This window comes from Molossus molossus, unplaced genomic scaffold (assembly GCF_014108415.1).
Source record: "Molossus molossus isolate mMolMol1 unplaced genomic scaffold, mMolMol1.p scaffold_m16_p_12, whole genome shotgun sequence".
In the NCBI taxonomy this organism is placed as follows: Eukaryota; Metazoa; Chordata; class Mammalia; order Chiroptera; family Molossidae; genus Molossus; species Molossus molossus.
In genome coordinates, this window is record NW_023425347.1 from 16,506,096 (window position 1) to 16,753,395 (window position 247,300).

Here is a 247,300-nt window from a genome sequence, read left to right on the forward strand (position 1 = left end):
CCAGAGAGGAGAGGACCAGGGCAGTTGGGCAGCTGGGGTGGGGCTAGGAAGGAGCAAGAGGGGTTTGCAGAGGATGAGTCCCTGCTGGCTTGACAGATTTCCTCATTCTTGCCTAAGAGAGAGGGGTCAAGGACCCTGCCCCGGGGTTGCTGTGAAGACAGAGTTCACTGTGGTCTGGGATCGCTCAGTTCGAGGCTGTGCGGCCCGCATGGGTCAGGGGTTGCCTTTCCCACTGTCCTGGTGCTAGGACAGGTGTTTCTGTGGTCAGGCCTCTTTGTACCCTGGAGAGCTAACGAGAAATTGTAGACTTACTGAGTCGGTGACATTTGTAGGCAAACAGAAATTTGACCCCACTCTGGAAGAAGATACCAGCACTTAGCATATCTGATTTCTTTGATTCCCCCTTGTATGTTTCATTGTGCCTGAGATGGGGAAATGGTCTGAGTTTGGTCCTGTTTAATTGGAGTAAAATAGGAATGTGTCACGTATAGTGAGGTTTTGGGCATTGGCGTGACTTTGAAACATTGTTGATTAATACAGTGGGATCACCACAGAAGATTAAAAGTACATGCATTGCTAAATTGGAGGTATTGGTTTGTTTGGCTAATACTAGGTTTTAAAAATGGTTATAGTTGATTTATCTATTACATTTTATATTCGACACGGGATTTACCTACGCAGATTACTTTGAAAAGGGAGAATTTGGCTCTGGCAGTGTTGCTCAGTGGATTGAGCGTCCTGAGAGGTCCTGGTTGGATTCCAAGTCAGGGCACAGGCCCAGGTTGCAGGCCCGATCCCCAGTAGGGGGCGTGCAGGAGAAAGGCAATCAATGTGTCTCTCTCAAGTGGATGTTTCTATCTCTCTCTCTCCCTCTTTCTAAAGAAATCAATTTTAAAAAATCAAGATATAAATATAAAAAAGGGGGATTTGCATCTTAAAAGTGGTTCTTGTTTTTTTATTTTAGGAGATTCCTTTTTTGTTTTTAAGAAGCAGCAAAAGTGAAAAATGATTTCAAAGTTGATAGGTTACAATTTTAATGGAGACACACTATGCCTAATGTTTTAAATTGGTCAACAGTAGTCACCTTCAAACAGTTTTTCCCCTCCTTTTGTCCTGTAAATCACTGTGTAGACAGTATTGTATAAGCTCACTAGTTCTGTTTTGACCTACATATTGGTGATTACACGAACAAGCTAGCATTGGAGTTTGTCTTGTAACTATTTACAAACTTCATCTATATAATGGAAATATAGAAATTTGTAAACTAATGTAGCTTGAGTCTGATTTATAGGCCAATTTTGTTTTGGAAATAGTTAGAGTGAACATCATTAAAAGTTTTTTTTTAAGTGAAAGTCTTGCCCAGCTGGTATGGCCCAGTGATTTGAGCATGGTCCCATGGTCTGAGAGGTCCCAGTTTGATTCCTGGTCAGAGCACATGCCAGGGTTGGGGGTATGATCTGGGCATGTGGGTTGTGTGGGGAGTGCAGGAGGCAGCTGATGGATGTGTCTCTTTCACATCGATGTTTCCATCTCTCACTCCTTCCTATCTCTCTAAAAAATTAATAAAACACAGCAAAAAAATAAATTGTTTTTTGTGAAAAAAAACTTTAAATAAAAGCAAATTATTGGAGACCTCATGTAGGTTTTAAAATTTAAGTATTAGTTGCCATTTAATAGTAGTATTTAAAAATGTGACTGTTTTAGAAAAGGAAAGTTTGAGCTGGGGTTTGATTGAATAGAACTAAAGATAAAGATGAGAAGAGTTAACCAATGAAAAGAATCCTGAGGGAAGTCCTGCAGCAGAAACCAGAGTTAATTCATGTGACTTGCTGGAACTCACTGTATTCTCATTTCTCAATCTTTAAATGTCCTAATTCAAATAGAAGGAAGTAGAGTTTGATGAGAATCGTGTGTGTGTGTGTGTGTGTGTGTGTGTGTGTGTGTGTTGTGTGTAGAGTCCTCTCGTATTTTGGGAGACATCACTGTCTAAGGGAGTCATTCCCAGACTTTTGGATTTCAAAGAAATATTTCCCCCCCAAAATGGGACACTGTAATAGAGTTGACAGTTTGTTGTTATGCCTGTTATACCAATAAAACAGGTCACACCACTATTTACTGCCACCATCATCTCACTTTTAAAAACAGGATGTTTTAGCTCATTTGAAAGAACAAAATCTCAGAGTAAAAACCCTCTAAATGGAATCATTTAGCTTTACTAAAAGGTTCACTTTCTTCTCCTTATTTGTCCTCATTTTAATATAAATTAGTGAAAACCATGGCAAATGTGCACTAGCCTGCAGCCTATGTTAAGTAACCCCTGAAGGACTCCTCTCCTAGCCTCTTGTTAGGCTGTGGTGGCCAGCTAGTCACTTTTGTTCCTGGAGCCTTGGCTGTTTCATATGCTAAATGGGAGTATGAAAATTTGCTTTACCAGATGAATGGTAGCTTTAAGGAAAAGACTCCGACTGAACACTGGAGGAAGCGAAGAGGTTCCTTTATTCACCTATGCGGACCCAGAGGGGGCAGTCTCCAAATTCTGGGTCCCGAGTTGTAGGGCGCGCCTAGCTTTATAACAGGCAGGGTGGACATTCTTTAGATGCGAGAGCGGTAAACAGCTAACAGAAGCAGGAAGTAAAAAGGTGTGGTTATTCCTAGGAAGCAAAAGGGTCTGCAGCTTACAGAAGCAGGAAGCGAAAAGGTCTGGGTAAGCAAAAGGGTCTGGTTATCTCCTGGGTGCTTGCTTTTTCTAAAATAGTGACTTACTTCCTCTATCATTTCTCCCCTTTTGATGCTATTAGCTGCTATTGATCTCTATAATCTGGGTCTTCAGAGTTTTGTAGGAGTTGATATCTGTACTGATACTGTTGGAGGCCCAATATTTTGGCCGTGGCCTGCTTGGTACAGTGGACTCTAAAGTTTGGACTTTGGTTTGTATTATGCATGGTCCGAGGCTTACTCCTAGGAGAATGATGGCTCACGGTCCAATTAGTGGAAGAAGCCATCAGAGCCAGCCCTGTGAGTCTATTCCCCAATCCCAATTATCTAATTCTTTGGCTCTGCGTTTTATGTTTTCTCTGAGTTCTTTGACCTTTTGTGTTACAATTTCAGACTGGTTTACAAAGTAGCAGCATCCTTCCCCTAAGAACATGCAAGTTTCTCCTTTTTTTTGCTGTGAGCAGGTCTAGAGCTTGGTGGTTCTGTAAGGTTACTTCTGTCAGTGAATTAATCTGTTGTTGGATGGCGGTCAAGGAGTCTGCTACTATAGTCATGTCTGCATTAAGTTGGGCAGACAACTTATAGTAGATAGAGGCAGAGAACCCTAGGTCCCCTACTCCTGCCCCTATCCCAGCTGCAATGCCAATTCTGGCTGCAACTGCTATGCCTACCCCCTTTTTGATTCAGGTAGGTCCCTTTGGGCTCAGTTGGAGTAGGAATAGGGTCGATATTTCCGGGGGGGGTTCAGATGCTGAGGCTAGGGGTAAGGAAGACGTCTAGACATCTCCCGGTCCCGGCAGGGAGCCATGTATAGGCCTCCTGTCCACACAGGAGGAATAATCCTGGCTCAGTACAGAAGCTGCTGTAATTGGGGATACCGAGGTTACTGGTGCAAAGCTCTGGGTTAAGAGACCCTACTGGGTTTTCTTCTGGGGAGACCTCCGGCTCTAGGCAGGTTACATTTGATCCTCTAGTGTCTTGGAATACATTGGTTGTTGTGGGCCCTTGGGTAGGGTCTGACTGGGACCAGGAGGCGCCCAGTATGACTCCAGGTACGTGGAACAGGTATCCCTAGGAGTCCTTTCTACTGGAACGGTAGGCAAACCCAACATTCCCCAGTGGAGTTGCTAATATTCTGGTATGCTGAGTACATGGTTCGTACTAGTTCTTGAATCTGTACTATGGGGCTGATTTTGTGTAGTGCCTCCCAGAAAGTAGTGAGATTGGCACCCTTATATATTATCTTTTCCTCCTGTTTCCTCAGCCGTCCATCTATTTCTCTAATAGCTTCTTCTCGGACCGTCTCAAATTCTTCCTGGGTTAAATCACTTAATTGGCAGTAGGTGCTCCAACAAACCTGTCTATCTGGGGGCCCATATGCCTGACACTTTTGACTCTGGTATCCAATGGTCCCTCCCATTTTCCCCGTCATGTATAATTTATTATCCCAGACACATGTGGGGGGCCCAGCCTGGTCGCTACCTGGGAATACCTGGGAAATAGAGTTGTAGGCATTCCGCGGGCATAGCAGTGGCATATGTGAAGGGCGCTGTAGGGAATTTATAGCTTGCTACTCCTTCTGCAAGTTGTATCCTTTCTGCAGGAGTGCTACATTTACATACAGGGGCTTTAATTGGGGCAGGGTCTGCTAAGTAAAGCATACTAAGTATCCAAAAGCACAGACAAACCCAAGATACGATATTTTCCCTGGGTGTGTGAGGGCCTGGCATCGCCTGACGAGATTGCTGGCCTGGCCTTGGGGTATGTAGGGCTGTTCATCCGGCAGTTTCCATGTGCCAGTGGGCATTCGGAGGCAGTTTCCTTGTGTGGCCCATTTCGGTTCCTCAGGGGTGTAGTCTGGCTGACTGAGGTTCAGTTCTAACAGGGTACCTTCTATGGCTAGGGATTCATCGGGCCCTCCTTTTCTGTAGCTGCTGCCTTTGTCTGCCCTTCTGTTCCCTTGGGCTACTTCTGTCTCTTCCTTCTGGTGGCCCCTGCAATATGTTACTGCTCCTCCCTGAGGGGCCCAGACTGCTTCTAGCAGTCAGAGTATTTCTGCCTTGTTTTTAATTTCTTTCCCTCGGCTGTTAAGAGTCCTCTTTCTTGGTAGATTGCCCCATGGATGTGTATGGTGGCGAAGGCATACCGAGAGTCTGTGTCAATATTGACCCTTTTTCCTTCTGCTATTTCGAGCGCCCTAATTAATACCCAGAGTTCTGCCCTCTGGGTGGACCAGCCGGCCAGCAGGGGCTTTTCTGCAATTATTTTCTCATTGTCCACGACAGCGTACCCACCATTCGTTTCCCCTTAGTCATGCAACTGCTCCCATCGGTGTAGAACCTTTAGTCTGGCTTGTCCAGAGGCTGGTCCCGCAGGTCTGGTCGACTGGCAGGCACCTCTTCAGCTGTCTCGAGACAGTCGTGGTCGGGTTCTCCCAGCTCAGCACAGAAGAACGTAGCCGGGTTTGTTCACTGGACGGTGCTGACTTTCACTCGGGGGTTCTCAAGGAGAAGTCCCTGGTACTGTGTCAGTCTCGGGTTGGACAGCCATTTGTGTCCTGTCCAGACAGAAGGCTAGATACTGTGTGGGGAACAAATATGTTGATCTCTTGCCCAAGTGTTAGTTTGTCTGTTAGTTTGTCTGCCTCCTGTAAGAGACTGACAGCTGCCGCTATGGCCCTCAGGCAGGGCGGCCAGCCTGCTGCTACATTCACTGCCGCTTAGACAGGTATGCAACCAGCCTTTGCCATGGTCCCACTGGTTGCATAAAGACCCCTAATGCTATTTTCTCCTTTTCGTGTGTGTAGAGGTCGAAAGGCCGACTAGGGTCTGGCAGCACGCCCAAGGTGATCTTTTATGCCCTGGGAGGCTTTCTCCTGTAGCTTCCCATAAGAGGGGTGCTGTGTCTGCGCCTTTTAGCACTTGGTAAAGTGGTTTGGCTAATGCTGCATACCCCAGTATCCAGATTCGGCAGAACCCGGCTGCCCCTAGGAACTCTCGCAGTTCCCTCCGTGTGGCTGGAGTTGGTAGGGCCATTATGACCTGCTTCCTGTCCTGGCCCAGGACCCATTTCCCTTGGGAAACGAGGAATCCCAGATATCCTACCTGGGCCTGGCATACCTGTGCTATCTTCCATGAGGCCCGGTACCCGGCCTTTGTTAGCAGTTCAAAGAGCTGGCAGGTACCCTCCCAGCAATGGTCCAATGTGGGGTGACTAGTAGGAGATCATCTATATATTGTAGCAGCACCAGGTCCGTTTCTGTGTCAGTAAACGGTTTTAAGTCTCTGACCAGGGCCTCTCCGAAGAGAGTGGGTGAATTCTTAAATCCCTGTGGCAATCTGGTCCAGGTCAGTTGGGTCTCTGCCGCAGTGTGGGGGTCTTCCCATTTGAAAGCAAAGAGTGGTTGGCTCGCCCTCGCAAGTCGGAGGCAGAAAAAGGTGTCCTTCAAGTCCAAACAGGTGAACCAGGCCGCCTCCGGCAGGAGCTGGCTAAGGAGCGTGTAGGGGTTCAGTACTGCGGGGTGCAGTGCGATTGTCGCCTCGTTCACTGCTCGCAGGCCCTGCACCGGCCTGTGTCCGCTCCCATCTGGCTTCTTCACTGGCGGCAAGGGAGTGTTCCGGGGGACTGCATGGGAAAGTACACCTTCCCTCAGATGCTCTGGATGACCTCTGCGATGCCCAGCCGGGCCTTCCTGGGGATGGGGTGCTGGCGGATCTGTTTTGGTCTGGTTCTCGGCTTCGGTTCTATAATTATAGGCAGATGGTTCCCTGCCAATCCTGGCCGGCTGTCTTCTGCCCAGACCTTTGGGTCAGTCCCCCTTCCCTCCGTGGGCTCCCGTTTGCCTTCCTCCATTTCCTTATATAGTCGATATTCGTCTTCCCGGGGAACTAAGACTGCTGTGAGGTGTGGGTGCCAACGTGTCAGTGAGCCTCTCCCAATGGGCGAAAGGAGATCTGGGCTCCTAGCTCAGAAAGCAGGTCGCGTCCCTGAGCGGAACCGGGCACGCCGGCATGTACAGGAATTCATGCTTTACCTGGTGGCCCCCGAGTGCTACAGTTTGGACTTGACAAAACTGTTTGGGACCACTAGGCTGTCTGGTGGAGCCAATGATAGAGATCTCGCACCCTGAGGGAGGTACAACTGCGGTCGTTACTATTGAATGCTCTGCCCCAGTATCTACCATAAAGGGGCGGGTTTGGCCCCCTACTATCATTTGGACCATGGGCTCATGGGGGCCGAGGTGTAGTGAGCCCGGTCTCCCCTAGTCCTAGTCTGGGCCTGCCAGACTGAGCATGGTAGGCGCCCGGGTCTAGGTCCCGATTGCCTATCGGCCTGCCTTTTCTTCTTTCGGTTGGGTCCCTCCCTTTTCCAGTGTCCCCTCCCTTTCTTTGCAGTATCCACATTGGTCTGGTTCCACTCTCCAGGGTGCAGGCTTGTTCTTTCCCTCTGGCCGCTGGCTTTTCCTGGGTGGCAGGGGCTTTCCTAGCGCGGCTGCGGGGAGGGCTGCCTTTTCCTCTATTCTTTTCCGAGCCTCCCGCTCGACCGCCTCCTCTCTGTTATTGTACACCTTGTTGGCTTATGTTCATTCTGGCAAAGCCCCCGAGTTTCTGAAGCTTCTTCCTGATGTCCGAGGCTGATTGGGAGACGAACGCCGTGTTGGCCATTCTCTGGTTGTCTGGCCCTTCAGGATCGAACGGGGTGTGTGTCTGATAGGCCTCACACAGACGTTCGTAAAAATCCCCAGGGCACTCATCAGGCCGCTGAGTCACATTAGCTACCTTGGACATGTTAGTAGGCCATCGGGCCCCCGCCCGGCTCCCGGAGAAGGCATCCCTGTATCTCTGAAGCGCGGCCCTTCCTTCTTCTGAGTGGTGGTCCCAGCCAGGGTGGGCCTCAGGTGCTGCTGCTCTCGCCCATGGAACTGGGTCTAAAGTGCCTCTGGGCACCGTGGTCTCTAGATATCGGTGGGCTTCCTGGAGAATGCGCCTTCGCTCCTTGGTGTAGAACAGCATGAGGAGTAGCTGTTGGCAGTCGTAGCAGGTGGGACGATGCGGCTGCACGATGGACTCCATAAGGTCAGTCAGGGCCTGGGGTTTCTCCAAGTAGGACGCAGTATGGTGCTTCCAGTTTAAGAGGTCAGTGGTGGTGAACGGTTGGTAATAAGCGATGGTCCATCCTGGCTGCTCGGTACCATCTGGCCCAATTTGTGGTGGAGACTGGGTCTCCCTGAGAGGCATCTAGAGTGGCTACCATTGTCGGCACCTTGTTGAGACCGGGGAGGCCAGGGGCGCTTCTGGGGCTGGTGCTGGCGAGACAGATGGTGGAGTGTCGATTTCGGAGGCCTGGGGGACCATCTTGGGCGCATATCGTGGGTGGGGGTGGGGGGTAAGTGGACAGGCGATTCTTCCTCTGTGTCCCCTTTGAGAATGGAGGGTCAGCGTGCTTCCTTAGATTGAGCCACGAGGACGTGGGCAGGGACTGCCAGCATTTGGCAAGGTGAGGTCTTTCTCTTTGTTCCAGTTACCCCTGCCAATTTCGGCTTCTGCCTGGCATAGCGTTGGAGCCACTTTGGCATGTCCTGAGCTAGTTCCTGCCCTCTATCTACGCATATGTACTAGTCTGGGTGTCCTGGCTCCCTGTGACTATCAGATGTACCGCCCATATGATTCCTAGATTGAGGGTTCCCTTAGGGGGCCAGCCTACCCCAAAACTATGCTATTCGGCTGAATAGTTTCCAATTGGCTCAGGGTCATAGTCAGATCCTGGCCCCAGAACCCATCAAAGTTTTGCAACATGCAGTTGAGTACTGTTGATGGGCCTCCTCCCATACGGTTTCTCCTCCTGTAACGGTGCAGACAGACAAGGGGTGGGGATTTTCAGTTCGCCCGCCTGGCCGTTCCCCTCGCGGGGATTTAGGTGCCTCAGCTTTGGCAGGTCAGTACAAGCCCCTGACTCGGATCAGGTTCACAGGCAGGGACTGTGTCCCCCAGAACCTGATACTGCCCTGAGCCATTTGAGGTCACCACGGTACCGCAGGTTGGGGCCCGCTCAGACTCTGTAAGTTGGTACCAGTGGAGCCACACAGACATTCACACTTATTCACGCACCGACGTTCAAACGAGTTTAAACATTCTCTCCCTTAGGGCTTGCCCTACCTGGTGGCCGGAAGGCCTGAGAGGTGATCCGTCTCTCCTTCCACCTCAAGGGTGGGCCTGTACTCGGGCTCCTGGTCCCGGGGCACTCACGGGTCCTGAAGCTGCACAGTCCCTGAAGCTGGATCCGTTCTTCCCCCCGGCAGCCCGGGTGGGGCGTGAACCTCGCCCACAGCTGGCCGCGGTGCCCGGAACAGGCAGGGACCCAAAGTGACCGGGGTGCACACTTCCCTCCGTCGCAGGGCTCCACGGAGCCCCCGTGGGGCCGCCTGATCCTGTGAGTCGTTTCCTGGTCAGGGAACCAAAATGTTATGGAAAAGACTCAGACCGAACACAGGAGGAAGTGAAGAGGTTCTTATTCACGCACACGGACCCAGAGGAGGCAGTCTCCAAATTCTGGGCCGAGTTGTGGGGCGCGCCTAGCTTTATAGAGGGCTGGGCAGACACTCCTTAGATGCGAGAGCAGTAAGCAGCTTACCGAAGCAGGATGCGAAAAGGTCTGGTTAAGCCAAAGGGTCTGGTTATCTCCTGGGTGTTTGCTTTTTCTAAAATAGTGACTTACTTCCTCTATCAGTAGGATTGAAGGTGATACAGGGCATCAATACCTGGAATAAAGTAAGTACTCAGTTAGTTATGGCTGTTAATCATCAATTGCAGGTGTTTTTCATAGTGTCTGACAATGAATGCCTTTAAGTATTATACATTTTTGTTTAAAATTTAGTCATTTTATGTATTTTAAATATAAATTGTTTTAGTGTTTATTGCTCACTGCATGGCAGAGTATAAAGACTTAAAGTCTGTTTAAAACTATTTCAGCCCTGGCCAGTTTGGCTCAGCAGTGGAGCATTGGCCCATGGACCAGTGAGTCTCGGGTTCGATTCTGGTCAAGGGCATGTGCCTCTGTTGAGGTTCTTCCCAGGTCCCGGTCAGGTCACTCAGGAGGCAACCAGTTGATGTGGCTCTGTCACGTCGATGTTTCTCTCCCTTTCTCTCTCTCTCTCTCTCTCTCTCTCTCTCTCTCTCTCCCCCCCCCCCTCTCCCTCCCTCCCTCCCACTCTATCTGATGATAAATGGGAAAAATATCCTCAGGTGAGGAATTAAAAAAAAAAAAAAAATTTTAAAAGTGTGGCAAGAGAAACAAATGATGTACAGAATATTATTTATAGGTGTTTCTTGTAAATTACATTAGACCCCTTCTAAGAAGGCGTCTATGTAAAAATAGTACAAATGAGCTGGAAAGATTAATAAGCATAACAATCCTACAGTCCTTCAAATGATAAAAATAGTATTTGAAAACCAAGTCCTCAGAAAGCTGTGTTATTTTGCAAAATGCTGGACGAGTACTTCTCACCTGTCTGTAGAAAAATAGTTCCACATGTTTGCTCTTCCCCCTCCCATTGAGACCACACAGTGTGAGAATGTGTTCAGTTGCCCAAGGACACCCTCAGTGGCAGGCTGGGGCTAGAAGCCAGGGTTCCAGGGTATCATTCAGAGTCTCCCCCTGCTTCCATTTTTTCAGTTAAATTCTTGTATAGGTAATACATTCATTGCTTCCAATTCCAAAGATCCCGAAGTGTGTGCAGGGACCCGGCTCCGTCGTGCCAGTCCCTCACGCGTGAACTGCTCCCTCTCCGTAAGCAGCCATGAAACTTTCCAGAGCTGTTTTATGCACATACAAGTGTAAGTGGTCTTCTTCTCACCATTTTGGAAACATAAAATTATATGTTCTCATCTGTACCTCACTCTTGTTAGCATTTCCATCACCACCATACTACTCCGTGCTTATTACATTCATATTTGGTAGAACGTTAATAACTGTTAGTATGTAAAGAAAATTTGTTCTCGTAGTTTTGATAATAAAATTTCTTTATTACAATTGAGGGACAATATTATATTAGTTTCAGTTGTACAACATAGTCACTCATCATTTATATAACTTCCAAAGTCTAGTACTAGACTAGATGGTCTAGTACTCATCTGACACCATCCGTAGGTATTACAATATTTTTTCTGACTATATTCCCTGTGCTGTACTTTACATCCCCATGAATGTTTTGGTCCATGGCAATTTGTACTACTTAATCCCTGCCCTTTTCCCACCCAACCCCCCAACCCTTCTCCCCTCTGGTGACCATCAGATCTCTGTATCTATGAGTTTTTCTATTTATCTTGTTCATTTATGTTATTTTTTTAGATTCCACATATAAGTAAAATCATATGGTATATTTGTCTTTCTCTGTCTGCCTTATTCCAATTGGCATAATTCCCTTGTTCATTAGGGTCGTTGCAGATGGCAAGATGTTATTCTTTTTCATGGTTGAATACTATTCCATTGTATATAATGAGTGAGACAAAAGGAGATTTAGTTGATTTAGAAAATAATACATGAAACACAGAGTTTATTCTGGTATTATTTTCTATCCAAAAAACTGTGAGCCTACTTTGCCCACCCTGTACGTACCACAACTTTATCCATTCCTTTCTTAATGGACACTTGGGTTGCTTCCATATCTTTGCTATTGTTAGTAGAGCTGCAGTGGAAATAGGGCATGCACACATCATTTTGAATTAGTGTTTTGGATTTCTTCAGATAAATACCCAGAAGTGGAAATTCTGGGTCATAGGGTAGTTCTATCTTTAAAGTTTTGAGGAACTTTTATACTGCTTTTCAAAGGGGCTGCACCAGTTTAGAATCCCACCAGCAGTGCATGAGGGTTTCCTTTTCTCATCCTCGCCAACACTTGGTTTTGTTGTTGTTGTTGTTATTAATTCTCACCTGAGGATATTTTTCCATTGCTTTTTATTTTATTTTTATTTTTTTTTATGCATTCATTGGTTGATTCTTTTTTTTTTTTTTCTTTTTCTTTTTCTTTTTTTTCTTTTTTTCTGTTTATTTATTTATTTTTTTGTTACAGATATTTTACCTTTTTACCCCATTGGCACCCCCCACCCCACCCCCCCTCCACCCTGTCCCCGGCTTAGTTGTCCATGTCCATTGGTCATGCATACATGCATATAAGTTCTGTGGTTTATCTCTTCCCACCCCCCCACCCCCCATCCCCTCTTCTGAGGGATGTCAGTCTGTGCCCTACTTCCATGTGTCTGGGTTTACTGTATTCCTCAGACTGTTATGTTCATTATATTCCGTATATAAGTGAGATCATGTGGTATTTGTCTTTTTCTGCTTGGCTTCTTTCACTTAGGATAATACTTTCCAGGTCCCTCCATGTCGTCTCAAAGGATAAGAGATCTTTCTTTCTTACCGCTGCATAGTATTCCATTGTGTATATGTACCACAGCTTTTTGATCCATTCGTCTACTGGTGGACACTTGGGCTGTTTCCAGATCTTAGCTATTGTAAATAGTGCTGCTATGAACATGGGGGTACATATATTCTTCCTGATTGGTGTTTCAGGCTTCTTAGGGTATATTCCCAGCAGTGGGATCACTGGGTCATATGGAAGTTCAATTTTTAATTTTTTGAGGTAGCACCATATTGTTTTCCATAGCGGCTGCACCAGTCTGCATTCCCACCAGCAGTGTATTAGAGTCCCCTTTTCTCCACACCCTCGCCAACACTTGTTGTTTGATGATTTGTTGATGGCGGCCATTCTGACAGGTGTGAGGTGATACCTCATTGTTGTTTTAATTTGCATCTCTCTGATGATTAGTGATGTTGAGCATTTCTTCATATGTCTCTTGGCCATTTGTATGTCCTGTTTGGAGAGGTGTCTATTCAGCTCCTCTGCCCATTTTTTAATTGGGTTCTTTGTCTTCCTTTTGTGGAGTTGTATGAGCACTCTGTATATATTGGAAATTAACCCCTTATCTGATACATCATTGGCAATGATGTTCTCCCATACAGTGGGTTGCCTTTCCATTTTGATGATTGTTTCTTTTGCTGTGCAGAAGCTTTTTAGTTTGATGTAGTCCCATGTGTTCATTTTCTCCTTTATTTCTGTTGCCTTAGGTGATGTATCAGTGAAAATTCTGCTCCGTATGATGTCCGAAATTTTGTTGCCTACATTGTCTTCTAGAATTTTTATGGATTCACGGGTCACATTTAAGTCTTTTATCCATTTTGAGTTTATTTTTGTGTATGGTGTAAGTTGATGGTCTAGTTTCATTTTTTTGCATGTAGCTGTCCAATTTTCCCAACACCATTTATTAAAGAGGCTGTCTTTACTCCACTGTATGCTCTTGCCACCTTTGTCAAATATTAATTGAGCGTATTGCCTTGAGTCCATTTCTGGGTTTTCAGTTCTGTTCCACTGGTCTATATGCCTGTTCTTGTGCCAGTACCAGGCTGTTTTGGTTACAGTTGCTTTGTAGTATAACCTGATATCTGGTATTGTGATCCCTCCAACTTTGTTCTTCTTTTTCAAGATTGCTGTGGCTATTCGGGGTCTTTTTTGGTTCCATATGAACTTTTGAAGTATTTGTTCTAGTTCTATGAAATATGTCGTTGGTATTTTGATGGGGATTGCATTGAATCTATAGATTACTTTGGGTAGTATGGACATTTTAATTATGTTAATCCTTCCAATCCATGAACAAGGTATGTGCTTCCACTTTTTTATATCTTCCTCTATTTCTTTTTTCAATGTCCTGTAGTTTTCTGCAAATAGGTCCTTTACTTCTTTGGTTAAGTTTATTCCTAGGTATCTTAATTTTTTTGGAGCGATGGTAAATGGGATTGTTTTTTCAGTTTCTCTTTCTGTGAGTTCATCATTGATGTACAAGAATGCCGTCGATTTCTTGACGTTAATTTTGTATCCTGCTACTTTGCCAAATTCATTTATTAAGTCTAATAGATTTTTGATGGAGTCTTTAGGGTTTCTATGTACAATATCATGTCATCTGCAAATAATGACAGTTTCACTTCCTCCTTTCCAATTTGGATCCCTTTTATTTTTTCTTCATGTCTGATTGCTGTGGCTAAGACTTCCAGTACAATGTTAAATAAGAGTGGCGAGAGTGGACATCCCTGTCTTGTTCCTGTTCTTAATGGAAATGTTTTTAGTTTCTGTCCATTGAGTATGATGTTGGCTGTAGGTCTTTCATATATGGCCTTTATTATGTTGAGATATGATCCCTCTATTCCTACATTGCTGAGCGTTTTTATCAGAAATGGATGCTGGATTTTGTCGAATGCTTTTTCAGCATCTATTGATATGATCATGTGGTTTTTATTCTTCATTTTGTTTATGTGGTGTATCACGTTAATTGATTTGCGAATATTGTACCAGCCTTGCATCCCTGGAATGAATCCCACTTGGTCGTGGTGAATAATTTTTTTGATGTATTTCTGGATCCGATTTGCTAGTATTTTGTTCAGGATTTTGGCGTCTATGTTCATCAGGGATATTGGCCTGTAGTTTTCTTTCTTCGTAGTGTCTTTTTCTGGTTTTGGAATTAGAATTATGCTGGCCTCATAGAATGTGTTTGGAAGTCTTCCTTCTTCTTGAATTTTTTGAAATAGTTTGAGGAGAATGGGTGTTAGTTCTTTTTTGAATATTCGGTAAAACTCCCCCGTGAAACCATCTGGGCCTGGGCTTTTGTTTGCTGGGAGAGTCTTGATTACCTCTTCAATTTCCTTAGTTGTTATTGGTCTGTTCAAGTTTTCTATCTCTTCCGGGAATAGTTTTGGGAGACTGTGTGTTTCTAGAAATGTGTCCATTTCGCTGAGATTGTTGAATTTGTTGCCATATAGTTGTTCATAGTAGTTGTTAACGATCTTTTGTATTTCCGTGGTGTTGGTTGTTACTTCTCCTCTTTCGTTTCTGATTTTGTGTATTTGGGTTCTCTCTCTTTGTTTCTTGGTGAGTCTAGCTAAGGGTCCATCTATCTTGTTTATCTTTTCGAAAAACCAGCTCTTTGTTTCATTGATCCTTTGAATTGTTTTTTTGGTCTCTATGTCATTTATTTCTGCTCTGATCTTTACTATTTCCTTCCTTCTACTTGCTCTGGGGTTTTCTTTTTGTTTGCTTTCTAATTCTTTAAGTTGTAAGGTTAGACAGTCAATTAGAAATTTTTCTTGTTTTTTGAGGTAGGCCTGTAGTGCTATGAACTTCCCTCTCAGAACTGCTTTCGCTGCATCCCATAGATTTTGTGTTGTTGTGTGTTCATTTTCATTGGTTTCCAGGAAGTTTTTAATTTCTTCCTTGATCTCCTCGGTGACCCATTCATTGTTTAATAACATGCTATTTAGCCTCCATGTGTTGAAATGTCTTTGCATGTTCTTGTTGCAATTGATTTCTAGTTTCATGCCATTGTGATCTGAGAAGATGCTTGATATGATTTCAATCTTCTTGAACTTGTAGAGATTTAGTTTGTGTCCTATCATGTGGTCTATCTTTGAGAATGTCCCATGTGCACTTGAGAAGAATGTGTACTCTGTAGTTTTGGGGTGTAATTCTCTGTAGATATCTATTAAATCCATTTGGTCTAGTGCTTCATTTAGAGTCTCTGTTTCCTTGCTAATTTTTTGCCTAGAGGATCTATCCAGTGCTGTCAACGGGGTGTTGAAGTCCCCTGCTATGATTGTATTGTTGTCGATTTCTCCTTGGAAGTCCTCCAGAAGATTTTTAATGTATTTTGGTGCTCCTATATTGGGTGCATATATGTTTATCAAGGTTATATCTTCCTGTTGGATAGATCCTTTCAATATTATGTAGTGGCCGTCTTTGTCTCTAGTTATGGTCTTCATTTTGAAATCTATTTTATCAGATATGAGAATTGCTACCCCAGCTTTTTTTTGCTTTCCATTTGCTTGGAAAATTTTTTTCCATCCCTTCACTTTCAACCGATGTGAGTCTTTTGTTGAGAGGTGGGTCTCTTGTAAACAACATATAGATGAGTCATGCTTCCTTATCCAATCAGCTACTCTGTGTCTCTTTATGGGAGCATTCAATCCATTTACGTTTAAGGTGATTATTGATATGTACTTATTTATTGCCATTTTTGTTTAGTGTGGTTCTATTTTTCTTCCCATTTCTACTGCTAATTACAGCAGTCCTTTTAACATTTCTTGCAGTGCTGGTTTGGTGCTAATGTATTCCCTTAGCTTTTTTTTGTCTGGGAAGCTCTTTATTTGATCTTCTATTTTGAATGATAGCCTTGCTGGGTAGAGTAGTCTTGGATTCAGATTCTTGTTTTTCATGACTTTGATTACTTCATGCCATTCTCTTCTGGCCTGTAGTGTTTCTTGGGAGAAGTCAGCTGAGAGCCTTATGGGGTTCCCCTTGTAGGTAACCTGTTGCTTATCTCTTGCTGCTTTTAGGATTCTCTCTTTGTCTTTAATTTGTGGCATTTTAATTACTATGTGTCTTGGTGTGGGCCTGTTTGGGTTCTTCTTACTTGGGACTCTCTGTGCTTCTTGAACTTGAATGCCTTCTTCCTTCACCAAATTAGGGAAGTTTTCCCTCACTATTTTTTTGAATATATTCTCTATCCCTTGCTCCTTTTCTTCTTCTTCAGGGACTCCTATGATGCGAATATTATTACGTTTCCAGTTGTCCCATAGTTCTCTTAAGCTGTCTTCCTGTTTTTTAATAGTTTTTTCCTTTTGTTTTTCTGATTGGTTGATTTTTTCTACCCTGTCTTCTAATTCACTGATCCGGTCCTCAGCTTCCCCTACTCTGCTTTTTAAACCTTCCAAGGTGTTTTTCATTTCGGATATGTCATTTTTATCTCTTCTTGTTGGTTTTTAATTTCCATTTGGCTTATTTTCAGTGTCTCTATGTCCTTACTCATGCTGTTCAGCTTCCTCAAGATCATGGCTCTGAATTCTAGCTCTGTTAACATGCCTAATTGCTCCACATTGATCTCATCTTCGGTGGAGGTGTCTTGCTCTTTCATTTGGCTTCTGTTTCTGTGTTTCACCATTTTAGCTATTACTGTGGGCTTTGGAGCCTGTCAAGTTCTCCCTGTGGGTGTTGGTGTTCTGCTGTTTGTGGCTCCCTCTCCTGTGTTTAGATGAGCGAGGGAGGACCCGCGTTGAACACCACTGTCAAGTCTTACTTTCCTGGTTAAAGTTGCCAGCCCAGGAAACGTACTGTTATCCTCTAGCTTTTTGCCTGGAGGCTAGCAGTCTAGGTTAATTGATGAGTTTTGGGTTGTCAGTTGATTGAAAAACTCCCTCTGGTGCTCAGCCAAGGGGCTTTCAGGAGGGTGGGGCAGATGCTGGTTGTTAGTGAGCTTCAATTAGCACTTCAATGGCCCACAGGGTGGGGTTGGATCTCCGAGGGAGGGGCTGCTGCCTCTCCTCAGAGCCCTGGGAAGGAGCAATGTGGCCACCGTCCTGAGTGGCTGCACTCAGCCAAAGCTCTGAGCGCCCTCCAAACCCCGAGTGTCCCGACACAGTTCCAGTCCAGTCCGCCCTCCCTCCGCCGGAGCCCAAGGTGAGTGGCTGTGGCTGTTTTAGCCTCTGTCCGGTCTCTGCGCTGTGGGGCCGCCTGGGAGTGTAACCCGCGGGCGCCGCTTACAGCTAAGGCCGCTGCCGAGCTGCCGACCGTGGGCTCCCAGCCCCGTCTCGCGCCTTTGCAAGCCTACCGGGATGGAGTCAGTGTCCCTCGTTGTATGGTCCTCGCAAGCTGCTTTTCTGTTGGTTTTTCCTGTCGATTTGTCTGTGTTATAGTTGTAATTCCAGTTTGGTTCTGGGAGACGCTCTGTGTAGCTCCGTTCACTCCGCCGCCATTTTTCGGTCTCTCCATTGCTTTTTAGACAGAGTGGAAGGGTGGGAGGATGGGGGAGGAGAACAACTCCAATGTGAGACAGACACATCGATTGGTTGCCCCCTGCAAGAGCCCTGACCAGGGTCAGGGATCGAACCAGCAACCCAGGTATGTGCCCTTGACCAGGAATTGAACCTGAGACTCTCCAGTGTTTGGGACGACACTAACCGCTGAGCAAGGGCAAGAATGAACTATTGATACTGCAACATGGATGGACCTCAGAGCATTATACTGAGGGGAACAACAAAGCAATCTCCGAAGGCCACATTCCAATGATATAACCCTGTTAATAACACTGTAGAGGTGGACAACAGAGGAGTGGTCACCACGTTAGGAATGGAGGAGGAGAGAAGTGTGGGTCTGCATAATATAAGGGCCCAACATTTCGCTTTTATGATTTCACCGTAAGTGGCTGACATGAAGCTTCTCTTGCTAAGGCGTCCACTTCAAATGTGGAATAAATGCACTGGCAGCTACACAGCTAGAGGAAGAGCCAGGCTCCCCACCCGTGACAGTCCCCTTTCAGAGAGCCCTGGCCACTTAAATAACTGACCACTTGAGTGGCCCTGCTTTTCCCTCATCGAATTAATTCCTGAAAGAGTGAACCTGAGGAAGCCGATGCACCACACCCTGGGTCCCAATCAAGTCAGAACCCCTGGTCTGTTCTCTCTCCCCCACCCCTCTTACTACACCTCCCCATGACCTCACCGCGTGGCCTTGGATGTGCCTTGTAGCCTCCTGGACTAGAGAGCAGTAAACCTTGTCTTTTCAGAGTTTCCCGATGGTGTTGCTGAGCTGCGTCTTATAATAAGAAGCAAGGGGCCCTGGCCGGTTTGGCTCAGCGGTTGGAGCGTCAGCCTGCGGTACAGAGAAGCAAGGGACCAGTCCAGCCACAGCGCTGGCTCTGAAAGGGGAAGTGTCGGGTTCATCACCAGTAGGACAGGCCCCAGTGGGTGCCCCGGGCATTTCCAGCTCATAGCAGCCCTCCTCATAGGCTGGGGCCAGCATAAACTGTGTGGCCATAGAGGGGGTGTTTGTGGTGACGAACACTTCTGTCTCTTGACTGTAGACGTCGTCACCTGAATTTAAACATGTGGCAAATCAACATCCACCTACACTGCACCAGTATTAACTTCCAGGCTGTGATGTTGTACTGTAGTTGTGTAAGATGTGAAATGTTTGTAACGTGTTAAAGACTTACAGTTATATCACATGGTAACTAAACTGCAATAAGGTTAATTTTTAAAAATGATTCATTAAATGTGTGGCAAACTGCAGTGAAACAACCTGCGTTTGTGCTGGAGCCAGAAAGAATTGCATCATAACCTTTTATTTTCCTGTTGTTGTTGTGGTTTTTTTTGTCACAACAAAAGAGGAATGTGTTAACCTCTCTGAGTATCCGTTTTATCATCTCTAACATCGACATAATACTATCCAGAGCACAAGCTTTGTGTGAGGGGAACTAATCTGTACAGAATAGCTAGTTCCAGTTAGCATTCCACACGTTTTGCTTTTCGTTTTCCTTTCCCTTACCCCATTATGAGACCTCTCATATAAAAGAATTGACAGCCCTGGTCAGTTTGCTCAGTGGTTAGAGCACAGACCTGTGGACTGAAGAGTCGCGGGTTCGATTCTGGTCAAGGGAGTGTGCCTCAGTGGCAGTTCGGTCCCTGGCCGGGTTTTGTGAGAGGCAACCAATTGCTGTCTCTCTCTCATGTCGATGTCTCTCTCTTTCTCTCCCTCCCTCCCACTCTGAAGATAAATGGAAAAAATATCCTCGGGTGAGGATTAACAAACAAAAAAAGAATGGACAAATGATTAAGAATGTTCTGTGTCAGCTTTCTCGACAGTAGTGGTTAGAAATGTAGTGCTAGCAGGGGGACTCTCCCAGCCCTTACCCTTTCCTTACTCCGTGCCCAGTGAATTCAACCAACACAGGAAGGAACTGCGGTTTACCAGGGGCAATGCTAACAGTTACCACCAGGAGGCAGGCCATCCTCTATTGAAGGATCGAATTGGCCACAGAAGTAATAGGAATCAGGTATATTTAGGTTCAGAAGTCTTTCTCTGTTTCCTACTGTGAGGAATTTCTGGATTGTCTGGCCCACAGGTTTTGCTTGTCATCTAATAATGTACTCAGTTAAACTTGGTTGAGGAGTTTATCTAACATTTATCAAGCTGACATGACAGCTACTGTGCAAAGAGCTGGGGACTGAGCCATATGAAGTGTTCAGGACATATGGCACATTTGCTTCCAGGTTGTGTGCATGTGTATTTATTGCAAGGTGTTTTTTTGTTTTGTTTTTTGATCCTCACCCGAGGACATTTTGACATTTACCTTATATAGAGCGGGAGGGAGAGAGGGAGAAAGAGAGAGAGAGAAACATCGATGTGAGACAGACACATAGACTGGTTGCCACCCGCACGATCCCAACCGGGGCCAGGGGCGAACCGCAACCGAGGTACGTGCCCTTAGCGGGAACTGAACCCAGGACTCTAGTCCACGGGCCGACACTCTAACTGCTGAGCCAAAGTGGCCAGGACTCAAGGTGTTTTTATATCAAATCCTCTCATAAATTTATACAAAGTCCTACAATATAATGTGTTGCAAAAAACTTATTTGTTTATCTTGTTAGCTAACTTCTGTGACCTGGTCAAAGCTATATTCAATAAATAAATAAGTAAATAAATAAATTAATAAAAACAAGTGGACAAAAGTGATTCAGTTGGATTTCAAGCCAAATGTGGCACCTTCTCAAGACACCTGGGCCATAGGGTAACCAGCTTGTCTGTTTTCCTGGGTCTTTCCTAGTTCTAGACTAGAAATCCCACATCCAGTGAAACCCCCGAGTCCCAGACAACTGAAGTGGTTGGTCCCCCTACCTAAGGATGGTGTTTCTCTTCCCCACAGTCTGAGGGGATTTCAGAATGACCTCTCCTGTGTTGTCACTAAGCCTGTCTTGGCATGGGGCCAACCAGGGCACATGTCTAGCTGTCAGGTAGACCCAAAGGTACCTTTGAATCCTGGGACAGTGGCCACAATAACTGTGAGACAGAGAAAGCCTGGGAAAGTGCAGGTCAGAGGAGGAAGCGGCCTTGGGGCGCAGCCCTGAATGCGGAGCGGGAGGCAGCTCTGCAGAGTCCCGGGGAAAGCAATGCGGACAGACGGACCGCAGGCACCAGGGCCCCGAGACAGACAGAGCTGAGTGTTGGTGGAGTGGGCCTCAGCATCCCTCAGGGATGGACCTGGACCAAGCGGTCCGGGTCCCCAGTGTGAAGCTCAGCTGCTCGTCGTATGAGGTAGAAGCAGATATTCCTCCAGAGTCCCCGTGACGATGAGGCCGGAAGACCGGAGCTTGGGGAGTAGGCTGGTCCTACAGGTGTTTGAAATAAGAGCTCCAGAGGACTTGCGGTCAGGAGGGCGGGTGGGTAAACGTGGTGCTCACCTCCTCCCACAGCCACATCAGAATTATAGCTCAGCTACAGGACAGCCACCATCAGAACCACCTGAAATCGAGCTGCCTGGAAGTCCTACAGCTGCAAAATTAAAGAAGCAGCCACATGGAGACTGGTAGGTGGGGCGGAGCTGGGGACAGGCTGGTTCCACACCCACATGTGGAGGATTAAAGGAGGGAGACCTGGGCTGTGAAGATCCTGGCTGAGGACCGTGGGGTCCCCACCTGCATCAGGCACCCCGGCTCAAGGTTTCAGGGCCATGAAAAGAAGTCCCCATAACTTCTGGCTGTAAAAACCAGGGGCCTTGAGGCTGCAGGAGGCTGAGGCTGCTGGAGCCCCTGGCAGTGGATCAGGCTCTGTAGGCACAGGGGAGGGGCAGCCCAGCCTCCCCCCAAATAGAACACATCCTTGAGTCGGAGAGCCGGCAGCAGGACAGGCCGCTGGAGTTCTCCCTGCCCCTCCGACTCTGCACGGTTGCCTGGGCTGTGCAGTGTGGAGCTTTTCAGGGGCTTAAGAATGACAGGCCCGCACCCTGGCCGGTTTGGGTCAGCGGTTAGAGCGTAGGCCCTTGCACTTAACAGTCTTGGGTTTGATTCCAGGTCAAAGACACGTACCTTGGTTGCGGGTTCGATCCCCGACCCTGGTGTGTAGGAGGCAACCACTTGATGTGTCTCTCTCACATCAATGTCTTTCTCTCTCTCTCTCCCCCTTCCTCGCACTCTATCTGAAAAAAATCAGTGGAAAAATATCATCTGGTGAGGATTGAAAACAAAGAAAAGCCCATCTTCGGGGCAGTTTTGAGCTGAAGGAGAAGCCAGAGGGGTTGAGGGAAAGGCTGGGGCCCAGCACCTGCTGGGAGGGGTGGGGCTGAGCGCTGGAGGCCAGAGCCGCAGGAGCCGCGCCCTCTCTGGTGGGCTTCTGGCCGGTGGACAGCCAACCCAGCCCCTGACGCCCCACCCCACGTCCTCTGCTGCCTGGCCAGGCGCCCTGCCAGCTGGAATCTGAGGTGAGCCCAGGAGCTGAGTTCTGCCTGCTGAATCCTGCCGCAGGATTCCGGGTCAGTGAGGTGCTGACACAGGCTCAGGAGGAGACGTGTGTGGGGTGGAGGGGCGGGCTCTTCAGCCAGCAGGGTGAGGACAGAGCCTTGTAGTGTTTATAGGGAAAGGGGACCTGCTGCTGGGAGACAGACAGCGCCCGTGAGGGGCGGAGGGTGGAGTGAGGGGTCCTTAGCCCGAGGGGCCAGGACATAGCATGGAAGGCCATGTGGTGTGCGGTGTATGGGCGGGGAGGGGGCATTCAGCCAAGAGGGTGAAGGCAGAGCCTGAAGTCGGGGTTCCGTGGCCACCACCAAAAGAACCGTAGCAGTGAAGCTGGAAGGAACCTCGGGCGACTCTCCCCCTGGCAGCTGAGCTTCTCGGAAGCCTGAGGAGACCTCCTGCACTGGAGGGGTCCTGGAGGGTGAGAGACCCCTGCACCCCAAGTGCCAGTACTCAGGCTAGTACCTCCCCGTCATCCTGACCCAGAACCTTCTGCTGAGCCACCTTCTGCTGAAGGCTGACGCAGTCCCGCCCACCTCACAACTGGCCAGGTGGCAAGGGGCAGCAGGTGTCCCCAGGAAAAGAAAAGGGACTTGGACGAGGCTTTGAGGATGGCACTTTTCACGCAGGCGCCAGGGGAGGCCCCGGCATGCGGAGGAAGGAAGCCTCCAGGGGAGCGGAGGTTGAGGTGGGTGTGCAGCTGCGGCTGGTGCCAGGGAAAGCGGCCCAGCGGAGCACGGTGCCTGCTGCCGGGTGACCTGTGTTCCTGCTCGGTGCCCTCCACAGATGCTCCCGGCACCGCGCACAGGTGCCATCACACTCTCCAGGCTCCGTCCTGGCCCAGCATCTCCTCGGAGAGGACTATTTTCAGGGCCGCTCCATAAGAGCGGCAGCTCTCTGTGCCGTCCTCCCCCCCGCCATCCTCTGCCTGCACCTTGCGGAATATAGCACCAGACTGGCCCACGTGGGGTCCTGAAGGGCCTCTACAGCAGTGCGACCCAGCCCGTGCAGCTCCCCAGGCCCTGAGCACAGAGCCCAAGGCCCTGGAGTCTGTGCAAGGACAGCTTGCAAGGCAGCAGCGCTCAGAGTGGCCCCCATGACCCTGCACGCTCCCTGGGTGGGGCGAAGCTGGGTACTAGGCCAGGGGCCAGAGGCCAGCACTGGCCAGTGGGGCGGAGCCAGGGGCTGTTGGCCAATGAAACTTTTTTTGTGTGTGTTTTTTTTCATTGTCACCCAAGGACACTTTTGTATTTATCTTTAGATAGAGCGAGAGGGAGGAAGAGAGAGAGAGAAACATCAATGTGAGAGAGACACATCGACTGGCTGCCACTCACATGACCCCAACCGGGGCCGGGGACAAACTACAACTGAGGTGCATGCTCTTAGTGGGATCCGAACCTGGGACTCTCTGGTCTGTGGGCCGGCGCTCTAACCACTGCGCAACCAGCCAGGGCGGCCAACAAAACAACTGAGAAAACTTTAGTCTTTCTTTTAGACCTTAAAATCAGTGAGTATTTTATATAATTGGGAAATAAAGTTAAATAAAGGGTCACCTCTGAAAAAGTAAAAGAAACAAATCAACAAGTTGTGCCCCCGTTAGGTGGCATCCCCACGGAAAGAAGTCATTCCACGTCACTTTCAAACAGGGATTCGACGTTACAGCCACCGTAATGTGCTACACCCTGAAGACAAGAGAACCCCCGGACAGAGACAGCTTTGAGGAATCACGTCGGTGATGCTGCGATTCTGAGACTATTACCTACTGATTTGGGGTGATTCAAATGAGTTTGTAATGTCATAGTTTTATCATCCTGTTTCTCTCAGCACAGGCAAAGAGAAACAAATGTTAAACTGAAGAGGGTGGATAAAATCCCCGGAGTCATAAATTTAAACTGGAATAACCGATCTCAACACGCAGTGCATTTTGTCTTTAAAACGTTCTGTAGTGTCAGCTGAGTCAGCCCCCAGAAGTGACCACACGTTAGCCTGAGACCCGCAGGGTCGCACTCCGAGTTCTTCACGCGCCTCCCGTGGAAAGGAACCGGCTGCTTCAGGAAGCGCCCGATTCCAGGTCTGGGTCAAGACATGTACGGATGGGCCTGAAAAAAATGTTAAAAGCAAAGAAAATGTCCAAGTTCCACTACCCTGAAATAATTACGTTTAGCGTTTTGGTGAACATCCTTCTCAAGCCTCTCTATACGCACGTACAAACCTATGTGCTCCAGCTGTTTCCAGGAAAAGCACCTGGTCAGAGGCTGACCTTGTGCGTCCTCCCTGCGTGGAAAGGCCTGTCCACCCCCGGCTCTGTCTGTCCAGCCCTAGAGCTCCTGCCTTCCTTCTCCCTGAGGGCCGTCCAGTGGGAAGGGCCTCCTCCTGTGGTGGCCCAGTGGCTGCAGGAGCTCACTGGGGTGTCGTGCCGCTGCAGCTCAGGGCCTCATCTGGAGGAACTCCTCCCTGCACTTGGAGAGGCAGCGTGCAGGCTTGTCTGGCTGTTCCAACACGGCAGTTCTTCCAACCCGGTGCGCGTAGGTCCGCAGGCACTCGGGGGCATCCTAGCTGCCCACCTGCACACGCCCTTACGTCAGTTCTGTGCAGACGAGCTGAACCTTCCCCTCTTCACACTCCTTCCAGGTCATCTTCCCCAGCCAGGCCGTAGCTGGAGGAGGATTCGGCCACTGTCACACCCCGAAAGCCTAGACCAGCAGGAAGAACCGGTGGGAGTTCTCCAGGAGTCGGTGAGCAGAGAAGCCTGGAGAAGCCCACATGCAGGACCAGGTGCAGGAGGACCAGCGGCTTGAGATCAGGCTGGAGGACACGCAGTGATGTGAGAAGCCCTCAGGGCAGCTGTACTTCCCTCTTGAGGCCACATCCACGTCCACATCAGCGTTGTTGGGACCCCCACGGGCTGGCCGTGTGGGGAAGAGCCAGAGTTGGTAGAGGCTGAGCTGCTGCAGCTTTTCGTGGTTCTGGGTTAGGGTGGCCAACAAGAGCAGCTTCTGCAGTGGATCTGGGGACAGCAGGTGCCAGCAGTGGTCACAGCCTGGGGCTGCCTTCTCCGGAGCAGAGCAGAGGGATCCTTGACTCCCTCATTAGGGAAGGCCCGGCCCCCACACTTGGGAGCCAGGACTGGGGTGCTATCATCCGGCGGCCTCGTTCATGACCAGGACGCAGAGGTGCTGCAGGCTGAACCCCGGGGTCTGGCCCACGTGGTCCGTCAGGCGGCCAGGAGTGGCCATCGCAGTGTCAGCCAGGAGCGGGAGCCATCTGCTGTCTCTGGACGGGGCTCTCCTGCTCCCTGACCAGCGCCTTCTGCCCGGGGACCAGGGAGACACACAGAGGAGTGGGATCTGTGTCCACATCGAACACCTTGCTCACCTGGGACAGCTCCTTGCTGGGTAACACAGCCCAGGCACGGACTGGCACAGCTCGCGGCAGCAGGGTCCGCACCACGGGGTGGCAAAGGCCAGCGTCTTCCCGCTGCCCGGCGGGACACACAGAGCTCCCCAGGTTGGCAGCTGCCTCCTCCCACGTGGCCCCTTTGGCTCTGCTCCCAGGAGAAGGGAAGAGCAGTGTCTGGGTGTCAAAGCAGAATGTGGTGCTGGTGCCCGCAGCTGCCGGTGGAGCTCAGGGTGCAGCTCAGGGTGGAGCCCAGGGGTGTCCGCGCCAGGCACTGGGTCTCCATTCTTTCTGACATGGCTGGCTCGGCCTGCCAAGGAGGCAGGAAAGGCGGGGCCTCTGCACCCTGCTCTGCTGAGGACCCCCAAGCAGCAGAGCATGAAATGGGGGCCCACAGGCCTCATCTAGGGCATCCTCCTAGGTGTCCACCCCGCTCTCCCTGGGCCTCCTCACTGCTCTGGGCGCCCGAGTCCTCCGTCCACTTTTGGGTGCAGCGCCTGCAGGCTCCCCAGCTTCCTGCCCCTCTTGCCGCTGCTGTTGTAGCTCCCGCCTCGGGCCTGCAGCCACTCCACCAGCGGGGCCCCGCCTTCCGTGGCCTCAGCTCTGCCTTGCAGCCTGGGCTTGTAGGTGAGGGGCCATCTTAGGTTTTAATATACTCAAGTGAATGAGTCTTTTCCTCTATGGTGTGTGTGTGTGCGCGCGCGCACATGTGTTTGTCTTGTATGTATGGGGTAGACTGTGTGGGATTAAATCCCAACCTATCACCTGCTGTTCAATTTAGTTAAGTGACCCACTCTGGACCTCCGTTCACTCATGTGTAAAATGTAGATAAAGTTCGTGCTCATTAGGTATTTGTAAAGACTATGTGATTCAACATGTAAAGTGCTCAAAACAGTGCCTGGCACACAGTTGGTGATTAATAAGTGTTAGCAACCAACATTATTGTTTAAGAAAACTTTCTTATCCCACATTATCAAGACAGTGTCTTCTGTCTTCAAATCTCAGGTTTGGCTTTGCAAATGCAGTCTCCAGTAACTCTTCCTTTTCTTTCTGGTTCCCTTCCTTTCCTGAACAAATTATTTTTAAGGCCATCAAGTGAGCTAGAACAGGGTAGATGTCTGTGTAAGGCTGAGTGGAGAGCCTCAGGGACCCGGGGTGGGGTTTGAGAGACTAGGAGGGGTGAGGATGGATCCGTGTGAGAAGGTGGTTGGTGTGGAGTCAGAGCCAGTCGGGGTGCAGAGGGATCCGTGTGGGAAGGTGGGTGGTGTGGAGTCAGAGCCAGTCGGGGTGCAGAGGGATCCGTGTGGGAAGGTGGGTGGTGTGGAGTCAGAGCCCAGTCAGGGTGCAGAGGGATCCGTGTGGGAAGGTGGTTGGTGTGGAGTCAGAGCCCAGTCGGGGTGCAGAGGGATCCATGTGGGGAGGTGGTTGGTGTGGAGTCAGAGCCCAGTCGGGGTGCAGAGGGATCCGTGTGGGAAGGTGGGTGGTGTGGAGTCAGAGCCCAGTCGGGGTGCAGAGGGATCCGTGTGGGAAGGTGGTTGGTGTGGAGTCAGAGCCCAGTCGGGGTGCAGAGGGATCTGTGTGGGAAGGTGGTTGGTGTGGAGTCAGAGCCCAGTCGGGGTGAAGAGGGATCAGTGTGGGAAGGTGGTTGGTGTGAGTCAGAGCCCAGTCGGGGTGCAGAGGGATCCGTGTGGGAAGGTGGTTGGTGTGGAGTCAGAGCCCAGTCGGGGTGCAGAGGGATCCGTGTGGGAAGGTGGTTGGTGTGGAGTCAGAGCCCAGTCGGGGTGCAGAGGGATCCGTGTGGGAAGGTGGTTGGTGTGGAGTCAGAGCCCAGTCGGGGTGCAGAGGGATCCGTGTGGGAAGGTGGTTGGTGTGGAGTCAGAGCCAGTCGGGGTGCAGAGGGATCTGTGTGGGAAGGTGGTTGGTGTGGAGTCAGAGCCCAGTCGGGGTGCAGAGGGATCCGTGTGGGAAGGTGGTTGGTGTGGAGTCAGAGCCCAGTCGGGGTGCAGAGGGATCCGTGTGGGGACAAGCATGGCGGCAGCGGTGGGAGATGAGTTCCACCCAGGGAGATGGATCCAGTCAGTGAATCTGTATCTAAATATATTACAGATAGTGAGAGCCAGCAGGTCAGAGAAGAGAGGTAAAAATACAGAATGGGAGAAAATAAAAGTGAATCCTGTGTTATTGGGTTACAATTGGAAGTATCAGTGTGAAGTCATGGTTGTCAGTACAAACATTGATATACATGGAGAGAAATAAATATAGGTAATTGGCTCTCTGTCTAGCCATCCCTACATCCATCCATCCATCTCTGCACATATACATACGTACCTAAGCTCTCGGTGTCCATTGAGAGAGTCTAGACGTTGGCTTGTCAGTCACATATTCCCCAGAGGACCCAGCGCTCCTTGGGAAATGGCTGGTTTCAGCTGGGAAACGACAGGCGAACCAGAAACGTTCTGTTGTGCCAGAGGACAAGGAAGTGCTCAAAGAATGATGTGAAGGGTGGTAAAAGAACACAGAAGCCAGCTTGGTGGACTTCTAGTGGCTATCAGAGGCCAATTTAATAGTAAAATAAATAATAAAAAATTAAATCTATTGCATGAAAAAGGAAACCATGAATCCATGCAGATGTAAATACACAAGTGCTTATATGACGTGTTTGAAGAGACCATCTCCACAAAACACTTATTAATTGCACAGGGAAAGAGAGTAGTAACGTTTCTAGTGGGGAAGTCCGACAGACATCTCTATGACCAGTGATCAAAGTTGACATTATTAGCAACGGGTCAAATGAAAGTTCTGAGCCGCCAGTGGTGCAGAACCAGCTGCCTCACGGCGCACCCCTTTTCCTCCCTCTCCCAGTTCTCCAAGGGTCCTCACGCACCCCTGTAGACATGAGCACGCATGATCAGGCCACTTTTGATGGAGGCCCAAGGAGGCCCAAGGAGGAGGCCCACATAGGCCCCCCACACAGGCTTTAGGCAGTTTGGGTGGGGAATTCCAGGCTCCGGTTCTGGTGGGCATTTCTCTATGGTCATGGGAGCGAAGGACGTGGAGGAGGACCAGCCTGGGGCCTGCAGGGAAGGCTGGATGGACAGCCGAGTAAATGCATCTTCCTGAGACTCGGTTTCCATTTCTGTTAAAACAATGCAAAACAAATCACAGGGACCTAGTGTTTCAAAATGGAGCTATTTTTCCAGCTCTCCACGCCTGTGCTGTGAGAACCTGGGACTTGCAAGCACCTCACCTCCCGAACAGGACAGCACCTCAAACGCAACGCGGTAGCCATTCCCCTTGGCCGCCCCAGGACTATTGGCCGCTCCTGTCCTAAAACTGGTGTGCAGCTTCCTGTGTAAATATGCATAATCTTGTTATAGAATTTTAGAAAAAAACAAAATGTATCATCCTAAAAAAAGCCAAATTTACTGTTGATACTAAGTCCTATGGGTCAGCTGTGTTACTCCCATACACGAATCAAGAAATTAAATACACCATAAAATATTCAGAAACATTTAACACCAGAAGCTTTCAAATCTAACTGTATTTAGTAGCCCTTCAAAAAGGTACAACTTACATTTCTGAAAAAGGATGTTCTCTACCAAGAATCTTAGCTACACAAAAATGTGTACGATTTGTATCCTGAAGCTAGCACTGAGCTGCACTTGCATTCACGCTCTTAGCAAAGCAGCGGGGTGAGAAAACATCTAATACTCAAGACACATCATCACAGGGTAGCCCTTTATTCTTCCTCTGTACCCCGCCCTGGTGTGTTCTGTGAGCCCGCCAGGGCCCTCCTTCCCACTTCACTGTTGCCCTCGGCCCGGTGGGCAGGAATATCCTCGTCACGTGTCTCCTTTAGCTTAGCTGCTTTTGTCCACATGGTTGCTTACTTGGCTGACTGGTCAGACCACATTTCACCCACATTTTTGCAGTTCGTCCATCAGATAAATCAAGGTGTCCACCTTTGATTTTGAGTGACATTAGAGGAAAACAGGAAGAAGACAGATGGAGGCCATTTAGAAGCGTTGGGATCTTTTTTCTTATCATCTTTGGGAAAAATATATTTTGCATCTCCCTGTCACAGCCAGCTGTGTCACTCTGTGCCCTGTCTTTGAACTTTACTTTTCTTTTGCAGACACGGTGTTCCATCTCTTTGAACTTTTCTTGGAGATTTCGGCAAAATTGCTGAAAGGGTCTGAGTTGGGTGTCATTTCTTCGAGTGCTCTTCCCAGCAGGTTTGTATGACCCAGGTACATCCCATTGACCATGACTTTTCTTTATTTTTTCTTCTTTTTTCAGCACGTGGGCAAAAGTATTTATTTCCCAGAGGGTGCCTAAAGAGCTCTCCTTTTATTCTGTTACAGCATTATTGAAGTATAATTGATATACAAATGTACACATACTGAATGGGTATAATTGGATGAGTTTGGACATATACATACAGAAATGATACCATCACCACAGTCAAAGTTAAAAACACAGCCATTGCTTCCAGAAGTTTCCTTGTGTCCCTTTGCCTTCTTTTTGGAAGAACACTTAGCCTGAGATCTACCCTCTTAACAAATGTTTCTGTGCACACCATCTTACTGTTTTCTGTAGGCATATGTTGTACAGGAGAGCTCTAAAACTTACCCATCTTGTAGAACTGGAACTTCATACCCATTGAATAACAACTGCCCATATTTTCCTCCTCCCAGGCACTGGCGACCACTATTTTATGTCCTGCTTCCCTAAGTGTGACTAGTTTAGACACCTGATATGAATAGAATCATTGCAGTCTTTATCATTCTGTGACTGATTTCGCTCAGCGTGCCTTCCAAGTTCCTCCAGGACATTGCAAATGGTAGGCTTTCCTTCCTTTTCAGGCAGAATAGCATTCCCTTGTATTTATAAGCAACTTTTTATTTATCCATTCACCTCTGGATGAACAACTGGAGTGTTTCCATATCTTTGCTATTGTGAATAATGCTGCAATCCATATGGTGTACAGATATGTTTTGAGATCCTGATTATGATTCTTTTGGATAAAATAGCCAGGCTTGGGATTGCTGGATCATATGGTGAATTCTTTTTAAAAATTTTAGGAACCCTCATACTGTTTTTCATAGAGGCTGCCTCATTTTACATTTCCACAAGCGTGAACAAGGGTTCCAGTTTCTCCTCATCCTGGCCAACACTCATTGTTATTATTGTTTGATAGTTACCATCCTAATGGGTATGAAGTGATACCTCATAATGGTTTGATGTGTGTTTATCAATGGTGAAAAGTAAAAAGCTATTTGTGTAATTTTCACTCAGCCATTTCTGGTTTTGTTTTTTTTTAATCCTCACCTGAGGACATTTCTCCATCTATCTTCAGATAGAGTGGTAGGGATGGGGAGAGAGAAAGAGAGAGGGGGAAAGAGAGAGAGAGAGAAACATCAACGTGAGAGAGACACCTGGACAGGCTGCCTCCCAAATTACCCCAACAAGAGCCAGGGACAAATTGCAACCATGGCACGTGCCCTAAACCAGAATCGAACCCACAACTCATTGGTCAGTGGACCAATGCTCTAACAGCTGAGTCAAACTGGCCAAGGTTTGCCTCTTCTATTCAACATATTACTGGAGGTCCTTGCCAGAGCAATTAGCAAAGAAAAAGAAATGAGATATTTAAATTAGAAAGAAAGAAATAAAATTATCTGTTTGCAGATGACATGATGACTTTGTAGAAAGCCCTAAGACCTTGACAGAAAAACCCCTTAGAACAAAGAAACAAATCCAGTAAAGTTGCAATATATAAAATCAACATGCAAAAATCAGTTATATTTTTATATGCTAACAATGAGCTGCCTGAAAAGGCAGTCAACAAAGCAAGCGCCTCACAATAGTCCTGTGGCACTGTGGCGGGCTGAGCTGGGCTCGCAGAGGTTTGCCTGGGATTCTGGCAGAGGCAGCAGAGGGCTCCTGTGCGCTGGGCTCTTCCGGCCACTGTCCGGGGCTCTTGCAGCTTCTCCCGGGCGGTGCACTGAGCGCCCGGAAGTGTTGTGGGGCTCTGGCAGGCGGTGTGCTCAGTGTCAAAAAGAGGTGCCCGGGCCTGCTCTGGACTCTCCTAGATGTTGTGCGGAGCTCTCTCAGACACTGTACTGGGGTCCCCAGGGTGTTTGCTGGGCTCCCCAGGAGCTGCTCACTTTCCAGTTGCAGAAGAAAAAAGTTGATGGAAAATAAAAATAATATTCATCAAATGAGAAATATAGTGTAGCCCTAAGATAGAATTATTTATAGTAATACACATTATGTGTTTGTTTTTTAAAAAACAATGTTCATACTATGTGGAGGAGAAAAAAAGAGTTCTAAACAGTTGTGCATTATGATTACCATTTTGTAAATTAAAACATGATTTGTTAATATAAATTAAAACAAAATTAAACAGACAAAAAACTATTGGAAAGGAAGACTTGAAAGAGACAAAATGTCAGCAGTGGCTGCTGCCGAATGTCCAGTGGAAAAGTTGCAGCATCCACGTTGTCTACTCCGCTGACGCATCACTTCGGCCAGTTGAACAACAGAAAGAGGTTTGCAAGTGTGATGTGACCATCCTGGTTTCAGTTAGGTTTTCTCTTCTTGCCAGAACAGGGACATGGAGTGGTGCTCGGGCTCCCCCAGGTGCTGTATTGGGTTCCCCCAGGCGCCTCACCACATCTGCCGGCAGACCTGGCCCGGTGTCCACGGGGTGGGTGTGGGGTCAGGAAAGGGACTTTCCCCTTGAAGAGGAAAGGCAATGAGCTGACCAGTAGTGATGTTGTGATCAAATAACCTGAGCTCCTCAGTCAGTGAATGAAAACATCAATTCAAGATGACTGGGAAATCAAAGTATCAAGAAAGAAACTAAAATTCATAAAACTAGCTACGAACGTGGAGGATATTTGTATAACCTTGCAGTAAGGAAGAGTTTTAACGCAAGACAGTTTAAGAAGAGAAATCGCTAATTTCCAGAGAAAAGGACTTTAGTAAGCTTACACCTCACCTGTGTGCCGATGAACCCCGTGGTCTGTTTACTGTGAAGATGAATGAAGACACATAAAATAAAATTTGTTGACACAGAGCTTATTTATCTTACACTAAATTGAAGTTACTTTTTAGTCAGTTTTGAGTACTGATATCTCAGAGTCTCCGGGGTCCAAGGTAAGGACAGACCGTGGGGACAGCATGTGGCCTCCCAACTCTGGTGACATGTGGGCCTGTGTTTTTCAACTTCTGTTTTGTAAAACACCGGAAATGGGATTGTTGGTTCATATAATACATATACATTTATGTTTATATTATTTTTTAATTATAAATCCTCACCCTGGGATATTTTTTTCTATTTATCTTCAGAAAGAGTGGGAGTGGGCAGAGAGAGAGAGAGAGAGAGACAACGCTGAGAGAGGCACATTGACTGGTTGCCTCCTGCACAACCCCACCGGGGCCAGAGACCAAACCACAGCCAACATACCTGCCCTTGACCTCAACTGAACCGGCAACTCATTGGACTGAGGACCTATGCTCCAACCATTGAGCCAAAATGGCCATGGCTAAACCATTTTTTTTTTTAATTCTCACCTGAGGATAAGTTTTTATTAATGTGAGAGAAAGAGAGAAAACATTGATGTGAGAAACATCAATAGGGGACTTCCTGTATGGGCTCCTACCAGAAATCAAACCCAGAACCTAGTTATTTGCCACGACTCAGAATCAAACCCATGACTTTTGGTGCACACGGGACAACATGCCAACCAAGGGAGACCCCAGCCAGGGCCAGGTCGACCATCTTCACATGTGTGTATCTGTCAGACACGGGTGCACCTTGGCCAGCCATTTGTTCAAATCTCCTGCCCATTTTAAAACTCGGTCATTTTTCTCATAATTGAGTTTTGAAATTTCTTTATGTATTCTGGATGCAAGGATATGATCTTTCAATATTTTATTTGTATCTGTGGCTTCTATTTTTTTCATTTACTTGCTGGTGATTTTTAAAAAATATATATTATTTAAATTTTTTAGAGAGAGCTGCATGTATAGCGGTGAGAGAGAGATACTGATGGGCTGCCTCCTGAACACCCCCTAACGGGGAAAGGAGCCCACAAGCCTGGCCTGTGCTCGGACCGGCCCTCAGCCGGGACCTGTCAGTCCATGGGATGACACTAACCTACTAGCCACCCTGGCTGGGCATCTCACTGGTGACTTTTGAGGGGCAAGAATTTGAACCATGTCATGAACAGCAGCTCTAGAAATGGACCCAGTGGAGTCAGCCCTGCTGCATGATCCCTAGCAGAGGGACCATGGAAATGATGGGACACACATGCACACCACACACGCTCACACACGGGCACCGCATCACACACACGCCTGTGCTCACACCCAGGACCACGCCCGCACAGCAGCACCACACTGACTGCGAGGTGCTGGCACCAGGGACCTCGGGCCTCCTCTCTGCCGACTCAGCAGGATCGATGAAGCCCAGGGACGCCCGTACCTCTGATGATATTTGTATTCAGAAGCACCCCGTTTTCTTCCTGGATGTGATGCCAGAGCTCTGTTGTTTGCGGTCTCGTGTCAGATAATCATAGGTACTCATCCTCTTCGACACTGAACAGGAGAAAGGGGGAAAGGGCCGTTAGGAACCCTCCACGGGACACTCTGCCCAGCTGCCCAGGTCCCCACCCCGGGCCATCAGGGGCAGGCTCCGCATCCCCCACGTTGGGGAGCTGCTGATGGCGGCCACTTCAGAGCCCACCTGGCCTGGGGCAGCAGCCAGCATCTCTGCACACTCACCTGAGGCCTGCGGTCCCCCTCCCTGCAGGGGCCCCCTGCCCGCCTCCCAGCCCTCAAGGAAATAGGACCTGGGACGAGTGCTGTGCCCAGTGCGCTTTGGATGAGGCTGAGGCGCTGGCTCTAGTGTGACAGGACCAGACACCCGGGGCTGCGGGCCCAGGTCAGGGCAGCCCCATGGAGCACAACCTCCTCCCCTCCCCGCGCAGTCTCCACGGTGCGTCTGCTTCTGTCGCTGGGACCTGGCTCTCTCCTGACTAACTGCACCTGGCTCTGCTGCCTCCTCCCCGTCCCTCCGTCCGGGCCCAGCTGGAGGCTATGAACTTGCACTTGAGCGTATTCTAGTGGAATAGTCATTCTCTTGCGTGGGTTTGCACAAATACCTCAATGTCCGCTTGTAGCACGCCCTCCGTGTCTCCCAGAGCTCACACTTATTCGGAGTAAATTTTATGCAAAGCATTCGACTCAGACATGACAATAAAGTAGGGGAGACAGAGCACAGAATGATAAACCTCACAGGTGCGGAACCTCGAGGCCAGAGTGGGAAGCGTGTGGGTTAAAAGGACCTGCGCCGGCTGCCCCTCAGCGTTGGCTCGGGGCAGTTTATAGACCCTGCTCCTCCTCAACACCTTGCAGGACGCACTGCTGCCACTGCGTGACCGCGGCCCTGTCCACACGTGTCCGTCTTCCCAGGCGATCTCGCCCCAGCAACGGTCTCGCTGGACTTGTGTCCTAAGGACTGACCAGGACGTGCCCGTCCCAAACTTCCAAATGGAGCCTCAGCCCGGCCGGTGTGGCTCAGGGGATGGAGCGTCGTCCCCTGGACTGAGGGGTCCCGGTCAGATCCCGGTCAGAGCACATGCCAAAGTTGTTGGTTTTTTTTTATCCTCACCCGAGGACATTTTTCCATTTTTTTGTTCAGGTAGAGTGGGAGGGAGAGAGAGGAACAGAGAGGGAGAGAGAAACATCGATGTGAAAGGAACACATCGAGTGGCTGCCACCCGCACAACCAACCAGGGCCGGGGACAAACTGCAACCGAGGTACGCGCCCTTAGCGGAACCGAACCCGGGTCTCTCAGGACCGCAGGCCGACGCTCTAACCGCTGAGCCAAACCGGCCAGGGCACATGCCAAAGTTTTGATCAGGGTCCCCAGAAGGGGGCCTCGAGGAGTCAGCCAATCCATGTATCTCGCTCACATCTATGTTTCTAGCTCCTCTCCCTCTCTCTCTAAAAAAATAAAAATGAAAACATTTAACAATCAAGCAAAATAAAGGAAAGGGAGCATCCAGCGGCCACCAGCTTCCCAGGTGTCTTGTGCAGTGCCCTCCGCAGGGCGTCGGTGCTCTGTGCTCTCCATGCTCCGGAGAGCGGCTGGCCCGAAGGACGAGCAGAAAGCTGATGGAGCCACCTGCACGCCTGGGTTAGAGGCTGGCCCCCACCGGCTTTGCCTTCTCTCACCCTGTCATTTGCTCAGCTGCTGTGGTACGAGATGCTCCGACATGTTGGAATGTGCAGGTGACAAGGAATGGACCATAGCCCGGGGGGACTGACCCTGCCCACACCCAGGTGATGAACCCAGAGTGGTGGGCGGGTCCTCCTGGTCAGATGAGACCACAGGCCCTGCCGGCTCCTTGACGAAGCCTCACGAGAGATCCAGGGCCCGAGGACCCAGCTAAGCCCTGCCGGACTCCGGGCCCACCCACACTGTGCGGTCATAAACGTGTGTGGTGTGAGGTGGCTCCGTGTCAGGGAATTTCACTGTAACTGATGTGCGCACTTCCTCCTGCACGTCTCCTCTTTGCCGTCCCAATGCCCGAGAGTAGCCACGTGCAGTCTGAACGCAGTGTGCGTCTCCCTCTCGGGGTCTCTTCCTGTCGTCCCCTCCCAGTGAGTGTGGCTCCACTGCCCTCTGGGTTGCCTGACTCAGAACCCTGGAGGTCCCTGTCCTGAAATGTCCAGTGGGCCATTATCCTGTGGGTTTGAGTTGTCCAGTGCCACCCTCTCTTGTCCCTGTGACCTCATCACTCTGAACGTCTGTCGCCTGCTCCGAACCTGCTGGCCCTCCACCTCCAGGCTATTGTGCACACTGCTGCTGGGGCGCTGTTTCCAAAATGTGCCCCTGACCTCGTCGTCCCGCTGCTCACCCCTCCACGGGCTCAGAAGATTGGAGAGGAGCCTGGGCCGCACGGGGCTCTGGGCACTGCCTGGGCGCCTCTATGGCTCAGCTGGGCACATCCCCGCACTAGAGGCTGCGGGCAGTGACCATCCTGGCGTCCAAAGAAAGGCTTCACAGGATGGGCAAGCCATGTCCTCCCCAATTCAGGGACTCCATGAAGCCGACCACAGGCCACGTGCCGCCACCTTGTGGACATGAGAAGAACGGCAGCCCTCCTGCAGCCTCTGGCAGGGGACACCCCTCACTGGGGTGCACGTGTTCCTTGTTGGGACTTCTGATCGGTGCTTTGTCAACGCCCTGCTATTGGCACGGCCTCCTGGCCCTGACACGGAGATCCTGCTTATCTCTCCTCCTACGTGGGAATCTCGTTCGTGTTTTCTGCATTTCCTGGATAACAGTTAACCCTGCTGCCTCTCGGGGTGTTGGTTGGTCCTTTGGGCATGGAGCTCATTATGGGTTTGTGGAGAAACCGCATGTCTCAGGTCACATGTGAAGGTTAGGGGACAAAAACTGGCCAACGTGGGGAGGGGCATGGAGTGTGCACTTACATAGATACATGTGGAAAACCAAGAGTTTCCCCACCATCACGAGGCTGCTCATTATTAATATAAGAATGAGCAGCCATATGACCCCCACTACTGTGGTCTTGACCTTCAGATGAAAATACGGCAGAAATAACAGCCAGGTGCTGTCACTGGCCGTGTCTGTGGAGACAAGAAAGACACACAGGCATTCAGCGTCTGAGCACATGGCAGCCCCTCCTCAGGCGAGCAGCACAGCACAGAGCTTGGCAGGGGAGGGAATACCAGCCCGAAGGAGCACCTCCTGCCAGGAGACCACCTTCCAGCCAGGCGAGCTCTTCCCTGAGCCAGATGCCACCTGCCAGCCAGGTGAGCACCTCCCCGCCCAGGGGAGCTCGTCCTGCTGATCACGTGAGCACCTGTCCCCAGCTGAGCCCGTCCTCCTCACTCAGGTGTGTCCCGCCGACCTAAGTGCCCTGGGAGCCCCCCACCCCGGTCTGCAGTGGGTGTTATGATTCTTCCTTACGGATCTGGAAGGTCAGGCTGGGAGGGGGAACTGTCTAGGTCACAGACATGACCCCTCTCCTGACCGGCACCCTCCCCGTCCTGCAGGCTGCAGCCCCCTGAGGCCCCGTCCCCTCTGCAGCAGCCACTCCCCAGCAGCACGGGAGCGACAGCCACCACGTGCACTTTCCCAGGTGGTTCCCTGAGAGGCTCTCAGCCGCAGTGCTTCCAAAACCTAAGTGGGAGGAAGGTCTGGGAGGCGTGTGTGGGAGGAGCAGTGAAGACCGACTGCAGCTGAAGCCGCCCGAGGGGGAGACTAAGACACAGGGTGACCCCAAGGGGAAGGACGGAGAAACAAGCCGCACATACTTTCGTAGTGGGGGTCCATGCGGAGAATGGTGGGGTTCATCTGGTACTGGATGAGTACGTACAACTGGATGGCCCCCATCACCACAAACCAGGCTGCGGCAGAGCACATGGTGGCGAAGAACCACCTGTGGGAAAAGGAGACACGGCCCAGACTGACCACAGCTCCCTGAGAGCACAGACCTCAGCCCCATTCTGTCCCCATGGTGTGGGGGCTCAGGCAGCACAGGTGGCCCCGGACAAGAGCCTCAGTGACCCCGTGGCATGAGGAACCATGACCTCGTATTCTGCCTGACGGGGCCCAGCCCCTTTATCTCCTGAGCATTTTTTCTGGTGCTCTAGGTGACGTCACTGGTTGGTAACCACCATTGATCACACTACAGTTTTATGTTGCTCCACAATGACCTCCTTTAATTCCCAGCTGTTGCTGTGAGGATAGGAAACAGCCCGAGCTCACAGGGGTGAACTGACTCTCAGAGACGGGGTGTTACCTGCCCCGCCGCCTGGGCCTCCTAGAAATTCAGTGCAGGTTCCTTGGTGCCTGCAGCCTCAGCCCATGGGCAGCCTGTTCCCTGCCCCCACGTCTTCAGGCCCGGCTCCCTCCAGCCAGGACTCCTGCCCACATCTGAGCTCAGGGCCTCCCAGCCCTGCTGGGCAGGACGCGAAGGGACCCAGGCCAGCAGGTCAAGGACTCGTCAGCCCAGCCATGTCCTGTGGACAGGGGCTGCTGCCCTGCAGTCCTACTACGGTCTCCAGAGATACACTTGGTGAGGACAACCTCACGTGGCCTGTCCTGGGTGCGCACCCACCAAGCCTGTTTCAGCCCCAGACAAGGAGACTGGAGGGACTTGGTTCTGTGCCGAACATAGAGACACACACCCACTCTCCTGCCCAGGCCACCACGTCTCTAACCCACTAGGCCCACAGACTCCACGTCAAGGTCCCTGTTTCCCCTCCACCCCCCTCGCACCCCGCTCACCAGTAATTCCTGCTGCCTATGCAGGTGTTCAGCCATCGGCAGTGGTGGTCAAAGCCTGCGATGCACTTGTTGCAGGCCCGGCAGTGTTTGGCGCTTCTACTCCTGAAGGAAAAATGAGTGAGAAGCGGCCTTCCAGCCACCTGAGTAGGTGAAGAACGGGGTCCGAGCCCCTCGGCCAATAGGGGAGAAAGAGGCAGCAGCCCGAGTCAGAGAGGACGTGAGCCCGTGAGGTGGGTGCCGTCCCTCAGCCACCCTGCCAGGGTGCAGGGTTGAGGCCTGGAGGTGAGGCTGGGACCCCCCTGAGCCCGTCCCTCCCTACAGGCCGCCCATTCCTGCCCGGCACTCACACAGTGACCCCGCACAGTGCGCAGTACAGGTCGACGATCACCCGCTCTTGCTGCGACCGGTCGAACGTGGGCCGTTCTTCTTTGTATATATGTTGCTGCCTCACGCTCTCCTCTGCTGGGTCCACTGTGGTGGTGATCAGGTGGCACACCGCATGGAGTCCCAAGACGCCAGCAGTCACCTGTGGGGAGTGTTAAGGAGTAACTCAGCCCCGGGCCTGGTTAGCTCCGCACATGGTGTCCAGACTCTGCTGCCTGGCCGGGAGCTGTGGCCCAGCGAGTGGCAGGCACTGGAGACGGTCTCTCTTGCCCCTCATTGCTCCGCCCAGGAAGGACAAAGCAGAGCCTGCTGGACGGAGGCTTCCAAATGGGCGCCATGGGCCACACAGGGCGAACAGTTGTTCCTACGGGTGTGGCTCCCCTCACCGTGAGCAAGGGAACAGCCTTGGCACAGGGGGCACCAAGCTGCACTCTGAAGGCTTGGGCAGGGGTAGCCAGCAGGGTGGGGAGTGGACAGCAGGGTGTCACGTGGCTGGACGGGCCTCCCCTCGGGCAGCAGGGAGGCTGCAGAGCAGCTGTGCGGCTTCAGGCTTGGCTCCCACTTCCCGACTCGGCTCGCACAGCAGAGCTCTGCGGGGAGTGCGGGACAGCATCCCCGCTCCCGGACCTCAGCCTAAAGTGCTTGTGCCACGGGCTTCTTGGTCCTGCCTGGGCAGCTTGCAGACCCACCTGTGACCAATTTCTGTTCCAAACCTGCAGGGCTAAGGACAGGCCACCTCCTGCCACTTGTCCCTCGGGACAAAGAAGTGAGGCTTCCAGGGGAAAGGGACCTTAATTTGTAGGGTGTCCCCACGCGATGCAGCGGGCAAAGTTGTCCACAGCGCCCTCGGCCATGAAGCTGTCCAGAGCAAGATCTAAGACAAGTACCCCTTGCACTTATGTTTGGAAGGAAATCCACCCTCTCATCTCTCCAAAATGCCTCGGCCCAGAATCCGCACCCAACGTGGTGCGAGTCGGCCCCTCAGCTCAGCTCACCCGCAGGAATGGTTGCTGTGGGGATGTTGGTCACATGTTCCCCAGGTGACCTGGCTGTTCAAACTCAGCGACAGGCCCTGAGGGTGGGCAGAGCCCCTGGAATGGAGCCCACAAGGGCTCTGAGCTCCCAGCAATGGGCAGTGGCCTCGGCAGGTGTGGGCAGGGGTGCAGGGGAGCCCAAACTCCTTGCTGCACCATAGAGCAGACATGAGGTCAGCATGACCGCTGGACAAAGACACTGAGCCACACAGCTCAGTTCTGAGTCCCAGAGAATGAGCACTGCCCTCTATTCCAGCACATGGGCCACCCCACAGTTAGGGGCTCAACTGTGACCCCAGGTATGCTCCGTCCTAACCCTCAGGACCTGCCTGGTGACCGTGTTTGGAGACGGTCTGTGTGGTGACCAGTGAGGAGGGCCGTACGCCTGGCGTCCCTGGAGAAGAGAGGAGAACGGAAGAACGAGCGTGCGGACACAGGGGGCGCCGTCTCAAGCCGGAGACACCTGACGCCCGGAGCTAGAGAGAGGCAGGAGCAGGTCCTACCTGGAGCCTTCAGAAGGACCCCCGCCTGCCCACACCTCGCCTCAGCCTCAGGCCCGAGAGTCAGTGGTTCTGTGGACCCCACCCCGTGGGTGCTGCTTGCTAGAGCAGCCCCCAGAGCCCCTCGCAGAGGGTGCACTGTGCTGCTCAGCAGCTGGGACAGAAGGGGGACAAGGGACACAGAACCTCAAGCCTCCCTGAGACACACGACGGAGGTTCAAAAGTACAGAGATGTCGTCTTGAATGTGACCAAGAGCAAGCCAGTCCGGGAGGATCTCAGACGTGAAGCCCATCAGCGAGCCGTGGCGGCCGACCTGGAGGGCTCTGTCGTGGGGACGGGTCCACAGCGAGCCCGACAGAGGCCAGCGGCCAGCACACTGGAGCTGTGCGTTGTCAAGTCTTTCGCCTGTTTAAATCCGTATTAAATCCACGCTTCCTCCCTGGAAGCACAGAGCAGCCTCGGGCATGGCTGTGGCAGCTGCGGTGTCCAGGGCCCCGGCCTCCTGTCTGAGCCTCTCTGCCCGCACCTGGGCCCCTGGCGGCCCCTTGAAGCCAGGTGCACTCTCGGCACCACCCCAGGCGAGGGGCCGACGCGTCTGTGTGAGCACCTGCCCTGTGGCCAGGACGCCACACAGTGCGGCTCCCCGAGAACGGAGCAGAGAGCGTGGGTGGGGGGTGGTCAGGAGTGTGAGTGGCAGGGCCTGGGGAGAGGACTTGGGATCAGGAGGTGACCCTCGTACTAGTGAGGACAGAGCATCCGGCAGCTGTCTGGGGCCCCCTCTGCTGGAGGAGGCCTCACGACGCACCCCCTCCCCCGACTCTAGACCACAGGCAGTGCTGCCCCAGGAAAAGGATACTCCGTAGGCGACGGACCTCCACACACTAGGCAGCATGGGAATAAAAATGCCAAACATGCCGAAGGCCAAGGTCAGCACCGTGGCCCAGGCTACAGCCTGGTATTTGTTCAGGGGCTTCGACCAGCCGTTCACTCTGGCCAGGCGAGAGGGCAGTGTGTGCTTTGAGCTGCTGGAGGCAGGTTCTGGGAGGACCTGTCTCTGGCTCCTGCCACAGCAATCTGTCTGCAAGACAAAATAGGAGAACGTGGCACGGCATGAGCCTCCTTCCCACAGCCTGGCGTGCCAGGGGGACTCCAGGGTGGGAACCCACCGCCCAGCGTCTCCTGGGACCACTGTTGGTACAGAGGTGGCCGGGCTGCAGCGGCCGCAGGCAGAGGACATCGGCGGGGACTCAAAGGCACCCCTGCAGAGGGCACCCAGGCCCAGCCGCCTGCAGCTGTGGAAAGCAGCTCCTAGCGGGCACGTGGCAAAGGGCTGAGGCACCGCACGGGCGCCCACCCGCCAGGACGCCAGGTGCGGGCAGCTGCCAGACCCTCCGGCAGGCACAGCCTACAGCGATGCAGCAGATAGGGAAGGCCAAGGTCAGGGGCATGGCCAAGGGCATCCCATGGAGGGAGTGGTTTTGGACACAGCCCAGGGCTGGTTCATGGATGTGCACAGACTCATGAGAGGCCCCTCGCTGTGAGGGGAACCCCGGGGCAGCACGAGCCCCCCCAGCCCCCCCCCCCCGCAGTGAAGGGATGCAGAGCAGCAGGCCTGCTGTGTGATGAGGGGACGCTCTGCTCCCCAGAACCCTCCCTCACAGGGCTCCGTGCACGTTCCCCTGCACACAGACCCGGAGGCCCGGTTCCAGAGACGGCTCTGGTCCTCCCTGTGCCGGGACAGGGACGCCTGTGACTCCCCGGCATCCTGGTGTTCCCAGTAGAGCAGCTGGGAGGGAAGTGTGGCCCCTTCTGGGCAGTGAGGTGGGCAGGAGCCGCCCGGAAAGGGAAGGACAGGGGGTCAGTGACACCGAGGGTGTGGGAGGGGTGGTACTTCACAGCTGCTACCAGGGGACTGTCGAGAACTTTGCCACATGATGCCCTGTGCAGTGCTCTTCCTTGTCCCTTTAGAATAAAAGGCACAGAGAATATTGTTGAAATGGGAACATGTTCTAAGACTCTAGGTAGTTGTGAACGCGCTTGGGAATTTTCCTAAGAGCTCACTGAGCTGCTGTCTACCGCTTTTGCTCCTTCACTCCAGTCCTCTGCGTGTGACAGCAGGTGAACGTGGGGCCACAGCGCCCTGAACGTGCTTGGGCTACATGACAATCTCAGGGAGACCTGAGCTCCTATCACTGATAAAGAGGACCATGGTATCGGGGTGGGGGAGAACACCAAAGGTAACATGAGTATAGCAACGTGATTCCCCCATAAAAGCGTCATGCTGATAGAGTTGCCAACTAAGAGAAGAAAACCAGTCCTGTATCCTGGATGTGGAGTGGAAGAATGATTGCAGAGTTTGGAAGGAACAAGGCAAGAAGTGATCGTTAGGAGAGCAAATGGAAGTGACAAGGAGAACGGAAGCTGGTGACACAACAGTCTCTGTTGGGGTTTCCAGAGGAGGGGTGGAGAGGACAGAAAAGAAGAAACGGTGGAAAACTGTGGAGACAGTTCGTCTCGACTTCAAAGAGCTTTCAGACTTGAGACCAACGTGTGCCCCAAGAGCCACCCAGGAACAGTGAGAGAGACAGCGGACTCCCTACAATAGTGGATACCTGCAAGGTGTCACTGGCTTCAGACTTTGTAGAATTTAGAACACCACCACCACAAGTTCCGAGAGTCTTTGGACCTAAAGTAGATTCAGCTAAACTATCAAAAAGTCTGTGAGTAAAGTGAAGATCTTAAACTGTGAGAGAGTCAAAGTGCATGGAAAAGGTTCCCGCCCTCAGTGCTGAGCAAATGAGTCTACCATCAGGTCTGCATTCACATCTACAAGGACGGCAAGTTGAAACCACGCCTGACGACAGGCCCGGGCCTCCGTGTGACTGTAGCAGGCACTCCTGGTCAGAAGGCAGAGCGCCAGCAAGGTGACCTATGCCCAAACCACGCGAGCCAGGCAAACACTTACCCCTGGATTCTTAGGACACATCGCTGTTGCCAGTGACTGAAGACCCCAGCTCCCCCAGATGCCTCTCGGGGTTCTCCCAGGTGCTGGGCCTGGCTCCCCAGCCTGCTGCCTTGGGCGCTTGGAGGCACTGTGCTCTCTCCCAGGTTGCGTGGAGCTCTCCATGGTGCTGGGCCGGGCTTCCCAGCTCTGCACGGGGCTGTGGGATGAACGGGCTCTTTAGTTTTCAAGGGTATAGACTGCCCGCCCCCGCCCCAAGGGGCTGCACCCCTCATCTCACTGGCCCGTCAGCTGGGTCTGCGCTCATCTCTCTTCATGTTTCACCCAGTCTGACATAGGGGCAAAGGGAGAGTGTGTCTTATCGAGTTCGAATTCTCATCTCTTGGAAGATCAGATCAGTTCGAAAGAACTCTGACCATGTGCCTGCCCATCAAGAACTGGCCCTTCCTGTTTCTTTGGGTTGAAATGTGCACACTGACAGTGGGCTCCCCGTGGGTGCTCCCACTTCCTCTGTGTGGACAAAGTGCCTCGCTGTGGAGACCTCATCCCCCCCAGAGCGAGTCACCCCAGGGTAATCAGAGCCATCCAGCCACCCATCCATGCAAATTCCGGTCCCTGTGCTCGGGCAGACCTTCTGGGCAATACCTCTTCCTACTGCAGATTCCGCTCCGCCCACCCTGCTCCACACAGACATGAGACAACCGTGCAGCCCCATCGGCCAAGGGCACGGACCCAACTCTGTGCTGCTCAAGGGGAGGTGTGCTGGGAGGACTCCAGGGCTCGCAGAGCCGGTTCCCCACCCCGCCAGCTCCCGCACAGGCCTGCAGCTCCCGCTCCCTCTCTGAGCCCCTGCCCACCACCACGCAGCCACACCGGCCAGGGCCCGGCCCTGAGAGCCAGGGAATCCTCTCCCCCACCTCCTGGCTCTCAGCCTGCTGTTGCCGCTGGACGTGAGCACACACACTGCCCCACGCCACAGTGTCACAGACACCACACACACACACTCACACACACACTGCCCCACGCCACAGTGTCACAGACACCACACACACACTCACACACACACACACTCACACACACTGCCCCACGCCACAGTGTCAGACACCACACACACACACACACACACACACACAGTATCACAGACACCACACACACTCACACACACATACACCATGTACCACACGCACACATACACCATATAAACCATGCACCACACACAGACACCACACGTGCACACACATACACAGCACACGCACCACTCAGCAACGTCTTTATGACACCATGACCTCTGTGCCAACATTTCTAAACCTCGTCCTCCGACACAGACCTCGCCGTGTATGAACCAGCATTTTTCTGAGTCCTGCTGGGTCTGGACTGTGTTCTGACCTCCAGGGCCTAACCTGCTCGTCCCCTGGTGAGAACAGAAGGGAGCCGGGAAGCGCACACCTCCCTGGCAACCACACACACTCTTCTTCCCCAGCTACCAGAGATGTTCTGACTGAACAAAAATGTGTACCCGCTCTTGCTCAGCCGAGGCCAAACTGAGGGGGACCAGGCAGCAGTGCTCAGGACCTCCCTGGGTGACCCGGCAACAACACAGACCAAGGAACCTCATAAAGCCCAGTCCCCTGGACACGCCCATTGCCATTGTGGGGGAGGGGAGGAGTGGGGGGACAGCCCTGGACATGCCCTTTGCCTTTTGTGGGGGTGGGAGAGAGGGTGAAACAGCCCCTGGACATGCCCTCACTAGTTGTGGGGGAGGGGAGAACTGGAGCCCACCCTGTGGAGACCCCCAGGATAAGGTGCAGGGGGCCCTGGTCCTCAGTTTCCCCAGAATGCTTCCTGTCACAGCCCTCAGTGAAAACGCGGTCAGCTCAGGGCCCTCCCTGACCTCCTGCTTCAACAGCTCCCTGGGGCCGAGGAGCCAATCCCAGCTCTCGTCACACTTGAACCACTCAGCTGTTTTTGCTCCAGGATCCAGACCCCATGGACTCTGTCCAGGGCGTGAGTGTCACTAGGTCAGATCTGGGGACTGCCACCAACACAGCCACCTGAGCCCGATGGCCCTGCGGGAGGCCCTCTTGCTGGCCACAATAGTGCCACAGCAGAAGGGCAGAGTCAGGTACGAAGGGGCACATGGACACCTTGTGCCAACTTGGGAGTCACATGCAGGGAGGGCTTTTAATAAAAACCAGGCGGTCACTGGGAACCAGCACATCCACTGACCACATCTTCCTCTGGCTAGTTCAGTGCGTCTATGTGACTGGCAAGATGCACTGATGAGCACCTCCAGTGCAGCAGGTCCTGTTGTCCCTGTGTCTCCTCGTCCCCCACACTCCCCTGCTGGCCCAGATGGCCACCTTGATACTGGACACGGAGGGGTCCTGGCGGCCCACTAAGGAATCGGGGGTGCCGCCAAAAAACAGAGAAGAGACTGGAGAGCCAATCAGCCGAATAAACGGATCAGGCTTTATTGGGTACACTCCGGGCGGGCTCCCAGACTCCGGGGGTCGAGTCCTAGAAGCCGCGCCCAATGCTGGGGTTTGTGCTTTTTTATATCTGCCCATTGCAGCTGAGATTTGTCTGTTAGGGTTTGGCCTTGCGGGGGCCTATGCATGGGAGCCTCTGGAATGTGAGTCCATAAGAGCAGGAAGGAGTTAGTCTACAAGCTCAGGCCGGCCGTTCTGGAACAGGGTGGGAGGCAAGGCTGAGCAAGGAGACAACGGTCGAGCAGTTTGCCTGGCGCCAGTCCCCAGGCTATCGGACACCCACCACTCGCAGAGTCAAATAAGTAAAGACCAGGTTGAATCTCTATGGTGCATTTTACTAATCAGATGGCCGGCAATCTGAGAGAGCAGCAGGGGTGGCGCCCTGAAGAGACCTCTGTGACACTGCACTTCAGTAAGCTCCTCTACAGGGTTAGTGGGTGGGGATCTCAAGTAGTGAGTCCCTGGGCCTGCCTTCTTTCAATGCCCTTGTAAAGATCAGCCCAGAAAAGAGGAGCCTGCAATGCTGTCTCCAGACAGGTCCTGCCCTTGATCTGGGTGCTGGGCGCCTTCAGTCCAGGGCCTGGTCTTCACCTTGCCACACATCCCTTCCTTTCCCAGGTGTAAGACACTCTGTTCTATACGGTGAGCAGCTACGAAACAACTGTGATGCTTCTTCTATTACATCCCTCCCCGATCGACTTGCCCATGTCCATGGACCTGCCCATATCCTGAGCCCTTTTCAAGGGAGTCAGGATGCGTGAACTCTGCTGGGAGTCTGAGAAGAAGAAAAGGTCTTTCTTAGGAGAACTTCTGTAGAAGCTGATTTCTAAAGACACCCCAAATGCTCTTCATAAAACAGGAGATTTCATCTGTTTATGAGACTATGCCACGGGTCCTGGTGTGAGGGTGGGGGACTTGCCACGTGGTCTCCCCCCGGGAGCTTTGACAGATAGGAAGCTCACAGAATTCTCTCTCTCCTGCCTTCAGTCAGTCCTCAAACCCTACCTACCAGACAGAAACAGCTTCAGTCTTCTAACCTGTAAAGTGGGAATAATAACAACCTCAGAAGTGATGCTGTGAGAACTTCTGGAGGTTATGTTTTAAAGAGCTAAGCTCAGTGCTGAAACATGGGGAGGTCTCAGTACATGTCAGCTTGTATTATGCGGGGGATGATGATCCAGATGAAAGGCAGGGGTTGGCACAAGAAGATGAGAAACATTGATCAAATCAGTGAAATAAGTTGTCAAACAAGGCAAAACACATCAGTTCTCTGAATTATTGTAGATCAATAAAAGCCCGGTGGTTAGTTTGCTTTTGAACCTCGTCAGCCTGAGATCACGGCTTTTGCACACGCTGTGGTTTCTCGGAAGATTTTTCCTGCCACGAGGAGGAGCGCAGTGCGTCCTCCCTACAAGGTCCACACGTGGCCAACAGTAGAATAGAGAGTGATGACCCACGCAAACGGAAGCGGCATCTTGCACAGATCATTGTAGTTCCCCACACTGGAAACTTGAACAGTCGTCAGAAGGGTCAAAGGGCCTCTGCTTGTCAGCCCGTGGCAGCCTGGCTGGGTTCACACGGAGTCGCTCGGAGCCTCTGCTGGGCCGCAGGCTGGCACGTTGCTTCTGTTCTAAGTCACGAAACCACTCATGACCTTCTGACTCAGCAGCACCTCTTCCTACATCTTTCTGGCAGGAGTCGCCTCCTCCAAGGCCTAGCCCAGGATAAAACTTATTGCCAACAGTTATTAAACATGTTCTAGGTGGTGTTTACTGTATTTTGATATCATGACAGTGCCCCTGTAGGTGCACACATCTACTGTCTCTCTTCTACAGGGTCTCTCTTCTACGCAACGACATTTGGGTAAATTGCCCACGATCACATTCTGTAGGTAACAAAATGTAACCCCAAGCTCCATGGCCCCAGCGTCCGCGTGCCTGACTATCGGATAACGGAGACGGAGCAGAGGTCAGCCCACGTACTTTAGGTTTAGGATCAGGATTGTAATTAAGAAAATGAAATAAGAGCCTGGGTGGTGTGATTTGAAAGGTAGGAATGGCTACTTATTAAAATAGCAAACAGCCAGGCTGGTGTGACTGAGTGTGCAGCATTGACCCATGGACCAAGAGGTTGCTGGTTCAATTCCAAGTCAGAGCACACGCCCGGGTTGCAGGCTGCTCCCTAATGGGGGCCGAATAGGAAGCAACCAATTGATGTTTCTCTCTTATTGATGTTTCTCTCTCTCTCTTTCTCTCCCTTCCTCTCTCCCTTAAAATCAATAAAACCTATTTAAAACTTTAAAAGTGAATAAAATAAGCAAACAACTAAAATAGCATCCATGTTTCCAGGAATTCCTCTACCGCTCGTTTCTTTAGATCAGCACCTTCAGACGCCATGTCAGTGTCACCTTCTCAGGAGGGCGGTGACGTGCGTGAAGTCTGTGCTGTGTCAGGTGACTGAGCGGGCTCCCGGGTCAGTTTTGAGCACAATCAAGTTTGAGACCCTCTGCCCCAGGGGACGGCTCCAGACTCTCTGCTTCAGCGTCTCCCTTGTAGGCGGCCCACACGGTCCGTTCTCAGTCCTGAGCTCAGTTCTCGCTCTTCCAGGAACCTCGCGGTCCCTCTAACCCGGAGATTTTCAGCTGCTGCGCCGCCAGAACTTTTCACACGTGCAACACCGGACTATTTACTCAGGGACACTGACCTCTTTTGTTTCAGATGATCACATAAAAAAGTGACAACAGCCAACACAATAGCTCTCCAGTGTGCATGAATTTAATTATTCCTATCTTGTTTTTCAGATCGGCAAATGTAGAATACATTTTAGGTGTGCTTTAGAACTTTAGAAATTAGTTTGTGTGCCATGCGATGAAAAGGGTTGAAAATCACTGCTCTAACCAGCAGACTCAAAATGAGAGTGCAAACATCGTTGAAACCAGATGACCTCTGACTTCTCTGTTCTAGTCAGCGTCAGCACTGTCTCTCCTTCACCTGCGTGGGAAAGTCAGTCCCCCCAATGCTCCCCCCCACTCGAGAGAACCGAGATAGTCCTATGGACTCTGCCTTAGCAGTGCTCCGGGGAACAGCCCTCTCTGCTTTCCACTCCTGGGTTTGTCCTTGTTCAAGATCTCACGCCAACACCATGTGCCCACCCTGCCCGGCGCCACCAGCCCCGGGACCCGGCCGTGCTGCCAGGCTCCTGGGGGTCACCGTCTCCCCCCACCTTGCTGCTGTCCACAGCACGACAGCTCTGACTGCACCATGGCTCTGAGGTGTGAAGCCTTCCCCCGCTCGGAGGCTCATCAGGGGGTCTGTCCACCTCAGGGCTTTAACTAACCCCCCAAACCATCTTCTGTAACTTCAGGACGGACCCTGACTCTTCCTGCCCCGCCACAGCTCAGGCGGTTCTCTCCTTGAGATGTTCTTTCCACTCTCTTCATGTAAACAGCCTTCATTTGTATCGAGACCTTCCCCAAGGCACATTTTCTGCAGGCGTTTGTTGGCCGCAGTCGAGCAGCTCTGTGCCAGGACAGAAAGCAGGCTTGGGCACGGGGCACCTGAACCTGCATCCCAGCCTTTCACTCAGCAGCCGGGTAGCAATGAAGACGTCATCTCAACCAAGTGGGATGAAAATGGAGTGGTGGGAAAATACCTGGAAAAACGGGAATCAGGCTGACTTGGGGGCCAGAAAGACGTGTGTTTGATGTCAGCTCTGCCCCTTGCTAGCTGCATGACCATGCTCAGATTCTCTGGGCTCTAATTTAATATTCCTATCTGCAAAAATAGGAACTATACTGTTTCTTTTGGAGGACTTTTTGAGTAGAATGAGCAAATATAAAGTGCTCAGTAATGACCCTCAACAATGGCATTGATTAGTATGTACTTAGTAGCGTTTCCTGTCCTACAAAGCATCACACACATCGGCCTTTTGCACCTTTCTAAAATAGTTTATTTTTGACTTTTGACTTTTTTTCTTTATTGATTTTTTAGAGAGAGAGGAAGGGAGAGAGAATATCAGTTGGCCGCCTCCTGCATGCCCCCCACTGGAGATGTGGCCCACAACCTGGGCGTGTGCCCTGACCGGGAATCCAACCGACGACGTCTTGCTCCATGGGTCCAGGGTCACATACTGAGCCACACCGGCCGAGCAACTTTTTTTTTTTTAAAACTTACTTCAAGTTTGGCTTTTTTCTTGACTGAACTCCATGCTTCCTGGTCCAGGGTGTTTTCTCCCTGCCTTTGTATCTGTTGTAGAAGCTGGCCCAGTGCCCACACACCCAGGATATGATGGAGTCCGTTACAGTGGAGGTAGAGGGGCTCCAGGCAGGGGTGGAGCACAGGAGGGGCTGTCCTTTGAGGCACTGCGGGGGGGCCTCCAGGACAGCGAGGGGCAGCCTGAGGGGCACAGTAGCTGAGGATGGAGGGTGACCTTCCCCGTCTTCCCTCCTGGAGGCGGTGCCATGTGCACAGGAGCAGAGCCGGAGCTGAAGTTCAAACCTGGGTTCAGCCCGAGTCGTTCCCTGAGCCTCACTTCACGCACCCACAGGCGAGTAAGAATAATGTCACTGACTCCAAGGGCTTCTGAGAAGATGGATTCGACGTGAAGTGCTTGCACAAAGATTTCCATCTCAGGGTGACGACAGATTTGAGAGGAAATGACCAAAGGGCAGAATTAGCTTAATCTCCATCCCACCGAACCTACCACACGGCATCATCTCCCTGCTCATAGGAAAGCCCCTCACAGTCCCTGCCCTCCCACGGGCTGTTACCACCCACGCCAACTCCTCAAAGTGATGGTCTAAGTCGTGTGTCATAACCATCTGCGTCCACACTCCCACAGGGCGAGAGACACAGATCGGATCTCTGCAGAGGTTTCGGGGTACAGGGGGGATGCAGGGGACAGCAGCTGCTACCCACAGTACTTAGAGCCCAAAGTGCACCGAGAAGTCCAACAGTGGTGGGAGGCAGGAGATAACGAGGCAAACTCACCTAATAAGTGCAGGCAGGACCTTAACACGTCAGGCCACGCCCCTTCCTCTCCCACCCTTCGCGGGACAGACTCTCCTCGGTGTTCAGGAACCTGAAGTCCCAAATGCGCATCAAAATTTGTGATGCAAGAATACTAACATGGGTTTGGGTCTCAAACTTTCTATACTGAATTATAAACGTTCCAGGGTTGAAATAAGCTTTATTACTTAAGAAAGGGATTTATCATTCTACTTAATTGGCACCAATTACCAAAACTTACTGAAGAAGCAATAGAAAATTCAAATACACATATAATAAATAATGACACTGAACTCCAAATTTAAATTCTGCATTAAAAAAATATCCATCTCTGATGGCTTTATTGGTGAACTCTACCTAGTGTTTTTAGAAAAAATAAAGCAACCATGCACAAATTCTTTCAGAAAACAGAGAAGAAAGTAGTAATTTCAACTCATTCCATGAGGCAAGTATATGATACCAAAGCCAGTCAACATCATCACAAAATAATATTATAAGCCAATATCATTCACGAATGTGAAGGCAAACACCATTAACAAAATATTAGCAAGCAAATTCAGTAATGTATATACATATATATGTATGTGTGTATATATATATATAAATATATATTCCTGTGTATGCATATAAGATTATACACTGTGACTAAGTGAGGGTTATTCCAGGAATGCAAGATTGTTTTAACATCTGAAAGTAAATTAACATAATAAGAATATTAATAAGTTAAAGTACACTGAACATGTGAGTGCACCATACAGAAAACACTCTTGACATAATAACACATTTACGATAAAAAATTTCACAATGGGGGGGGGGGGAAACACCCTCAAATCGGATAGCAAGCACCAATGAAACTTAGAACTAATTCATACTTAATTCATACCAAATGCTTTCCCTTTAACATTGGGGCCAAGGGCACATGTCCACCCCAAACGTGTCCACATATTACTAAATTTCCAGCCAGGGCAGTAAAACTGATCCTCAGAGATGGGTGTTACCTGGCCAGCCACCTGGGCCTCCTAGAAGTTCAGTGCAAGATTTCAGGGTGTCCATAGCCCATGGGCCAGCCTGCTGTCCCCTGCTCCCTTATCCAGCCAGGGCCCTCCCAGCCAGGACTCTTCACTGGAAAGCACAGATCAACCCCTGTGCGTTCTGCACATGTATTTGACAAGGGATACCTTTTCCCCAACAATACTATTAATACCGGCAGGACGCCAGCCTTCCCCAGAACAGAAGTTTGGAACTACTGAAAGGTGGGAGACCGGGCAGCGCGGGGCTGCAGGGTGGGTTTGGAGGCTGCCGAGCCCTCAGAGCTGGGCCCCGCTCCAGAGGAAGGGTTGGCGGGGAGGTGGGGCCCGAACCCCAGCCTGCCACCCTGGCTGAGGCAGCCTTACTTCCATGGCTGCCTGTCAACCTTGGCCCCCTTCTGTGCAGGCCAGCAGCCTAGGGGACCACAACAACCACGTGGTCTGTGACTTGGCCACAGCAGCCTCAGCTGCAGGGGTTCTGATTCGGCCTAGACTCCGAGTCAAAGTTCCCACTCTCCCTGCAGCCCCACCCCACTGGTCTCCATGGCTACAGCTCTGACATGTTTCCCCATTTGCTCTTATATCTTCTGGTGCTCCCCCCCATGTGCCAGCTCCACGGGCTGCCATCTTGGTCCCCAACTGTCCCCAACTGTCCCCAACTGTCCCCAACTGTCCCCAACAGTCTCCAACAGTCTCCAACAGTCCCCAACAGTCCCCAACTGTTCTCAATGGTCCCCAGCTGCTGCCAGATCCACTTCCAGCCCCACTTCCAGCCCAGCCCCAAGGGCTGCCAGATCTGCCCTGGCCCAGCCCACACTGCTGTGGACATGGGGAGGGGATGGAGCAGAGCCCAGTCACAGGACAGAGAAGCTGCAGCCGGATCAGTGTGTGGTGAATGAGTCAGTGAAGTTCTCTGAAGTGAGTCCATCAGTCTTAGGATTTGCCCTTCCTTGCAATGCTGTTACCCATCACTAGTCAATTCCTTCCTTCCTTCCTTCCTTCCTTCCTTCCTTCCTTCCTTCCTTCCTTCCTTCCTTCCTTCCTCTCTCTTTCTTTTTAAATGGCTCAGGTGCTTTTATTATGCATATTTTATTTTATTTTATTTTATTTTATTTTTTTAATCCTCACCCGAGGAGACTTCCCTGATATTTTGTTCAGATAGAGCAGGAGGGAGAGAGGAAGGGAGAGAGAGAGAAACATTGACGTGAAAGGGACACATAGAGTGGCTGCCACCCACACGACCCAACCAGGGCCAGGGACAAACTGCAACCGAGGTACGTGCCCCTAGTGGGAACCGAACCCGGGTCTCTCCAGACCGCAGGCCAACGCTCTAACCGCTGAGCCAAACCAGCCAGGGCTATTATGCATATTTTATAAATGAGAACATTGAAAGGTTAAAGAACGTGCACAAGCTTATAACTATAATAGTGGTGAGTTTCAATCAAACAGAGAATTGACTTCAGAATCTTGAACATGTATCATTTCTTTAAAATTTTAGCTATAAATCACTTAACAGTATAAACTATGCTTTTGTTTGGATGTATATTTTCATGTGTCTGCCTTTTAAATGTTGAACAAGCCCTGGCCGGTTTGGCTCAGCAGTTAGAGTGTCGGCCTGCGGTCCAGAGAGACCCGGGTTCAGTTCCCGCTAAGGGCGTGTACCTCGGTTGCAGTTTGTCCCCGGCCTGGTTGGGTTGTGCGGTTGGCAACTACTCGATGTGTCCCTTTCACGTCAATGTTTCTCTCTCTCTCTCTCCTTCCCACTCTATCTGAACAAAAAAATTTAAAATTAAATGTTGAACAAAATTGAAATCTTCTTAAATTAATGATATTAAAAGTCATGAGACCTCTATGATTAAACATTTTTTTTAAATTTATAAATTATTTTATACTGGGAGAAAAGGTGTCATTAAAAATTTTATGGACCTAGAGTTTGATGGACATAGAGTTTGATGGTTATGACCATTGTATCTCTGTTTGCTGAGAAAATAATAGGGAACCAGTACTTAGATAATTCTTATTTTAAATTATATTTTTCAATTACAGTTTTTGTTCAATATTATTTTGTAGTAGTTTCAGGTGTACAGTGTAGTGATTAGACAAGCATATATTTTATAAAGTGGTCACCCTGATATTTCAAGTACCCACCTGGCACAGTTGATAGTTATTACAATTTTATTGACTATATTCCCTATGCTGTACTTTACATCAATTTGACTATTTTGTGACTACCAAGCTGTACTACTACTTTTTTTTTTTTAATTTTTCTTTATTGATTTTTTTACAGAGAGAGGAAGAGAAAAGGAGAGAGAGAGAGAAACATCGATGAGAGAGAACATCGATTGGCTGCCTCCTGCTTGTCCGCCACTGGGGATTGGACCCACAACTTGGGCATATGCCCTGACCAGCAATTGAAACAGCAACCTCTTGGGTTGATGCTTAACCCCTGAGCCACACATGCCAGGACCAAGTTGTACTTATTAATCCCTTCACCTTTTTCACTCAGCCCCAACTCCCTTCCCCTCTGGGAACCATCATTCTGATCTCTATGTCTGTGAGTCAGTTTCTATTTTGTCTATTTTGCTCCTTAGATTCCACATATAAGTGAAATACTATGGTATTTGCCTTTCTCTGTCTAACTTATTTCACTTAACATAATATCCTCTAGGTCCATCCATGCTGTTCCAAAAAAGATTTCATTTTTTATGGCCAAGTAATATTCCATTGTATATATGTACCACCACTTTTTTATCCACTCATCTCTTGATGGGCACTTGGGTTGCTTCCATAACTTGGCTATTATACATAATGCTGCAATAAGTATAGAGATGCATATATCTTTTTGAATTAATGTTTTGGGTTTCTTCAGATAAATCCCCAGAAGTGAAATTGCTGAGTCCTAAGTCCATTTTAAATTTTTTGAGGAATCTCCATACAGTTCTCCATAGTGGGTGCATAGTCTGCCTTCCTACCACTGGTACATGGCTATTTCCTTTTCTCCACATCCTCAACACTTGTTGGTTTATTGATGATAGCCACTCTGACAATTCACAGGTGTGAATTGATATCTCATTTGCATTTCTCTGATTAGTGAAGTTGAACATCTTTTTTTTTTTTTTTAATCTTCACCCAAAGATATTTTCCCATTTATTTTCAGACAGAGTGGGAGGGAGGGAGAGAGAAACATCCATTCATTGTTCCACTTATGCACTCATTGCTTGCTTCTTGTATGTGTCCTGACCAGAGTTCCAGCCCACAACCTTGGCGTATTGGGATGACACTCTATTCAGGCCCTCTGCCCATTTTTAATAGGATTGTTTGTATTTATAGTGTTGAGTTGTCTGAGTTCATCATATGTTTTGGATATTAACCTTTGATTGGATGTATCATTGGCAAATATCTTCTCCTATTTAGCAGGGGGTTTTTTTGTTTGTTTGTTTTGTTGATGGTTTTCTTTGCTGTGCAAGAACTTTTCATGTGATGTTGGCCCATTCGTTTTGTTGTTGTTGTTTGCTTGTTTGTTTCTCTTGTCTGCAGAGAGATATCAAAAAAATGTTGCTAAGAGAAATGTCAGAGATTTTATTGCCTATGTTTTCTTCTAGAATTTTTATTGTTTTGACTCTTAGATTTAAGTATTTAATCCATTTTGAGTTTATTCTTGTATATGGCATAAGAAGATGGTCTCGTTCATATATATATATATATATATATATATATATATATATTTTTTTTTTTTTGCATGCGTCTAATTTATCCAACACCAATTTGTTGAAAGACTGTCTTTACTCTATTGTATATACCCCCACTGGATGGGACATTTAGCTGATTACTGACTAGAGGAATACAAATCATTCAATAAAGGAGAAGTATTATCATTATTAATATAAAAAGTATCACTGTGAAGGAATTAAACAGAAGATTTGCTGTGTCATTAGTCAGATACTGGTGTTAGGTGAGATGTTCCAGGCCTGGGTTCTTTTTCTGTTTAGACCAGTTTTACTCTCCTTTCTTCTAGAACTCTGATTGTCTTTTAAAATAATATAGACAAAAGGGTAACTCTATGTTTAACCTTTTATAAATAGATACTAACAAATAATATAAACAGAATGGGTCAGCTTTCTAAAAGGTTTTCCTGATGCATTTAAAATTACCTTGTTTTACCAGGACCCATAGGAATAACAGGCATAACTGAAATATACTCAATTTGAATAAATAAAGATTATTTCAAGCTGAATTGTGTGTTAGTGGTGACACTGTATGTTTAAAAAAGCAGCTTTTGCCCTGGCCAGTTTGGTTCAGCGGTTGGAGCGTCGACCTGTGGACCAGAGAGTCCCGGGTTCGGTTCCTGCTAGGGGCAAGTACCAAAAATAAATAAATAAATAAATAAATAAATAAATAAAGCAGCTTTTGCCCTAGCAGGTTTGGCTCAGCTGTTAGAGTGTTGGCCTGCGGTCCAGAGAGACCTGGGTTCGGTTCCCGCTAAGGGCGCGTACCCCGGTTGCAGTTTGTCCCCGGCCCTGGTTGGTCGTGCGGGTGGCAGCCACTCGATGTGTCCCTTTCACGTCGATGTTTCTTTCTCTCTCTCTCTCTCTCTCTCTCTCTCTCTCCTCTCTCTCCTCTCTCTCCCTCCCACTCTATCTGTACAAAAAATGGAAAAATGACCTCGGGTGAGGATAAAAAAAAAAAAAAGCAGTTTTTTGTTTGAACATTGGACCAAATATGTCAACATAGCCTTAAGGTATATCCTTAGGGAGAATAACATAATTTGTTCTGTCTTTTTTTCCTTGGAAAGTACTCTTGTTAGTTGTTTAGTTGTCCCTGACCAAGAATAAGCCCACTTCATTCTGTGCAAGGACTATTCAGTGTAAGGGTTGTCTTTATGGAGGGCGCCATCTGCTGGCTGTAAGAAGAACTGGTTGTGGGGACACTGCCTTTTACAGTTCAGCTGAGTCTTCAGAAAATGTTTTTCTTCTAATTCCAATCTCAGACCTGGAATAAAATTCCAGGAGAGAAACAGCTTTTAGTAAACATAGCCAAGTTGGGATTCTAGCATGTTTTATGTGGTTTCTGTAACTCTGAACTTGGTGTCACATATTGAATTTTTTTTAAAAATCATTATGAAAATTGCAGACCCCGTCTTCATTTCCACCCAGATCAGTTAAAAAACATGATCATGGCTACTGCTCCTGCCCTTGCCCTGCAGTCCAGTCAATGCTTTGTTCTTCTTTCCTAGTCACTGAAAGGACTTAAATATTTTTACTACTGTCTCTTGTTTGATTTCATTTTATGAGCATATATTTACATCTGATGACATCAGAGTGAAGAATAATTTGATGTTTTTTTCTTCCTAGGGCTATCAGTGTGATTTTTAAAAATCAATGTTTTCTTTAATTAATGACCATATTATTTTAACTGATTCAAAGATCGTATAAGCTCTTCAATATTAGGATGCTCTCTTATGTTTTACTTCCCGTTCATATGGACATAAAGGTGGAAATATTTATAATATGCCTACAATGATTTTAAAAATTAACTGCATTCTGCATGTATGTGTTTCAAATTTCCCTTTAAAAGCAAGGAAATTCTAGATTATCGTAATTTAACTATAAGTTGGTGTTAAGTTAAAAATGTGCTTCTTTAAAAAAAATCCTCACCTAAGGATACGTTTATTGAATTTTATATATAGAGAGAAACATTGATGTGAGAGAGAAACGTGGATCCGTTGCCTCCCATATGAACCCTGACCAGGGATCAAACCCACAACCCAGGCATGTGCCCCAACTGGGAAGGGAACCTGCAACCTTTTTTTTTTTTTTTTTTTAATCCTCATCCGAGGACATTTTTTGTACAGAGTGGGAGGGAGAGAGGGGAAGAGAGAGAGAGGGAAACATCGATGTGAAAGGGACACATCGAGTGGCTGCCACCCGCACGACCAACCAGGGCCGGGGACAAACTGCAACCGAGGTACATGCCCTTAGCGGGAACCGAACCCGGGTCTCTCCGGACCGCAGGCTGATGGTCTAACCGCTGAGCCAAACCGGCCAGGGCGGAACCTGCAACCTTTTTGATGCATGGAACAGCACTCCAACCAACTTACCCACCCAGCCAGGGCTAAAATGTGTGTTTTTAAAATGGAGAAAGAAATTGATTGGCATGCTGTTCTACAGTATATACAGTATTTAAAATGAATTCTGACACAGGCCAGTTTTATATAAATTATTAAGAACAGTTACTATTTTCTCATTTTCATTGTATATGCCCTACGTTAAACGTGAATAACTGAAATTCCAGTTCCAGATGAAAAGAATGAGGTTAAATAATTTCTTTGACGTGTCTTTAACCTCAGAGCAGCTATAGATCAATATCTTTCCCCACTGATTTCCAATAATAATTGGAGATTGTATTTCTTTCTCCTGCCCTCCTTCCTTCCTCTGCGTTGTCCCCTTTCTTCCCCCTCCCCTCGCCGCCTTTTTCTCTGACCTTGTAATTTGGTGTTCATTCCTATCGTTCTCTGGAAACTTCTTTTGTAAAGATCACCTGTCCAAGTCCAAGGAAGTATGTGTTGAGGTCATTTTGTATGTTTCAGTGATGTACGTTTATAAAGTAACACTATATACCATCCCTCCATCTTCAAACAAACATCTCTTTTTTTTTCAGTTAAAAAAAAATGCTTTATTCTTATTTTACCTTTCTTGACTCTCTTTTGTTTTTCTCCCTGATTTTCCTCCACCCCCATATCTATATATGTTTTTACTCAAGGTTCAATCTTGGTGTCTTAGCTCACCCTACACATTTTCTCTCTTGATCTTATAAACCCACAAAGGATAAACTGTAGGTGATCCTAAAATATTTCCTGCCCTGACTTTAGAACCTCAGAGCATCTCTAGTTGCCCTTCTAGACCAAACTTAATTTTTCCCAAGATTTTATCTCTTTCTGATGTTTCCCTACCTCTATTACAATGAAGGCAGAAAGTTTTTGTTTTGCTTATTATCACATCCTTAATGCGTAATATAGTATACTGTACCAAGGAAATTCTCAATAAATATTTCAATAATTGACTTTCCAGGAACAAGGGCTTTGACTCTTGATGATCATCGTCTAGTTCTCTTTTGTTATCGTCCATAAGTCTTTGAATCACTTTTCTTGTTTTCCAATCATTGCCTGCAGTCAGCTCCTCATTACTTCCTACCTGGAATTTCACAGCAGTTTCCAAAATGGTTTTACTGTATTTGACTTCTCCTGTCTGGTCTGTACTGCTTGTGACAGCCACCATCTCTTAGTACAGTTCTGGTCATTCATTCAGCAATATTCCCTGAGTACCCACTTTGTGCTAGGGTCTTTAACAGGTGCTAACATAAAAGGGTATATATATATATATATATATACTGACCTTGTCATAAGGAGCTTATAGTGTAGTAGAAGAAAGAGATAGAGAAATAAAAACTTCATTAAACATGATGTGATGAAGGCTCATTATGATATTTCAAAGTTTGCCCAGCTGTGTGGGGAGGAGCCCAGCTCTGCCTGGAGGGGTCAGGGAGAGTGTAACACGGACCTGAATGATTTTCAGGTCCGCAGAGTCTGCTTAGTAGACAAGGACCGATACGCATGCTCTGCTGCGAGGAGACAGCCTGTGCATAGTCAGAGGCATTTCAAACCTCTGCTCACAGCACTGTTGCTCGTAGAACTGAAGTGCAAACTGAGTCACCTGCTCCTTTATTGGCTCTTCTTTTTTCCTTCTTAGTCCTTGCACTTCCTTCACCCTTTCCTTCAGTCACACTTCTAGACCAGTACCACTCTGAACTTTCCTCTCTGAGATCCATTCAGATTGTTTTTACTGTCCGTTTTATCCCGTCACCCCCATCCACTCATAAAAGTGGACTTTCTTTCAGTCTTAGTATTCCAAGGTTGCTGTCTGTTATTTCTGTTACGGTAGTTTGAAAACGTATTGTGATTTAGTTATTTGGGGGCTGTCTCTTTCCTTTGATAGACTTTGAGACCCACCTGACTCACTTTGCCCTAACGTCACTGCTGACAAGTTCTGCAAGGAATAGACCCCCGGCTGACTTTGCCCACCTGGATGGGAACGTTCCGCAGAGGCACAATGTCTGCCCTCACCAGCTGCAGTCTGTGCTCAGCTGTGTGTTGGTTGTTATGGGTGATGATCGGCTTTTGCTTCTGTGGCGGCAAGGCAGAGAGCCTCTCTTCCGCTCCAGGTTCTGTGGAAAACTGGGAATCCTGTCACCTTGATGTTCCTTCCCCTGGAACGATTTGTCCTTGGCCTTTGCTCAATTTCTTCTTTGGTTGAAGGCACACAGTGATGAGGTTGGTACTTGCTGGGTAGTTTATGGTGTCCCTAACCTGAGGTCACGAAGTTGTTCTCCTATATCATATTCTAAAAGCTTTTACATTTTGCATCTATTTTTTTAGGTCACCAATCTACCTGAATTCATTTGGGGTATAATGTGAGGCATGAGTACAGTGTCATTATTCCCCCCATATAAATATAAGTGTCTCAGAATTTACAAAAAAATTTTAAATTAAAACGACATAAAACAACTTTATTGAGGTATAATTTGCATACCATAAAATTAATAAAACTCACTCATTTCAAGTGTACAATTCAGTTATTTTTAGTGAATTTACGAAGAAGTGCAGCCATCGCCATCATTTGGTTTTAGAACATTTTCATCAACTCTCATGCCATTCAAAGGTCATCTCAGTGGTGTCTTTTTAGTTCTCATCTTGCGATCTCTGCAGCATCCAGTACTGTTGGCTACTCCTCTCTTAAAACGTGGTATACACCTTACTTTTCCTTAATAACAGAATTCTCTTTCAGAATGTTTTAAAACACAAATGCAACATCCTAAAAAAATCCAAAATTTACTACTGATACTAAGTCCTATGAGTTGGATGTGTTACTACCATACACAAATAAAGAAATTAAAGAAACCATTAAATATTTAGAAACATTTAACACCAGAAGCTTTAAACTCTATTTAGTAGCCCCTCTAAAAGGCACAACCTGCATTAAAAAAAAAAAAAAAAAAGTATGTTCCCTACAAAGAATCTTATCAGCTATACAAGAATCTGTACAACTTTTACCCTGACGCTCATACTGAGCTGCACTTGAATGCACATTCTTAGCAAAGCAATTGCCCGAGAAAACGCATAACGCTCCAGACACATCATTACAGGCTAGCCCTTTATTCTTCCTCTTTGTGCTCCCCATCATCTTCCTCCTCTTCCTCCTCTCCTCCTCTGGTGTGTTGTTCTGTGAGCCGGGTGGCCTGCCAGGGCCCTTATTCCCACTTAGTTGCCCTCGGACAGTTTGCAGGAATAGCCTCTTCATATCTCTCCTTTACTTAGCCGCTCTATGTTCATATGGTGGCTTCTCTTTGGCTGACTGTTCAGACCACGTTTCACCCAACTTTTTTGCAGTATCCCTGTTGGACAAACCAGAGTGCTCACTTTTGATCTTTGGACAAAGTTCAGAGAAAAACGGGAAGAAGGCAGATGGAGGCTGTTTAGGAGCATTGGGATCGTTTTTCTTTCTTCATCACCTTTGGGAGAAACAGAATTTTTATCTCCCTGTCATTGCAAGCTTTGCCACTCTTTGCCATATCCTCAAACTTTGACTTTTCTTTTGCAGACCCAGTCTTCCATCTCTCTGAATATTTCTTGGAGATTTCGGCAAAATTGCCTAAAGGGTCTGGGTTGCGTGTTGTTTCTTCTTGTGCTCTTCTAGTCAGGTTCGACGATGAAGGCACCTCCCACTGACTGCTACTTTTCTTATTTTTTCTTCCTTTTTTTTCAGCACACGGGGGAAAGTATTCATTTTGCAGAAGGTGCCTGAAAATCTCTACTTTTATTTTTTTACAGTTTTATTGAAGTATAATTGATATACAAAAACGGCACATACTTAATGTATCTAATTTGATGAGCTGGGACATATGCGTACACAAATGATACCATCACCACAAAGTTATGAATACAGCCACTGCTTCCAGAAGTTTCCTTGTGTCCCTTTGCTTTTGCTTTTCGTAAGAATACTTGGCAGATCTACCCTCTTAACAAATGTTTCAGTGCACAACACCTTACTGTTACCTAGAGGCACCTGTTGTCCAGCAGATCTCTAGAACTTCATCATTTTGTATAACTGTAACTTCATACTCATTGAATAATAACTCCCAATTTTTCCCTCCTCCCATTCCCTGGCAACCACTGTTTTACGTTCTGCGTCCATAACTGTGACTAGTTTAGACACCTCATGTGAATAGAATCATTGCAGTATTTGTCCTTCTCTGACTGATTTCGCAAAGCATGTCTTCCAGGTTCATCCATCTCATTGTAAATGGTAAAATTTCCTTCCTTTTTCAGGCATAATAATATTCTCTTGTATTTATCTGCAACTTTTTCTTTATCCTTTCATCTCTGGATGAACAATTGGGGTGTTTCCATATCTTTGTTATTGTGAATAATGCTACAATCCATATGGTGTGCAGATATCTTTTGAGATCCTGATTGTTATTCTTTTGGATAAAATAGCCAGGATTGGGATTGCTGGATCATATAGTAGGTTATTTAAAGATTTTTTAGGAACCCCCATACTGTTTTCCATAGAGGCTGCGTCATTTTACATTTCCACAAGAGTGAACAAGGATTTTAATTGTTTCCCATCCTGGCCAGCATTTGTCGTTGTTATTTTTTTATAATTAATGGGTGTGAAGTGATACCTCATAGTGGTTTTGATGTGTGTTTATCAATGGTGATAAATAAAAAGCTTTTTCTCCAAGACCGGGATTCTTGCTCTTGCCACTTCTATTCAACATATTACCAGAAGTCCTTGTCAGAACAATTAGGCAAGAAAAGGAAATAAAAGATAGTCAAATCAGAAATGAAGAATTTAAATTATCTGTTTGTAGATGACATGATGTCATTTGTAGAAAGCCCTAAAGACCTTGACAAACAAAGCCCTCTTAGAATAAACAAATCCAGTAAACTTGCAATACATAAAATCAACATGCAAAAATTATATTTTCATATACCTACAATGAACTATCTGAAAAGGCAATTGACAAAACAATCCCTTCAAAACAGCATCAAATTTTTAAAAAAATAACTTAGGAATACACTTAACCAAGGGGGTGAAAGACTTGTATGCTGAAAACTGCAAATATTGATGAAAGAAATAAAAGAATACACAAATAAATGGAAAGACATCTAGTATTCATGGATTGAAAGGTTGAATATGGTTAAAATGTTAAACGATATTCGGACATTTTATCTTGTTCTCCCTGTCCTTTTCTTGCTGATGTGCCCTGCTGCTGTTTTTATACATTAAGTTTTATATATCATGTTGTATGGGTCTGTTTCTAGTTTGTCTAATATTTCCCATTGATCTGTCTTTTGTTATACTAATAGCGTACCATCTAAATTAGTTAAGCTTTATAATGGTTTTAAAGATCAGGTAGAACACTTTTCTTTTTTTATCCTCACCTGAGGACATTTTTGCATTTATCTTCAGATAGAACGAGAGGGGGAGAGGGAAGAAGAGAGAGAGAGAAACATCGATGTGAAAGAGACACATCGACTGGTTGCCGCCCACACAACCCCAACTGAGTCTGGGGATAAACTGCAACCGAGGTACATGTCCTTAGCGGGAACCCAACTCGAGACTCACTGGTCTGTGGGCTGATGCTCTAATCGCTGACCCAAACAGCCAGGGCTCAGGTAGAACACTTTGATCCACTGTGCTTACCATTGTCTTGTTATCCTTAGCCTTTTGAATTTACATATAAATGTTTTTTAAATTGTCATATTTCTTTAAAAATCAAAACCTGGTCTTGATTTGAATTGTACTGACTCATTAATCAGTATGGGAAGATTTGCTATCTTTTTAAAAAATATGTTTTTATTGATTTTTTAGAGAGAGAGAGGGAGGGGGAGAGAGAGAGAGCCATTGATGTGAGAAAGAAACATCGCTCAGCGGCCTCCTGCACACCCCCCACTGGGGATCCAGCCCAACACCCGGGCACGTGCCCTGACATGGAATTGAACCGGGACCTCTCAGACCATGGAACAATGGTCAATCCACTGAGCCATGTCAGCTGGGCAAGATTTGCTATCTTTATAGTAGTTGAGTCTTGTAAATATTTAAGGACATGTTATCTCTTCATTTATGTAGGTTTTCTTATTTCTGTCAATAGAGCCTTTATGATTTTCTCTGTAAAAGTACATCTTTTGTTATATTGATTTGTAGGTAGTTTATGCTTTTCTTTTCTTTTTTTCTTTCTTTAAATCCATACCCAAGAACACCTTCCCATTGATTTTCAGATAAAGTAGAAGGGAGAGAGAGAGGAAAAAAAAACATCGGTGTGAGAGAGACACATCGACTGGTTGCCTCTTCCATGACCCCAACCAGGGCTGAGGACCGAACTGCAACTGAGGTGCGTGCCCTTGACCGGAATCAAACCCTCGACTCTTTGGTCCACGGGCCGATGCTCTCACCGCTGAGCCAAACTGGCCAGTGCTTACGCTTTTCAATGTAAACTGTATTTTTAAACTTTTTGGTTGCTATTCATATTAATATAATTGACTGTTTTGCTTTTTATAAAACACTTTTTTGGAAATAATTATAGACATAAATTTGCAAACACAGTACACAGACTTCTGTGAGCCCTTCACCCATCTTCCACCAGTGGTGACATCTTATGTAACTAGTACAACATCCAATTGGAAAATTGGCATAGCGATGCTAGTGTCAATTAGATTGCAGAGTTTATTCATTTTCTCATTTTTGCGTGATGTTCTCCTTCTTCCCCTCTTTCTGTCTCTCTAGGAAAGGGCTTGAGCCCAGGTCCATATGTGGCACCCAAAGGCGATGGCCATGAACTGCCGTGCTGCAGGGCTCGGGCAGCCTCCGGGACGGAGTCCAAGCAGAAAGCTGTGCCGACATCCGTGAAGCCAGGGCCTGTCCACAGAGAGCCCCGCTCCCATCCATGACCAACTGTGGGGGACCGAGTGCAGACCCCACTCTCTGACGCCTAATGCCTCCAGACCCCAAACCCGCCTCCCTGGTAATTGGAAGCTGCTGGATGAAGTGTGGAGACTGGGCCCTCACCGGGGGAGGGGTGCCAGGCCCTCTCCAGCTCCCGCACCCCACTCCTCTCACCCAGCCTAGGGAAATCCGGGCGACCGTCCTGAAGACTTTGATCCAGAAGTGGGCTGGCGGGTGAGGCTAAGACATGGGAGAAACCCCAGGGAAGCCACCAGAAAGCAGCACACGTGCTTCCATCGTGGGAATCTGTGTGGCACACCCAGGGGCTCCACGCTGCTGGATTAAAGTGTACAAGAGGATGGTGACCAGAAACGGTAACCTGGCTGCTCAGGGGCCGCCGAGCTGAAGAAGCCCCTGTGGGAAGCTGAAGAGACCTGCGCAGACCTGACCACAGCTCCCGAGAGCAGACATGGGCACCAGCCCGTCCCCACGGCGCGGGCGGCCCAGGCGGCCCAGGACAAGAGCCTACGTGTCCCCTCAATGTGGGCCACCTCGAATACCCTGAATTCTGCTTTGGTCGCATGGTGGAGCTCAGCCCTTTTTTGTCCTTTGAGCATTTCTTTCCTGTGCTCTAGGTGACGTCACTGATTCGTGACCACTACTGATCACACCTACAGCTTTATGTTGCCTCACAACATGCGGTGACAACATGCGGTGATCTCATTTAATCCCCACCAGAGGCTTCGAGGAGGGGAACAGCCCCAGCTCACAAAGGTGAACTGACTCTCAGAGATGGGTGTTACCTGGCCAGCCCCTGGCCCACCCAGAAATTCAGTGCAAGATTCCAGGGTGTCCACAGCCTGCAGCCCACGGACCAGCCTGCTGTTCCCTGCTCCCAGCCCGGGCTCCCAGCCACTTGCTCTGTGCTCGGGGCCTGACAGCCCTCATGGGCAGGACGCGAAGGGACCCAGGCCAGCAGGTCTAGGACCCGGCAGCCCAGCCTGTGCCCTGTGCACAGGGGCTGCTCCTGTCCAACCCTAATCAGGCTCTCCAGCGATGTACTTTGTGAGGACAGCTTCACATGGCCTGTCCAGGCTCGGCTCCCTCCAAATCTGTTTCAGAACCAGACAAGGACACAGGAGGGACCCTGTGTGCTGCTGGGCTGGGTCATGAAACACAGCCCAGCTCTAGCCCGTGAGGCCCCCAGCCCACTGGCCCTCCCTTCAGGGTCCCCCGTTCCCTCCTCTTCGCCCCCCGCCCCAGCTGGCTTTCCAGTGACCGGGCTCCCAGTGCAGTTGTTGAGCCATTGCAGTGACGGTCAAAGCCAGCAACGCATTTGTCGTAGGCCCGGCAGCGTTTGACGTTGGAGCTCCTGGAGGGAAAAAGCGGAGAGCAGCAGCCTGTCGGGAACCTGGCCGGGCGGGAGGTGGGTCAGAGTCCCCTCTGCCTAGAGCAGGAGAAAGGGCAGCAGTCGCCCGGTCAGAGAGGACCTGTGCCGGGGAGGCGGGTAACTTCCCTCAGCCACACCTGCCTCACGAAGCCAGGGTTTGACCGGGAGGCAGCTTGAATCCTGCCCTGAGTCACTGGGTCTTCTTCCCGGCCACTCACTTGTGTCCCCAAGGCCACTAAAGACCCCAGGCTGCTGACCAGCTCTGTGATCCTGGAGAGAGGCCTTCAAGCGGGAGCCACGGTCCCGCGAGGGGCGGACAGTTTACCGAGAGATGCGGCTCCGATCGATTCACTGAGGGAACGGCCTGTGCGCACAGGTGGGCCCCGAGCTGCACTCCAAAGGCTGGGGTTGGGGGGAGACGGGAATAGGTGAATGCACAGGAGGGTGCTCCAGGGGGCTGGACGGGGCTTTCTCGTGGAGAGCAGGCAGGGCTGAGATTAAGGAAAGGGACCCAGACTTTTTGCCGCCCCATTTATGCTCTGATCACGTACGTTCCCAGGGCCACTAGAGACCCCAGTTCCTGACCAGCCCTGTGATCTGGTGGGGAAGGGGCTCATCTGGGGAAAGCTCAGAAAGACAGTGCTCTCCTGCTTCTAGGTCAGCACTGGGCTTGGAGACACCGAGTGTAGTGTCTGCGGCCACAGCACCAGACACTGTAGGAAAACAGCCCTTGCTCGTAGGACAAACGGCACCATGGTGCCCCTTACAAGTGGCTGTAGCGGTAATTGGGCAGTCCACCGAGTGGGTGCAGGGCCATTGGTGTTGCCTGGCCTTACGCCCTGACCCTCACACGGTGGCCCCACACCCAGAACACTATAGATTCGTGGTCACATGATGGCTACTTGATCTGCTGAATGTGGACAATGGTTCACGGTAGATGTTCTTCTTCCTCACGTTTTAATCTGATGGGTCCATGGAGAGAGACAGCACGTGGACCTTAAGGTGGAATAATGACATTCCCCTGCAAAGAAGTGTCAAGGAACACCTCAGCTCCGGGCCTGGTGAGCTCGGCGCGGTGTCCAGGCTCTGCGGCCTGGCCAGGAGCTGTGGGCCCAGCGACTTGCAGGGACCAGAAGCAGCCTCTCTCGCCCCTCATTTCTCCCTCCAGGAAGGACAAAGCTGAGCCTGCTGGAGGGAGGCTTCCAAATGGGAGCCATGGTTCCCCAAGGGGGGAAGAGTTGCACTTCTAAGGGTGTGGCTCCCGCCAGCTTCACCAAGGGAACGGCCTGTGGGCACAGGTGGGCATCAGTCTGCACTCTGAAAGTTTTGGGGTTTGGTAGCCAGTGATATGGGTGAATGGACAGGAGGGCTGGCCAGATGGCTGGATGGGACCTCTTCCTGGGCAGCAGGGGAGACTGGGACAGAGCCGGGAGGCCCGAGCCCTCCGCCCCGCGTCCGTGCTGGGCGCGCACCGCGCCAGTGCTTGTGCGCGTTCTGGGCGGCGGCCATCGCGTCGTGCTAGCTCCAAAATGGCTCTGCCGTGGGCTCTGACTTGGGCCTGTCTGGCCAACTCTGCAGGGCTGCCTGAGGCCTATTAAGTGTTCGCAAAACTGCAGGCCCTGCATAGGCCCCTTCTCACAACTTGTTCCTTGGAAAGAAAATGGTGAGGCTTCCAGTGAATAGGGACCCCGAGGTCCTAGGTTGGTGTCCTCCTCAGACTCGGTAGACCAAGTTGCTCCCAGCCTCCTCAGACATGAAGCTGTCCAAAACAAGGACTTACGCGCACCCTCTTGTCTTGTACTGTTGTAATGACCTGGTTATTACTAACAGGAAAGGAGCAAAGAGGAGACTAAATAATATAGCCATGCCCTTTACACAGCTTTGCCAGGAAGCTGGTGTAATATTCTCCCAGTCTGTTCTCCCAGAGCCAAGGGAGGGCTGGACAGAGGCGTCTAGAGGTGTGTCCTGTAAGGTCCAGGTGACGTGGGAAAATGCCTGCCGGCCAATCACCCGGGAGCAGGGCACTGACCGGAGTAGGCGTAGCCAGTACAGATGGGAAGATTTGATGCTTAAACTCCTAAACGAGGGGGTTCTCCCGCTGGGGCTCGCTCGCTCTCATGCTGCTCACGCCCGACTCCTGGCCCACGAGCTCTGGGCTCTGGAGTGGCCCACAGGGCTCACAGCCACGTGAGCCCCCGGCTCGATGGACTACTGGACTGCAGTTAGCAGCTGGGGCTACCCTGGACTCAAGTTCACCGTGGAAGCTCTGGACACTGGCCCCGCTTCTGGTTCTGCTGAAACCCCAGCTCTTGTCTTCCAGGACTGGTGTAAGGGAACGGGGACTTCAGAAACCCAGGGGTGTAACTCCATGCAAATAAAGACCACTCAGTCCCCGTGTGAGTCTTAGAAAATTATTTTTCTCAAGGTATCACAAGAACCCAACCCCGGGGAAAGGGCTCCCCCACTCCCACCAGTGGACACTCCTTATCCGCCACTAACAAGCTGACCGAACGCCTCGGCCAGCAGCCAGCACTCAGCCAGGTCCCAGCCAGCCCCTCGCACGCAGGTCCCACAGGAATGCTCGCCGAGGGGAAGCCGGTCACACTTTGCCCTGTGACCTGACTGCTCACACTCAGCCCGTCCCTGAGGGGTGGAGCCCCGGGATGGAAGGGCCACGGGGAGGCCCCCCTCAAGCCTCCGCTCTCACTCTCAGAGGCAGTGTCACCTTGGGGTCAAGTTCATAATAAAGAGCAGGGGTTCCTGGTCACACGTTCACGTCCTATCAGGGCCACGGTGCCAGCCCTCAGGGTTGCAGGAGCTGTTCTGAGAACAGGCCGGAAGGCTCCTAGCGACATGTGTCGGCGAACAGTGCGGAAGGCCCAGCCCGGGGCAGCCTCTCACACCGCTCCCCTCTCCTCGCTGCAGCGGAAGGAGGCCGAGAGCAGGGCCCTCCGCAGGGTGACCGCTGCCACAGCCACCGGCTGTCTTCCCTCTGGGATGACGCCAGTGGGCATGGGGTGCCCGGCTGCGGGAGACTGGACTGGGAAGTGTGCTCCAAAGGCAGCCTGAGCCCTGGACATCCTGTGTCACCACTTAGGGCAAAGGCACCGAGCTCCCCAGGGCTGGGCATGGCCAGGGCCGGTGGGGGCAGGGGTGCAGGTGCGCCCGAACACCTCGCTGCACCAGAAGGCAGATACGAGGTCAGCGCGACCACTGGACAAAGACACGGAGCCAAACAGGGCTGAGTTACGGGTCACAGAGAATGAAGAAAGTAAGCTATGCTCCAGCACCTAGGCAAAACCCACACTTAGGGGCTCAACGGTGTCTCCCCAAAAGATGTTGCAGTCCTAACTCTCAGGACCTGGCAGTGTGATCTCATTTGGAAATAGGGTCTGTGGGTGACCGAGTTAAGATGAGGTCCTTGGGGTGGGTCCTTATCCCTAAGACCAGCATCCCTTTGAGAAGAGCAGAGCAGAGGCAGGACGTGTGAGGACACAGTAGGGGGAAGCCGTCTACAGGCCGGAGACATCTGAGGCCACCAGAGCTGGGCCCGAGGCCTGGAACAGGTCCTCCCTGAGCCTTCGGAGGGAGCGTGGCCCTGCCCACACCGTGATCCCGGACTTCTGGCCCCAGAACTGAGAGAGAACAAATGTCTTCATTTAAGCTGCCCAGACTAGGGCATTTCTTACAGCAGCAGCCAGGGCAAAGTCATACAGCGTCCACTGTGCTCTCAGCAGGGCTGGGGAGAGGGGTGCAGCTCTCACAGGCCTGGCCTGTAAAAGGGCTGATGTTGCCCTGGATAGTTTGGGTCAGCAGTTAGAGCTTCGGCCTGCAGACCAGAGAGTGCTGGGTTTGGTTCCTGCTAAGGGCATGTACCTCGGTTGCAGTGTGTCCCTGGTCCCGGTTGGGGTCGTGTGGGTGGCATCCACTCAATGTGTCTCTCTCACGTCCATGTTTCTCTCTCTCTTCCTCCCTCTCTCCCTCCTACTCTATCTGAAGATAAATGCAAAAAATGTCCTCGGGTGAGGATAGATAAATAAATGAATGAATGAAATAAAATAAAATAAAATAGTACTGATAGTCTTATGAACATAATATAGAAGCAGCCAAAGTGTCACTGAAGTGTGAGAGTAAAGTGAAACATCTCGAAATGCGTGAGACCGCGAGACAGCGCGTCCTCTCCGTGGCGGGCTGGTCCGCCAACGTGTCCCCTGCTGCGGCTCACCTCTGACTCCCTCTGCGGCCATGGCCGGCGCCCTGACCGGCGGGAGTCCGAGCTGAGCCCGCCAGCTGCGCCCCTGCTGGCTGGACCCTGCCTTAGGCAATTCGGGGTCGGGTGAGGTGCTGACAGCCAGACACACTGGAGGATGCCCGTCTGTGTGTGTGGAAGGAGAGGGGTCTTTGCAAGGAGGGGAGGACAGAGCCTGAAAGCATGTTTGTGGGAAAACAGGGGCTGTTGCTGGGTGAGAACAGAACCAGTCGGAAGGAGGGCTGGGTGCGTGGGTGGTGTCAGCAGCCCAGATGGGCCCGAGGAACAGCGCTCAGATGGCCTCCGTGCACCTGCTTGTCCCTGGGGCAGGAGGGGCGGGAGGGGCGGGGGGGGGGGGGGGGGGGGCGGGCCTAGGCAGCAGGGCCTGAGGCAAAGCTCTGGCCAGTGGGGGCAGGGCCAAGGGCAGCTGGGAAACTAAACATTTTTGAAAATGTTAGTCTTGCATTTAGACTTGTTTTTCAAATCATTCCAAGTAACTTTAAAACACAGGACTTTGTACATCCCTAATGTGATATACCCTAAATGTAACAGAGAACCACCTAAACACATAAACGAGATTTTTTTGTTTTTGTTTTTGTTTTTTAATAACATCGGTGGTGCTGTTATTCTAAGATTGTTACGTACTTATTATGGGATAATTCAAATGAGTTTGTAATATCATAGTTTTATCATCCTGTGTTTTCTTAGCGTGGGAAAAAAGATACAAATGTAAAACTGAAGAGGTTCAATAAATACGCTGTAGTCATAATTTGAACTGAAATAATCAAGATAAACAGTACACTTTATCTTACAAAAAACTGTCTGTAGCTATGTCAACTAAATCATCCTACAAATGTGACCCACACATCAGCAGTTAGTACCCCACAGGGCTTACGCTCTGATTTCTTAATGCCATGCCCATGAAAAGGGACCCGAGCCCCTCGGAATATCTGACCCCAGGTCTGGAGCAGGACGTGCCAGATGGCCTAGCACATCTTGGCATAGAGGACTGCAAAGGAACCACAGAGGTCACCGAGGTTGTTCAAAAGGACTCGGAGTCAACCGGGTGTGGGAGGGATAATCTGGGCAGCGACCACCGCGATCCCTACAACTGACTGAAACACAGACACATGTAAGCACACGAGTTTATAATGATATTTCATTTTATTTTTAAAATTTTTTTCTTTATTGATTTTGAGAGAGAGAGAGGAAGGGAGAAGGAGAGAGATGAGAGAGAGAGAGAGAGAGAGAGAACATCGATGAGAGAGAACATTGACTGGCTGCCTCCTGCATGCTCCACACGGGGCATTTGGCCCACAACCTGGGCATGTGCCCTGACTGGGAATTGAACCAGTGACCTCTTGGTGCGTGGGTCGATGCTCAACCACTGAGCCATGCCCGCTGGGCTATAGTGATATTTTTAAAAAATAGCAGTTAATTAGTCACATTTGGAGGATGCTAGTGAAGTCACATTTTATCTTGGGACACTGCCAATACCATTAAAGATTCAAGTATTTATGCTGCCTTTCCAAATCAAGATAACACCGAGCCGAAGGGTAGGTGAGGACGTCCTCTTCACAAAAGTAGTCAGCTTACAGGTGACGAAGGAACAGCCGAACAGAGCGTCACCACTGATGACCAAACACCCTCAACTGCCAACACCATAAAAAGGAAAAACCCGATTTCCTGTGCCCCAGACACCGCAGCACACTCCACCAATAAAGTGGTCCTGTGACAGCCGAAAAGTGAGACGGGAATCCAATCAGGTAATAAAAAAGAATGTATTTCTGCTATTTGTGGCAACAGATAGACACCTGTCACTTTACAGAAAATATAAAGAACTGTTCCAGTATGTCAAGGACATACAAGTAAAAAAACTCAGTCCCTGTGACACTCTGCAAGTGATCAGCCTTGTTTCTGCATCCGACATAAACAGGGAAAGGGAACAGGAGGGGAGCCTACAGGAGACAAGGAGCTTAGGAGACACAGCAACCAAAGTCAGCATGGAAACCTCGCTTGGATCCTGGTTCAAAAACACAAACCATCCAAAAATTACTACACTTTTGAGAAAATTAATTAGATATTATTAACATTAACCAACTAATGTTAACTGTGTTTGTGATTAAGGTATTGTGATTATTTTTTAAGCATTCTTATCTGTAGAGATACTTAGATATGTAGATGAAAAGATACAGTGAGGCTGAGCTTGGCTTTCAAATGTAAGAGGAACAGGGAGAGTAAGTAGGATTCTCAAATGCAACTGAAGTGGCCATAAGTTATCCACATGTAAGCTGGTTGGTGGATACATGGAAACTCATTACAACATTCTATCTACTTTTACATATGTTTGAAGCTTTCAATACTAAAGTGTGTGAAAAACAATTAGAACCTCAACAAAATGTTTTCCTTTTGGTCTAGATTTGTGACTTGTTTGTGAAATAACAATTATTATTTTCTGGTTACTTCAGTAACTAAACTCCCCAAATAAGTCCCATCTTCTCATAAATGAGATTTTAGAACACAAACACCCATAATCTCTTTTCTTAGGTGTCACGAAAAAGATTAAAGGTCACACACAAGTAAGAAGCAATTCTGCTTGGGATGGTTTAAGACAGTATGAGATAAGGAACTAGTACAACTCATTAGCAAAAAAGAAACTGATTTAAAAAACAGGCTGAGGATGTGAAAAGACATTTCTTCAAAGAGGACATACAGATGGACATCAGACATGTGAAAAGATGCTCGACATTACTCACCATCAGGGAAATGCAAGTCAAAACTGCAATGAGAGCCCTGGCCGGTTTGGCTCAGCGGTTAGAGCGTCGGCCTGCGGTCCAGAGAGACCTGGGTTCAGTTCCCGCTAAGGGCACGTACCTCGGTTGCAGTTTGTCCCCGGCCCTGGTTGGTCGTTTGGGTGACAGCCACTTGATGTGTCCCTTTCACTTCAATGTTTCTCTCTCTCCCTCCCACTCTATCTGAACAAAAAATGGAAAAATGTCCTCGGGTGAGGATAAAAAAAAAAAGAAAGAAAATTACTGAGGTAGAAGAAGTCAGCCCTAGAAGAAATGGGCACAGGAAAGAGTTACAAAAGCATGGAAAACACACCTGGGGGAACAGGGTGGGAAAAGGCATGGGGTGGAGGGGGAGGGGGGAAGGGGAGAGGGGAGAGGGGGAAGGGAGGGGGAGGGAGGGGGGAGGGAGGGGGGAGAGAGAGAGAGGGAGAGGGAGAGAGAGAGAGAGAGAGAGAGAGAGAGAGAGAGAGAGCGAGAGCGCGAGCGCGTGAGCGCTCCCATTGGCAGGGTCCCTGAACTGAGGGCTTTTATCTGGAGGCCTCAGGGCAGGCTCCCAGTGGAATATTCCTCAGCTTTCCAGGTGTGCCTCCTCATGGTCTCCGCTGATTGGTCGACACCTGAAGTTCACTAGTCAATGCAGCTGGTCCTGATGTCAGCCATGGGCTCACTCCTCCTGAGTGCTGCTTCTCTGGGCCTGGAGCTGAAACACAGCTGAAGCCGGGATGTCAGTCTTTCAAGTTAATGCTTAAGGGAGTGGTCGCGCAAAGGCTTATAGCTTTGCCTGTTGCTAGGCACCCAGGGCTCTCTGCCCTGGTGACCCTCTACCCCTGGCCTATCCTTACTACAAAGGGATGGGTGAAAAGGTGAAGGGAAATGTAATCAATAATAATGTGATACCTTCGCACAGACAGATTTAGTGTGGTGAGCACATAATAGGTATAAATATCTAAACATCCTTCTAAAGTTTCTTTAAACATACATACATATATACATACATACATTAAATAAATGAGGATAAAAATACTAGTTGGAAACAATTTTTCACCCAACAGTGTTGTAGTGTTGAACATAATTTTGATCAAGTATGAAACATTATTTTTTTAGTGGTCACATAACTCTATAGTGTATGGCTATACCATAACTGATCTAACCAATCTCCTTCTGATGAGCATGTAGATGGTCTTTTTATTTTTTATTTAAACTTAACAATGGAACTATGAACAGCCCTGTGCTAGTTACTTAACATTCTTTCTCTGCGCTTTAATCTTGTTCTAGAATCTGCCCTGAGATCCCAGAGCTATAAATCTACCAATTACATTTCCCAGACTCCCTCAAGAGCTGCTTCCTGTTAGGTTCTTCCAATTAAAGACATTAGAGCTTTTGGCGTTCGGTGCAGTCGCTCCACTACCCCCTCACGCCCCACCCACACCCCACCTAGCAACAGCCAGGCCACACCTACTGTTGTTGGTTGATTTTCTTTTTTTTGTTTTTTGGTACATGCCCCTAGCGAAACGAACCCAGGACTCCCTGGTCCGTAGGCCGTTGCTCCAACCGCTGAGCCAGGGCGTTGTTGGTTGACCTTGACAGAGCTTTTACCCATTGGGCCATCCTTAAGAGCTGCACCTTCTCCCAGTTCCTTCAAACATCTGTATTCACGTATTTATGTTGAAAATACCTGGTATGGTTTCTATTTCTCTGACTGGACCCTGAACCTTATAATCATTATGTGGACCTCTTTTCTAGTGATCTCTGGGATGAGTTCCTAACAGGGAACAGCAGGGTTAAAGACCACACACATTTGAAGCTGGTATGTATCACCAACCCAGCAAAGCTGCATCTACGTGTACTCCAACCAGGAGCGCATCGCTGGAATGCTACCCAACACCGGTTACAGCACATGCGTGCTTCTGTTTGTACGCTCCTCGATTTCTATCACGGTCGTAACCCTCTTTTCTTGATTTGTGGAGCTAAAGGATTTCCTGTTTTTGAATTTCTTGTTCTTTCCCTTCGCTAGTATTCTACTGTGTGAGTTGTTTCTTATTCCTGTAAGAGTCTTTATACAGTCCAGATATTAACCCTTTCTCAGTCATATATATAGTTATTGAAAATAATATCCCAGCATCCTATTTGCATTTCCAACTTCTTTTATGCTGTTTGCCTTTGTCTAAATAGTATTTCTTCTAACTAAAATATACAGGCAGAGACTTCACCTGTCCTGTTCATTTCAACATTCTCAGCACCTAATACACAGCGAAGGCTCTATAAATATTTTTTCAACAAATGAATTTTTGAAAATCCAGTCTATCAATACTTTATGACTTATTATTAGTGACTCTTCTCCCACAAAAAGTGTGTTACATAAATGCCCTGGTTACTAATACTTTTATTCATTCATTTTATATATTTAAAATTTTTGGCTGAAGAATTTATCTGACTCATCTGGAATATGTGTAAAACCAAGACAAGCAGTCTACATTATTTTTTCTTTTCAAAGCAGCCTGACAGTTATTGATTGGGTAATCTAATTTTTCCTAACTAATTTATTTAGTAAATGTTATATGCCTCCACCCATATTACAGGGGTGCAAATTTCTTGCATGCTTTACTTGTAGGTGTTCTAATTTTTAGTGGAACCAGGCTGTCGGGGAGTCCCATGAAGGCAAATTGTCCCTGTGCCCCCAGCCTCTGTCCCGGGCCCTGTGGCCTTGGGCTGTGCCGCCTCCGGGTGGCGAGCAGCCACGCGTCTTCCCCCGCACACAGCTTCAGCCCCTTTTCAGCCCCTTCTCCTTCCTGCACTGCTGTTCCAGCCCCAAGGTGCATTTTTCATCAGCATTTTAAGCCCTGTGAGGTGTCCATCCCTTTCTTCCCTCTCTTTGGAGGTAATTGTAGAAATATTGTGCTTTTGAGAAGAGGGTCTGACAAGTTCATACACGCAGGTTTGAACTTTGCTTGATACCATCTGTTTCTCTGCGATTCTTTTTAATTAAAGGGGAGGAAGACGTGAACTGGGACCATCAAGACTTGACCCTGACCTTGGATCTGACACTGAGTCCCCTTCTGGCCTTGGGCAAGTTCCTTAAATCTTCTCTTTTTTACTGGCTTTAATGAAAATCCAGGCTGTTTTCTTAGAGACATGAAAAATATTGATAACAATGTTAATTGCAGAAAACATCTTCTCCTTTGACAAATTCCGTATTTCTTTCTACACAGTCCAGGGTCAGACACCTTAGTTTATCTCTGCCTGAGCACCTTTAGATATCTGGCCCATTTTTCACTGAAATGGAAATATCAGGCATGGCTATTCATTAATTGTAGCTACTAAAAAACAAAAAACAAAACTTAAACTCCTGAGCAAATTTAAGTAGAATGTGGTTATGAAAGCCAAGGCCGTGTGTGTGTGTGTGTGTGTGTGTGTGTGTGTGTGTGTGTGTTCCTGGTGTGGGCTGTGTGTTATATAACACCTGATCCTTGACATGCGCTGGGATTTATTTGTAGCCTTGCAGGGAACTAGATGACTCTATGCAGTTTCAACCCTGCTGATAATCCCCTTCCCTGGTCCATCTGACACAGGCCAGCTGGTTGTCAGGTCCAGTGAGCTTGCTCCCTCCGGCTCCGAGAGAAGGAGTTCCTGATGGTCTGTGAGGAGCTGCCCCTAAGTCACGGCAGCCCGTGCCAGGCTGCAGGAAGGGTTCTGGGTACTACGGACGACATCTGCCCTTCTCTGTGGGGCTTTGCAAACTCGCTCTGTTGAGGAGCTTCTATGTCCTAAGAAGCTGTTTGAGTTTATTTGGAGGGAGTGTGTGCCCTTCCCCTAGACTGGAGAGCACAGTTTGCTTCCCCGCTCAGCCAAGCTCCCCTGGGGCTGGCTCAGGGCCCACCGCGGCCAGTGCACAGGGCCTGGGGCCGGTTACAGCCTTGGCTTCAGTCAGAAGGGCTTATTGTGGCCATTGGGTGAATCCATAATGATACAATCACTCAGTCAACCAAGCTAGATGCTGTAACCAGAGACACACACTCATTTGGGCCACTTAATGATATATGGAGAGTGTGTTATATTGTTGGGCAGTACTGCTACACACACACACACATGCATGCACGCACACACACACACTCTGTCTCTCTCTTTTTCTCTCCTCTCTCACACACTCTCTCTCTCTCTGTGTCTCACTCAGGGACCAGAGTCCTTCCATCTTGTGGCTCTGCCATCCTTAGTCCTCGAGGCTGTTTCCATGATTGGAGCTGGGTTACCACTGAAGGAAGTTCTGTCGGCGGAGCGTGGGAAGGCACGTGGGCGGCTCCTGCTCTGAGGCGCACACGTCTTCCACTCGTTCTGCTGAGTGGACTCAGTGACACAGCCGCACCTCACTACAAGGCTGAGCCGTGCAGGCCCCCCTGGGCCAGCGCTCACCTAGTCGGTGCTCTGTTGTTGTGGAAGCAGAGGGGAAGGGCTTGAGCACACAGCCAGCAGCCGCCCACCCTCTCCTCCTAAATCATTCAGACACTTTGTTTTTTCAATTAAAAGTCTGATTATTATCTTTTTTCTTTATTATTGATGTTAGAGAGAGAAGAAGAGAGAGAGAGAGACATCAATGAGAGAGAACATCGATTGGCCGCCTCCTGCATGCCCCCCACTGGGGATTGGGCCCACAACCTGAAATGTGCCCTGACCGGGAATCGAACCGGCGACCTCTTGGTGCATGGGTCGATGCTCAACCACTGAGCCTCACCGGCCAGGCTCTTTTTTATTTTTTAAACTACAGTTGACATTCAATATTATGTTAATTTCAGGTGCACAGCATAGTGGTCAGACATTCCTATGCCTGAGGACGTACCCGCTGGCCCTCGGGCGGGGTTGCCATGTGAGGCCAGCGCACCCGCACGGGTCCTCCACTCAAAAGGGCCTTGCACTTGTTTCAATGTGCTGCTAGTGCTGCCTTGAAGTTTTAACTAATTTTTTTTTTTTTTGAGAGAAACATCGATGTGAGAGAGACACACAAGTGGTCGCCACCCACACAACCCCAACCAGGGCCGGGGACAAACTGCAACCGAGGTATGTGCCCCTAACGGGAACCGAACCCGGGACTCTCTGGTCTGTAGGCCGACGTTCCAACCACTGAGCCAAAGTGGCCAGAACCTAACTAATTTTTAACAAGGCTCCCACATTTTCATTTTGTACCAGGCCCCCAAAATCATGTAGCCAGTACAGCCTGCCATTTCCCAAATTAGTTTAAGAAAGAAGAGGCCAGAGAGCTGCTCACTCTCCCTCGTCCGTGCGAGGACCCGAGGACAGGTCAGCGTCTGACACTGAGACCAGGGCTCGGACCAGAACCTGACCGTGCTCACACCTGGCCTCCCACTTCCAGCTCCAGTTCTGTGAACAACACATTTCTGTTGTCACCCAGTGTCTGTACTTTGTCACAGCAGCCCAAACGGACCCATACGATCTGCCTTGCTCACTTTTGCTGACCTGGTAGGTATGAGAATCCCCCGTTGTTCGTGGACTTCATTTCCCTGGCCGAGGAAACCTATGAGGTTGACCAGCTCTTCAATGTCTAGTGGCATGTGAGTTCCCTCTTCGGTGAAGGGCCTATTCGTATATTGCTTATTTTTCTTTGGGTGTCTTATCTCATTGAATCACAGAAGTTCTTTACATCTGCTATTACTTCTTTCTTCATTATGGGCATTGAAAATAACTTCTTCCTGCCCTGGCAGGTTTGGCTCAGAGATTAGAGGGTCGGCCCATGGACCAAAGAGTTGCGGGTTCGATGCCAGTCAAGGGCATGTACCGCGGTTGCGGTTTGGTCCCAGGCCCTGGTCAGGGTTGTACAGGAGCAACCAATTGATGTGTCTCTCACATCGATGTTTCTCTCTCTCTCCCTCCCACTCTGAAGATAAATAGAAAAATATCCTCGGGTGAGGATTGGAAAAATAAAAAAACTTGTGCCCTGGCCAGTTTGGCTCAGCGGTTGGAGTGTCGGCCTGTGGACCAGAGAGTCCTGGGTTCGGTCCCTGCTAGGGACATGTACCAAAAAACAAAAGAAAATAACTTCTTCCTGTCTGTAGTCTGTCTTTATTTTTTAGAGTACGTTTTGTTTTATGGAACAAAAACATGTTTTTTAAAACATGTTTTTGTTTTGTTTAATATATTCAAATGAATGAATCCTTTCCTTTATGATGTGTGTGTTTGTGTGTGTGTGTGCACGCGTGTGTTGATGTGCACGTGTGTTTGTGTTCTATGTATGGACTAGACTACGTGGGTTTAAATCCCAGCCCCACCACTGCTGTTCAATTTAGGTTAAGTTAACGTCTCTGCACCTCCACTTACTCATCTGTAAACAGGAGATAATCACAGTTCTTGCTTGTTAGATATTTGTAAGAACTATGTGATTAAACATGTAAAGTGTTCAAAACAGTGCCTGGCACACAGTTGGTGCTTAATAAGTATCAGCAACCAACATTATTGCTTAAGAAAATGTTTCTTATCCCAACATGATGAAGACAGTGTCTTATATCTTAAATTTCTCAGGTTGGCTTTTCAAATGTAGTCTCCACTTATTCTTCCTTTCCTTTTCAGTTCCCTTTCTTTCCTGAAAAAATTATTTTTAAGGCCATTAAGTGAGCTAGAACAGGGTAGATGTCCATGTGGAGCTGAGCAGGAGCCTCAGTGACCCTGGATGGGGTTTAAGAGACTAAGTGAGGTGAGGATGGCATCATGTGGGAAGGTGGACAGGTGTGGAGAGTCAGAGCCCAGCCAGGTGAGGAGGGATCCGTGTGGGAAGGTGGACAGGTGTGGACAGTCAGAGCCCAGCCAGGTGAGGAGGGATCCGTGTGGGAAGGTGGAACAGGTGTGGACAGTCAGAGCCCAGCCAGGTGAGGAGGGATCCGTGTGGCAAGGTGGACAGGTGTGACAGTCAGGAGCCCAGGCCAGGTGAGGGATGGAGGTCCGTGTGTAAGGTGAATTTGTGGTACTCATAGCCCGAGCCAGGTGATTAGGATCCGTGTGGTAAGGTTAACAGGTGTGGACAGTCAGAGCCAGCCGTGAGGAGGATCCCGTGTGGGAAGGTGGACAGGTGGTGGACAGCAGAGCCCAGCCATGTGAGGAGTGATCCGTGGGGAGGTGGACGGTGTTGGACATGTTGACATTCAGATCCCAGCCAGGTGATAGGATCCGTGTGGAAGGTGGACAGGGGTGGACAGTCATAGCCCAGCCGTAGGTCAGGAGGCTCCGTGTTGGGAAGGTGACAGGGTGGACAGTCAGAGCCCAGCCAGGTCAGGAGGGATCCGTGTGGGAAGGTGGACAGGTGTGGACAGGTGTGGACAGTCAGAGCCCAGCCAGGTGAGGAGGGATCCGTGTGGGAAGGTGGACAGGTGTGGACATTCAGAGCCCAGCCAGGTGAGGAGGGATCCGTGTGGGAAGGTGGACAGGTGTGGACAGTCAGAGCCCAGCCAGGTCAGGAGGGATCCGTGTGGGAAGGTGGACAGGTGTGGACAGTCAGAGCCCAGCCAGGTCAGGAGGGATCCGTGTGGGAAGGTGGACAGGTGTGGACAGTCAGAGCCCAGCCAGGTGAGGAGGGATCCGTGTGGGAAGGTGGACAGGTGTGGACAGTCAGAGCCCAGCCAGGTGAGGAGGGATCCGTGTGGGAAGGTGGACAGGTGTGGACAGTCAGAGCCCAGCCAGGTGAGGAGGGATCCGTGTGGGAAGGTGGACAGGTGTGGACAGTCAGAGCCCAGCCAGGTGAGGAGGGATCCGTGTGGGAAGGTGGACAGGTGTGGTCAGAGCCCAGCCAGGTGAGGAGGAATCTGTGTGGGCACAAGAATGGTGGCAGAAGTGGGAGATGAGTTACATCCAGGGGGTTGATTAAATAAGCAAATATGTATATAAATTTATTATAGATAGAGCCAGCCTGTCAGAGAAGGGAGTTAAAAATATGGAACGGGCCCTGGCCAGTTTGGCTCAGCGGTAGGGTGTCGGTCCGCAGACACTCTTAGGTTCGATTTCGGACAAGGGCACGTACCTCAGTTGCAGTTCGTTTCCAGCCCTGGTCCGGGTTGTGCGGGAGGCCACCAGTCTATGTGTCCCTTTCATGCTGATGTTTTTTCTCTCTCACTTTCTCTCCCTCCCACTGTGTCTGAAGATAAATAGAAAAATATCCGCAGGTGAGGATTTAAAAAAAAAAAAAAAAAAAAAGGTAGAAAATAAAAGTGAATCCAGTGTTGTTGGATTGGAATCGGAGGTATCAGTGTGAATTCATGATTGTCAGCACAAACACTGATATATAGAGTAATAAATATAAGAAATTGGCTATCTGTCTATTCATCCAGCCTTCCACCCACTTCTCTATCTGTGCTCACACATACGTAGCTCTAACTGCCCAGTGAGAGCGTCTGGATGTCGGCTTCTCGATACCGTTTCCTCCAGGGGAACCGGGGCTCCCTGGGAAACGACTGGTTTCAGCTGGGAAATGACAGGTGAACAGCTTGATCCGCCAAACAGCAAGGAAGCACTCGAAGAATGATGTGAAGTGTGTCCAAAGGACACAGAAGCCAGCTTGATGGATTTCCATTGGCTAAATCAGAGGCAAATTGCGCACTAAAATAAATAATATCGTAAAGAATTAAATCCAGTGCATAAAATAAGAAACCATGAATCCATGCAGAGGTTAAGAAAACAAACAACCAAATGATTATATTAATGTTTGAAGAGGAACGGCATAATTTACATAGTCTCTAAAACACATCTCCACAAAATACTTATTAATTAAAAGGATAAAAGAGTAACTTTACAGTGGAGAAGTCTGACAGACTTCTCTGCAATAAAGTAACCAAAGCGGACGTTAGCAATGGGTCAAATAAAACGTCTGTGCGTCTGCTGATGCAGAACCAGGTGTCTCACAGCTCACCCCCTCGTCATCCCTCTCGGTTTTCCAAGGGTCCTCATGAGCCATGTGCATGACCAGGACCACCTCTGACCCAAGAAAGAGGCCCGTGTAGACCCCCCAAAGCAGGCTTTAGGCAATTTGGGTGGGGAATTCTGGTTCTGGTTCTGGTGGGCATTTCTCTATGGTCATGGGAGCGAAGTAATTGGAGGAGGACCAGCCTGGGCCCTCAGGGAAGGCAGGATGGCCAGCCGAGTAAACTCACCTTTCTGAGACTCGGTTTCCTTGTCCATGAAAACAGTGCAAAACAAACAATACAGGTTTAGTTTTTTTAAACGGAGATATTTTCTAGCTCTACAAGCCTGTCATTCTGGGACCCTGAGACCCCTAGCACCTAAGCGTTCCCGACCTTGACAAGTACCTTAAACAAAATGTGGTAGCAGCTTTGCCCTGTGAGCGTCAGGGGGCACAAGCTGGTCACCTGGGGCACTCCCCTGAGGCACGGAGTTGCTGCATCGAGGAAACCAAGCCTGGAAGGCGGGGGCCCAGCGGGCTGAGTCCTCCTGCTGCCTGAAGCAGCTGTCCCTCAAGGGTGATGCGGCCACACTCCCAGGGGGAAATCTTCTCTCCTCCATTAGCCCCAAAGGCCTGCTGGTGCGGAACTCCTCCTGGTGGCCCTGGCGCCAGTGCCCAGGGTGTCGCAGAGACACTTTCTTCAAGCCCAGAGCGGTGCTGACCTGTTGTCTGACCCCTTTCCCTCCCTCGCTCTTCCCTAAGCCATAGCAGCAGGCAACACGAAGCTCTCCATGAGCTTTTGACCCAGAGCGAGGGAGATTCTCTTTGGATCCCAGCTAATCCAAAACCTTGAGCTCCCTGAAGAACGAACTTAGAAACCCAGCAGCAAGCCACACTCCTGGAGCACCCCCGAGTGGCCTACTTTCTGCATGGATGCTGTCCATGTTCTCCTCCTCTTTGTGAATCTCCCTTATTAAACCAACGTGAAGACTCCTCAAACCCAAGCCCGCGGTGGGCATGCCTCCTCGATTTCTCCCATGCTCATGATCTGTGGCTGATACCTGTTCAAGTCCAGCATCCTGCTGCTCCGCTTGCCCTTTGCCACTGTCTTTAGCTTTTCGAAGGCATCGTTTTCTTGGACCTACTTTTTTTCTGTATTTTTTTTTTTTTGCTCGGTTTTTATAGTAGTCAGTTTGGCAAGCATCTGTTCAGTGTTTTCCGTGTGTCAGGGGAATGTGACTGAAAAAAGCACAGCCTCTGCTATTGGAGAGCTCAGGTGGAGGGGAGACAGACAGCTAAGCTGAACTTTCCTCCTGCAGGGGGAGATATTACAGTTCCTGACTCTTTCCAGTCCATGAGGCCTCTCTACAAAGGTCTACCAACAACCAAATCTCACAACCCACCACACCGCGAATGACAGCTGGCCCTGCTCCCAGCTTTGCCTGTGTCCCTGTGATGTTGTAGTTGCTCATTTAAATGACAAAACCAGCCAGGAGGCAATAGCAAGATGCTGGCCATCAACACACACTCCTGGGTGTTCCTCAACTCTAATGTAACCCTAGTTAAAATGGTTTTATGATTTGGGTCATTGGTAGACTTTTTTAAAAAAAGTCAAAACCAGATTACGCTCAGAGGCTACCAGTTTTATAAACTCTATAGTTATTTGCAGAGTGGCCAGCAGTCGCTGTGCGGGATTTAAAAGGGTGCAGCCCCTGGCCCTCCGTCTGCCTCTGAGGAAACACAGGGCTCTGCTTCTCAGGAGAAACGGCAGCCCCTGGTGTGCACTGTCTTCCAGGTCCCAGCGGCCGTCTCTTCCTCTTCCCTCTCCCCCCCGCCCCGCCCGGATTCTGGGGTGCGGCCACGCGCAGTGCGCTTCAGGGCTCCGGACTGTGGGAACTAGGAAGGCTCTCCGAGGGGTGTGCAGAGGAGACTGCCTTGGCAAGGGGGCCCATTTCTTCTCCTGGTCCACAAGTCACTGAAATGGTCTGATTCAGAACCACTATTCGTTTTCTGATTCTTGGTTAGTTTCCGCAAACAATTAGAAATCCTATAAGCCCTGGAACCAAACCCGGGTCTCTCTGGACCGCGGGACGATGATCTAACCGCTGAGCCAAACCAGCCAGGGCAAGGTCTGGACATCTTTAAACAGTCACAAAGACACGTCGCCTCTCACAGCCAACCGGAGACCCACTCCCACCTGCCCTTCCTCTTCTCCTGTGGCAACCACACCTACGAGGCAGGCACTCAGATAAGCAGAGCAAACACATGAAAGCTAGATCCAAGTAACACCCCGCTAACCATGGGCAATGTCCGCGGGCATTGCCAGTGAGAGTTCCCTTCCAGTCCTGTGGAGCAACTTGACAAGGACCCGACCGGTCCATTCACTTGCACCCCAGTGCTGAGAATTCTGCCCTGACCGGCACTCCCGCCGCAACAACCGGCGCAGAAGCTCACGCGGCAACCGCAAGCTACACGGGCACAGATCATGTCCCAGCTACACCCGACGGTGCATCCCAGCGAGACCAGTGGACTCAGATAGTGCGTGATAGATATGTCTGCATTTTATTTCTCCTTAAACATAAAACTGACACCATACACACAGAGAAAAGCAGATCCACTTGGAGGGAGAGTGATGTTGAGATCAAAGCTACTAGAAGGATGAACTGGGACTTCTACTCTGTGGTCTGAATGGGAAGGGTCAGTTTCACCTACAGCTGTCCCAAATGAATGAGTTTGGCTCCTTCTGGAAAAGCCCCTTTCGGAGTTCTCTGTGTGCCCCCGTGTTCGCTCTGCTGCCGAGGCCTTACTGGTGCCGGGTGGTCGGCTCGGACGAGCCTGTGGCCGAGGCTCCCGCTCCTCCAGCTGCCCAGAGTTCCTTTCCGGCTGCAGCGAATGAGCAGTGTGAAGGAGATCAGACCTGCGGAAAGAGGTCAGGCAGACTTCTGTCATCTCGGTCTCTTAAAGAGATAGTGCAACAGCGTTTAGATTTTAAAAGTTTCATAGCCATCAATTAATTGTTGGCAGCTCCACCAAGGGCACTGTGATCCTCTCAGATCCCCAAGGTTGTGGGCTGTGCTTGTGTCCATGTCTGTGAACAGTTTGGCCTGATGACCCCTCGGGTCTGTCTGGCTTTATGGTGCAGACGTCACGAAGACTCACAGTCTCTCTGCGCATATGTGCTCACGTCTTAGAGGGACGCCACACCCTCCAAAGGTTTCCGAAGGCTGGCATGGTCTCCCTAGCTTTGCCTTTCTCCCAAGGAAGTTACCAGGCTCCTCCTGTCTTCAAAGCCAAGAAGGCAGGTTTAAAATTAACTGCTACAGATCATAGACCATCAGCCTCCTTGCCTGGCCCAAAGTTGGCTTGGTATTAGCCCTTTAAGAGAGAATATGCCAGGTGGGGGAAGAGAAGACATTGGTAGTTCTAGGCAACACTTTTGCTACCTAATAATGTATTCTGAGTTATACGAGGGATTCATAACTGCAAATTGCTTTCAAAGAATAATTTTCTATAGATGTAAACAGCAAGTTCAAGACCTATATATGACAAAGAGTGGCTGGAAAATCTTAGCAAACCTAACTTTCCCTGGACAGGTACCTTTACTCAGACATTTCTGGGCCCTCTGGGGGGATGGGAGGCAAAGGCAACCTTGCCAAGTAGCCATTAGTTCTCTCCTAGTCCAAAGGAAGGGGGAAATTCATCATAAATGTGACCTTGGAACGGAGTGTTTCCATCATTAGCGGGACTGGGGTTTTCTTGCAATTAAGAAATTGGTGGGGGGAATGAGAATTGTATGGGAAATAAGGGTTTGCACATCTTTGCTGATTGGAAAAGTGCTTTGGTTTTATTTGATTTACTCTCTAGGTAAGTCTAGTGACTGAGTTAATTTGTCCCTTTATAATCTCAGGCTTAAAACAAAGCACCTGAACCCTGGCGCCTCCTCCAGTACTTTTCCCTAATGTTCTCTCTCTCTCTGGAACCGGGGTGGGTGGGAGTGCTCCTTGCATGGGCTGGGCCCCACGCCAGGGCAGGAACCTGGAAGCACGTACCCCATGGGTCACCACATGCCAGGGTCCATACATTCCATTGCTTCTTCCTCTGTCATCTTGATAATGTTATAAAGGACAGAGTCCTCTTCCTAGAACAGACAACACTCCTTGCTCTAACCAAATGCGTCCACCATTGAAGTGAGAGCCACTTAGTACCTCTCCTCTGAAATGCAGACTGGTGACCAGACACAGCTGTCAGGTCTCCCAACAATCTAGGCATTTCCGTATTCTCTCCTGTTTTCCCTGCTTCCTGCTTCCAAACTCTAAATTCTTTTTGCTGAAAGCAAAAACAGGTGGGGAAATTCCTTTTAAATATGCTCTCCCACTCCATCCGGATGGCTTCCTGGTTACTGAAGGAATTCCGCACAGTCCTTTAGCGCAGAACGGGAAGGTGGGCTAGGTGAGGACATGCGGTGTGTGTGGTTGGGCAGGGCTGTCTGCGGGGGGCACATCTGGGCCTTGGAGCCCCTTCGGCCCAGGACCAAGCCGTGGACTGGAAAAGTGTGGTGGGGTACCTTGGCTTGTCGGCTTGCTCCAGCAGCTCGGGGGTGCAGAGGGAGGTCGTGAGTTTCAGTGTGCTGTTTAGCAAAGTTCACAAATACCTGAAGGCAAGAAATGAGCCAGAATAGGTATGTTTCCAGAAAGATGGTACCATCCACTCATCTAGCCACCCACCCACGTTGCTTTCTCCTTTCCACAGTTACTAGGCGGCCCTGCCGAAGCAGCGTGGGTGCTGCAGGAGGGGAGGCTGGCCCACCCGAGGGAGCCCGGCCACGGGCTTGTTTCTTAGAATTCTGAGCTAAGCCAAAGGACTTCCTAAGGGAGGATCCAAAGGATGCGGGGTATATAAACAAGGCAGATTTCAAGTAGCGGCATCCTTCTAAACCCCTGAAGAAGAAACTGAAAACAAAACAACAGGAGTCTAATCTCATCCCTGTACTTTACTCAGTGTGCCATGACTCCCGCTCCTGCCTGCATCTGCTTCTGGCTCCGAAGGTGCTGGTGAGCCAGCTCCTCCGAGGACAGATGGACACTCGCCTATTTCCACTGACATCTTTAAGGATGACTGTTTAAAACAAACACACGGCAGCAGCAACAACAAACAGAAACAACTAAAATGTCCAGATGGATGAATGGATAAATTAAACATGATATGTACATGCAATGGAATATCACTCAGCCTTTGAAAGGACGTTCTGACATGTGCTACCACATAAATGAACCTTGAGGACAGTATGTCAAGTGAAATAAGCTGGACAAAAAGGGGCAAAATACTGCATAATTCCACTTCTGTGTGGAGTGGGCAGCATTACGTAGAACCACGGTTACAAGTGGCTGGGGGTTGGAGGGCTATCGTTGAAGGGATACAGAGCTGTAATTTGGGAAGATGAACCATTTCTAGAGATGGTTGGTGCTGATGGTTGCACAACAATATGAATGTACTTAATGCTTTTGGTACACTTAAAATAGGTAATTATGTATATTTTACCACAATAAAAAACGATCCCATTTTAAAAACCTGACACACGGCACACATGTTTGTCAAAACTCACTGAACTGTACACCTTAAATGGGTGCATTTTATTGTATGTAAATTAAGCATCAATAAAGTTGACTCGAAAAAGAAAAAAAAAAAACCACCACCACCAACCAGGAAGGATGAAACAGAGTCATAGTGTAGTGGGGAAGGATGATGTAAAGTCAGTGAAATTTGCTGATGATTAAAAGAGTGTGAGACAACAGTTCCCGAGAGACCGAGTTCGACCCTCAGGGACAGATGGAGCAGAGGTCACATCTCGCGTCCCTGTGGGGAGGATTCCAGCCCAGGCTTCGCACAGCCCTGCCCTGCGCCCGGCACCTCCGCGCTTGCCTGGTCCAGCGTGGTCTGTGTGACCGAGTACTCCTCGATGAGCAGGCTGTCCCTGTGGGAGATGAGCAGCCGGAAGATCCGGGCCAGGGAGGAGGCGGGCACCTGGAACTGCAGCATGTTGCGGTGCCTCTCCCTCTGCACGCTGCCCGGGAAGTTCCCCTGGAAGAACTGCTCCACGGGGTTCAGGTCGGGAAGCAAGTCGTCCTGCGGGGATTTGATCTTCATTGTGACGATGTAGCCGTCTCCAAACCTAGGGGACGCCCACAGCGGTGTGGGACAGGCCTGTTAGTGGTAGGCTCTCAGGCAGTCTCAAAATAAGGAATAGACTCATCAAAAACATGGGGGGTTCGAGGCCGCACTATAAACCTTTCGTGCATGTTTAAAACTAGGAGGGAGAAAGCCTTGGCAGTTCCTGGAGAGAGCCTGATGCTGGTTTTCAGAATGTGTGCATGTGTGGTGAAGTGAGTCGCCAGACCCATGCCCCGGCGTCCTGCTGCAGCTCCTGCAGGCACAGACGCTCCCTCTCCTTTCCCTTTCACGTGTATGCTGAAGTCAAGGTGGTTTTAGCGTCCTGCCTCCGGAGATCACTGGCCTGCTTGCGGAGCAGGTGGGCCCAGTGTGCATTCAGTGGTGGGAAGGCTGTCTGGCCCTTTAAGAGGCTGGCCAGGTGGCCTTGGCCGGTTTGGCTCAGCGGTTAGAGCGTCGGCCTGCGGAACAGAGAGTCCCGAGTTCGGTTCTCGCTAAGGGCACGTACCTTGGTTGCAGTTTGTCCCCGGCCCCGATGGGATCGTGTGCGTGGCAACCACTCGATGTGTCCCTCTCACGTCGATGTTTCTCTCTCTCTCTTCTTCCCTCTCTCCCTCCCGCTCTATCTGAAGATAAATGCAAAAATGTACTCGAGGATAAAAAAAAGGAGCTGGCCAGGTGGGAGCAAAGGCTTGGAAAGGCAGCACCTTCTCTGTGGAAATTTCCAGAACAAATGGAGCCACCAGGGCCAGGTGCTTCCCTCCTCCCTTCATCAGGTGAGCCAGTGGCCCCATGTGGATCAAGCATGTCCACCGCAGAGTGTTCACGGCCAGCTGGCTGCCCTGCACGCTTACGTCCCAGTATCACCGGGTCGGCTGTAACGTACCCAGTCTCCCTCCGCGACCAAGGGCTACTCCCTTCACATAGATGCCTGTACCTTTCAGCTCTGGAAGACTGTCCCTTCACACGAGGATCAGCCCCGTCTTGCCTGCCCTCCCACGGGGACAGTGAAGAGCGACAGGGAAAGGAGGTGGGAACAGCCATGTCTCCTGCAGCCGACACAGGAACTTGCTGGCACAGGTCTGGTGACATCACATGCAGACGCCCCCCTAGAGGTCTGCGCAGTGTCCAAGCTGCAGCTGCTCAGAAACCACGGGTCAGACACCCAACTGCAGCTGACCTGCTAGGCTTCCTCTCAGTCACCACCCGCCCTGCTTCCTGGGGGCGTGGTGGGCTGTCCACGGGCTGCCATGGGCACATTTACCACAGAGAAGCTGGGCTACGTGCTGTTCCTTTCACCAACCAGCACGGCGACTCTTATATTCCGGGCTCTCAAAAGGCATTTGTTAAACAAACAAGTGACAAACCGAAATCTACCCTTTCTAGTCTGTAATGTGGATCAGAGTGCGGGGGGTATGGCCTGGCACTGTGGTCGTAATCTTATTGTAACTGACTGGCACCCTGGCTGACAAACCATTGTTAGTACCACACGATTCACAGCCGTTCACAATGCACAAGGTACTGAAGATTACCGGTATTTTTGGTTTGTTGCATAATACACGGTCATTTCTCAAACTCCGAAGTTTACGACATGCCACAAAGAAAACCTAATACTCAGGCTATTTGGTCTCCTAACCGTCCCTAAGATGGTAGTGGGCTCTTATTAAATAGGTCATCAGTCCTGGAATTTTCGGGACCCGTGGCAGGATAACGAGGTGGTGGTGGTTACTCTCCCTCACCCCCGCCAGGCTCTGCACGAGCCCCAATCAGAACGCTCCATCTGGAGACCTGGGAGCCTTCAGGCACAGCCCAATAACGAGAGTTTCTTTCAGCACAACGGCTTTCTCCATTTGCTGCTGCAGAATGAGGCCTGGCCACCACCTAACTCTGCCCGTTGGGTGAGGACAGCAGGACACTCCCAAGTGTCGGTAGAGAGCACAGGGCCTGGTGGAACCCTCACCCCCAAGGAAGGTAACGAAGGTGCCCTCTGCCCCGCTGTCTCCTTACTTGTACTTGAGGTGCTGAATGGTGCCCAGACACTGAAAGGTGCCTCTCGCCATGATGGCCAGCCGCGTACACAGGGCCTCACATTCTTCCATGCTGCCGGGTAGGAGAGAGGAGGTGAGGGGCGGGGCTCCTGCCCGCCTGCCTGATCCACCCCAGCCCCTGGGAAGCTCTTGCCTGTGGGAGGTGAGGACCACGGCCCTCCCTTCTCTGATGATGCTCACGATGGTGTTCCACAGCATGCGGCGTGACTGCGGGTCCATGCCCGTGGTGGGCTCGTCCTGTGGGGAGGCAGAGAGGGCAGGGCCTGGCTGAGGGCACCTTCCGTGGTTGGCTTCCTCTGAGCATTATCTCTGACAGACAAGGCACAAGTCACTCCCCAGTGGGGCTGAGACCAGGAACCCAGGCAGAGTGGAAGGCAGGTGGTGCACCAGGGGAGTCAAGACAGATCATGCACACCTATAGACCCATTTCATCCCAGAAACGGTTCAAGTTGATAAGGCAAGGCAGAATTTCCTTAAAAACAAACAAGGAAACAAACAAACAAACAAAATCCCTAAATCTTACACACGTTTGCAAGGAGCTTAGGTGACTTTCTGGTTCCCTCCCAGTCCTGAGACCCATGGCCTCATAAACCCCAGACCCTGTGAGCACAGGGCCTCGGGCTCTGAGCGAGAGTCACACGAGCCTCGGGCCCAGGCCAGTGCTCCGTCCACTTCAAACCCCAGAGAGACCTGCTCTGGCAGGGGTCATTTCCCAGCGGACTGACCTTCCCCGGAGGGGCTGAACTTCCCTGCTGGGGGCTGACGGCCCCACAACACATTTCCCAGGAATAGAGTGAGAATGTGTTGTGACTCGTTTCCCCCAGGGCTGTGAACCAAACACGGCTGATTTGCTAAAAAAAATAAGTACTATAGGGAACAGTCCAGACAAAAGCAGACTGCTGCCTTTCTGCCTGCTGAGCCACCCACAGAGACGCAGCACCTGTTCCCAGCCCTGGGCCCGCCCGTCCCCACAGGCCACGGCCCCTCACCAGCAGCACCAGCGGTGGACAGCCGATCAGGGCAATGGCTGTGGAGAGTTTCCGCTTATTGCCTCCACTGTAGGTGCCGGCCAGGCGGTCTGCGTAGAGGGACAGGCCCAGGCTCTGAATACTCCCGCTTGCCACCTAGGGGAGAGCAAGATACCCATTTGGGAAAGAGAAACAAGCAGACATCTCAGACCTCCACCAGTTCCAAGCCTTGAGCTCCCAGATCTCACACATCTAGGATGACAGTGCCACCTGCTGGCTCGTGTTCTCTCGGCACACCTTCAAGGAGCAGAAGTCTTTCCACTCTGTGCCTTGGATCCCAGCTTGGTCAGCTCAGCACCCACTGGGTGCAGCCCCCTGAGAAGCGAGCTTCAGACTTACAAAGAGCAGGACCCAGTGTCCCGGACTATGGCTAGGTGGGAAAGAAGAAGAGTCCTAGGGTCTGTTTGAGAAGATGGTGGGGCTCATTGATTCCACCCTTCAACAGGGTCACACTTGAGATCTTGTGCATCAAAAGTATATGCATTGAGCACCCACTATGAGCCAGGCTTTGTACTAGGCACTGGAGGGTAATGGTAAACATAGCCATTGACCTTGTACTCACAGATGGGGTTGGTGCAACAAACAATCGAAACAGAATAATGACAGACTCTAACAGTGCTTTGAGGGAACTCAATAGGGAACTATGATGGAGAATAACAGGTGTGTGTGTGTGTGTGTGTGTGTGTGCATAAAACTAGGGAAGTCACTGGAGACAAACCCACCAGCTTCTGCCTTGTGCAATTGTACCTCTGCCTGGAATGTTCTTCCCCTACATATCCACGTGGTCCCTTTCAGCTCCTTTATGTCTCCATTCGAGTTCACTTCCTCTGGGAGGTTTCCCCTGGGCCACCCCACCTCAGTGCACAGACCCGATGCCAACGAGTCTTCCCTGCTTTATTTTTCTCCCAAGGACTTCTCATTAACAAATATACTGTATATTTTACTTACCTATTATCGTCTGTCCCTCCCACTAGAATGTAAGCTCCATTTTCAAGTTTTTATTTGGAATAGTTTCCAACTTACAGAAAAGTGTGAAAATAAGAATAGTAAAAATAACACTCATAAACCCTTTATTCTCTCCCTCTCTTACACACACACACACACACACACACACACACACAATTTTTTCAGCCCTAAAGATACATCATGGCCCTTCACTCCTAAATACTTCAGAGTCTATTTTTTTTTTAATAATAAGGTTATTCTTGTACATAACCACAAAACAGTTATATGTGTCAGTAAATTTAGCAATGTTATTATATATTTTTCTGATCTACCATTCATAGTTCAGTTTTGTCCATTGGCCCAATAATGTCCTTTGTTGCATTATTTTGTCTGCAGTTCATTACTGAGTCACTGAGTCTACTTAGCCTCCTGTGCTCAGGAACATTTCCATAGCCTTTCTTTGCTTTCTTTGTCTTTTATGACTTTGATTCTTTTGAAGATTACAGCCCCTGTATTTTTTAAAATAGCATGTTCCTTTAGAGCAGCAGTTGTCAACCTGTGGGTGGCGACCCCTTTGGGGGTCGAACGACCCTTTCACAGGGGTCGCCTAAGACCATCAGAAAACACATACTTCCAATGGTCTTAGGAACCGAGACACAGCTCCTCTATCCATCTCCAGGCGGGTCCACCCACATGCAGATACACCCACATACAACACGAGGACCTGTATTAAAGGGTCGCGGCATTAGGAAGGTTGAGAACCACTACTTTAGAGTTTATCTGATGTTTTCTCTTGGTGAGATGCAGGTTTATGCATTCCCATCAGAATTACGTAGGTGACATTGTGTCCTTCTCAGGGCATTGCATCTGTGGGCATGAGCTATTCGTCTGCCTCTCAGGAAATGTTAATTTTGGTCACCCAGTTAAGATGTTGTCTAATTCCTCCATTGAAAAATGATTATGCTTCCCCCCTTTCAACCAATAAGCAATTCATAGAAGATATTTTTAAACCACACAAATATTTTGCTACTTATAAAAAATTTCCCCTAGATTTAGCAACCATTGATGATTCTTGTGTAATCTAATCCTTGCTATAATCGTTGCAAAATGATTTTTCAACTCCATAACTTCCTCCGTATAAACAACTGCCTCTGTATTTTACTGCAAGCAAGACCCTCCCTTCTCTCCTATTTATTTATTATCTATTTAACAGCATTGACTTAGGATGAATTCCTATCCCTCCCTGTGTTTTATACTTTATCATGGTATTTAATTATTTTGATGCCCAAATTGCCCCATATGTGGCCATTGGGAGTACTTGTGACACGCCTCTACCGTTTTGTTCTTAAGCACTTCTTTACTTTTGGCCTAAGATTTTCCAGGCCCATTTAATACCTATGCTGTCCCAGACCTGGAATGTGCCATTTATTTGAAGAGTCATAGCTTCTTTCAGTGGGGAATGGGATTAGATACCAAAATTTGGGCACTAAGTGTACTCATTGCTGCTGAGATCATTTTACTTCTTAGCCCTTTCAGTTATACATATACACAAACTTACACACATATACATGCATATGTACAATATACAGGGACACATTATGCATGCATGCACAAACTCATGCATGTAAATATTTCATGAGTTTACAATTCCAATTCCAATCTATCCCCACAGGGTAATTTCTTGCTTTCTCCTTTTCCACATTTGTATGTCCCCTCTTCCACAGTGAACTCTGGCTTCCAACAACGTTAACACATTTATTCATTTACTTAATCCTGTAACACATCTCGGTTGTTTCAGAACTGCTTTGCCCATGCCACTATAAAAAATAGACTAAAAAGAGCTCAGAATCTGTTTGTAGTTTTTAAATTCTGCTCCTCTTACTGAAGTCTGCGGATATATAGTGAAGTGCTGAGTCATCAGTTATTTGTATTAGTTCTTTCCTCTCCTTTGGCAAATAATGTTTATTTGAAATAAAATTGGATTAAGTTGCTTCAGTTTGCTTTCAGAGTTAGGATTTTCTTTTTGTTTCCATGTTTACTCCCTTTCCATTCTTATTTAGTTTTATTTTTTAATTTTTAGACTATTAACATGCTTCCAAAATCAAAACTATACGAAAGATGTCCTCGGAGAAGTGTCATCCCCTCTCGTTTCCCTTTGGTCAGCGATGGGAATTATTGCATTCTGGTTTATCCTTTCTGTGCGTAAAGGTAAGCAGACATATATATGCTTTCTTACTTTCCCTAGTTTTTTTTTTTTACATTAGAAAGCATTATACATGTGCTTTTTTACACTCTGCTTTTCTTTTTTAGAGAGAAAGGAAGGGAGAGAGAGATAGAAACATCAATGTGAGAGAGAAACATCAATTGGCTGCCTCTGCATGCCCTCTACTGGGGATTGAGCCTGCAACCTGGGCATGTGCCCTGACCAGGAATCGAACCAGGACCTCTCAGTCCATGGGACAACAATCCACTGAGCCAGCCGGACCAGGCTGCACTTTGCTTTTCTTTACTTGAAAATATCTCTTGGAAATAATTCCATATTAGTTCACAGACATTTTTCTTGTTCTCTAAAAAAAAAAAAAAAAAAAAAAAAGCATCTGTGAAAGGGTTAGTAATGTTTCAAAAGGTAAAGGTAAAAGCTTGCAAAAGGCAGAATCTATGAAAAAATGTGTTGCTTGCATGACCTTTGCTCAGCCTTCTGTTGAGTACGGATAAAGATAATCTGGATTATCCACAAGGCAATGGATCACCCCTCAGGTGCCGGACGAGACAACAGACAAGTCCAATTGCAAAGTGGCAATGGGCCAGGCAGAGTACTCAGCAGGAACTGCTGTCAGCTAGAAGTAGAGTATATAACCTACACCCCAACTGTTACTCGAGGCCGACCCCTTTCAGGTGCAGCCCGCCTGCACCCAGGCGCATGCAATGAAATCGTTTTGCTCTACATCGGCCTTGCGTTGTGGATGTGATTTCCCACCAGCTCAGGCCTTTTAATCTGCATAAGACTGTATTGCATGTGTGTATTCTAAGTTATTCAACCAACATCTTATCTCTGAACATTCAGTTAGGTAATTTCCAGTATTTTACTACTAAAATGCAATGAGTCTCTTTGTGCACGTACATTTTGTACGGCGGGAGGCGTACCTGCAGGGTAAGTTCCCAGAAGTGGGATTCTGGGTGAAAGGACAGAGACATGCATTGTTTTGTGAGAAACGAGGGCAGGAATATTTTGTCTGTCTGTTTTTTTGTTTTTTGTTTTTCATTGCTATACCCCCTCTTCCAGAACAGTGCTTGGCACTCAGTAGACACTCAGTAAGCATTTGTGGAATGACCAGATCGCGTTCTACAGCGTTCCCATCTCTGAGTAACTGCGCCCTTACGAAACAGCCTGATGATTTACCAGATTCCTAAGTTGCCACGACAAACCATTGCTTACCCTCTCCATTTCCTCTGCTGGTACGCCTCGAAGCCGGGCGTAAAGGTAAAGGTGTTCTCGCCCTGTGAGCAGCTCATCAATTGCATCAAACTGAGGACAGTAGCCCATACTTTGATGGACTTCCGAAATATTGGTTAAAATACTGCAACGAGAAAAAGCAATTAGCAAGTTTCCTTCAGAGGGGGGTGACGGGAGAGCTGAGGCTGGAGGAGCTTCTGCCAACAGGATAAGGAGGCTCCTCTTCTTCCCCTTTGCTTCAGAAACGTGTACGACACTGAGGACGGAAGCAGGGGCCCTCGGTTCTAACCTGAGGAACTTCAGGAGTTCTGAGCTTTGAATGCAGTCAGGTCCTCCAGTTTCTCTGTCTAGGATAAACTGAATACCTATTGCCCAAATCAGCTTTGGTTTGGGATTGGATCGCCTCGCATATTAGTTTAAAAACAAAGAGAAGATCAGGTTTCAGAAACGGAACAGTGATATTTGATCCCTTTCAGACATTTGGGAAGTAGCTAGAGAAGATCTATGTTTCCCAAGGAAGTAAACTTCTCCATCTGTATTTATTGGCAGAGATACAGTCAATGAAATAGAACCAAACAGGTCACACACACCCCACCCTGAGCAAGAGGCTGGCAGGGCAGGGAGAGGAGATGAAGTGAATTGAGTTTTATTAATTCCTCTGACTGATCTATTCTCCCCACTAAAATACATTGCCTTGATGTAAAAATAAACTGTCCACAGAGTGGTCTAATGTGTCCCCCCTTTCCCTTATAGCTTAGGGTCTATGAATAGAGGAGGACACAGTAGGATGGGACAGGGCAAGGCCATCCTCTATGACAGTCCCCACGGTGACGGAAATGACTCCAGGTATGTCTGGGCCAAGTAAAACCACTCAGGGAAGCAAGGGGTGTGCTTTGTTAAATTCATAGGAGCCTCAAAACCGGAGAGCCCCAATCTGTGTCTTCAACCTATAGTTTCTTTCTAGCTTCCATCTTGGTTTTAACTTCTGAGCATCAGACTGTGTCTCACTTGGACTATAACTTTATGTCTTATGGCAGATCCTATTACAAACCCTGTCCTCCACCCCCCACCCCTCACGACTCGTCTTGTTACCACTGTGAAATCATATGCTCGACTGTAAGCTACGCCGAAACTGCAGCTGAGATAGATCCAGCCGTGGTCTCACTCCCCCCTGCCAGTCCCTTTGCGCTGGCCCCAACAGGGATGGCCAGGGAACCAAATCCATGCTGTCTGAGCCAGTGAGGCGTGCCTAGGAGTCCCCGTGCCCGGTGGCATTGGCCATGCTGAGGATGACTCTAAGGCGATGAGGCCCAGTCAGGCAAGTCCTGGGCAGACGTGAGCAGTGCCCAACCCCACCTATACCCCCGGCACCAAGCTCCTCTGGGCACAGCTCTGGGAGCAGCTGGAAAGAGGCAGACAGGTGTGAGCGCCTGTTCCCTGACCTGTGCCCAGAGGGCTGCCTGTTCACTCGCACCTGACTACAAAGCACAGAAATCACCCTCCAGAACCCAAGGGCGCATGCCACTTTTGCCTTTATAAAGGTTCCTTGGCCTGGCCAAACCAAGCATCGGCACAGAAATAGCCAGTGAAGATTAGGGCCCCCTAGGACCTGGAACCAACCCCATCCAGAAGCTCAGAGAAAGGATGTTTCATGACAGGGGTTCTCATCCTGGGGCCCGGGGATCCTGCAGGGCCATGAATGCTTCAGGGCTCAGTCAAGTCCCAAAAACTCTTTGCAAACATACGTGGGGAGGTCTCGAGGGACAAGTATTCTTCAAAGGAGGAAGGTGCAAGTGTTCATCTGATTCTCAAAGGAGTTCATGACTCTGAAAGAGTCATGACTGTGCATCCAGGACTTTCTGGGAGTCCCTGCAACAGAGGAAACTCCTACCAATCGCGATTCAGTTTTCCAGTCTATGTCTTGGACTTTTTGAACGGGGCTCACCGGAAGGCCCAGCCCTCTGCTCGGATGTTCCAGGCTCTCAGTCACCCTCAGACAGAGTCTGATGTCACCCTCCATAGGGGACAGACACATGGCCCAGGACCTGTGAGAATATCCTGGGACAGGACGGAAGGACACGTACCTCTTGCCTGCTACGGTAGCATTGCCTGAGGTTACTGTGGTGTCCCCAGTGAGCATCTTGAAAGTGGTTGTTTTGCCGGCTCCATTCACTCCCAGGAGGCCAAAGCACTGAGGAGGAAGACACAGCACTGGCCTCACCCGAGAGCCCGGGACGGTCCGGACTATGTGCGGGATATTGGGGTCGGGGGCATTTTAGACCTGTTCTCCCATCAGGAGGCCACAGAGCTCCACGTGGTGCAGGGAAGCAGAACGTGCTGCCCGACATGGGCCACTCTGGCGCAAAGATGGTCTTGCGCGGAAGGCCACTGAGAAGCAGGTGCAGGAAAAGCTTTCTGCCCTTTCCCTATTTGCCTACGAGCAGGACAGAGGTTCACAAGGGGTTTCCCTCCCCTCTGCCAGGGAAGACAAGTTAATCCCTGAACAGCAGTCTGGAGATGGCACCAGGGGACCCTACACCACACAGTGACTAACTGCCGTTACCCCCCTTAGCTCCCCGTGTGTGCCTCCCACAGGCTGCTTCCCGAGAAACCCCCGTCCCTTTGTGCTGTCTCGGCACTTCTCCGAAACCGTCGTCCCTTTGCTAAGGTGCCGCATAAGCCCAGTTCCAGCCACCCGTTTGCGTCACTTCTTTCCTCATGCACCTGCTAACAAACTTCTCTTTGTCCCTGTCTTGTTCATCTGTGCTTTGTCGGAGCAACTGACGGAGCCCGAGAACCTAGGAGGGTAGTGGGAAAGAGGGTTTCCCCCCAACAGTGGCTATGAGCACTAAAGATGCGTCTAGTCTGAATGGACATGCTTAAGTATAATGCACACTGAATTTTGTTTTTGTTATTTTTAATCCTCACCAGGGGATTTTTTTTCCCATTGATTTTTAGAGAGAGAGGAAGGGAGAGGGGTGGGGGCAGAGAGAGCAGGGGGGAGAGAGAGAGAGAAATATCGATATGAGAGAGACACAATGATTAGTTGGCTTCCGCAAGTGCCCCAGCTGGGGCCCGGGATCGAACTTGCAACTGAGGTGCATGCCCTTGGCCCGGAATCGAACCTGTGACCCTTTGGAATGTGGGCCAACACTCTAACCACTGAGCCACACCAGCCAGGGCAAAACACCATGATTTTGAAAACTTAGAGCAAAACAAAAGAATAAATAATGTTTTAGATGAATTACATGTTGAAGTGACAGTATTTCAGATGTATTGGATAAAAAAGGAAATTAAGATGAACTTCACCCGTTTTTACCTTTCTCATGTGGCTACTAGGAAATTAGAAATGACCCGTGGAGACTTGAGTTTTATAGCGATCCGACGGCTCGGCTTTAGCGGGGAGGAGAAGGTGCACAGGAGCCCATTTTCTAAAGCCCTTTCCGGGGAGACCCGCAGAGAACCCACCTCTCCAGGACGGACTCCCATGCACAGCCGGTCCACCGCCGGGCTGGAGGTGCCTGAGTAAACCTGCAAGAACAGACTGGACTGAGGACGGAGAGGTTCGAGCAGGGAAGGCAAGAGAGCAACCGATGGCTTAGGTGGGAACTGGCAGCACCAAGAGGCTACAGATTAAAGGGCTTTCAGAGGGGGCTGTGAGCCCCAGAAACCCCGACACGGAGCCTGTGCCGAGACCAGCTGGAGGAAGACTGGTCGGCTCAGCTGCCGCGGCTCTGGCCGAGGCCCTGGTCAGCACCCACCGTGAGCACCAGGGAACATGCCCTGGAATTCTAGGTTCTCGGAAGGCAAGCTGAACACAAAGATGGCAAGCCCCCACAAAACTAGAAAAACAGCCTGGCCGGTGTGGCTCAGTGGTTGAGCGTTGACCCATGCACCAAGAGGTCGCCAGTTCGATTCCCGGTCAGGGCACATGCCCAGGTTGTGGGCCTGATCCCCAGTGGGGGACAAAAAGGAGGCAGCCAATCAGTGTTCTTGTTCATCAATGTTTCTATCTCTCTCTTCCTCTGCCTTCCTCTCTAAAATCAATAAAGAAAAAAAAATTAGAAAAACAAATCACTGGCACAGGTGTATACTTATCCTACAGAAGGCGGATTGCAGCGCTGTGCCATCTCTGGGTCCAACTGGCACCACCAAACTAACACGCCTGCGCCGATTTCCTCACCTTGGTCAGTTCGTTTAGACTTAAGATATCAGCTTTATTTCCCCCACTAACAATCCTTTGTCTTTCTTCAGCCACATCATCATCTTCATCCACGACGGGCTCCTTGGTGGGCTCGGCAATCCTAGCGGAAGGAAAGGGCGGGATTGGGCTGGGGCCAGCGTCCTCAACACCGTCCTCTTCCTCCTGCCCATCCCCCCCTCACCTCTGCCCGGCCTGGCTTTCTACCCCCTGAGACAGGAATTCTCTAAAGGACTCCCAACAGGAGAGGCCTCAGGCAGAGAGGGCAAGTGCTCAAGCCCAGAGTCAGCCCTGGGTTCTCGTCCTTATTTCATTCAGTCCTCAACCCTGTGAGTAGGGTGGTTGATTTGTTTCTAATAACTGAGTTCTCTCTGGAGCAAAACCTAAACACACGTCCTCTGACTCATTTACATGTGACCAGATTCTGCCTGCGAGGGAGGCTTGCTCTGAGGGCCCAGCGACTGGCGGTCAGTCCCCCGGGCCCGGCCCGGAAAGGTGAGGCTGTGCTGCAGACAGGCTGCCTTCTGGAGCCCTGAGCGCCCACGTCGGGAGGGGGCAGGGTCTGGGCAGGAGCCTGGGGAAGAATGGCTGGGCTGGGGTGCGGTGGGCACCCTCCTCCCCGGAGAGGGCACTATCACTGCCCCCCAACATTGATCTTGGCTGCACTCATTCATATCACCCCATATCACTCCCTCCCCCCGCCCTGCCCCTATTCTCGCATCTTTAATTAGCAAAGGGGCCTCCTTTGTCTGTTCTGTGAGCCACACAGCTATACTTTGCATACCCCCTAACCATTATCATTTGCCATGCTACCATCCAATTTAAACCGAATATCTTTAACTAAGTGAGGGGTTAAATATTAGTGATTGAAACCCATAACATTGTATTTTAAGTACGTCAAAGTTGAGGTGATTCACAGATTCTTTTGTGCCGATTTTAACGTGTCTCTTCCTCTTGCATTATTCAGAGCCAGGCCTTGAGAATGTAAAAGCCATCACGGTGTGGGGCTCGTGAGGAACAGGTGACCATGCGGATGCAAAGCCAAATTCCCGGAGGTGGGCAGCCTCAGGGCAGCGGCAGGGACGTACCATCGGGTGAGGAAGAAGTGATGCTGGATGAGGAGGGTCAGGAGGAAGTACAGCACCCCTTCTGCCGCCATGGCAACCAGCTTCTTCCCAGCCAGGTCCCATTGAAATGGATTGGGAGAGTTCTCCTCACCTGGGGACAGAGGCCACCGGAAAGCGACAGGAATGAAGTCCATCCACTCTGCTGCCCCAGCAGCCCCCAAAGACCTAGTTTCACACTTGGCTCAGCTAGACCAGCCCTTATGCAAGGAATTAGGCAAGAGCCCAACATGAGTCTCATCTCGGCTCCTGGAGTCAGAGTCGGGAAGAGTGGAGCCTGCCCTCCGCCCGTCCTGTGGCTCCTCAGCCCAGGAGACAGGCGCCCCGGCCCCTTCTAGGTGGCAGAACAACCCAGACCGACCAGGTGCGTGCACCCCACCCCGCTCCCAGCCCAGGCTGCGGGTCTGGGTAGGAACTCCTGCTTCAGCCCTCCCAGCCTCAAAGGATCCAGGGCCATGCGCGACCAGCCTCAACTGCCACCCACCAAACCGGGCATAGACGTCTGTCACGGCCTGGCTCAGCGCCAGGTCAACGAGGCCCCGGCCCAGGCAGTAGTGGGGGAAGATGAGGAGCAGCTTCCTCAGCATGGCACTGAGTCGGAGCAGCGGCTGAAACACAGAGAAGCAGGGCAGTCAGGGCTGCAGCCTCGCCCGCCCGCCCCTCCTGAGCAGGGGGCCCTGGAAGGACCAGGGGCTCCGGATGGACCCGGGGAAGGACTGCAGAGGGGCCAGGCTGTCCACAGGAGGGCAGACGGGACAACTCTGAAATACATCCAGGAGGTGCCTCCTGGGGAGCCCACTGCAGACCCACTTTGGAATTACACATGCTCCCAAGGCACTTGGTACCAGGAGGGCAGCAGCTGCCGGGAGTGCCCCCGGGCTCTCTCCTTGGGCACAGTCGTGAGCCGTGGCGGTCACAGGGGACTAAGGCTCCCTTATCTGCTCTATCATAGCTCAGCTTAGACCGAAGGGGACAGGGTCCGAGAGCATCTCCCAGCTCTGCTTCCAGCTCCCACGGGACACGAGGAGCTGTGTGAGGATGCCACCAGCACTAAAGCAGGCAGAGACTCTCTCTGGTGTCTATGCTGAGTTGGGCGACTTGTTTTCAGGTGATCAGATTGTACTTGCTGCCTCAGCCTTGAAGTGTCAGGCAGAGCCTCCCCCGAGCGGCAGAGGGGACAGAAAGGAGGTGAGGCTGCAGGCCACTGCTGCCCACTTATCTGGTCCATCCCCACCACATAGCCTCCTTCCTCTCCAGCCTCCCCCTGCCCCACTGTTCCCAAAGGCACTCTGCTCTTTGCCTCTGGGCCTTTGCACGTGCAGCTTCTGGGACCATCGCTCTTAGCAGGAAAGCACGCCCTTCTTTGCAAAGCTGGATCCCATGACCCCTCCTCTCATAAGCCTTTCCAGATTCCCATGGTAAAATACCCACTCATCTCTCATAATATGTTCCATAATGCCAGGGTTAATTTTATTTTTACCTGCCTGCTTTCTCCCCTAGTCAGTGGTTCCCCGGAGGACAGGGACTGGGTCCTAAGCATTTGGTATCTTTCCTAAACACTTTATACAACGATTAGCTCACAGTAGGCACTTCATTATTTATTAAATGGGCTCATAAAATGCTACATATCCCAGGCCAGGCTTAAACTGGATTTCCTCCACCAAGATGTCCTGGTCCCTGCAGCCGAGCTCTTTGGGCCTGCTCTGACCTGCCTCTCCCCTTCGATGCTCTGTCGCGTGGAATGCCATGCCCCAGGTTTGGTCAGTTCCTACGTGGGTCAGGTCACCTCCTGGCTCGGAGGGGAGCTCCTGGAGGGCAGTGAGGGTCAGACTTGTGGACTTCGGCACATCCATTGCGTGCTGTTCGCTTAGCTGACAACCTCTTGACTGAGTAGGAACTGCACCTCCGGGGGCCCGGGAGCCTCCTCCTGCAGCATCCGTCTGACCGTTTGTGTGAAAGCCGCCAGTTCTGACGCAGAGGAGGGCGCGTCAGTAAACGTTGGCTAAAGGGGTGCAGCCGGGAGGAGCAGGGTGTCTTGAATTGATTTAAGCTTACTATTTAATTATTCTGAAGTGACACGCGCTCTTAAGACTTAGTTGGCCATGAGCCTGTGACAAAACGTCTCTGAAGAGCAGCGTTTTCATCTGCCAGGGTGCTCTGGCCAGGGGGGCGGGGGGCTCTGGCCTCATCCACCTCCCTTCTGGGGTCTGCCTGTGAAATGGTTTATTTTCTATCAGCCACAGGATGGGAGTGTGGGGCTCATTCTTTCCCATGGCCACGGACAGCCTGAGGCGGCCCGGGAAGGAGCCCCGGCCACGGGCAGCCTGACGCGGCCCGGGAAGGAGTCCCGGGCAGGAAGCCGTGAGACGGCGGTTAGTGCAGATGTGCTGTGGGTCCCCCCCCCCCGACCCCCCGCAGGGCCCAGAAGCCCGAGTGGGGGCGGGGCTGCCGCACAGCACGGAGAGCGGCTGGTGCCCACCCTCCGAAACGCGAAGACCCGGCGAGGGAAGGAAGGCTAGACAGGACACTGGGGACACAGGCCCATGGGCATGACCGCCAGCCCTTGGGTCCCCGGGACAGCCACGGCCAGGGCGCAGACACAGCCGGCGGGGTGGGAGCGTGGAGCTGAGGCAGCCCCACAGCCGCTGCCGCTCTGGTTAGGACCCCGTCTGGCCAGCGGTTCCTGGGTGAAGAGAAGCTGGGGCCGCGGATGGGACAACTGGACTTCACAGGTCGTAAAGTGACTCATTCAGCACACGCATTCCTAACCCTCTCCTCAGGATTAATTTTCAGGTGGAAAAGTATATATTACTCTGTTACAATTTGCATAAGAAAGTGGAGAAAGCCCTGGCCGGTTTGGCTCAGCAGTTAGAGCATCAGCCCACAGACCGGAGAGTCCCGGGTTCGGTTCCCGCTAAGGGCACGTACCTCGGTGGCAGTTTGTCCCCGGCCCTGGTTGGGGTCGTGTGGGTGGCGACCAGTCAATGTGTCTCTCTCACATCAATGTTTCTCTCTCTCTTCCTCCCTCTCTCCTTCCTGCTCTATCTGAAGATAAATGCAAAAATGTCCTTGGATGAGGATAAAAAAAAGAAAGAAAGTGAAAAAAGACTGTATATGTAATTGCTTATGTGTCTCCAGAACACATAAGAAACAAATGAAAGGCTGTCTCTGGAGAAGGGAACGAGGCGGCTGCTGAACAGGAGCAGGAAGGAGGCGTCGTCGTACGCCTTCTGCTCCTTTTACATTCTGAGATCACGTGAGTGTGTGTGTGTGTGCGTGTGTGTGTGTGTGTGTGTGTGTGGAAAACCTAACAACCCAAATCCTCAGGAAGACCTTTTTGAAGGAGTAAAAGGATCATGAAAGGTCATTTATAGCTTGAGAATGAGCTCAGAAAACCATGACACACAAATAAGGGTTTAAAGAAAGAAAAACTGGAAGGGAGGAAGGGAGGGAGGGAGGGAGGGAGGGAGGAAGGAAGGAAGGAAGGAAGGAAGGAAGGAAGGAAGGAAAGAAGGGAGGGAGGGAGGGAGGGAGGAAGGAAGGAAGGAAGGAAGGAAGGAAGGAAGGAAGGAAGGAAGGAAGGAAGGGAAGAAGGGAGGGAGGGAGGGAGGGAGGGAGGGAGGAAGGGAGGGGCGAGCAACATCCATTTATGCACTAAGCTTGCGCTCTGCGTGACTGTCACATACGCTTTAGTCTCCCGGTAATCAAGCAAGGAAGCCGAGAAAGTCATACTCACCTGGTTATTCTCAAATAATTCCAAGATGAAGGTGATGGCGCTGCTGTTGATGCCGATAAACAGGTTAGCACAAGACAAGGCCACGTAGGCTGTGCTGGGGACATCAAACAGGAAGGACGCTGGGTACATCATGGGAATGACGGCCCACCTGTGTGAAATGACACCGTCAGTGGGATGAGGGCCAACTTCCATTCCATCTGCCGCCTTCCCCTCACACAGGAAGTGGTAGGTCTGAACTGGCGAGAGTCCCAGGGAGACCAGAGAGAGACGCCAGCCTTGGTCTTTGCTCCTCGTCTTTGAGCTGAGATAACGATGCCTTCCCTGACCATCTCATGGGGTTTTGTGAGGACCGCTTGAGTCAGTGGCGGTGAAGGTACGTAAGTTATGAGGCCTTTACACCGCACAGGACCACTGTCTGCCTGCAGTGCTTTCCACCCTAGTCTGGGTCAGCAAAGCTGAGCTGAGATCCCAACAGTTCAGTGCAGCTGCCGGGTCTCACACGTGCTGCTTCCCGAATGCAGAGATAATGGAGCCCCCTGCTCTGGTGACTCTGCTGGCCCACATGGGAAGGGCCGCGTGTCATTATCTCCATTTTACAGGTAGGAAAACTGAGGCCTAGATGAGGTGTATAGATTGTCCACAGCACACAGGCAGCATGTGCGAGCCTGCATAGAGAGCTGCAGCTTCGCTGTACGATTCCACTAAATGCAACCTCTGTGCCACCCTCCGGCTCCGACTCAGCAGCAGCTCCTAGCTGGAGTCTTCTACTGCGTGCACACAGTCTTGGCCAGTGCCGATGGAGACACCGAAACGTTCAGATCGGCTGCAGGTGAGTCAGAATCACGGCTGGGTGAGAAACAGGGCGTGGCTGACCCAGATCTCGGTTAGGCCGCAGTCTGAATGGACGGAGATTCAGGCCAGGTGGGCATCTCCATTTTCCCTGAGTGGGCCGAGCCTTAGGACACCCTCACATGAGGAGTCAGAACCAGAGGCCACAGGTTTCGGGTCAGGCGGAGGACCCCGCTGGGGGCTGGAAGCTACCCTTGCCCCCGGGAGCCGGGTTTGCAGCCAGGAGAGCAGGCGGCTCCTCTAGCTTCCTTTCCAGGGCATTAGCTCGAGGCCCAAACTCACCCGTACAGCATGAGCAGCGCCACGAGGGCGGGCAGGGTGCTGGGAGACGTGTAGGCTTTCTTCTGAAACCCGGCGAAGATGCCCACCACCAGTGCAGCGCTCACAGCGTAATTCGTCTTGAAGAGAGAGGAGGGGAGCAAGGCACTGAGCTCTGCACCTGTGCCTCCTGGCTGTCAAACCAGGACGGGCCAGTCCCTCCGGCACATGTGGTCTGGGATCTGTTCTATTTGTCTGAACAGTTCTTGGTTATCAAACATGTTAGGTTGTCCCTAGTCCTCCTATCCCACCACGTCCTCCCTCTGCAGGGGCCCTTCAGTCTGTATGTTTTATTTATTTTTTAATATTTTTAAAATTGATTTTAGAGAGAGAAGAAAGGAGAGGGAGAGAGAGAGAGAAACATCAATGAGAGAGAACATCAATTGGCTGCCTCCTGCATGCTCCCCCTTGGGATTTGGCTCATAACCTGGGCATGTGCCCCGACTGGGAACCGGACTGGTGTCCTCTTGGTGCATGGGTCAGTGCTCAACCGCTGAGCCAAACCGGCCAAGCCAGTCTGTATGTTTTAAAAGAATGAATGATGAAATTCTACCCAATCTCTCATTCTCTCTTTCTAATTGGTCATGAAGTCCTATTGATTCTACTTTCTAAATATGTCTCCAACATTCAGAAGAATTTAAGATATAGTCCCTGGCCTCATGAAGCTCCAATGCATGAAACCCTTCCATTGCTTTCTCCCTTCTCTTCCTTCTCTACGCCGTTCAGTCCTAAAGCATCAGGACAGGGAGTCGTGGGCAGCATGCTGGGGCCAGGGGTGGGGTCACAGTGATCCTGCACAGGATGAGAACCCAAGAAGGGTGAGGAGGGTGTCTCCCAGAGGGTGGGCTAGTGGGTGCTGGAGTCCCGGGGGTGAGGAGGGCACTGACGTGGTGGGGGCATCTGAGCCAGAGCGGAGTGAGGGGGACCTCCACGTCGGGTTAGCTGGGGCAGGAAAGGAGGGTGTCCACATGGTGGAGGGGATGGTGGCAGGGATAGGGGACTAATTACAGGTGCGTTACTCAGGCAGGTAAATAGTTGGGAGTGACACAAGCTGGTGTCTCGCTCTTGGAGGAGGGAGTCACACATATGGAAAGCGATAGCGAGCCTCCGGTGCTGGACTGGAACTAGAGGTGTCAGGGAGCCCACCGTGTTCAGTGAATAGGTAGATAAACAGAGATGTAAATGTTTTATCTATGTATAGACATACATATGTCCTCTAGTTCTCTCCACCAAGAAGGCCTGGGACCATGGAGACCTCAGTAGCACAGCACCTATCTAGCACCCAGATCTTGGTTGTGAGGGCCAGGGTTCCTTGGGGACACAGCTGATTCCAGGTAGGGATGGGGGGTGTAGGGTGAACCTGGAACCTGCCAGAGAGCATGGAGGTGCTCCAGGACATGGGACACACGCCAAAGGAGGCAGCAGGCAGCTCGAACAGGCTCCACTGGCCAAACTGGGGACACTTTGGGCATCAGCATAAATAATAATTGTATGCAGTTGTAATCCATGGACTAACACAGGGAAAAATGACTCCATTTAGTTACAAACAAATACATGGAAGATTGAAAAGTTTGATAACAAACAGGATATTTACACCACTTTAAAGGACCTCTTCCCCACATTCTTATTAATTATAAAGAGAAAAAGGGTAACTTCACAGTGGAGAAGCTCGAGTCCCCACCACGAGGAACAGGGCGAACTGGAATGCAGCGAGCAGAGCATCCTTTGTGCTGCCGCCGCCGTGCCCGGACCCTGACCATGAGAAACGTCGGGCAAGTCCAAACTGAAGGGCATTCTGCAAAACTGTTGGCCTGTCATGAGTATCAGAGAACAACTGGTGGAACGTTCCAGGCTGAGGAGGACTGGAGAGACTGCACAGCTCAATTCAAGGCATGATTCTGAGCTGGAGGCTTTTCTATAAAAGACATCATTCAGGTAAGTGATGAAACTGCAGTGGGGTCTGAGGAATAGATGGAGACGAAGCATCAGTGCGGGTGTGTGTGTGTGTGTGTGTGAGTGTGCGCGCATGCACGTGTACGCATGTGTGAACAGACACCTTATTGGGAAGTTATTCTCAAATGACTCTGAAAAACCATTTTGAACTGTCCTTGCAACATTTCTGTAAGTTTGCTATTGTCTCAAAATTTAAAAGAAAAAATTGTGATATAATAAAAACATAAGAATTTACAATATCATATACGTGCTGAATGAATGATAGAAAGAGTGAGCGTTTATTCATTCATTCAGTCACAACCCCCAGGTACGCATAGCCTTTCTGCCACTACCCAGTGAGGGTGCTAAGCGCCAACACTTTAGATCCCAGAGTGTGAATTCCAGGCTACACGAAATAGTCTAGAGCAGCGGTTCTCAACCTGTGGGTCGTGACCCCTTTGGGGGTTGAACGACCCTTTCACAGGGGTCGCCTAAGACATAACAGTAGCAAAATTACAGTAAAGAAGTAGCGACAAAAATAATTTTATGGTTGGAGGTCACCACAACATGAGGAACTGTATTAAACGGTTGCAACATTAAGAAGGTTGAGAACCTTCTGGTCTGGAGCATCAGGAAGCCTGCTAACATCATACCCACCCTTCTCTAAGTCTTCATGGGGTGTCTACTTTGCTGGTATCATCTCCCCCGGGACACCACTCTGTCCTCTATCCACATATCTCCCCTTAGGCTCAGACATGTAGCCAGGCACATGCATGGGTCAGCCCCAACTCTAAATTCTGTTCCCTGTCTTCTAAGAAATGTAGAGTGAAAAAATTAGCACGTTGATAACTTTTCAGCGCAGGTGAGCCGAGCTCTTTTCTCATTCAGAGCACAAGGCCAGTGCAGACTCCTGTAAGCGATGTGCTCGTCCACAGGGAGGCTCTGGACTCCGACTTCCTCCCCTGTGTTCATGAGTGCTTCTCATCCAGACAGAGCACAGAGGAAAGAATGTAGCTGCTACTGATCATTTCTGGTTTTGTCTTGTTAAGTGACAGCTGCTTATTAAGTTGAGTAAGATAAATAAATTAATTCTCTCGGAATCCTAATATTTGTCATCGTTATGAAGAGTCATAGTGGAGAAGGTTGTTTGTGGCGGTCTCCATGGTGATGTGTCATGTCACACGTGGGGACTCACATGGGTGCTAGGATGCTGGGATAAAACAAAGGACCCCATCACCCGACACACCACTGGAGTGTCATAATGGTCTCCACTGTCCTGTAACTAGGTCTTGGCTGCCAGTAACCTTGGACCCTGTGGCCTGTCATGAAGTAGCCCATGCTGACCCCTCCCTGCCTGCTCGGATACTGGTTGCGAGCTGTTGATTTGCTCAATAACTTTTCTTCATTTCCCCTAACTCGGTGGCTAAACTGATGTGGTGATGGTCTGGCTGCTTTGGGAATGCAAACGAAGGTCACTGGGTAGGGTTGCCCGAGTTAGGAAATAAAATACAGGTGCCTAGGTAAATTTGATTTCAAATAAACAGCAAGTGCATTGTTTAGGACAACTATGTCCCACACAATGTTAGGGGTAAAACGTACTCTCAAAATTCATTGTTTATCGGAAATTCAAGTAAAACGGGGTGTCCTATATTTACCTGCTGACTCTGCCACAGGGGAAGCTCCGTCCTTACCCCTTTGGGGGCGGGGCAGGATTTAAGAAGAGACTGTGGGGTAAAGGTCTGCTTGCTATTACTTCTGCTCCCGATTATGCTCGGGAAGGCCAGCCCATTCCTGCGCTGCAGTAACTATTGGACGGGTCAGAAGGCCCCTTGAGCAGGGCCTGCAGAGCCCCGACTCAGCAGCTGTTCAGCTGAGCCCTACATTAGTCCCTGGCTCGAGGGTCCTAGCGGTGCCTTTCTAAGATGTCACGGACAGCAGACACACAAGGCCCTCTGCACAGCGAGAGCTCCACCCTGCTGAGTCCCTGCGCGCAGACACAGTGCCCACCCCTTAGGCCAGGGAGGTGAGAGAGGACCTGACACTTACAATGTCCCAGAGGAAGTTGGTCAGCCAGTAGGTGATGGGGCTCACTCCGCTGACAAACTGGAGGTGCTTGGCTTTATTCACTCTCTCCTGGATCAAGTAGAGGACAAAGCTGGCCGGGACGAAGGACATGGCGAAAATAACGCAGATGGCGACCACAGCATCCACAGACGTGGTCAGCCTGCAGCGGGACAGGAGGTGCGGGGATGGGGGTGGAGGAGGAGGAGCAGATGCAGGAGGAAAACAAGGTCAGGTTCTGGGGAGGCTCACCCAGGCCCAGGGAACAGCCTCCAGAACCCCTTCGCAGCCTGACGTCCGTCATTTCATCCAACTGGCTTAAGCCAGGTCAAGGTTAAGGGGATATTTTTGGGCTTTCTGTTCCATGTTAATGTTGAATATTGTTCCATTTTAATATGAACATATAAATAAGCTTTTTATTACATTTTCAAATTATTCGTCGATGGTTATAGAAATGAATTTTTGTATTAATATCATATACTACTGTGCTCTTATCAATTCCAATAATTTGTCTTAGACTCTCTTAAAATTTCCAGGTAGATTGTCACATGGCCTGTGAAATTTATTCCTTTTGTTAAAAGAAGTAAAGTATCTTGTTAGAACGTGGAATCCATCCTGACTAGGAGAGATGTTCATAACGTGAGTTTAAGGGAGGAGAGAACAGGCCTGTTATCCCGGACTTGGCTCCCGTCGCTCTTCCCGGATCCGGAAGAGGCATCTGGCCGAGGGCAAGTGCGGGCTGCAGTCCAGCCTGGACTCCACGGACAAGCCGGGACCCCTGCCCAGCACAGAGCCCGCCTGGAGAAGGAGCACCTTTAGCCAGCTCCCACAAAGGCTCCATAGGTGCTGGTCGGTGTCCTCATGACATGAGAACTAGCATGACCCACACACGCACATGACGGAAAGGAAACACGCAAACATGTTCAGAGGAAACACCCTACGCTGTGTAGGGTCATAGATAAGTTCTATTTCATGTTTTAGATTCAGGAGACGTGGCAGGGCCGAGTGAGATGAACACAGGACAGACTTCGTTCTCAGGTGAGGGCCCGGAGGGTGATGAAGAAAGGCCCCAGGGCCCGGGGCCCGACTCTCAGCCAGTGACACTGCGCAGGTGGAGGGCCCGTGTTCGGGCGCTCAGAGTGTACTGGGACGGGAAAGTGAGGACCCCACAGCCTCCCAGAAGGGGTTCGCACTCACGAAGGCTACAGACATACTACAGATTGCACAAGACTGATGTTTTTCTTGCCTGAAGCTGTGCAGTAAGAGCCTAAGCTTGAGGAAGGTCACCATCCTGACGTCGGGGGGAAATGACCGAGATCTGAGATAATTACTGCCAGGGAGACGGAATATTTACTGAGCCCCCTGGTTTCCCGGCAGTCCCTTCACGGACTGCAGGGGAGGATATCCATGTGCGCTCCCGAAGCAACCTCGCACCTAGAGCTGAAGGGAACGTGAGCAAACACAGGCCCACTTCCCTAATGCGCGAGGGGAGGCCCAAGGCCCGGCAGTCTGGTACACAGCGCTGAAAGTCACGGTCATGTCTGCCGGCTGAGCAGCCCTGCCACCCAGCCCTCAGCTCCTGTCAGTGAAAACCCTCCCGGATCCTCCCGGCCCTCCGGAGAGAGGCGAGGGCTACAAGCAGGTGCAAGGCTGGGGGCCCTGGCGGCTTACACTGTCACCTCGGAGAGCTGCTCCTTGGTCAGGTTCAGGGGCTGGCTCACGGCGGTGATGCCGTGCTCCTCGGGGTCCCTGTCTGGGCGCAGGCTGGCTCGCAGGATGGCGTTGTGCGCCACGTTGAGAAAGCTGACCAGGGCATGCCAGCCCTTGTTGTTAAACCACACCTGGAGGGCGGAGACGGGGTCCGTCAGGCTGGGCCGGACATGACCCGAGGCTTGTGCTGACAACAGCTGTTTACGGAAAAAACCGGGCCTGAAGGAATGTGAGGAGGAGGAAGGCTTGGCGGCTGGAAGACGGTTCATGGTGGGTTTCAGCTGGAGACGCGAGGGAATTTAATTAAGCTGGGAAAATAAAGATGCAGTGACCAGTTCACGGGAATGTTTAGCCCGAGGGCAGGCTATGCAGGGCCGATACCTTAATGTTGTCCTCCGTTTCCAGATGCTTGAGGAAAGCAGACATTTCTTTAGAGGCCTCCCTGGTGACAGGGCCCTAGAGAACCGTAATGGATAAGAAGAGGGCTTTGATTTTCTCCCTTAGCACTCAGGAGAATCTGTTTCCTAAAACGGGCGCGGGGAAAGTCCTACCCAGACCTGCAGTCCGTTACATACCCCGCTCACGTTCATCATCTGGCCGAGGTCGCTCAGGAGCCCAGCCAGTGCTTCCCCGGTCACCGGGAGAGCTGGGAGCTTTCCTCCGATGGAAATTCCCCCGTACCTGACCAGGGGACAGGAAGCCCTCAGACCAGCGCCCTGAACCACGTCTGTGGCGCTCACGCCTGCCAGCCGCTCTGTTCCTCAGGGATATGTGTACTTCGGGGGGAACTGTCTGCACCAGGGAGCAATGTGGCTGCACTTTCCAAACCAGCTTTAATGCTTCCTCATCGCGCCCAGGTGAGTGCTCATCCCTCTGAGCCTGGCCTCAGCCTACCTCTCCCACCCTCCTGTGCCTTCCCCTGAGCGCGACCCGGCCATGCCCAATCGCTCACACAGCTGCCAAGGGTCCAGGTTGCCCTGCAGGGCCGCTAGGTCCCAAGGTGCCTGTTCCTTTCTTGAGCATCAGTCCAACTCCGACTCCTCTGTCACATGTCATGTTGTCTTTGAAGTCTTCCCTGACTCTCCCCGGCCCACAGTTCCTGTCCTGTGCCATCTCTGGGCCTTACAGGCAGCGGGACTCCCCATAATCTCATCAGGACCAGTCCGGCTGTGCCCGACTGTCAGGGCCTCTCCCCACCCCTCCCCCAGGCCTCCCTCACCAGCTCCAACCTTGACTCAAGCTCTAGTTCGTAATGAGATCCTAGCCTCCGGTCCCTCTGCTCCTAGCCCATCCCCCACACTGCTCTGGAACCTTCCAGTGATCACGCTCATACTCAGACCTGGGCATCTTCGCTCTCTGGCTTCAACCTGTCCAGTGGCAGGATAAAAGCCAAACTCCTCTACGAAACAAAATTAACTTGCTGAACTTTATTTCTTAGGGACTCAAATTGTGCTCCCCCTGCCCCCGACTTCCTGCTTCAGCTGAGGACCCCTATTTCCGTCCAGGGAGCAATTCTAAAAGCTGGATTTCACTTTTATGGTCTGGAATCAAGTCAACATCAACTCTGCGTGTTATTCTCGAGGCCGTTCCCGAGAGAGCCCAGGAGACCGGCTCACGCCCGGAGTGTCCCTGGAGGACTCTCCAGACCTCCGGAACCACTCACGTCTGCAGTGCCTCAGGAACGAGGTGTGTGAGGGCCGGGCCAGACTCCCTGCGGCTCACGGGATGGGCCCCGGAGTGCCGGGCTTCGGTCGCAGGGCCTCTCGTTAGTACAATAAACTGTTAGACATTTGGGCTAGGAGCCGCCTTGAATGAGAATATGCGCAGGGACTATCACTTCACATCTGTGTCCCTCGTGGAGATCAAACACCGCATCTTCTGGGCCCAGGGTGACATGGCCTGTGACCTCCTGAGCACATACAACATTCCGTCTACATGGCTTTGAAGTGTGGCTTTCCTATGTGCATTTTAAATAGATCAATTTGAGATTTTAAGTTCTTATAAAACTAGTTTCTTACCTCTGCTCGTTGACCCAGAATTTGCTCTTTAAGCTGGAAGTGAAAACAAATCATGGAATGAATACCACAGGCCCAGCCGTGGGGTTAACTTTCCTTCCCAGTGCGCACTTGGGCGTCTCAGTCTTCAGGGGCGTTTCTGCTCTTCCTGATACCCCAGCGATATGGAAACCTCCCAGCCTGGGAGCCGAGCCGGATGCACTTGCCGAGAAAGGACTGCTGTTTCCCACTGCGGGCTCTCTAAGTCCCATCCCACATGCTGGGCTTTCTGGGTGGCCCTGTTGTCAGGCATCTGTCAGACCAGCTGCCCTGCCCGTGTGGAGCGCAGGCTGCAGCCCTCCCCTCTCTACGACTCACCTGCACACCTGGCGGAAGCTCTGGCTTCCTCCAAGCCGAAGTTCACACTGACTTCCAGCCAGTCGGGGATAAAACGACAAGATAGACAACAGCAAGATGCTAACTGTGGACCTCACAGGTCAGGCCCACGAATTACCATTGTCAACCCAAAGTTCCGTAGTACAAACTTGCTGCTGCGAACAAAGTTTCGGATGCTTGTTGTTTACCCCGTCATCGGCTCTTATTTGGGGGCTTGGGTGGCATTCTTTATTTGCTAACAGCTGGCCTGGCATTGCCTTCTCAGCAGCTGCTTTCATTATCCGCAGTGTGTTCTAGTTTTAATTGAGCCCATTTATTCTTTGTGCGTGGCTTGGGTAGGAGAAGCGACTTGAACATACTACTAAAATTCCACAGTATGTTTTATTTTAAAGCCCCAGAGCACGTGGGGCCTGGATCGGGGCTCCCTGTGATGCCCTCTTGGTAGCACGCTCTTGTTAAGCTGCTTGCTCTCACAGGGGCTGCTGAAGCCCATCTGTCCCCAGCTGGAGCTTGATAACAGCTGCAGAGCTGAGAGAAACAGACACTCACGGAAGCTTTCACTGGCTTATTAAAGGGCAACACTGCAGATGACGGTTTACAGTTAGAGGGTGACAGGTGCAGTGAGCTTGGCCAACCTGCATGCTCGCTCAGATACATACCACTGGCCCATCCTCTCGTCGTCTAATGTTTTTCCTTCCTGCTTTTTGCTTCTTACTTTTCTGTCTTGTTTCTTTTTCCTCTGCTTTACAACCTTTATTCTCGCTCCTCCCTCCAAACTTTGTCAACCAGTTAAAATATGAGGCTGTATTATTAGATAAATTCTATACTTTTTTATTTTATATTTTTTCTTTATTGATTTTTCTAAAGGAAAGGAGAGAGAGAGAGAGAGAGAGAGAGAAACATCGATGAGAGAGAACATCGATTGGCTGCCTCCTGCATGTCCCCCACTGGGGTTCGGGCCCACAACCTGGGCATGTGCCCTGACCGAGAATCGAACTAGTGGCCTCTTGGTGCATGGGTCGACGCTTAACCGCTGAGCCACACCAGATGGGCTTTATTTTACTTTAATAGTGCACAGGTTAACTGTTAAGGCTGCTTAATCTAAACAAAACAACAAAAAACAAAATTAGCCCTGGCTGGTTTGGCTCAGCAGTTAGAACATCAGCCTGCGGACCGAAGGGTCTTGGGTTCGATTGCCGGTCAAGGGCATGTACCTGGATTGCAGGCTCAATCCCTGGCCCCCGTCAGGGTCATGCAGGAAACAACCAATCGATGTGTCTCTCTCATGTGGATGTTTCTCCCCCCCTCTCTCTCTCTCTCCCCTGCCCCACCCCTCCCACTCTATCTAGAAATTAATGGAAGAATATCCTCTGCTCAGGATGAACAACAACAAAAATATTAAACTTAAGTTGCATTTTAGTCTGCATATGTCTTCATTGCTTCTTCTGTTGGATCAGGCCCTCAAATTAGGGGGGAAAAAATTTCACTGGCCTGGTGTTGATGAATCATGAGAGAAAATGATCTGCCATTAGTTAACAGGTACTACAGGGAGCCAGGGTGAAAGGCTTAACAGTGTCTCTTCTTACCTGCTTCGTATAAGGGCAGGATACGTTTTTACCAAGAAGTCGGAGACGTTCCTGCCTGTGAGGTCCTGCAGGATTTCAGTGCTGCGCTGTGTTCTCTGCGGCAACGAGACAGCAGTGTCGGTGACTCGGGATTTTGAGCCCTGACAGTTTGTCCCCAGCACCCAGCCGAGTACCTGGCACACCGCTGAAACAACACACTCGTGCCGTGTGTAGAAGAATTTGGACCAGACCTTACAGTTTTGTACATCACCTTCAGAATACATCTAGGACTGGAAGCTGCTAGTTCATCAGACTTTGGAGAATTCAAAAGAGGATGAGTTTGGCCACCAGGTGGCAATATGACTTTAAATTTGGGAACATGTCAATGGTTTGGTCTCTGGTCAGTCGTGAACCTTGTGTGTCAAGAGTGTCAATCAAAGGTAGCTGGGGACATTTTTTGGCAGCTTTAAAACCACCATCATCACACACCATGTTTCTCACTTTTATACACTTTCCGTCTCCTTTTCCCATATTCTTCCTTCTTCAGTTCACGTCTTCACCTAGTTCCTCTCTCTAATGCTAGAAGCAGAGCTAGCGTCTACACAATACTGTGTACAGGGACGGTTAAATACTCTACATGCATTATAATATATCCCCTGGCCTCATCCCCTTATGAGAGAGGGATTATTACTTTAATTTCAGACAGACGGTGAGGTTCGGAAAGGTTGGCTCACGTGCCCTCGGTTGCAGAACTCGCAGGTGGTAGACCTAGGATTTGAACCTACACCTGTCTGACGCCATAGCCCTCACTCTGTCACTCTGTCACTCTGTCACTCTGTCACTGCTTCTCAAGACGAGCTCGGCACCCAGGGGAACTGCCAAGCTCTCCGGTGGACTCCAGACCGGAACAACTGCTGGTGCCTGGGGAGTTTATGGAAAATTGTTCTCTAAAAATTCTGTGAAATAAAATACTCCTCTAACTTTCACTCTATGTGTTCTAGAAGCCAGGGGTGGAGCCTTTTCACCTCGGGACCCACCACCACTTAAAGACTGTGAGAGCAGGATGGGACCCCGCCGAAGACAGCTTCCACCGCCCGGTGTCCAGACGAGGACAATGCAGCACCTCTGCACCAAGCCTGCACCCTTACCTCTGCCGAAATTCCGGCTGAATAGGACAGTGTGTCTGAGTGGATGTAAATATGAGGTGGAGAGAGAGAGAGAAAGTAGCTCCTATGCAGATTTGTGACGTTACTTTTTTTTTTGCTCCCACGAGAGACATGAATGATAATGAGGAAATGCAGATGTGAAAGAAAAACCACAGGACCTGGTCTGTCTGTTTCCAGGACTTTGGCTGTAGTGGCCTGTTAATTTTTTGCCCTGGGAACCAGAGACTAGCCACTGAAAATAAGTTTCTGTAAGCTAGACAGGCAGCCTTGAAGTTAGGAGTCACTGAGGAAATGAATCTCTCCGTAGCTACTCCTGGCCTTCCCGCCCCGGCCCGGGAGCTCAGTGTGAGAACCCGCCCCCCGCTGGAGGCATAGAGCAGCAGCAGCCAGAGGGCCCTCGGCAAACCCAGCAGAGGTAAAGCTTCCTCTTGGGGCACCGGGAATTGGAACCTTCTCCCTGAGCTCCTCTTTTGGGATCCCTGTGATGCTGGGGTGGCTGAGTTAGGATTCAAGGGGGAAATAAATTGCTTGAGAAATATAAAGGTATATGCTTTTAGCATATAACAAAGAGAGACAGGATGCTCATAAACAGAATTGTTTACAAGCCAGTAACTGTGATCGATGCTAAGGCACAATTTAGTTGTCCCCTGTGACCTGCTCTGCCCTCTGCCATAATAAGAGACTTTTTTGTTGGGTACAAGGCCATCCAGAATAAAGACTACAGTTCCCAGTCTTCCTTGACTTTTGATTCTGGCAGTGCTGTATAAATGTGGTAGTTCTTGAAATCTTCCTAGAAGACAGCATATTTGCACACTTAGCCCTCTCTCGTTACTCATCCCTTCTTCCGGTCAGCGGCCTGGCAAGTAGGTTCTGCCACCTTGGCCAAGGAGGCTGAGGCCTGTTCACTATGGAGAAGCAGCAAAATAGCCCCGAGGACCACCCGCATAGACTTTTACTGTTAGTTTAGTGTTGTCATCACTGAGTTGAATGTAATTCTAAATAACGCAGTTTCCTTACCCACATTATTTCACTGAATTCTCATAAAAGGCTATGAAATAAATCACAGTTATTCACAATGTGTAAGTGAAGAGATTAGGCTCCGAGAGGCAAGTAGCCAACCCAAGGCTCTCGACACTAGACCACACAGCCTTGCTGGGAACCTTGTGTTCATCGGCAAACCATTAGCGATGGACACATACTGTCCTCTCCGTGCAACTCAGCTGGGAGGACCGTTATCGACCCAAAACAAAGTGAGACTTCTCTGGCCCCTCCTGTCTCTGAAAGCCCGGGATAGGCTCACTGCGACACTGTCTGGAGTTCAGAACACCCAAGGGAGGATGCTGCTCAGAGCCAGGCTCTTGATGTCCCTGCAAAGCATAGGTTGCTGTGTGTGTGTGTGTGTGTGTGTGTGCGTGTGTGTGTGTGTGCATGTTAGTTACACAGCACATGGCAAGCTTCTTAATGAAGATGGTTAATACATGCAAATACATAGGCATTTGAATGGACACTACAACATTATTTGTAATAGCGAAAAACTGAAAACCCACAGCTCCAACAATGAGAGATTAGTTGAATAAATTAATGTAAATCCAAACAGTGGAATCATATGCAGGCATTAAAAACAATGATGCAAATGCATACTGACATGGGTATATGTTCATAATATGCTACTAACTGAGAAGAGCAGGTTTCACAACAGCATTTTGAATATAATCCAGTTGGAATGAACAAAAACCAAATGTTATTGGTGGTTATTCCCAAGTGATAGGATGATCTTTTCTCTTCTGACTTATCTGCATTTTCTGATTTTTCTGTAATGAGCTTGCATGACATATAATGTCTCAATGTTTAAAGATATGTTCTTACGAGATTGCATCGGAAGTGCTTGGCGGGAAACGAAGCTATTGGGCAGTGACTCCCCCAAGGGGCTGGACGGGGCCCTGTGGGAAGCCCTGCTAAGAGGACCCGGTTAGAACTGCACTCAACTATCAGTTTAAAATGTTATTTGGCCAAAAACTTAGGGGCACGACATATTTTTCCCAACCCCTACTGTTGCAGGCAGATCCCGAGCCCCGGTTTCCCGCAGCGCATGGAGGTACCTGAGGGGGCGGGAGCCCCCCTGCACCCTCGGGGCACTCGGGGAGCAGGGTGAGCTTCTCCCTGGTGCTGCATCTGCAGGAAGGCGAGGGGTGGCCTGGGGCCCATTCCTGCTTCTGGAACAGCTGGGTGACGTTCGGGGACACAGAGGGTGTCCTCCAGGGGGTTGAGTTGCCACAGGGGTACTCCCTCATGAAAGACAAGAGAATATTTCACAGTCAGCGCCAACGTTGATACAAAGCCCTGGAAATGGGACCTAGTGCCCGGCCCTCTCCTCCTTGTCCTCAGAGCATACGTTTTCTTCTTACACTCTCACAGGTTAGTTTCTGGTCAAGAAAAATCAAGACCAAGATTTTTTTTTTTAATTGATTCAGAGTGTGGGGCCAGGGAAGAATTGTCAAAGTTGGGGACAGTTATATCTTTTTCCTCTCCTGGTGGCTCTAGCTGCTGACAGACAACAAATAAAACAGGAATTTGAAATCTGTCTTTCTTGGCCCTTATCCACCCACAGCTCTGAAAAGCTGACTGAGAGAAGCAGTTATAATTGTATTGCATTTTGCGCTGGCCGGTTTGGCTCAGCGGTTAGAGCGTCGGCCCGCGGACCAGAGAGACCCGGGTTCAGGTCCCGCTAAGGGCATGTACCTCGGTTGCAGTTTGCCCCCGGCCCTGGTTGGGGTCATGTGGGTGGCAGCCACTCGGTGTGTCTCTCTCACATCAATGTTTCTCTCTCTCTCTTCCTCCCTCTCTTCTTCCCGCTCTATCTGAAGATAAATGCAAAAATGTCCTCAGGCGAGGATTAAAAAAAAAATTGTATTGAATTTTTAGGAGTCTTGGTGGACTTCAACCAGCTCTGACACTGCCTTCTCTACGCTTGTGGCGATGACTGGCAGTTGGCCACCTACGTGACCAGTGCCATTCTAGGTGCGAGCACATTGACATTCCGCAGCGCCTCGGGCACCTTTCAGACAGGTGCGGGCAGCATACCTTAGTGTGGGACCTTTGATATTGGGGCCCACGGAAATAAAGAGCTGTCAGACGGTGCAGGTGCGTCCTGAGAGGCAGGGACACCTTGGATGCAGGTGTTGGAGGAGAGGCCGGGTGCGTGCTGGTCGGGGAGAGGGAAGCACCCGGGCAGCACAGAGCAGCACTGGACGGGGCCATCCCAACCCTGCCATCTCGGTGCCCCGCCTTCCGGGACTCCCAGGGCGGCTGTGAGGGTCAGCACAGGGGGCACCAGGACTCACGGGAGCCACTCTTCCTTCAGGCAGCGGTTGCCAAAGCCTGGCTTGTTCAGGAGGACGTCCGCGAGCGCCGCGAGCCGCTCACTGGCCGGCTGGTCCATGCTAGACAGCGAGAGGGAACAGCGGCCAACATGGAGCCCAGCGCAGGTTTCGCTGAGTGGCTGTCCCATGCCGGGCACGTACACAGGGCACAGAACGCCGCGCTGGGTGGTTGTAGGTCTCCTGGGAAGGGGGCAGCCTCCCCAAACATGCCCAGTGATCTGAGGGCATATTGTCTGTGCCCCACAAAGATGAAGCTTTAACCACTCACCTAATCTTGACTTTCTCTTTCCTTACACCTGGCCATGCTGGCTGTTCACCTGGGATCACCTTCCAACTGGTAAGTACTTAGTTTCCTTTCTGAGGGCAGCCCAAGGACCACTACCATGTTGGTGACTGTCCCAGGGAGGGAGAAGGGCAGGGCCCCACCAAGCAGCTTGTGACCCAGGAGCCTCACACCCCACAGAGGCAAATGATGACCTCTGGGGACATGTCTACGCACCTAAAGAAGGTGTACTGCTGCCCATATATCCAGGGGTGAAGGGTCAAAGCGGGATATTCACCAAAAGGAGGGATGATGACGGAAAACATCAGAGCCAAAAACACAAAGGTGGCTGGGAGCACAATCTGTGGGAAACAAACACGGCAACACGGGCTGTGGGCTGTGGTGTGCAAAGACACACACACGCGCGTGTACACACACTCACACACACGTTTATGCTGCTGAACGTTTATCCTGCAGCCTCATAACAGGCCCAGGTGGAAGGTCAGGCTCCCGGGGAACATTATGAGCAGCAGGTGCAAAGGCAAGTCACCAAGGAGAAACAACTTTCTGTAACCACTGGAGAATGATTGAAGTAGGCCAACGGTGAACATCGAAGGAGCCCCGGCCAGGTGGCGCCATTGGCTGGAGTGTCATCCCATACACAGAAAGGTCATGGGTTCGATTTCTGGTCAGAGCACATACTTAGGTTGCAGGTTGAATTCCCCCGTCGGGGCACATACAGGGGGTAACTAATTGATGTTTCTCTCTCTCTCTCTCTCTCTCTCTCTCTCTCTCTCTCTCTCTCAAATGAATAAAATGTCCTCGAGTGAGGATTAAAAAACAAACACTGAAGTAGGCCAGAGGTAAACCAGTTTCTTTTTCTGAATAAAACACATACAAAGAAAAAAGAGGACAATGACCTTGATATGCAGGGTCATTGCAAAAATGAATGAAAACATGACTTTACCCTTTATTGTAAAAATAATAACAATGTTGACATAGTCACTATTGTTCTTTTTTTTTTTTTTATCCTCACCCGAGGACATTTTTCTATTTTTTGTTCAGATAGAGTGGGAGGGAGAGAGAGAGAGAGAAACATCGATGTGAAAGGGACACATCGAGTGGTTGCCACCTGCACGACCCAACCAGGGCCGGGAACAAACTGCAACCAAGGTGCGTGCCCTTAGCGGGAACCGAACCCGGGTCTCTCTGGACCGCATGCAGACACTCTAACCGCTGAGCCAAACCGGCCAGGGCACTATTGTTCTATTTTTCCTGCTTAGTGGGGTCGAGTACGCACGGAAGTTTTGTGTTAACCGGGAATCAAAATAAAGGTTGGCAAGGAGGAGACAGCGCCAACAGAACTTAAAGAGGATGCTCTCTGCGGCGCGGGAACCAAGCGCACGGAAAGCCTGGCGGAGGACGGAGAGCCCGGGAGGGCAGCAGGCCCACAGCAATACCTGGGCCAGGAAGTCCTTGCGGCTGCGGAGGGCGTGGTGGAACCGCTTGACCAGCAGCGCCTGCACCTGCTGGGCCACCAGCCGCGCGCCCCGGTTCAGCTGGGGACCCCGCTCCCCGGAAGGCTGGCCCTGGGCGGGAGGGGCCGGCTCTGCAGAGCAGCTGTTGGAGCCCTGGGGAGTCTGCGTGACCTCCTTGCTAGAACCCAGACAGGGGTGTCGCAGGTTGACGGTTTCTCTTTTCTGCTGAGTGCTGCCTGAGGATGAATTAATAATTTAGAAAAAACACCCACAAGGTCTGGATCTCATATGCTGTTTTTTCTTACTGCATTAGATTTCCCTTCATTTAAATCAGCAACAAAATATCCGGTCAGGTAGGTTAATAAACTTGTAACAGTTCTATTGTTTAGTATAAATCATCTACAGACAGCATAACCTGAAACCACTCAAATATTCTCCAAAGTAGTTAAAAGGAACAATAGTTCTAAATGCACCGAGAGGTCAAAAACCTGTAACTAAGCAGCAGACAATATGTATAATAAGACCTTTGCATGTAAGAGAGCACATGCGTATCATACACAAAGAAATGTGGTAGTTTCTCTACATACGCACATACGTAACTGCCAAGCTTTGAAAGGTTGCCCATTGACCGTTGACAGAGGTCACCACTGTGGGGCAGGGCTGGATAAGGGGTGGGGGATGAAGTGGGAAGGGTGATTTCATCCTTTTTTGTATTATTTGAAAAATTTTAAACAAAAAATATGTTCACGTATAACCTGTGCATTAAAAAAAAAAAGTAAAAGGCAGAGTCGACTTTGTTCTTCCTAAATTCTTAGAGGCCACGGGGAAGTGATGCAAAGACTAATAAAGTACAAGTTAGGAGACCTGGGTTTGAATTCTGACTCTTGCCAGATAAATTTTACCATGTGACTCAAACTGCCTGAATCCAGGTTTTCTCTTGTGTAAAATGAAAACGAGAACCTTTCGCGAGGTTGTTGTAAAGAGCAAACGAGCTAACACAGGTGAACATGCTTTATAAACCACTGCAGGCTGTCAGTTACAGTGAAGCTATAGTTTATCATCCCTGTTTATTGTGCTTTGGCAGAACATGCTGTTGGACATGAAGGGAGAGCCTGGAGGACCTCTGGTTGGTCCCCAGCTGCTTTTTACCCCTCTTGCCGTACCCCAGCCTGGGGCAGCTGCAAAGGGAGTTGGGTCAGCTCAGCCATGCCTTCAGCTAGCATTTTCAGGCACCTGCAATGCAACAGGCCTGGCTACTAAAAAGGGAAGAACTTCTCCATGCTCTTTGAATACGGGGTGCCAGAGTCCTAGTTCTCCAGTCTCTTTTCTCTTGACTGAGGCTCAGATTGGATGCCTGCTGTCTCTCTTCATGTCTATCCCTGATGCCCCTTCCAGCCTGGAGCCCCCTGTCCCAGCCAGAGCAAGGTTCATAATTAGAATCCCAGCTTGTCTCTGGCTCTGCTGCCCTCTAGTGGTCACTGGCTGTGAGCCACACCCCTCAGAAATGGCACGGACCCTCTTGGTACCATGAAACGTGAGTCCAATGGACAGCTACTGGTTCCTTCAGACTTTTTAGACTAGATCTGAAAATGTTCTCTAAAACTGAGCAAACTTAAATGCACTTAGCCCTTTGAAAAAAGGGAGGCAGTGAGAGTTTGGCATTGAGGATCCTCGATTTGAAAGCTAAAACCAGAAAACAAGACTCAGAAACCTGTGTGACTTTGGGCAAGTCATCTGACCCGGGTGAGCTCATTCCTGGGGAAGGGCTAATCCCTGCCTACCCATCTCTGGAGGTTACAGTGCCAGTCAAATGAAACAATGGATGTTAAATGCTTTCTGAGGGCTCACAAGTTTGAGGTCAGAGATGAGGTAATTTGCAAATGTTGAGATTAGAGAGTCTAAATCTTAATCATAAACTGCATACTGTGTTAAGACTTGGCATGTATTAACTCATTCGATTCTCTCAACAACACTGAAAGATTGATTCTGTTGTTATTCCCATTCTGTGGATGAGGAAACGGAGGTACATAGAGGCTAAGTATTTACCCAAAGCCACTCAGTTAGCAAATTGTGAAGTCCAGGTTTGGTGTTCGGCCATCTCTGTCCTTGACCACCTCTTTGGAACGTTCCATGCTAATGCCCAGACTGAACAGTCCTCTGATGTGTCATTTGTTCTCTCGGGAGGGCCTAATTACTACAAAGAATTATTCTCTGCAGATAAAAGACCTCGGCTCTGGAATCCAGCATAGCTTCTGCTATAAATGAGCATATTTTCATTCTGGTCTTGGTTCATGTAGGACTTTGACTGAGCTGAGAGGATTTAATTGCTGTATGTCTGCACAGCTGGAAAGAAAGCCTGGGGCCCTGTGGCGAGCTGCTTCTGACCCCTCCGGAGGCCTGCCCTTCGTTCCTCAGTCTGCCAGGGTGTCCACTGCTTCTGGCCACCACACGACCTACCTGGGTCAGGGAGCATGTATGTGCTGGAAAACTTGACCACTGGAAGTTCTGGGCACAGCTGATAAATAAACTTCTGGGATCACTCACGAAGCAAGACGAAAACCACATTATCTTAAGAGCTGGCACCAGAAACCCTCAGGGAGGAAGCAGTTTTTGCACAGGAAAACACTGTGTCACGCCACACTGCACAGAGGAGGTAACCAGTGGCAGGAGCCCAAGGAGAATTGCCACACGGCTTTGTGGGAGAGAGGAGCCAGGGAGGGTTATCAGTGTGGGCGGGTGCCTACTGTTCTTTGTTCTATTAAAAGTAGCCTGTGTTGTGGCAGGTAACCCCTCCTGCACGTCCGCCTCCCCACCCCCACCCTCCACAGTAAAGTCTACTGCACTCATGATGCACCCGCCGTGTGGCTTAGGGGTTTTGTAGAAATCGTGGAAGGGGCCAGATGGTACCGAGGTTCACATATATAGAAGAGAGACCCCAGAATCCATAGGAATTATGATCCCTGCAGTTTCACATTTTTACAGGGTGCTAAATGAGAGTTCAGAATAATTTTATCTTGGTCTCAAAGGGGCATCTGGGTTGTATCTACTGTCGCTGTCATCTCTAAGGACCCTGCAGACTGTCGCCCTGCAGACAGCTGATCGAGGCCTGGTGGAGATAAGAGGAGGTGAGGGAGGCGACCTGGCAGGGGGCCGAGAAGCTCAGGTGCAGGGAGGCTATCAGCCTGATTCGTCCAGTGTCGCACCCAGACCTAACTCCAGTTGTCCTTCAGTGGCACCAAGAATGCCAAATGCCTGTTATTCGGACGTCAGATAAATACTATGAAGGAGTGTTTGCCTGCTTTAGTGTTTCATGAGTTTTTCCTTAGATTTTCAAGATAGAGCTTAGGGGAGGGCGGCGGAAGGGAAAACGCGAAACTCCAGCACCATACCAGCGAAAAGAGGTCCTGAATCAGAGTCTTCTGTGACCTTCAGAAATATCTGTCAGGGGGCGGAAAAAAGAGAATTTGGTTTAGATATTCCCAGGCTCAGAAAAATCTAGGCCAGGCTTGATTCTGTTGAGGATTGCTTCATAATGGGAAGAAAATACATTATGACTCTTCATCTAAGAACACAGTCTTCCGTAAACACAACGGTCCATGCACGCAGCCACCACAGCTACACGAAACCTGTGTGCGCAGGGACAAAGGCAGGAGGGCGCAAGCCGAGACAGGAAGACAGGTGCTGTGCTTGGCTGGGGACCTCGGCCTTTCTGCCTTCACAAATCTCCCCTCCAGCCTGCAACTCTCGCGAGACTTCGGTCGCCGGCAAGGCCAGCTGTGCTCTCCGCCTCACCTCCTCTAGGGGAGTGTCGGAGATTCCAAAACTGCTGAGGCCCAGGTCCGCCAGGGTCTCCTCCAGCTCTCGGAAAAGGCTGGCGTACGCCCTCTGCTTGAAGTTCTTATTCGGAAGAAGGAAGATCAGTTCCTGACCGATGCATTCCACCAGCTTGGCCTCGGGAACGTGGTGGCGAACCACAGCCGTCAGCTCAGTCACGTCCCCTCGGACAAGAAAGAAGACGGAGGTCAGCTGCTTCCCAGGCCCTGGGAGACTGCGAGCTTGCCCAGGTCCCTGCACCCTTCCCATTGGAGGAAGGGGTGTCTCGTCCCCAGGAGTGACTCTCTTAGAGGAGTTAACACTCTTTTTTTTTTTTAAATCCTCACCCGAGTCCAGCCAGTGTGGCTCAGTGGTTGAGCACCAACCCATGCACCAAGAGGTTACTGGTTCAATTCCTGGTCAGGACATATCCCCAGATTGTGGGCCCATCCCCCATGGGGAGCATGCAGAAGGCGTCCAATCAGTGTTCTCTCTCATCGATGTTTCTATCTCTCTCTCCCTTTCCCTTCCTCTCTCTCTATAATCAATAAAGAAAAAAAATTTTAATCCTCACTTGAGGATATGTTTCCATTTATTTTCAGATAGAGTGGGAGGGAGAGAGAGAAACATCAATGTGGGAGAGACACATTGACTGGCTGCCTCCTACGTGACCCCAACCAGGGCCAGGGACCGAACCACAACCAAAGTATGTGCCCTTGACTATAATCAAACCCATGATTCTTTGGTCCATGGGCCAAGGCTCTAACCCTGAGCCAAACCAGCCAGGGTGAGGAGCAGCCCTCTTTGATGCCCATTGTTCGCTTAGCTGGCCCCGAGGTGGGCACTGAGAGGAAGAGGGAGGGGAAAGGTGCCCGGGCCAATGTTCGCCTTTGTTCAATAGAATGTTCTGTCCCTTTCAAGTTCCGTAACACTGGACAGGTCAAATCCCAGTCTCTTCGCGTGTGAAAGGGGAAAATAATGGTGTCGACTTCACTGTAGTCTGTGAGGGCTGGATGAGTTCACCGATATACATAAGAAACGCGGGAGGAAGTGCTTGGTGAGCAGGTGAGTGAGGGTTGCTGTTGTATCAAGAACATCATCTCAAGTCAGAAAGCACTTGTCATTATTGTTGCTCATCCTTACTCACCACACACCTGAGGGTTCGAGTCAAAGTTGCTTTTATGTTCCTAGTCTGGCCCCAGCTATAGGGCCCAAAATGCGTACCTAGACCTGGTCACTAGGCTGGGTGAGAAGTCCGCTTCACGCCCATGATGGCCTAACTTTCCCGAGGACTGTGCCAGTTCCCTTGGGGTGGCACCTGCCTCCTCAAACAAAACAGAACTCAACTCCCAGCTCACAGCAGATGCAGGAGGGGCTGCGGAGCTGTGGAGGTGGACCAGAGAGATGGAGCGTGGGGTGCACGGAGAAGGGTCCGGTATCAGGTACTGACCTGATATCCTCATACAATCGGAATTGAATTTTATGTATGAGCATGTGTTACTTTAAAATTAAAGATCTAATTTTAAAAAGTGTAAAGCATTTATTTGAAGAAGCCGACCCCCAGCCCATTACCTTGAGAGGCAGGTCAAAGGTAAAGGGACTGGGGGAACTCAGAACCCAGCTCGTGGGTGCATTTCCGCATGCAGCCCTCTCAGGGCAGGGGACCCAGTGGGTTCTTTTCTTTCTTTGTTTCAGAAATGACCCATATTGAGGGATTTCATGGCTTTCGACCCAAATCCTTCACCTAGCTGGACTGAAAAGCTTGTTCTGTGTCAAATCTGCAAGTTGGACTCAACTGTGTTTAGTTCCGGGATGATTTCACACTGAGGCTGGAGGGCTCCTTGCAGAGGAAGCTACTCTGCCCCAACAGCTCTCTAGGGGTCACGCTCATTGTTCTCTTAGGAAGGAAATCCAACCTGAAGCTGCTGGATTCCCAGGAATTGTGTCTTCAATGTGTGTCAGCCTTTCCAGGAGTGGTCCTTCAGGGCGTCAGGGAGGTGTGTGGTTCATGGGTGTGTATGCGTGAGTGTGTAGTGCCTGTGTGTGTACGAGTGAGTATGTGGTGCCTGGGTGTGTACAAGTGAGTGTGCAGTGCCTGGGTGTGTACGAGTTTGTGGTGCCTGGAGGTGTACAAGTGAGTGTGCATGCATGGGTGTGTATGAGTGAGTGTGCGGTGCCTGGTTGTGTACAAGTAAATGTGCAGTGCATGGGTGTATACATGTGCGGTGCATGGGTGTGTACAAGTGAGTGTGCGGTGCATGGGTGTATATGAGTGAGTGTGCATTCATGGATGTGTACAAGTGAATGTGCAGTGCATGGGTGTGTATGAGTGAGTGTGCAGTGCATGGGTGTGTACGAGTGAGTGTGCAGTGCCTGGGTGTGTATGAGTGAGTGTGCATGCATGGGTGTGTACAAGTGAGTGTGCATGCATGGGTGTGTATGAGTGAGTGTGCATGCATGGGTGTGTATGCGTGAGTGTGCATGCATGGGTGTGTATGAGTGAGTGTGCATGCATGGGTGTGTATGAGTGAGTGTGCAGTGCCTGGGTGTGTATGCGTGAGTGTGCATGCATGGGTGTGTATGAGTGAGTGTGCATGCATGGGTGTGTATGAGTGAGTGTGCGGTGCCTGGGTGTGTATGAGTGAGTATGCATGCATGGGTGTGTATGCGTGAGTGTGCATGCATGGGTGTGTATGAGTGAGTGTGCGGTGCATGGGTGTGTATGAGGGAAAAGCCTTCCAAGGAATGGACTGGGGATTAGAATGACTTCTGCTCTGATTTGGGGCATAACTGCTTACTGTGCTTCTTAACCATGCACAACATCCCTATTCTATGAAAAGAAAACAAATCTCTATTTAGAAATCAAGGAATATTTTTAAAAAATCACCCAGGCAGCAGGGTCTCTCCAACTTGATGTTGGTGCACCACAGTAACTAGTATTCATTTCTTAAAAGTATCAATTTCTTGACCGAGATTCCCCCGGGAGGGAACCTCAGGAAGCAGAGGAACTCACAGCAAAGCCAGCTAAGAGACAGACAGACAGACAGACGTCATCCTAAAAGGCCGTGTCGTGTTCACCACGGATTCTGTCAGTGCAAAGAGAGGGCGAGGGAGTGAATACTATGGGCCTCGGGGCATTCCCCTCAAATGTAAGCACAGTACAAAAGTACTGCCCAGCTGTCTTGTTTCTCCAGATGCGAATTTGTAAATTCCTCAGATTTAGGGGAAAAATTGTGCTAAGTAGGAAAGTGTGTTTTTTCGTTGATAAGCAGACACTTCCCCCCTTCATTAACCTGGGTCAGTCTATAGGTTTAGTTTTGCTCCTATTTAGGGATGGCGGGTATGTGAGATTCCATTTGCAAAGATACCCTGGGGAGGGATGGGAGGTGGGCATTATGGAGATATGGGAAGAGTTGCTGGCACACACTCTGGGTTGCTAAGATCAGATCCTGAAGGATGAATACTTCTACAGTGACCACCTCTTTTCTGCATCACCCTCAAGGCAGGGGCACCTCTTATGAGGTTCAATGCACCCTAATCCAAGGGACAGTTGCTGGAAAATTGGTAAATCGAGGGGAGAGTTAGGAGTGTAACAAGGATGTGTAAGTCCACAGATATGGCTTCTACGCAGTGCAAGCTGACTCTGGAAAAGGTCATTCTAAGAGCTGTGTGTCACTGTGGTTCCACCAGGGACTCCACCTAGCACCTTTAGAAGCCCTTCCCCCGGGGCGCTCAGGCATGGGGCCTGGAGCCAGGGCAGGAGGACCCCAGGAATGGAGGCTCAGTTATGGGCAGGGGCACGGAGTGAACAAAGACAGATTCCTCATTAAAGGGAGACAGATGGCCCTTCGGCTCACGACTTCTAAAATCCTTTTGGGGATGGAGGAGGAGCTCAAAGAAAAAGATAAGCAACTGCATGCCATGGACTTGAGAAGCACCCCGTATTCTCTTCACTCGCATTAAAATGCAGGAGACACACCCAACAACACCGAGAGATGATCGCTCGCCAGACAAGAACCAAGATATGGCCTGCCCCAGTCCTTACCATCCAAGACTTGTTCTGGAGTTATCTCATCTACATGGGCTGGACACCTCACGGAGAAACCCTGAGACGCACAGCTGCAGGTCCCCTACAACAGAGGGACACCGGTCACTCCAGGGACAGCTTCTCCCTGATGTTGGTGGTCATCACCACCACACCTCATTTGCTTCTCACCGTTGAGTGTGGTCAACACATTTCTCTTCACGAGTTTAATCGGTTACTTCATCTGAGCATTTTGAAGGTGTGGCCATTTGATTTTATCCTGTGACTCAGGCACAGAGAGCAGCAGAACCTCAAAGGATCCCGAGGCTTGTCATTACGAATGCGGCTGCTGTGGTCTCACTGTGCAAGACTTTCTGCTCCTCCCTCCCAGGGGTGCTGGGCTGTGGGAATACACCCAGGAGAGCAAAACCCAGGAGCAGCCAGACGCTTAAATGACAGGGGCCAGAGGCATAAATAATGCTATAATATGACAAGCATGACAACCTGAATGTTGTTCATTTATCTTCACCATATCTCAAGGAAGCAGAATCAGACGTCATGAGTTTCCTTTTCTGTATGCAAACAACAACAACAAAAACCCCCAAAACACCAACGGTGACAAGGAATGAAGTCCTTTGCGTGCGATGACACAATGTATCCACCCTGCGGCCCAAACTTGAACCTGGGTCTCCTGACATGCTCAGGGGGTCTCTGCTGGGTGGTATGTTTTGACTTCATTATTTTTAGGCTAAGTTCTCAAGGAGCCTTTTCTTAGCTTTCATTTAGCAGTGGAATTAGGGTTTAATTAGGGAATATAAATGTTGGAATAAAAAAAAAGGGGGGGAACTCTGACAGCTGCGCTCCTTAAAACAGTGTAACCTTGCAAAATGAGACGTAACTCGTATTTGCACCACACAGTATGTGGTGTTTAGGGTTCTGGAGTGTAAGAATCTCGGGTCATTTAAAACTAGTTATTTCGTTTGGGGTTAAGCGTCCCTGCAGGAGGGTTCAGAATGTCAGTTCATCAAAATCTATAAATGGCCTCTGAAACAAGAGGCGACGCTGACGGCCGGAGCCTGGGTTGGGGAGAAACATCCAGAAAGGCAGCACCGCGCTGTGTATTCCCGTTCGCCCAGACGTCTCTTTGGGCAGATACGTACCTCGCGGCCCGTTCCCTGGCCCTGGATGCTTTTCATCTTGCGCACCAAGGTCAAGTAGAAGCCCGTGCCAAAGCAGTTCTTCAGGAAGAGTGGGGTGCCCGAGCAGTAGAGCCTCCCCTGGGAAATGATGGCGATGCGGTCCCCAAGGAGGTCGGCCTCGTCCATGTGGTGAGTGGACATGATGATGGTTCTGCCTGCAGGGGCGGGGGGATCACCAGAAGGGCTGGAGCCAGGCTGACGGAAGAGGGTGGACCGCAACCTCCCATTCCGAGGGCTTAAAACTGGGAGTTAATACATATAAACAAGTATCTGTAGCAAAGTCCAGAGCACTAGAATATAACGACAATAGCTAACAATGTATAGCATCCTGCATGTTGCAAAACACTGCTCATCGGGCACAGGACCTGATTCAAACGAATCATCACGTATGGGACGTATGTATTACTGTCAGTCAGTGTCCACTGAGTTCTAGATGTATAGTCTCTGGATCACTAAGCGCTGCATTTATAATCTGTGCAAAACACACAAGTGCGCACGTTCTCTCTCTCTCTTTTATGCTAGTTGGAAATGTCATTTTAAAAAAACCAGTAATCAGGATTCCAGGGTGACAAGTCGACCACAGGATGGAACCACGTCAGCACTTCTGTGGGTGCTCAGCTTGGCTGGGATCTGCACCTCCGGCTGGGAGGGGCTCTGACGGAGAAGGGAGACCCCGGTTCACAGGCTCCACCGCAGCCGCTTCTGCAGCTCTGGATGCGGGCACGTCACCCTCACCCTGGTCCTCATGCGATGGCTATGGAGCTTCTTGGGGTGTTTGCAGGTGACTTGGGTCCCCTTAGTCAAAGGGGAATTTCTGCCTAGAGCTGCACCCATTGTTTGAGACAGAAGGATTGAGAGAATGTTCTAGAATAGTTTGGAAAGTAGGCTGCTTATATTCGTGTAAAACTCTCAGGAGGCTCCACTGGAACTTGGATTCTTCCAAGTCACCGACGAGGCCCCCACGTGCGTGGGATTCTGGCTGTTCCTTGCACTCGGTTGCCAGAGGCCAGGTGTGAGAGAGCAGGCCCCAGAGCCGAACCCCGGGCGAGAGCTCGGGGCACGGGGCACGGGGCCGCGGCCGTTACCTGAGCGATACTTCAGGAGCAGGTCCCAGATGGAGCGTCGTGAGTAGGGGTCCACCCCAGAGGTGGGCTCATCCAGGACGACCACCTTGGCATCTCCCACAAAGGCAATGGCAACAGACAGCTTCCTCTGCATGCCACCTACAGGTACAGGTGGGCTGGGTGTCACGGGGACTGTGGGGGACAGAATGCAATGGCCCTGGGGCTGGTGGTACAAGGCGGGGCGGGGCGGGGGGGACTTAGCTCCGGCAGTGGTCTGAGGCTGCCTCCTCGGACGCTCACGCAGCATTCAAGCCCCAGTGGTGTGAAGGCCTTTTTCAGTACAGAAAGGCATTCTCTGCTCCTTGGGACTAGCCCGTTTGAAGGCCGTTCTCACATTTTAGTTCAAACACATGAACGTCGGAACAAACGCAGCCCAGGCCGCTATGTTCCGTGTGGGAAACAGTCCAGAGGGGCTGCTCTTAGATGCTCAGAATAACTTTATGGACGTGTCCCAGCCCTTAGGACGCCTTCCGTTAGAAGCCTAAACACTGGGAAACCACGGTATGGGCGCCCTGTCTTCTCCAGCACCGAGCACCTGATAGGTCCTGAGCTTCTTCGTTCCTCTTGTGATGGAGGCCCGTGTCCTCCAACATGGCCTCGGCCTCCAGCTGGGCCTCGTCCCAGGACTTCCCTTTCAGCTGGGCATAGAGCAGGATGTGCTCCGCCACCGTGAGGCTGCGGGACCGTGACAAAGGCAGCGGCTCAGCAGGTGCACTTCTAGCTACTTAACTCACAGAACTAGCTAAGGAGGGGCACAGGGGTTTAGCCGCCAGAATCTGTCATGGTGTCGTTTTTGATACAAAAACTAAACAAAAGATGGGACCTGCTAAAATAGCTCAAGTGAGGGGGCGGTTTAAATATCACATTTATACAACGGCATAGTACGTAAACATTAAAAAGTATTTTTAGAAGAATTCATAATGATGTTGAAAGATAGATGTTCATGATATCTTAGATTAAGAGAAAGTAATCACATTTTTTAAATGGCAGTTTACAAAACTGTACGCAGAATTTTACTCTCCTTTATAATTTGAAAGTGTATGTGTATATCTCTACATGCATAGGACAAAGTTCTGAAAACTTATATACCACGATGTCATCAATGGTTATCTCTGGGTGGTGACATCATAGGTGGCTTTTTTTTTTTTTTTAATTCTCACCTGGGGATATATTTTACATTGTTTTTTTAAGATAGAGTGGGAGGGAGGAAGAGAAAGAGAAAGAAATATTGATGTGAGAGAGACACATTGATTGGTTGCGTCCACATGACCCTGACAGGGACAGGAGATTGAACCTGCAACTGAGGTACGTGTCCATGACCTGCCATCGAACCCGTGACTCCTCAGTCTGCAGGTCGATGCTCTAACCCCTGAACCAAACCTGCCAGGGCTCACAGGTTACTTTTATTTTTTCTTTTAACCTATATTTCCTTCCTTCCTTTCTTCAATGACTACATGTAACTCTTTAGATAAGAAATAAAAGTTTGGGGATACAAGCAACTGAAAGCCTCTTGAAAAATCATTTCTTAGTGCCTGGTTTAAGAGGGGAGGCAGAACACTGGTCTCCTCCCTTGCTAGAGGGAGTATTTCAGAGCTGAGCAAGGGGCCCGGGACTAGCCACCTTTCAGAGAGAAGGACGTCACTCTTATGAGGGAGGAGACTCAGGTCCAAGTGCCACAGGTACACCTAAGGGACACCTGTCTGTGAACAGGACAAAGGACCTTGAACATGGGAAAATCAAACAAGGGTACTGCCTCCTGCCTCCAGGGCTGGCATCCCTGAGCTGGGCTCTGGAGAATACGTGTGTTGGAGGCCAAGTAAGAATAAGACGTGGGGAGGATTTCAATTCCTGTGCTACTTACTGGTGGAACAGGACATTATGCTGGGGACACATGCCAAGGCTTTGCCGGACTTCACTCAGGCTGGTTTCAATGTCCTTTCCCCCAATGAGCACGGTCCCTGATGTTGGTGGCAACAGACCCGTCAGGATAGACCTGCCAAACACAGAAGTCAGGGGCAGTAAGCATGGCCTTCAGGAGTGCCTTGGGGCGGATGGCAGCCCCCACCCTGGGGACGGTCAGGGCTCTCACAGTGATTGCTGTCCATGGCTCTCAGCTGAACCCCAACCACCCTTAGCTGTGGAGACCAACAGTTTCCCACACAGAGCTTAGCGCCATGTCCATCCAGGCCCGAGTGCGATGACCACATCTGTCTTCTTCTGCTTCTACTTGTTTCCTAGTGCTCCCGGGCAGGCAGGCACCGCCGGCCTCCTGGAGCCCCAGCTGCAGAACATTTGCTTACACCCAGCATTCCTTCCCCAGCTCAGCCATCCCACTCCTGGTGCTCTGGGGCTCAATACACAGTGTTTGGTGCACGGGTCAACGCGTTGCCTGATGTCACCACTACAAAGCACAGAGGGAGGGTCTTCATGAGAAGCCCAGGCATTCAATACGTATTTGTTGATCAATGGATTGAAGCCAGGCCTAGGAATTCCCACCAACCATATCGTCTTTGGATCCAAAACAGAAAGAGCCCAACAGCAAGGTTAGCCCTTTTCTGGAAAATGAGAAATAACGACACCCATCTCATGAAGTGGTTGTGAGAATTAAATGAGTGAGTACCTAAAAAGATTCAGAACGGTGCCAACATAAAGTAACACTCAAAAATATTATTTTTATGAAACATTGTGTCTCAGGGCCCAGGGGAAGCAGCCTTCAGCCACCGATGAAGTAATGTTTGCCTGCGAGAAGCCCCAGGGCCCTGCATGCAGCGCTCTGACCTTATTAGTGAACAAGGAGAAAAGTCAGAGGGCTCTCACGCCGCCCCACCCAGCTCTGGCCCGAGTTCAGATACAATCTCAGGCTATCTGAATGTGTGCTCGGAAGCTGCAATCTCTGTTGATCAACCACTAGAGGGAAACAGAACCAAATATAATGGCACCAGCCCCACATTCCAGCCACACTGATCCGCCCTCGGAGAACATTCCAGCGCTGGGTGTACGCGGCTGTTCCTTCCTGGGGCTCTGAGAAGCCAAAGGCCGTGAAGACCACGTGTCCCCGGAGTTCCTGCCCCTGGAGAGGCCGCCTCTGCAGCAACTTGGGCAACCTTCGCTGCTTGTGTTCTTCCCAGCAGATGGCGCTCAGGTCCCTTGGAAAAGTGAGGGAAGCTCCCCGAGCCTTCTCTTCCCTGAACGTGGTCCCGACTGCACCCTTTTTACTCCCTCCAGAACTGGCACCACCCCTCCTGGGTAGGAAAAGGAAAGCCTTTGAAAATAAGTAGAACTCTACAGACTGAGAGCATGCTGGTGATGGCCATGACTGCATCACCCCCCCGGGGGTGGTAATGCTAGGGAGAGGGGCTGGGGGATGGGCTGCACCGTCAGAGACCAGAGATCATAGTGGGAGGCCCTGGGTCTTCCCCCTCTGCACCCTTACAACTTGGCGGCCTCGGGAAGTCACTTCAGCTCTCTGGATGCCCATTGCCTTGGCACACAAAGGGGCAATAGATGTACTCCACCTCCCTCTCCGACTTCTCGTGACGGTCCAGTGAAGCAATATATGTCGGTGGGCACTGAACACTGCAGTGTGCTTACACATTCCTGGGGCACACGTTCGGAGCCCATTTTTGTCACTAAAATTCAGGGGGGAAGAGTAGACTGAAGCTAAGAGGGAAAGAAAAGACCGGAAAACGACAGGACAAATGGCGACCCAGCGTCGGGGCCCTGAGACTCACAAGACGGTGGTTTTCCCTGCTCCGTTGTGACCAAGGAACGCGGTGATCTGGTTCTCATAGAAGGTAATGGTGAGACGGTCCACGGCTGGCCGGCCGCAGGGCGTAAACATCTTTACCAGGTTCTTCACACACACCCCAGGGACCAGGCCCGGAAGCTCACGCTCAAAGAAGGAGTCTTGGAGGGAAAACATGAACATGTAAATACGGTGTCTTAATGTACGCCTTCCCCAAATTCTTTCTTCAGACCATTGTCTTCTGCCTATAAATTCACCTGCCCCCGTGGCTTTGGCTGTGACCTTTGTAAGGATGACTAGAGAATAAGAATGGTAATAGTGGTATCTAGTATTTGTTGAACAGTTACTGTGTGCCAGGCATTGTTTCTAGTGCCGTGTAGAGAACAGCTCATTTCAGCCTGTTAGCAGCCCTATGGGGCACATATTATTATGCCCATTTCTATAGATGAGGAAACTAAAGACTCAGAGACGTGGAGTGTCCAGTCCAGGTGAGCTGGGATTGAAACCTGGAGTGGACTCACCGTCTACACGGAGAGTCAGTCCCAGGCCCTCGTTCCCAGCAGCCTGTGGGCATTTCTGTTAGCGGCTCAGGCTCTTCATCTTCTTCCCAAAACAGCACTGTCCTCAGGCGATCCGGTGTCCATGCCTGGAGCCGCCACTCTCCTGGTCGCCTTGGCTCAAATCTCCGAGGCAACTGTGACAGCCCTAGAGTTTCTCCAACCGAGGGAGTTGTCCTCATTACTGTCCCTCAAACGCCACCCCTCCCTTTTCTCCCCCCACATCCCCTCCGCTGCAGGCCCTCGTTGCCATGGCGACCACCTCTCCCGGGCCTCGAACCTCTCCTGCTTTAGTTCACCCTATCCAGCGCTACTTCATTTATCGTCTTAACATTGTCATTCTGGGCCTCTGCTCCCCTGCAGGAAGCACCCCGACACTTCTTTTCTCCGTGCCTCCTGGCCTCGCCTGTGACTGAGACCGGACCAGTCTCCAGCACCTCGAATTCGGCCTTGGAATTGCACCCTGAGAGGAGGGCCTGCAAACCAGCTCTCGGAGCAGCCGCGGCCGCTGCCCTCAGCCCTCAGCCCTCAGCCCTCAGCCCGCCCGCCCTCTCATGCAACGTGGGGCCAAGTGCAGAGGCCAGGCTGCCCCTCCAAACCCGGGGTGAGAACGGCAAGGGCATCCGGCCTCCGCAGAGAGACGTGGGCTCGGAGTGGAGCACCGGGAGAGTACAGACTGGCCCGGAGGGGAGGAGGGAGGCCACTGGCGGGGACGCACTGCCAGCCTCGCTCATCAGCTCGGATCATTAGGTAACCGCCGCGTCAGGAAAGGCTTTGGAGGGCTTGAATGAATGGGCCTCGCGATTTGTAAACCACGAGTGAAGTCAGCGCCACTACATTCCTCCTCCTGCGCCCATTTATTTTTGTCTTTCCTTATAGCTCATATCCGCCTTAAGTCCCAGTGACCCAAGTTATTGTTCTTGCTAAATCCTCGGAAGTCAGCACATTTGTGCAACTCACTTGGGGTTTGCCTAACAAGGGTACAAACGTCCAACATGCTTGGTATTTGCTTTCTTCAGGAAATGTGCGTTCATGTCTGGCTGGACCGTTCATTCCAGTGTGCAGCTGAACCCAGTCTCCGGGGCTCCATCTCTCCCCGGTTCTGAGGTGGTCTGCTCGGCCCTTTTCCTGGCCCCTGCTCTGCATTCTTTACTGAGGTTTTTACCATGTGTTCCTTCGGGGTGCTCCGGGTCCTCCATTTCCTCCGTGACGGGCTCCGTCTTCTCCAGGGCCCTTTCTTCTCTGGTTGAACACCCTGCACCAACAAGAAGCCACTGTTACTATCCTGGTGAGAGCTGCAAGTCAGCAAAGGCAGGAAAGGAGGGAAGGGGGTGGGCAGCTTCCTACCACAACTGGAAAAGTTCCCTCAAAGGCCAAGTCAGTGTTCCCAGGGACCAGCCCTGAACCCCCTGCCAACCTCTGACCTGCAGGTCTGTGAGGTTCTGCAAGTGGCCGGCGGCGCCCCCAGCGGCCACGCTGTGTGACCTTTGCCAAGTTCAGGGGGAGTTTTTGTTTTATCCTCACCCGAGGACATTTTTTTGCATTTATCTTCAGATAGAGCGGGAAGGAGAGAGGGAGGAAGAGAGAGAGAAGCATCGATGTGAGAGAGACACATCGACTGGCTGCCACCCACACGACCCAAACTGGGGCTGGGGACAAACTGCAACCAAAGTACGCGCCCTTAGTGGGAACTGAACCCAGGTCTCTCTGGTCCACAGGCCGACACTCTAACCGCTGAGCGAAACTGGCCAGGGCACGGGGAGTTTCTTTAACAGGAGTTTCAACTCATCCTCTTAACGTGCCAGGAGAGCCCCCAGTGTCAGACATCGTGGCTAAAAATATGCATTAACAAAAGCAAGACCGAATGTGAAGTGGGTTCATTTTCTTTAGCTCACCAGAAGTACTTTCACTCCAATCCCAAACATGTCCAAGTCATGGGGAAGCTTGAGTAAAAGTCTATTCAAGGTGATGTAAAGGGCGGCCAGCTTAATTTACAGATCGAGAAATGGTTTGCCAGAGAAATCTGCTCTTCTGGACATTAAATATTTTGGGATTAACCCTAGGGTGGAGCCTGGTGGAGGTAAGGCTTGCACAAATTATGATGTACGATTTACACACACATACACTCCACATGCATGTCACACACACATTCTCACACTCATATATACTCTCTCACACAACACCCTCCCCCCAACACACACATGCACACAGAGGCATTTTTTGTAACCTTGGCATTTGGTTTAAAAGGACGTCAGGACATCCTGGAAGGGGAAGAGAAGCAGGAGAGGGAGCCAGCCAGAGAGGACAGCAGGGACCGGAGAAAACCGCTGTCACCACGCCTGCAGGGCACCCACAGGGACAGGGTGAGACTTGGGCGCAGCAGCCACCAGGGCCTCCCCGGTGCACGCCGCCCTCTGTGGGTCGCAGGGTATGCGGTGGAGCGGCCGGCGATGGGCCTGGTGGCCGGGGACCCGCCACAGCCAGCGCTTCCCCTCTGCTTCCTGAACGATTTTCAGATCTATTGTCCACAGCTCCCTGGGTCGCGTTATTAGCTCTGATACTGTACTAACGTGTGACAAAATACCAGGAAGGAATATTCTTCCAAAGGGTTAGTCATTGGAATGAGTCCCTTGTCAGGAAGTGTGGGTCCCAGTTCCAGATTTGTCCCAAGTGACCAAAGGAGAAGCTCAGCTCTTTCCTGATTTTTAGAGAAATTTAGAGATCTGTTTCTGTCCAGCCTGTGAGGCAGGTGAAAAATATTTGGCTTCTGTTGTCAAAAATATGTGATTCATTTTGGAGGAGTATATTTGTCTTAAGATTTTATTTATTGATTGGGGGGGGGGGGCGGCAGAGTGTCTGCTGAGATTGTAGAGAGAGGGAAAAGCCTGATATTCATGGACATGAGAAACATTCCAGGAACACACTCCTGTGTTGGAAATTCCCTTTTATAACTTTATGGATTTATACAATGCCCATTTGTTACTTAGTGGACTATAACTTTATCATAGTAGAAATTTAGAAGTTTACAGGTAGACGAGACAGGCAAACCAACCTAATGGAAAAATACTGAGCTGTGGAGGTGCTGTTTGTTTGAATCATTAAAAAAGAAAGAAAAAGAAAACCCACCCAAGCCTTTAAAAGGCCCTGGGCTAATCCCCTAGAGAAAACAAACACCTATTTTAGTGCTTCAAGGATAAATCCTGGCTCAGGCCCAATAATACAAAGTTTAAGCAGGTAGATGAGGAACAAACAGATTGGAAAATATTTGCTTTGTTTCCAGAACCTCCCAGCGCCAGGGGAGGTCCCAGCTCAGGTCGGGAATTCTGGTGCCTTCTCATACCTCACAAAAGAATCTGTGGCTTCCCCCACTTCTAGAACTCTCCCTCGGGCCTCCTGCCCTGTTCAGTAGGAAAGGTAAGTTTTATCTAAGGTGCATTCTGGGTAAACGCCTTTAGCCGTCTTTCTCAACCACCGTGAAGAGTATTTGCCTTGAAGATCACAGCTCCGCCCCAGCCTCTGGTTGGGTCCTTACCTTAAAAGAATGAGTTAGTTCTTATTCCCAGAAGGTGAAGAGAAATAAAAGAGCAGAAGAGAAGGCAGGAGATGAATGCAAAGGTCCCTTCACGATTCTGTGGCTTCTCTTTGCTTTAAATTGAGAAGCTGCAAAAGTCATTTGTACCCTGAAGTGGTTTGGCCTTCTTTTACTAGGGCAATTTAATCCACTGGGCACAAACTGTACAGGACAAGGGTTTGTCAGTGCTCGGCCACTCACCCTGGCCCAGTGACCCACAAAAGGTGGGTTCCCAGAGGCTGTGTGGTGGCTGAACTCCCAGGAGGCAGCAGAGTAACCAGGAATCACATATTTGATATAAGAGCCCCCTCTGTAACCCACACATATCCCATGCATAGCCAAAGAAGTTAGTTTCAAACATTAAAGTTACTGATTTTTGTTTTCTTTTAAACAAACTCACCTTCACCACCAAGCCAATAGGACTCTTGTAGAAAGAAGTACCAAGGAAGTGGGGTTCCATAGTCCCCTAAAAATAAGCAAATAGAGAGAGCTTGTCATCCTGTCTTACCACAGTTCTAGAAGATCTAGAATTTATCTATATAAACCTCCAACTGTCACTATAGATATGTATAGTTCATAAGCCATTATGCAGTTATCCACAGAATACCACAAAGACTACTCCTGTGCGTCTTAATTCAAAAGGTCACTTTTTTGGGGTGGAACCTGTAACACTAAGACAGATTATCTTGGTCGACATTAGTTTTCTAAGAAAACATTTTATTACAGAATTTAATCTTGCCTTTGTCAATAATTATCAGGTAATAATAATGATGTCAATCACTGACATTTGTTAGATGCTCTTTCTGAGTCGGGTAATACTGTTAGCTTTTCCATATGTCAAATAATTTAATCCTCAAAACAACCCCAGGAGACAGGTGGTAGTGGTGTTCTCGTGGGTAAGGACACAAAGGCACACTGAATCTTCTGCCCATGGTCACAGCTAATTCAGTAGAGGTTCGGGAATTCTAACACTGGTGAACTGGTTCTAATACCACTGATTTACCACCACCCCTGGCCCCCACTCTTCTGGAAAAGATCCCAAATTTCTACAGCGAGCTTTGCTCCCTGTAAACTGTTGCTTGTGCGAGGATACAATCTTTGCTTATTTAATAGTTCTCCCGTGTTTGATGGCCACTGTTGGACCGCAAGCTTCATCAGGGCAGGACTGGGCCTGTCTCTTCCATCCTCTTCTCCCAGAACCTGGTGGCGAACCTAACGCGTCGGTGCTGCTCAGTAAATACTTTCTGAACAAATCAAAACTTGAGCTTGGTCCAAAGAAAGCTCTTGAATGATGGGAATTTCATTCTCAGTCCAACCGATTTCATGCATCTCCTTCTAAAGGCCCAGTGAGGTGGAAAACACTGCGGCTGAGCAGGGTCAAGTGCATGGCTCAAAGTCACTGTTACAGGCTGAAGAGTGTAGCCTCCCCACCAAAAATTAACATGTCGTGGTCTGTGGTAGAATACAAAACGTACCTGGTCTTCATTCCCAGTTCCGGGCACAGCTCCTAAAACCCCTGGACTTCCCTGAGCGACAGGAATGCATTTGTTATTCGTTACTAGCCCAGCTGTCAACCACACCTGGATTTATGATAATGAGGTGATTCTGTGGGGGCCCCTAAATAGCTTTATGATGGGATCTGGTCACCAGAAAAACCCAGTGTATAAAATGAGGATGGCAACTTTCAACCTCACCCCCCACCTCTGTAGAAGGGAGGGGGACTGGAGATGGCCTTATAAAAACTCGAACAGTGAAATTCAGGGAGTTTCCCGGTTGGTGGGCACACCAAGGTGCTTGGAGGGCGATGCCCCTGGAGAGAGCAGGGCTGTTCCCTGCATCCCTCCTGCTGAACCCTGTCCTGGTCCTCTCTTCCATTTGTCTGTCCCTGGTTGTGTTCTTTGTTATGGAGCTGTTACTAAGTAGACCACTTTCCTGAGTTCTAGCGAGTTGTTCCAGGGGGATATTGAACCAAGAGTTGGGGTCGCGAGAACTCCCGAGTCTGCAGTCCGCTGGGTGAAGGGGTGGTAGCCTGGCACGGTGGTTCAGCTGGCATCTGGAGGGAGGGCAGTCTCGTGGGGCTGAACCTGTGGGGTCTGCACTGGTTCTGGGGAGTTCCTATCAGAACTGAATTGTTGAACTTCCAGTTAATATTGGAGAATTGCTTGGTGTCAGAAAAATAACACATTTGCTATCAGAAAGAAAGACACCAGAGTCCTCAGAATCGTGCCTTGTTTGGAAATAGAGTCACTGCAGGTGTAATTAGTTGAGATTAAGTCACACTAGAGTAGGGTGGGCCCCTAATCCAATATGACTGGTGTCCTTATAAGAGGAGGACCTTGTGAGGATAGACAGACACAGAGAGAAGGACACGTGAAGGGGGAGGATCTGAGCGATGCATCTGCAGTCCCAGGGACGCCCGAGATTGCTGAGAAACGACCAGAAGCTGGCAAGAGGCGAGGTGGGGTTCTTCCCACACAGGTTTCAGGAGGAGCATGGCCTTGCCAACACCTTGACGTGGACTTCTGGCTCCAGCACTGTGAGATGATACATTTCTGTTGTCTTCAGCTTCCCGGTTCGTGGCACTTTGTTATGACAGCCTGGAAATTCATGTAGTCACAGAGCTAGGATCCAAACCCAGGCCTCCTGACTCAGCCTCGTGCTCTTTTTTCCTATTCCAGGCTTGCTGCCTACATATTTCTTCCAGCAAATGCTGCCGCGGGACATCTGACAGCTGTCAGTACGTCCTCTGCCAGGGGCCAGGCCCAGGCCCTCCCTGCCAGCCCCCGGCCACAGCTCCCAGAGCCAGCACCGGTGCCGCAGCACAGGGTGGCTGTGGTTGACTTGGAGACCACCCAAATGGAGGTGTGGCTCTGCTGGCTACCAAGGAAGATTCATCTGAAGGGAAATCTGATTTCTACAAAGCAAATACAAAAGTGTGCAAACATCCAGTTTGATTCAGGAGCTGAGTCTCCATGATGCAGATTAGTACCCAAAGTAGGGTACTGTTGTAAGCACTGAAACGGTAACACTGAACAAAACAGACTATGGACCTGTTCTCATGGGCCCTGTTCTCTACTGGGAGAGATTAATACACAAACACATAAAGAAATACCCCGTCAGATGGTGATTTTTAAAACAAAATAGGGCCCGGCCGGTGTGGCTCAGTGGTTGAGCATCAACCCATGCACCAAGAGGTCGCCAGTTAAATTCTCAGTCAGGAGACAGGCCCAGGTTATGGGCCTGATCCCAGTGGGGGGCGTGCAAGAGAGAATCAATGTTCTTGCTCATCAGTGTCTCTATCTCTCTCTCTCTCTCCCTTCCTCTCTCTCTAAAATCAATTAAGAAAAATTATTTTTGAAAAAATTTTAAAAACAAAGTAGGATGAGGGGACATTGGCATTAAAAGATGATTTCTAACATAGGAGGAGATATTTAGATAGCTTCAGTCTGGAAAGATCCCAGTGATAAGATGACATGTGAACAGAGACCCGAACAAAGTGAGGGAGCAAGCTTGCAGACATGAGTGTGCATGTGTGTGTGCATGTGCGCACGCACGTGCGTTGTGTGGAAACGTGCTCCAGGCAGTGAGAACAGCAGATGCAAAGGTCCTGAGGAGGACATGAACACAGTATATTGAAGAACTACCAGTAAGGAGGCTGGTGTTGCTGCAACAGAGAGACACGGGGTGACAGGAGATGAGGAACATAGACGGAGGCCCATAGCAAAGCACCTTGCAGGCCAGGGTAGGGACATTGGATTTCACTCTGAACAAGAGGAAAAGCCACTGGAAGGACTCAGACGAAAGGTTGCCACTGTCGGACCTGGAGTCTGAAAGGATCTCTGAAACCGGTGGGCAGAACAGACTGGTAGGGGTGGTACTAGGAGGAGGCCTGGACCGGAAAGCTGGTGCAGAGGGGGTGACAAGGGCTCAGATTGGGGATCTATTTCCAACTTGCAGCCGACAGCATTCACTTGAGGGTTTTTGACGCCTGAATTTCAGTTTCAAATGCTGGTTCTGAGACCCCAAATGGAAAGAGCTTAGAAAGGATGAACTTTAAACTAGATAAAAGGGGGGGCCTAGGGATCTGAAAGACCCCATTACTTCTACCCTATGAAGAGGAAACCTTACCTGGAAATACCTGATCAAGGTACCAGGCAAGCAAGCCATACAGAGCAGCGTCGAGAAGCATCATCTTCATGGACATCAGGAAACTGAATTCGTCCCCTTCCATGGGACTGTTCCCGATACTGCTCCACTGCAGCCCCAGGCCCTGCTCCTCAAAGCGAACCAGGTACTCGGTGCCAAAGCCAAAGGCCACAGGCGACAGCAGGCTCTGCAGTGGGCAAAGTGGGCACGCAGGTGAGCAACCCAACAGTGCCCAGATGCTCACAAGGTAGGGAGGCAGGCCAAAAGAGGGTCCTCATTCTGTTCCTAGGTAAAGCCACCCCAGGGAGGGGTTGAGGCTGTCTTCCCACCTTCCCACAGGGCAAGAATTCCAGGAATGCCTCTCAGGTCTCAGAGACCCCTGCCTCCCACCCACGGGCCACCTCTCACCTGTTCAATGGAACACAGTTGTGTAATGGGAGAGACAAACACAACACAGCGTAACACACCAAAAGGCAGAAGGTCCTCACGTTCTCCTACCTACCTTTCCCCCTTCTTTATACCTCGTTGTTAAGATTACGCGTTTTTTGGTAGCACAAAGAAACTAACTTGAGCTGCTTGGTGCCAATCCCCTTAGACGGGTCCACGGTCATCAGGCTAGGGGGCCACACCGGGGATGGTGTCCTGACCTCTGAGGTCTGTCAGAGCCCAGAAATGCCTCAGATAACATCAACTATCTCAACTTTTCCCATCTCCAGACTGGGGACACTCTCTTTTTAGGTTCCCCGTGGAGAGTACTAGTCCGCTGAATAGGCAGGGTGGAGAGAAGGGTGTCTGCAGAGGAAGTCCCCAGCCAGGTCCTCACCGTGGCCCTGACTTGACCAACAGCACGTCAGCAGAGAGACGGGCTAATCCCATTTCCTCCACTCAGAGGCCTCCCCATAGCTGGAGGACTACGTCTCTACAAAAGGAAGGGATTCTTTAGCTCTGTGTTCACAAAAATCGTTTTAAAAATCTCAGCCCTGCCGTGACCCACACAGTTGCAAGAACTAGCGCTTCCTGAGGATCCACACACCCACGAATCTAGCTGTGGCCTCGAAATACCGACCATCTAACCAGGGTGCCCAGATGGATCGGCGCGGCTCCCAGGCAGAGTCTGGAGGGTTTCTTGTCACTAGTCCATTGTGATCATTATAGAAAATTGGGTGCTATAAATAGCAGCAATTAGTTTTTTATTTAACATGGGAAATAAAAGGCAGATGCCCTGGCAACTCTGGAGCCAAATAAGTTTGAATTGCGAGAGTACTTGGACCGGAGATCTTTCCCCAACGAGAAGCAGGTGGCCGTGGTTTCTCGACTGCACCACAGAGAGCTGTGGCGGGGAGATTCTCGAGGGCAAGGAAAACTACACCCGACACCCAGAAGCTCCCTAGCATCATTAATGAGGGGGAAATAGCCTATTTGAAAACAAATAAAGAATAAGACGGGGGTGTTTGGGAACTAAGAACGAAGAGGTCCCTCAGACAACCAGAAGTCCAGTGTCAGGAGACCTCTCCTGGCCTGCGGGTCTGGACTGGCTCATATCTGCGCCCCTGTCCCTGTGCAGCCAGGGAGCATGATAAGGACATCTGGAGAGCTGCCCCAACTGAAGTTCCTTTGGCGAGAAACAAAACTTTAATCCATGGAAACATCTCTCTGGACATAACACTTAGGGGTGGGCAAGCTCCTTCCTTCTGAATTGTGTCAAACGCCTGGAAAAGAAAACGGACTGAACCGGGCCTGGCTGTTTTCCTCTTGGGGCCACACAGAGGACCCTGAGCTGAACTGGGCTTCAGTTCCTCCCCAGGGCGGGCTCATCCAGGGGCTTGGTGAGGAGGCGGTGTCAGGCCACGCCCACCCCACCCAGGCCACGCCCACCCCACTTCAGCCTCGCTGCGTCCCTCTGAGCCAATAGGCAAAGTGGATCCCTGCAAAGGGCGGGACTGCGGCGCGAGGCGTCCTGCGGGCCTCACCAGGGCCATCTTCAGGCGGGCCGTCATCCGGTCCTGCCAGGCGAAGCAGAGCAGGTGAGGCAGGTAGAGGGTGAAGTAGACGACACCACTGCAGGCTGCTGCCAGGCTGGCTCTGGAGAAGAAGGCGCTGAGCAGGAAGCACTGCATGATGGTAGCGGTGGAGAAAGCCAGCAGGAACAGGAAGAGGATGAAGGGGTCGCTGTAATGCAGGATCCTTCCATGCTGAAACCAGAGACACCCTCGCGTCAGTGATTTCCCCCGGGAGTCAGGGGCACTGTCCCTGGCAAGGGGTGACCTCTGTGCAGTGCCTTGCACCCCAGAGGGATCTCTCCCACCAGCCTGTTGTTGGTGCCTAAATGTCCACACTTAGGTCTGATCATATTGAGTTCCTTAAATTCTACAAATGCCATTTCCCCAGGAGGACAACACTTTGTCAGTACCAACTAATCGTTATGTTAATCAAGTGACTCCTTGGTGGGGTTAGCAGAGGAGGAAGCCCTGCACAGGGCCTTGTGGAGGATGAGCAGTTCTGGGATATGCTGAGCAGATGAGGAACAAAAGGGGGAGATGGAATTAACAGGCGAACTCATTGTACAGCATATAAAGGCAGCAATGGGTTCCTGCTAAAAAAAATAAAAATTAAAAACAAAAAGAGGGAGATGGGAGACCACCAACAAGCTTTTACATTTGGCCTGGGGCCTGGCCCACTGACTAAGTCATTTGTGCTTGTATTCTGAGATTGGCCACTCACATAGGTGAACATATTAGTAATTCATCCATATCACTTGGAAGCAGATTACTACCTCCCCATCCGTAATATCATACATTTCATAGAATCCGTGAGTAACACTCAGTGTCTTTCACATGAACTAATGATTCAATCACTTTGGCTGTGTAGAAAACAGGTCCAAACTAGCTCTTTTTAATAAATGAGCTGCTGCCAAATTATATTATAGAATAAATTTAAATGTTCAAATGAATCCGGCCTTCCTGGTTCTCCTTTGCTGTGGCATCCGATGAGGATTTTCACCTTTGCACGTAACTCCAAATACATATAGGTCGCCCTGTTCTTGGGAACATAAAGATACAAACAAGGTTCATCTCCTGAACTGGTTCTGATTCATTGTTAGTGGTGCCCGGCAGCACTGGGCTCCTCTCAGGGGAACAGAGAAACCAACTAGCAAGATCCATCATGAGCATTTGAGAGTTGAGTAGAACAAATGTGCTATGTATCTGCTGTTGCTACCATTTCTCTTCCATTCATGCTCTCATGCCTGCTGGGCTTTGGTAGAACAGATTTTTTTAAAATAGAAGAAAACAAATGGCAAAGAGAGGTGGAAGACAGCCGTGTTTTACTATAACCAAACTTTGAGGAAATCCAAATAGAGTCAAGATTAGGACTCAGAGCTCCCTGTTTTGTTTCGAAGAGGTCTCCATGCCACCCTGGAAAGCTCACTCCTTTTCTTGAATCTCCTTAATCACAGACAATGCACTAAAAGCAACTCCACAGCCAAACCTGTGGCTTTTGGCTGGAAGCATTTTAAAATGGTTGTTGCTAACCTCAGAAGAATGACATCCATTTCTTAACTCAAAGCAAAGTCCTACAAACTTCTAGGGCTATATAACTGCTCACTGATTTAAGACAGAGATGAAATTCACTTAGCCAACCCAATAATTTCATTGGCCTTGGCTTGCTCTAAGGACCACTTTTCTTTTTTGTTCTTAGTAGCTTGAATAACAAGTGAACCATCCCATTGTACCAGCTTCCAGCTTCTTTCCTGCTAAGCTGAGCTGGGAAGGAAGGACAAGGGAAAGATGGGAGCATCATTAAAAGGAAAATCCTATTTGTTGTAGAAAGCTCTGTTTCTGCCATTACTAGAACAATGTTCTGGTTCCCTCGGGGCTAAAACAGTATCTCTTTGTGAACATTCTTTACCTCGCATCCCGAAAGCTTTGAGGTTCCAGTGCTCATGCCTAGAAGGCAGATCTCAATGTCACATCTCAGCAACAAGTGTCCTGGCCATTGCACAATGTCAGGCAGGTTGATGCATTTTGTGCAAGTCAAATGCGTACGCATCTTGACTCCTTTAGTTCTGAGGACATAGATGTCTTGGTAGTGGGGAAAGTAGCAGACTATTGGTTGGGAAGGAACAAGGGAACCCCTAGAGGAAGACAAGGTGCTCAGCTTCTCCCCTCACTTCTGGGGAGCTCTGAAACCCTTTGCATATTTAAAGCCACATCTGGGTTAGGCCATGTTGAGTAGTATGACCTCTACATCAGCATTGGTTTGGATAGTGCTCTAGCACAGGGTTTGGCTAAGGCCACAGCTCACTGGATCTCAGTATAACACTAAAATCCAAACCCCTCAGACCTAGTACATTTTACTGCAAAGAGGAGGGGCAGTTTAAATGGATATGTGTTGGTTGGACAGGATATTTAATGGAACATTCCTGAAACAGGTAGGCACCAGGTATGGTCCAGTATGGATGGCATACACTTAATCAGAGGCTGTGGGTCAACACACGTTGCCTAGTGCAAAGGGTCACTGACTGTGGTGATGGTAAAGAGGAAGAACAAGCTTGGTGACACTGTATCAGGATCTTGCAAAGCCTGAAATCTAAACCTTATATCAAATCTCATCAAATAAATATAAAAAACTACCTAAATTTATGTCCCTATCTTTTAACAAGTACAAAAAATTATCTACTGTGGAGAAACTAAAAATGAAGGACAGCAGAGTGAAATAATATGAAATAACTGTGAAATAATGAAATGGTGTTTTGTTTCCAGGTCTAGCTTGTGAGGGAGCTGCAAATTTGCAGAGGATGAACCTGTGCATGTTGTCTGAGGCTATAAAAATTCCTATCACTAAGAAAAGAGAGCTTCCAAATTCCATCCTTTGAAATAGAGACATCTTAAAGATTCTGCAGGCAGCAGAATGTTCTCTGATCAAGCCATGCATAGTGATACCACGAAGATACTTAATAAACAGTCCAGGTTTATTAATACACTGAAAAGGCTCTTGACATTCTCAACCAGCTGGTGGTTGGGACCGTAATCCTAAGAAAACACTCCTTGTCTTAATTTCTTCAGTATTTGGAAAGAGACAACCCTTTGCACATAGAATCACCCTGTACTGGGCCCTGCTAATAGCAGCTTCTCCTGACAGTCCATGGACAGGGGCTGATCTATGTAGACTGTGGCTCCCTGGGCAGGAAGTGGGAGCAGGGAAGATGCTATGATACCAGTGACTTCTTGGGTGAGACTTTGTCTTTCTGAACGTCTTCTACCTTGGCTGAAATGGCCGAGCAGTTGCATGTCGTGCTATCCTTGGTGGCTAGATGACTAATCTAGGCACAAGTTCATTAACAGGAGGAAAGGCAGGAGAACAAACTATTCAAGGTATTCTGGGCCTTCTCCATCTACCTTACCATGATGAATACTGTCAGGAGGAAGGTGCTCATCGACATGATAGAGAAGCTGTCCAGGAACCAGGCACACCAGATCACTGTGTTGGAGACACCTTGATTCTTCAAGGTCTCTTTCAGTCTCAGCTCCTTCTCCAGGACGATGCTCTTCACCGTCATGGAAACAGAATAGATCCAGGCCAGCACCATGAAGATAGGGAAGCAGCGGTTCAGGATGATCATAAACCTAAAGCAAGAGGAGAGAAGCAGAATAGAATTCCCTATACCTGGTAGAGGCGGAGTAAATATTTGTGGAATTAATGTGTTGAGAGCAAAGCCCTGGTGAAGGGAAAGGCAGGGAAATCTCCAGTGGGCTTGAATCTTTTCATACTTTTCCCTGAAAGATTACTGTTTCTCTAAAGCAAGATGGTAGCTTTTTGGTTGGCCCAGACGAATGCTCTATAAGTAAAATGTGTAAATAAAATCATACTATGTATGTTACACAGTTTATGCCTATTTGTAAGATCTTGTAGGATGTGGCACGTGACTGGAGTAGACAGATATATATTAACTGACACTGTAGTGTCTAAGAATGTGGACCACAAAGAGAACTGGTGGTGGTGAGATCAATACTTGGGCTCCCCAAGCAGGTAGTACTATCTGCCCTGGAGGATCAAACCCCATATATGTAGGAAGAGGCACAAAATAACTAATCAGTGTGGCACTTTCAGAAGACTATCAATAATAAATCAATCAGTGATCCAATAGCCTTGTACCTGTGGAGTAAATCTATGGATATCCATTCCAGCAAGCAGGGTAGATTTGATCATCTAGAATTACTTCTTTGTGAACTTTACACATGTTTTCCCTATGCTTGATATGTTAGTAAATCCCTTGGAATTATTATCTATTGAAAACTGTTGGGTGGCCTGGCTGGTTGCTCAGTGGTTAGAGCATCTGCCTGCAGACCAAAGGGTCTCATGGTTGATTCCAGTCAAGGGCATGTACCTGGGTTGCAGTTCAATCCCCAGCTCTGGTTGGGGTAGTGTGGGAGGCAGCCAATCAATGTGTCTCTCGTACATCAGTGTTTTTTTCTCTCCCCACCTCTCTCCCTTCCGCTCTATCTAAAAATCAGTGGAAAAATTTCCTTGGGTGAGGATTAACCAAAAAAATAAAAAGAAAGAAAGAAAGAAAGAAAACTGTTGGGTGTCACAGGAAGGGCCCAGTTACAGCGTGAGAGGTTTCAGTCAAGATGGCCCTAGGGAGAGATTTATGAATTCATAAAGCCTGCACTTCTGGTCCCTGCCACCAGAGGGCTCTCACACATCAAATGGCCAGAATCCTTACTGTCTCCTCACTGTCTACCCCACTTCTGTGCCAGCCACTCTCATTCTGATCCTAAAAGTGGAACTTGGACTTTTGCCCCTGGCTCCACTTTCCATCTCTGATTATTGTCCAAACCCAAACTGACTACAGAATGGCCACTGTTATCTTTTTAGTCTTCTGTAGAACCGAGGAAGGAGAATGGATTGGATGAGGATGTTGAAAGAGGGTTTCCTGTGCCCATACTGGGCTTTATTTTACCATCTTGCCAGCTGGCAATTCGACTCTTCCCTCCTTCAGGTTGTGTGTGTTTCTCTCCTCCCTGAATCCCGCAGACACTCATGTATACTACGGTGAACTTCCTAGATTTTTCTAGGAGTTGAATCCCTAAGTCAACTGTAGGTGTCTGGCTCTATCCTGGGAGCATTTCTGCCCCCACCCACCATAGTAAATGAGCCCTCCCAGCCCCCCTCTACCTCTCTGTGCCTCTCTTTCCCATCCCCCAAATGCACATTCAGAAAACACTAGGTTACTTGCTAAGCTTGTTACTGGCCAACAACTGTACAGGCCCGGGAATGGGGGTGGGCAGGCAGGGAGGACCTGAGCTCATCCAACACATTCTTCCACCTTTTCACTGGGCACACATCGTGGGAATGTTAATGAGGGAAGGAGCTGCATTATTCCGAGGCTCCTAGGAACCAGACCTACTTGCAATGCAGAGTTCTCATTTGTTGATTTGGCAATCATTGGGCAAACACTGACCAGAACCCTTCCACATACCAAACATACTCTGTAGTGGAAATTTTGAAAGCCGCCATCCCCTCCCCCAGCCTCACTTCCCTTGATTTAATTTTCACCTTCCCTTTTGCACCCACAACACCAACTCCTTTCTCCCTGCCACTTCATTGCCCATCTGTTCCTGCCAGGAGCCTGGGAGAGGCCCACTCCTCAGTCAGAGCTCCATTCTCTCCAAGCTGGCCCCAGTCCCCCAGTTTCGCTCCAAAGAGACTGAAGTCTGGGGAGCACCCCATTCCACCCAGCAACCCAATTAACTTGTCCAAGAGTGGGGCCGGGAGCCTCCCACTCACGAGTCGTCCACGAAGCATGGGTACGGCATCTGCTGGAGGTAAACTCCCACCGGAACCTCAGCCTGGGTCTGAGTGCGCGTGATCCCCTGCTCAATCATGTCCTGCAGATAGGCAAACCCGCCCCAGATGTACCGGAGATCTTCCACGGGATCGGCTCTGGGACCGGAATCCCAGTACCTGCGAAGAACCGGAGGGAGGCGTGAGGCTGGGAAGGCAATGGGCAGCTCGCACACACCCCACAAGTACACAGTGACTCGGAACTCACTCTCCTGAAGCCTTCCCCTGGGTCCTTTCCGAGCTACACAATTCTGTTTTCTAGTTCTCACTTTGAATGTCAGTTCTGACCATAAGCCACACGTCTCTTGTCATTGCTTTCATTCAAGGACTCTGCTTTGAGCTTTACAGAATCTCTTCTTTTCTCTCACTTAATTGTATTGATTTAGAAACTGAGTCTAGTCTCAATCCCTTACTGTGTACCAAACATGATTTCTCAGTGACTTTGAAGAAACCCCATTTGCAGAATCTTTATAGGAAGATACTTCCGTCCCTAGAAGTTTCTATCTCCAAGTTGCATGGAAGCCAGCCAGGGAGAAGGGCTGAGCTGAAGGTATGGAGACAGGACAACTGAGCTCTCCTGGTCCCACCAACGGTTTAGTTCAGTTCTTTGATACCAAAGTGTTCTTCTGCCTTTCCAAGTGACTCTCCTGTCCTAGGAAGAGATGGGTGGCCCCTCTCCTTGCCTCTTATATCCCTGGGGATGCTTATGGCCTTCTCAGATGGCCTGAAACATCACCTGTCTTTGATCTTATTGGTTTTCTCCACCACATCTATGTCCATCCGGATCTTGTACTTCACGTGGGGTGGTAGGGAGCTGGTCCAGGGGTACATGTCAGGAAACACCACACCAGCCCAGAACCTGTTTTCCTCCAGCAGAGCCAGGGCTCGTTGTGTGAGCTGAATTTCATCATCGTAGCTTTCAAACTTGTCCAGGTCCAAGCACTACAGATCATCACAAAGGTTGGGACAGTGTGAGGAACACCAACGGCAAAGACTCCGTTGCCATAAAGGGCAGAGGATAAGAGCGGTCGCCCCAGGAGGGTGGGTCAGGCCCAAGGGAATCTATAAACTTACTGTTTGCATAACTCTGGAGTCTGGTGTCAATTTTTCAGTGTGTCTAGATTCGGGGGTGAAAGGGGGCTAGGAAATGCTGACTGGCTCTAAACCCTGCAGACTCAGTGAGGTCTGTCTTCTCCGGCTCTCCAAGGCTGTCCAAATATGCAAGTTGTCAAAATGACAACGCTCACCGCTCTCACTCCCCAGCATGGGCGTCGGGGGAGTGGGGTCACAGTGAATACAGGCTGCTTTGAAGATCAGAAAGCCTGCCGATAACAGAGTTTTAAAGACAGAAACAGCCAACCTTCCTGCCTCTCTGCAAACAGGCGAGGGCGGCCAGCTGAGGGAGAACAAGGAGGAAGAAAGGCTAACAGAGCCAGAACGAGTCAGAGAGCCATTTCCAAGCGGTTGTACCACAGGTAATGCTGGTAAAGGAGGAATTTCCTAATATATCTTTTTTTCTCCCCCTGGAATAGAAAATAATCGTTACCCACAGAAGAGCGAAACTAAGAATTTCTTTTCATTTAAATATTAGGGGTTATTTATAAATTTGTTGAAGTACTTGGATCTGTTTTTTTTTTTCCTTAACTGTCTTGGTTCCTGCAATCCACTAGGGTTACTGTGTGGATGTTTGTTTCTTAGAATGTAACTCACAAGAGGTCAGATGGCCTTGTCTTGATTAATTTGTTCACCGACTACTTACTCAGAGCCTGCAATGTGCCAGAGCCTGCCTGGCTCCAGGCATACAAGGAGGAAAGATAAAATCTCTTCCCGAAGGAAACTCAAGACCTAATGAGGGAGAGGGCTGGAGCAAAGCCGCAATCAGAATACGGAATGATCGGGTTCTGATGGAGGCAAGCCCAGCGCAGTCTGGGACCTGGGGAGGCCTACGCTAAACCCACCCGGAGCGCTCCCGGAGGGCTGCCTGGAGAAAGAGGCTCCTGAGTAGGATGAAGATGGGCAGGAATTCGCCCACGGGAGGAACGCAGGAGAAAGGTGGAGGCAGGCCCAGGGAACCGCACATGGGATGTCTGCAGAGCTGCAAGAACAGAGCAGTGGCCCCGTCCTCGGCTGTGCCTTAGAGCCACTGGGGAGCTTTGAAAAGATACCCATGCCCGATTGGTGTGGCTCAGTGGTTGAGCGTCGACCCATGCACCAAAAGGTCGCTGGTTCGATTCCTGGTCAGGGCACATGCCCAGGCTGTGGCCCAAATCCCCAGTGGGGGGCACGCAGGAGGTGGCCAATCAGTGTTCTCTTTCATCAATGTCCCTATCTCTCTCTTCCTCTCTCTCTAAAATCAATAAAGAAAAAAATATTTAAAAAAGAAAGGCCCTGGCCGGTTTGGCTCAGCGGTTAGAGCATCCGCCTGCGGTCCTGAGAGACCCGGGTTCGGTTCCCGCTAAGGGCACGTACCTCGGTTGCAGTTTGTCCCCGGCCCTGGTTGGTCGTGCGGGTGGCAGCCACTCGATGTGTCCCTTTCACATCGATGTTTCCCTCTCTCTCTCTTCCTCTCTCTCCCTCTCACTCTATCTGTACAAAAAATGGAAAAATGTCCTCGGATGAGGATTAAAAAGAAAAAAAAAAAAGAAAGTATACCACACTCAGGCCACACTCCAAACAATGACATCAGAGTCTCAAGAGGCAGGGCCTGGGCACCAGCATTCTGCCGGACACTCCCGGGCAATTCCAATGTGCACTGAATTGTGTAGGTGAAGAGAAATGAGCACTGGGAAGGGAGGTGAGAGCTGAGCACTGGGAAGGTGGGTGGGGACCAGATCGGTTGCTTTGCTAGACTCTGTCATGTGACCAACTAACGGAGAGGTTTCCTGGGACAGGAGGCTTTCTGTGCTAAAACCAGGAGAATTCTGCGCAATCCCTTTATAAGAATGCCCCAAGGGGTTATTGCAGGGTTTCAAGCTGGGGCATGACCTGTAGGATCAGATCATGGTTCCAAAGGATCACTGGTGGGGCAAAGTGGTTAGAAGGCTGGTGACGTCAGGCAGACGTAAAGGACAAGCGCACTCTCACTGTTACCTGGGATCCGCATTTCACTGAAGAGAAACTGAACTTGGGAGGCCTGCCAGGGGTCAGACAGCTGGAATCTGGCAGGCGGTCCCCTCCCCCATCAGGAGCCGCAGGCACTGCTGGGTCCCAGGCCTCCGCTGCCCACACTGTCTTGTAAGGTAGGAGCCCGTTGTTATTTATCCTCGCTCTGTAGCCCAGGCAACACAGGCTCGAAGAGGCTGAGGAACTTCCCCAAAGTGGTAGAGCAGGTATCAAATTCCAGTTCAGTTGCTCCCACAACAATTACCAGGAGAAATGAAGAAGTGAGAAAGGAGCACGAACCCTAAGAACCTAACCAGACACCAAGCGCCTGCTGTGCTGGTAAGAAACAGGCAAACCCAACGCCTTCTCCAAAGACCCCTCACTGCTGAAGGCCCCCAGCGTGCTAGAGGGTGAACCAGAACAGACGCTCACCGAGGAGCTGGATTGGAACAAGGTGTTGCAATCCAGCCCTCCTCAGGCCTTCTGAACCAGATGGCCCGCCCCAGACTCCACATCCTGGGAGCTGGTCCCCTGTAATGTTCTCAGTCTTCCAGATAAAAAGGAAGAAAACAAAGGAAGCTATTAGTTTTCCAGCTGATATAGGAAAGAGAAATACGGTGCATGAGAAAATCTAGCAGCAAAGGCTTCACGGACACCGCAATAAGAAGATAGTTCTTTTAAAATGAAATGGAATTGGCATTTCTGTAATACCAGTAAATGTAGGCACACATCATAGAATTAAGGGAAATGAAATCTTTCTTTAGTCGGCCATTCTTTTGCAAATAGGCATTGCCCAGCCTAACACTGGCCAGTCCTTAAGTGAGATGAAGGACTTAAATACCTCATGACGCTAAAGGTCCTCAGTGAACGTTACATTTTTTCTAGGTAGAATTAACACAGGGTTTGCTACTTTATGCTTTGAGGGGTGAGAGGGGGAAAACCAATATGTAGACTTGCACCCCAGTCCAAGACCAGGCTCCCAGTGTTTATCAGGACTTCACACCATGGTGATGGGGACAGAGCACTGGCTGTTTGCCTGCTGCTGAGGCAAGGAGGCATCAAGCAAAACTGCTAGAGTATATACATTTGACACCTGGCTGGTGTGGCTCAGTGGTTGAGCATCGACCCATGCACCAAGAGGTCGCCAGTTTGATTCCCAGTCAGGGCACATGCCCAGGTTGTGGGCCAAATCCCCAGTGGGGGCGTGCAGGAGGCGGCCAATCGATGTTCTCTCTCATTGATGTTTCTGTCTTTCTCTCCTTCTCCCTTTCCCTCTCTCTAAATATCAATAAAGGAAAAAAAATAGAGTATATACATTTTAATTTAATCCTCTTTTAGGGAGACCTTGACATGCTACAAAAATGAATAATGAAATAACCTCATTTTAAAAATCAGTTTGGCACATTTAGGCCTGCATACATAGACTTTTAGAATCAAAATTAGAGTGAATCTGCAAATAAATTTCTAAAATAAAAACGATATTTTGGGAGAAGGACTTTTTCTTTGTAGTTTCTTTTAGCTGTTCACACACACACACACACACACACACACACGATGTTCTACCAGCTCACTCACAGCATTACAGGATGTTTGGACAGAAGGAGTTGTAGAAACCTTGTGGTCTAATGTCCTTGCTTTACCTGTGAGGAAACTGGCATGGGGGGGCAGGTGAGGGGCAAAAGGCCTTCCCCAAGGTCAATATAGGTCAGAAGCAGAATCTGAATCCATGTCTCCAAGCGTTGAGCCTGAGGCTGGTGCGTTCCCACGTGATGCTCTGAGAGTAGACAAAGCCCCACCCACAAAGCTGGGGCCACATAATTCCCGAACCAGAGGCTCTCTGCCCCAGAGCAGTGCTGTCCAGTAGAACCTTCTTGGATGTGGAAGTGTTCTGTATCGATGCCCTGCCCCACATGGTAGCCGGTAACCACACCTGGCCATGGAGCCCTTGGTATGTGGTCAGTGCATCTGAGGTCCTGAATGTTTTACTTTAATTATTTGAAATTTAAAAAGCTGCATGGTTACTGCACAGGACAACACAGCTCTAGAAGCAGGGAGATTTCTGAGGTCTGGGCCGCGTCTTAGTCCCTGGAATAGCATGTTCTCATGAAAGGGACTCAATGAGCGTTTGAACTGAACTGAACTGAACTGAATGCTGTGAGAAATAAAACTTGACTACTGTGTGTTTTGAACGTAAACCCGTACTCCCCAAATTTACAATATAAACTAGAAAAAAAATCAGTAAAAGTGATTTTTTGCTATGATGCTAATGAGAGCTCAACTCTCACTGAAGCAACCTCCCCCCCAAACCAAAACAACAACAATGAAAAAGAAATGCATGTTCATAATGTAACTTTCCCAGCTGGCTGGCCCCTTCTCTTTGAACTCCCCTTTCATGTCTTAAAGGGAAATTTATATGGGAATAAGCGGCTGATGTTTTCAGCAACATTGTCGAGTCCTGCAGTGACGTGGGCTCCATCCTGGCTGTTTCATCAGGCAGCTGATTCAGTCACGTTCCCTGCTGTGTCCCCCCTCCTCCCCCCCAGATTGTTCCCCTGATACTCTCTGGAAAAACAAAACTTAAAAGGTTTGCAAAAACTCATTTCTACCCTGAACAACATCTGACCCGTTTTCAAAGTTGGACTAATCTTCCTCGTCTCGGAAAGGGGTGTCGCGGTGTTTAAGACATGAACGCCCCGAAGGCCGTCCCCGCACGGACTCTGCTGTTTCCTACCTGTGGGGCCTGTTTCTCTCTCTAGAACTGAGATATGTCCTATCTCACAACTGGGCTCTAAGGATCACATGGCCGGGTGGGAAGGGCCAGCCAGTGCCGCCTGGTGAGAATAAAAGCTGCTGCTTACTGAAGGCTCACCACGTGCTCCAAATGGTCCAAGGGCTCTGCTCGCATTCATTGAATCCACACCACTGCCGTCGGAAGTCAGCTACACGTCTCCCTCCAGACCCAGTGAGGAGACACAGTGAGCTCCGGCGAACATGCTCTGGGTAGAGCTAGTTCACCACAAAGTTAACTGCATACTTAAACTGCCTCAATAAATGCCATTTTTATTGCGGGTTTTGCAAAATATCTTGAAAGTCAACAGAGTGTAGTGGCGTTTTAAGTTCATGCCAGGTTACCTTTCATTCACGACAGCTGTTTGTCGGGGGAGAAAGGCAGTTATATTCTTTAAATACTATGTCTGGGCACACACCCATCCTGAACTGATTGATGGCACCTCCTCTGGTTAGAACAGTGCTTTGGACAGAAGCCAAAGCCCCACACCCCACCTGCTCCCTGGGGGAGGGGTGGGTCCTAGCCCCGGGTGTTCTCTGGCTGCTCACGGGGCCGTTAGGTAAAAGTCAGACAATTCTACCCAGAGGAAAGTCTGAGAGCTCAGCTAGAACGTCATTCTCACCAAATCTTCCTGAGGTCAAGGCCGACTAACTGGGAAACTGCTTTGGACATTACTCTGGGTGGTCCTCTGAGGTATAATTCACGATGTACTTTAGAATTCTTATGTGGCAGCCACTTGCCTCATTTCCTGCAGTACTTGCCCTGATACCTGAAGTTAACGTCTTGGCTAAGAAACCTGTGTATTCATGTGAGCTTGTGCACGAGGGTACTGGGGAGGCGAAGAGGAGCGACTAAGCCCTAAGCCAGGGTCATTGATTTTGACTTACATATTTGATCTGGTCTGATTAACTTATAAGTCAAAACATAGTAGGTTCTAATGAGACCGAGGCCATGGAGCCTATCTATAAAAGCTATTTGGGTCCGGCTGACATGGCTCAGTGGTTGAGCGTCGACCCATGCACCAAGAGGTCGCTGGTTTGATTCCCGGTCAGGGCACGTGCCCAGGTTGTGGGCCAGATCCCCAGTGGGGGGCATGCAGGAGGCGGCCAGTCGATGTTCTCTCTCATTGATGTTTCTATCTCTCTCTCCCTCTCCCTTCCTCTCTCTCTCTAAAATCAATAAAAGGGGGGGGAAAGCTATTTGGCTCTACACAGAAAGAAACCGGGCAATCATGGATGTTAGGGAGGGATGGAGATAGAACAAGAACTGGCGAGTGGAACCCTATAATGCCCTAAGATGGCCAAAGGCAGTAGACTAAGAAAAGGAGTCTCCTTGTTCCCTTCAATTCTCAACTGCTGTAGCAAAACCCAGGTGGCGGGGCCACCATCATTTGAAGTCCACACCAGTCCTACAATTCCTGGTGGGCTGTTTTGCTGACAGTCACCAGGAAGCAGGTTCATCCCGGCGGAAGAGGCTGGAGCGCTCCAGGGCCGGCAGCTGTGCTGCAGCCTCCAGAGTGCGGTCATCTGTTTGCACAGCTAAATCAAACACCGCCGGGGAGGAGGGGCCGCGGTAGCAGCGGGCTTCCCTCTTCAGCTGTGACCTCTCCGACTCGAATCCAAACACATTAAGTAACAGATAAATTAAATGATTTATTAAATGGGAGACGTCGTCCAGTGGAAGCAAAGAAAGAAGGAAAATCTTCTTGCTTGAACTTGATCATCAAAGGGGACTGGTACCCTGTGCTGACATATTTTGACAAATACACCCAGGACCTCTGAGGGTGAGTCTTCGGGGATCAGGGCGGCACTGCACCCCCACTTAGAGGTTCTATGATCCTGCCTGTTCCATCTTTAATTTCCAAACTCAGGCTGAGCACGAAGCGGCGGGGAGATGCCGATGGAGGCCCCAAGTGGCCCTGCTGGTGTTAATGCAGACACCTGGGGTTCCTTTTGAAAAATGCCAGTGGATGTGGGCAAACCTCCCAGAATGAATTTCCTGGCAGAGCTAGACTGTAACCCTTCAGATTCATTTCCCACCACATGGAAAAAGCCACCGGCCGAACCGCTCTGGGCTGTGCGAGGGTTGGGATGGTGGAGGCCCGAGGCGGCGCAGTGACCGGGACCGGCACGTCGGCCGTGAGCGGACATCTGAAGCGGTCAGCCTCGGAGCGCGAGGAAGTGCTCCACGGGAAAACAAAGGGACAGGAAATGCACAGCTACTTAAAAATGTCTGTTTCTAAAATAAATAAATACAGTACTGAAACAAATAAAAAGGCCGAGCTGGAGCACGAAGCCTCACACTGGGCCAGAGCCGCCGGGCCACGTGTGCTGTCCAGTGGGGTCCGAGGGCACAGTGCGGGGCCTGGCTGACAGCCGCCCGGACTGGAGCTGCCGAAGCTTCACGTTTAACCGTCCAACCGCTCTGGGGCTGGGGGCTGCTATTTTTTAAATATTTAATAGCCCTGGCTGGTTTGGCTCAGCGGTTAGAGCGTGGGCCTGTGGTCCAGAGAGACCCCGGTTCAGTTCCCGCTAAGGGCACGTACCTCGGTTGCAGTTTGTCCCCGGCCCGGGTTGGGGTCGTGTGGGTGGCAACCCGTCGATGTGTCTCTCTCATCAATGTTTCTCTCTCTCTCTTCCTCCCTCTCTCCCTCCCGCTCTATCTGAAGATAAATGCAAAATGTCCTCGGGCGAGGATAAAAATTTTTATATGTATTTAACAGTCAGTAGAGCCGGTCACTGACCAATCGGAGCACATTCTGGTTCACCCACCTGGGTGAGCACCACGGACTGCAGTCCTGGTTTCACCCTCATTTTTCAGGAACTGAGACAGCGATGTTGCCCAAACTCACAGATCCCACAGATAAGTGCCAGAGATGACGTCCTAGCAGCACAGGCAGAAGCTGCTCACGAGCCAGGCCAGCTGACCTCTAGTCCATCTCCAGACATGCCCACTGCCCACCCTCGCCCCTGACCACAGCCACACCCCCACCCTCACTACCTGCTTCTCGTGAACTTGTCGCAGGTTCGCACCTCTGCACTTTGCTAATGCTTTTCCTTCTGCCTGCGATGGTCTCTCTGCTTTGCTTAGCCAGCAAATTCCATCCTTAAGGCCCAGCACTAGGTGTATTTTCAGTTTTAATTTGAGGTTTATGGGTGTCTCCTTTATCTGCTGCAGCTCCACTAAAGTAAGTTAAGAAATCAAAGATAAACAAGACAGTTTGGAACCTTAAGGGGTTTGGGTTGATGGAGGTGGGAAGGAATATGAAGAAATCATTTTCTTTTTTTTTATCCTCACCGGAGGACACTTTTCCATATTTTTGTTCAGATAGAGTGGGAGGGAGAGAGAAAGAAAAAAACATCAACGTGAAAGGGACACATCGAGTGGTTGTCACCCGTACGACCAACCAGGGCTGGGGACAAACTGCAACCAAGATATGTGCCCTTAGCAGGAACCAAACCCAGGTCTCTCTGGACCACAGACCGACGCTCTAACCGCTGAGCCAAACCATCCAGGGCAAAGAAGAAATCATTTTCAAGGGCTACAGTGAAGGGGATATGGTGTGTAGAGGACCTGAAGGGGGCGAGGGGGGGAGATGGGGAGGGGTCAGCCAGCCAGCACGCCAGCCATCTGATAGTGTCAAGAGTCGTGAAGGGGCCAGGCCGTTACAGCGATGAGGGGCCTGAGGAGCTTCAGGCGGGACCGCCACAGCTAACCCGAGGTTTCAGGAAGATCACGCTGGAGGCAGTGCAGGAACTGAACGGAAGGAGAGAGAGACTGGAGGCCCTAGACCCCAGGAGAGATGGTACAGGCCCCTGTAAACAGAGGCCATATGTAGAAAGGGAGAGAAGAAGGGATTTCAGAGATAACTTGGAGGAAGAAATGACCATCCTTGGAAGATCTGTGACATTTTGAAATGGATTTGTGTATCCTGTTTCTACTCTGTCAGACTGAATTATTGTCCTAGCCATCCTCTGAGATACCACGGCTATGGTGTTATCTGATAACATGTTTACCAGAGCTTCTAGGGGTCAGGGATGGATTGTATTTATTCAGATGTAGGCAGTTCAGCACATGAATGACTGAATGAGCTCAAGTCTTTTTGGTTTTCTGCTATAAATCTGGTCATTTTCAAGTAGGAAAAAACCCAATCAGAATAGTGTCTGTTATCTTCAGAATTATAAAGTAACTGGTGCCGTCATCTGACTCATTATATAATTTATCCAAACAATTCTTACTGAGCCCCCCACTAATGTGCCCCTCATAGTATAAGAGAATGAACATCCTAATGAACATCCTAATGAACATCCAGACAGGTCTGGATTAGAATTCTGGATCCCTGCTTATCTGCTGTGGCACGTTAGGCATGTCAGCTTTTAATTCTATAAAATGGCAAGAGTCATGCTGCTGGGAGGTTAGGAGTGCTGCATGAGATGACATAGTAAAGTGCCCCACATAGTGGGTGGCTCACAGCAGGCTCAAGGACAAGTCCCTTCCCTCCACCCATGACCTCAGCCACCCCCCGCCACCCATTTCTCCTTCCTCAGCCCAGTTCTATGTTTCTGAGACGCAGATGAAGCATAAAACGAGGTCATTGCCTATGAGTTGCTTATGATCCAGTTCCGGGGTCCTGAAATAATATTGCTCTCATGGTCTAGGCTTCTGTATCCTTCCTACCTCTCCTCCAACTTCTCCTAGCCTCCGGAAGCACCCTGGGGGTCAATGGATCAACAGAAGAAAGCGACAGGCTGCAAATATCTATACATTTGACTCTAAGGTACATTGCATGATGAGTAGCTTTATGTTCCTAACCCTATTTTTCTCAGGCTAACCTGAAAAACACAGTGCTGCACACATTCTGGTCGGGGGGGTGGACTATGACCAAGAGCGTGCAAGGTACAGAGGAAAAGTAGTCCAAAAAGTCCCGCTGCTGAGAATTCATTAACAAGACAACCACTGTGTAGATAATAAAGAGTTATGCACATGTATTAACTGTGTTGACAGCAGAGGAAAAGGGGGTTACTGAATCCATGTTTCTTTTAAGACTCGGGGAAAGGGAGTTATGACTGGTTAAAGCACAGTTTCAGGCCTTCATCAGAGATACTTTCATATTAAAGTTTGGCTGAATTCAGCTTCCTGAGGTGAAATTCAAGATCTGAAATTCAAATATACTATGAAATTAAAATACACTGTGAACTCTAAATAGTATTCCATCTGTGCCTGGCTTAACTTTTCCCCAAACAAAGAAACCCAAGGGGAGGGCTGTGTATATTTGTTTTAACTAAAAGGTAATCAGAGGAATAAGTTATTAATTGTTCTAACTGTGCTTTTCTTCAGAAGAAAAATATATGTGAATAATGTACTACTTTCCTACTGGGTCACTGTTGTACCCTTTCTGCCAAAAATACAGTTGAAGAGCAAAATTTAATAAAATAACAATTCAGTCTTTCATGAAAAATAAAAAAATGTGACTGTTCAGGTGTACACATGATAGTGTATGAGATGTACCTATATAGGACACACTTGCCCTCACTCTCCTTAGGTGTGAAGAACAGGGTGACCAGAAAGCCCATGGAAATGAATCTGCCACATGCTAGAAATGTGAGACTCCCCAAATGTCACCATCACCCCTTTCCCAAGTCCACTGCCCACCTACTGACCAGGAGGTTTGCCTGTCATCAATGTTGTTTAATGTTCACCCAAGGATATGTTTACTGATTTGAGAGAGAGAGGAAGGGAGAAGAGAGAGAAACATTGATGTAAGAGAGAAGCATCAATCAGTTGCCTCCCATATGCACCCTGACTGGGGGATTGAACCTGCAACCCAGCGATGTGTCCTAACTGGGAATCCAACCGCAACCTTTGGGTGTATGGGATGATGCTCCAACCAACTGAGCCACTGGACTAGGGCTCATTAATTTCTGTTTCCCCCCACTGAATGCAGGACATCAGGGGAAAGACAAAACCTGGTCACAGAATGAATGGGGTTGTAGAAACCCTCACTGAGGAGACGCTTCGAGGACCAGAAAAGTGCAGGAGCTGCTGGACCATCATCCACAGAAGTGCCCAGAGCCATCCTGCTGGGCCCTCGGGGATGGTCTGACATTCCTGACTCGAAGCCAGTTCACTAAGGTTAATATGAAGAATAGCTTCACAGTTCCTGGCTAATGTTTACACAGAGTTGGGAATCTGAGAAAAAGGAACATTCCTTACTTGGTCTGTGGTTCAGGGGTAGACATGCATGTGGTTCATAATGAGAGCAGCCATGCATCACACATTTCCACTACGCCCCCGCCCACCCCCATTTCATCCCCACAGCACCTGTAAAGGACGAATCCTACCCCACCTAAGGGGGGAGGAACTCGAGGGCGGGGAATTCGCACTCGTGCCTAACGAATCAATGGCGTCAGTGTGCCGGGTGCTCTGCACACCTCTCATTTTTCAATGACAACCCAGTAAGGTCCGTTGTATGGCCCTCGGAACTTGACTGGTAAGAGAATTAAGCCAGAAGGTAAAGTGACTTCTTAGAGTGACTCAGCTCATCAGAGGCAGAGATCCAGGCCCATTTGTCCTCACCGGGTGGGTGAGAAGTTTCCACATGCAGTAGCCTAACATCGCATGCGAGTGACCCAGCAAGGTGGCTCCTGGGGAACCGGACACACTCCAGGACATCGGATGGGATGTCCAGGAACTAAGACCTCACCCTGAGCAGACAGGAAGGGGATTTAGCCTTTCTATTAGTTGAAGAGGAAAACCTATTGAATCACTTCTTTTTCCATTAATGACAAAAGGCTTAAGGGTCTTTGCCCTTAGTTCTTGGAACTTCTGTTGTTAATGGTCACATCTAATAGACATCATTTTCATTTTAAAAAGTATTCTTTTGCTTAATTTTCCTTAAGGGATGATGATGATGATGATGATTGGAATAGGCAGGGAAGTAAGCTTGGAGGCTGGGCTAGGAACTCCTCCAAGCTCTTCAGCACAGGCCGAATTACCGACACAGCACAGGTCAAGCTGCACACCGTGGACAAGCACACGTCTGCGGTCCTGGAGAGACCCTTGGCGCCATCAAGGGGGGCGGCATCACGCCTGTCTGCCATGGAGCAGTCTTCAGAATGACAGCGGGGAGTCGCCGAGGCTCCCCCAGACTTCCCCAAACACAAGAACAGCAGCAGGAACATCCAGGACTGATCGCAGTGGTCGGTTTCTTCCTCACTGCACATGTCCTCTCCTACTTTCTCCTTTCAGTTCTTTCCCACCCCCTTGCTTTCCTCCTCCCTCCCCTACAGGCAGGCAGATCGGCTGAGCTTCTGCCACCATCGAAACCCCTCCTAGGACGCCCTGGGGGAGGCCACTGACCTGTGGCCCCCTGGCATTTACCTAGGAGCAGTCAGTAGGCTGCTCAGGAAGGGTTGGTAGTTGAGGCTGGATGTAATTAGCGGTTTGTAATACCTAGAGGGGGGTCAGGCGGGGCTCAGTGACTGGGACTGGTTTCACTAATGTCACTTTCCTCCTCCTAAGCAATATTTTTTGTTTGTTTGTATTTTGTTTAAAAGTTAATATTTATTAAGTGCTTACTATATGCCAGGAACTATTTCAAGTGGTTGGCATGAATTGACGCAATTCTCATAACACGACTCTTCAGTAAGAACTCCCAATATCCCCATTTTACAGATGGAAAAACTGAGGCACAACTAGCAGGAATTTAAACCCAGGCAGTGTGGCTCCAGAGACTGAATTCTTAACTATTTAAGCAATTAATATATATAAAGTATCTGTTGCATGTCTGGTGCTACATTAAGTACAAGCTACACAGAAAAAAATAATCCTTCAAGAAAACAAGACCGTTATGTCACCTTGTAAATGTCAAGTCAAACAAAAGACAGGACGTATTCTTCATTAGGGCCCCTCGTGGCTCTCTGAGCAGCACCGTGGCTCGGCTGTCACAAGAACAAGCGCCTTTGAAAGGCGGTAAACATGAGACGAGAAGAAAGGGGTTGATCCATTTCCTTAGGAAGATAGTTGTGATGGGAAAGCACCAGCTGGTTCAATATTAAAAATATTGAGAACTCAAGGAAATGAAATCGCAGCTGATGGTCTCAAGGGTCGTGTTTCATAAAATTTTCTCCATGGTCACAAAACAGCAGATCATGATTGAAGCTCATGTTGGTGTCAAGACAACCACTGGTTATTTGCTTTGTCTATTCTGTGTTGGTTTTACTAAAAAATGCAACCATCAGATTTGGAAGAGCTCTTATGCTCAGCACAACAGGTCCACCAAATCCAGGAGGAAATGGTGGACATCATGACCTGAGAGATGCAGGAAAGTGACTTAACAGAAGGGGTCAATAAATTGATTCCAAATTGTACTGAAAAAGACACAGAAAAGGATTGTCAGTCTATTCATCCACTCCAGCATGTCTTTGTTACAAGAGTAAAAATGCTGAGGAAGCCCAAGTTTGAAATGGAAAAATTCACGGAGCTTCATGGTGAAGGTAGCAGTTCTGGAAAAACGAATGGGGATGATATAGGTGCTAAAGTTGAATGAGATGGTGGATATGAGCCCCCAGTCCAAGAATCTGTTTAAAATTCAAAGTTTTATTGGGGAAAAATGAGCAATCCTTTTTTTTAAGTATCCTTGCCCTGGCCAGGTAGTACAGTTGGTTAGAGCATTGTCCCCATATACCAGGGTTGCAGGCTCAATCCCCATCAGGGCTCCTACAAGGAGCAGCCAATGAATGCATAAATAAGTGGATCAATAAATCACTCTCTATCTATCTATCTATCTATCTATCTATCTAAAGATCAATAAATAAAAATTTAAAAAACAATAAGACAAGTTATTTTAAAACATAAATAAATAAATGTTAAAGGTCTTCTTTAACTACTGATAGTACCTCACCAAAACACTGTGAAAAGCACTGAGCTCCACTCTGTAAGAATAAAGAAATAGAGCCCCTCTCTTCCATTCATGCCCCCGTTAAGAGTTCTGCCTATACTGTAACCACAGTGGTAGATGGTGGTGGGCATAGCTGGTGGAGGCACCATGAGACAAGGGCAATGTCAACTGAGTAATTATACAAGGGGATTTGAAGGCCTCGCCAATGTAACAGGTGTGCAAATATACAGCCTACCAGGCTCGTCCCTGGAAATTCTGAGTCGGTTGATCTGAGTTGGTGCCCAGGAATCTGTTTTGTAAAAAGCGCCCAAGGGCCCTGTCCAGGTGGCTCAGTTGGTTGGAGCATCATTCCATACACTGATAAGGCTGTGGGTTTTATTCCCAGTCATGGCACATTACCTAGGTTGCAGGTTTGGTCTTCAGTTGGGGCACAAACAGGAGGCAAACCATCAATGTTTCTCTCTCACATTGATGTTTCTCCCCCCCTCCCCTTTCCCTTCTCTCTCTCTAAAAAGAATCAATAAACATATCCTCTGGTGAGGATTAAAAATAAATAAATAAACAAATAGCATCCAAGGTCATTTTTGCCTTCAGGCAGGTTAGGAACTTTGTAATGACCTGACGTTTGGTGCCTGTTCTGAACGGCCCCCGAGGGAGTCTGTGCTGCCCCTTCCAGGGCTCTAGACTCTAGAGTCCAGAGGGATGGTCCCACACTCAGGACATTCTGGTGGCACTAGGGGCAGCAGGGAGTCCTCGAGAGCACTGTGGTGACAGGCAGGTTTTTTCTCACTATTTAGTTATCCTCAGGAACTAGGAGTCTGGGGAGGGGGCCTGCTCTTAGCTGCCCTTAGCTGCCTTTAGCTGCCCTTACCTTAATTCCCTCTCCTACTGCTCAGAGCATCTTCTGCCTTCTAATGGTTCCAGATGACACGAACAAGGCCCAGATCTGGCCCTGATCTGGCCCACTGGCAGGTGTGATAAGCCCTTAGATGAAGAGATTCCCTGGGAATTTGAGGTTGAGAATCAAAAAATACCTAGTATGTGCTCCCTGAACCTGAGTAATTCCAGTCTTGCCATTCAGCCAGAGATGGACACATTAACAGGTAACTCAATCTAACATGGGTAGGATCTAAGAGAAGTGTGAAGAGAGGACTAGGGAAGCACAGAGGAGTGAATGGCTCAACCGATCTGTAAGCAGAAGGTGACATCTGAGAGCTGAGTCTCAAAGAGTGAATGAATAGAAGCTAAACAGATGGAAAAGTCGTTTCAGGCTTGTCTGTCTTCTGTTTCTTCTTTTAGAGAATCACCCTCCCCCCCATACAGTAATCCTGCTAGCTCTGCTTCTCTTTTCCTATGGTGGGCATATGACCCAAACCCCCAACACAGTAACAATCCCCCGGAGGACTCAGGGACAGGTAGAGTAGCCTGGCCAATCAGAAAACTGTCTAGGAGTAATGCTTACACTCTGGGAAAGCAGCTCCCATTCCCAGCAGAAGTTTTGGTGCAAAGATGACTACTGAGGGCTGTAAGCTACTGATGTGTTACCAAATGAAGAGCACTGGCCAGGGTCAAAGAGGGCAGAGGCGAGGGGCAATGTGAGATGAAAGGATGTGAGGGTCTCATGCTGGCATTCAATTCCTAGATCCCCTGAACTTCCAAGTATGTCAACCAATAAATTCTCTCTATTTGTTAAAGCAAAATGACTCTAACAAATGGAGAGAGAAACAACATCTGCAAAAGGAAGAATCCGAAGAGGTCAGGGTATGCCTGAGGGTGGTGAAAGGGCCAGAGCAGGGCCGGAAGGTTGTGAGTGAGCAGGTACTAGGAAGGGGGGCTGGGTGTGTTCCTTGGGCCTGGAATCATTAGGATTTGAGGCGTGAGAATGATGCTGGCAGATGTGTGTTCAGAATGTAGATCTGGTGTCAGTGTGGACAAATGCCTGAGCCAAAAGAGACTGGACCCTGGAGTCCAGGAGAAAGCAACTAGAACAGGCTGGTAGATAAATGACAAGGCCTCTGGGCCTCAGAAAGCCTAGAAAGCAAGAGGTAGAGTTGAGAGATATTTAGGAAACAGAGTAGACAGAGATCAGTGTGATACTGTGATTTGCAATAAAAAATGGATATTTGGCTTTCATCTTTGTATCTGGCACAGAGCTTCTAAAATTTCTTATATGATGAGCACAGAGCTCCTAAAATTTCTTATATGATGAGCATGAGAAAGGTGTCTTTGTTATGTTAATGGTGACTTTTGGAAAGCACCTAAGAAACAGGGGCTGGTTGCCAGGAGAATCAGGTGATTAGAGGGTTGGAAATTTCAGTCTCACTCTCGCCTGCACAGTACCTCCACCCCTGGGAGGGAGGAGGGGCTAGAGATGGAATTCAATCATCAAAGCCCAATTAATTAATCAATCATGTCTATGTAATAAAGCCTCCATAAAAATCCAAAAGGATGTGGTTCTGGGAGCTTCCAGGTTGGTGAATATGCCCCTTACTGTTAGGCAGGATAGATAGTTGCTAGGGCTGGAGGAGGAGAAGGGTAGGGAGGGGAGTTTATCTCATCCACTGAACAAAGAAGTCAGCAGTATTGGGACTCACCAAGATAAAATCACCAGTCTCATAAATTCTGGGAAAAGCCACAACAATGTAAAATGGAGACCTTGAAATCTAGTCTGCTGCCCAAGATATCTGGTAGGGAAACCTTGAAACCTATAGAGGAAGAAAGTATAAAACCCTCAAGCCTCCACCAGGTGGGGTGCTCAGACTAGCTGAGTTGCCCACTTGTGTTTATGCCAAGTGTATTCTTAATACATTTGCATGCTGTGCTTCCTTAATAAATTATCTTGCTTTGCTTTGCTTTGCTTTGCTTTGCTTTGCTTTGCTTTGCTTCAACACTGCTTTCTGTCACTCATTTATCTGAATTTTTTTTCACAAGCCTGACAAAAGCCAATGAGGGGAAAGCCCCCTCCAACTTGGGCAGCTCTCCAGTAACATTTCCACATATCTTACCCTGTGTATCTCTTCCACCTGGTTGTCCCTGTATTACATCCTTTAATAATAAATTGGTAACCTAGCAGGTTTATCTGAGTTCTGTGAGCTGTATTAGTAAGTAAATTGAATCCATGAAGGGGATCATAGACAGTTAAACAACCTGAATTTGTGATTGGTGTTTGAAGTTGAGGGGAGTGGGCAGTGTTATGGGACTGAGGCCTTAATTTGTGGGGTGTGATGTGGTCTCCAGGTGGATAGTGTCAGAACTGAATTGAATTGTGGGACACCCAACTGGTATTGGATAATTGCTTGGTGATGTAGGAAAAAACCCCATGCATTGGATTTGGGTGCAGAATTATCTGGTGACTGGACATGATAGAGGCAGTAGAGGGGTCAGAATAGGCTCTGAATTCAGGCAGCTCCAGGATCTTACTTAATCTCTTTAAACCTCAGTTTCTGCATCTGTAAATTGGGAGCAATAATAGTGCACACTTCATGGAGTTGTGAGGATTAAATGAGATCGTGTATACATAGACCTAAGAAGAAAGGTTCATTTGATGTGAATCCTAAGAAGGAAATTATCTGCCAAGGTGGATTCCTCATGGTCAACTGAGAACCCAAATTTTATAAATAATAATGTTACCATTATAACTAGCTAGTTATTAATAATAGAAAAAAAGTAAAAGGGAGGCCAGACATTATAAGCATGGCCATATGGGCAGCTTCGCCAGGAAGCTGCAACTTTAGAGTCTCCAGGGAACAACTGGTCCATTCCCTGAAAATCACTGAGGAAAGGGGGCCAACAACGGGGAGATGGACACATGCACAGTAAAGTTGGGGTGACATAGGAAGCTTGTTAATTCAACCTAGAAACAAAGATAAAGAGCTAATGGGGCACAGCCACTGCAAGCATGGGAAATCTTAGAAGATTAAAATCCCCAGACAGAGGAATTCTCTCTGTTTCCTCTGGTTTCGCTCCTACTTCCTTGCATTTGCCTGTGTTTGTAGAAGCCACGTGGTCCACGGCCCTGTGGACCCCACACACAATAGACCGATGGCCTACATCTGGGAACACAAGCTGAGCTAACCTGATGCTGGATTGGACTGTGCAAATATGGAGCAGAAACTTTGGTCAACAGCTTTAATCCTAGCTCTGCTAAGGACACAGCTACACTTCTTTCGTGGTGGGATGGAAGGAGAGGGGACTTTGGAAACTCAGGGATTTAATTCCACAGAAATAAAGTTTTCTATAATAGCTCACCCTCCCGTTCGAGTCTCAGAAAATTCCTTTTCTTGTGACATTGCAAAAAGTTCATTTCTTCCAGCAACAGGTGGGGACATGGAGAGCTTCCCACCGATAACAATAGGCACCTAGCCAGCATTAACTGACGGGGTTCTCATATCCTCTGTACACCAGAAAAGCCCCCAGACTGAACTCTCGGTTTCCCATACTATGCCCTGCTCTTTAATCTGGCTGAGTCAACTATTACAAAGGAGTTCATGGTTTCATCTTTCTACCAATGGACTAAGACCTGCCCTGTCCAATCAGAACTACTTCATAATTACCAATCAGGGTACATAATGCCGACCAATCAGGACTGTGCAATTCGGGCCAATCAAAAGTGTACACATTTAAATATCTCACTTACATAAAAGGGACCTAATGGGAATGTGGGTGGGAACTTTTGCTAGAAAAGAAAGCCTCCCCTTTGTCTCCACGGAACACAATTTAGATTGCTACCTGATCTGTGTCTCCTGGGTTGCAACTCTTTTTGCCCAAATAAATGCTTTTAAAAAATTCTTCATTATAATCTATAATTAATTTTGGTTTACCTATGTAAAAGCACTTCACCCAGGGTTTGGCACAAAGTTACACTGGACAGTGATAGCTGTTCTGCGGAAGGGAAGAAAAATGAGAATGGGGGATGATGCTAAATTCTCTAGCTTGAAAATTTGGAGAAATGCTGAGGACAATAATTAGCACAGGAGAATACAAATTTGTTTTTAAAATAGTTGAGTCTGATGTACCTGCAGAACCTGGGGTGAGAATGTCCAGCAAACAGTGGGGTCTCTGACTCGAGGTTTGGAAGACACTGGCCAGTGACGGTCACTGAAGCAACGGCAGAGAGGAGAAGGTTGAGGACAGACAAAGACACTTCAGGGACTGCAAGGAAGGAGGAGTCAGGGAGCCAGCAGGAGGCAGGAGATGTGAAGAGGGAACTGCTTTAAGTGTGGATAAGCTGTTAGAGAACAGGATCCATCTCTGTTTGGGGGCTGTAGGAATTCCTATTTCTTCAGTGGGGAAAATGAGAGCTGAAACCAAAAACCACTTGACTTGCTGCAAAATCTCTGGGCCCACCCACAGGGCTGTCTTCAAGGGACCCAGTGCGGCTGTTAGGTGGCTTGCTGTCCCTTACCTCCAGGTATTGATTAGCCAGGTGTAGGGCACGATCAGTGATGTTAAATATGTCTCTCCAGTCGAAGTTGGTCATGTCATCAGCCCGGCTCTCTCGGGGACCGTTACTGAGGAAGTTCAGCACAGCTTGGGCAGTAATAGTTTCTTCACCAAACTGCTTATTCAGAAAGACTTTTACTGTTGGGTTCGCCAGTGTGTCCTTGGGAAGAAACAATACAGTCACAGCACTTAGAAAATTCTACAGGATCTTTGGTCTTGATCTGGAGGCATTTCCAATTGTTAATGAATAGGTATAGAGACTCAGGCTCCCTAAAACACTAGTGGTTTTTTTCCATCATAAGGCATAGCTATCTATATCCCAGTTCCCCCAAATACATAAGCCTCTATAACAGAGGGAGGATGTGTATGTTGGGGAGGGGAGAGGGGGGCAGGGGAAATGGTATATAGGAAACTTTCTTTTTCTTATGGATCTTTGCATTCTCTTTTAATTATCTCCACTGTATTGAACCCTTGTCTCCTGGCTTTGCAAGGCTGGAAATCAGAACTATCTTTGCAATTACAGAGCTGGCTCCTTGAGGAGATCCTTCTTTGAATCTGAGGCCCTCAAGTGAATTCACAAAAGCAAGAAACCTCAGGAAGCCACTGGTCTTGTGGAAGTTTTTACATTTCCCCAGAACAGAAGAAATGTATTTCCTACCCAAAGTCAGGGACTCCACTTGGTGACAGCTTCTAGAACGGGTGCCTTTGGGCCCTGCTTGTTATATTTTGATCTAACTCCAGTAGTGATTAACCTTTACTGAGGAAAGGAAACAAGGGGCACTTTTCTGGTCCTTCTCCTCCCCTCCCCCGCCATCCGTACTCTGATGATGGTCATCTGTGTGCTCCGGTCAAAGAAGTACCAGACCTGGGGCCCCACTTCTTCCCAGGCTCTGACCAACTTCCTAACACGCTCCAGCTCCTCGAAGGTCGAGTTGGCCTAAAACCAGAGACAAGAACAGAGAGAAGAGAAGTCAGATAGACCCTTCGGTTATACCTTTCCTGCTCATGTCACAAACTCTCAACGTTTAGGAAAGGCTTTTCAAGGATATCTTTAAGTTTTTCAGTTTACTGATATTTTCCAGAACAATCCGCTATTTCCCAGCTTCCCAGACTGACAGGATCTAATTTCTTAGTATCTCAGAAGTACATGTAATATTGATGATGTTATCATCTCAGAACATAAGGAAAGCTGGAGTTGGACTCCCTGTGAGCAAATGCTCTTCCCCCTCCCTCCCTTTGTTTCAGGTAGCCAGGATGCACAGAACGGGGACCCTTCCAGGAGGGATATAATTCAGGTGCTGGGAACAACACCTCATTGGAGGCTGGGTGGAGAGAGAGGGCCCAGGCAGGGGTGCGGGCACAAAGCATTTCGATGATGGGGGAGGAACTCAAGGGCCTACTTAGCAAAAACAAACAGGAGCCTCACTACCAGGGGGCTCTCCCTGCCCCTGTCCCTCTCTCCCATCCTCTCTCTCCTCTCCCTGTCTCTCATTCTTCTGGGTGGTCCGAGGTAGAAGGAACAAGACCAGCTGGGACTTACGTTCTTCAGTATCCTGCGAGCTGCAGGGGAATCCGGAGTAAAGAGGATTTTCCCCATCAGCAGAGGCTTTGCTGCCCTCCAGGCTATTTTGGTGAGAGGGTTGGACTCCAGGCTGTGGATCAGCGCATTGCAAAAGGTGGCTGCCAGGAGAGAGGTGACAGATTTTATAGAAACTCCCAGTTGCTCAGAGCTAAACATGGTCATCAGTGTGTTCAAATCACATGTCTTATTCAACTCTATGCAGGATTTGACAAAGAACATAAATTAAAAGCTGTATGTACCCCACCAATAACAAGCTCATCATTAGTAAGTAACAAAATGCCACAGTTCATCTCAGTAAGGGCCTCGTCAGAGAAACAAAGGATGGGGCTCGCCCTGTGGTTTCTTCTAAAGCAGAAGGCCGAGAAGCCTGCTTATGAGTATTGCAAGGGACAGAGGCCATTCTCAGATGAGAGGGACCGAGAGGCCACACACGGCCTCCCCTTAGAATCTCAGCCTTAGTCTCAATGATTTCCCTTCAATTAGCTGCTTAACTTCTTGGTTGTGTGTGGCTGTTTCCAGGCCCAAAGACTTCTGGCGTACGCCTCGCTGCCTCTTTAATGTTTAACCTGAGGGTCACCCAGTTGCATTTCTTCCCCACTCCACTCCCCTGTACCCCGTAGGGGCCAAAAAGAAAAAGAAAAAAAAAAGACATTGAAAGGTGGGAAAGAGAACTTGCCAGGGACTTGCCATTGGGAACATAATTCGGTACTAGACACACAGATTTTCATTGCATTGTGTTTGTAAAAACACCCCACAACCCTGTGTACTTGCCAGGGCCCTTCTGACCTGAGCTTGGCTTGCAGCGCTGGCTGCCTCCTCATTTGTCTTTCTTCTCTCCCTCTAGAACGTAACCCTAGTTCAATCAGATCAGTGGGGGATGTCCTCTCTGTTCTCCTTCCAAGTGGATCTCAGTTCTTTCCATGGCTCACATCCAGCACTCTGGAGGCGCACCTCCCCCTTTCTATAAGGGGAACATTTTTTCTGGGAGGAGACGCTCAACAAGACCGAGGGAGAGTCAACCCTGTCCGGTTCTACCTGAAAGTGTCAAACCGCCGGCTTGACTGACAGCAGCGCCTGATTTACGTACAGAGGGCTCAGAAAACTCACTTGTGCTTTTGTCATACGAATAGACAGGATCTTTCCTCGCAGAGTCAATCCCCAGGAAGGCCTTGTAGTTATTGTCTTCATACCAGTTGAAGGAGAACACCTGGGAGCCTCCTCCCTCTGGGTAGCCACACAAGAGGTCAGACAGGACGCCCGTCAGCTGTGTGAAGGTCTCTGGACCACCAGTCTGCACGAGGGGCCTGGCCACCCACAGCAAGTCTTGGACACTTGGTCGATGGATGAACTGGGGCAAGGCAAAGATTTCGCTTATCTTAAGGCAGCCACAGTCATGATCTACTGTGAAATCAAGTTCCAAAGCATCGGAGAGATCTCCACATATGTACTTTACTCTCACATGTAAAAGAAAACATCCACATTCTCAGCAAACTTAAACCCTACTGCCAGCGACTCGGAGCCTAAGAGGGAACTAAGATAAGCCTTGAAGAACATCAAAGAGTGAACCCCGACTTATTTTAATATCACTTCTCTCTTCTAGTCCTCTTTACTTGAATTCCTTGGGAATATGTCTTTGGGGAAATGTAGAGAATACGTCTCTGTAAGCAGTTCTTGGGGTCTGTTATTCCACCAAGATAGGGATACTGGAGAAAAATGGGAAATAAAGTGATAGAGGAATGGCTCTGTCCTAGAAGGGTAAGATCAGAGCAAAGTTCTTCAGCCAAACAGTTTAGGATTTAGTTTCTTATAGTGAGAAAATTAGCTTCTCATCAATTTAATTTTATCAAATGTGAACTTGTCCATTTTCCTGAAATGTGTGATTTGTGCGTGTGCGTGTGTGTGTGTGTGTGTGTAAGATCCAAGCAAATACAAAATGGATGATGTCTCCATGTTTGGAAAAACGCTTCTTAAGAAGAACACCACTTTTTAACTCTGCACCCAACGAAGAAGAGGCCGGCGGTCTCCTTTCCGGATGGGGGCCTGTGGTACCCTCTGGCCTCATCCTTTGAAGGTAGCTCTGCAATGCTTCGAACTAAGTCAAGGGCTGCCGGAGTTGCCAGGGTCTCAGCTCCCACAGTGCCATCTGACTTTGCTTTGAGGGAAAATCCAAAATAAAACAATGCCGCTTTTATTCCCCTACCACACATTACTCATTTTCAAAGGCACTTGGGAATTTAAAAAACCATTAGGATTCAATCAGGTGAGACTGAAAACAGTTCCCCTCCTGCAGTAAGTGATGTTTACCTGTCATCCCCTCTCTTTGTCCACATGCCAACACTCGCCCTCTGAAACCACCGAGCGCCCAGTAGAATCCACACAGTGAGTCATGCCTATAATCACAGTCTAGGCTTCAATAATAAAGTCGGCATCTCAAACCGCTTCCACAACAGTATGTCTTATTGCAGTCTTGTAAGGGGTTATTATTATGTTGCTCATTGAATCCAAGCACTCAGAGATGAAGGGGCTGTTCCAGGGTCAAATGGTCCAGTATCAGTTCACGTAAACGGGGCCATCTGCTTCACCCTAGTTCATCAAAGCTTAGACTTGCTATCTAGACAGGCAAGAAACCTTCCAGCACTCCCACATATGATTTGGGAATTTTTTTTTTTTTTTTTTTACATTCTCAATCAACATCCACCCTATTATACTGATATGAATGTTTTAAATGCTTGTAAATAAAAGAATGTTAAACAAAGACTCCCGGCACAGCAGGTGGCCATCAGGACGACGGGCCCTTCTCTAACTCTCCCTGCACAGTCCCCCCCCCCCCCAACCTTCTCTGCTTCCTCTGCCTAGCGCGAGCTCAGCTTTATGAAAATAGATTCCAACCATACAATTTTGCAGCTTGGCTAAGCCCAAATCAGCTGAGACTACAGGAGGGGCAAAAAAGTTTAGGAAAAAGTATGTTTCATCTTTTGCCACCCTTATGATACTCCTCCTCCTTACAAGTAATTGTTTATTTCACATCCCTCTTCCCCATTGGGCTGCATGTTTCACAAGGGCAGTGACCATATCTGTTCATCCGTGTGCCCCCAGCACTTCTCATTTATTGAGTGGAAGATCGATTTCTATATGGGCAAATGCTCATGCAACCAGATGCTAATAAAAACATGCACCTCTTTCACACAAAAAGTCAATTACTTTCATTGTGATGAAATGAGTCAATATACGTAAGACACTTAGTCCTGCAGGGACTCTATAAAGGTGTGCTACTACTGTTGTGGTATAGATTAACGTCGATTTCAAGAGCACAGTGGAATAACAGACCACCTCAGTACTAGAAACACTTAGAGTCCACTGATAGTGAGTCCACTGATAATCTGTGCCACACCAACCAAATCCACATGTCTTCTTGGGTGTGACATCAGAAGGATGAGTCCCTACTTTTTGCCTCTGACTCAGGAGCACAGGTAATTTAGGATATAAACAAGTTCTTTGAAACTGCTGGATGGAAAGATCAAATGTATTTCTCCATGAACAGGTTTGAAGTACAATTAAATTGTTTGACATAATAAGCATAGTAAATTGGTGGAAAGATAAAGTTAAATTATAATTAACTGTCATCAGGCCACTTACCTCTTGGATTCTTGGTGACGTATCAGATAATATTCTTGCCCAGGATCTCAGATTGATACCTTGAGAACTGCTGTCTAGGAGTGTAGGAAGCTGTAATTGATGGGAAAATGTTTTTTAAAATACACACATAGTTATATATTTACACATAGGCGCTATCTGATCTGTGTGCTTGAAAAACATGTCTTCCCTTCTTTCCCATCACAGAACCCTTTCTGCAAGATCACTTTCAGAAACAAACTTCTTTTACCTAATTGAGAAAATCAAAGGCTCTTACTGCGAGTCACCCTGCTGAGCTAGTCAATCACAAATAGTTTCACTGTGACATGAAATACACCAAATGATTCTGATTGTTGGTTTAGTGACAAGACTCCTGACGGGGGGAAAACAGAGCGTCAAGGAAGGGGGTGTCCATCTGTTCCCTTTGGGCCTCATATACACCCCCAGCTTTCTCAACAGTGTTCACGTCTTTGTGTCCGTAACGCAGCTTGTGTGGCTTCCTCTGTTCAACACCACTTTCCTTTTTAATTTTTTTCTTTATTTACTTTAGAGAGAGAGGAAGGGAAAAGGAGAAAGAGATGGAAACATCAATGAGAAAGAACATCGATTGGCTGCCTCCTGCATGCCCCTCACTGGGGATTTGGCCCACAACCTGGGCATGTGCCCTGACCGTGAATCAAACTGGTGACCTCTTGGTGCATGGGTCGACGCTCAACCACTGAGCCACATCGGCTGTTCAACACCGCTTTCTTATGTAAAAAATTCAGCCAGTTACATCACCTTGCTTTCAAGCACCTGGGCTGAGGGTGGCTTGGAAGAGAAAAAAGTCCCCTTGCGGATTCTTCAGTGAGAACAGAGTTCTGGTGACTCCAGGCCCATGTGACAACACAGAATGTCCATGCGTCTTCCTCAGTGGTGGGGAATGTGGATGTCCGCTTGCTGGTTCTCAGTCCCAGAGCCCGTTGCAAACACCTTGTTTTCCGGAAACCAAGTTCGAGTCCTGAATGAATGACTTCGTTCTTCGTAGCTTCAAAACTGCTTGAATCACTGATTCAATTTTTTCCAGGATTGAATTCTTAGTTTTAAAACTGGTTTCCTAACTCAAGTGTGCATTTTGGCTAGGCCCAGAGGGGATCTGCATTTTAACAAGCTGGGCATGTAATTCTGATTCAAATACTTGTGACCACAAGCCACAAACTCAGCATCTTACTTGCCAGCGCGGTTCCCCTAATGATGGGTGGGTGGATCCAGCTGCAGCAAAGCGGAGAAGCAGGTGCAGTTAGACTCCGACCAGCCTTGCCTCTCACTTCTAGCAATAAGTCTTGCTCCCCTTTCTCCTGCTTCAGGTCCAAGGATGCATTCTCTCACCCTGAAGCTGAAGAATAACTGTAGGCACACTCATGGAGCATTTGAGGCTTATTTTCTGACTCTAAAATGAAAGGCTTGTGGTGCATGACAGCTACACAGCAGACAGGAGGAGACTTTTCCAGGCTCAGGAGGAGCAAATCCACCATTGAAACTGTCCCACTGAGAAGTATCTTTTCTCCCTGACCTTAACACTGGGCCTAGCGTTGGTCTTGCCATGACTTACTTCAATCGCCTTACAAAGAGCTTCAGTGTATGCTGGGAAGAGCACTTTAATTCCTGTTTTGCCCATGGGAGGGTGGGGCTGAGAAGACTTGGTAGAAAGAGATGAAGAGAGCAGGTGAAAAATGTTTGCCAGAGGTAAGTTGTCCAAATCCTGTGGATTCTTCTCCTAACTTTCAGAATTAAGATCATTCACGTAACAGAGAGCTGTCCCCTGGTAAGTTTAGATGCCAATCTTTTCTCTATGGCCCCTTCTTGCCCTTGTCCTGTTCTGTTCTTCCAGGGCACTGTGTCTCTTTCCCTCCCTGCACTCTTCACCACTGCGAATTATTCTGCCATTTACTTGCCATCTGTCTCTCTTGGTAGATGCTAAGGTCCATGCAGAGAGGAACCATGTCCTATATACATATAATTTGATGAATAAATGCTCTTATTATAGCAACAAGCAGACTGCCTATAATTGTTTATGTACAGGATACTCCATAAAATGATACGATCATTTAGGGCACTGTATTAGTCAGGGATCTCGGAGAAACAGATCCAATAGATGTATATGTTTTATATATTATATATAGCAGGTCCTTGAATAACATTTCAGTCAATGTTCAATGTTGTTTTATTAAATGTTTTTTTGTTATAACATTGATGCAATGTTATAGGAACTTAACTCTTATTTATATCAGTCTATGGTAAATTGGTTTTGTTATATGTTTTTTGCTTAAAGTCACAGAACCTATCAACAATGTTAAGTGAGGACTTACTATAATATATATATGATATATATATATTATAAAATGAATGTGTGTTTGTGTATGCAGAGATTTATTATAGCGCTGGCTGGTTTGGAGCATCATCCCATGGTTCAGTTCCTGGTCAGGGCACAAACCGAGGTTGTAGGTTCAGTGCCCAGTTGGGTGCATACAGAAAGCATCGGATGGATGTTTCTTTCTCACATCAATGTTTCTCTCTCTCAAATCAATAGAAACATATTCTTGCATGAGGATTTTTTTTTATCCTCATCCGAAGACATTTTTCCATTTTTTGTTCAGACAGAGTGGGAGGGAGAGAGAGAAACATTGACGTGAAAGGGACACATCGAGTGGTTGCCACCCGCATGACCAACCAGGGCCGAGGACAAACTGCAACCGAGGTACATCCCCTTAGCGGGAACTGAACCCGGGTCTCTCTAGACCGCAGGCTGACACTCTAACCACTGAGCCAAACTGGTCAGGGCAAGGATTTTTTTTTAAAAAGTAGAATTTTAAAAAAAGAATTGGCTTATCCAAGTTTGGAGGCCGGCAAATCCCAAGGTCTGCAGGGAGAGTGGGCAGGCTGGAGACCCAGGAGGAGCTGATGCCACAGTTTGTGAAGAAGCCAGTGTCCCTGCTCAGAGACAGGTGGGCAGGAAGGACTCTGTCCGACTGGGCGGAGGGTCAGCCCTTTTGTTCCATTCAGGGCTCTGACTGGATGAGGCCCACTCACGTGGGGGAGGACAATCCGCTTTGCTCAGTCTATCGATTTAAATGTTAATATCCATCAAAAACACCCAGGATGATGTCTGACCAGTATCTGGGGCCTCCAGAGCATTTGCGAATGATCGCTTCAGGAGGAAAACAAAACCCACTGTTTGTCAGCATTCTGTTACTTCCAGCCGATTGCGATCTCAGAGACAGTTACACACTTTGACAAATGTGTGCTGTCCGCCATGGGCAGGTGCTGGGAGTACAGCAAGGAGCCAAGCAAAGCCCTTTCCGAAGCTCCCCTTCAAGAATCCCACTGATGTTTCTTCAGCCTTCCCATCATTATTGTCACGTATATGCACTCAAAACGCTCACATATGAAAGAAAAAACTCTGATCTCTCATCTTGCTGTAGCTACAGTTTAACCTCCCTGCATTTTCACACTTCTTAGACTAGTCCACGCAGGACTTCACTTTTTCACCAACCCCTCCCTATTTTCCACCCTCACCACGCTATTCAGAAGCTTTGACTAGAACCCTCCATTTCAGACTAGTTTTTAAGTCTAATAGACATTTTGGGTTCTTATCTTTTCAGACTTCTCTGCTTAGTATTGTTATTATTTTCTTTTACTGATGTTAGAGAGAGAGGAAGGGAGAGGGAGAGAGAGATAGAAACATCAATGAGAGAGAACATCGAGTGGCCGCCTCCTGCATGCCCCCCACTGGGGATTTGGCCCACAACCTGGGCATGTACCCCGACTGGGAATTGAACCGGCGACCTCTTGGTGCGTGGGTCAAAGCTCAACCACTGAGCTACACAGGCCAGGCTCTTGACACTTTTGATTGTGTCTTTTTCCTTCCTTGACAGCTCTGTCATTGCTCTCCTCTGGCTTGCTCTGTTCCTTCTCTGCCTTTCCCCCCAGCTCCTCTGCCTCCACCTTCCCCTCCAGTGCCGAGGTGCCTGGGGGCTCCACACCACCTCCTCTCACTCTGCACACTTTCCCTGGTAGTCTCGTTCCCTTCATCATTTAATCTGCTACTTTTCTGTGGATGACCTCTAAGTCTGCATCTCCAACCCGGACCTCTCCCCATGAGCTCCAGACTCATACACCCAACTGTCTGCTGGACCTCTGCCCAGATCCAATTATCCTGAACCAATCACACCACCCTCCCTCGAACCAGCCTCTTTTCTGCGCACTCTTTTCCAGTTGGTGGCACCACCTTCTGCCAGTCACCACAGCTGGCAGCCGGGCAGCCGTCCTTGATCTTTCCCCATTTCACTTCCATTTCAGAATTCCCAGCCTGGAGATCTAAAACCTGGAGCCATGTCCAGTGTGGGGCAGCAGGAGCCCTCTGGAGCCCAAAGAAGCTGTGCAGGGGGGAAAACAATCAGGTCCTAGGGGAGGGGAAGGCACTTACAAGGGGCTGGGATCCCAGAGGCACAGAAAGTACAGAACTGTCACATGCATGTCTCCAGAGACTGGACATCAATGCATCAGTCATCAGCTCTATCTCTTTTAATTTCTTCCCCTTCTCTGTGAGATTGTCGTCTGTTCTCCTGACTTTACTGTGGGCCGGAGATGGTCTGTGGCTGTGTTCTGCCTAGAAGGGCATCTTCTCTCTCCATTCCCTCTCCTTCACCTCCACTGGCTCTGCTCACACTGGTCTGAAATCTCAGTCCTGCATCAAATTCAGCTCATTGAAAAGCACCTGTTCTCTATCCAGAGCTACATGTACTGATATCTATCTACTAATACAGATAGATATCTACATGTACATTTTTAAGGCTCTTAATTTTGTTTTTGCAATTTAATTGACCTTGAAGAATCTATTTAATAAATAATCTGGTGTGATTTCTCAGCAATCATTGCAAATACTTAGGACTGTTTGTAAAATGGGAAAATCTGAACTATAAACTAGTTTCTGAATTTCAGAATTTATGAATGTTTAATTGAACAGTAAAGTTTAATATTACCTTCCTTAAACATTCAAGTTAATGTTTATTCGTTTTCATTCTAAAGTTTTTCTTTGTATTTTAGAGCCATATTTTTTTTCTCTCTTCTTTTTGAGTCTCCAAGATTTTTAGAGGCCTCTGCAAAGCGTGTGGCACTTAGAACCACACCTATCATTTTAGGGCCTAATAGATAAACCGCCAACCCGCCCATCCCACCCCCTCACGCAGCCCCGAGAGCCGGAGTCAGCTGACCTGAAGCCCCTCCCCTTCCCCAGGCCTTTCCCTCACTGCCCTGCTCTTCCCGCCTCCCTTCCCATGCGTTAGGTAACCCTCCTAACTGCTCCCAGAATGCTCAGTGCACTCATTTATCACTCTTTTATGGGTTTGCAATTATTTTTTAATATATTTTCATTGTTTTTTTAGAGAGAGAGTGGAAGGGAGAGAGAGATAGAACCAGTGATGTGAGAGAGAAACATCGATCAGCTGCCTCCTGCATGGCCCCTACTGGGAACTGAACCTACAACCTGGGCTTGTGCCCTGACTGGGAATCAAACTGGGACCTCTCAGTCCAGGGGATGGCACTTAATCCACTGAGCCACACTGGCTGGGTGGTTTGCAATTATTATTATTATTTTTCCTTTATTGATTTTAGAGAGAGAGGAAGGGAGAAGGAGAGAGAGAGAGAGAAACATTGATGAGAGAGAACATCAACTGACCGGGAATCAAACTGGCGACCTCTTAGTGCACGGGTCGAGGCTCGACCACTGAGCTACACCAGCCGGGCCAATTATTTATTTATTTATTGTATCCTCGCCTGAGGACACTTTTCCATTTTTTGTTCAGATAGAATGGGAGGGAGAGAGAGGAAGAGAGAGAGAAACATCGATGTGAAAAGGACACATCGAGTGGCTGCCACCCACACGACCAACCAGGGCCGGGGACAAACTGCAACCGAGGTACGTGTCCTTAGCGGGAACCGAACCCGGGTCTCTCTGGACCGCAGGCCGACGCTCTAACCACTGAGCCAAACCGGCCAGGGCGGGCCAATTATTTTTAATGTATGTGTTCATTACACTGTAAACTCGTACATTAGCATAGGAATAGATTTTATTTTGTTTTTTATTTCCTCAGGGGATGCCATATAGTAGGTGCTCAATAAATATGTGTGGTGTTAATTAATGAGTAAATTAACTGTAATCTAATGGAAAATCTATTGAGGTTTTTAAGCTGCATGTCTCTACAGGTATGATGGTGACTTACAGGAAGGGAGTGAGGTCCATTCCACCTGGGGACAGGGAAGGTGAAGCTGGAGCTGAGGATCACTTGACAATAGGGAGAGTGAGGGCGCAGTTTGCACACAGCAGGGGAGGGCCAGGAATTCCTGGTGGGGGGGGTGGTGACTGGACAGATGGTCAGATAAGAAAGGACAGGACCAGGCATTTGCTGAGAGGAAACCAGGGGGACAACAGCTTGAGATGCATTTTTATGTCCCATTAACACCCTTTTTTCATCTTGTCAATAATTTAATAATAGTTATTATTCAAATATTTACTGAGCCCCTGCTGTGTTCCTGGTACTATGGCTGCAATTTCTCTTCTACTGCTTTCCAGTGGAGATGATAAAAAGTGAGAGTCTTGTACTCATACCTCTGTTTTAGATACCACTCTGTCTCACACCAGCGCCTCCATTCCCCCCACCCCGCTTCCCGGCAGCCCTCCATATGAACCTGGTCACCAACTGTCTCAACGATGTTGCCATACACTATAAAATAACTTTCCCAGGACTCTCCTCTTCCTTTCGTTCTCCTATTATCTATCCAAACGGTCATCGATTGTTCCTGCCAGAAAAACTGGAAGAGAATGTGAATTTATTTGAGAGGCAATGTGAAAAATCTTTAGAAAAAAGGTCATAGACTAAATGATAGTCTCTCTCTCTCTCTCTCTCTCTCTCTCTCTCTCTCTCACACACACACACACACACACACCACTGCTTCCTATGCCAAACAAGTTCTCTTAATTTCCAAAATCACAAGTAACGCTTCCATGTCACAATTAGGCTCAGCACAGCCAGCCCAAGTTCAAGGTCTGGCTAGACCTCCTAAGGAGGCTGGATCTACAAATAAGGCTTTGGAAAGGTTATGTCTCTATCATCTCCCATCAGCTGTGGTTGATCCGAGGGGTCCTTGGGCTTTGATCATATACCTAAGAAATGGATACAAGGCCCTAGCTAGAAGCCAAGAAGATAGATTCCGGTTATTTGAGGTCTCTGTTTGGGTTCTCAAGGGACAAGAAACATGCCTGTCCTTAGGGACTGTGGAATACTTTTTTCTGAAGGCAGAATAAAACATGTTAGTTACTTTAAAACTCTTGTTTGAGCAGTATTTGCTGATGCTTTAGATCCAATGGGGTAATTAAACAAATACCATGTTGCCAGCATACAAAAGGAATGTTTTATGAGTTGAATTTTTTTGTTTTACCTTCTCTGATTCAAAGAAGACCATCTGGAAAACAGTACTGATTTCTAAGTTGGGGATCTACCTAACACAAGGGTAAATCGTTAGCTATAGGTTGAAAGTATTTGCAGAGGGATGACATGGCCCGTCGGAGCCAGTGGAAGGTTCTGGAGTGAAGGATGAGCTGCTGTCTTGAAAGCACCCAGACAGGGTGAAAGGCAGACGAAGCGGCGGGCAGTCAGTGTGGCCCCGTGTTCAGTCTCGGGCTGCTGCTACAGGAAATCCAGATTTATCCGGGAGGGAAGCTGTTGCTACGTAACTAGCAGAATGTGGACTTAAAGCATGTTTGTTGCAACCTGTCAGTTGTTAAGCATCAGATGAAAAGAGAGGAAGCTGGCTTCAGTGCTGAGGGGGCAACCAGAGGGGACACCCTGAGTACCAGGAAATGCGTCATGAGTGGAGAATTCAGACTAAATCACTCAGAGGTGGGGGGTGGGAAATGCCAAACTGTCTGTAATGGGAGAGGTCACAGAGACATGCTGTCTCCCAGGACAGGAGGGGACAGTGTGTCTGATGAGGGTGGGCCTGGGGTATGTGAACAGACAAGTTATGGGACTCTCTTTGGCTCGACAGAAACTAGGCCCTTTTCTCTCCATTGTGACTTCAGTCCCGGTATTTGTGGTTGATGAAAGCAAAACTGAGTTTGGAATCTAGGGGCAGTCAAAAGGTCATTCTACGAGACAGAGTTCTTGCCAGTCTGAGGGGTCTGTGGAAGGAGAACATTGCGCCTCAGTGGAGGACATTTCTGGGGCTGGAACATGGATGGGGGGACAGCAGGGACTCTGCAGAGTGGCTGTATTCTTGCTTTGGTAAGAGCAAAAATGCTTTTTGTTTCAAAGTGCGTTTCCATCTCTTCTCTAATATGAATGTCGCTACCATCCCATGTGATACGTGACATAGGCCTTTTTATTTCAATCTGACAAATGAGGAGGCTGAGATCCATTTAAATGACAGCAAGTTAAGGGCCAACCCAGAGCCAGACCCCAGTCTCCTGGCCACCAGGAGATCTTTGTTTGCACCAATGGGCTGTCCACTTTCTGGTCTCACTTGCTGGGTCCCATGCTCAGGGGACAAGCTGGTCACCTCACAAATCAAGGAGGAGTCTGTGGCTATATTGAAACCCTTTAGAAAAGGACACATATTAATAGACAGAAAAGAAATTTTAATATCAAAGCTCTTAACCTGGTGTCTGGCTTCAGAGGTTCCTTGAGCCCCCACCCCCTGTGTCTGTATTTCTCTAGGGAAAAGGTTGAGAGCTATTGTCAGATTTTCAAAGGTAGTCCTAGTCTATAAAAAGGTTAAGAACTACTGTTCTGTAGAGATAAGAAATATGAGGCCAAAATCCTCTTCAAACTGGTTTATCTTGGACAGAACCTAATGCCTCGTATACCGGTGCTCTGTCTGTATCTACTGAATAAAGGCCAGGACCCCAGGAGCCATTATCCTAAAATCAGTCTTCACCGTGTCCTAAGTGACTTTAGTTTTGACCTCTTAGCATTTTTCTTCTTTTTAAATTCATAGAAACAACATCTGATAGGTCATGAAAATAAGCCCTGGCCTACTGTATGCCCGGAGCCCAAAAGAAATCAAGTCAGCCCGGCCAGTGTGGCTCACTGTTTGAGCATCGACCCATGCACCAAGAGGTCGCTGGTTCAGTTCCTGGTCAGGGCACATGCCCAGGCTGTGGGCCCAGTTCCCATTTGGGGGCATGCAGGAGGCGGCCAATCGATGTTCTTTCTCATTGATGTTTCTATCTCTCTCTCCCTCTCTCAAAAATCAATAAAGAAAAAAAATTTAAAAAAAGAAATCAAGTCAGCCAATGACAATCAAGCTTGTAGGCCTAATGTACATTAATGTTCCTCTCTCCTATTGCCAATTATTTTTCTTTATTGAAATCTGTTGATCCGGAGGAGATTTTGATTGTAAGAGACAGTTGTGTAGATGTAGGCAGAAACAAATACTAATGTTCTCAATCCCATGTACTTGATGCGGCTTAATAATTTTCAAAAAGCCTATTTTCTGACTTTGCTTTGTTTTCCCCTAACAGCCCTGCTGCTCACCCCCTCACCCATGCCCCTGGCACTGGGCATCGCTCCTCTCTCCTTTGCTCCCCAAACCCTCACACAGAAGTGGGAGAAAGTTGACAGTCCAAAGATTCAGAAATCAGAGGGGAGAAGAAATCGTGAAGTCAAGTCATTAACGGGACCTCATTGTAAAATCCTGGAGATGTGGGGCTTTTCCAGAGAATGTGAAGTAGCAATACCACCCGAAAACTGAAAGGCATAGTTAAAATTTAGCAAACCGCAACGGATGATCACAGAGAGCAGCAACCATGGCCAGCTCGCACTGGGCAGCGGGCAGTCCACCCACTTATTCCCCATGATTCAGGAATTCAGGCAGCAGAGCCAAGAACAAAGCAGGACACTGAAAGGAGAAGTCTGGACCCCTAAGACTGGGTCCTTTCTTTCCCGGAACGCAATGTTCAGCCACCCCGTCGTCAGAGAGACATGGGTAAAATGAAGTCAGGAAAATAAAAAAACGTGACAGAGTAATAGTTGAGGGGAAGGAAAGAAAGCTGAATCATGCCACACTGGAAGCGGCTGAAGAGGGGAAAACCATGGGCCAAAACGCTGGGGAGGCCAGATTTCCTCTATGGACATCCACTGAGGGGGAAGGGAGGGAAACCATTTCCCAGCAGCGTGGCAGGTCTTGGCGCCCGCCTCGGTTCCCCTGCCGGACTCCCACAAATAAACATCAGAGCAGAAGGGACAGATTTGCTTCTCAGCAAGATTTCAAAGCTGTGCACCAGAGTCACAGAGAAAACAGGAAGGATCTAGAGGGAGGAGGGGGGAGGGGCATTCTTCCCTCGGGCCAAATCAGATGGGAAACGTCCCAACCCCTCACCCGAAACTGACACATCACTTTTTATGAGGTGTGAAACGTTTCAGGTAGGGTTGGCTGTCACTGTGCTGCGGGCTCAGGTCTGAGCTCTGGGTTTCAGGCTGGGGGCGGCAAGCCCGAAAGACCACAGGTGAAGACAAGCTCTTTCAAGCTCTCAGACGAGGTGAAACCAGGAGGGGATCAACGCTCCTGGAGCAAAGCCCTCCCCGGCAGCTCCTTTCCCAGCCCACCTGAGTCTCCGGGCAGCCCACGTGCGCACGTGCTTGCGCTCCAGTGTGCATGAGGGTCCCTGTGGGGACGGGCGGGGTGCCGGAGGGCCATGCTCCGGCATTTGGATGATTTGAAGATGACAACACTCCTTCTGACTCCAAGGGGCCGAGGAAAACACAGCTGGCCCCAGTTGGTGCTAACCCCTGAAGCCGCTCTCTCTTTCTCTCAGCTCTCTGGGTTTTCAGGGGCTGGAGGTTGCACCCCCCCCCCCAGCCCCCAGCCCACTCCCCAGCTCCTCACACAGCAGGGGCAGGGGCCAGTCACAGTGGTTTACTGGGATTGTCCCTCTTTCTTTGTTAGTAAGCACTGACTTGGCATTTAACAAAAACATTTACACACTGGCGTTCGTGCACGTGAGAAGCGTCCCGAGAAGGAGGCCCTGCAGTCCCTGCCCTGGAGCTGAGCGTGGCTGCGGGCCAAGCAGCTGCAACAACAGCCTCATCCCAGAGCCCCCCACCCCCACCCCGGGCAGCCCCTGCCTCCAGCTGCCCCTCCCAGAGGGTCCCGGTCCGCCTGAGCTGTGCTGTGCCCCATCGGGTTGTTTTTCTAACACTGTTAGGGCGGATACAAGAGCAATAAAAGCAAAAATCCTATCTTAATGCCTATAATTTCTTTTAGGTTTTCTAATTGTATTTTTTTTTTTTAATTTAGCCACTCTGTCCATTTGTCAAATGGAAAAGCACATCTGAAGGGCACCAGACAGGGTGTTCGTCCTCTTTGCTTGGGAACCATGCATCCTGTCTTGGTCCCGTCTCTCCCCACAGGGCGAGTGTCCAGGCCCCTCTCCCTAGTTCCTCCCTAGGCATCCTCTGGGCCACTCAAGGGCTTCGTAAAGAGAATGGCAGAGAGAATGCAGGGCACTTAGGTACTGCAGTATGAGTATTATGCTTCCTCTGCAGAAATGGAGACTGAATCAAACTCCCGTGTTTTAGGTCAGTAATTCTCATCCCTAGCTGGACACATCGGAATGATCTGGGAAGCTCTGAAAAATACTCAAGGCCAACTGAACCAGAATCTCAGGGGGCGGTGGCTGGACACTGGCAGTTTCTAAAAGCTCCTCAGGTGGTTCAATGTGCAGCCCGGCTGGGAACCACTGCTCTAGGGCTGGCATTTCTGAGCTGTGCTGCCGGGACGCGGCCTGTTTGCTTGTCTTGAGGCTGACAGAGCTCAGTGAGGGTGTGAGGGGCACGCCTGGAGCCGTGGCCCCGGCACCTGCACATGCCTGGCACCTCGCGGGCACTGGGTTCGGGTGTGAGTGTGGGGACACGTGGACAGAGGTGGTGAGTAAGCGTGCAGGACTCATCTCAGGTCAGTGAGGGCGGTCGGCCAAAGTTCTCTGGTTTCTGAACTCGAGCACTTGCCAAAACAGTGTGCAAGGGCAGAAACACCTTCTGGTCTGTCTGGTCTGATAAATAAATATTATGCAGCAAGTGACCTGAGTTTGGGTCCAGCCCCTAATGAAGTTTGCCCAGGTTCCCCTTTATCCTGCTACTTCTAGAACTGTCCCCCTGGATTGCTGGTCATGCCCCAGAGGTACATTTACCTAGACCAGCAGCCAGGGTCCTTCAAAAAGAGATGCAAGAACCTGCCCCTTTTCTAGTGACCAGAGGATTGTACCGTCCTTGGCCAAGGAACCTCCAACAGCTCTGCAAACACAGGTACCGGTCTCCTACCTGTGCTAGTGTCCAGTGCCCAGAATAAGGGATCGTTACCTTACTCTTCTGTCTGATTTGGAAAACAAACCAAGGAGTATGTCTGAAACTTGGTTCCTGGGAACTCTGGACAGAGAAGTCTAAACCACGCAGCTTTTTATCCTTCCCACAGCGAGGGGAGCTGAGAGACCTTTTGGGGGGCTCTGGACTCAGTGGTGATAGCCTCTGTAGCTCCCGACCCCTCTTACCACCCTGGAGGCCCCCACCCCCGCAGAGCTGGGCACGTTGTAATGTTCTAAGAGAAAGTCACACTCCGAAAGGGATGAAGTGTGAACTCTGCCAGAAACTGTGTGGTCTTGTTTTATTTTATTGTTTTTAAAAGTCTTCATCTTGCTTTTTAAGAAAATCTGAGTGTGGATTTTCTAGGACTTGAGAGAGCAACCGTAAAAAGGCAAAAAACATTAATTTCTCAACCACGCTCCCAGTGACTGACACTCCTCATAACACAAGTCCAGAAATTAAAAATGTAGTCACACACACACACACACCACCACACCACAATTTAATGCTGGAAACATTATATATGTTTCTTTCTCTGAAAGAGTCTCACTTTGAGCGTTTCTTAGAGCGTGGCCTACAGTGAGCTCCTAAGGTAACGGGCAGATTCTGAGCCGGGCCCAGATCCCCTGAACCAGTCTCTGGAGGTGGGAAGTTGGAACACACATTTTTACCAGCTTCCCCAATCATTTTCATACCCTCTGAAGTGTGAGAACTGCTGCTCTGTACCTCCTTTACATAATCCCTTCTCATTGTATCCATCTGGCAAAAGAGGAGTTACTATCAGGTCCCAAGAAGTGTGTTCGGGTGCAGTCCGGAACACAGGGTTGAGCTAGATCAGGGTTTCCAAATTTTTGAGACGACAACATTCTCTTTCTTTCTTTCTTTCTTTCTTTCTTTCTTTCTTTTCTTTCTTTCTTTCTTTCTTTCTTTCTTTCCTTTTTTTTTCCCTACCCAGAAACAGCAACCTTTGGGGTCAAAAGCAGACTCAGAGCAGGGAACAGGAAGCTCTCATTTACCGAAATGTATTAAATGCTTTGCATATCTTTTCCTAGTCCTTTATAAAGGAGTGTCTCTGCTCTATAGGTGAGGAATGGGGCCAGGAAAAGTCAGCTATCTTGCCCATGACCACCTAGTGGCAGGGCAAGGAGTCCAATCAGGCCCTTTTCTCCTTTCCACGCTGCTAAAGGTGGTGGAGAGGATGTACCCCACTTTTGGGGGTGGTCTCAGACCTGCCTCAACCACACACCTACAGGTGACCACAGGAGCCTGGGCCAGTCTCTAGAAATGCTATCAGTCAACATTCCTTGGCCTTTGGAGCCTGGAACTTCCTTAAGAATTGGTTGTCTTGAACACCAGGCTCATGCCCTCCCTGACTGCCAATTCATGTGTCCCCAGTGGCCCGCTCCCGGGCCCTGCTGCCCCAGGAATTACCTTCCAAGGGGCAAGAAGCTATAACCCTCTTACCACACGGAAGAGTTTGAAGTAGTCCACGTTGGCGTACAGAGTGTCTTCCACCCACTGCAGGGTGCGCGGGGAGAGGGCGCACATGGCCCCACGCACTGTCTGCGCACCGCGGCGCTGACTGAAGATTAGGAAGCGCTCCAGGAGGGCCTCACTGCAGGCGATGTCCTTCAGCAGCAGGTCTGGGGCTCCATGAGCAAACTGCAGGGAGGAGAAGCAACACTGGAAGGCTGCCTGTGGGAGAAAAGCGCCCCCTAGAGATGTCTGCGTCTCCCCCACAGAACCTGTGACCACACTATGTTGCATGGCAAGGGGGATTAAGATGGCAGATGAAAATAAGGTTGCTCATCAGCTGACTTTATTTTAGGATCATCTGGGTGGACCCAATGTCATCACAAAGATCTTTTAAATGTGGAGGAGGAAGGCAGAAGAAACAATGTCTGTAATGCAATGTGAGAAAGACATGGTGGGTCCCTGCTGGCCTTGGAGATAAAAGGAGGCCACCAGCCAAGGGATGTGGACAGGGACAGTCTCTGCAAACAGGAAAATGGATTTCCTTCTAGACTACTCCCTCCACCCCCGAAAGGAGTGCAGCCCTGCCAACACCTTGACTTCTGACCTCTAGAACCATGAGATAATAACTTTGTATTGTTTCAAGCCATTAAGTTTACGATGATTTGTTAGAGCAGCAACAGGAAACTAATACGCTCCCAAGCCTCACTTTATCCGCGAGCCATTTAAATATGAGAGACCCCTTCTCAGTCCGCCAGTGCTTAGGTGGCATCCAGACCTGCTCCCTGAAGTGCAGGTGGGGGAGTGGCTAGAATGCATTTGGAGTGATGGCGAATGACCAACCCCTCTCTTTTCTCACCAGATTTAGCAAATAAAAACACTGGATGCCCAATTACATTTGAACATCAGATAAACAATGAACAGCTTTTAGTACAATATGTCCCAAACAGAGTCCAAACAGGAAGAACTTATGCTAAAAAATACTTTTGTTGTTTATCTGAAATCCAAAGTAAACAGACATCTATATTTTATCTGACGACCCTAACCCCGCAGTGGGGCACGTCCTCCAGCTCCTGTGGAGGGCACGGACTGTGACAATCGAAGCACAGTCCCCAAGGTTGCTGCTTCCAGAGGCTAAGGTCCTTGCTCAGCCAGCGGAAACTGGCCTGCAGGAGCCCTGGCCCCCAGCAGAGGTAGCACCCTGGGGACCGTGAATAGGTTCGTGAGCTTCCCTGAGCCCTGCAGTCTCCCCTGGCTTCCAGGTAGCTGCACAGTCCTCTGGGCTGGAGCGCAGAGCAGGCCCAGGCACTGCTGCCCCCTGCATGGAGGCCGTCCGGACCACAGATGGAACCCTGATCCCTAACGAGGCACTGGTCGCAGATGATGCTGGGTTGTTGGACGCCGTCATCTCAGGGGACTGTCACTGGGTATGGATTCCAGCAGAGCCTTCCTGTTTGGCCTACACTTTACTGCTTAGCCCCAGGCAAATTCCCACCCCTAACCCTAATCTCAGAGGCTACAACATTTTGAAGTGGAGGGAACCAATGAGCTCCTTTTGTCCAAGCCTCTAATATCCCAGGGGGAAAAAGCATTCGAGAGGGGTTAGGGGACTTGAGGAGGCTACACAGCAGGCTGGTGGGAAAGCTGGGGCCCCTCTGAAGGTCCCCCTCGTTCTTGCACTCAGTCACTCACTTACCGGTGCTCATTCACCGAATTACCGTTCTAGACTAAAACTGGGGATGCAGAGAAAACAAGGTGAGTTTTTTGCTTTTCCGGGAGCTCACTGGCTACCTGAAAATGCAAATGCTGGCTTGAATGTAGTAAAGCCAGAGCACAGAAGCAGGAGTGTTAAGAATAGCTGGTAAAAATAACCAGTATTTACTGAGTGTTTACTGTGTGCCGAGCCCTCTTCTAAGTGTTTACACATATTCATTCTTTCAATACCCACAACCACCAAGTATGGTAGGAACTTTTATTATCTGCACTTCCCAAACGAGGAAACAGAGGCATTAACCTGTTGGAGATCACACAGGTAACCGTGGTGGCCTGCTGAGATTTAACCTACAGCTTGTGAGTAACCATTACCCATTAGTTCTTTTTTTATTTTTATTTTTTTATTTCAATGTTTTTTTTCTTCATCAATTTTAAAGAGAGAGAGGAAGGGAGAGGGAGAGAGAGATAGAAACATTGATGAGAGAGAACATCGATTGGCCGCCTCCTGCATGCCCCCCACTGGGGATCGGGCCCTCAACCTGGGCACGTGCCCTGACCGGGAATAGAAACGGCGACCTCTTGGTGCACGGGTTGATGCTCAACCACTGAGCCACACCGGCTGGGCCCTGTTAGTTCTTTATCCAGTAAAAAAGAGGGAGGGGGCAGGACAAAGAGAGGAGGGTTTATGAATAGTTTCACTGAAGAGGCAACATTTGAGCTGGGCCTTAAAGCAAGTCTAGGAGTGTACAGGGCTGGTGATGGGGGGAGGGCCAGACCAGAGACCTGTACCCCTCTCCTCGTCTCGTTACTCCCTAGGTGAAGAGAGGGGTGATGTTATTCTCTTCTCAGCGGTGCCCAGACACCAGGCAGAAAGGACCAGGAGGGGTAGGTCGTCCTGATGGTAAAGAACAAAATTCTGTGTTTGATGAGGATGATCAATGAGCAGTAAACCACATGTGGCTCTTTAAATGTAAAATAATTAAAATTAAATAACATTTAAAGTTTAGTTCCTGGGCCGCACTAGCTCTGTGTCAAGTGCCTGTCTGCCACCTGTGGCTGGTGGCGACCCTGCCGACAGCACAGAGACACTGCCATCATGGAGGAAGGTTCGCTGAGCTGGACAGAGCCTGGGACTGGGACAGAGGTGAGGAGGCCACCAGGGTGGGCCCGGGGCGCGAGGGAGCCGGGTCACCGTGAGTGGCCTCTGCAGCCAGGGAGCTCTGGGCTGTCTCTTAAGCTCTGGCGTTTGCTGGTCCGAGAAGCATCAGCTCATCAGAGCCAGAAACACTAAATGAAGTCACAGCCTGGTGACCGGGGGCCCGTCTCTTCCCCACATGAGGCCTCAGCCCTGATGCCAGCAGCATAGCAACTAGAGATCCAAACGGCACATCAGTGAGGAGCTGGAAAGAAATTTCCCCTAAAATCCTGCCCTTATCTCCACCTCCCTTTTATTACCAACTGGAAGTCATCACAGGCATTTCCAGGACTCGAGTTTTACGAGCTGAACAGAAAGCAGAGGGGAAAATGACCAGTCGTGCTGCTACCACCACTCCCTCGGCCAGGGGAGGGACAGTGGAGCAGGGCAGCCAGACCTGACTCCCAGGGCCTCGCCAGGAGCCATCAGGCCCCACTTACATTAAAGCAGTGGAGTCACCCCTGAGCCTGTCCACATCACCGGAAGGGCTGGTTAAAACACAGATTGCTGGTTGGCCTGGGGTTTGGGGGGCCAGAGAATTTGCATTGCTAACAAGCTCCCAGTCCTGTGGATGCTACTGGACTAGACTCTGAGCAGCACTGAACTGGAGCGAGGAAGCCTGGGTTCGGAAAGAGAAAGCCTGGTCTCCGCTGCAGTCCCAGCTCCATAGCCTCGTGCAAACCACTCAGTTGCCAGCCGCCCATTTCCGCACCGTCTGAGCCATCTCAGGGTGAAGAGCACGCAGTGGACAGATGGGGAGGCCACGTGTTAGTGGTGAAGATGCTGCGAATCAGTGTGAGAGCGTGGACGTGGGGGACATAGATGTCGGGGACAGGATTAGGTCAGATTACACAAGGAGGAGAGAGGGAGAAGCTTGCCTGGCATGGAGAAGACATGGTGCAGGGAGTCGAGGTCTGCTCTGCCTGCTGCCCTCACTAGGCGCGGGGACCTGGGAGTTACCTCCGCACCACCTGTCTCTGCACTGCCGGCCTCCGGGCCTGGAACTCTCCTTACGGTCTTTCTGTGGCCGCCTTCTCTTCAGCCAGGTTTGCTCAAATACCACCTGCACCGGAAGGCCTGCCCGGGCCGCCTCATTTAAAACTGCCCCCAGCCCACTCCCCAAGTCCTTCTCCCTCTGCTGGCCCTGCCTGATGTCCCTCATAGCGTCTGTCCCAACCTGTGGCTTCACCACGGCCCCCACAGTCAGCACCTGGGGCTGGGAAGGCCTTCCAGAGGAGGGGGAATTTGAGCACACCCACATCGTTCATATTCCTTCTAGTTCCGAAATGTCCCTGAATATTTAATGAATGCAGGAATAAACCTCAGTTTCCTCAACTGGAAGCGGAAGCTGAGTCACGTGATCTCAGTTTCCTTCGAGTCATGAACTCTGAGACGTTCTGTCTCGGAATCCCGTGCGGGGAGCAGCATCCGCTCAGGGAACCCCCAGATACTTTTCTGAATGTGTGGCGTGGATTGTGGATTCTGAATGTGAAAAGCAAGAAGGGAAAAAAAGCCAAGGTGTTTTTGCTTTTCTCAGGCTCGTGCCCGCCCCCCTCTCCCAGGGCCCGCAGGCTGAGGACCTACCTGCTCCGGTCGGACCTGGGAGTTGACCAGAAGGTGGATGACTGAGTCAGACAGGCCAATGTTTTTCGTGAGAAATAGTGTCAGTGTTTCTTCATCTCTCAGGACGTCCCGAATTCGTATTCCTCTTCCTGTACACGAGTGAGAGAAAGACCAGGGTGCTCAAGGGGTGGGTCAAAAAAAGAAAAACAGCCCTGGCCTGTTTGGCTCAGTGGTTAGAGCTTCGGCCTGCGGTCCTGAGAGACTTGGGTTCGGTTCCTGCTAAGGGCATGTACTTCGGTTGCAGTTTGTCCCTGGCCCTGGTCGGTTGTGCGGGTGGCAGCCACTAGATGTGTTCCTTTTGCATCGATGTTTCTCTCTCTCTCTCTGTTCCTCTCTCTCCCTCCCACTCTACCTGAACAAAAAATGGAAAAATGTCCTCCAGTGAGGATTTAAAAAAAAAAAGAAAAACACTTCGAATTCACTGGAAATATTCCTGTGTTCTTGGGTTCCCTGGGAGCACCTGGAGGTCGGGGCTCCTGCCAGTCGGCTGTCACCCAACACAGTCACAGAATTTACTGCCAAAGCAGCCGGGCAAAATTTAGTAAGAAAGCACGGAAGATAGAAAAAGTTAGCTCAGGGTTCGGTGTGGGGTCATTAGATGCTCTGCAGGGTTGGTCTAGGACAGCGGTTCTCAATGGGATAGGAGCCAGGTGCTGGTGCAGGGGAATTTTGTCCCCCTGGGAATGTGGGGCATGGTCTAGAGACATATTTGGTTGTCATAACCAGGGAAGTGCTTGTGGGTAGAGAACAGGGACGCTGCTAAACATCCTACAATGCACTGGACGAACCCCCTTCCCCACAAAACAAATAACTATCTGGTCCCAAATGCCAGTAGTGCTGAGGTTGAGAATTGCTGATCTAGGATCGGAAGAGAGGCATGCTCTGTCCACACTGCGGTTGTCGTGGGGTAGAGATCCTTCTGGGTGTTTCTGTAATCTCACTGACGGCTCTAAACCCAAGGTACTGATAGACTAAGAAGAGAGATGGTGCTGTTTTGATCAAGAAAATCTTCGAGTGGAAAAGAGAGGATGGTCTACTGCTTGGGCTTGCAATTTTACGCCCTGATCATCCCGGTCACATTCTTTCTAGCGCCACTCAAAACCTGCTGGAAGCAGACGTCGCCTTCTGGAGAGGCACGAAGGACTGCTCACGGCAGGTAACCTGGGGGCAGGACCCGGCCTCTCTGCCTTCCTCAGCTGCCTCTCAGGACTGTGTGTGTGTGTGTGTGGGGGGGGGGTGACGAGAGACAAGGAATGTGCCGTCCTAGCTCTCAGGCCTGAAGACAGTGAGCCCTCAACCAGTGCTTATCCGGGCAGCATTCACATTTTTCTTACCTCCCCCAGGGGAGTCCCACCGAGGGTGCCACCTCCTCTGCCTGCTTCCAGGGCCGACACTCAGCCTCAAGCTGGCCCCTGTTCCAGTTCAGTGGGCCCTGGCCCGAGGAGAAGGTTCCAGGCCCCGAGAGCTAAGAAGTCGGTTCACCATTAAGGGAAAGCATTCGGGTTGCATGACAATGCCTCTCTGTCCCAGCTTCTCTGGGGGCCTGGTTGACGGCTTATCTCTTCATTCTTCTTGAACTAGATTTAATCATCAAATGCTCCTTCCAGAGCCCACCTCCTCCCTCCTTAAATTCTTCCCTCACCAAGAGCCCCAGGGGTCTGAGTACGTGACAGCCATCCCTTCCCTTTCCAGGCTGTGGTCAGTGCCTTGTCCTGACGACCCAGCTGCGCATTTCTCCTTGAAAGGGGATAGGTTGACACAGGCTGGCCCTGCAGCCAGGTCGCAGCCCCTGTCCTGAGGTTCTGTGCCCAGTCACCCTCCCTTCAGAGAGGTGCCCCGGCTAGCCCAGGGTCACTGCTCTTTGCATAAGAAAAGCCCCACAGCTTTGGGGAACAGGACGCAGGAGGGAGCCTGCGGGAGGGGGAGAGTTCTGACTGGGGCGGTTCTGTTTGATTCTTCCTTCCCTCCTGTTTGATAAGTCCAGTCATCCTCCAAACTCAGTTCCTGCCCCCTCGCTGCTTCCTTCCCCTGGGGCAACAGCTCAGTTGTTCTCCTCCCAATCACTTCTTCACGTACAGTGTTATATCACACACACACACCCCTCCTGAAAATAGGGGGCTATGGATTCCACACGAACACCCCTCATCATACCCAGCAATGCTGGGCACACAGACGTAAGCCCTTGAAGTCGCCTCTCCTGGACATCCTCATTGAGCCTGACAGGGAATCAGAGCCTCCATAAATGGAATGGCGTGAGCCCCCAGTAAATACCTGTCGTCTTGACCTGAGAGTCACGGCCCCATTTGACTGTGTACCTCTGTCATTCTTTAACTGACTCGCCTGACCGTACATACAAATACTTGGCCAGGGAGAGGGGGACGGGGAGGGATCTCCCCGGTGTCTCTCAGTGTCCCAGCCGGTGACTGGGTGCGTGGCCCTGGAGAGAAGGGGCAGCAGCCCTTTGGGTTCCACATGCCTGCGGAGGGGTGGGGGCCACCCTGGGGGGAAAGTGTGGGGCCCGAAATGGAAGAGGTGGCTGATACCAGACAGAGGTTTCGCTAGACTCTCAAGGGAGAAATGTGAGCTGGGGGCCTGAGGAAAGAAAAATAAATTTAGTTTAAAATGTGGTTCTTCTTGTTCTGGTCCCTGGGAATATTAGCGGTTGGGGGAGGGCGGCTGAGGCCCACGGAGCAGGGGAGCGAGGCGAGGCGAGGGGGGGGGGACCAGGCGAATGTGTGAGGCTCACGGAAGAAGGTGTTTAAAGATGACTGGGAGGCCGCAGAGCGTCCTTGGGGGCCAGCGGGAGGGGGTGCACGTCCGTCTCTAACCGCGAATCGCCCTGCCGGGAATGCTGTACTACAGGTTTGCTGGGAGGATGCCGAGGGCCACTCTCAGCTCCTTTCCCAGACCACTGGGAACTGAAGCACACACTCCGACAGCCGTCATCTCCCTTTCAAAAACTTCACCCTGCACCCCGCTTTGGGCTGAGGATTCCGTGTTCCTGGGGAGCAGTGACCCGGGTGACTCTGGGACAGATCTGAACTCGTCTGCAGCGCTGCCGGTGCACCTCAGTCCCCAGCGCGGAATTCCTTCAGGCCCAGACTTTGGTGGGGTGGTCCTCGGTCCCCGCTCGTGGACACTAAGGTCAGGGGTTCTCTGTTCCCAGCCCCCCCAGTTCTTTTGGGAGCCTTGGCTGGCCTTCCCTGACCTGGTCTCCCTGCACTTCCGAAGCTGCTCTCATTTAGGGATTGCCCCCCAAGCCCGAGCCTGCAGGAGGAACCCCTGTGTGCCCGTGTAAACCTCGTCCTGCTCTGGGGTCGGGAAGCAGTGATGTGGGTTCTCACACACACTGTAAAGGCCACAGAGAGACTGAGGTTTGAAATGACTTCCTTTATACTTCCTCCCGGCCACCTCCATTCGAGGATCGGACACCAGAATGAAGTGTCCGCTGACGGACAAGGCAGGCAGGCACTCCGGGGGTGCACAGCCATGTTCTCTTCTGCTGTTTCACCTTAGAAACCAGTGCTTTTCTCTTGCTATTAAAATGCTGACTGTGCTCCTAGGACTAAACGCTCAGCCCTTCATGCTCCAGCGAAGTGATTCTTCTGTCCCAAGCAGCAAAAGACAGAGTGTTGTGATCTGCTTTTACTGCATCAGTATGCGCCTCCTATCTCTGAAACTACTAGAAGGCAATGAAGTAGCCTTCAAGTCCCATCTGAGCAGACGCCTGTCCTTGAGTGCTCCGTGGGGCGTGAAGGGAGAAGGTGGCCCGCGGGAGGAAGAGCAGACTGTCTTTAGAGAACCCACCCACCCCCTACACCAGGTAGTCATGTCCGCTCAGCCCTGGCGCGTCGCTGACCCCAGGGACTAGCACAGCACCTGGCTCAGTAAGCGCTCGACCATCTGCTATGCTCACTGGGGCCCCCTCCCTGGGTGATCTGTACCCTTCTTCTACCTCTTTTGTTTGGAACCCTAGTAGGGCTGTTCACCCAGCCCCCCAGGCCCCCTGGTGGACCCTTTCCTCACCCCCGTCATCCTCTAAGTTCATCCTGAGAGTCATCGCCCCCGGCCCCTCCTAGGAGCACACATTCCCCTGATCCAAACAGCTTCCTTCACAGGCTGAGCCCACCCCCTGAACAATCTTCCCACACCAGCTTCTTCCCCGCCCTGGGCTGCGGGGATCCCGGGGTCCTTCCGGCCTTGCTCCCTCCCAGCCACTCATTTGCCCCCCCTGGGGATGGTTTCCGCTGGTGCCCGGGCTGTCGCCATCCCGGCCCCCTGGCCATCTGCAGTGCAGCCTCCTGTGGACACAACTACACCACAGCCACTGTGCTTTAAGAACAAGAGCTGTCAGCCCGGCCGGTGTGGCTCAGCGGTCAGAGCATCGGCCCCAGAGCGAAGGGTCTCAGGTTCAATTCCTAGTCAAGGGCATGTACCTGGGCTGTAGGTTGGATCCCAGCCCCGGTCAGGGTTGTGCAGGAGGCAACCAATCTGTGTGGCTCTCTCACATTGACATTCCCCCCCCCCCCCCACTTCCACTTTATCTAAAAATCAATGAAAAAATATTCTGGGGTGAGGATTAACAAAAAAAAAAAAAGAGGAAGAAGAGTCGGCGTGATGACCAGGGTTGGGTGTGTGGGTTTGTTCGTTCTGGCTCTGCCCTGGGAGGAGAGACACAGGAGAGGGGCTCCTCCACCCGGTCTCCTCACCGCGCCTGACTCCGTCTCCTACCCATGCAGCCCCGGGCGCACACGGCCCACTCAGCGCGGCCTCTCATTTCCTCCAACTCCTCAGCGAAACCCACCCCTCTCTCCACCTCAACCACATGGCCACACCGGGGCTTGTTCTCACCTGTGCTGCCTGCCTTTGAAATCCCGAATTCACGAGCTTCATCTTCTGACCACAACCCTCAACCCTGCTCGTTCTTTCGGCCCTTAAACGTGAAACCACTGCAGGCCTCGCGTTCTTTGCCTCTCTTCCTCCTGGCCCATGTCAGCACTTCTGGCTCATTGTCCAACCTTATGCACCCTGGACCCGACGTGTGCAGTTCGATCCCACCTTCAACCCCCTGCCCCTGGACTTTCTGTGGCCCCTTCAAGCCCCTGGCTCTGTGTCCCCCGACTCTGTGCCTTCTCCGCCTCAGGGCCTGGGGTGATGAATGCCACTGGGAGAAACCAAACGTTTGTACCTATTTATGTCAAGATAAACATGTGCTCTCTGACCTCCCGGAGTCCTTGATGCTCCTTGGCATTGTCCACACGTGTTTCTGGTTAGCACGCTCTCGGACTCGAGGGAAGCTGCCCCATACCTTTACCTTACTCCGTAAACCCGCTTCCCCCACCTCCGGCACTTACCCTGGCCTGGTCCTCCCCCGAGCACCAGCTCTCCTGGCTCCTTTCTGTCTCTGGACTTCCCTGGGGCAACGCCTTGCTGGCCCTCCTTCCCAATTTCCTACCTCTAGGCTGGCGGGAAGAGGAGTCCTCACCACGGTGAGCCTCACGCCACCTCCAGGTCCCCTTCCTTTCTGTCTCTAGCATCTTTTCTCACCAGATCTCCCCACTCTCTCCTGCATCTTTGGTCTCTCTGACGTATGAGGCAGGTGACGGCTGAGAGCACTGAAAGCCACCTGACCTGCGACTCTCTCCGGGTGAGTTCGGAGGGTGTCCATGAGTTGGGATAAGGTGCGGAGTTCTGTCCAAACCTGGCCGAGGCGCTGGCTCCCTGGTGCATCCAAGAGGAGTTCTTGGAAATCACGATACACCCTTGCCAAGCTGGGGGAAAGACAACGCCTCATCAGTAGAGACATAGATATCATTTTCATAGTAATAACAATGCCACCTTGTGTGATCTTTAAAGATACCGTCTGCTGGACATAGCTACTACATTATGTATCTTTGCAATAGTGCCAAGGCAAAAAGAGAGTAACATTTTCATTTCCCTGTACATATAAGACAGCAGACAGGGGCAGTGAGCGATTTGCTCAGTCTTCCAACTTTGACAGGGCCAGGTCGCCTCTCAGCCCCGTGCTCCAGGTGTCTTCTGTCCAGAGAGGACTCACTGGAGGTTCTTCCCGGCGATCACCCACTTCACTGAGACCTGCCCTTCCCGCAGTCTACAGGGGAAGTCGTGACAGCCATCCTCAGTCCACTAGTTCCGCCCTGCACGTGAGCACACACACATCTGCCAAAGCTGGTTGGACACGCAGAGCGAAGCCAGGACAGCCGGACTTGTTCCTGGGACTTTAAATGATTTTCGAGCGTGTTCTCTGACTGCCCGGGCCAAGGTGCTGTGAACGGAACAACCAGCCCAGCAGGAGACACTGGTCCATGAGGAGGCCAACGAAGCGGGCGCTCAGAGAGGCAGGGTGGGCCTTGCAGGCCCAGACGGCGGAGGGCAGCCCCTGAAGGCTCTCCAGTTCCTGTCCCACCCCTCCTGACGCCTGTGCGCAGCACCTTGGCTTGGTGAGGTCTCGTGTCCAAGTCATATATTCCCTCTGGGGCTTAAACTTGTGTGAAGGGGTTTCTGGGCCTTGCATGCAAAAGAACCGTGAATAAGCCAATATTTCCCCTATAATGTACGTGTGAAATGTGAAACCCAGATTTCCTGGTTCAAATGCTGAGTGAAAATTAGAGTCTGAAGTCCCCCTTCCCTGACCCTTACCCGTCACTCTACAGACACTGCCAGTAGTGGTCCCACCAGAGCTCCCCTCACGGAGGTGTCCAGGGCTCCCGGACCCCTCCGCCGGCTTACAGGATCTCTCTGGACCAGTAGGCGTTTCTTCTCAGGCACCTCAAAGAGACTCAAGCTCACAGCGTAGATTATAAATTAAAGCCTCCAGGCAGTGTTTGCAGCCATGCAAACCCAGCTAAATGTCACCTCCTGACTGTCTAGGAAGACAGGTGTCCCTCTTCTACCTGTCTATGATCCAGGAGTCAGCAAGCAGTTATAGATTGTAGGCTCGTGGGCCGTAATTCTGTCACTTACTCAACTCTGCCATTGCAGAGCAAAGCAGCCAGTTTGTTCCCAGTGGGGAAGGCTACCTCTAAGCATTAGGCTGACTTACTAAATGTTCTTTTGTTTTCAGACGAAATGTAGTTTTGTCCTGGAGGAATTACATCCAGAGGAAAAACTTCAGTAACCAAGTACCTCAGTTTCCATCTGACTTGGTGTTTGTGCCGGTGGGTGAAGCCCACTCTATAACAAGCCCTTGCTGGTGACTCTCGGCTACAGGCTTCACAAGCTGCAGCTCAAGGTCAGCCCACTGGGCGAAGGACAATCCTGTCCTCACCCTGAGCCTCCGTCTGTAGGACATGCTCACATCACATCCTCCTACCTCTGAAAGGGAACTCCCAAGGTAGACTGTCATCCTATGGGATTGGACTTGAAATTCAACCCCAGACCAGAAGTCATTAACCTGGAATCCGCAAGTCCCCTGACCTCAATGTAGTTTGTGTGTGTGTGCTCATTTTTCTTGGAAGTGGGCAGGCCACCAGTTCTCATCAGTTTCTTGGAATGGTCTTCAGCCCCACAGGTTAAGAGCTATTGCCCTCCAGCCACATCCTCAGGTTTTGCCGCCAAGGGAACTAACTGATGGCGTCCACATAGGAGGATATGGAATTTGTTCTTTTCTTCCGGGAAGCAAATTTCCTTTTTTTAAATCCTCACCGAAGGATATTTTTCCCCCCGTTTATCTTCAGATAGAGTGGGAAGGAGGGAGAGAGAGAGAGAGAGAGAGAGAGAGAGAGAGAGAGAGAGAGACATTGATGTGAGAGAGAGACATCAACTGGTTGCCTCACATGACCCCCACCGGGGCCAAGGACTGAACCTCACTGAGGTACGTGGCCTTGACTGGAATCGAACCTGTGACTCTTTGGACCAAGGGCTGACACTATAACCACTGAGCCAAACCGGCCAGGGCCTTCCAGGAAGCAAATTTCATCGTGTAAACCTTATTTAATTCACTGTCAAAATATCCCCTGACATTTTTCTCAGCCTTTAGATGTCCAAGAAGGCTTAAAAACAAACAGGAATGCTTCGTGAATTTGCGTGCCATCCTTGTGCAGGGGCTATGCTAATCTTCTCTGTATCGTGCCAATGTTACTGTATGTGCTGCCCAAGTGAGCACCGTCCAAGAAGGCTTTCGTTTTTGTTTATAAAAAATATATTTGTATTGATTTTAGAGAGTGAGGAAGGGAGAAGGAGAGAGAGAGAAACATCAATGTGAGAGAGAAACACTGACTGGTTGCCTTCCTTACACACCCAACCAAGGATCTGACCCACAACCTGAGTATTCACCCTGACTGGGAATCGACCCGGTGACCTTGGTGCACGGGCGAACACTCAACCAACCGAGCCACACCAGCCAGGGCTCCAAGAAGGCTTTTAAAAGACCAGAGATCTGCCAGGGTTGCCCAGGGTGAAGTGATGACACGGAAGGGAAACTGAGTTTTTCTCATTCAGTATCGCCCCCCAAGCAGATGGATGACCTGGAGGCAGTGGGTACATCTCAGCAGGGCTCTGCCACCAGACTTCAGGGCACATGTTGGCAATATAAGAACCAAGCAAGCATGTCAGGTTGTCTTAGTGTGAAGCCTTCTCCCAAGTGCCCTGACAGCTAATAGGACGCTCGGAAGAGGAAACACGCCCTGCCTGAGCGGAAGGGCTCAGCGAGCCCCAGAAACATCCAGCGGCACACGCTCTGTGTGCGCATGCGCCCCGCCCGCGATGGGCATGAAGGGGTGTACCGCCTCCTGCCCCTTGGGGTGAGAATCTCAGCACTTACATGGAGTTGTTGTAGTTGGACACGGTTCCAGGAGATTCTCCCGGGGTGGGAGTTCTAAAACAAGGGTTGTTCACATTGCAGAAAATCCCCTGCAGCCACGGCAGCAGGCCTGCTGAGGGCATCGCCTTGTTGGGGAAGTGGCCTTTGAGAGAGGAGATGAAGACAAGTTAGTCCTCCGGACCCAGCGGGACGAAGGCCTCTGCAGGAAGCAGCCTGGTCCCTCTCGTGCTCTTCACTCATCAACATTTAGGAAGCAGGAGCATCTCCTATGCCAGCCCTGCGCTGGGTGCCGGAGGCCGGGTCTCCGCTCGAGCGCCCGACGAACGTGCAGTGGGCACAGGCGGAGCGCAGAGGCGGACGGGGAGCGCAGCCTCTTACGTCGGGAAGGGCAAAGGGGTATTGGCTCAAGAGGCCTCCCCAGTGTGCTGACCTCGAGGAGAAGAGGGTTACCTGTTTCTTCTTTTCTTTAATCCTCACCTGAGGATATGTTTTTGTTGATTGATTGATTTTTTTAAGAGAGAGGGGGAGAGGGGGAGAGAGAGAGAGAGAGAGAGAGAGAGAGAGGTATGTGAGAGAGAAACATCGATTGGTTTATGGGATTGAACCTGAAACCTAGGTATGTGCCCTGACCAGGAATCGAACCCGTGACCTTTCAGTGTATGGGAGGACGCTCCAACCAACCGAGCCACCTGGCCAGGGCTCACCTGTTCCGTCTTATGAACACCTGCCCCCGAGTAGGCAAGAAAGTTGCAGATGACAGGTTCCTTTTGGAGAGGGGTGGAAAAGCAAGGGTTTGATGGACAGGAAGCTGATTCAGAGCGTGGGGCTTAGAGCTCAGGAACAAGATGGTGAGGAGCGAGCCGAGCAGATAGGGGATCGGGCAGCAATGCTAACTTCTGAGGTCTCACATCAGCTGCCTAGAGGGAGAAGATGTCACCCTGCCCAGAAACTAGGTGAAGGCTTTCCCGGAGGGACATAGTATAAATGAGGCACTCACAGGCTCACCCTAGATGTTGGGACACCCTGGGGTCCAAGAAATAACATTTTATTCAGCACGATGGTTATAGCATCTCTTTTCCTTGTTTTCCTCTGACACTATGTGTAACATATCCCTAAATTGGTCTCCAAAATATTTATGAGAATTCATCTATGCTATGCTCCCTTTAAATACTAGTGATAGTTTAGGGATAGAAAAACAAAAAGTAATCACAATTCATTAGTAACCACATACAAGTATTTGCATAGAACATGTAAGACTAAAAGATTAGTTTCAGTAACACTGACGAGTCTCTGTCTTCTGCATTGCAGGCATGAAACACATGATAATAAGGAGAGATGATCCTGGCACTTCCAACTCTAAACAAATGGATGGGACCTCTAGGTCTACCAAAGCTACCCCCGTTATACTTACATTCATGTTTGCTGTAGAGTGAGTTGATATTCCGTAACCAGATCAAGACCAGAAATAAAGACAATGGCCACATGAATTCCACTGCAAAGCGAATCTGGATAAACAAAACACAAAGAGAAAGACTAGTGATGCTAAGAGATTATAGGACACACCTGGAACACACACACTTTATCTCAGCAGCTGTTTATGCAATAGGACTTCGGTTGCGGGATATTTTCTAAAGAACTTTCTTTTTTATCTTCTCTACTATGGTATATTAGACCAGACAGACTTGCTGTCCATCTGGGCTCCACTTTGCCTCTATTTTAGAAACTGCATTAGCTCGAACTTCCACCGGGGATCTGCAACAATGTGCTTCAGTGCTTTCCGGGTGCTGCTGTGCCCGTAGTGCAGATTTGGAATCTGTAAACCCGCACCAGGTCTCCCATGTACCGCTGATGCTGCAGGGAGTAAAGATCTCGTGCTAAGCTCTCCTTCTGCAGATAAGGAAACAGAGGCCCAGGGAGGGCAGGTTGCTGGTGCCGTATCACATCAGCAGTGACAGCCTGGGAACCAAAATCCAGCCTCCTCTCTCCAGGGTCAGGGCCCTGCTTCTCCCCCTGCCCTGCCTTCTAACACACACTAGATTTTGCACGTGTGGTCCCTGAGGAATGAATGAATGTGCAAATGATTCTGTGAAATACTGCGATCCATAGCAAAGTCAACAGAAATCTGGGTTTACTGACATTTTTACTCCAATAATTCCTCGGTGCTTGAAGAGACAAAGCAGGGAATACTGCTGTAGGTTTTTGTGATACTGGAAGACTTTGCTGATACCAACATATGGTTGAAAATTGGTATTTAAATTTAGGTTCAATTTAGAATTTCAGGACTCTTGACTCCAAAGGAAGAAGAACTAAAGGTCGTTGCAGCCCACACCCAGAGGATTGCATTTGAAGATGGAGGTTGGGGGTGTGGGATTGGGCGGGGGGTAGGAGGAAGAGGAGATGTAAACTGGTGTAATAGTTCTTCTACCTAATCCTCATTCCAGAGGCCTTAAGAAGGAAGTTTATAAGATTTAAAGAACTTAAGCAAGTGGTAAGAATAGAGACTTGGGTATATATAGATCAGGTAGAGGCTATTTGCATAGTCTTTAACTATTTGTCGTCCCTTCCAAAGAAATGTACTTAAACTCTCAGCAAAACTGGGGACGCCATACCAGGTGCTCCATTGGTGTTTGTTCCTTTCCTGCTAGCAAGGTCTTCTGGCAACCAACTTACCACAAACATAACATAAACCAATGAGGGAAAAAAGAAAATGCACTGAAGAAGAAGAAAAAGAAGAAGAAGAAGAAGAAGAAGAAGAAGAAGAAGAAGAAGAAGAAGAAGAAGCAGCAAAAACTGTGTAGGGCAGGTGGTGATTCTGCAGTTGTAACTTATTACAACGTGTTTTACTCAAAATATGTCTAGGGAGGATGTGTTGGAGAAAACACACACACATATTGTGGGAAGAAGAAAGAATAATAGATTTTCCTTCAGGCACTCATTTTTCAGCGTTCCCCCTACACATTCTCCCACAAGATGACAAACTACCAATATGGAACAATTTCCATCCAGTGTTAAAGGGGCTGACCTCAGGGACACTTGAGAGCCATGGAATGTGGCAGTTCTTTCCGGATATGCAAATCCAGGGAGGAGGGGCTGAGCCTTTTCCTCAGTGACCCTATCTCATTGTTAACATTCTGCTCTTCCCAAACCAGCACAGCTGTTCCCACAGCAGCCCGCACTTCCGGTCTCATCCCTCATGCTGTGGGAGGGTCCCTACTCTTTCATGAATGTGGACCCCTCACTGGCTGTAAGGTTCCTGAGGGCAGGAACCACATCTATCCTCACCACTACTGTGATTTTAGCACCATCCCAGGGCCAGCCTCATAAGTGCCCAATAAATATGGAATGAGAGAGCCTTTGTCAAGGCTGGCCTGGGAGGCTCCCCCAGGAAAGCAGGAGGTGACACAGAAGCTCGGGTGACTAAGAGTTTTCAGATTTAACAAACTGAACTGGCTTCACACCTTCCACCCCAGGTCCTCCCAGTCACTGAGTAAGATCGAGGAGCAAGTCTGGCAAGGCTGTGTGAGTAACAGGTGCAAACGGTGAAACCAGAAGTTGTTCCTGGTTGTACCAAGGAAATGAGACAAACAACCCAGGTTCTACACGTCGGACTCTTCCGTAAGACAATTGCCTACAACCTTGGCTTTCTATCAAGTAAGTCAGCCTCTTTCCATGCAGGTCTATCTGGGAGTAGTCTGGTACGTTAGACATTGATGCTGGTTTAGGAATGGAAAGATCTGGGTTAAGAGTCACTTTTGGGCCCAGCCAGTGTGGCTCAGAGGTTGAGCGTGGACCCATGCATCAGGAGGGGGCCAGTTTGATTCCTGGTCACGGCACATGCCCAGGTTATGAGCCAGATCCCCAGTGGGGGGCATGCAGGAGGCAGCCAACCGATGTTCTCTCTCTCTCTCTCCCTTCCTCTCTCTCTCAAATCAATAAAGAATAGTAAATAAATAAAAGAATCACTTTAGGGCTTGCTTAATCTCCGAGTCTCAGTTTTCTCATCTGTGGAATGGGACCATATTGTCCTACAGTTTACAGCGAGGATTAAGAGAGTGTCAGTACTGAGGTGTACACCTGGCCCTGCTCCCTATTAGCTGTAAGACATTAGGTAACCCGTCCAACTTCTCTGGGCCTCAGGGTCTCACCTGTAACATGGGGGCGATGCCAGGACCCCCCTCCCAGAGCAGCTGTAAGAATGAAATGAATTTTCCTATGAAACGCCAAAAGCAGAGTCTGGCCCAAGGTAACATTCAATAAACACAAGCCATTTCCTGTTGACTCTCACTTCTCCTGAGGACCACAGGGACACTGCAGGTGACAGCCCACTATGAAGGCTGAAGAGCCAGGAGATAGAATTAAAATTGTCTGCAAGTTCATAGCCTCCGCTCACACTCATCTTTCTTCTCTCCCTCCCTTTCTGGGTTCAGAACAGCTCCTTTGCCATTTTGGAAATGTAGGGCTTCCTGAGAAACTAGACACTGTCCCCTGCTCCATATGTTAGGGGGACTTGGACCAGGGGAAGGATCAGCCAGCCTGGCCTGCCTGTCCCGAGGATAGAATTCCCAAACCCAAGTTCCTGCATCTCATCCCTCTTTGCAGTGAGTCACCTGCTCTCTCGTCTGTCATCCCCTCACTCCCAGGCTCCCTCACGTGTTCTTGTGTTCATGAGGTACCTGGTCTTCGCAAAGCGTCGTGATTTAGAGTCCCCCAACAGTCAGTGCGGGGCCAGATCAGAATCCCGCATTCCTCTTTCATTCCTCGCCTGGCCCTAGGTGTTCCTCTTCACCTTATGTCTGAGCTAGGGCTGTTTGCCTGGGATCCCTGGCCCTCACGCACTCCCCTTGGTGGCCCTAGGTCTGCGGCAGACCTCTGACTACATGCTGGAATCACGTGGGGAGCTCAGCCCGTGCCCCAGCTCCATGACACAGCACCTCCCATCCTGGGACCTCGGTTTGGTTTTTCTGTTTTGATTTTTTACCGCTTCTCAAGGAATTCCAATGTGCAGCTGGGCTGAGCACCAGTGGTCTAGGTAGTGGTGGGTAATCCTTGAAAGACATTTGTGGGAAGGTCAGTGTTATTGCTTTGAGTCCATGAGCGTTCGTTCTGGAGGGACTGCATGTCACCCTGACTCCCTGCAAAAGGACCGGCAGTTCTGTCCCTGCCTGGCAGGTCCTCACGAAACCTCTTCTCCCTCCCCCAGAATCGTGCTCGGCACCCGTGCCCCCAGCGGCATCCTTGTCCTTGATGCTCTGCTGTACAGGGCATACCCTAGGGAGAAATTCCACAGCGTAATTAAAAACATGTTTTCAGAGCAGCTCTGGCTACCCCCACCCTTCCCTTTAAACATGTCTGTAGCTTTAATTAAGCCCAGCCAAACTCCGAAGGGGCTGGCGGAAATTTTTTCCCCTCAAACTGGTATTTCCTTGTTCTCTGTCTTTTTTATTCCTCCTCCCCCTCTCTTTCCCACTCAACCTACTTGGGGGAAGAGGGGTCCCCAGGAGAGGCAGAATCACGCTTGTTGTTTTAAATTTTGGCCAGTTCGATTTTTTTCCCCTCCTACTCTGTTTTCAATTTAGAAGTGGGTAGTGGATGCTTGAAATGAGCTGTGTGACTCTCCCTTCTGCACCCAGAGCCCAGGCTGGATTCTTAGCCTGGATGAATATGACAGGACCTGGGTAGCCTGGAGCAGCTGCCCAGCCTCCCTGCACCTGCCAGGTTCTCCTTGCCCACGGCTGGGCCTGGAACCACAGGCCATAGCTGTACCCAGTGCCCAGGTCAGGGGTCTTGAAAATGATAAGCCCCCTACTCTCATGAGTACTTAGGCCTCCCTCAAATATCCTACTGACAGGGAAGCTGGGATGGGGGTGCCATGAAGGGGCAGCTTAGACTGTGAGCTCTCAGGGGCAAGAGACAGACCGAATGATCTTTGTGAAGCCGTCCTGCCAGTGCTGGGCCCGTCGTGAACGTGCTGGCCGTGCACTTGTCCCGGACGGCGCGGAGATCTTGTCACTGAACATGCACGTCCTGGGGAAGACTTCTTTGAGAGTCTTCTCTCCCCTACTCCCACCCGCTTCTCCTCCGAGCTCCCGGAGCTCATCCTCCGCGCCCCCCGGGCTTCCCTCTGCTCCGCTGCTGCTCATGTGGTTTCGCTTGGTCACGCTGCCTGCCTCCAAGTTCCCTGAGCGCAGGGGCTGTGCCCAGCTCACCTGGCCGCCCGGGCTCTGCGGGGTGGTCGTCCAGCCCGGTTTTCCAGGCCCAGTGTTAGCTGACATTTGTCGTCCTGGTGCGATTGCAAGTGGGTCAACAGCGTCACTCTCACTTTCATAACTGCCTTGGTCTGTGGAAATGTGACGGGCACATTTCTCTGCCATCCTCAGGGCCAGCCTACTGGACGGGCGGATACGTGGGGACGGGGTGGGCCATGGCCAGGTCTGCCTGTCCCGGAGACCAGGTCCTGCCCCACCCGCCAGCCGCTCACCTTCTCGGAAGCTTCAGTGACCGTGGGGACAGCAATGGTGTCTCTCCAAGGACTCGGGGGAGGATTCAATGAGGTGACAGGCCCAGGCACTTAGTAATACTTGATCAATGTTAACAGAGGAAGGAAAAAAGGGAGGGAGGAACATCTGAAGATTTTTATCTTATGCCCTTAGGGATTGGGAGAGGAGGAATTGGGAAATTTGGTATCTGCTTTTGCTGTTGCTCATAATAGTAAACACCCAAAACCATGGGAGTTTGAGAAATTAAAAACCTGGGAGTTGCTATGAGCTGATGTGTTGTACCTTTAAAAAAATTTTTTTTTAGAGTCACCATTTTGTGGAGGCAGAAGCTTCCAGAAGAACCAAAGCCTGGGGAAGGAGCCACAGACCCTCCCTCAGAGGTCCGGAGGGCTGTGGAGGGTGCCTCCACCTTTACCTAGATGTCGGTGAATTCCTGGAATGTGTGAGCAGTGGGGAAGTGGGCTGGAGGCGTCTCAGACAAGAGATTTCAATTTCTAGGGCATCAGGATGCCATCAAAGGAATGTCAGCCCAGACGCGGTGCATCCTGGGAGATTCCTTCCACCAAGGCCCTCAGCCTGGATGGCCCCACCGCACCCAGGAGGAGTGGAGAAGGCCGAGTCCCCGAAGAGGGGACACCCGCCGACACCTGGGGAAGGGAAACCTCTGAGCCAAACCCTGTCTATGAAAGCAGGGCAATGTCTCCATGGCAACGTGCTGGCCACAGGCATGAATCACTGCGCGCCAGCGGCCAGTCCTCGGGCACATTTTTTGATGGCCTCAAAGAGCACATCGAGAGTAAAATTGAGCGAAAATCTTCATGTCTTATTGAAAAGAGAGGAGGGAAAACAGTTGCATCGTGGCTTTTCCTTGGCACGCCACAGGCTCATGCAGGCAGGGACTGTGGACTGTGCCTACCTTGCTTGCCGCTGTGTACCCAGCCCCTGGCACCGTGCCTGACGACTGCTGAGTGTTTGCTGATGGACGGAACGAAGGAATAGATGAGTGGATTCAATAGTGAGTCTTGTTTAAGCGTTGTCTGTATTCGTTCTAGAAGGGAAACTCCTACATGCAAGGAATTGAGTCTCTGACTACTGTTAGCCCTTGACTCCTGGGAGCAACAAATAACTAACCAATTTGAAAAGTCACACCCGCTGTGACAAAGTAAAGCGTCCTGAGGACAGTGGCATTTCCCACAGATGAGCAGGCTCCCTCCCCCTTCCCACGTCCTGACTAAGCCACCCAGCGAAGGACCTCTGTGCACATGGGTGGGCTGTGTCTCTTGCTCCCCTTTGTGCTGGTTATTAAACTATTGTCCCTCAGTCCAAACCCAGCAGCCGGCCAGGGCTCCCTGCTCACGGGTGTGGACTGAGACCAGGCACAGAGAGCCCAGCAGCTGCCTCACTGCGCCCCCTTTCTCACAGGTCTGAGTCAGCTCCCCCACCCTCTTCTCTGTGTTTTCAAGTCTTAATTCCACTTTTTCCCCTGGTTCTCTTGGCTGTAGCCATGTCCTGCCATTGACACCTCGGTTACCAGCCTTGTACATAGCAAACACCTTTTGATAGTAAATTTACTCTCTGACTGGGACACTCTTCAGATGTTCCACGGTTGGCCCCCTTTCTTCTTTCACATTCCTTCCAACACCCAGAAAACCCCTGTCCTGCTGCATAAATCCATCTTGAATTGCGGCTGAGAACAAATCCATTCTCTTCCCCTCCACAGCACATTCCCCTCCCTGTCCTCCTCCCGGTCTGGCTGCCGTCTCTCTAAGCTCAGGCCTGCCCACTCCTCGCCCCTCCCACCTTCCTCTTTCAGCTCCTTCCGTCATTTTGTAGTCATCTGGCATCGGCATGACTCTGCAAGCCTGTAGTGAAGTGCATCTTTCCTTAGAGCTATATATGCAAAACGTACTTCGGGTTTTCCCCACTGGACTAGGAGTGAGTGCAAGGTGGGGTCTGTGTCCCGTGCTCCCAGCCCCTGGCCCAGCCCAGCCCAGGGTCTGCACACAGGAAGGCTCAGGGAATGTCTGTGATGGTGATGGTTGTATCCCACTGGACCTACGACACCATCAGTTGTAAGATGTGCTGCTATTCTCTGCATACTACAGAAGAAACCAATGTGCCTGGTTTAACTGTCACTTAACTGTGAGCTGAATCCCAATTTCAGAAATGGGAAAAACCAGCGTGCCTCGTTGAATCAATGAAACACAGAATTTCTGGGCTGGGAAGCTCTGAGAGAGCGTTGTTTTCTATTGAGCCTGCTCTTCAGGACTTAGGTTCTTCCACTGCACAGCATGGGTGCCCCAGGTGTGTGGGCTGGCCTGGCACGTTTGAAAACCAGGAGACAGGGCATGGGTGGGATGGGTAGGCAATAGATTCATCGGCAGGGAGGGCAAAAGAAGACTCGAATGTGACCATGTTGGGCTGTGGGTGGAAAATGTCCATCTCAAGACAGAGAAGCACGTCTTCCTGTGAAGGACAGTTGTCAGAGAGGCTCACAGAGCAGCCAGACGGTTGACCATGCGTCAGCGCTAAGTGGCAACCAGCCTATCACAGCTTGTCCTCCCGCCCCCATCCCACCCCCCTCTCTCCACCTGTTTACTGGCTCCACGCTCGCTCGGAGAGCACGGACTGCACCTGTTACCTTTTGCCTTTTGCGCAGGGTCCAGTTCTTCCAGAGCAGAAGCTGGATCTGTCTCGCGAAGCCCATGTTGGTGACCATGGAAGACCAGACCACGCGGAGCCTCCGTCCGTGGCGAGACTCTTGGGAAGCAAGGGACCTGAATGCGGCCCGAGCACCTCCGGCTCAGGCTGCTGTGTCCTCCTCTGGGTGATTAGAGGCTGGTTTTCCCCGGCAGAGCATAATCCCTTTTAATGACGCGTAAGCCCTTTGTCGAGGAAAGCAAGCGGACTCTCCGCCGGCTCCTTTGGAGGAAGACAAGGAGAAACGTAAAGACACAGCGGCTGAGCGCTAAGCCAGCTGAGTTGGGGGCGTTTCATGGGAAACCAAGACCCTTAGGCTCCTGCCTCCATCAGAAGAGCGCTGGGCGTCTCTGACCTTGAAATGTAGGACAAATCTCTGCATTAATACAGAATGGGCTTTGGCCTTCACAGTAGCCCCCGCCCCCCCCGAGCCAGCGTCCAGGGTTCAATGGCCCCTGTGAGCCCCTTCAACCCACTTGCCAGATTTGAGGTGACTCCCCCTTTTTCTGCAGTGACTTTAGGCCAGCTATTGGGGGGTATCTCTGAGCTTAGTGGGTGGTAAATGGTTTTTCATCTCTTGTGCTAAAACTGATTGACAAGCCGTGGCTACCTGGAGCTGTGCTGGAAAAGTCGCTGGCACCGTCTGGGCTCAGGGGACAGAGCCCACGCCTGCCCAGCCACGCGTGACACAGGCCGGGCTTGAGAAAACGCAGTGGCTGAGCCAGCGACATCCATCCATCTCGCGGTGGGGGGTTGCCGGATGGGCGCGTCCCCTGGAGTTGGATCTCTGATCCCGAAGGACATCACACATGGAAGACACACCGGCACTTCACCACTGGGAACTTTCAGCCTCTACCCCCTCGACTCAGAAGTGGCTCTTCTTGTAAGGCCCTTGAGACCCACACAGGTGGAGAGAGAGCCATGGAGTGGGAATAGACGTGGTCTCCACGGGGTTCGCGATCTGGTTGTAGACACGAGGCATGAACTGGGATACATGAAGGGGTATGTGATGGGTACGAGGGCACACAGGCTGTGCATGGCGGGGCTGTCGAGAGGAGGAGGACGGTTTCCACTTAGAAAATTGAAACAGCTTTTGCATGTGTTATGTCATTTTATCCTCACCACAAATTTGTGAGGCAAAAATCACTCCATTTGATGGAGGAGGAGCCTGAAGCCTGTGGGATTAAATACTTTGCTCAGGGTCACACATGACAATGCTGGGTTCCAGTCATTTAAATCCTATATAGTCCGGCCAGTGTGACTCAGTGGATTGAGTGTTGTTGCAAGGACTGAGAGGTCCCAGTTTGATTCCCAGGCAGGGCACATGCCTGGGTTGCAGACTCAATCCCCAGTAGGAGGTGCGCGGGAAGCAGTGGATCCCCGGTAGGGGGTGCGGGGGAAGCAGTGGATCCCCGGTAGGGGGTGCGCGGGAAGCAGTGGATCCCCACCCAGTAGGGGGTGCGTGGGAAGCAGTGGATCCCCGGTAGGGGGTGTGCAGGAAGCAGTGGATGAATGTTTCTCTCTCACAAGGATGTTTCTCTCTCTTTCCCTTCCTCTCTCTCTAAAAAAAATCAATAAAAACATATTTAAAAAAAATAAATCCTCTACAAAGACAGCGAAGCAAGAATAGCTTATCCTGCCCAGAGAAGCCACAAGAAGTGAAGCAAGGCAGGCACGGAGGGTGTGGATGGAGTGCTGGAAAAAGAGACTAGATTGGAGAAACAGACACCAGACGCAAGAACTGATGATTATCAAGGACTTGATCGAGATTTCCCAAGCACCTGTGAAGTGACCTCCGAGTGGCCCACGGGTGCAGTGCTCTCGAACACAGAAGCAAGCCCTGTGCAGAATCATTCAGATCTCCTTTCTTTTTAATCCTTACCCGAGGATACTTTTCCATTTACCTTCAGACAGAGTGGGGGGTGGGGAAGAAGGGAGAGAGAGACAGAGAGAGACATCGATGTGAAAAAGACATGTCGACTGGTTGCCTCCCGCAGAACCCTGACTGGGACGAACTGCAATGGAGGGACGTGCCCATGACCGGAATCGAACCCGCGACTCATTGGTCCACGGGCCGATGCTCTAACTGCTGAATCAAACTGGCCAGGGCCATTCAGATTTCTTTACATGCTGAAGAGTCTGGGTTTTATTAAACAAGAAGCTATGGAAGATTTTAATCCAGGGGCTGTGGAGAGTCGCAAGTTCACACTGGCAGCAACGTGGGATGGACGGGGCAGAGAGCCTGAGCAAAGGCAGTCGCGGGGCAGGATGGAGTGACAGAAGGGAAGCGATGCAGTGGCTTATTGGCCGTGGGTGATAGAGAAGAGGAGGAAGTCGGCTAGAACGACTGGGGTTTAGGGCTTGCTCAGCTGGATAGTGAGATGTGGAGCTTGTAACTGAGGAGAGGAGGAAGGAGGAGAGAAGATGGGCTTGCATTCAACATGCCAACTTTGAGGTTCCTATGACGACAGCTGAGTGGAGATATGCAGCGGGCAGTTCTGGGATGGAGACAGATTTGGGATGGTCACATAGATTAAGCCCTGGGAGGGACTGGGCAGATTGTCCAGGGAGGATGAACTTGAAGATTATGTGGGGTCGCTGTGGGGGAGCTACAGCTGGTGAAGGAATATGCCTCCCTGCAAATTTCCACAGGGAAAAAAGTTATAGTCAGAAGATATCAGCTATGTAAACTATGTTCTGTCACAGTTTTAAAAATAATCCACTTTTCATTGAGTTACAAAAGAAAACCAAACTAGGAACACTTCCTTATAATTCAGTTATAATGACACTTCAATAACATTATTCCCATCTAACTGATGTTCTTCCCTGAACAAATGTTCATTGATGTTGACACTCTTTTATTGTGGTAAAATACCCATAACATAAAATGTACCATTTTAACCATGTTTAAGTGTAGAGTCCAGTATTGTTAGGTACATTCACTCATGTGGTTGTCCAACCATCACCACTATTCATCACCAGAATTTCATCTTGCAGAACTGACACTGTCCACCGGTGACACTCAGTCCCCATTCCCTCCTCCCTCTGCCCCTGGCAGCCACGTTCTGCTTTCTGTCTCTATGAATCAAACCACTCTAGATACCCACATAAATAAAATTGGGTATTTGTTCTTTGGTGTCTAGCTAATTTCATTTAGCATAATCTTCAAGGTTCATCCATGTTGTAGCAAATGTCGGAATTGTTTTCCTTTTCAAGGCCCAATGATAGTTCACTGTATGTATATACCGCATTTTGTGGATCCATTCACTGGTCCAAAGTCATCTGAGCTGTTTCCACCTTTTCGATATTGTCATTAATGTTGCTATGCCCATGGGCGCACACATACCTGTTCAAGTCTCTGCTTTTGTTTTTATGGAATTGTTGGATCAAATGGTAATTCTATGTGTAATTTTTTTAGGAATTACCATACTGTTTTTCATAACAGCAATAAAATTTTGTATTTCTATCTGCAGTAACACTGGTTCGAATTTATCCACATTCTCATCAACACCTGTTATTTTCTGGTTTTTGTTGTTTTAGAATAGGCATCTTAATGGGTATAAGTGGCATCTCATTGTGATTCTGATTTGCTTTTTCCTAATGGTTGGTGATGTTGAGGACACTCTTTAAATCTTATAGCTCTAAGTGTAAATTTTTTCTTCTAGGTAACTACAGTTCTTTAAAAATTATGTCAAAATAAAAGCCTGTGTTCACAGTTATTTCAAATATTTCTGAGAATATGCCATTAGTCAAGAATGGTGCTGATAACTGCATATTTTATTCTCGTGGTTATCACCAGCAACACCAATTCAGTGGTTTTCAACCAGTGTGCTGCAAGAATTTTTAAAACATGTAATACTGGCCCAGCCACTGTGGCTCAGTGACTGAGCGTCAACCCATGCACCAAGAGGTCGCCAGTTTGATTCCCGGTCAGGGCACATGCCCAGGTTGTGGGCCGGATCCCCAGTGCGGGGCATGCAGGAGGCGGCCAATCCATGTTCTCTCCCATTGATGTTTCCATCTCTCTCTCCCTCTCCCATCCTCTCTCTCTAAAATTAATAAAGGGGAAAACAATTTTTAAACATGTAATACCAGACTACTTAGTCGGGGCACTGGCCTCTTTTCCCTTAGATTATTAAACAAAACAATGACAACAGTCAACACAATAATAGCTGTCATATCAACCCATATTTACCTTCACAAGTACAGAGAACTGGAGACAAGTAGTGATGTTTTTAAGATTTTGTCATTCATATTTCTGAGGTTGAAATGCAGTGTTATCAAGGAGGAGACATGCTGTTACCTGCACTGGTTATTCTGCCAACAAAAATTCAGCAGCGGAAAAAACATATAGGTAAGAAAATTCTATTTGGCAAAAAGCTCTGACAAGTGTGTTTGTTAAATGAGTTAGAATAACTGTCATTTTGGAGTGTAGATAAACTTGATAATGAAACTAATACTATTAGGTAGCCATTGGTTCTCTTGGAACAAGCTGAAGGAAACAGAACATCCCCCAAACACATCACTAAACTTATATTTCTTTGAACACATGATGACAGGCAAGGTAGGAAGCATTATGAATCTATGTAATAAATATAAAGACCGTTTTTGAGATGTAGTAACTGAGATAAAGGAAAAATATCTTGATTTCCAAATTTGAGTTTATTCCTACAAATTCAAACCTAAATAATTGGGCGATTAAAATATAAGACTCCTGCCCTGGCCGGTTTGGCTCAGCGGTTAGAGCGTCGGCCTGCGGTCCTGAGAGACCTGGGTTTGGTTCCCGCTAAGGGCATGTATCTCGGTTGCAGTTTGTCCCCGGCCCTGGTCGGTTGTGTGGGTGGCAGCCACTCGATGTGTTTCTTTCACGTTGATGTTTCTCTCTCTCTCTCTCTCTCCCTCCCACTCTACCTGAACAAAAAATGGAAAAATGTCCTCGGGTGAGGATAAAAAAATAAAATAAAAAATAAGACTCCTTCAATTATCATGAGTACGTAAATATTTCTTCTGCTTATTCAATGATATTTGACAAGGTAATAGTGCAATAAACAAGTAAACATTAGTGTGTGAAAGTTACTCATTGGAAAAAAAAAAACCCAAGGCTGGGTAGAAGCTGCTGGCGGGTCACCTGCCAGGCTCACAAAGATTCGTTCTTCTCTGAGGGTGACCCCAGTGCCAAGGTGCTGTTGGTCCCCGCACCCTGGCCATAGCTGATTGGTCATAAACGTAAACTTGGCAGGGCCAATCAGAGCCTGTCCACAGAATTCTTGACTGTGGACCTGGGAGAAGGATGAATGTATCATCACAGAAGTTCAGCAGCGATGAGAGGCCATGCTGAGTCACTAGATTCAGTCTGTACTCGGTACAAAGGTACCAGGCGAAGAGTGGAATTTGGGCTGAACTCTGAACTCTCACTTGCTGTTCTGACCAAACCTTGGGCTCTGGCATGGGGCTGCCTTTAAGGAAATGAAGTGCCTTTTTCTTTCCACAAAAGTGCCTTCTGCTCACCAAACCCTGCAGCTGTGAACCGCCTCTACCCAGAGGAGAGCCTTGTCTAATTTGCACAAAAGTGCCATGCACACTAGCTGAGCCTGAGGCTGTGCACCCCCGTGGGGAGAAATCTGATCTGCAGTAAGAGGGAATGAAGGGAATGCACAGAGAGGGGCCGAGGCCGACGGCAGAAGTCCCAGCTGCAGCTGTGCCCTGGTTCCAGCTGTCCTTGGGACACAGCTGCTCCCCTGATTTTCTTTCAGGCAATTTAGCTGTAAGACACCCCAATCCTTCCAATGAAATCTTCTTTTGCCTAACTTAGCTCAAGTTTGGCTTCTATTAATTGCAACCCAAAGACTCCTGACTAATGTGAGTTATATTAATCAAAGAGAGGATATGACCTGGACCAACTGACATAAGGGGGTGGGGAGCTTACTTACAGCCGATTGGAATGTATCTGAATAAAGTTCCATGATTGCAATATTAACACAGCAGAAAACTCAGGAGTAAAGCTTAAAGAACTAAACTGTTGTACATCTTCAGAAAGTAAAAGGACTCCAAAATTTCAATATTGTCAATTTCTGTATCTATTAGCAAAAGGTTGACATTTTTAAGAACATGCTAAGCAGTATAAAGGAATAACATGTAAGATAAGGTGTTAACAGGTTTTAGACACAGCAGTCTCTGTATATATTCACTGGGAGTGAAATGCTTCATAATTTATCAAAACATTAAACATTATATCAACTGACTCTTCAAATACTTTGGTGGCCGATGAATCAAGTGAGATATTTATATTTGTCTCTTGTTTTGAGTCAACTTTTTGTTTAAAATTTATTATTCACTAAGTGTTACGAGGATTCTTTCTAAAGAGCCTCAAAGTAAAACTGAAAACACATTCCTTTGTTTTTCAAAGCAGAAGCAATACCACATAGTTTATCATCAGAGAGAAATGATGAATATTGCAAAACTATTTGGCACAGAGTAGAAGAAATTTCTCCAGAAAAATGATCTCTAAAAGTCCCATATTTAAAAAATATCTTTGGGTAATGTATGTTTTTCTACCTCCTCAGAACAACATAAAATTAATATCCGTTACAATAGATCACTATGTTACTAGGTTAAATTTACATTTTTTTTCTGAGAATGACTGTACCAAAATAAAAATAATTTCTGGGTTAAGTAAAACAATATCCAAATGTTTTTTAAAAGTCTTTACCAACTTGATTCGACTGTAATCCCAGAACTTCATTTCCCCCTAAAATAGCTACAGCTCAGTTTCACCTTTTCATCAGCCTTGGTTCTGACCCGGCATGGTGTCACCAGTGTCTGTGGCTTGGAGCTATTGCATATTGCTTTGACTCGACTGGTCCCTGCAGCACACTGCCATGCCCATCCTCCACCTCACCTTGACAGGAATGTGTACACAGTGTCATAAAAGAGGTCCACGCCCCATCACTCATTAGGTAGAAACCAATGACCAAACTAATAGAACTTAAGCATTCAGTGGTTGTATGGAATCATTAACCCATACACTGAGAAGTAAGCTACATTTTACCAATTTAACCTCTCCTACGAGAATCTTGCTGGCACACATTTCATCTTTCCTACAAGAATTTCAGATTTCAGGTTGCTATTATTATTGGGTCAACGTGCAGCTATTGAATTTTAGCTTATGAAAATAGGACTATTTGAAAAAACGCTCACCTGAAACATTTCCACGAGCTTCATTCTTGCTCAGTGAGAAGAGACACTGCCCTCATGTCTAAGCGATCTTTGCCCATCTACCTCCCAAACATTCCAGATTCGCCCTGGGGGACAGGGTAGAGGGAGAGATCTCGGGTGGAAATCCTGGGAGCTCATCGCTTAGAAAGCAGGCACATGAGTCCAGCTGGTGTGGCTCAGTGGTTGAGCATCGACCCATGCACCAAGAGGTTGCCGGTCCGATTCCCGGTCAGGACACATGCCCAGGTTGTGGGTCCGATCCCCAGTGGGGACATGCAGGAGGCGGCCATTTGATGTTCTCTCTCATCAATGTTTCTATCTCTCTCCCTCTCCCTTCCACTCTCTAAAATCAATAAAGGAATAACAACAAAAAGCAGGCACACGAGTGTTTCATCACACACACCTTCTAGTAGCAAAACCTGGAAACTCACTAAATGTTCATCACAGATCAATGGATACGTGAACTGTGGTGTATTCCCTCAGTCAAAGCTCGGACAGCAATACGAATGAACAAACTCTACTTACAAAAATACGCCTAATTCACCAACCACAGTACTGAGCAAAAGAAGCCCAACACAAAACGTTAGTAGTCCACATTTCCCTGAAGTTCAAGCACGGCCAACACTCACTTGTTATGTTCAGGCAGGATGGTGGTTACTCTTTCGGGGGTCCGTGGAGGTTGGAAGGGGGTGTTTCCGAGACTGCTGCAAACAGTCTGCCTTTTGGTCTGGGTACTAGTTACTTGGCTGTGTTCAGTTTGTGGAAAGCATCAGCCTGTGAACATATGATTTTTACACTTTGTACTCATGTTATCCTCTTTTTAAAGCAGGCGAAGAACAAGAACACAGTGAAAGAGCCTGGTCAGGATGAGTAGAGATGATGGGAAGTCTGCCTAGAGGGCGCCCGGAGGTCACGGAAAGGGGGTGTTTCAGGAGAGGAATCGGCCCCCTGCACCAGGTGGCTTGAAAGGCAAGTGAGACAAAGACGGAGAGCGGTCCACTGGACTTGATGACTGACCTCTGAGAGAAGAGGGGTTTCTTTGTTTTGTTTTTATTTTAGAGAGAGGAAGGGAGAGGGGAGAAATACAGATTTGCTGTTCCACTCATTCATGCATTCATTGGTTGATTCTCGCATGTGCCCTGACTGGAGATCGAACCCGCAACCTTGGTGTATCGGGATGATGCTCCAACCAACTGAGCCACGGCCAGGGCTCTGAGCGAACAGTTTTAATGGGAGGCAGAAGCCAGACAGCAGAGGGTTGAGGGAGCCAGGAAGAGCACGGCTACTCTTCTAAGTAGCTTGACTGTGCCGGGAGGGGGAGTGACCAAGACAGTAGCCAGAGGGACTGGGGGTGGAGCAGGTCGCCATCTCCCTGAAGAAGCCAGAGATTCAACCAGGTTAACATGTGGGAAAGAGCCAGTGGAAAGAAAGATACTGCGGTTGCTGAGGAATGATCGATGGGGTCCGAAGGAAGGGGAGGAGGTGGAATTAGCCTTGGGCGGGGAAGGGGCACTTTGCATCCCACAGGCTGGGGAGACGGAGGCCAGGCAGGGGTGGGTGCAGGTTCATTCAGGAAGAGAGGCCGGGGTGGAGGGCGCTCACCCTAGCGGCACCTATCCTAGAAAAATGAGATTGAGTGAGGTAACGTGAATTATAAATTGGTAACCAACACAAATGTATAGTCTCACTGCCTTTGCTCTTCTTCGATCCTGTGTTGAGCAGAGTACATGTGTAGGAGGTCATCTAAAATGGAAGAATAATTTATAGACAGTGTATAGAGACTGTAGGGGCCAAATTGTTCCTACACAATCCCCCTGCCGCCACCACACACACATGCACACACTCACTATTATATTCATCTGATTAGTTGGCAAATTATAGACTGTTGTTATTTGGTTCAGAGTGGCAGTTTAAACCAACAATCAGCACCGACAAATGTGTTCTGGGCTTCTTTCCCCGGTTACACTTATTTCTGCTCTGGGAGAACTGGACCCTTCAGAAGTTTGCTGTCCCTGGGAAGGCGCGGCTCTGGTTTCTGGGTCTCGTCCTCCACCTTGACCTACACTGCAGCCCCCAGGCCCCTCTGGGCTGCCCCAGTCATGACCCTGGAGCTGACCCAACGTCTTCTATTCTTCAGGCTGCATGGAGCATCTACTGGTACATCTACTTCATCAGAGTTGGGATCAATTTGGGGAAATTATTCACATGGAAATTAAAAATCTAGACACGTATTCATGTATCTTTGGGAACTGTTTGTGGACTTTGAGAGGGGAGGGGGAGTCTACGCCTGAGTATGAAGGACTGTGCTCTCGCCGAGTAAAACTAAATCAAACTGTTATCGAAAGCGAGGAGGCAGGTTGTCATTCCAAACACATTTACACATGCACTCCCAGAGTTGCTTAGAGTTTTGCTGACCTGACATTCAGAAAACCCACCAGAGCCCGGGGATTTCACATTTTCTAGGTACTAAGTGCAAAAGACTTGGCCAGATAACAGGCTTCGGGGTGCCGAGGAGTGTTTCCCAGCAGACGATCGGTCTGAGCTGTGGTCACATGGGCCGCAGCGGGGGCTCTGGGCTGCTGGCTGACAGAGCTGGTAACACCCGAGAAACCCCACTCCCCAGCCAGACCTTCCGTCTGCAAGACTCAGGCTTTCCAAAGGGCTCCGGCCAGAGTCACGCAACCAAGCGACAAACTTGAAAAACAGAGGGAAAGAGACATTCTGGTGCCAGAGAGAATTTTTCAGAATGGAGAACCTGGCGTAAATAACAGCAGCATTTTGAGTACTTGTGCCTCCTTACAGTGCTCCCGGAATTTAACCAGGAGGTTGGCAAGTGAAATCTCGACAGACCTGGGCCCTGTGTGCCAGCTTAGCTTTCAACAGGGGTGCAGAGCCTGCCACCTCGAAACCAACAGATGATCGGGAGGAGCTCACTTCCCATGTACCACCACGTGGGCAAGACCACACAATGACCCCAAACGATGTCCGCTCTCCACTCACTGTGACCTGGAGCGTGGGGAAAGCAGGAACGTGGAACCGATGGGGCAGCGCTCCGTGGGCTGCTGGACGTGGCGTGGGAAATAGTTCACGGGAGCGCTGTGGGCTCAGCCCCACGAACAAAGCTTGGGGTTGGTTGTCAGATTCCTTCAGCTAAATTGTCAAAGGGACAAAAATCTCTCCTGGGTGAGGAAAGCGCTCTCTTCAGACAGCTCCACATCACCCTCCCGTAAGGACTCATGGCGCCTGGCCCGCTGCGCCCCCTCCCTGAGGCCTTTGGGGCCGAGAATTGGGGCGGGAAGAGGTCCTCAGGCTTAGCAACAAGGTGGGTCAGCCTGGTCCCTGCCCTGGACTCATCTCTGTGTGGCTCGGTCACTTTAGCAGGACGCAGAGAGCCTTGGGAGCACTGGGGTCCAAGCAGGCCCCCTGAGCAGTCGTCCGGGAGCCCCTAGGATGGTGTGCAAGCAGCTCTGCCCCACAGCTTGGCCACATTCGGATTCTCTTTGCTTCTTAGTTCCCGCTAAGGGCACGTTCCCGCTAAGGGCACGTACCTGCATTTTGTCCCGGCCCTGGCTGGGGTCGTGTGGGTGGCAACCACTCGAAGTGTCTCTCTCAGGTCAATTTCTCTCTCTCTCTCTCTCTCTCTCTCTCTCCCTGTCTCCCTCCCGCTCTATCTGAAGATAAATGCAAAAATGTTCTCAGGTGAGGATATTAAAAAAAAAAAATGCTGTGCCTTGATATCAGTCATTGAAGATTTGAGTGTGAGTACTGTGATACTGTGGGAAATCACGGGCTTTGAAATCAGACAGAACTGGGTCCATATCTCAGATCTGTGTGATGGCCGGTGACTCTAAACCTCAGTGTGTTTTAAAAATAGGATCTTGCTGCCTAGCTGGTGTGGCTCAGTGGTTGAGCATCTCCCATGGACTGAAAGGTCCCGGTTCAATTCCTGGTCAGGGCACATGCCCGGTTGTGGGCTCAATCCCCAGTAGGGAGCATGCAGGAGGCAGCCCATCGATGTTTCTCTCTCACGTTGATATTTCTCTCTCTCTCTCTCCCTTCCTCTTTCTCTAAAAAAGCAATAAAACCATATTAAATAAGTAAATAAAAATAGGACGTTGCTATTAAAATGATGAGAAAAAATATCTACCTTAAACCAGGTGCTCCTCAAGAAAATACCTGGAGGGTTTTTATTGGTTTGTTTGTTTTTATTTAAATAAATGATGCTTCTTTATTTTTCTTTCAACAGCTATTTAAGTTTATTAGATTATATTTAGCAGTAGATTGATCACGGTCCATCCAAGTCCCTTAGCACAGAAAACTGTGTTGCTTTTTAAATACATCCCATCAGGTCAATATTGGTTTCTCACAAGAGCCTGGAAAAACCCTCTTAAGTAAGCCCTGTCATCAAAGGCAAAACAAACCTTGTAGTCAAATAGTTATCCCTGGCTTTCAATCTTTAGCTCAGTGGCGGCTAGAGAATGGCAAACACTCAGGGTCTACACCAGGAATGAATTCCAACCGAGCAGAGAATCCAGCAGGACCGCTGCAGACCGTTCCCGGAGGACGTAGGCTTTCCCTGCGACAGGTGTTGGATCAGGACTTTCAAGATACCAAAAGTAAATTCTTGCTTTCCAAACTACAGACGCGTGCCCTGTCTAGAAGGTGCATCGTGGTTTGCATCCTCTGTGTAATGCAGGTTAGAGAAGAAATAAAACCTTTGACTCAAGCTGAGCACCTTCAGAGTAAGGGAGGTGGAGCCTGGGGTGAGTTGTGGAGAGAATACCAACAGACTGCTGTACTATTTTTATTACTGTTGTCGAAGCCATGGAGAGATCACTAGGGGTCCATCAGAGCTAGCCCTGACAAGCTCCTCTGAGATTAGTCTGTTTTCAAACAGAGGAAGCTTTTGCCAGTGTTCCTCGGAACATTGGCCTTCTACTTCGATCATGTTTGCCAGACCCATGTAACACCTGTACTTGATTATATTTAATTGACTTTAAATTGGCTCACTTTTTATACTTAGCTGGATCTTCAACAATAATCTGGGCAAGCACAGGGTTTTTATGTTATATTTTTCGAGAGTACTTCAGAGCCCAGAACTATTCGAATACATTGTCCGTGGACCACTTAAAATGATCTTGTGTCCTGCCAGTAGGTGCACCACACTTTGAAAGGCACGTCTTTGGATGGTCAAATACATCATGAAAGGAGTGACTGTTACAGGCACGGGATTAATGATCATTTTTCTTTTTCTATACTATTTACCAAACGTTCTCCCAACCTCTTTTTGGTTAAAGAAACTCTTGAATATATGATGATACGTTCACGTACACCATTTCACTGGATCCTCACAGCTCCTGTCAGGGGAGCTGCATGAACATCATGACCCCACTTACGGAGGAAATGAAGGCTCAGAGTCTAAGTCACTCAAGAGGACACAGCTCAGTCCCCATTCAGGCAGGAATAAGACCTCACACTTTCTGACACTTCTTCAGTCAGTCACACCCCATTTCTCCTTCTTGGCAAGTTCATGGGTGACAGGGCCCAGGTATGTGTACATATGTTGACACTACTTTCATCATCATTTACCAACTTCAAAGACAGAAACTTAAGTCAAGGTCAACTGGCCACAGAGACAAGACTTCTGTTCCAATTCAATGGAGAATAGTGTGGCTTCCACTCTCTTTGAGATGTTGGTGGTTAAGGACACATGCTTTAGACTCAGACACACTTGGGTTTGAAACCCTATTCTACTGCTTAGTAGGCGCATGACCTTGGGAACGTTTTAAAAATGTTCATCTCGCCCTGGCCGGTTTGGCTCAGCGGTTAGAGCGTCGACCTGCGGTCCTGAGAGACCCGGGTTCGGTTCCCGCTAGGGGCGCGTGCCTCGGTTGCAGTTTGTCCCCAGCCCTGGTCGGTCGTGCGGGTGGCAGCCACTCGATGTGTTCCTTTCACATCGATGTTTCTCTCTCTCTCTCTCTCTGTTCCTCTCTCTCCCTTCCACTCTGCCTGAACAAAAAAATGGGAAAATGTCCTCGGGTGAGGATAAAAAAAATAAAATAAAAATGTTCATCTTGATCAGTTTCCTCACCTGTAAAGTGGGACTGATAATACCTGTTGCATAGAGTTGTTCGTAGTGACTGCTGAGATCCTCTACATCACAGGGCCTTGATTAACCGAGAAGTTACGAAGCGTCTACCACTCTGCCCAGTCTGAAGGGAGCATTAAGTGATGGCTATTATTACTTTGATAAGAAATGACTACTGTTGATGCATTTGCTATGTAACCCTTTGAAATCAATGATGATATGACTGAACTTCCAAAATGCAGGTCCATCTTCATACATACAAAAATATGCCGGTGATAATAGAAGTCCATCCAAACATGGACTATTTCCCCTCTAAATGCACTCACAGTCCACTTTCCTCTTGCCTCAGGTTGTGACCCAGGGCATCCTCACCTCTCCCAATACCTCCGCAGCAGCAAAGATGCTTGGCACTTTCACAGGGCATGAAATGGACATGGACTCAGGGCTGCTACCGCACGTCACTCGTCCTTCACAGTTGCCCTCTGATGCAGGTATTATTCTCATTTCACAGATGAGAAAACATTTGCAGGCAGGATGACCTGCCAAGGTCACATCGTGTGTCAATAGAAAAGTTGGGACGGAAACCAGGCCTTTTCATTTTTTCCCACCACATGAGTCTGACAAAGCAGGAAATAAATACGTGGTTGAATCTTCTTTTGACTTACATCTCCTCTTCCTGGTACATAATGTCACAGCTTCTGCAAAAAGTTACCCAGCGCATCAGTGAGCTCCGGGAAGCGTACCCTTTTCAATCGACACCCACGGAGGACGGCCGTTACCTCTCCGTCCTACACGCCACCGGTCAGTCCCAGTTCATCCCTTAGTTCAGTAGGAAAACCAGGTGGCTGAAATGAAATATTTTCTAAAAAGGAAAGCTGAGTCATTGTTTTCCTGTGGATATCCATTCTAACCGCCTACTGTGCTGATAGATGGCAAGCATTCTCATCTTTTAGTGACTTGGCCACATAGTGGCGGCTTGTCTGGGGTTCTAATTCACGTTCAGGATCCTAACTTCCTCCCCATTTCGGAAATCATCACAACACGCTTGATGTGCCACCGTGAGCATCCAAAGGGAGGGGCAGGTGGGCTGGTGTTACACACTGTTCGGCTCTTTCCATCTGGAAGGCACGACTGCAGGACAGACAGCCTGCAGGACGGGCACCTGCCAGCTTCCTAAAGGCCTCTGCCCCCTTCGAAGGCCGCCGGGCCTGAGACGCCAGGAAAAATAAGGGGACGCAACAATGCAGAGCACTGGAGAGAGGAGGGAAAGACTAGAAGAGCTGAGAGGGGGCAGAGGGAAGGCCCTCACCTCAGGCCCCTCCCCCGACACCTTAGCCCGAAGGCGGGGAAACGTGGAGCTTCTGGAAAGAGTGGCTGGCGTCCTTGCCCTCTGTCCTCTCCTCCAAAGGCCTCACAGCTCGACTCACCCCTGCAACCGAACACGGCTGCAGCCTCAAGTGGTTCCTCACTTCTCTCCACCACAGAGGACTGTTACGGTGTCGGCTACTTAGTCGTATCCTCTCTCGGTTAGACTGTGAATTCTATTTGAAGTTGTTTTAGTGGAGTCTGTATTCTATTTACATTGAGATTAAAGGGTAGGATTTGTAACACACTCCCAACAGCTTGGGTGACACATTTTAATTCACTGGGTTTGAAAACATTGGCTCTAAGCCTGAATTTCAACCAGGAATAAATGTCTCTCAGGGCAAGATAAGGTTCTTTGCTGCACAAACACATTTGTGAAAAAAAAAAAAAAACAGGTTTAATAAAAACAGGGTGATACATGCTGAGCATGGGAGAATTCGCACGGTGGCCCAGGTTTCCTTTGGCTGCTGGTCGTGAAAAACACAAAGTACAACCCAGAACATCTTTCTGTGGGTGTCATACCCAGCGCATCAGAAGCAGCCTGGAATGGCTGTCAAACACGCAGGTTCTTGGGCTTGGTGGCCAAGCTACTCAGTCAGGATCTCTGGGGGCGTGGCCCAGGAATCTGTACGTTTAACAAGCTTTCTAGGGGACCAATGCACCTTGCCTTGGAGAGGCACCCAGAGATTAGACAGACAGGCCAGTATTCCACGGGGGTGCCAGGTTTGCCTTCAGGCTCTGTCACTCAAATTCACTTAATCCTCACAGCTTTCAGATTACGACAGACCACTCGCCGTTGTAGAAACCACCAGGTGTGGAATTCGTTTGTACTAAGAAAATACAACACCGACTTTCATGACCTCACCCGCAAATCTTTGGTTATCTCAACTTACTGAATCATGCAACAGGTCTGGGATCTTTTACGTGAAACTCGGATTTGACCACACAGTTATTTATTCATTTTTAATTCAAGGAAAAGGAACTCCAGGAATAGAAAGAATGTCTTATGACAAAAAAGGCATATTCTTTGTGCAGTCTTAGATTGTTAGCAACCAGAAGCCCCTTACATATTATTATTATTTTTAATTACCAAATAATTAAACAACTTGGGGGCTCAAATGAAAACACGAGCAAGTCACCTGGGGCTTGGTCAGCACTTTATTTACTTAGAGTCTCTGGACTTGGTGTGATAACTGCCAAGGACTCCGCCATGGAGCTCCATCTCACGCCAGTTCCCCAATTATGTAAACAGTTTTCGAGGGTTGTCTGTGTGCCAGGCAATTATGCTGGATACTATGGGGAGAACTGGGGGTGGTTTTCTAAAGCGTGCCTCTGAGCTCTCAGCTGGGCGTCAGAACTACCTGTGAAGCTTTTATGAAATACTGACGGATGGGCCCATCCCACATCCACTGAATCAAAACCTTTAGGGGCAACATCCATGTAACTGAATGTACAAACCTCCTCAGATGATCTTCACACAGAGCCGAGGTTCAAAACCATAACACTGTTAAAAACCCTACCTTCTGAGAATTTCTAGTCTAAAATAGATCACATTAACGTAAATACATTTGTCATAGGACATGTAGTAAGAACACATTTTAGACAAAACACAATAGCAGTAGATAACAGACCCGACAGAGAAACAAGTATATAGACAGAAGGATAAATGCAAAATTGGTAGAGATTAGAGAAAGCACAGAGTCATTTCCGGGCAGCTTCTGTGGCATCTGGTTGATGCAAGGAGAAATCAACTGTGTGTGTTTTTTGGAATTTCAAATTAAAGGCTTATAGTCAGAAAAAAACTTGGTCTAGTTTAAATAGCCATGCTTTAACTTTTTCATAATTCTGATGTATTTGAAGTTGTGTAAAAATTACACAATTTGTATATAATTTGCATTAAAATGACAGGACCTCTAATTTTTATTTTAGGGTAAAGCTATAAACAACTAAATTCGGCAAAAGACTGTGTGTGTGTGTGTGTGTGTGTGTATATATGTATATATATATATAATTTATCCAGAAAAAAAAAGACTAAACCAATAAGCTGTGACCATATGTGAACATATATTACACGCATGTTTCGATAAATGCCAGGCAGCTGTACACCAAGTGGGAAGAAACCACAGTCGGCGTCGGCTGGCCAGAGGCTCTGGAAAGACACCCTGCGGAGTGCAGCTCTCGGCGTCTGCGCTTGTGGGCTCAATAACCTTCTAAGCAGATTTCTTTAATCCTCAGCTCTAACTGGGTCAGCATCCTCTGATTTTAAGTACTATTACTGGGACATATGCACAGTGATTATTGAAATGGTTGTAACAACCTTGCCTGGAAAGTTGGTCAAAAGACCCAATTCACATAAGTTGAAAAGTCTCAGGTGGGGCCACCATGGTGATAGGGGAGGGAGCAAACAGGTGCCCTCTGATGGCAAACATGCCAATAGTTGTCTTCTTGTTTGTTTTTCTAATAGGTTGCTTAGGAAAAATACTTAATTAGCTTGCCATATTCTCTATATCGATTCAGATTCTCTTGGATGATTTGATGACACCGCCTTAAGAGTTTTCAGAGTTGGGAAGGTAAACATATTGTTTTTAAATTAGAAAATCTAAACAAAAGAATCAGCTCTGTGGCTACCCTTTACCAGAGACAGTTATCAACAGGTGGGACAGAGATCCCTGTTAGGTGCTACCCACTAACTTAGGGTCCTTATCCTGTACCCCATCACCTTACCAAATTCTCTTATTGTTGGTAATTTGCTAGGATTCTCTTTGAGGTTTATGCCTGCAATTACATTTTATCTACAAATGGTGATCATTTAATCTTATCCATGTTTTTACCTCTATATTCTTTCTCTTGCTTAATTGTATTGGCCGATATTCCTAGTGCAATGTAAACTAGGAGTTAGATACCAGTAGTGATAGGCTTCTTGTGGTGTTTTTCTATATCAGAATGTCTCTGGTGTTGTCTGTCCATTACGTGTGATGCAGACATTTTAGATTGCGACCCACGCCATCCCCAGATCAAATTACCTTAATAGATTTTTTTACGTTACAGGAGCATCCATGCACACCTGGAAGAAACTCGAGAGCTTGCAAATGTAAGAGGCACTGTACTGGCTGGGCCTGAGGAAGCCATGGTACCATTGGTCAAGTATCTGAACTAAAGAAGAGAGGATCTTAATTCTGATTGCTTTTGAGGCCTCTAGATTGAAAATTCATTACAGAAAACATACTTTATCCATCTCTGTATTCACAAATATCCATTGCCCGAATATGCACTATAAGAAATATTTCAAGTGCCCTCCCATCTTTGTAATTGAGTCTTAGAATCATGATACCATATAACTTAGAGCTCCCCACCCCTCAGATGCTGTCTCTCACACGCCGCACAGTGCACCAGCCATGGGGACTTCTGGTAGTCAGTGGGCTTACATACGCCACACTATTGTCCGTTTGCGTCGGTCAGATCGGCCCCTTTGCGATTCCCACAGTAGAAACAGCAACATCTTTTCTGGTGTAATGGCCTCCAGAAGCTGGCATGTGTCTACAGGCTGAGGATCAGCAGCAGGATGAGATGCCAGAGACCCTGAAGGCAGGATTTGGGGGTGTGCAGGTTTGGGGTGTGTGTGTTGGGGAACAGAAAAGGGGGACTAGGCAAGAGGAAGGAATGACAGTTCCGTTGGGGTTTGCCAGTGATGAGAAACAGGGATGTCAGTTGACCAGATAATTCCATTATATTCTCCCGTTTGGTTGTCTTAACATGTTAAAACACACCTGAAGCTATGTTCAAGTGCACAAACACAATACCTATTATTTAATAGTAAGATTAAGAGCCCTGACTTGGTCATCTGCCAAGTCTATGTGTGAATCCTGGCTCCATCGATATCTGGATGTGCGATCTTGGACAAGTGTCTCAATGAAGATTTCGTTTCCTGGCCTGTGAAACAGGGATGACACACCTCCCTATCTCTCTTGAGCTTGTGTGGAAGAAACGAGAGAAGGTGTGCAGGGAACCTAGCAGAGCCTGGCACCTCATGGAGGCTCATCAATGTTAGCTGCCATGATTTTCTTTCTGGGTTCCACAAGTGACACGCTTCTTTTATGTTTTACACAGTGAGGTCTGAACGCAAGGCTCCAGGGCAAACAGAGCGGCTATTCCTTTCCCTCCGGCTCTTAGTACCACTGAGAACTTCACAGAAAAGAGTGGACTCATCTCACAGCCAAAGAAGTGAGTCAAAATGCTGAAACCAAGAGTACGTCTCACAGACTGATTTTCAAGGAGTCATGAGTCCTTAAAATAGGTTACAAAAATTGAGTTTATATGTAGATTCAACAGCTATAACAAAGTCACAGGAAAAGTACCAGATCAGACAACAGTGCGATGAAGGCCTGGGGTGGGGTAGGGGGGTGGGCGGGGACGATGGGGGAGGGGAGAGGAGAGGGACAGCTGTAATACTTTCAACAATCAAGATAAATTAAAATAAATAAATGCAGATACTCATGTGGACATTTAGGCTATTTCGGCCTGTCTTATATTCTATTTTAGATTCATCGGTCAAAACCCAGAAGGGGGAATTCCTGTACGTAAAACAAACACTTATGGGAACAGCAAGATTAATATTTAGCTCACAATCTGACTCATTCATCAGACGCAGGGCTCAGTAAACTTTTTTTCTGTGAAGGGACAAATAGTAAGTATCTCAGGTTTTCCGACTGGAGTGTCTGTCCCAACCACCCAGCGCTGATTGGAGGCGGAATGCAGGCACCGACACTGTGCAGCGGCTGGGCACGGCTGTGCTCCGATGCAGCTCATCACAGAAACAGGTGGGGGGCCACAGCGTGCTGTCCCTGCTCCAAACCACGCCTCGTACTCTAAATAGCGTGACGTAGTAGCGATACGGAAACAAATTTCATCTGCTTTCTGTACTAGTTAACAATTGGTACGCTGTTCACAGGTGAAGATACATAATTTTTATGTGTTTATGTGTATATACCCCACATGAGTATCTGCATTTATTTATTTCATGTGTATATGTATATATTTTGAATCTTAGAGGGTGTGTATTAAAGCTGGGACAGTGAAACAAGGCAGGGCTGGGAAATGAGCCCAGGCTGGTCTGCTTTGGCTCACTGGGAAGTCCGAGGAGAGGGGGTCTTGGGGACAGGTCCAGGGGCTTGGTCTGGGACAAACTGCTGTGTGATTATATATTATATATACTTAGATATATAATTGATATAAATATTAACAACATTTCACATAATTGTGAGAAAGCTTAAAACTATTATATTCATTTTATACGTGTGTTTCAGTTGACAGTTTTCTAATGTGTCCTTTTACAATGAAAACGTACACTTATGTTGGTCATTAGACTGTGAGAGTCAAAGAAGTCATACGTTTAGAATATGTATGATTTGATGGCTGTAAAACACTAGTAGTTCATTCTTGTTCCAATATTTCTGCTTTACGGTATGTACACTTTGATATCTTTAAAATTTATTTGTAATTATAGTTGACTTACAGTACTGTGTTAGTTCTGGGTACACAACTTGGTGATTCAACATCTATATACTTTGCACAGTGATCATCACTGTAAGTCTAGTAACATCTGTCACCGTACAGTTATTACAATATTATTGACTCTATTCCCTATGCTGTACTTTGCATTCCTGTGACTTATTTTGTAACTGGCAGTTTGTAGCTCTTAATCCCCCCCTTCCCCTTTCTGACCCAACCCCCTCCCCCCTTCGCTCCAGCAACCCTGTTTGTTCTCTGTATCTGTAAGTGTGTTTCTGCTTTATTTTGTTTGTTCATTTGTCTTGTTCTTTAGATTCCACATATAAGTGACTACACTTTGATTTTTTAATCTGTAATCCAGTTCTGAGCTATTTTCACCATTACATAAAGTATTTAAACTGTCAGCATTGAATTTGATGAGAAATTTAAAATTTAAATATGCCTAAGACCAAGGGATAAAAGACAAACTATCAACGTATTTTAAAATCCAAGTAATGAAATTTAACTAAACCACATGGTTCAGAGACAGGCTGAGTGGCATCTGCTTCTTGCAGTCCAGGTAATGGCCACCGGTACGAGCTAAAGTACTCAGGTTATTGCAGGAAAACATTGGAAAACAATTGTCATTTGGAACATAAAAGCTTATGTTGAACAAGGGACAACTGCTTAAAAATATCTTGTCCTCTTTTTTACAACTACTTAATTTATACTGGAAAGTTTTTTTTTTTCTTTTTAACTGCTGCAGTCAGAAAAGTATTTCTGTAAGTAAGCACTCAGTTCCACTCTAGAAAGTAAAACCGCTTCTTACTGAATGCATCCATCAGCTTTACGACTGCATTCTATGGAAGATGGATTTAAAGAGACAATTTTACAGGAGCAAAAAGGAATCAGTGGCCCTTTACAATCAGTGCGTGGTGTTTCGTAAGTTTTGAAGCACCAGTGTGTGCTCCCCAGACTGCTCGGCAGTCAGCCAGGGGCTCACAGAACGTCATTGCAGGTTTGGGCTGCGATGAACCGAAAGCAGCTCAAGAATGTGAAGCCCAGCAAGACCTAGATATAGACTGATTTTTGTTTTCCTTCCTTAGAACAGCTTGGTCCAAAGCCAAAAGCATGATGTTTTTTGTTTTTTTTAAAAAATGAATGTTAATTTTTCACAGACTAAACTTGAAGGGCATTTAATTAATAGCCCAGTTTGACTGAGTTCACAGAGGTATAACCTGCCGATCAGTAGAGAGCTCACGTGGGTTGCTGAGTAAGAGAGAGATGCAAAGGGCCTGGAACAGTACCTGAAGGTGCTCAACATTTCATGTAACATATAGTAAGTACATCACGGGATAGCAAAAACACCACAGCTTAGAGGCCAGCCTGCGGAAGATGACTTCGCCTCCCTCGGATAGTTTCACCCCGACAGGATGGTGATATTCCAGATTCTTCCAGGACACTCCCCAACTTGCCTTCATTTCCATTTCCTGTTTCTGCCATTTGAAGTAGTCTCTCCACAGGCAGAGTTACAGGTCCAGTCAGGGTTCAGAGGAAGCTGATTAGGGGTTTTCAGACGTTTTATTTTGAGAGAGGATTTAAGGTTTAAGTGCTTGGTCTTCAAGCAGGTAGATAATATCACAGGAAAATCAAACGGTATCAAAACCAAACGTGTGTGCTACTTGACAAAGAAGCCTGAGTTGATAGACTCACTCTCAGAACAATAGAGAAATTTCCTGCATGTCATTAAACAAGTTACTCTAAAAAAAGGGCACAGGCATTAGTGAGTACTTCCTTCTGCTTAGCAGACAAAAAATGTTACCCACTCAATAGAAATATTTATCCCTAAGTTATATTAAAGAATTAAAGGTACACTTTGGATAAAGTTATACGTGTGTGTATTAAAATTAATGTAATAAACAACTACAAAACACAGTTAATGAAAGAAAATAGTTGCTTCTGTGAATCCCCTTTTATGAAAATTTCAGTATTTCCACAAGACAAATTCATAGAAGTGAAATTGCTGGGTCAAAGTGTTGTCACAATTATACTGTCACATTGGAAACGTCACATTACCTTGGTAAATTTGCCTCAGAAAAGTCACATAGTTTACTCACCAACCAAATGTAGGTGTGCCCTGAATCCTAAGGCTTTGCCAACGCAACCTGCTTTTCAGTTGCACTCAACTCACAGTGAGAACGTATCATATGAAATGCCTTAGATGTCCTTCAAATCTGATCAACTAATCAATGGACTATAATACTCACCCTGTCCAACTAATTCTACTGGTTGGTAAATTCATTTATATTTTCTATATACATAATTGTATCATTTGCAAACATATGACTTTTATTTCCTCCTTATCAAAAATTTTTATGCCTTTCATTTCTTTTTCTTGCCTTATTGTATAGCTAGAATCTCTAGCACAATGTTGAATAGAAGCAGTGATTTGTATGTATTCTTGTGTTGCTCCTGATCTCAGGTGCAAATTTCAATATTTTACCACAATCTATCCTCAGTAGACTGCAACTTTGTCCAATTAGGAAAGTCCTATTAATATTTTACCAAGCATTGTTTTATTTTAATAATAGATGTCTGTGGAATTTTATCAAATCCCCTCCCCCTTTTTTTTACCTCGCATTGTATTGAAATAACTATATTTTTCTCCCTTTAAAAAATGTGACAAATTTGTTGAGTTTCCAAATGTTAAACCATGTTTGCATACCTAGAGAACAAACCTCACTTGGTAGTGACACATTATCCTTTTGGATTATTACAAGTTACTTTTCTATATATTGTGATGTCCTGGTCAGGCTTTGGTATCAAGCTTAGGATGAATTCAAATTGTTTAGAATTATTCCTTTTTTTCCTATATACTGGAAGAATTTGTATAAAGTTGGGGTAATTTCTTCCTCAAAAGTTTGAAAGATTTCACTGGTGAGACCTTTTCTTTGTGGGAAGGCTTTTAATAACCAATTCAATTTCCACTGATAGATGGAGACGCTCCAGATTGTCTATTGATTTTGTCAGTTTAATTTTTGAGGAATTTGTCCTTATTCAGACTTTAGAATTGACATTCAGTTGTTCATTAAATCACGTTTTTAATGTTTGTAGAGTCTCTAATATTATTTTTCATTCCAGATGTTTCTTTTTTTTTTTTATCCTCACCCGAGGACATTTTCCCATTTTTTTGTTCAGGTAGAGTGGGAGGGAGAGAGAGGAACAGAGAGAGAGAGAGAAACATCCATGTGAAAGGAACACATCGAGTGGCTGCCACCCGCACGACCAACCAGGGCCCGGGACAAACTGCAACCGAGGTACATGCCCTTAGCGGGAACCGAACCCGGGTCTCTCAGGACCGCAGGTCGACGCTCTAACCGCTGAGCCAAACCGGCCAGGGCCAGATGTTTCTTTCTTTTTTATTGATTTCTTACTGGAGGTTTACCAATGTTCTTAGTCTTTTCAAAGAACCAGGTTTTAGCTTTATTATTTATCTTTAGCTTCGTTTTCTGTTCCCCTGATATCTACTGTATAGTGTTTCCTTCTTCCTACAATGTATGGATTTGATTTACTATTCTCATCTTTTGAAATGAATTTTGATTTTAACCTTTCAACTCCCATAGCAAATGGAGTTAAGGTCATACACTTCTAAGCCCTGCATCCCTGCAGCCCACACTTTTGGATGGGGCATGTCTTCATTATCATTCAGTTTAAAATATTTTCTAATGTCTGTTGTCATTTCTTCTTTGATCCATGGATTATTCGGCAGTGTGTTCTGTTTAATTTCTAGGCAGCTTGAAGATTTTCTAGCTATCTTTTGTTATTGATTTCTAGTATTATTTCCCTGAAGGCAGAGAGCATATTTTGAATTATTTAAATCCTCTAAAATGTTTTGAAGCTTTCTTTATGGCCTGGTTATTGTCAGTTTGGGTAAATTTTAAATATGGGCTTAAAGATGAATCCCGTCATCATTGACAGTGTTCTCTGTATGTAAGTTACATACAGAGATAACTTTAATAACTTCTTCAGATGTATATTTTCACTACTTTTTTGGCTATTCAGAGGTATGTTAAAGTAATGCTTATGATTGTGGATTTGTCCATTTTTCCTTTTAGTTGTCTATTTTGTCTTGTACATTTGAAATAATGTTATTGATAACTGTGAAATCTTCCTTGTAGATTCATCATCACAGAATATCCCTCCGTATCTCTAGTCATGCTTCTTGACTGAAAACTGTTTTCTCAGATATTGGCATGGCTACATCAGTTTTTTCATTCATAGTTGCAGTTTCTTTTTCTGTTCTTGTAGTTTGTGTGACTCCCTTGAAGACGTGTCTCTTGAACACAGGGTGTAAATAAGTTTTGTTTTCTTCCCTACTCTGATAACCTTAATTTATTACTTGGAGTATTTAGTCCATTTCACTTTATGTAATTGCTGATTTAGGTGATTTTATATCTACTATTCAACTATTTAGTTTCTATTTGTTTCATGTTTTTTCCTTGTTTGTCTTTCAGATTACTCAAATATTTCATTTCCCTTCCTTTCAACTTATCGTTCTTTTTGATATTACCACATACATCTTAAACAGAATACATTTACCACTTCCTTAATAATGCTACTAGAACTTTAAAATGCTTCTATTCTTGCCCTGGCCGGTTTGGCTCAGTGGTAGAGCATCAGCCCACAAACCGAAGAGTCATGGGTTCAATTCTGGCCAAGAGCATGTACCTTGGTTGCAGTTTGTCCCTGGCCCTGGTTGGGGTCATGTGGGAGGCAGCCAGCCGATGTGTCCCTCTCACATCAATGTTTCTCTTTCTCTCTCCTCCTCTCTCGCTCTATCTGAAGATATTTGAGAAAAATATCCTTGGGTGAGGATTTAAAAAAAAAACTTCTATTCTTTTTGCCTTTTCCATTATTGTTGTCATGTATTTTAACTCTACATAAATTTCAGACTCCACGTTACTAGGATTGTCTTATAACAGTCAATATTCACTTATACTCGCCGTTCTGGAGGACTTCATTCTTTCCTGCATGTCTGTCTTTCTCTCGGGGGTCGTTTTCCTTCTGCCTAAAGACCCATCTACAGACCCGCTAGTGATTCATTCTCTTGTTTGTTTGTCAAAAGCATCTATAGTTCACCTTTGTTTCTGAAGGGTATTTTTACTCTTTATAGAGTTTTCAGTTGCCAGTTTTCTTTCCCAGCACTTCAAAGATGTTTTCTAGGTAGTGTGCTGAGATTAATCACAGTGACAACATGAAAACAACTGAAATTGCTTAGTGCAGTGATTTTAGGATTTCTAGCTCCTAGAACCATCTCAGCCACTCCAAACTCAAGGTCACAGAATCAGGACCAAGAGTCTGAAAACACTTGACAGATTACCTAGCCCAATGACCTCCCTAATAATAATCCTTGTAGATAATTATTTGGTTTTTGTCTTGAATACTCCTGTAGTTTTGGAAACTCACCCAATCACAAGATAATGTATTTTATTGGAAAACAGTTCTAATCATAAATTGCCTCCTTAGAGAGTACTGATTTCCGGTTAACTCAGTGCCAGGACTTCATTCTGCCCAAAGGAGCAAGCAGGATGTTTACCTTTAGTCTTTGCTTTTCACTTCTTAGAAGAAAGCTATTAGGTCCATGGCTTCCAGGGTAAGCATCCCTTTCTCTGCCCTGCCCAACTCCACCCTCAACCTTTACCACATTCACAAGGGGCCTTAATCCCTGTCAATTATGTTCCTAAAAATAAATTGGAATTTAGATCATCATCCCCATAGTCAGTGGCTTAATTTCCGGCCCATTTCTCACCTGGATTGCTAACTATTTTCCTGGTAAGGAGCGGAAGCTAAGAGATCTCATGCAAACCCTATGCTCTCTATGCTTAAAATCTGCAACAGCTCTCCGTGACAGCACTGTTCCGAGTGTGGAGGGATACACTTGGTTACTCTGTTACCTGCTCTGTTGTTCTCTCGTTATTTACGAAGTTTAACCTACAAAACCAGCTGTACCCCAGAAAAATGTTGGCAATTTTAGATGCAACAGTTACAACTAAATGAATAAACTTAATGCACAAACACTAAAAATGACCATCCAGTTGGGATACATGACCCTAAACTTTAGTATCCTAACAACCAGAAAGAAAAAAAATCTAGCCTGAAAATATATGATTTATGACAGCCTGTCTTAAAAAAATGAAGATGTAGTAATTTAGAAAGACAGAATTCAAAAAAAAAAGAAAAAATTTACAGTAAAGACATGTGGGTTCAAGTTCTATCATTCTTTCTCATTAGCTACATAACTTAAAGTTATTTAACCTCTTTGAAGTCTATTTGCTTGTCTGAAAAAGACAGTTAAGAATACTTGATTTGGTGAAAATTAAATTACATGACAATACAAAGCAACTTTGTTTTTAAAAAAGTGAAGGAAAGAAAAGGTAAAAGTTTAGTTTTCATAGTCACACACACACACACACACACACACCCAGAAACAACCTAAATGTCTATCACTAGTGGGATGCGTAGTAAATTGTAGAAGATTTACTACAGGAATACTTCAGAGTAGTTGAAAACAAAAGGCAAAAGGACAAATATGTTTACAGCTACAAAAATCGGTATGGATTAATTTTAAAAACATGTTGAATGTAAGAAGCAAGCCATAAAGAATCAATAATTTCACTTGTAAAAGGTTAAAAAAAACAAAACAGGTAAAATTAATACATAGATAGCAATTTTTTTTAAAAGCTAGGGAATGATTAACATAAAAGTCAAAATAGTGGTGTGGGGAGAGGCAGGCTTGTGACCAGACAGGGTTGCTGTGGCGGCTTCTTAACATTCTATTAAGGGGTTGTATGCAAATAGGAGTTTATTTTATTTCTTTTTTTTTAAATCCTCATCCAAGGACATTTTGCCATTTATTACCAGATAGAGTGGGAGGGAGGAGGGGGGAGAGAGAGAGACACATCAACTGGTTGCCACCCACATGACCTGACCAGGGCTGGGGATGAACCACAACTGAGGTACATGCCCTTGACCGAAATCAAACCTGAGACTCATTGGTCCTCGGCTGACACTAACCGCTGAGCCAAACCCGTCTGGGCAGTAGTTTATTTTATAATTATTCTTTAAATAATACATATACATTTACACACTGATGCATTTGTGATTTAAAACAAAAATCACTTAAAATGCTCGCTGAATCTGATTAAGTATGCATCTGCACTTGTAGATGGAGAATTCAGACTCACTGTTTTCTCCTCTGTTGAATCACAACACGTTCTGATTTGACTGTCTCAACTGTCTAGATGATCCCTCACAACTTTGAAGAAAATAGTTGGATATGGGTAGTTTTTTATTTCATTGGAAGTAGATTTCAAAAAGCAAATTTCTGATGTAAAATGAAATGAGACGTAATTAATTTAGCAAGCAGCAACTATTATATGACAGGCTCTGTGCCTGCAATTGTAAATAAGATCTTACCACACTTGGTCTATGTCCTGACTTTTATATTTTGGGGCCACATTCACACATTAATCAGCACTCTAGACAATAAAAAGCTCACTGGTTACACTGTTACACTATCTTTTCTTTACAATTCTTTCAATACTTAAAAGAAAGACTTAAAATACCCTTTAAGAGGGCAGGACCATATCCTGAAATCTGAGACAGTTTTTCATGTGAGGGACAGCTATTATTTATGTTGTTTCCTTAAAAGCCAACAGCACGCTCAGCTGGTGTGGCTCAGTGGTTGAGTGTCGACCCATGCACCAAGAGGTCGCCGGTTCGATTCCCAGTCAGGGCACATGCCCAGGTTATGGGCCAAATCTCCAGTGTGAGGCGTGCAAGAGGCAGCCAATTGATGTTCTCTCATCAATGTCTCCATTCCTCTCCCTCTCCTGTCTTCTCTCTCTAAAATCAATAAAGGAAAAAAAAAAAAAGTAAATGAAACCAAAAAAAAAAAAAAAAGCCAACAAACCCAAACAGAGCTTGGAACTCAAAACATGGACAATTAGTCTCTTTTACTCTATTTCCTGAAAAGTATGCTAATTTTATATATGCAGAGTAATTAAACTGGTTGATTGTAAAGATATTAAAAAACAGCATGTGTAACATGGTTTAGTTATTACAGGAAGTACTGATACTATTTAAAAATTATTTGCAAGCATTAGAGCTGAGTCAAAAAAGGGATAGCAAATCATAATTAACTTTCTATAAATTTCATAAATATATCCACTTACATTTAAACATTTCTTGTTAAAAAAATTATGTATTTTATTGATTTTAGAGAGAGAAAGAGAGAGGGAGAGAAACATCGCTCGGTTGCCTCCCACGGGCACCCTAACCAGGGATGGAACCCACAACCTGAGTAAGTGCCCTGACTGGGAATCAAACAGAGTAACAGATCTGAGGGGGAGCTGCTGGGGGAGGGGACAGGGAGAGATTACCCAAAGGATATATATGCATATATGCATAACCCATGGACGCAGACAACAGCGTGGGGAAGGCCTGCGGAGGGGCGGGGGTTGGGTAGAGGAGGGCGACATCTGTAATACTGTCAACAATAAAGTAAAATAAAAATAAAAATAAAAAAACCATAAACTTTCAGTGCCAGGGCTAAACATTTCTCATAAATATGTATAACCACTCATTTTTAAATTTTTCCTAATAAATTCAATAAACAAATACTTAATTTGTTTGTAAACAAATGCTTATTATCAAAAGATCAGGAATTTCCTCCTCCCTTCCCCTTCCCATTGGGGTGGAGGATTCAGCCAGATGATCGGGGTCTAGGATTCAAATGGCACCGTCGGGATTGACATCAGCTGGCCTTGCCCTCGCTGATAGGGTTTCAACAGTCAGGGATCCGTGCGGGCAGGACCAGGGCAGCGACAGTTGGGGATTTCTTTGGCATATTTGGGGCTAGGTGGGCCAAGGAGCAGCTGGCACTGTCGGGAGGTTCAAAGGCTAAGGAAGAGTAAGCAAAGACGACATTGAGGATTGTGGGAGCCCGGTCTGTCACCAGGAGAGAAGGCATCACAAACACACAAAGACTTGATCGAACCCTGAGGTACTGAACTAGAACTGAAGGAATCAGTGTGAACTCAAGGTTTTCACCATCTATGTACAGTCGTCCCTCGCCACTTCCCGCTTCCACTTTCGGGGTTCACTCTATCACGGTTTTTTCAAGTATATTCATTAAAAAGTAGACCGAGACAGTGAAAATGATACAGCGTGTGTTTGGTTGTCTGAGTCAATTATGTGCCCCTGAATTACAATTAAAATTAAAATGACTGTACGTATGCAGGCCTATGTATTCGAGCACCCCAGGAACCCTTCAACGCCAGGTGCAACCGCTGGAGTCTGGAACGGGTTAATGGCGATAAACGAGGGACATCTATGTACAGAAATACCCATGTGTCTGTGTGTGTACACACATGTACTTCTTTGATCTGTCCACTAGCAGGGCTTAAAATTGATGGCTTGCCCTGGTTGGTTTGGCTCGGCAGTTAGAGCGTCGGCCTGCGGACCAGAGAGTCCCGGGTTCAGTTCCCGCTAAGGGCACGTACCTCGGTTGCAGTTTGTCCCCCGCCCCGGTTGGGGTCGTGTGGGTGGCGACCACTCGATGTCTCTCTCACATCAATGTCTCTATCTCTCTCTTCCTCCCTCTCTCTCTCCTACTCTATCTGAAGATAAATGCAAAAAATGTCGTTGGATGAGGATAAAAAAACAGATGGCTTTCCTGAAGCAATGAATACGTCTCAGCTCTTGTTTTCCATATACTGTTTTCCCTTGAAAGGGACCAGGGCTCCTTGGAAAAATGGCTGGGGCAGGGGAAAGTACAAGATAAGCTTGGGATAAGCTTGTGTCAAAAAATAAAGAACTGCCCTGGCCGATTTGGCTCAGTGGTTGGAGCGTCGGCCTGCGGTACAGAGAGACCCGGGTTCGGTTCCCGCTAAGGGCACGTACCTCGGTTGCAGTTTGTCCCCGGCCCGGGTTGGTCGTGCGGGTGGCAACCACTCGATGGGTCCCTTTCATGTCGATGTTTCTCTCTCTCTCTTCCTCTCTTTCCCACTCTATCTGAACAAAAAGTAGAAAAATGTCCTTGGGTGAGGAAAAAAGAAAGAGAGAGAGAGAGAGAGAGAGAGAGAAAGAACGAACTAAAAAAGTCAAAAGGACACAGAAGTGAGCTAGAAGAGATTCCCATAGACCAAATCTGGCAAAAGTCTCAAAATAAATGACAGTAATATATTGTAGCTTACTGAATAAAATAGAAAGCCATGAGTCCATACTCAAATACAGGAATAAACAAAAGACCAAATGGAGAAGTGACCACTCATATAGTAGAATATCGATCAAAGCATAAGGAACCATTTGGCGACCAGAATAGTAATAATTGATTCAAGCAAGAAAGGTTAATGGACTCTAACTGGCAACAATTTGTAAGAAACAGGACATTTACATAGCTCAAAAAAAATCTCCTCACTTAGTTCTTTTTATTAGCTTTGCAATGGAGAAATATAGATACTATCCTAACCAAGGGATCCAAGTTAGCTTCACCAGGAATGGGACAATCTGATAAGTGCACCTCATGGTATGATAGTGAGAATACATAATTTCTGTGGTATTCCTGACAAAAATGTATATCCTGAATCCAATCATGAGGAAACACTAGATAAACCCAAACTGAGGGACATTCTTTAAAATATCTGGCCTATACTCTTCAAGTATCAAGGTCATGAAAGAAAGACTGAAAAACTGCTCCAGAACGAAGGAGATGAGAGGACAGGGAAGTCCCCCGTGTGATCCTGCGATGCGGGAGCACAGAGAAACATGATCTGGACAATCAGCAAATCGGGATGTGGTCTGCCGATTAGATCTCACATGCCAATGGTAACCTCCTGATTGAATGGTCATACTATGGTATGGTTGGTTATGTAGGAGCATTCTGTTGTGTTGGGTTTTTAAAAATTTTTTTTCTTTATTGATTTGAGAGAGAGGAAAGGAGAAATATCCATGAGAGAGAACGACAACTGGCCACCTCCTCCATGCCCCCCACTGGGGATTTGGCCCACAACCTGGGCATGTGCCTTGACTGGGAATTGAACTGGTGACCTCTTGGAGCATGGGTCGATGCTCAACCACTGAGCCACAACAACCGGGCTGTAGGAGCATTCTTGTTTTGAGACAATATCTCTGCAACTTACTTCCAAGTGGTTCAAAAATTATATTGGATGGGACCTACATTGAAATCTATAAATAAATGTAAGGTAAATAAACATCCTCACAATGTTGAGTCCTCTAATACATGTACACTGTACATCATGGAGCATTCTATGTATTTAAGATCTCCTTAAATGCCTCTTGATAAGAGTCTAAAATTTTCTCCATGGAGATCTTATATATATTTTGTTAGATCTATTCTTTAGTATTTCAATTTTTTTTTTGTACATGCCCCAGGAGGAACCGAACCCAGGACCCTTTGGTCCCCACGCTGACGCTCCAACCGCTGAACCAAACCGGCCAGGGCTAGTATTTCAAATTTTTAAGCTATAGTTTAAGAGACCTAAAAACTATGCTTTTCTGTTGGTTGGTGATACACATACAACTGACACTGTGAATGTAACAACTTTGCTAAACTGTAGATTACTATAATTGTAGTTACTGAATTGTCTACATTAATCATACAACACATTAACAATTTCCTGCCTCAGGAGGAAAAACCCAGAGAATTATGTTGACTATAATTTGTCATAAAAATACACGATGCCTGCCATTTAGAGATTTCACACTTGTACAAATACTGTAACAAAGTTAGTTGGGGTAGTGTAACCACAGTACCAGCTTTAAGTTAAATCACCCGTGGAAGTGAGGTGTGATTCTATTTGCTTCTGAGATCTCGGGGCAGCAAATCTCTCATAGTGGTTATAGCTTTATCTCTGTATCAAAAGAAATACATTGCTTAAAGTATACTGAAAGCAATTATACTTATAAATTCTAATTAAGTTCTCAGCATGTAAAGCAAGGCTATCTAGGGAAATAATTATCAACCCTTCACAAATGACTTCTTGGAAACTTGAACAATATGCTTCCCACAAAGCTTTCTGGTGGTCTGGCAGTTCTAAAGGGACTCCCCACGACGGCCCCTTCCGCCAGCTCACATTCTTTCCATGTGCCATAAAACAGCTTCCTGATGGATGACTGCACAGGACTGAGAAGCAGGGCACAGTGCACACTGTGGGTTCTCTAGAAACGGCAACATCCTCTCAGGAGATTACTTGTTTAATGCCCCAGGAAACTAAAAAGAATCTACAGACTAACAGCATAAGCTGGACAAGATGCCAGAGTCCTAAAGGCTGGAAAAACCCCAAAGTGGAATTCTCACTGTGAGGTTTACAGTGAGGTGAAACAAAGAGGCATGGTGATTGACTACATATCCTTTCACCAGATTGTCTCAATACAGTAAAAGAAAACCAAAGAAATTTGAAAGTGCTAAGTTTCAATGTAGGATGATGAGAAAGTTCTGGGTGAATACTGGTCATGGTTACAAAAAAAAAGTGAATGTATCTTATGCCACCAAAAGGCGAATGAATTTCCGATTGTTAAACACTGCGTGATATTTTTACTTAGTAATTAATTACACAGCCATTAAGAGCACTAACCATCAAAATCTGACAGCCCTGTGTTTGAGACATGACCCCAACTGTTAACCTGTGGAACTTAGAGCACATCACTGAACTAAGCCTGTTTCCACATCTATAACAAAGGAACAGTGAAACACTTTCCTAGGCTGCTGTGAACTTGAAATAATTTATGTAGGAACTTAGCAGAGTTCATGGCACAGAGAAATGGCTCAATAACTCTTGGCTCTTACTTTCTTTTGGGTTTTCATAGTAATACAATTCTTTTTTTTTTTTTAATCCTCACCCAAAGATAT

The 247,300-nt window shown here is 48.8% G+C and overlaps 1 protein-coding gene, 1 non-coding gene and 2 pseudogenes across 2 annotated transcripts; all 4 read right to left on the minus strand.

Moving 5' to 3' along the window:
• Nucleotides 1-24,671: 24,671 nt before the first annotated feature.
• LOC118626228 lies at nucleotides 24,672-42,195 on the minus strand (annotated as a pseudogene).
• Nucleotides 42,196-61,439: 19,244 nt separating this feature from the next.
• On the minus strand, nucleotides 61,440-68,132 carry LOC118626229 (annotated as a pseudogene).
• A 16,985-nt stretch (nucleotides 68,133-85,117) lies between these two features.
• ABCA4 (ATP binding cassette subfamily A member 4) lies at nucleotides 85,118-214,519 on the minus strand. The gene is made up of 50 exons (XM_036255448.1): nucleotides 214,156-214,519; nucleotides 206,429-206,522; nucleotides 205,018-205,159; nucleotides 201,867-202,006; nucleotides 196,197-196,324; nucleotides 191,696-191,893; nucleotides 177,840-177,929; nucleotides 175,311-175,551; nucleotides 174,162-174,301; nucleotides 173,442-173,558; nucleotides 172,584-172,781; nucleotides 153,127-153,332; nucleotides 152,334-152,510; nucleotides 149,947-150,169; nucleotides 146,516-146,737; nucleotides 144,528-144,732; nucleotides 140,800-140,865; nucleotides 137,994-138,083; nucleotides 136,258-136,432; nucleotides 134,388-134,519; nucleotides 133,062-133,201; nucleotides 132,488-132,625; nucleotides 131,364-131,557; nucleotides 130,225-130,309; nucleotides 126,159-126,364; nucleotides 125,756-125,804; nucleotides 122,349-122,602; nucleotides 121,126-121,250; nucleotides 120,588-120,686; nucleotides 119,346-119,532; nucleotides 116,102-116,196; nucleotides 114,144-114,176; nucleotides 112,701-112,806; nucleotides 112,507-112,581; nucleotides 112,087-112,256; nucleotides 110,401-110,578; nucleotides 106,387-106,502; nucleotides 105,256-105,403; nucleotides 102,004-102,127; nucleotides 101,484-101,613; nucleotides 100,378-100,498; nucleotides 99,663-99,725; nucleotides 98,279-98,385; nucleotides 96,177-96,318; nucleotides 91,757-91,891; nucleotides 90,901-91,004; nucleotides 90,727-90,819; nucleotides 88,474-88,723; nucleotides 87,119-87,205; nucleotides 85,118-85,471 (listed from the first exon to the last, which is right to left on the minus strand). Exons 1-50 carry the CDS (start codon nucleotides 214,231-214,233, stop codon nucleotides 85,466-85,468), a joined length of 6,822 nt encoding a protein of 2,273 aa, XP_036111341.1. The 5' UTR covers nucleotides 214,234-214,519; the 3' UTR covers nucleotides 85,118-85,465.
• On the minus strand, nucleotides 204,254-204,360 carry LOC118627312. The gene has a single exon (XR_004959075.1). It is a non-coding gene; the product is annotated as a U6 spliceosomal RNA (small nuclear RNA).
• Nucleotides 214,520-247,300: the final 32,781 nt, after the last annotated feature.

Bases quoted from the DNA above. Each gene is read 5' to 3' on its own strand.
- ABCA4 (XM_036255448.1), bottom strand. From the start codon at position 214,233: ATGGTCACCAACATGGGCTTCGCGAGACAGATCCAGCTTCTGCTCTGG. The intron at 112,582-112,700 runs GTATGTAACGGA...ACGGTTCTCTAG, and splicing joins AGATGATGAACGTGAGCGGG to GGCCCTGTCACCAGGGAGGC. The intron at 101,614-102,003 runs GTGGGTGGCAGT...CTCTGTCCCCAG, and splicing joins AGACGTCTATGCCCGGTTTG to GTGAGGAGAACTCTCCCAAT.